Source organism: Rattus rattus, chromosome 8 (genome assembly GCF_011064425.1).
Source record: "Rattus rattus isolate New Zealand chromosome 8, Rrattus_CSIRO_v1, whole genome shotgun sequence".
NCBI classification, from domain to species: Eukaryota; Metazoa; Chordata; class Mammalia; order Rodentia; family Muridae; genus Rattus; species Rattus rattus.
In genome coordinates, this window is record NC_046161.1 from 89,197,034 (window position 1) to 89,485,391 (window position 288,358).

The 288,358-nt window shown below is 43.2% G+C and overlaps 1 protein-coding gene across 1 annotated transcript; it reads right to left on the minus strand.

Annotated features, from left to right (window-relative positions):
* Window positions 1-10,186: 10,186 nt before the first annotated feature.
* LOC116907099 (calsyntenin-2-like) lies at window positions 10,187-241,691 on the minus strand. The gene is made up of 2 exons (XM_032910067.1): window positions 241,081-241,691; window positions 10,187-10,946 (listed from the first exon to the last, which is right to left on the minus strand). The coding sequence occupies exons 1-2, from the start codon at window positions 241,193-241,195 to the stop codon at window positions 10,642-10,644; spliced, it is 420 nt and encodes a 139-aa protein (XP_032765958.1). The 5' UTR covers window positions 241,196-241,691; the 3' UTR covers window positions 10,187-10,641.
* Between the last annotated feature and the right edge of the window lie 46,667 nt (window positions 241,692-288,358).

A 288,358-nucleotide genomic window follows, 5' to 3' on the forward strand; every position in this document is an offset into this window, starting at 1 on the left:
TGAATTGGTATTAACTTTGTAAACAGGGCTATTAAGTGGTCTGATTATTGACAGTCAGAACTGATTTTCAGTCATTGATTTTGCTGTGATGATCAACCGCTACAGCTTTTCTCTTTTATTGGATATTAAAGAGGATTTCCTTGATGCTTTCAAACTCCTGGTTCATGCTCCTCTATGCTGTTCCCTTAGCTGAGCCTCTATAGACCCAGATGTGTCTGCAGCCCACATGATGCTCTTGATGCGGCCATGTTAATATATGGTTTTCATTGGCTCTTTCTGATTCTCAAGAGATGAGGTTTAGGCATCTCGGGAGACAGAGGAAAGATATTGGAATTGCTAATGGTCAGTGTAAGTTTCCCTTTAATACCACCCAGAATGGGAGTGTTGACTGAGGATTTCTGTCTCCTAAAGGATGGAAAGGAAACTCATCCTCGTTTTAGTTCACAGACCTGTGGATTAAGATTGGTTATATCCAAACATGAGGATCTCAAAATCTTGAGCTCCAGGCCTGAATCTATGATTGGATATGTATTCTGGGATTCTAGAACAGAGGACAGTGTAGTTAGCATGCAGAAAGGTTATAAATACTAGTGACCTGGTGTTGAGTTATGGTAGAACAATGCCCATGAGTCTAAAGTCTTCCAACTCCATGTAGTCCAACTGGACACTGACTCTAGTCATGGCCGTGCTACTTGTCTTAACTAGTAAGACAGGGATGAAACTGCCAGAGGTAGTTGTTGAGATCTGTTTGTACATGTGTGTACTTGTACTGGTTGATTTTGTGTGTCACCTTGACACAAGTTAGGCCTCAGAGAGGAAGGAGACTCAGGTTGAGAAAATACCTTCATGAAATATAACTGTAAGGCATTTTCTGAACTAGTGATTAATGTGGAAGGGTTTAGCCCATTGCGGATAGTTCCATCCCTGGTCTGGTAGTCCTGGATTCTATAAGAAAGCAGGTTGAGGGAGCTATGGGAAACAAGTCAGTAAGCAGCACCCCTCCATGGCTTCAGCATCGGCTCCTGCCTCCAGGTTCCTGCCATGCTTGAGCTCCTGTCCTGACTTCCTTTGGTGATGAACAGCAAGGTGGAAGTATAAGCTTAATAAACACTTTCCTCCCCAACTTGCTTTTTGGTCATGGTGTTCTATCACGGCAATAGAAAGCCTAAGACAGTCCTTTTGCCCCTCATGAGCCTTCTAAAAGAATATATAGAGACCTGTGTCATCCTAGCTTTGGCTACCCTAAACTAGCCTCTCAGAGCCACTGGCTTTCAATGGACCCTTAGACACATCCAGCAAGGATCAGCTGCACCCAGCTCAGATTGGCAGAGATGCTCAGTTAACAAACAGAGTAATGAGCAAAGATAAATGGTCACTGTCCTTTGGCTCCTAAGTTTTGGTGTGGCTGCAATATAGCAGTACTTAACTGGGACATCTGCACTAGAATTACAACTTCATTACCACTGTGTCCTGGGCAAACTGTGTAATCCAGTTTAACCTCAGTCTATCCTATAAAACAGAGATAATAATGGTGCCTATTTTAGAGGATCGCCATAAAACTTAAATGATGCAGGGTTTGTAAGTACAGTGTATACAATAGAGTAACAATAAGACTTGGCCACATTTTCAGTGCTGCTGTGTGCGAGTTGTTCTCTGTATGAGGATACAGGACCAAGGGGACGTATAGGGGCTGCCTCTCTCTTCACTTGCTAAGCTGTGTGCTGTGGAGTGAGACAGTGTCATTTGTAAAAAGGAACACCTGTCTCCAGTTTGCACGGTCACCACGTGGGCTGGCAGCGCTCCTGCCATTGCTTTTTATTTCATTGTTCACATTTCCTCGTGTTTTCCTATAACACTGTCGTTAATGCAGGGTCTCAGAAAATATGGACTTTCTACATTCAAAGGCTTCTCTCAACGTGTCTCCCAATGGGATGCTCAAGAAGCTTATTCTGAAATACCATATCACTCTTTCCAGGGTTCCCAACTATGGTTTACCTGTTCTGTCCCAATTTTAGCTGATAATCCCACACCCTAGAACATTCTTAGGCCCCAGGCAAAATAGGGTAGGTTGTCTGTCTGAATGCTTCATCCACATACTGAGGAGAATGGGCACTAACACCCACTAGTCAGTCCTTAAACTGGAGTCTAACATAAGTAGGATTTAGCCAGAGCCTTCCATTTAAGAAGTCCTGGGTTAGGGAGTGCATGCCTATGATATCAATGGCACCCAAGAAGCAGAGGCAGAAAGACTCCCAATTCAGAGCCAGCCAAGACATTATAGTGATATCCTGTTTCAAAAAACCGAGAGCACTTGGGTAAGCTTCTTCCTGGTTGCATATGGTTCCAGCTCTTCAACCCCTTCCTTGCCTGCTTTCTCCACAGATCAGACACAGATTCCTCTGGCTGAAACCCACACCCTCTTATTTCCCTGGCTAATTTGTTCCACTGCACCCTGTTCTGAATTCCCAGTAGCCCCTGAGGAAAGCCCTCTCAGTTTCCCTGAAGCTTTCCCACACTGGAGCTCATTTTGGCCTCCTCGACACAGAAAGGTATGAAGGTAATGTCAGCATACTGTCTTGAGCCTCAGCCCCATACAGATGACTTGGGTCACAGGGTTTGGCATAGAACAGGAGTGGAAGGTGACAACAGGTCATCCAAATGAAGCTCACAGAGGCTAAGCTGCCACACTGAAAACTTACAAATTGCCTTCATAAGAGAAATAAAAAGACAAAATGCATAAGGTTATATATAGTGGCAGAGGTTACCTAGACAGGCAGCATCAGGGACCCTAGGATAAACTGATGGGGAAGGAGAGAATAAAATGCACGAGAAAAGATTTGGAAGGATTTATTTCAGAAACAGTTGGGGCAAAGACCTCAAACATTTATACTATGGAAGGTCTAGGACACTTTCCCTCTCTCCGGTCAGCATCTCCTTTAGAGTGGGCATTATCCAGTCTCTATAGGAGGCTAAATACACTTTGACCTGACTCAGGCGAAGGCTGTAAGTACTAGGATTTGTGAATAGGTCTTGCACTGGAATGGAAACCTGCCTCCTACATCGACAGTCATCAGCTGATAAGAAAGTGAAACTAGAATTATAGAAATGAACAGCTGGGGAGAGTACAGTATGTTTTGGGGAGATGGCCAGAAAGAGTCCCCAGACATGTCCCCACTCTCATACCCATCCCTGTCAAGGCTGGAAGCTGACAGACCAGAAGTTCAAAGAAAAGAACAGGGCCAAATCTGTACTTTATCCTACACTGAGGGCACATAGGGGCTTGCCCTCCCTGCCTGATTGGGGGGATCCCCAAGCTTTCATAGAACCAGGCTCATGGGAATGACCACTATAACAGCTTTGCTGGTACTGGAGGACCACAGATGTATTTTCCATTGCCACCTTCCCAGAGATCACACATGCCACCATGGCTAGGTCTCACATCTTATTTATAGTTAGCTGGCCCCATTACCCCTCAATTGTCTCAATTTTAAAGCAACTTTTATGTTTCTCCTGTATAATATGGGAGCCTTTGATCAGAGTTATTGTAGTGAGGGTGAAAACCTGGTCATAGGCAAGGAGGCCTGGGGATCTGAGGACTTGGGCATAGTGCTGTCCTCCAGGTACAGAAGGATGTGAGCCCCCCATCTTCCCTGTCTAAGGACACATCCTCAACCCATCCCTGAAAGAAAGCAGCTATCTCTTTTATTCACTCTTTATGAATTAAGTCCCAAAATGAAACCTGCTAGGTCTATTTAAGAAAAACATTTCATATAGTAGACAATGGAAGGATTCTTTTCTCTATTAAAAAAAGGAAAATAATTGAAAACAATGTGCACAACCCAAAATAAGGGGATGGCTAAAGTAGCCCCAACTGTGGACTGCAGATAGGTGTGAACCCAGCTCTTGGCAGTGAGAGACAAGACGTAGCATGTGACTGAAGCCAAATTTGCCACAAAGAGCCTCATTTTCATTAATTGTTGATGTATACATACATTTATGCTGCCAGGGCTAGAGGCTGGAGAGTTACAGGGCCATAGACCAAAGATGGCTTCAGCCCTGCAGCCATTCCTGAACATATCAGATGATGGGACCCCTCAAGATGAGGTTTATCCACTGTGTCTCTGTGTCCTGTCCCAGACCTCTTGAGTGACTGGTGCTGCGTCTCTAAGCCACCAAAACATATTTGCTTATATCTTTCTATAAGTTGGCTTAAAAAAAACTCAATGATTGTTTACAATGAAAATTTCAGAAATGAATAGCAGTAATACCTCCATAGAAACTGGCCTGACTAAAATACAACAGAACACTATTAAAACCTTAGTTTGATGTTGTCTATGGAAGGCTCTGTGATAGATCTTGTTCTTGTTTGACCAAGAGAGATTATGAGGTACAGGAGGTGCTGGTGATGATAAGAACCCCCTAAACTACACATTTCTTCTCGAATGAGCAGAACAAACAAACAGAAGTTATATGGGAAGAACATAGCATGTGATTGACATTTAGTAAGGCTAAGTCTGATGCTACACAGATCATCAAAAGCCAGCAATAACAGCCTCCCACAATGGACAGCTGACAGAGTGAAGAAGAGACGGTAAGACCTGAGGCCTGAGAGCTTGGACTTGAGGAGATGAACCAGAGAAGTTCATAAAACTTCCTAAAGTTCCATTTCCTTATTTGCAAAACAGAACCATAGCAGTGGGTCTTCCTCTTCACCAGCTGGTGAGGACTGAATTGCAATCAACTGAATGACAGGCACATGTATGTGTATGTGTGCGTTTATAATAAACAAGTACATGGTTTGCAGTTCTTGGAAAATGTAGCTTGTGATAGGTCATTTCATAGGAATAAATTATGGGTAGAATGTAAGAATATTCATTACTAGCTAGCTGATATTTATTTATGGAGCCGAACACAATCTTCAAACTATAATTTGTCTGGTCATTTCCATGCTACCATGCCACTAAGGAATTGAGACAACAGTCTGATTGGGTGACTATATCGAGCCTTAGAACAGACTCTAGACTTCTGCCTCCCTTTCTTTTGTCAACATCGCAGATTATAATTGCACCATTGTAATCAACCAAGAGGAAGCAAACACTTATGGCTTATCGACGATTACAAGAATCACAATTACTCTGATGATCCTCATCATCACCATGGCTATGACTAACACAACTATGATTTATTAGACACTTTTGGCTGCCAGACAGGGCTCCGGGCAGTTTTCATTAATATCTAATTATATCCATATATTAATCCCAGGAGTAGGTGCTATGAATGCCTCCATTATGAACGCTTCCTTGGACGAGTTTAGTGACAACTCTTGAGATTATAAAGTTAGCAAGTGCAGACAGACTAAATGCAAGAACGTGTGTGTCTCATACAGGACACAAGCCTGCAAAAATAGACAAATGCAGCTGATTTCCCTCTTTGGTGGAATTTAAAGAATGCTGATAGCAGATTTAGAGACTACAATGGTGGTCACCAGAGGCTGGCGGGCTGAGGCTGTGTTGGCCAGAGGATACGCAGTTGCCGTGTAATTGAAATGATGCATTTAAGAGATCTACTGTTGAACAAGGTGATTATAGTTTGTGGTAATATATTACTCTTGGAGAAAGTAGGCTGGGTGTGATATCCTATCATGAAAAGACGACAAGTCGGTGTCTCCCTTTCTTTTCTGTTCCTGTAACAAAATACTCTGGCAAAAGCAACTGAAAGGACAGAGAGTTCATTTCAGCTCACAGTCCCAGGTTAGAAGTCCATCTTGCAGTAAACTCACAGTGGCAGGAGCTTAAGACTGCCTTAGGAGACATGGCAACCGTAGTCAGGAAACAGAGAGCACAAGGTGCATGTGAGCTGTTCAGCTCCCTCCCTCTTTTTTATTCATGAAATGAAACGATGCCACTCACATTGACCTTCCTACTTCGGCTTTGAAATGCTCTCTTAGGCATGGCCAGAGGCCCATCTCCAAGGTTTTACTTTTTGCCAGTTTGATAACACATAGTGTTGTGACAGTGTGCTCATATCACACTATTTGAGATGGTGTATTTGCCTCTTAGTTAGATTTAAGTAGTCTACAATATATTGATATGGTTTTAAACATAATATACATTATAAAGTATACAATGATGTTATCTATCTAAAAATAATAGAAGTAATGAATGATTATGACCCTCACCTTCCCTGCTTATTATAAAATATCATGGCCAACTAAAACCTGGAAGGTCTCTGCCATCAGGCTCCTATGGAGCCCTAGATGGAAGCCAGGTCCCTGGACAGGTCCACAGATAGGTAGGAAGACAGACACTGAACTGAATAGGAAGAAAAACGGAGTTAACTATGAAAGAAGAGCAGTCCTTGACACATCCAGCATGGTAACCAGCTAATCAAACCAGGTCGAATCATATTCTAGACAATTTTCTAGGCAGCCTTCAGAGACGCACCCAGGCTGAGAAGCAAGCCAATTATGCCTGATCATCCTGCAGCCCTGTCCTTACAAGAGACAAGTCCAGACTGGCCCAATGTAGACAAATGAGTAGTACTTCTATTATCTCTGAAAAGCAATCTAATTCCCTTCAAATTTAAAAGTCTCCACAGTTTCCTAACAGGCCTCAGTGGGGCACATGTAGAAATTAATAAGTTCACCGTGTGCCCAGCTTGCTTTCATTATCATTTTTTGTCATGCAATGGATGGGATTTCCATTATTACTTAAGGATTTTCTGTGTCTGATTCTTTAAGAAGGTCAAGTCTACAGAGCTCAGGCTCTGAGTTGAGAAGTAAGCCAAGCAAGTCTAATGGAGCTGGCTGAAGTCTCCTGGAGGTTTTTCTGGTCAAATATGACAAGGATTTGGAACAAAGTCATAGAGACAGGGAATTCAGTGTGTCCTACAGAAGACAGGCTCCTGTCTCTCCCACAAGTTCACCTATCCTAGAATACTGGGCAAGTTGCTTACCCTCAATGCCAATTAGGTAATTCTTCCATAAAATGAACAAGGAGAAAAGGCCGGAAAAGGAAACACAAAAGTATTAAACACACACCACATTTGGAGCATTTTTTATATGTCATCCAAAGAAGAACCCTGGAAAGTCTAGCTCATTCACAGATAATGTTATTAAAGCTAATACAGTTACTCTGTGACGCTGTCACCAATTCATCATTAGAGTGAGCAACATGGGGCCAGAGAAGGAGGACTCAGGTGGTGTGAATAGGATTACAAAGTCAGACAACTTTTGGGAGAGCAATCTAACGTGTTTTGGGAGCTTGCAAATGTTTGAGCAATTAATCGTACCATTGAAAACACATAGCCAGGGCTGGGGATTTAGCTCAGTGGTAGAGTGCTTGCCTAGCAAATGCAAGGCCCTGGGTTCGGTCCCCAGCTCCGAAAAATAGAAAAAAAGAAAACACATAGCCAATAGACTCAGAAAGGCAGGTGTGTTATAACAAAATAGAAATATATACATTTCCAATAGGGAGAAGGCAAACTCTGGAACATTCATTAGGGTACTTATTGTGTTGATGTTATTAATTAACACTCAATCTTAATATTAAATGCAAGAGATGATAATAATTTTTAACAAGGGATAGACAACATGATTGAAAGGAGACCTACTGAAATGCTGAGTCTCTAACTGTGGGAAGGTGTAGCTGTATGCATTGCTCTGTGCTTTTTTATGGGCACGTAATAGTACATTCCATGTTTCCTACAGCCAATGCTTTTCTTTTTACTTAAAGAACACTGCTTACAATAGTGTATAATTCTAAATTATTTTTCAACAGATTTTTTTTTTGTAGAAGAATTTTTTTTCCTAAAAATCCTAAAAGGTAAGAGAAGATAAGAGAAAGAAAATTGAACAAAAATGATTTAAAGGGAATGGTCTTTCACAGAGCTCAGTTCACCTGCTCGACAGGAAGAAAAGATCCAGGCAGAAGGTTGGGGAAAGTGACCCCCAGTGCAGGAGTGGTCGATAAGGGGAACTGAAAGCTCCAGCTGACTTGGAGGGTGATGAAGCAGGCAGATATAAATTTTTCAATTTTATGAGAATGATAGGGATCTGAAATAAATCTTCAGTATTTTCTTTTTAAGATAAATGTTTTAAAAATAAATGCCCGTAGCATGGATGGATGGCTAGTGTCTGTGTCCTGTCTTACAGCTGGCCATAAATAATACTGAGAAAAATAGCTTTGACCATAGTAAAAAAGCACCTTTATTTTTTACTCTTAAGAGCTTGGCAGATTATATTTTGATGCATTAAGCCAGATTTCTTTTTTTAAGGCAGCTGCAAAAATAACAGGTGGAGTAGAGAAATTGTCTCGGGTTGGAAATAGCTACTCAGGGCTTGGCTGAGGGGCAAATTTCAGTTTCAAAACATGCCTCAACAACTGTGAGCACATCTGATAAACTACAAATTCAAGTTTAAGGCACTTGATGGGGCTTCAACTTAAGAAATGCTTTGGTGAATTTCCAGGTGAATTTTTAAATTGTTGGTAAGCCAACCCTCCCCCAAACTGAGAAAGCTAAGTAATCTGCTATGAATATAAACTCTCAAATATCAGATTGGCTTGAATTGAAATGTCTTTTTCCTGTGGTCTCTCTGTTGGGAGTGGTCACTTTACTGTGGACTTTAGTTCCTTGCTCACAACTGGACACAAAAAGGGTTCCGTTCAGGGTGGGCATAAGGAATAGTCAGACACGTTGATCATCTATGGATTCCTCTGCCTCCCATCACTGGAGTGACCAAGGGACACCCTGACTTCCTGGGAGTTTGCCAAGCAGTTTACACGGTTATGCTGGAAAGAGAGGTCAACACCCACAGACAGTAGGAAGGACTCTGTGTATAAACTGTGAGAGAAAGGGTGGGTTCTGGGGTTCACACATACATGAAAGAGGGAGCCAACTGGGGGCTGTGATACACATCTGTGACTCCAGGACCCAGATGGCTATGGCCAGAAATCACAGGTTTGACGGAAACCTGGGATCTATCCTGAATTCCAGGTCAGCCCAGATAAATGCTGCTTCTTAGGACAGAAGGAAGGGAAGGAGGGAGAGACAGAGAAGGAAGGAGAGAAAGAGGAAGAGAGGGAGGGAGGGAGAACAGAAAGAACCAGAGGAGACAAACTCAGCTTTCTGTATGTAAGATCTGATTCACAGAGATTAACCAGAATCTTGCATTTTTATAATAAATCTATCAGTTTCTAATCGTTGTATCTATTTTTAAAGCACACATTGAATGGCAAACCAAACAGTACCATGACCCAAACATTTTTTGCTGATATTTCCTTCAAAAATCTTATTTTTAGACACTGTAAAAAGGCATTGGTTAATCCCATGACCATATTAGTTATGCCCAGAAATAACATGAGGTAGATTGTTTCTAGGCTATTGAAGAAAGGTAGGGAGTAGAACCTTATCTTTTGTAGAAAAAAATGGCATAAGAGTTATACTTCAACGTGTCACTTGGTTAGAGGACATTTGTAAGATGTTTGAAGATTCCCCAACCTTAAACATCATAGAAGTCACAGTTAGGTGCCCTTGGTAGTTACCATTCTACATAAAATAAAGATAATGCCTCCTAAGAGTCTTTCCCCTTCTCCGTACGAATGCTTATGGGCTTATCTTCACATAACACCGAGTTTAACCCAGCCCCTCACTCCCGACTTTATAATGTTCTATAATGAATAAAAGGCCTTCACAGAGCATCTCTCTTAAAAGTGCAAAAGAGTCATTTTTTTTTCTGCTCAAGTAGCTCATAATGTAGCAGACAAACTGTCAGAAAAAATAGACTTCATCATGGTGAAAACCCCTGCCTGGCACCCATCGATCATAAAGCAATCTTCTAGAGGTCTTGAAAACCTTCATTAAATTTCCTGTCTTTCTCTTGACAGTTATAAAATGTTAACAATATTCCTCGTGATTCAGGCATCTTCAGACATTCTTTGTCTAAGGCCTCCTACCCAAGGATTTGCCCTTTTCCTTGTCTTTACACAAATCCATGGAAGCAGTTGGTAGTGTAGTATCCTACACACACCCTTTCTGGAGTCTGACCTTTGCAGGACATCAGGGTGAGAACAGTACTAGCCTTGAAGACACAAGACATCTCTCTAGCCAAAAAGCACAAAGGGCAAAGTCACCCTGACTTCAAATTCCTCCTCTAAAAGCCAGACTCCTGTTGAAGATCATGGGCACAGTGCCATCTTACCTTTAGCAATCTCTTTTGATACTTTTTACTTTCTGTTTCTTCCCAATCTACCAAGATACATGTCCTCGTGTGGTATGTAGCTAGTGGGGGCAGTGATTTCCACACTTATTCATGTCTATGAGCCATCTCTCCAGGAGCAAAATTCTCCCATGGCATTTCACCAGGTTAACTCATCCAACTCCAGGGGCCACCTCAGTGATTTATCACCTCTTAGAAGAACAAAAGCAGGCATGAAGCACAAGTCTTCAATCATAGTACTTGGAAGAGAGAGGCAGAGCGAGGTTGATCTCTGTGAGGTCATGACCAGCCTGGTCTACATAGCGAGTTCCAGGATAGCCAGTTAAGTAGAGAGACTCTGTCTCCAAGAAAACCAAAACAGCAAAAGCAAACACACACAAAAGAGAACATGTGTCTTCCCTGGGAAGCAATGTTAAGGAGAATAATCATAAGGAGATAAAGAGTCCACACTGGCAAGGAGAAGAGACACATAGCATGAAAATCACAGGCCATCTGAACATAGGGTGGTGACAATAGCTTTTAGGTCCCAGCTCAGCTTTGTGGAGGTTTGGCATCAGGCCTCCAGAATGAGTCCTGCCTGAACATATTAAGATACCAGTCATCCTACCTGCAAATGGCACTGGGGCGTCTTTGTCCAGGGCTACAAGAGGAGGGTCCAAGATGACTGTATCATTGTTCTCAGTTATGACTCCATGATATGATGTCTCGATCCATGGCTTGTGTTTATTGACTAGAAAGAACACAAAAACAAAAAGATGATCATACGAATAATTGATATAAAATAGGACCACCAATGTTTCATATTTGTGACATCACAGACCCAACAACCTTGGTCATAAAACATTAGCCTGCTTATTATGTAGAAAAGATTCAGGGACGTGTGTCTACAGCCTTATGGCACACCCATCAATATAGACGGATATTAAGAGTTAAATTTCTAATGTTGCCTATTAGATCTTTCTGAATTAAAACTCATTATCAGTCAAGAAACCAGCAGATTATGCTGTGTGCTAGAAATTCTGACCTCGACTGAGTCCATCTGTAGATATCGTTAGTAGATTAACATAAATGCATATATGAAACACATATGTACATTTCCCCATATATATGTCAATAGTCAACAGACACTATTTTCTGATGATTTCAAGATTATTCAAATGGTCTGTTATATATCAATTAAAATTTCTCTTCAATAAACTGACCGATTCAATTCATATATTGTCTAACGAACAACTGCATACTTAAGTATATATCTAACATGCTACAGGCTTAATGTAGTACATCCAAAAATTATGTTGGCATGATGACTTCTGTGCCTCAATATTTGTCCTTATTTAGAAATAAAATCTTTACAGAAGTAATCTATATTAAAATGGGGCTACTACGGTAGATCCTCAATAATAATGACTGGTGTCCCTTTTAAAAGGGGAAAATTTCAGGGGCTGGGAAGGGAGGGTGGAGGGACGGCTCAGTGGTTAAGAGCACTGATTGCTCTTCTAGAGGACCACAGTTCAATTCCAAGCACCTACGTGATGACTCACAACTATCTATAATTTCTGTTTTAAGGGGATCTGGCATCTTCTTCTGGCTTCTGTGGACACTGCACAGGCATGGTACCTAGACATGGAACAAAGGCATCCATGCAGCCAAAAATATCCAAGCACATAAAATAAAAACTAATATTTTAAAAGGGGGTGAGGGTGCTGGAGAGATGGCTTAGAGGTTAAGAGCACTGACTGCTTTTCCAGAGGTCCTGAGTTCAATTCCCAGCCACCATATGGTGGCTCACAACCATCTGTAATGGAATCTGATGCCTTCTTCTGGTGTGTCTAAAGACAGTGAGAGTGTACTCACATATATCAAATCTTTTTTAAAAAGTGGGGGTGGAGGGATTTTCACCTAGAGACAGCCAAGCACACAAGAAACACACTGGGAAAGATTGGAGCTGGCCTGGCAAAAGAACTCATCGGTAAAGTGCTTGCTATATAAGCATTAAAACCAGTTTGATCCTCAGATCAGATCTTAGGCAAAATGCTAGGCATGGAGGCCGATGCTCCTCTCTCAGAACTAGGGAGGCAGAGACAGGTGGATCCTGGGACTTTCTGGATATCCTGTCTATAAATGAGTACCAGGCCCTGATGAATAACCCTGTATGATGATGATGATGATGATGATGATGATGATGATGATGATGATGATGATGATGATGATATAATATAAGATGTGCAGTACCTGAAGAATGACATTCAAGCTTGACCTATGGTCTCCTCTTACAGGAGATATGTACCAGCACCATGAACACACACACACACACACACACACACACACACACACACACACACACACGCACACACAAAATTGTGCTTCTACTGGTCATTAGGTACTATCCAGGATGGGAGTTTCCACTTGATCATTTCCCAGTGCACCGATGAAGAATGGTTTTGAAATACCTTCATTTTAGATGTCAGGCATCCAACAGTGTGACACAGTACTTTTTCATTTGCCTGAAAGTATCAGGGTATGATACTACACAGGAAGCACACCAAGCAATTGTAATATACTAATAAGGACTAACAATGGCTAGAAGGTTGAGATAAGGTATTACAAGATTTTGTATGTTCACATGTAGACATCTCTGGTGAATATTCAACTTCTACCACTAAGCCATTCATCTCCTTGGAGAGTGTTGTCTAATTTTTGTTTGATCCCTATGATGCCATTTGGATGTCTACAAGGGCATTTCAGCTCATCCTCCAAGAAAATACCCTTCCATAGCCAGTCAACATTCCATGTACATTCAATAGGGGCCCTTCCACTGTGAACTTCTTGGTCATTCTTTTAAATCCTTCACACATACCCACAGAATTAAGGAGGCAAAGCAGGCACCTTAAAAAAGGAAAATAACACACCAACCTAATATGCCCCCCCATACTCATAGATTCCAAGTTGTGTTCATGTATCTTCCCCATAGCAATCTGTGAAATAGGTGTGACCATTGTAAAAAATGGTAAAGAGAAATGTTTCTATGAAGAATGCCTTTCTCAAGATGACTACATGTTTCACAGTGGACCAAAAAATTAGCATGTCACCATATACCAAAGATATTCACAAACACAAAAATACATTTATTATTTCACACGTACAACAGACACACCCTGCAGAATGCTGTCCCCAGAGCATGACAACCATAACAATCTAAATGAAAGCCAATACGACTGCACACTGGGATCCCTCATGTTGGCCCTATTGAGGTTCCCTCCCAGGAGGCATGTCATTAGGCTCTCACCAAAGATTCCTACTCCTTCATGGAACCCCTCCCGGCAACATGCAATCCTGCCCCAGCTGCATGTGGAAGACTAAATGAAGGGATCTTCTACCTACACAGCCATGGAGGAGTCTTCATCCACGCTGAGTTGAAGGGTTTTGGCCACATGAATGTTTGGGGGTAACACATTATGGGAAGTACCTCCTCACTGCAAGTAAGCTCAATACATTCATTAGTTCACCGGACTAGCTACAACTTGAACAGTTAATTTGGCCTGTCATTGCTGCCCCACCTGAGGTGAGCCCATGTTTGTTCACAGCTCTCCGGGAAAAGTTCATGGAATACCACGTTATTGTAATGGATTATACCAACTTTTCAGTAGCCATGGAGAGTCAAGAGCTCAGAGAATTGAGATTAATTCTGTTGCCCTTTCCCAATCCATCATCCATCAAAAGTTCATTTAAGAGCTGTCCCAGGATTGGTGGGGGACCACACCTAAATCACCATCTTTCCATCTTCCCGTTTCTCACCCATTCCCCAGCAATGAGTGGTTGGCAGTCTGCTGGGGCAGGGATACGTGCCAAACTAGTCTCAAGTCCGAGCCCCAGAGATCCATTTCTGCTGATTGAATCCTTCTCAGAGCAGAGAGCAGCTCTGCCCATTTCAGGTATGCATGGGGCAGTAGGCTCATCCATTCTTACATTCTGTTGTTCCAACCTGCACTTCATTATGGACTCCGTAAGAATTACAGCCATTCGGGGCTGTCCCCATACTCCTGTGCTCTTTTATTAGCCATCAACACAAATGCAATGTAAATAATTTGCAGCTGTTGGGAGAAACAATTAATCTCTTTTTTCCTTAATTAAACCTAGGGGCCTATTCATTAGAAATGTGTAAGGAGCAGACACCGGGAGCTCACCTAGAGTTTCTGATCCACTGTGCCACCTGGCTCAATGCAGGCATGCTTCAGGTTTCAACTCTGGCTTAGTCACTCCTCGGTGTTATTGAGTGAGTTTCAATGCCTTCAACTACAAGATGTGGGCGATGATGTGACACACAGGACATCCTGTCACTCAGATACCCTGTGCTGGATTCAGAACCTCTGTCTTTTCATTATCAGACTCATTGTGGCCTCTGGGCAGTGATAGCTTCTGCATGGAAGGGGCTCGAAAGCTGAGGCTGCTCCCTGATGGGAGGCTGATTTCCTTCTACTTACAGGTCTGCCTCCCTCTATTTCTGTCCCAGCTGCTATTGTCAGATGGCTACTTCATTTTAGTCATTTAATGCATATGGGTTGACTAATCCTCTTTCACATTTATTTATTTATCATTTTCTTTAGTGTATCTACATGTGTGCTCATGTGTGTTCCACAGTCCATGCATGCAGGTCAGAGCAAAACAGAGAGAGAATCAGTTCTCTCCTCTCACTTCATGTGTTCTGTGGGGCAAACTCAGGTTCTCAGGCTTGGCAGCAAGAACCTTTTCCCACTGAGCCATCTCACAGCCAAGGCTCACTAATCCTTATAACCATTACAGTGGTGAGAATTTGTATCTCATTTCACAGGGGAGGAACTGAGACTCAAAAGAGCTTAACTGTCCCATTTGGAAAATAAAAATGCAAACATGGATGGAGTTGTCTGACTTCTCCTCCACATTCTGATTTCTTCAAATCTTTTTGTTGTTTTCAAGTTTGACTGCTGTTTTCATCTTAATAGGTTAAAATAATGTCTATGCTTAGGCTATAGACCAAATCCTTAGGGTTGGAAAACAATAACCAATAATAGTGTCGTGGTTTGAACGCGACTGTTCCCCACAGGTTTATGTGTTTGAAGAATTGGTCTCCAGCTAGTAGAACTGTTTCGGAAGGACTAGGAGGTGTAGCCTTGTTAGAGGAGGTGTGTCACTGGGGGCAGGCTTTGAGACTTCAAAGGACTCATGCTTCTGTTTCTGTCTCTGTCACACCTTTGCTTCCTACCTACCGACTAAGATGTCAACTCAAAGCTCTTACTGCCATCATCCCTTCACTTCACCATCTGACCCTTTGAAACTATGAGTCCAATTTAAATATTTTCTAATAAGTTGCCTTGGTCATGGTGTTTTATTACTGCAATAGTAAAGTAATGAAGACACAAAGCTAAGGCAAGTATTGGAAATGAAATACTTTTTTCTTAGTAGTAGTTCAGTGGTCATTCCAAGAACAATATCTATTCAAATAGATGGAAATCAAATAGGTCCCTTATTCTCTCTCAATGTGGATCATGCTTCATCATATTGGAAGCAGCCTCCTTTGTAGATATTTTTCACCTATGAACTTAATGCTTGCCTTAGGTTTCTACTGAGAAATAAATAGGGACTTTCACACTCCATTGTGTATAAATTTTTTAATAATTCCACCCTTATCTATTCCCTGTTTATAAAACAGAAATGTTTATTTCTCAAGTCATTTATGAAAAATTCAAGGAGGAGTTTAGGTAAATGTAATTCAATTATCATTTAACACCAACAAGATCCTCAGTCCATTTTATTCTTCCACATACTTAAATGTTGGCCTCACCCCCCCCTCTCCTGCACACACACATACCACAAACATACATACACACACAAAACACACACTATCCATAAAATATACAGAAAGCATTCTGAACATTGAAGTAGAATGGGGAAATTATTTTCAAAAATTGGAAAAATTCAACATCTCTGTATAAATATATCTACTGAAGAACAATGAAATAGGTTTCTCAATCTGTTAAAGAATGTTTACTAAATCCTAAAGGTAACTTCATGCTTAATAGTAAATACTGGATGCCATTTCCACATAAACAGGACAATTCAATTTGTCTACTCTTCAGATACAGTGACATTTAACTGGTGGTTCAAACCAATGCAATAAATAAGAAAAGAATCAGTTTTCAATGGAAAAGGTGAAACTGTCTTCTTACCCAAAAAAACATGATCTCCAGTTTCAAGCCTCTATAGGCTGGAACATTCCAGTAAGATCTAAGAAGTGCATCACATAAAGTCCTAAGAAACACAGTCAATAAAACAACACAATAAAAGTACAACGTGTAGGTACTGACTATGGATAAGTGAAATTTCAAATAAAAAGTACTGTTACAATAGTATCAAAAGCACAAAACACTTAGGAATAACGCTCATAAAATACATGTGAGGTCTTTACGCTCTGAAATTCAGGCTTCTGCTGAGTGGATTTAGAGTTCTGAATGTAGAAACAGTGGTCAGGAATTGGGAGACTCAATAGAAACATGACAAAATATCCCCAGAACTGACCTAAGAGCCAAAAAAGCTCCATGGATACCATCTCAGAACTTGGGAGAGGAAATGGGATAAAGAATTTAAATGTCTTTTTAAAAGTACCAGCAGGAATTTTTATACTGAAAAATTTAAATCCATATGCTAGTAAAAAAAGAGATGACATTGCCAAAATAATTTTGAAGAGAAAAAAGTTGGGACATTTACACTACTTGATATTAAGGTTTCTCACGCTGCAGAGTCAAGATAGTGCGGGCCCTGATAAAGAGGTGGGCATGTAGCTCACTGGAAAGATCTAAGTCCGGTAATAAACACATCGCAGTGGTGAATTCACTGCCCACAAAGGATTCATTGAGAAATGGGTAGGCTTTTTGTTAAATTCTCCTGAGGAAAAAAAATATTTGTATACCTTAAAAGAAACATCAGTCTTACTACCCCGCATCCATAACAACTGTCTCTAAACAGAACTTGCAAAGTTCTGTGCATATAAATATAAATTATAAAATTGTTATAAGAAATCATAAAAAAACCACTCCAGTGTCCTTGGATTAGATTACTAGAAGGGACATGAAGTGTACCAGATAAAATAAAATACTTGAAAAATAAAATATTATAAAATGATAAACTTTTTTTAAAAAAAAAGTCATTCCTCAGAAGAATAATTTTGAAGAGCTGCAGACTGGAAAAAATTATTTAGGAAACATCACATCAAAGGCTTGTTTCCAAAATATATAAACAACATTTAGAATTCTCTAAGAAGAAGATAAGCAGTTTAATAAAAATGACCAGCAACTTAACAGAACTGTCAACAAATAAATATATAAAGATAAATTATGAACAGGGAAATGTACCCAGCCCGGATGGATATCAGAGGCATTTACATTAAACGTGCAGCAGGCTCTCAGCGTGCTGCTGCTCAAGTAGCGACAGTGAGGGAGGCAGTGCCACATTCAGACGGAGCAACTGGAATCCGCATTGTTGCTACTAAAAATGGAAAATGATATAAAGTGATAAACGGTTTAGTTAGGACTCTGTTTGCTTTTTATAAAACTGCCGGGCAATTCTAATCCTGTGTGATTAAGACTTGAGAAATTCAAACATAAACTACACAGACGACCTCCACAGGATCATAAAGCTTTTATTCCGATTAGTGACCAACTGAAAACCAATGGGCTTGTCCAGATAATGGACACTCGCATGGCAGTATAAATAGGTCAGATGCTGATACCTGGGGGGAAGCAGGTCAACTTGCAAACCACTCACTGGTGAACGAGGTCAAACAGGAAGGCTGCATGGTATTCCATGTCATTCTATAAATTTCTAGAAGTGCAAAACTCTGAGGACAGATGGAAGAAGGGGCTTGCTGGGATGACAGAGCTGCTATCTATTTTTGATTGTGACAGTTAAAACATTTACATGGTCATTTTTCAAAACCGTTAAAAGGGTGAATCTTTTTAAAGTATAAACCTAGCCTCACTATGTAGAGCAAGAATGCACATCTTATCCTCAAAGGACTGTCAGCCTGAGAGAGAATGCGTGATAACTACAACATGAAAAGGAACAGGCAAGAAGAAACACTCTCGAGCTAAAGAAAAAGATCAGAGTGCCAAACCAGACACTGTAAGACAGCTTTATTCCAGGACTAGGACTCTGATCGATAGATACGAACCTGTGGTCACACAGTGATCCTGGTGAAAGTCAGTGGGTCTCAAGAAAAATCCAAAATAAAACAAACAATGAAACAAATTAACAACAGTAAGAGGAGAAAATGTTGTATATGCAGGAAGTGGACATATGAGAAAGTGATATGGATTGTGGGGGCAGGAGAGAGATTGGAGAGGTTATAGTAATTACAATCCATGTTATATAGGTATGAAATTATCTGAGAGAGACAAGACAGATGATAGAGAAAGGAAAAAGAGAGACAGAGACAGAGACACAGAGAGACAGAGAGAGCGAATATAAACCAAATAGGGGCAAATGAGGGAGAGGATATCAGGCAAGGGATTAGAGAGCTGTGGGCAAAGCAGCTGGTATGCTACGGAGAGATGTGGGTAGTCAGGTTTGGCCAGAGAAAGAAGGATCCAGGCTAACCACTAGGCAGACCTGCCATGAAGCATCCACACGATGTAGAGATCATTCACACACAGAAATCATTCATCAGCTACCTCTGAACTCTTGCCCCCTGGGAAACCAGGGAAGTACCTCCTATCCAGGACAAAGAATTAGGTACTAATGCTTGTAGCCTGACTGCTAGTACTTATTCACTCCTCTTTTGTAATGTTTGAACCTTGAGCAAGATACTTTGCCGGTTTGTTTCAGTACGCCAAGGACGTTCATTCATGCTTGGCTTGATTTAGATGTAGCATCAGGACTGACCTTGTATCAGTTCCCAGGAGGTAGTGGTCCTGTTTGCTGCACACACCTTTTGAAGGGTGACCCATCGCACCCTGGCCTGTCTCTTCTCCACATTTCAGAATCTGGAAAATGCCTGTGTCTTTTCACTTAGAGGAGGAGGGCAATGTAATGTTTGTGCTCCATTTACAGAGAAATTAGGTCTCACCACCCAATGATTCTTTAACTAGAGCACAGAGCATTTCTCGTGGGAGCAGTCTATGCTACCTCTGGAAAGGCATGTTAATGCTCCCCAAAGCAGCAGAGTCATGTGTCTCGGGGGGGGGGTTTGGTTACCTTTTGACTCTTTCTCCTTTCAATATAAAGTTCACCTGTGTGGAAACTGTTGGCTCTCAGAACTCTAATACCTGTTCCTGTGTAAAAGGTATGGTTTATTGTGGCAAAAGCATTCACGGGGTTAACTATATTCTGTCTAATATGGTGTTCTCATTGCCAACAGGTCTGTTGCATGCCACATCCCAGTTCACTTTCTGGTCTGATCTTTTGATAGCTGCTTAAGCCAGGGTGGCCATTACATCCACACGGAACTGGATAGATGTCAAAGGCTGGGCAGGTTTTATCATGAAAATTTGGGAGCTCAGAACTTACCATTTATTTGGGAATGGGCTTTTGACACTAGTGTTCCTAAAGAGCTGGCATTCATACAATCATCACTCAAGGTTTGGGGGAAATTGAGAAGTCATTTAAATCAGGGAAGCCAATCTTTCAGAAGACACAGGATTAGGGTGTGGTCCTGGAGGGGAAGGCTGCATCCACCCCAACTGTAGAACTACAGGAGCCAACCATCCAATCTGCTTCCCAGCGCTGTGCTCCACCTCAATGCACATCAGCTGATGTGAGTGAATGAAGACTATTGGTTCTTTTAAAAACCACCTTCTCTTCCTTAAATGGCTTTGGGTGGATATCTATTCTTGCAACGATTCCTAACTACAATAAATATTGTCACATTTAAAAAAATATTTATTTGCTTGCTTCAGAGTGTGGAGGGGATGGGGGCTGTCTAGAAAAGGTTTTCTAGATATTTCCATCCCGGGCTCCTTCACCAGCTTCCCTCAGAAATGGTATAGCCATCAGATGCCACTCATGTGCATTCGTTTTTCATCTGCTCAAATCCCTGACTCTCACTCTGTCTGACCATCCTTCCAGATTAAGTCAAGATCTAAATTCCCATAGCCCTCTGAACTTCCATATTTCCCTAGACTGCCTATCTCGTGCATATTCATTAGCCCCTTCCTAGCATTCTTCTCCATGAACAGTGCTAAGCCTTGAGGGTAAGAAGCATCCTTGGATCTGAGGATGTCTGAAGCTCCTGACAGTTCCCAAAATATCCTTTACCTTCTAGGTACCTCCATGAATGGCACGGGGGCAATGCCTGATTACAATGAGTAGGTATTCAACATCACCCCGATACAGAGAGGGTGTGTGTTGCAAGCCTTAAGGTAACCCTATCACTTAATGAGAGGCAATGTGCTCTGCTGGAAGTACCAATTAAAGTGTTTTAAATACAAACTCCATGTGCATAGCTCACATATGCTGAAATCCACAAGAAAGGATTATTTATGCTGCTTTAAATGTGTTGGAAGTCTTGTGGAAAGGATGGCTAAGTCATTACTCCTTAGCTGTTTGATAGGGGGCTTTTGCTAAAGGTGGAACTTCTCTTTCCCTTCTCTCTCTCTCTCCCCCCCCTCTCTCCACCATCCTTCCCCTTTCTGCCTCTTCATCGGCTTATCCACTATTTGTGTTTTCCTTCTATCTTTTCCTTTCTGTCCACAAATAATTGGGTATTGTATTGAGCTATTAACTGAATGTTCGTGTCTTAGTTAGGGTTTTCCTGCTGTGAACAAACACCATGACCAAAGCAACTCTTATAAGGACAACATTTAATTGGGGCTGGTTTACAGGTTCAGAGGTTCAGTCCAATCATCAAGGCAGGAAGCATAGCAGCATCCAGGCAGAAAAAGGGCTAGAGAAGCTGAGAGTTCTACATCTTCATGCAAAGGCAGACAGGAGAAGAGTAGCTTCCAGGTATCTAGGAGGAAGGTCTCCAAGCCCACCCCGACAGTGACAGACTTCCTCCAACAATGCCCCACCTACTGCAACATGGCTATACCTCCTAATAGTGACAGTCCCTAGGCCAAGCATATTCAAACCACCACAGCTATAATATTAAGATAAGTTATATATCACTATCCCATATAAATAATGGGTCAGAAGAAAGATAGAAACATATACACTGTACTGCTATATACTCTGACTACTGTGAGTTTTGAGCTTGTCTCTACACAAGGCATTTGGACAACTAAGCAAAGTTCAGCCTGGATTGACCCCCAAGGTAGATTGGAAGGAGTTCGGAAATGTTTTGATTCAATGAAATCCCAATCAAAATCTCCATGACATTCTTCTCAGAAATAAGCAAAACTATTCTAAAGGTCATATGGAACCACAGAAGACTCCAGATATCCAAAGCCAATGGGATCATAAGCACCAAGAACAAACCGGGAGAGATTCCCTTACGAGATTCCAATCTATAATATGCAGCCATAGTAATAAAAGCATGTATCATGGAAACAGATATGTAGCCCAATGGAATAAAATTGAAGATCAAACCATGAGTGCATTTAACTACAGCCATCTGCTACTTGACCATGAGGTCAAAAATATGTGCTAGAGAAAGAAAAAAGAAACAAATAAACACACCATAGCATCTTTAACAAATGGTGCTGGGAAAACCGGATGTCCACATATAGAATGGAATTAGACTCATATCTATCAGTCTGCACAAAACTAAAATCTTCCAGATGGATCTAAGACCTCAGAGTGAACTCCAAAATGCTGAGTGACAGAAGAAATCGTACACAGGACCCTGTAAGAAATGGGACTAGGAGGAAACTTTCTGACTCCATTTGCTCCGGAAGTAAGGCCAACTGTTGACAAAAATTGACCTCAGAAAATTGTAGGTTGATGTCTTTATGCAGGAAGGCAGGTAAAGGATAGAATGAGGCCTGTCATTGGACAACAAGTAAGGATAGGTGGGAGAAAAGTTTTAGAGAGAGGAGAAGGAGCCAGAGGAGTGAACAGAAGGAGCTGGGAGAACATGGCGGCAGACGTTAAGATTCTTCTCTATGCATAGATACAGGTTGTTATGACTATTTTTAAGGAATGGATGTGTACAGGATTTTGTGCTGTCTAGATGGGCAAATTATATCTTATCAGTTGGATCAGAGGTTATTGTGTGGTGTGTTCTTTCTTGTGGCAACCTGAGTTCAAGAGAAGGAGCGGTGGTGGGACACACCAAGCCCGCCAAGGAATTGGGATGTGTATGCCTGGCGCAGTAACACCCCGCCAAGAGAACTGTGAGTGAGAGCAAAGCAGCGTGCAAGGTGCACACTGGAACAGACCGCCTGGGTCGGAGAGTACCAAGGGGGTCAGCGTGGAGCCGCTGAGATAAATCAGCGCTAGTTCCTATGCCAGGTCACAGAGAGAGCCCAGGAGAAAAGTGCAAAGCGGTACTCACCAGACCCGGTTGCGCTGCTTTTTTACCACAACACAAAATTATACAGTTTCTATCCAGCCAAGGAAAACAGTTAATCGAGTGAGTTGCTCAGTGTGAGACAGAATCTTTGCTAGTTTCAAATTTCTAGTGTTCCATACTAACAGAATGTCTTCACCAAATCTTTCAACTCTTCTTTACACAGAGTGGGTAACCACAACCCTGTAGGCTTTTTAGGAGAGCAACAGCCAAATCTGGCTGAGTGGGGCATAACACCTCACAGGTCCCTAAGAAGGCTCAAATCCACAGCCTGAGATCAAGGCTTGGGGTGCCCCCATAAAGACACTCTATAATTGATGTCTTTGTTTGAATAACCAACCTCTTAACTCATAGGACCTGAGAAAACCAGAGTCCCTGAAGAAGCCCAGGTGCTGGTCAGGAGAGGAGGATGTAGGATGTGTGTGGGGGTGGGGTGAGCTGCTTTGTTTTATGTCCCTCCTAGTTGCAGGAACCAGCTCATTTTTTCCACACAAAACGTCTTACCTCCTGAACAACATTATTGGACTAAAGTGTGCACTAAATTGTTATATCTGCAATTCCCCGAGATTGTTATGACTCCAATATCTCATACTTCACTGCATTTTAAACATTTGAACTCCTAAAACCAGACAGTAACTTACTTTGAAATTTATGCTCCTGAAGATAATTGTCTAAACCTCTTCTGTAATGGCCAGAATCAGACCAGAACCATCACATAATTAATTAATCAGAAGCTGATGCTACGGAGGACCTACTGTGTGCTGGGAATCACAGCACCACCTGGCTAAATCCAGCCAATTGCCTCCTCTGAGGGCAGCGTGAGTTTTACTTCATGGCCAAGAGTATAGAGAGCCTGAAAGTTTAAGGGATGCAAAGGTTCGTGGTCCCTTAATGGAAGAGATGGGACTCCCATCACAGTTTCTTCTTCCTAGCTATCAGCTTACCAGAAGGAAGTTGTTTCCATTTCCTGTGGCGCAAGCTTTGGATCAAGTGCTTCGTAAGGCATAACAAGATAATGTCGACAAGTCCAAAGCCGGCTGGATGACAGCTGGGACCATCCAGGGAAGCAGAAAACTGGTTATGTCTAAAATCTGCATGTATACATATATTCTGGCATTGAGCCATCTATATAATATTATAGAGAGAAGAGGGAGGGGGAGAATATGTGTGTGCTTATTCCAGGGATTGATTCCTGCATTGTCCAGTTTCAGTGGTTAGCAAATCAGACATCTGCAGGCAGGCAGTGAGCTGGCCACTCAGGCAGGAGAAAATGCTAAAGTCCTAAGACAGACTTTCATCTTTCCTGGGAAAGGTTAGACATTGCTATGAAAATGCATGCGATTTAAGTTGATCTCTATTAAAATTAACTAAGTGTAGAGGTTAACCAGATCTAAACAATTGCATGTTAGCCCTCCACACTAGTGCTAAAATAACCAGCCAAGAGGAGTCTGTGAGACAATAGCTTCTACCCGAGGCAGAGACTTGGATGGAATGTGGATTCCTCTTAACCTTAGGTAAAGACACTGTATTTTTGTTTCTCTACTGGCAAACTAATAAATAAAACCTTTGTGCCTTATGCCATCAACCTTGTTCTAGAAAATAGCAAATGCGCATGATACATTTTTATTGTGAATTCCATCCCATGCCTTAGATCCTGAGATGTTCACAAAGATGGATGGCAATTATCTGGTTTACAGTATATTCACTGCAAAGTGCTCACCTGCCTCTCAGTGCTTCAGAAGGAAAACACTGACAGGCCAATTTCACTTCTTATTTATGGGAGCTGTTATCTGCATTTCTTCAGCTCCTGTTTAGAAGGGAAAGAATATCAGAGCTAGGGAGAAAGGTTAAAAAAAAAACTCCCCCCCCCATATATCATCGTATTAAAGCTGAGAGTCAAATACACTAGGTCTCCTCATATTTAGTTCTCAGTACAGCACTGCAGATAAGAACGTTCCCGTTTTCATGAGAATACTTGTGTTCTTGTCTGCTCAGTTTAGCTCTGCTTAGGCAGCAAGTGAGGCAGGGATGCAAGATGCATCGTGAGACTGAGTTAGATCCCCTCCATGTCCTGCCACGACCTCTGGTTATCTCCAACATAACGTGGATAGCACCCCGTGTAAATCGCCCTTTGTGCCTTTCTTCTATCAGATGGTAAGAAAGATGCTGGGTCATTTCTGTCCCAAACCTAGGACAACCGCTCTAGAACTTGGTCATGCATATTTGGAAGGGGTCCCTGAGACCCTTTCTGGAGGTCATGTAATTTTCATAAAAGCACTGCAGTGTTACCTGCTTCCTTTGCTTTAATTCTCTCTGAGGGAATATTCTCAGGAGTGGGATGCTGTCACAGACAGGCTGCAGACTCAAATATGAAAAGCGAGCTGTCTTCTATTGAGCCAGACAAGCCCGACATTTGCAAAACTGTAAAACAATGGTGCTCTCCACACTTTAGTTTTTTTGTTATGGTAATGTTCAATAAAAGTATGCTATTTTGCCTGTATTATGATTGTGTTTATTTAAAAATGAGGTAGTAAATACACATGCCTAATATTATAAGTTTTAATAACTAAAGTAGAAAATAGAACTAATAAAAACTATAACAAAATGAAATCTTCTGGGGGTTATTAATATTTCTTAGGATTATCAAACTGTGCCAAGACAAGAACGATTGTTATATAGCCTGGGAGAGGATTTGAAAAGAGTTAAATCAACTCAGGGAGGAAGGAAGAAAGTAAGAAGAAAGAACGGGGGACAAAGGAAAGAAACAGAGGAAGAAGGGGAAGGAATATAAAGTCACGGAGGCAAGGTTCTGATTGTCAGCCTTTAATTCAACTCACTGGGGTGAAGCAGATCAATGTAGTGACTATAGCCATGATTAGTTCTAACCAGAAGGAAAGGCACCTGGTTGAGCAAAGGGCTTTGCATGTAGCTTCTCAGACAGCATGCAGTGGAGCCTCTGACTCTTTTTTTTTTTTCTTTTCTTTTTTTCGGAGCTGGGGACCAAACCCAGGGCCTTGTGCTTACTAGGCAAGCGCTCTACCACTGAGCTAAATCCCCAATCCCGAGCCTCTGACTCTTAGGGAAGCAAGGAGGTCCTTTCCTTTTGTAAGAACTGGAATGTGTGCATCAGGGAGAGTGAGCGTCTGAAATCATAGCTCCTAGATCTCTAACAACCTAGATGTAGAAACAGCCACACGAAGTTGCAGGAACAGTCACTCATAAGTCACCCCTACCAAGGATGTCAAAGGTTAAGAGCATCATGATAAATTTCTGAAGTGAATTTGGCTCCTGCATTTTCAGAGAACTTGACAGGCAACAATCATGTGTTAAAAGAGAAATTATGGTGGTAGCAATTTTAAAGGCACTGAAAGCATTCATTTCTCACAGAGGTAAATTGAAACGATATTTTTTGAGACTCTCAAAGCCTAAGGAATCCTTCCCCCAATTGATGCATGGGACCTCTGTTCTCACTGATACTAGCCATGCCACCTGTCGTAGGGGTGACGTTCCAGGAATGTACATTGAAAGATCACCAATGGATGACAAGCTTGTACTGCTGATGCTAATTATCTAGACAAAAATTCATCTTCAGGGATTCTTCTCAAATGAACAAAATTGGTCTAACCCAGATTACAGGCTTAGAAATGTTTGAGGGCAACTATTGGTTGATTAAGAAAATTTTATATTATATATACATTAATACCTCTGGAAACAACTAGACTAAGGGTTAGGGAAAGCATAGATGGTAGATGAACAGAGTGAATGAAGGAAGGTGGTAGATGGTGGACATCGTCCTAGAATGGGCCTAGCAAGGAAAGAGAACTCCACAACATTTCAAGGTTCCAAGAGGAAGTCTAATTCCTAAGTCAGAAATTCGTATGCTCATTAGAAATTTGGGCTGTGAACAGAAAATACATATCGTCTGCCACAGAACTCATGAAATGTATGAGCAATAACTTGACTTAGGATTGGGATAAACCAAAAGAGCCTTATGAATATGAAAAGATAAGTGGAATTATATACCATAGGGCTCATTATGTTGAGCTTCAGATGGGTGCCTTGCCATTGATGGCATGCCATTTGGTGTGTTGTATAGTAATGAAAATGAAGAGACTTATAAAAATAGTTACATGTTATTTCTTAGAGTGTTTTCTCAAGTCATTTAAAAAAAAATAAGAACTGAAGTTCTTAGCAATGCTGCCTCTCTCCAGTGAACATTCAAGGGGCACAATCTGTTTCCCAGTGTGTCTTCTACAAAGGATGAGGGTGACATTTCTTGGGTGCCCAACTGGCATTTTGTGGAGTTAAGAGGGCCCTTCCAATTCTGTCCAGCTCCACAAAACCAACATGAGATTAAACATGCAAAGATTTTATTGGAGAAAAAGTCATGTAGAAAGAAACTCAAAGATAGAGCCATGGCAATCTAGGAAGAAACAAATCCTGTCAAGACCCGTAAGTTCAAAGCTGGCACGCAGAGGCATACGTCTTTTAAGAGTGAGTCTGACTAGGTATGGTCAATACCTTTATCCACAGTCACTGGCTAGGAACACAAGGGAAGGTATTTATTTCACTACCTAGAACTTTCCCTTGCCTTTACGTATCTGACATAATGGAGTCTATAGGCTATCTCCACGGGGCACATAAACCTTACCTTTAAAAACTATACCCAAATATCATCCATTCATTTGATAAATACTTATCAAGAACGTGTGCTATGTAATACCCTGTTCCAGGCATAAAACAGAAAAAAAAGTGTATTCCCAGAACTGTCTAAGGAAATTTGATTATAATTCACTTAGACTAAATTATAATTGAAACATCTTAAAACAAGTGGACAGAAAAATGTTCCCCTCTCATACCCATTGCAGACATGAGTTATCAATCCTGCCGAGCTTAGACATGACCCCAGACCCTTCCTGAATAGGATGCTTCTGGCAGCCTCTAGAAATCAATAGTAGCACTTAGTACAAAGCTCATTTGATATCGTTGCCTTAGTAGCTGTGGAAAGAAGGGGTGGGGACGGGGCTGGGAAGACTATTACATACTCAAATGAAGTTGTCTGTACTTGGAAAAACTATCCCCAAGAAGTTTGTAAATAAATCTGTTTTAGGGAGTGGATAAAATGTAATCAAGGCTATAAACTTAGCTTCCTGCCCTTTCGTCTTGGTCCCAGCTATCTTCAGACATTTTCTGAGACACTCTGATCTCAAGTTATAAATGTCTTAAAACTCTACAATCCCTTGACTTTCAGAATGCTTATTGACTGGGGGAAGACAGCTGAGAATGAAAACTTGATGAGACATCATCCAACTGGGTTGAGTGAGATTTTCCTGATCATCATTCAGATGTTATCAATGGGCTTTTCCAATGCACCAATCAAGTAAGATTGTTGGGCACAGTCATGAGTGTCACAATTACTGATGAAAAGAGGAAAGCCAGGATGTCCAGACAGCTTTATCATCTGACCTAGGCATTTTTTCATTGAAAGACAATCCACAGACCATATACAGTTTATGAATACCATTCAGACATTCAAGACACCTCTCCCTTCCCACTGCCATTTGGGAAAAGGAAGAAAAATTTTCTGTCCTCCCCAGCTTCATTCCTTTCCTTGTAGGCACCTCCTCAGAAAATGTTCCCATTGTAGCTGGACAAATCAACACTTTAAAACAGCACCTTGGTCTGCCTTTCCCTGGCCATCTGTGCATCCACAACCATCAGCAAGCTCTGTCAGTTCTAGACCAACACTGTAGAGTGCAGAACATCCCTTTCTTCTCATGCCAACACCATTGCCTCCATATTCTCTATGAGAGCCCCCAGTTTGCCTCCACGTCTCCACTCTCAGTACCTATAATCCCATCCGTACAGCTTCTAGAGTGGGCATTTCTAAAAGGCAGCCTGACCAGAAACAGTCTCCAAGCGACCACCATGCAGTCCACTTCAAATTCCTCTCAGACTCACTGCTGACTTGCTTCCCATCAATCTCTTGCCCACTACAGCCTAACCACACTGATTTCCTCTTCAGCCTGCAGATTTTGCACACTCAGTCTTACTCTGAGCAACCAGCACTAGCTCTCTTTCCAATGTTTTCCCTAGTCACATGACCAGTTCCTTTACATCAATGACCTTGACTCAGACCTCCAAGTAGCTGCTCCTGAAGATCCTACCCAAAGCATCTCTCTGTTGCTCACACGAGCTATCCTAACCCACCTGGATTCTTTTTATTATAACAACAATATAAGAAATTATCTTTTGTCAGCCTTGACTTTTCTATCGTCTCTCCTGTCCCTCAGAAATGTAAGTCCTAGAAATACAAGTCTTGTCTCCTGTCTATCACTATTTATCCAGAGTTCAGATAGTGCCGAGGCCATGGTAGGCACAAATTAATGTATAACCAAAATAGGGAATGAACTAGCATCCATCACAGCTGACTGTCAGTGAGGTCAGAAATTTCTCTCTGAGCTTAGCCCTCCTCGTAGAGCCCCTTTGCTGGCCAGCCAAATCTTCTGGAAGCCCCTTCCTTTCTTAGCACTCACAGCCTGCCATTGTGAGCCTGTTACCTATACCCCAATGTCACCAAGGCATCCATATGGCTAATTTCAGATGCTCTCTGTACTAGACTTTCATATTTTTTGTCCTAAAAGAATTTGAGAAGGCCAATAATCTTTTGTCCTCTAAAAAAAAAAAGAGACTGTCAAGAAGAGGAGGGATTAATGAAATGATTTTTGAGAATGATCTCTTTGGTTTACCTATGCTTGAGTTATTTTCTCACACCCTCCTCCAGACTTGCATGAGCACACTGGTGTACTCAAACCTTATAGCCAATCTAAGCTGCTACTTCCCTGGGCTGGTAGGGAGAAGTTAACTAAGCCTGCCCCAAGATGAGTGGGGCAGTCCTGTTTCATATTGCTGCTAGGTAAAATACTAAAACTCCAAGTCAAGTTTCCTCCAGAGAAAGGTAGCTTTAGCCCAAGTATTTGTGTGTCCCTTTAGCTTTCTAGCAGCCTCCTATATGTTCTGTGCCAATGGGAACACTTGTCCTTCCATCCCTGTATCTTTAAAAAGCAGCACCTTCCCCAACACAGAACAGGGCCAGAATCAAGCTAAGAATGGTTAAGGGGACACATAACAGGGCCTTCTTCTTCAATAGTGGAAGCTGAGACCTTGAACTCTCTTGTACTGATGTTTAACAAGCCTCACACTATGCCCTCGCATATAGTTCTTCATGGCAAAAATTCTTTGACACACCACGAACCAGACAGCCATCCCAAGCCCCTCTGTCTATAGGCTTCCCTCTTGGGTTCATCCGGCTTCTTTTTAGAATGCTGGGGAAATTTAGTCCATGTATTGATAGATGGGGGTTCAAGGTCTGTTTTAGAAGTTCTCCATAGATCAGTCTCTAAATATCCCATAATATTGCAAAGCATTTGTGTCTTGGAGACAATGATTATCCCCAACTCCACTGGGCATAGAGTAGGTGAAAGTGGGATCTTGTGCAGCATAAAGGAAAGTGGAGGACACGTGCAAACCGAAGTTCTGTGAACTGTGCTGGCTAACTTACATCAACTCACCACAGGCCAGACTCATTTGAGAGGCGGGAGCCCTAATTGAGAAAAATGCCTCCATAAGATTGGGCTGTGGGCAAGCCTGTAGGGCATTTTCTTAAATATGATTGATGTGAGAGGAGCCATCCCATTGTGGGTGGGGCCTTCTCTGGGCTGGTGGACCTGGGTTGTATAAGAAAACAGGCTAAGCAAGCCATGTGAAGCAAGCCAGTAAGCAGACCCCCTCTGTGGCTTTTGTATCAGCTTCTGCCTCTAGGTTAGTACCTGCTTGAATTTCTGTCTTGATTGCCTTCAATGATGGACTACAATGTAGAAGTGCAAGCCAAATAAACACTTTCCTCCCCAGCTTGCTCTTTGGTCGTGATATTTCATTGCAGCAACAGGAACTCTAAGACATTGACTCCTCATCCTGAGATTTGTGATCAGATGAGCCAGTACCACCAGCAGTTTGGACAGATCGTTCAACCTACATTCCAGAAAGAGTGAGGCCAGTGGGATTCACACATTGACTTCCCCAGACATACTGAGGTTCACCATGATATTTTTATTCAATAAATATGATTCAGTGAATATGTATTTATGCCAGAAATTTAGATGCATAGTACTAACAATTATATTAATAATTACACTAATTACACTAAGTAATTATACTAATAATTTTAATCAGGTTAAGTGCTCAGAAAGAAGACATGATTCTATAAGGACATATGTCAAGGGGCAGAGACCTAATTGAGAGTGTTAGTGAGGGTCACTTTTTAAAGTGACAGATGTGAGGCTGGGAGTACAATTCAGAGACAAAACATAACCCTAGACTATATGACATGCGGTTTAATCCCCAGTATTGAAAACAGTAAAGTTTATAGAGACGCTAAGTTATAACAGGTATGTCATTTCTATGCAGAAAGACTAGCAAGGGAGATGACTAAAGAAGGCAGGTGCAGTCCATTTGAAAAGATCTTGAAAGGCCCTTCTGTGTGATGAGGAAAACAAGAAGCCTTCCAAGGATATTAGACCAAGATTCAGAATGTCACAGGATTAAGAATACCTGAATTAATAAATGTGTTGATTAACCATAATGTATTATTATGAATGTCTGTCAATTATTAATGTTCCATGTATAATTTTGTAGGAAATTCAGAAGAATGGAGGTCAAGGATAAATTCACCCTTGTGGGCCTTCAGGAGCAGGGCTGGGGCTCGGCTGGATCCTGCATGATGGTTTAAGTAGGAAGAGAAGCAAAGCAGAGTCAAAGCCAGGAAATTCACCTAGACCCCATCCCTTGTTTTCTCATGTATCAACTCATTGCGCACTTTGTCTGTTTTGACCTTCATTAAATATCTCTATCCCAAGTCAGCTTTCCAATCCCAATGCCAAGGCTCACCTTGAAAATAAGCTGGAAAAACAGATCTCTTAGAGCTATTTTTTATTTGCAAATGACATGTCTAAAAGGAACATATCTTTCCATCTGGTCCTATGAGGCCAAGTATTACAAGTAGCTTAGTAATGCCCAAGAATTTATTAAACACTTGATACATTTCTTCCCTTATGTCAGCCATTAAGAGAAACCCTTGGAAGTCATAGGCCTCTCACTCCGCAAGCCTAATGTCAATGATATCTCCATGAGGGAGGGTGTTTTCGCTAAGAATGAGATGTAGCGGGTACCATGGAAATTGATCCAATATTCTAGTTGACTTTATTGGGTTTGCGTGTGTATGTGTGTGTGTGTGTGTGTGTGTGTGTGTGTGTGTGTGTGTGTGTGTGTGAGAGAGAGAGAGAGAGAGAGAGAGAGAGAGAGAGAGAGAGATTTCTGTTCATTTTGTAAGAATGAATGCTATCTGTGATATGAGCACATGTCCTGTGTGCGGGGACATGTTTTGTGTCTGGCAAGTTGGGCTCCCTGGGACTCTAAGTGTGCAGTAGGTTTAGGAGTGTTCCTGAGATCAACATCGGCGAAAAGAAGGAAAGAAGCCAGAAGATCAGAAGACGGTTTGTGCCTCAGCCCAGTGACAGTCCTCAGTGAACTCCAGGATGCTCAGGAGCCTGGTATTTCTCACCAACCCCACAATGGGTGAGCCAGTATCTACTTGCATTCTTGGGGTGCTTGATAACATCAGGAAGGTGTCTTACTAGGGGTCAATTACCTCCCTGAAGCTGAGGCAGTGCCTGAAGGAGTTGAGAGCTGAACATCATCTCGACCCATCTATCTGACATCTGACCTGGGTCCGTCTACACTTTGAAAACTGGCAAAGCATCAAGACGCACATAGCACATCTCTTTTACAGATAAGAAACTGAGGGCTGGTGAGAGTTTCTTTTGACTGAAAGCCTAGGTCACATTGAGTTCTGATTCTGCAATATCTGCTTCTGTCAGTGTCTAGTGGTTACTCCAAGTCGGTGAGTAGAAACTCACCCTGTGTTCTTACCACCATCCAACATAGCCTGATCACCCAATGGGCCATCTCTGGCTATGTTTTTAACTGAAATAAGTGGGGCGAAAGAGAGAAGAGACAGCTGGTTCGAGGAGAGCACATAGCTTGAGGTAAGTACAGTACCTGCTTATCTTCTTTTGGGGTAGAGGAGTGTCGTCTCATCCCAGGTTCCATTTGGAAAACAGAGGTAATATCAGTGCTATAACTTGTGGGTATAGTTGCCTAACTGAGCAAACAAAAATCCAAAGCACCCAATAAGGTTTGTTTTCTGCAAGAAACTAGTGGATACATCTGTTATGAATGTGCCTGGGCCATGGTTGGCACATGTTTCTATGATCAGAGCCATGGCGCATATCCAGCATCTGAAGCACCCAGCACTCTTTGTAGCCCTACTCATGGTGAGGAGGAAGGCTCCATCCGTGGATATGGGGAATTTCACTGATGCATGACTTTTCTCAGGTCAAACTTTCTCACAACTTGTTTGCTGGGATCTATCTACCTGTATCCAGAATTTTCACTGGACAGTTACAGTCAAGGCTTGGAGTGTTGGCCACATTTGTAAAGTGTTCACCACTCTGGTTAGCTGCATGAACCTGGGAAAGTGGGGTCTCAAAAGGAGGTGGACTAAAGTCTTTTGCAACAGCCAACTTTATTCAGAGCAGCAGATAATTTATACTCAGAGTGTTAGGAGTCACATGAGAAAGACGTGACACAAGAACAAGCTGCACATGGCAAACCATGTTTTTCCATAGAGGTGTGTGACGTAAACTCACTCCTATCTGCTACTCCTGGGAGGAGCACAAAAACACATTCCTAGAACAATTCCGTGGTATGGAGAGATTGCAAGACTCTCGTTTGCTTGGAGTTCATCACACAGTCTCGGAAATCTCTCACACACCTTCCTTCACGAACCATGTTCTGACACTGGAGCTATGCCTACTCCCAATGGGAAACTAAAACACAATTGAGTATAAATAAGACAAAGAAAAGTGCAGAAAACATTTTCTTTTTTTTTACAAAGCAAAGGATTCAAAGAGAAGTTGAGGTCAGTGGGGAACTGAGCAATCTCTTGGGAGTCTCTTTTTCTCAAAAGACTATTCAGCTTTCCTTTGTCTACCTTAGTGAATAAGTCTCTTGATTCTCTCCTATGATAACCTCCTGGCCACTAGCAGCCAGCTGAACCCATGGACTGTTTGCGAACCCAAATATCTGCTCCCACTTCTTCTGGAGCAGGCCAAGAATTGCAAAAGACCCAGCTTTCCCCAGTTTCTTCATCAGAAAGTTGGCCTAGAATTTAGTCTTAGCAGTTGTGTGATAAGGAAGACAGGTACAGAGTCAAAATGGAGCCAAGTGACTAGAAAGCCTTCTATTTCTTCCAACCTTCCAGAAGAGTCATTCCCCTTTATTACCCGGAGATTCATAAAAATGCACAAGTGGAATGCAGCAGTTTAAATAGTTCCCTTTTAGGAGTTTGGCACTAAATACATTAAATGAATTCCCTCAGCCCTTGGACAAGAGGCCATTAGACATGGACTATTACTTGCATTATCATTACGTTAGTGGGTCATTATGAAAAATAAAAGTTCTAATCAGCATGAACATTTATAAAGTGCCACACGATAGGGAACACGCCAGGCTGGGCTGTCTCAAACATCCAAACTAACCACAGTGAGTAATGACTGTGGATAAAAAAAATATATTAAAAAAATAAAAGGTTGAACACAAAGAATCGCTTTAACAAATCCCACTCAAAGTCATTAGCAATTAAAGCATTGGGAAAAAAAAGGAGGTCCACCTCACCTCCCTAGCTAAATGAGAGAGTTCTCTTAGCTCTGCTTGGTGAGTGGTGATGAACTCAGTCTATTTACCATCCCCCTTCAGGCTTCAGATGAAATAAAAGAGTCCTGTAAGCATCATAAGTTCTAGGTAGCCCCTGGGTCCTTCACAGGGGGTTTCTGAGGCTGATGGCAATCATGGGAGCACTGGAGACCCTGACCCCTACCCACTGACTCAATATGTAGGCTGTAAATAGTCCAGTGAGAAGTTTATTTCTAGGAATTAGGGCCCCTCAGGGGGAAGGCCTATGTTGTGCTAGAAGCAAGGTAAACAACGGGCAGGAGCATGTTAGACTATCTCTGATGCTAAAGCCACACGGATCCTCCTATCCTTCCGGGGTGTTTTCTAATTCCCAAGGATAAGTTCTTCCCTGGAGGCCCACAGGTCTCCTCAGATCCCTATTTGAATAAACAAAAGTACCCTTGTCCTGGAAATACCCTTGTCCCACTTCCTTGCTTCCTTGCTTTGATGGTGACCTCTATTATACAAGACAAGTATCCACTCACTCATCCCATTCATCTGTCCATTTGTCTGTCTGTCCATGCATCTATCCAGACATCTACCAGCCATTCGTTTAAACTTTGAGTAACTCAACACTGAAAGTCAATGTATTCTTTTCAGTGTCAACCTGTTGTCTATTTCCAGCACCTAAAGCAGATGCCTGGTGTCAAGTGGGCGCTCACTAAATGTTTGGAGGTAAATATAGGGATGCCGGGGGACTTGTTCTATAAACAAATGTCCAAGGTGTCTGTTCACTGGGGGAGGGGGCGGCACACAGATGATGTTTGCATGGCAAACAGTCTCAAGCTCTGGAGTGACACAAACATTGCAAGTGAACAGAAATGTCCCCTTCCCTGATTCCACCCCAGAGCATGGGAACTCTGATTGCCAACATCACTACTGTCTTTGATTAAGATAAATTTTCTTTGCATTGCAGGTAAAACATTTCCTGGATTTTGCCACTTTTTAATACATCACAATGTCTTTCAACTGCCTATCTTCGAATTGCCTATGTGCTTTATTTAAGGGCTCGAACAGCCTCGGAGGAGGAAAGGGCTTCCTGTTCGCCTGAACATCACTGCCCACCCTACCTAACATGTTCAGCACAATGCCTGGGTGTTCCTAGCCGTTCTCGTTGCCTGTACCATCCATTATTCAGCCCTCTGGCGTTCCAGCAACTGCCTGACGATGCCTTGCTGAGCCTTTGCCGTCCCTATTATGTTCTTTTCCTAATAAGAACAACCTGTGTTACACACATTTTTAACTTCAAATTCCTCCTCCCTCATAGTGTGTGTTCAGCAACTTTAGGGCATCCTAGCTACTGTAAGTTATTATGTGCTTAGTTAAACTTATTAAATGCTACTTGCCTCCAGTTTTGTTGATTTCTCTTCTGTAATGGAGTCTGGGCCCCTTCACATATATTGTTTACAGTAGGCTTTGTAAACCAGCAAGGATCACAGAGCATGGAGTCTCAGCAGAGGGTTACAAATGGGATTGGGGCATTCTGACAAAAAAAATGTTCTCAGCATTGTGTTGCAGCTCCAAGCATTCATGGCCCCATGTCCAAGGCTATCCAACTGCTTTCCAGAAATAAATCGGGATTTTTTTTTTAATACCAGGGTTTCAGGGAGGCTGGTCAGTATCACATGTGGGCAATGATTTTCTCTGGACAGAGTGTTCTGGAAAGCTGTCTGTCTCACAAGGGTGAGAGGTCAGGAAGAGCATCCTCCTGCCTCTAAGAACGATATTCCTTGATCTCAAGAAATGCTCTTGTGCTTAGAAGTGGCTCTAGAATATTGCTCAGAGCTTGTAAAACTGCAGAAGCCTTGGAAGAACATGCAGATGAAGCTGCCAGTGTATTTGACTAGTGTTTGCCACTAAGACCTCCAGGCTCAAGGCCAAAGAAGCTCTGCGCTTGCCCTGTGGGAATGAGCTTGTAGACAGAAAGCGATAACGCCTTTCCCACCGCAGGCCTGGCTCTGTAGAGACAGCTGAAAGTGCTTTCATCATCTAACTGGGCCTTTGGGACCCCATATGTCTTGTTGAAGCCATGTGGGGAGCTTCTCTCTTCAGAATCCATGGGCCTTTCAGCCAATGCTGTGCAGGGGGCACATGTGCCATCCAGAGAGCCTAAAGCACATCATTCCTCCTAGAAACCATGTGAGTGTGGAAATCCTTTTATTTCTGTATACATAGAGATATTAGACTCAGGGACATGGTTGATGTTCCCATGGCTCATTTTATGGGCCCCGGAAAAGAATTTGACACCAAGGCTGGATCGTTTCCACCTCCTCAGCTTCCTGTTCATGGCTATCAATAGCCGCTGAATAGATATTTGCCAAGGTAGCACCGTCTAGTACATGTTGTGCTAGAAGCAGCATTATCGAGGGTTTAGCAAAGCCCCAAATGGTCTGATCTGAAAGCAGTCACACTGTGGGAACAATACTATAACACTGCCACTACAAGACAGTAAAAGTGCCAAGGAAGTGACAAGGGGCACCAGAGGTACAGAGGTCAGGGCTCTGTCTTGTTCTGTTCAGTGGCAAGTTTCATAGTACTTCATAGATGCTGTGAAATGACTTCAAAATTAACAAGTGCCAAAGCTTGAAAGAGAGGCAAGTTATTGTAGGCTGAAGAAAAGGTCCAGAGACAGACCATGCAGCCTGATGGTCGCTCAGAAATGGTCTAGAGCTTTGGTCCTCAACCTATGGGTTGTTTGTGACCCGGGGAGTGGAGGATGTGTCGAACAACAGGGGTTGCCTAAGACCATCGGAAAACACATTTACATTTTGATTCATAATGGTAGCAAAATTACAGTCATGAAGTAGCAGAGAAAATAATTTTAAGTCTGGGGAGTCACCACAACCTATTAAAGGCTCGAGGCATTAGGAAGGTTGAGAAACGTTGGTCTAGAGTGACCTGGACCCAGTATGACTAACTTCCTACAGAGTTTTGAACTGGATCTGGCCAATCTGACCTGCACTCTCTGAGCATTTTCTGAAGAGGCTGTTTTGAGTACTTGCAATAATAAACAGAATGAGCAGTCTGTCTGCAAGGCAGACTGACACATATCAGCCTTCGCTTAGAGGCCTCACATTAACAGGGGTCGGACTTGTCTCCACCCTTCAGAATTTTACCTGTCATAAGAAACACTGATGGAAGTCAGTTCTCAGCAACTCTTGTTGACAAAACCCAGTCTCCTAATCTTTGGTTTGACAGAGCCTGTTGACTTTCATGTGATTTGGGAGCTTACTAGTATGTCTCTCTCACAGACTTAGCCAGAAAGAAGATCTTGAAAGCGTTCGTTAATTTTATCTGGCTGGAGCACTGGGGAGCACGTTCAGCTCCAAGAGCTGTCTATTGAGCTGTCAGTCATGATAGCATTCGCCTATGCAGTGTTTGGTATCTACCAAGCGGAAGCTGACAGACAGCACAAAGGCCTTTTGTGAGGTAGACAACATACAACATGCTAATTAGCATGGCAAACCCCGTATGCCCTCCCCTATTAGGAAAGCTGTAATCATAACATGTCTTTCCATTCTTTTCTTTCCAAAGCTTCAGTTAAGAGTGCTGCTGTCGGATGATCCTACCTTTCTGCGCAAATGATCATGTTCCTGACCAGACTCCAAACTGCATGCGAATGGGCCCAGAAACACTCTCTGAGTGTGCTGACAGTGCAGGGTGATGACTAAATTTCTACGTCAACACGACTGGACTAAAGGAATCCTTAGATAGCCGCCCAACTGTCTTTACTGAGCATGTATATGAGGGTGTTTCCAGAGTCAATGAGCTATTGAATCATAAGGCTCAAACTTTGAACCTCATGCACAGGCATCATTCGACCTGTTGAGGGCCTCTCAGAACAAAAAGTCGGAGAGGCAAATTCATTCAGTTTGAGATGCCATAGTTATCCTCATCTGCCTTCAGACACTGGCACTTCTTAAGAGAAGTGGGACTCAGTCTGGGGTGGACATCATCATGTGTCCACTCCTTACACTTGAGAGTTGCTATGATTCACACCATCAACCACCCAGGTCTCAGACTGTTGGCCTAGGCTGGTTTACACCACTAGGTTTTCCGTGTTCCCTAGCTTCATGAAAATAGTTTACAACAGTGGTTCTCAACCTGTGGGCCATGACCCCTTTAGGTGTTGCATATCAAATATTTACATTAGGAATTATAGCAGTAGGGAAATTACAGTCATGGAGTAGTAATGAAATAAATATTATGGTTAGAGGTCACCACATCATGAGGAATTATATTAAAGTGTAGCAGCATTTGGAAGGTTGAAAACCACTGGTTTATTATAAGATGGGACTCTTAGCTCTCCATGGTGGTATGGTCCACTGTGGGGAGACACTGATGACTGTGTGATTTAACCCAATGTATATCCATATGTATAAATTATTAGGACATGCAGATATCCTGTTGGTTCTTTCTCAGGAGAACACTGACTAGCACAAGGAGGGTAAGATGGAGCAGCATGAGCTGAGGGACTCTGGGAAACGCTCTTCATTCAGCTTGCAGGAGGACTCCATCAGGTTTAAACAGGGGACTTTTAACCACTGTAGTACAAGAGGAGAAAAGGCGGTTCTACAAGAGTTGGGCCGACCTGGCAGAAATACCTATGTTCATACACGTGGTGATTACATACATTCCTTGTGGTGATTACAGTCATTACAGCAGCTGCTGCTGCTTCAGGTTTGCATTCTGCAGGGCTGCTGTGCTGGATGCTTTACACACGCCTTGTTACCATAGCAGCTTAGCATCCCGCTGTGGTGAGGCACTGTCCTCTCTACCAGGCAGATGAGAAAAGCTCGATGCTCACTGAGAGCAGACTTGGTGTGTGGTTTAATCTCGGTCACCCAACTGGAGTAGGACTTACCTAGGAGGCAACTATCTGCGTGTTTCTCTGAGACACATCTCAGACAGGATGAACTGAAGAGAGAAGTCCAGAAAATACCCATTCTGGACACCGGCAGCAAAATTTCACTCGTGGAGTCAGATCCCAGACTCAATAAAAAGGAACAGGGAGAAATGAATGAGCTGAGTACCAGAAGTTATTTCTTTCTGCTTCCTGAACTGCAGACAGCATGTGAGCCCCTGCCTCACACCCTCAGCCTGGTGCCTCTCCTAGCAAGATGGATATGCATCATTTTAGATCTTGAGGCAAGTAACCCCTTTCATGGGTAGGTCACTTCAGAAGAGCACTTTGTCAGAACCACCAGAGAAGCAACTAGATAGAGTTGGTGTATAGTAGAGATGCTGTCCCACACAGATTCATTCTCTGCTGCTTAAATGTGCAGAATGTAAAGTTGTCCACAGTACTCCAGTGCCCTGTCACGTGGACCCTCATTGCTAACTTCCCACCAGGTGGGAAGAATAGGTACTATTATTCCCATTTTACAGATGGGAAAATCGAGTCTCACTGAAATAAAGTGCTTTCACATCATGATATGCTAGGATCAAGGTGCTACTTTCTATCCCTCAGAGCTTTTCTGCAGATCCCAAGGGCCCAACAGCTTAGGGTTATTAACGTTTGATTAGAAATGCTAAGATAAAGCCATTTGGATGATTCTCAACATAATTTGAAAACAATAAGAAAATGTATCACAAGAAGTCATGTGTGCAATAGGGTAGTTTGTAACATTTGTTGCAATTTATGTAAATAGAATGTCAGGGTCATTGGCAACGGCTTTAAGTTTAGGTAGCTGTCGGCACAGCTATGTTCTGTTTTTCAGTATTGTGCAAGGACATTCTGCCCCCTCACCCCTGTGGAGAACCTTCCTACTACAAAGCCCATCCATCTTGGGCAGCTGGAACAGTTCTATCTTCCTCTAGGCCTCATCTAGGGTGGAGAATCCTTTAACAAGTGGCCCTTTTGCACCCAGGTGCCTCCTCCTCCCTAGAACATTCAGTGGGGCTTTTTGGAGTAGGTGTGGCCTTCTTGGTTCCAGGAAGTGTGTCACTGTGGGGGAGGGCTTTGCGGTCTCTTATGCTCTGGCTCTGATCAGGGTCTAGTCCAGTCAATTCTTGGCTGCCCTAGGATCAAGATGTCAAACTCTTGACTCCTCCAGCACCAAGTCTGCCTACACACTTCCATGCCTCCTGCCATGATGAAAATGGATGAAACCTCTGAAACTGTAAGGCACTCCCAATTAGATGTTTTCTTCTATAAGGATTGCCTTGGTTGTGGTGTCTCTTCACAGCAACGAAACCTCAACTAAGATAGGCAGTGATTTCCATCAGTTTCAAGGATATTAACAATGAAACTGTGAGCCCTACCCTCAGGCCACACTAAAGAAGCAAGGGAAGCCACGTTAGGGCATACAGACACCTCAGAACCAGGTTACAGAAACCCCTAGCCTATTTAGTTCTTTATGCAAATGACAAAGGACAAAATTAACCTAACAAATGTGCAACGGAGACCAGAAGAATGAAGGCAGGTGTCCAAACGGTCAGGCTATGGAAGCTTTGTCTCATTTTATTCCAACGGAGTATTCTCGTTCATTTTCTCTCCCTTCCTTCCTTCCTCTGTTTCCCCCTCATCCCCTCTCCTTCCACTTCAGGGAAGTTAGAAACCTACTCAAGACAAGACCAGTTGTAGGGTCAGCATAGCTCCTTGAAGCAATGGAACTCCCCCCGCCCCAGCCCCCAGGCGGGAAGCAAAAGCCCTTGGCTACCATGAGCTCTGCAGTATGTAAACAGATGCTGGCTGGCTTCTCCTTCTCTGGCTGTGAGAACAGAGCAAAGACTATGAACACCCGGTCACATGCCAAGCAGAGACATGCTGTGTGTTGTGTGCTGTGTGCTGCCTACTCAATTGGTCTGGGCAGGGCCAGAGGCTGAGGCTCTGGCAGATGAAGCTGCTGGAGCTGACTGGTTCTAGGTCTGGGACTGTACAAGCCTGCTCTTCATCAATCAACTCAGGAGGTTAGTGGGGGACTCTGCCAGTGGCTGATCCCTGGGCTGGCCAATGTTCTCTTACTCTTTGCTATTTTTGTCATTGTTCCCTTAGACAAGCTGGCGTCCCAGAAATTCAACTGAAGTGAGGCAGATATAGCTGTAGCCACGCCTCTCTCTAATAGTCCATGCTAAGCCTATCTATTCGTTTGTCAGTCACCTTCCCTTCCTCAGAGTCACCTCTGTGTGGTCCTAGCCCTATTCAATTCGGCTGATGACAAGCTTGAGTTTAGGTAGTTGTGGGCACAGCCAATCCGTCTGTTATCAAGGCAAAAGGAAGAGCCCGATGCCCCTGAGATATGAGAGTGTGTCACCCTGGTGGGATTCAGACACCAGAGAGCTGACAATAAATAGGACTAGAGATTTCCTTTCAGGCTGCCTAAAGATACCACAACTGAGACAGCATAGAAGCTCTAACTCTGGTCTACTCTAATATCAAGGTCTACTTCATCCAAAACTTTGAGCCTTAAAGTCAATAGCTACCCCGACTCTGACTGAGTCCAAAGGTATTCTCCGGGTGGAGCACCTGGTCCCTGGTCCTGAGAATGCACGGGAAGAACAAGATCTTAGTATTGTGATACAAACCTGGACATTTCTCTGAGTTCCTGCCTTGATGGAGGTAACAAAAGAGGTTGGGAATGAGTCAGGAAAGGGTCACGTGCCAGTCAGTGGTACCAGAGATACAACCGAGAACAGGGCAGGAAGCTAACACTGACCTTTCAGATAGCAGTTGATTAACAGGACTATGTTTTGGAACAAGAACTTCCTGAGTTCAAAGTCTGACTATGCTACCTAGCAGGCAACTTTAGCAGAAGACTAGACCAGAACAATGAGCTACTTCTGAGTTCTCTGGAGTGGTAATGTAAGTTTTAGATATTAGAAGTAATTGGAGGAAAATAGTGAAAGGTCCTAGATTGGTGTAGAAAGGTGGTTCTCTATGTATGGGCTCTGGACTGTCAGCAGGAGCAGCAGCACCAGCAGCAACAACAACAACAGCAGTAGCAGCAGCAGCAACAACAACAGCAGTAGCAGCAGCAGCAAGCAGCAGCAGCAACAACAACAGCAGCAGCAGCAGCAGCAACAGCAGCAGCAGCAGCAGCAGCAACAACAACAGCAGCAACAGCAGCAGCAGCAACAACAACAGCAGTAGCAGCAGCAGCAGCAACAACAACAGCAGCAGCAGTAGCAGCAGCAGCAGCAACAACAACAACAACAGCAGCAGCAGCAGCAGCAGTAGCATCATTATCAGGAGCATCAGCATCTTTGGGAAACTTGGTAGGATAGCAGATTTCTGGTCCTACCTCCAATTTATTGAACCCAAACACCTGAGGATATTCCGGAGATGCATTTTAACAAGCACCATGGGCAATATCGATGTACATGTCACCGAGAACCTCACTAAATGAGAGCGGACACTTAGCAAATGCCAGTATCCCCACCACCCAGCCAGAGACGAAGGGTGACCTTCTGTGCTGGGTTTCAGATAGAGCTGAAATAAGGACATGGCCAGTAGCCAGACCAGTCATGTCATAACCATGATCATTTAGGACAGGTCACTGGCAAAGGAGGAGATTGTGATGCCATTGACTTAAGCATGAGCCAAGAGCATGTCCAATTCAATCTAGCCCAATAACAATTTGAGCAGTTGCTATTAAACAGTGTGATGAACTTGCCCTAAAAGCAACTACTGTCTACACATGGATAGAGTCAAAGCTAGTTAAATATGGGCTGCAACATATATTTCTTTAGGACTGTTGCCCTCCAGAGTAGTGGTTTTCAACCATGGCTGCACATTAAAACTACCTTGGGAGCTTTGAAAACCACAGACACCCAGGTTGCCCCCTAGACAAATCACAAGCCTATGTGTGTGGAGGCGGTAAGACATAGGCATCAATAGTCATTAATACTCCCAGTGCGACTCTAATGTGCAGTCTGGGGTTTTGCACCATGGAGTCAGGAGCACTGGCCTGCCATGCTGGGAGCCTCCAGCAGACAAGTCAGAACCTAGCCGGTTCATGGTATCCATCCATATCCCTCTGGCCTCAGGCCTAGGCTTTCTCATCGCACAGGAAGAAAAGCTGCTCAAACAGAAAGTCACTCCGACTCCACAGAAATCTTAGAGAAAGAAAGGGCAAATATTTGACTCCAGTACTGTGGACTGAAAAAATAGCATCACTTCTTGTGATCCGAAGAGGCAGCTTGCCTGGGTTGGAGGATATTCAGGGACTGAGCTAAGACTTGGTTTCCTGGCTTAGGACTGCTACAATGGACTCCCCTTTCTACGTCCCCTGACTTTCCACCTTCCTGAGTGCAATGTTTCCAATGTGCTGTACACTGAGTACCTACTGTGCAGCCAGCACTCACCATCGTATAGTCACTGCATTGCTATGAGGTAAGAACACCACACTCTACCAACAGAATGCACAGGTGCAGAGAAACACCCCGTATCCATATATCTCAATTGTAATTGACCCGGCTAGCAGTGAACCCAAGTCTTTCGGTTCTAAGTACAGTGCTCTGTCCATGATACCTCAGTGCCATTGCTGGAAACTAACCATGGCAAAATTCCAACACAGCCTCTTAATATTGACCCATCACAATAAAGTAAATAGAAGCCAGAAAGAGGCTTACCCTTTTCGACTCTCTCAGAACTATTTTATAAGGTCTGACCCAGCCGAGAGAAGAAGAGGTTCTTAAAAGCCATGTTGACCTTAGTCAAGGGGAGAATAGTCCTGGAGTGGGAAATGGTTCAAGGAAAGCCTGTCAGAGGAAGGCTCTACAGTTTCATGACACTTCTGAATCAAGGAGTGGTAATGTTTTCCAGTTTTTGGTGAATTTGCCGTTAGTTTGGAGGTTCCCACTGATGTGTCCATAACCTACTTGGTGTTACTCAGCCTTGATCTCCACACGCCTCCTTTGCATTGCCACCCAAGGGTGCCTATGATGAATCCCCCTCTGTGAAATCTGATGCAGGACCGAGGTGTTTCTCTGATCTTTGGCTTGATGTATGGATGGAGCACAGAAAAATATTTCATGAGGAATAGCCTTAAAAGTACAATAAAGGTTAATTTCCTCTTTTTGATTTGTCCCTGTTTCTGATTGCAAGATGCATTGTCCTTTTTTTAAGCACATGGATCTCAAGAGAACTCTGCAGTCTGTGGTTTGGAGTAGTTATGAATATCCAATCTGTAGCCTAAGGTATACCAGGCCATTAGACCTTGTTCCTATGGAGACATCGCAGCTCTCTGAAATTTAAGCAATGGTAAATAATTTAGAGGAAAGAGTTTTTAGTCCAAGGGACTCTGTGATTGTTAGTCCTCATTGTCAATCCAGTGAGACTGAGCAATGAGTAGACAGGATACAGACACACCCCTGGATGTGTCTGTAAGAATTCATCCACAGAAAACCAGCATGTGGGCCATGTGGACCGATGGATGAAGACCTGCCTTGAGGGTAACACCACAATACGCTGGGGTCCTGGACGAAACAAGGCAGAAAAAGGCAGCTAGTGAGGGCAGGCGGGAGTTTCCAGCTATTGGTTTCCTGGCCACCATCCAATGACATGCTCTGTTTTATCGTTCTCTCTCCTGGATGTTCTTTCTGGCTTACCATAGCCTAAAGCCAATTGTGCCATTTGATTATGAACTGAAACTTCTAAAAGCACAGGAGGGAATAGTTCCTCTCCCCTCTGATTTGTTTATCTGTGATTTTGTCACTTCAGTGGAAGTCTGAGCAACACAGTGCTGTGGTTTGAATGTGAAATGTCCCCATAGGTGCTTGTGTGTAAACAAGGTAGTCTCTAATGTCAAGAATGTAGAGTCAGCAGGGGATCATGGCTCATACCTGTAGTTCCATCATTTAGGGGGCTTGGTCTATTTAGCAAGTTTCAGGCCATCAGGAGAAGGAGTGGGGGTGGGGCACTTGGCATAGTGCTGGCCTGCCTCAAAAACAGAACAAAATGAAACAAAAGGCAAACAAGCAAAAAACCCCAATAAGATTACAGTCTAGCAAAAAGCATATCCAACCCAGGGATATGCCATGTGGGGGCTAAACTGTGGAAAAGGAAAAGGAAAAGGAAAAGGAAAAGAATGATTATTCCAGAAGAAAAGGGTTGAAAGTAATCTATGATCCTCAGAGGACTCATGCAAGATGTCAGCCTTGAGCTCTCCTCAGAAGAATGCCCTAGAAGGATGCAGGTTGGGAGGCTGAGGCTGATGAAAACAAATATGTGGAATTTGATGTCCAAAAAAGCCCTCAGCTCCTTTCCTACAGCTGTGTAGCACTGTGCTCTTCAATGCTTCTCAGGCTGTGACAGGAGGGAGATCTCTCTCTGCCCTGATTACAGAGATGTCTCTCATCAATAGATTTCTGCTCATAATACGATGTTATTGCCATTACCAGGCCCAGATCATGTCATGTGGTCGGTATGTGCTCATTAATAAAGATAAATAAATAGTTCAACCTGTAATGCAATCTAGAGACAGCAGGCTAAGTTTACGGAAAAAAAAAATAAGCAGAGTTTCAAATAATCTCACACTTCAGCCATTTCATTTACAAACTGACTTAAGCTATCTCTTTAATGATCTGCCACATTTTCTGCGACCCATAACTCACATCCTACTTCTGAAATTAAATCCAGCTATTCCTATTTTATTCATCCACAGCACTCTTCCTCAAAATCCAGGGTAAGACTAGCTGGCATTCACTTTCAACTTGTCAGTTCTTACAACCCTTCATGGAGGCTGGGCACCACATTATTAATCATGGAAGGAGCCAAGACTATGAGCGGAGAGTTGATTTTTTCCAAAATCCAATAGACAATAAATAAATAAATCTAATTAAGATTCTGACTCCTGGCTCTTTCCTTTCAAACCTGAATTCTTTATTTTTCATTTTTAAGATTTGCCTTATGTGTACGAGCATTTTGCCTTCTCATATGTAAGTATACCACACACATGCAGTGTGCTGGCAGTGGCTAGAAGACAGCATAGTTTCCCCAGGAACAAAACTTATAGAAAGTTATAAATAGTCACATGGAAAAAAATAAAAAAGAAAAACAAGGGGTTGGGGATTTAACTCAGTGGTAGAGCACTTGCCTAGCAAGCACAAGGCCCTGGGTTCGGTCCTCAGCTCCGGAAAAAAAATAGTCACATGGGTGCTGAGAATTGAACTCAGGTTCTCTGGGAGAGCAGCCATTGCTCTTAATCACTGAATCATCTCTCCAGCCCCCAAACTGGAGTTCTTCACAGCGCTATCATTCAAGCTTCTACTTGGATAAAAGTCAAGGACCCAAACCAAATAACGGCAGTAATGAGTAGAATTCAGTGCTGCGTGCTAGCTTTCTTCATCTACACATGGTCGATAAACACCACTCTCCCCACTTTACAGTGAACCTTCAAGTTCAGAGAGTTTAAGTCACTTTCTCTGGGACACAGATGTAGAGTTACTTTTGCATAATTCCAAAACTTGTCTGCTTAGTAGTTTCACCTTAGTGCTGACTTATAAAACAGCAAGAATCAAGAGAGGGAGGAGGTTCTTATTGTCAAGTGCTTCCAAGATTACACCAAGGCAGAGTGACTTGGGATGATAGGTGCACATCATCTCGAGCTATGCCTATAACTGTGTCTATATATTCTGTATATGCTTTTAATTGTTAGAGCTCCATATATTCTTTTAATTATTGGAGTACTACCAACTACCCAAATCGTTTCAGGACAGTGGGTTGATAGAGCTAATCGGATTCACTCTATTTAATAAGCACTGGAGGAACTGCTCTTTAAGAAGGAAAATGGCCTACCTTCTGCCTTCCAGGAACTAAAACCTATTAAGTCCAAAATAAATAATGACTAACTCATATATGCACAATAAAATATGATCATATTCCACCTCTCAATTCCTCACTTCAAATCTCCCTGGACCTCTCCAACCTGCCCCCACACCAACATCATGTCCTCTGTTTTTGTTATAAATACCTCATTAAGTGCAGCTAGTGATGCTGTTTATATGCATACAGAACAATCCAGTAGAGTATGGAAAGACTACCAGTTTCCACACCCTCAAAGACGAATGATTCTCCCTCCATCAGCCGCTTCCAACTGATGTACCTCCTCACTTGACCTTGTGTGGGTCTTGGATGGGTAAGCACAGATGCTATGAGTTCCTGTGCACAACAGCAATGTCCAGAGTACGGCATTTCATAGCACTCCTTTCTATCCTCTAGGCCGTCAATTCTTTCTCCCCATTCCCAAGCTCTTCCCTGAGCCTTATAAAGGGTGGTAGGAATGGAGATGTCCTGTGAGCATTCACCTTTGCTTACTTTCAGCACGGTGAACAGCAACAAGTCTGTTTTAACATCTACTCATTGCAAGAGGCCTCTCTAACCAAGTCTAGAATCAGGATAAATGTTTAGATTAAAAACATGCATATTTAGAAGGTAGTGTGACAATGCGACTATTTAAAAAAAAAAAACATTAGCAGTAGGTTCTGTCACAGGGCCTATGACTTCTCTAAACATGATTTTAAAGTTCTCTCCTGTGGAATAGGCCTAAAATCTAATGGAGAGAACAGCTGGCCACGTATTAGTCTTTCCACTTCTGTATTAGTGGGTAACTCTTGCTTAGCTGGTCTGTGCTGTATGCATACAGTTCTGCATACACCTATCGATGCCTTTTCTCAAGGCATGTACACACCTTCTAGCAGTATGAAAGAGAGCAGTAGGGAGAGAGTTTCAGGGTCAGTTCAAGGTTGATTTCTTTATGTCCTGCAAAGTGTATGTCTTCATTGATGAGTCTCACCATCTAGTTGTGGTGGCCCATCAAGAGCAATGGAGATAGCCTGTATGTTTGGCTGTCTCTTCGGCCTCTGTGACAATAACTCATAAGAAGGTAACCCAAACCTTTCTTGAAGTCATTTTTGTTCACAGAGTAAACCATATCCTGGGGCAAAGGATGCCATATGTTCCTCATTCTTAAGTGATCTTGTATTCACTTGGCAACCTTCTTTTAACAAAGCAACTTAGAACATTATTCATCAACTATTATGGAAGGGGTCACTGCATGCATCCTGATGAATATGGTCAGGGATGATGGATTAGGAGAATGACAGCTCATGCATCTCTGGAACTGGCAGCTGCTTTCCATCCTTCCCTCTTCCTCCAGCCCAGCTCCACACTGATGAACAGCATTGCATGCAGTATTGCTTCATGGCTTCTGCCATACTGAAAAAACCTACAACAGTAAGGCTGCTTAGCAAACGTCAACCACTCTTCCCCTAAGATACTGGTCAAACGATAATCCCATATGTTCAAAAAGACCGCATTAAACACCCAAGTTTTCTCAGCTTTGGCACAGGATGAGTGTCTATGGAAACATTATTTATGGGATATGAGTCTGTGTCATTTGCATGGGCCCATGAGTCCCACACATGGTTGATCCTTTCAAGAAACCAGTTGGGTAGGGCAGAGTCTGGAGACCAGTCCTCACTTAGAAGGAACTGCTCTGTGAGGCCAGCTAAAGAACAAAGGCAGCCAAGCAAGAGATAGACAGACTCAGGCAGACAGGTCTGTACCACCACAGCAGAAAGGCCTCCCCTGTGTCGAGAAGGGAAATATTCAGTTGAGTTCAAAACATAAACACATAAGTAAGAAGGCAAGGGTATAAAATCATCTTTAGTGCTTACCTTATATTATAATCATAACTTAAGAGGTGGGAATTCAGAAGAGGTAAAGTCATATGCTACAGCCCCCAATGTTATAGATCTGGGACTCCAAACCAGATGAGATTAGCTCCAACAGCACGTCAGTTGCTCATATCTGTAACAGTGACCTTTTAGCCAATGATTAGGAGTAGGAAGCATGAGGTACCTCATGTGAGTTCTGCCATGTTCAGGTCTAAATTGTTTCCAGACATGTTCTAATGCCTATCCAAAGGGCTGCCGTTATTCTATTAATGGCTGACACCACTTTCCCACTTACGGAGAGACCGTGCCAATTTTTCTGTCCTTCATGAAATACCTTGGATGATGTGTCTTAGTGTTGCTTTCTGAGTTGTCCTAGCAGAAGTCTAATGTAGTTGGCCTCCTATACTATAATCTATAAATAGTTTTAGACCTAGCAATGGAGGAAAGACACTGGCTACCCCATATCTACCTTTTTCTTGGAGTCAGCCTTCATACACTAGGAGAGACACTTGGGCTTTCTTAACTTAAAACTTCGGTATGTCTCTACCCTTGGTCATTCATTGGTTTACCAAGTGCCAGCTATCTCTAGGTCTCTCTAGAGACATCTTTGGTGTAAACAAAGATAGCCCGGGTACACATCAGATCCATGTTTGTAATTTCATTGAAGAATCTGACCTCTGTGTTGTTTCAAAGTCAGCAAAAACCAAGGCAACATCTTTGTCCAAGAAGCACACATTTTTTAAGAATGAGCTCTATCTCCCCATCAGAATCCCTCCCCATGTTGACATCCTCAAACACATCAAAATACATCTCAGCATAGTAACTCAGATAGAGGTGGTCCCGTCAGTGGAATAATGGATAAGTTTTATCATCTCCATGAGGACAGGTCTGTAATTACCAGGGGCAATCAGCTGCTAACTATCGCCATTAGTTGAGTGGCTCCAGTAATAGTATGCTTCGGATGCCCTTTGCTTTTAATAATGTATTTCAACTTGAGAGAAAGAAATCAAATTTAAGAAATACTAAAATGTTTTAAAAAATAAATCCTGTCCCTGGAACACCTGTTCCTATGCTACGGTTTCACATTGACTCATTATATTCTCGTGAGACCAATAAAATGTTCTTGGAATGCTTAACTTTCTAGCAAAAGCCAACCAAACAAAAACTCCCACAGGACCAAACTTCTGAACGTGGGTCTCAGATATGCCAACCATCTACCCATGTCTAGAAAACAGCAGAGACTGGGCCTTAGGTCACCAATCCCACTGTCCATGTGCCTTTCCTTATCCCAGCTCTTCCTTCCTGAAATTGTATAGCAGAAGAATAATCTTGTCTTCTTTTTCTCCTATAATGCTAGTTTACTAAATGTTTTTAGAAATATTTATGCATTTAAAGTGAGGTTACATGTATTAGCTTGAAAAAAATTGGAGAACGTTACATCTGACCTACTTATCAGTCACCTTCAAAACCAGAGACAAAAGGAATTAATTATTTAAGTGCTATCGGTGAAGTCATTGAAATCAAAGGAAGACATTTCCTCCTCCTGGAAAATGAAGAGTCTTTGACATCCCTATTCTGTTGTGAAACTTCAAACCAATATGATGAGTTATGTGAGCCCGCCATGCAGAATAGCGATATGTATCATAATTGCAGCTCTCCGTGTGAGCTATCTATCAGGAACCTTAATGTAATTGCCAGACTGAATCCTAATTCATCTCTCAGAGAAGCTTATTACTTTGGGGGTGTTGTATCACCTGCTTTTAAATCACACACAAGTATGGCTTCAATGATCTATTTAGTCTTCAACATTTTAAATGGCCCTGCTTGTGTCTCCATTAATTCTCCATCTGTTGCCAGTTTAGACAAGATACTGGTCAATTGTAGGGTAGTTTTAGGGCCCTGTATGCTAGCTTGCTCTCCAACCTTGACCTCCTTCTTTTCAATTCCTTCTCAGCTACAGAATGAGATTCCTTAAAAAGAGCCAATGGTATCTGTGGGTCACTGGGCTGAGAGGCCATGGGGCAGCTTCCTGTCACTCACAGAAGAAGCTATGGCCAATCTGCAGCACCTTCATCTCACACTGACAATTTCATCAAAAGCAGAATTGTAGACCACAGTGGAAGTGGTTGAGATCAGGCTAGAAGCTAGCTCAAGAACGAAGGCTTGCCTACCATCTCCCTACATTCATTTCACTGTAGTCTATAGTACTGATAACTCCTCTCAGAATACCTAGGAAAAGAATAAAACTGTCAGGACAAAAATATCACTACAAGCAATTCAATAGACCCAATGTCAATATGGAGACAATACCTGAGGAACTTGCAGGGTCAAATGGCCTAAGAATTACTGTAAAAAAAAATAGGGGTGGGGCAGCTTTGAAACTCTCATTCTTAGTTACCTATAAAATTTGGGGTTTAAAGGACAAAAATATAACCTAATAATTACCCAAACAGAAATTATAAAATGATTTTGCTGCCTGTGATGGTCAAACTGAGTTGTTAATTTGAGCAGATCTAGAATCAACTAAGAAACACACTCCTCGGAAAGGGGTCAGTGGTATAGATATTTCCTGACTGGGAAAGACTAACCCCTATCCTACCCAGAGTTGACCTAAAGTTGTACTGCCTTTGGCTGTCCTTCTTCCCTTCTTGCTGGCAAGTACATCTGTGGTGCTGCTGCCATCGCCGTCTTCTGTTGATATTGTAACCTACCTTCTTTAGTGTTCCAATGTAAACTGAAGCTCTCTAGGCTCCATCCTACCTCCCATCTCCCTTGAGCATCAGATTATCACTGCTAAGACATCTAGGCTCATGGACTGAGCAGATTCTCAGCCTCTCCAGTGTGAGGGAACCATTGTTGAACTACCCACTCTGTCTCATGCAAGCCACTCCCCCCCCCAAAAAAAATACATCCATTCTATCAGCTCTGCTCCTCTAGGCAAGCTTGATGAAGAAATGTCACAAATATGGAGGCTGAGTGCCCTAAGCATTCCCCTTTGGTGCACTGAGTGCCATGATGTCGATAAATCAAATTGTGGAAGACAGAGTACAGTTATGACCCAACAGAAATATGACAACTAAGTTCATTTCTGAAAGAAATGGAAAGTTCAGCGTTATTCTTTGAACCTCAGAAATTAAAGCCCAGATGTGCTCATCTGGTGGTGGTATAAAAAGGGATCCAGGAGCTTAATTTAGCCTGTTGAACTTAGTTCAATCAAATCACAGAGAAACAGAGTATGAGGATGGGGTTGAAGGCTGTGGCAGGACCTCCACCTCTGAAATCAACTAACCCCAGAAGCTAAACATTGCTTTCAACTGTGCTAAAAACTGTGCAAGCCAGAACATGGTGTCCTTTTAAGTACAAACTATCCAAATCTAACATAAAATAGGTTCATCTAGCCCCACCTAAAAAAGTCTCCAGGACACCTCAGCCTGGGTCAGGACTCTGTCCTCCTGTCCTATGACCCCCAAGCTTCTTTGCATTAAAATACCTACCTCAACATTGCACATTAAACTTGTTGTCTTAGTTAGGGTCACTATTGCTGGGATGCAACACCATGAACAATGCAACTTGAGGAGGAAAGTTATTTGGTCTATACATCTACTTCATTGTCCATTACCAAAGGCAGTCAGAACAGGAACTCAACCATGGCAGGGACCAGGAGACAGGAGCTAATCAGAGGTCATGGAGGAGTGCTGCTTACTGACTTGCTCCCACGGCTTGCTCAGTCTGCTTTCTTTTAAAACCCAGGACCACTAGTCCAGGGACTACACCACCCACAATGGGCTGTACCTTCTCCCACTGATCGATAATGAAGAAAAAGTCATACAACTGGATCTTACAGAAGTATTTTCTTAGTGAAGAGTTCTCCCTCTTTTCAGATAACTCTAGCTTATGTCAAGTTGAAAAAAAGTCTAGCCAGCACATTTGTTTCAAGTTTTATTTGGCATTTGGACAATGCATGTCTCTAAGGAAGCAGCTACTTGTCGCTTCTGCAGTATAGTGGTATATAGTTTGCAATTATAAATGTCTATTTCATTATGAATAATAAAGGACATGGGCGTTCTTTCACTGTCCCCCTAGAAGATCTGCCCTAAGGAAATAGCTATGATTCCTAGCTAGAACTTGAAGGCAGAGGTCCCAGAATATGTAGGCAACGCCTATTCTGAACATCCATGAGGACTCCCTCAAGGCTCCTGAAGACTTTACATGGACACCCACACAATGGGTATATTACAGTATGAGTGTGGAGGTCCCACCAACACTGGCATCCTCACCACCACTCTGAGAATCCATCATTGCCATTCCTAGAAAGCAGAAGAGGAAACATAGCTAGTGTGCCATTTCCAAGTTCATGTGAATAGGGCTGGCCTGCTTTTTTTTTAACTGTTAAGTCTTGTGCTCTGTCCCCCTTTTTCTGTTCCCAATTCCATCCCAAGTCAGAAAAGCCAAGTCAGAAACAATCACACTATGACACCCAGGAATTGTATCTTCCTAGTGTCAGCAGCCTAGCTCAGCTCGCCAGACGAGGCGCCTCACTACTGCTATTCGGTATGCTGTAGGCAGACTTCACATTCAGTGTACATTAGGCAGTTTAGTTTACCAGAAGAACGCTGTGTCCCCTTGATAAATGGGGTCCTGGTTACATTTACATGAGAGGGGGACTGGAGAGCAGGCTTCCTGAGCATGATAAGGGGCTCAGCAATGCATCACGCCCAGTGTTGGCAAGCAGAAGTCAGGACTGATAAATGAGGCTCCAATGGGAAAGGCTCCTGGAGCCTCCAAGCTTTAACATACCAGGCCCGGCTGATCTAGTGCCTGATTAGGGGTTCAAGAACACATATTCACTGAAGATCCAGTCTTCATACAGCCATCCATCTACCAGGAATTGCCTGAGCATCTTGTTTGTTTGAGAGCTTGTAAGGATGGAAAGGAGACAGGGCCTTTCCCTTAACCCACCACCTAATAATGAAAACAGTTAATTGATGTGCACTTAACTATGCTAGCCCATGCTAGCCCCTTTGTATGCATGGTCTCAATGAGTCCTGGCCACTTCCATGAGGGAAGGCATTCTTCTCACTTAAAGAATAGCCACACTAACACCAAGTGTCTCAAGGTTATCATAGGTTCATAGGCCCAATGTCCTTATGGCTACTTTTCCTCCAAATCTGCAGACAATTGAGGCTACTGTGGCATACCATGCATCCGCCATTCTTCATGTTATTATTTATTTTCATGTTAAAATAGGGCTACAATAGCCTTTCCAGGGCTGTTTTAGCTTCTCAAAAGTCTCTAACTAGCTCAGAATAAATTAAAAAAAATATATAAATGGTACAAGTATGTCAAACACCTATTAAAATCCCAAATTCAGTTAAGCTCTGTCTAACAGCAGGGGCACTGATATGGCTGTGGGATGTGCAGATGCTTACAATAAGTTTGGGCTAGAATAAGATCTATGTTCCCTGAGCTTTTCAAACATCGGCCTCCTAACTGCAGGAACACTATTTACTCCTCCTCATGGAGACAAGAATTCACTAAAAGCCATGAATCCAACTGTGAGACTCCCTCGGGTGACTCTCACAGGATTTCCCCAGTTCCTCCAACCTTTTCCTTGCCAAGTCTCTGAGCTGGATTTTCCCTTCTGTACCCAGATTTAGGGCCATCCAGACGACAGAAAAATGCTCTGGCAATGGGCTAACCAGGTAAGCTTTAGCAGGAGAGAATACTGTGGGCATGAAGGAAGAAGGCAGAAAACTCAGTTTCCTCCCTGAATCAACAATATGGTTGTTTCTCAGCACCACAAGGAAGGGCTACACATCTGTCCTGTGACCCACCTTATGCAGGCTATGATTGTACTCTTATGTACTTATGATTGGACTCTTGCCTAGGTCCTACCACATACAAACCCACAGCACTATTATATTCTTATAGTCTATAATATTCTACTCATACATTCACAACCCCTTTAGAAGCCTCTTCTTAAATGACTTAATGCCAGGGTACATGCAGTGTGGCACCATTCGGAGCAGGAACCATAGTTAATGCATTGTCTCATTACTTGTAAAACTGGCAGAAGCCGAGTAGGTATCCGTGGGTGGTGATTCCTTGATTGGCTATCTCTTTGCTTGCTCATACATTGGCCTTATGGCAAATCTGTTTCAATTTATTACCACACACCTATATATTTACAAATGGAGCTGTCTTAATTGGGAGAGCTTAATGTTGCTTCGCCTATTTGGGGGCACATGGATTTCTTAGGAAATCTGATGACAGCCTAACCTAGAAAATTATACAGATGAATGTTTTCCTCCACATTTGCATAAATTTCCAGGCAGTTAGTAAGCCACAGGTTAAGAGCTCCTGTGATGAAGCCATTATTTATTAAAGCAAAGAATCCTATCGCGGTGCGAATCTTTGCTCTGCAATTGTAGCACACAGTCATTCCTAGAGGGCTTGCTCTTATAATAGTAATTATCACTGAAATGAGATAGTACTGGAGTTTGCCCACCAGTATCTATTGCGGGAACTTTTGTTTCATCATATCTTCCCTCAACCACTTATATATTGTAATTAAGCCCATGTGTCATATAACAGAAAAATAATCACAGGAATCCATACAGCCCTTGTTCTGTTTCCAGGACTGTTCCAATTTCTAAGCACATAGCAACTCATTTAATGCCCATAGCAACACCACAAGTTCATCTGATTCTCATTCCACGTTCAGTTCCTCCGGTCCTGGAGACTATCTTGGTCCCATCCACAAGGAAGCAGGGCATCACTTTCTGACTGTGCTATTCAGAAGGGCGTAGGTGGTGCGACTACTGACAAACTTCTCATCCTGGCCCCCACAACACTTCGTTCTTAGAACTTCTCTGGCTTGGTCACTGGTAGCATGTCCGCTACATGTCTACATGGTATCCGGGCCTTCAGAGCAGTGAGTTTACAACACCTTTCCTTCTGTGACACATGGCCAAGAATATCTACACTGCATACTAATAATATCAATTAAACTAGCATGCTTTGAGACCACCCAGACTTTGACCGGGGCTCACTGTACCCTCAGTGTTTTTGGATTCTACATCCTCAGGTCCTCGTCAGCACCACTGTCTTTTTGGGTTAGAGGCTAGGTGATAGAGGAGGCTTATTCTTCAAAGTTCAGAATCTGGAGCTGTGAACATGTCTGTGATGGCTAATCTTGATTGTCAGCTTCATCACACTTAGAGGCACCTAGATTAATAAAGCACACTCCTGGGTATGCTTGTAGGAGGATTGGCAGAGAACTAAGGGGAAAAGACTTACACAGTCTGCATGTGGACAACTCCCACTCCATACACTGGGGGCTGGATAGAATATAGGCATAACAAAGTGAACCTTCCTCTAGCAAATATATTCATACACAACATTTATATTTATATTCTGTGTGTATCTCTCTGTCTTTCTGACTCTCTGTCTTTCTCTCCCACAATGATACAAATCAATTTGCTCCTTCATGCCTTCTCCACATGATGAAGTGAAGCTTCGAAAACTTTGGGCCACAATCAATCTTTCCTCTCATAAGTTGTTTCTTGAAAGAATTTGATTGCAAAGATGACAAAACTAACTCGATGTCTGTAGGCTTAGACTTTTTCAAAGCCTACTTTAAAAAGGATTCTTAAATACTTTAACCTCCCTTCTAGCCCACCACCCACCAGAGGTAGTGGGAAGGAAAGGTTAATAAGGCAAAGGAGGATGGGGACCTGTTTGGAAATAGTGATTTGGGGAGATCACAGTCTCCATTGTTAGGATAGCAGCAGTTCAGTTAACCCAAATCAGCGAGAGCAGTTTGATCCTGAAGAAAATTCCAGGCTCTGCCAATTGGTCTGAGTCCACAGAAATGACAAGAAGCCACTGCAATACCACCAGAAGTTCTTTGGTGTTTGGTGTGCTGTCTAGGAAGTAATGACAAATGATGATCAGTGAGCGAAGAGGGCAAGGTGAGCCAATGCCACAGTGTCCTCAGTGAAGACCAACGTCAACAAAGCCCAATGAAGACCAGCAAAGAGTAGCACGGTGAACCAATACCATACAGCGTCGTCCACTGTCTGTTGGGTGATATTTATACCCTTTCCAAACATCATTTGTTTTCTTAAGCATGTGCTCTAGCAAAACATTACATGCCCTTTTCCCTGACAACCTCCAGAAAAATACCACGTGTCTCTTCTCAGCAAAAACTCCCTCACAGAAGACAGTTTCCAGAAAAGCATTCCATGACACAACTGAGTCTCTAAAGAAACCAGAAGTTTGTACTTCAAATGTCCTTAAAGATACTGGTTGCTACTCCCCTGCCTTCCTCATTTGAGAGGCAAGACTCTTCACACTGCTTCCACTCACACTTTCCACTCCCAGAGAGGGTATTTCTGTGGTCATATGTCACATTAACGATCAATGGGAAGCCCTTATTTCTTTTCTAATCATTCAGTGGCAATGACCCCCTTCTGCCCTTTCTCCTTTTATTCAATGCTCTTACCTCAGAGGGACCTCCAGCACCCTGGTCCCCTTTGACCTGCTCTCTCTCTCTCACACTCTCATTGTCATCTTCTGTTAGTTTCATACAGGATTGAAAAGTCTTTCCCTAGAATATTTCCTCTCATCCCCTGCTCTCACTTTCCCTCTCTGCAGTCATGAAACCTAAGAGGACCTAGAGTTTAGGGCAATGTACATGTGCCTGGAGAACAGAAAGCCAATGGCAATGACTAGGCTTGATATGCACAATGAACCCAATCTCATGGGTCCTCCTGACCTCTGGGCAACCCAGGTCATATGTGCCTACTTTACACCTTCCTCTCTCCTCTCAACCCTACCTCCTCACTTCTGCCTCTCAGTTGGTGATGTTGCCTGCCCCACTTCACAGAAAGAAAGCAGATGAAGTCAAAGACCTGACATCTCAACCTCCAGGTCTTCTACCTCATGGGGAGCTACCTTCACTTCTTGCTCGTGAGGCCACATTAATGCCTTGAATGGGACTTTAGGTACATCCCTTTTGTTCCCTTATATACCTGGCTATGTTACTTAGAACCATGCCTCAAATTTGATCTGAGCTAAGACAGACATTAGAATGAGACTATCAAAGGCCATCACCCCAATTCACTTCACCTACTATATCTCGATAGCTCAGAAAGTGTGCTTTGTGTACAGAGGCCAGTAACTGCTTCCAAATGCTGTGCTCAGGTAGCCACCTCAAAGCACTATATACTTCATGGCTTAAATGATACAAGTGTTTGGGTTCTTTTGTTATTGTTGTTTGTTTGTTTTGTTTGTTTGTTTGTTTTATTTTTTTCCTTAGAGTTCAGAAAGCTGGAAATCAAAGATCAAGGCTTTTCTTGCTGTGTTCTGAATGGACCATGCCTTGCTACATGTGGGAGATTAGGAGGTGGGGTGAGAAAAGGAAGAAGGGAAGTAGGGAGAAAGAGAGAATGAGGGAGGGGTAGAGTGGGGTCATTTTATTCTGGAAGGTCATTAAGCCTATCAGATTAGGACTCTCCCCATTAGGGTTAATTAATTAAGCCATTAATTATTTCGTAATTGATCTGCTTCAAAAATATAGTCGTGCTGGAGTTTAAGAGTTCTGATTGGTTTGGGATGCATATGACCCTCCAAAAATGACCTGGAAACATATTTAACAGAATTAAGAGATCAGGACCTCAGGGGTTCTGAGCTATGAACACTGACTATCTTCATAGATGGGATAGGCCTTGGATAGGCCTGGAGGGAAGTAGGTAGAACCTTTCATGTTTCTGCTCTTCCTTCATGAGAGGAGACCGCATCCAGTCTCACCCAAGGATGCAGCAATAAGGTGTCATTTTAGGAGAGGGAACAGCTCTGGCCAGACATCAATGTGCCAGCACCTTGATAGTAGACTCCCCAAATGCAAACATGTGAGCAATGAATTCCTGTTGTTTGAAATGGTACAGAGCCTCAAGTGCTCTGAGAAGCAAGTCTTTGTTTATAGTAGCACAAACAGAACAACAACAACAACAACAACACACACACACACACACACACACGCACGCGTGCACGATCTTTCTGAGTTTCCAAAGCTCCACGACAAAACCAGCCAATTGTGACTCCGCATTGTGACTCTGCACTCTGAAGCCCCAGAGACTGCAGTTTTCTGCACCAAAATGGGTTTTAAAAATATTTAAAGGCCGAAAAGGGGAAAGAGGAGCAAAAAAGAAGAGGAATTATCTATGCTCCTGGATGGGAGCCCAGAGTTTCTCCACCCTCAGACAGACATTCTTCCCATGTGACCTCGCTGGCACCCCCTCTCCCTGCACCATTAATACCAGGTTTCCAGCCCATTAGGGGAGCTAATATGGCACTTAGAAAGCGCTCTGGAGGTTTGTGCAGTGGAATTTCCTAAGAATCCATTTCTTGGGAGTAAAGACATTCTTTATTATCTAATAAAATAGTTATATTGTGCATCAGGAGTCCATGATTCAGCTACCATGATTCCATTAGCGGTTACAGCCAACCTGTGCTGCTCTTCTATGGTGTACCAAATGATCTTACCCTCACATACATCCGCTGCATCCTGCTGCCTTTAAAGCTAAGCAGTCCACCCAAGCTTGCCTCCTCATAAAATGCCAAGCCCACACAGCTAATAGATTCACACTGTTAAGGATGTGCTGACAAGCTAGTAGCTTAGCGGGAGATGCACCTCCCCCTGCAAACGGTGTGAGAACCCTGGTAGCCTGCAGAAGCTCCTTGCAGGGACATGTGTACTTCCTGAGGAATGTGCAAAGCAAGCCAGCAGGATAAAGAACCAGAGAATGGCCTCACCTTGCTCCTGTTTGGATCTCATAATCAAGCCCCACCCCCATGATTGGCACTTCCTGACTCCTCCTCTTACTCAAGGTTTGGTTAGACTGGTTTTCTCAAAAGGAAAAGTAGGACCGGGCCAGAGTCTTCTCTGGCCTTATCATGGAGGCTAGATGTCTGCACAGTTGGACTGTTCTTCATGTGGACATTCCCAATGACAAGTGACACTCTCCTGCTCACTCAGGCCACCAAACAGTGAAACAGTGTCCTAGCCACTCATGTTTTCTTTCCCTGACTCAAAGACACGTTTTCTTGTTTTTCTCTCTCTAGTCACACAAATGAGAAGGGTGAACGGGGGTGAGGACTGGAGCCACGAGTGAGGAATCTGGATCACAGGCCCTCAAGGGTCTTGATCCTTGGATCTTGAGGCCGAGCCTAAATTGTTCTTAAAGTCCTCATGCTCTTAGAACCATCCCTACCCAGAACAGGAAAAGAGATATTGCAGCCAGTGTCATAGGCAGGTTTCCAGTGAGAGGTCCAGAGAAGCAGAGCCCGGTGAACACTGACGATGCTAAAGAGGGAGAGACAGGAGATGGGTGAAGGTTTCCAGGCCAAGTAGGATCGTACAAACTGTATCAAACCACTTGCCATTTGTGGTGATTGTTCATCTATGTTTGTTTCTTGCTGCCATGACAAATACCTGAAAAGAAGTAACTAAAGGGATGAAGGGGTATTTTGGTTCACAGTTTGAGGATGTCATTCGTCGTAGTGGGGAAGGTGTGGCAGAAGAGCATGAAGGAGCTGTTTACACTGTGACCGGCCAGGAACTAGAGATCAGACAGGAAGAGGGGAAAGTCTACGAAACTTCAAGGCCAACCCCAAGCTGTTTATTTCTTCTAGTATGACTCTGCCTCCTCAAAGTTCTACAGAATTCCAAAAACAGTGCCACCAATGTGTTCAAACACCAAACCCTATGGGGACATTTTACATTCAAGTTACAACATCATTCAACAGATGGTACAATTACTGCTCATCGGGTACCATACGATAAATGGTAGAACTATTACGTCCTATCTCTTTAGACACATGTGTTTCAGACACAGAGGCCTGCATGGAATTGGCATGCAATGGCTCTTCAAATGGAAGAAGTAAACACATGACTTCAAGCATGCAATGGTTGAGTCTTATTTTGAAATTCATCACTTTCTTGTCACAACACAAATGTGTCAAGAAGTTTAGAGCAGGAGATACAGCGCCGAGAACTAGCTTCAAAAATCCTGTTTGTTGAGAACCTATAGACTGGAAAAAGCAAACACAAGGTAGAAAAGATGCTACTCAATGAGGAACATGGCAGACACGGGGCAGCAGGAGAGCATGGAGCAGCTTCAGTGATGATAGATATAGGGAAGGATCCTCAGTGAAGGAGAAATGTATGTGAAGTGCACATTCCAGAGACAGTGGGCTAGAAAGCTCAGCCACATTGATGGAAACTCTTGAGGCAGGAGGAGGTACCAGAAGAAGGCAATGGGAAGAGGATGTTTGCAGCCTTGCTGGCAAGCCATGGAATCTGGGCCCAGCTGTAACGACAGGCAGGAAGATGGGCTACAGTGGTCTAAGACTTTTCAGAGGCAATGTATAAATTACAGCTCCTTAGAGCCCACCAGCTACCACTTGCTCCCATGGCTTCCTGGATTATGAATAATGTCCTACACTTTGTGCCTACTTACCTATCTCTGGGTCATATACAATTGCAGCATTCACTTTGTTGTGAAAATGAATCCCATTGCTCAACCTGAGAGTCCTGCATAAACCAATCCCATCGTTTTGCAGAGTCTCCCACCACTGGCCTGATGGTTTGTTTGGTGAGATGGGAGTGATCATACCCAACCAGCTTACAGGTTTAAAGCAAATGTAGCAGAAGGTTTCCTTCGAAGGTCTGGGACATGGGATGAAATCCAGAATGATGCTACTGAAGTCCCACTCTATAGGTGCACAGGAGAGAACTATGTTCCTAAAAGGACGTTCAGAAGACAAGTTCCTGAGATAAGAATGTAGGAGAGGGTCTTTTGTAAAGCCCTAGCTGGGAAATTTGGAAGTGACTGTTGTCTAGAAACCAAAGTAAAGACCCATGGACCACTGAGGTCAGCATCCTCCCACACTAAGCTTCCCCAGAGTTTATAGGATCTTCATACACAGACCTATGGGATGCACAATCAGGACTGCTGCCAGATGTTCTGATTTCCCAACACCTGGCACAGTGGTATGTTAATAAACTGGCTTGGGGGAGCTATGGGGGGCAGAGACCTCAATTTGTACTGTTTGTTGATTTCCCTGGTGTAAAAATGGCCAATTTTAAGCTCAGCAATTGAGTTTTTTAAAATGTCAGAATATTTAACAATTGGTTCCTGGAAGCTGGCAGGAGCTACTCCCACAGAATATGGAGGAGGCAGCCAGCCATCAGAAGGATGGCTTTGGCTTCTTAGAGCCTCTCCAGGAAATTACTACAAACAGATTACCAGCCATTTTCTGTAATAAGCATTCACACTTCAGTTTGGTTAAATGAAAATCAGCTGCAAAGGGATTTCTATGGTGTGTTTTTCTCATGCTCCCTGTCTCTAATGGCATGTTTGCAAAGCAGAAAGACACTTTCAAATTAGCTCTTTCACTGTGTGGACAGACAGGATTTACCAAGAACACTAAAGGGTAGACCTGCCTTTCTTACCACTAGGATGGTCGCTTGCTCAGGCAGACAGCATTCCACCTGTGCAGGTGCCTAAGCATCCCCCTCAAATCTGCACAACCACGAGATGCCAGAGGCAAGCAGGATTCACTCATTCCAAGTGGATACACTGAGTTCATAAAGCACAGTATGGCTGCCTACCATGAGACCAGTGGCTCACTGAGATTTCCCAATGAAGAAGCACTCCCATGGATTAGAGGGTTCTTTATTACTGAAGGATTATAAGTGCATAAGCTATTCTTAGAAAATTTGGGGCAAAAGTAATTATTTGGAGTGAAATGAAAAACAGGTTTAATATTAACGCCTTTTGTCTGGATCTTCACTTCCTCTGGGATTTCAAAAGGAAAATCAGCTCTGAAAATATTGTGTTCCTGAAATCTTCTATAAGACAGGAATTGTCTTTCTTCCTTCCTTCCTTTCTGTCTGTCTGTCTGTCTGCCTTTCTTTCTTTTTTCCTTCCTTCCTCCCTTCCTTCCTTCTTTTCTGTTACTCCCTCAACAAGCATCAATTAAAAACATTCCACCAGAATGAACCTGGCTCTTCTTTTTAATGTAGGAGCTGAAGGGTCGTTTTATACTGAAGACACTAGCTTCAGTCAAATGGGAAAGTCCTTTTAGTACTTTGCCTGGGATTTTTAATGGGGTCACAGGAGTGAAGCTTGGCATCTACACTTGGTCTGTTCTTTTACACTGTATGAAGGTTAGAGCACATGCCCCAACATTAGTGTGTAGCCCTCTCTATGTGGTTTTGGTTTGTTCTCTCTACTCTGACTACCTCAGCTTCCTCATGTGTAGAGTGAGCGTACCTTGCCCAGACACTTTGAGCATGAGATGAGACAGTAAATGGAAGCCTCGGGCACAGAAGACTCCAGGTGAAGCATGGCAATTCAATTAGTCAGTTCTGACTGCCACTCTCTAGCTAGTCCAAGCACATGCACCTTCTCCTTTCAAAGGAGCCTTTGTCTGCATGAAGTGGGGCACCTCATTTTTCTCTTCTTGTAGGCTGTGGGAACATGTGACATACAGAGAGGAAGCAAGGCTCTATGGCTGATGAAATGAATGCCATGAAAAGGGGGAGCTGGGTCTCTCATAAGGACCATCTTGTGGAGGGCTGCATCCTCTAAGCAAATAACAGCACTTCCCTAAACTGACACACCCTGCCTAGGGCTTCAGCAGGGATCTGCGGTCTGAGGTCCTCCATCTTGAATGATCTCCCTAGGAGCCTTGCCCTGGTGGTTCATTTTCCTGCTGCAGTGCTAACCTCTCTGACTTGGATGACAAAAACAGAGATTAGAGCTCTTTGGCATGGATAAAGGACATGGACAATGACACAACACCTCATATGGAGAGGGCAGGATAAGAATGGACAAGTGGGGCAGGAAATGGGGCTGTATTTATGGAGGCAGGAGAAAACGTCAAAGCATAAAAAGATATCACCTAGGGCGTCAGGGACACAGCTGACTTTCTCCATCTCTGCGAGAATCACTGTCCCTTCGCTGAATAAAAACCACTTCAAAGAGAGCAGCCAACAATGTGGGAAGTATGGTGGGATTCCAGCTAAGCCCAGAGTATCTCTCTCCCTGGAAAACTGGAGAAAGGGGTTGTTCCAGTGAGGGTTTCTATAGCTGTGATGAGACTCTGTGACCAAAAGACAAGTTGCAAGGGAAGCGTTTATTCAGCACAGTCCATCATTGGAGGAAGTCAGAATAGGAACTCAGGCAGCACTGGGACCTGGAGGCAGGAGCTGAGGCAGCAGCCATGGCTGCTTACTGACTTGTTCCACATGGCTTGCTCAGCCTCTTTTCTCATAGAATTCAGGACTGCCAACCTAGGAATGGCACCACCCATCATGAGCTGGGCCCTCCCCCATTGTTCATTTATTGAGAAAATGCCTTACAGCTGGATCTCATGGAGGCATTTTCTCAACTGAGGCTCCTTCCTGATGACTCTAACTTGGGCCATGTTGACACACAAAACTATCCAGTACAAGGGTCAAGGAGCAACGACTCCCTCTTGGAACACAGCACACAATACATGCTAGAAATTCTTATTCCCGGTTTGGAAACTGGACAGTAGTTCTGAAAATCAACTAGCCTTTTCCCTCCTTTCTTTTGCTTTTTTTTTTTCTTTTCTAGAATAAATTGCGAGTCTCTCCTGGACTAAGGTTATGAAGGAAACAGAAAAAAAGAGGTCAGTATTTCAAATTCCCAGATGTTTAGCATCTGGTTGGGTCAATCCCAGGTAGAGATACAGCCGAGAGCAGCTCTGACTGGGAGTTAGAAAGCTAAGCCCTCACTCCCAAGCATGACCAATAAGGCCATGAGGAGTCTGGGATTTCCCTGATCTGGACAAAGAATTATGATAATACTGACTCTAATACTTTCAGTAACCTATCTATTCTTCAAGGGAATTGTTTCAGAAAATCTCTTGTAGTATTTTGAGTTTTCTCTAATAATATAGAACAAATAAGAAAGGTTTTGAATGAGAAACAAAGTGTCAAGTCTTGACCTCAGAGTTAAAGCTCTATCCTCGCCGGAGAAGTGTTGAAATTAATTTCTTAACCCAATAATATGATGTGCCATGGAGCTTAATTGTTTATATTTTTTCTTTGCATTTGTCAAAAATACTACCAAACAAATAACACTGAGCTTTCTCTATTGGAGAGGGCCATTCCAGATCTTGGAAATTTCCTTGTTAAGGTTCATGGCCAGCTTTCTAAGGATAGTTCTAATTTTTGTTTGTTTTGTTTTCTTTTTTTTGTTTTTACCACACAACAAATTTTTTTCACATTTTGAAGATGTTCAGCTATTACTGAAAATTTGAATAGCCAATTAATTCAATAAGCCTAAGGAAAGGCTTGACCCACCAAAACAAACTAGAGCCTCAGAATTTAAAAATCGAGAATTTCAACATAACTCCTATCTATCTATCTACCCACCATCCATCCATCCATCCATCCATCCATCCAGCTATCCAGCTATCCTTATTTCTTTCTATGAGAAGGGGCTGCATGTCGCCAAAGCTTGCCTCAAACTTTGAGCTGCTGATCCTTCTGCCTCTACCTTTCAGGTGCTACAATTAATAGCCACAACTACTCAAAGATGGCCACACTTCTAATCTTTGTCAATCAGTTCCACTGCCTGGCGGCGACTAAGCAGTCAAATAGGTGAGCCTATGGGCACCGTTTTCACTCAAACAACCATATAACCAAAGTACTTTACCGACTGAACTACAATCTCAGCCCCATGACTCTGAATATTAAGGCTGAAATATTGCCTCTTTGTGAATTCTAGAGTGCATAAAGATTGACTTGAAATTACCAGGTCTTTAATATAAAGAAATATTTGATCACATTCTGGAATATAAGGCTGATGAGATGACTCAGTGGGAAAAAGCTAATGCCCCTAAACCTGACAACTGTGTTTGATTCCTGGTGCCCATATGGAAGAAGGAAAAGGACAGACTCTTGTAAATTTTCCTCTGACTTCACAGTGCTCACATTCATAAACACACAAGCACATGCATACACACATACATATGCACATAAATGCACACAAAGAAATGTAATTTAAAATTTAAGACTGATATAAATTGAACAGAAATAAGTTTGAAAACTATGGATCTGGGAAAACTTCTGAGGACTCTCATGATGTCTCTGAGATACATGAATGGTCATTGGTTTAACTTGGAATGAACACAAATGAACCGTACCACATTCCTTTCTCCTCGCTCCTGGAGAAAACATGCCCACAGAGAAGCAAGGATGCCATTTGGTCACTAGGCTGTCACTTGCAAAGCTGAACCAGGAGCAGAGTTCCCCAGGAAGATCACACCAGAGGCCCCTCCTCTAACCCTGGCCACAGGCTCATCCTTTGATCTCGCTGATTTGCTGACATACAGTTCTTCTGCTAGGAACAATATATCTCTTCTGTAACCCAGGTACCTTCTCCAGTTTTCTAAACATTTTCTTCTACAGCTCTGGACAGTGCCCAGGGCTTTAACAGCATAGATACTGCAGGGAATTCCCTAAAGTCAAAAGAGCCTGGCAAAGATCAGAGGATATTTTTGCAGCATTCTCAGGACTCACCTTACCCCCTCGTTGGCATACAGAGTCACCATCAGGAAAGGAGATTCTAGATTTCCTTCTACACAGAAGGAAAGAAGCACTTTCCCTGGTCACAGCAGATCAAGGACTATGAGCACTGTCCAACCAAAAGCCTCCCCCCTCAACTCCATTCGAGCAAAGCTTTAGAAACCCTGGAAACGAACTGGGCAGGGTCTCCTGACCCATCTAGGAAGTTATTCTGATGGTCCACAGCAACAGTTCGATTTTGAGCTCTACCCTGAATGCAATAGCCTCAGAGTAAGAGAAGAGCATGGTTGAGGTGATGAGAGCCAGAAGTCATTGTCCTGTCCTATATGCCCTGATGAATGAAAAGCTCAACGCCAAAAAAAAAAAAAAAAAAAAAAAAGTCCCTAAGCCACAACTCAAGGTTGCTAGGCATCAACCATTTGAGTTCCACACATATGGATTGGTCTCTGTGTCTAGACATGAGCTCTACTATATCACAGGTGCTTTACACAAACAAGATTCTTGAACCCTTAGGCTCATATTTCCCACACCTTTACAATAAGATCATGGTGCCCAACTTGAGAGCTGTCCTCAAGTTGAAAGGGTATAAATGAAACCCTCCCAGTGCCTGGGACTCAGCAAGGGTGCAGCAAAGCCTAAGTTACTCTTCCTTCCTCTTTGGCAGAATCAACTTCTACAGTATAAAGAGGAAATACATTGGTTGCATTTAGATTCATGCTTCTTATCAAAAGAAATGGGAATGTTAGCTACATGGAGTGACTTAGCTAGATAGGAAAGGCAAAGGACATCAATAAAAGGCTGAAGCCCCACCCCCACCCCACCCCCCAGGACCCCTTGGATTGCTAAGGAGCTTTCTCTCTGTGCCTATGGTAGGTAAAATGAAGACTTATTTCTAAGGGTATAGTTTCACATTGTTGAAACAGTATTGAATTCACAGTATTGAATGCTGAGATCCAAGACTCCAAACAGCATGCATATTTGATGGTAAGCACTCCAATTTCCCCACACAAGTTCTCACTGAACATTGGAAATAGCCAGTGTCAGCTTCTAGGTTGGATGATAAGGTAGTTCTGCCTACATTTGCATAACTATTAGAAGAGTAAACATTAAAATTTCAGATGTTGCCTGAAAATGTAATTACTATATGCTCTGTGAATAGACAAGGGATGTGTTTCATTTGGAACACCACAAGCTGTCTTCCTTGCAGGGCTCTGATGTCAAGCCTCTCCCACTTCAGCAACACGCCAATAGTAGAAATTGCTCAGCCTGACTTCATGTGTTGTCCACTTGCTACCTCAGAGAAGTCTTAGCTTTACTCAAACTCCATGTTATTAGCCATCAAACTGCAAAATGGATACCTAGGTCCTTGTAGTTTTGTGAAAATTGAAAGATTAAGGAAAACAAAATAACTTAATTACTCTCCAGACAAAATGATGACTCCATTTGTTTTGGAGCAACAGAGTGAGTGGCCTGCATAAAGGAAGCATGATGCATCCTACTGTTGAGCTACAGGTAGGGAGATGAGAAGTCAAACCCCACTATACATAAGGATTCCTTTGACTCCATGGGAACAAGGCACCACTGGTTAATGAGAGAAGCAGGATTCCTCCTTCAATTGTCACTGTGAAGATATGGATGTACTCAGAATATTACAACCATCCTTGAGAAATAATATACAGATGTTGGAGCCAGAAGATCCTACGCTGAAATGATCAGGTAAGTTCGAATTCAGCTAGGTATAATATGGCAAGAAAACATCCCCTGAGAAGCCACTTATTAAGATTCTTTCCGAGAGGTTTTTATGGACATCAAAGAGTAGCAGGGACATGAGACTCTGCTCTTGTGATGAGGAAAGCTTAAGAACATAGAGAGAGGATAGTAGACTCGGGCAGAAAGATGCCTTGCATTGGAACAAGAGAGGGGAGAATGTGAGAGATAGATGGAGCCCCCAAGGATCCCAAGGAGTCCAAGTGACAGGCTATCCTTGGTGGGGAAATCAGGGGAATGAGGGAAGGACAAAGGGCCTTGTCAAGAAGATACCATTACAAAAGACCATGCAAAGCCTCCTGGGATCCCCTGTACAGATTCTGACACAGAAAGAAACTTTAGGTTATTATTTTTTTTAATCTTTATTAACTTGAGTATTTCTTATTTACATTCCGATTGTTATTCCCTTTCCCGGTTTCCAGGCCAACATCCCCCAACCCCTCCCCCCCCCTTCTATATTGGCGTTCCCCTCCCCATCCTCCCCCCCAATTACCCCCTCCCCCCAACAATCACGTTCACTGGGGGTTCAGTCTTGGCAGGACCAAGGTCTTCCCCTTCCACTGGTGCCCTTACTAGGCTATTCATTGCTACCTATGAGGTTGGAGCCCAGGGTCAGTCCATGTAAAGTCTTTGGGTAGTGGCTTAGTCCCTGGAAGCTCTGGTTGCTTGGCGTTGTTGTTCATATGGGGTCTCGAGCCCCTTCAAGCTCTTCCACTCCTTTCTCTGATTCCTTTAGGTTATTCTTAACAGCATTTTTTGGTCTACCCCAGCATTCAGCCGAAGAACTTCCATAGTTTTTATGACCCTTTTACAAATAAGCTTTAAAATCAGTGCCCCCAAAGTTGCAAGAGTATAAGGCAGACAAGTTGGCATGGCATTTACTGAAGAACCACTGATAAGGCAAGTTTCCACTCCTGTTGCTTAATGCTAGTGCTGAGGAAATGCTTGTAGCACTTGAAGAAGCAGAAGTAGAGCACAGATGCAATTAAAATTTTGTTAGATACTAGAAGATAAAATTAACACGCTTTCATGATTTTAATTATGGTTTTCATAACAGAATTCTAAAGACTTATCAACAATCTTTTTATGAAGATTTATTTTATAAGTGGGCTTACTTCTGTATAAATTATGCTCAAAGAATTGAAATCTGTACACTGTCCAGCATGGAACAGTGGTTCAAGGAGACATAGCTGACCCTGTCACCTCCTTTCATGACATCCTGGAAAGATGTTTTTTGAATGCAATTATCTAGAATTCTGGGCAGAAATGGACATTGTGATCTGCAGGTAACACTTGTCCCTGGAGTATTTGGAGGAACAGAGGAGGCTGGGAGAACAAAGACCTCACCCATAGTTCTAACTCCACTTGGGTCAGGAAGATCATGTCTGAGAGGATGGAGCAGTAAATATCCCATCTCCAAGGTCAGGAAAGGACTCAGATACAAGGCTGGAGCCGCTAGTCAGTAAGAAAACACCCTGTTCAATCTAGTGTGTCACTTCCTCAGAGAATTTCCTGTGGCAATTTCCAAAAATTACTCATGGAGAAAGCAAAGGTTAAGAAAGACACAGGTCACTTAGGAGAGCCTTTCTCCAGGACAAAGCTGGAACTTCATCACCAGCTACTCAGAGAGCCTGGGGAGTGCATTGTTTAGGTTAGAGTATTGACTAGGGAAGAATAGTAATGGAGCTATAAACATTCCAATGTGTGGCAAGTGCATGGATGGTTGGAAACAAAGGACTGGCCACCATCAGTCTATGCCACAGACATGACAACACTTTGCAGGTAAAACCAGGCCTCCATCACACCAGGTCCTGCAAATCAACAAAGGAATGATTCCCATACAGAAATAGGGGATTCAGGTTCCACCATGCCTTAGGTGCCTGAGTCTAACTTCTGTTCAAAGGAGGCCCTATGTGCTGCACAATAGCTCACTATTCCTTGGTATGCCTCTCTCAAGACCTCTTCCTAGACATCAGAGATACCAGGAAATGAGAAAAAGCAGGTCTTGAACATGAGGCAAGATGCCAAGTGTTTCGGTTTTTAGTCTTTGGGTCTAAGACAGCATTGTCCCACCCGCCTTCCAATTCTGGACATATCCGGGACCAAATTGGATGCACAGTAAATACTTAACTCATGAATGACTCTAAGGAAGTCTCCCAGTGTAAATACTTAGGGTTCAGGAGTGAGCAGCCAAACATTTCCTAAAGGGTCGAGAAGATACAAAGCTAAGCAGATGGATCCATGCAGCTCTCATTGCAGGAGGATCTGCAGCCCATCATAGGGGAATACAGGGCATCTTATTACTATAAAAACCACAGCAAAACTACCAAGATGTATGTCTTCTGATGTTTTTCGAAGACTGGGGCAGGAGTTTTGGAACAGACACTGTTGGCCCCAGGTACAAGAGCCTGGATGAGAGCTCTGAGGTGCCACCAGCCGTTGTCCTAAACATGGTCATTGTCTGGCATGCTATACATTGTCAGGAACTTTAGTAATAGAGGTAAGAAAGAGAAAGTAGTATCTAAAGATGTTACATCGTCAGAGGGCTCATTGACAGACATAAATCTCTGGATAACTTGGTTCTGACCTCATCCGTTCTTTCTTTCTACTGTAAAACCAGCTTCAAGCTCTTCATCAGGTCATTGGTCTATAAAGCTGGGGCATAGAAGGCAAGAAAGGGAGGATTCCTGGTCAGTGCTTAGGTGGGCAGCAGAGAAAGAATCCTAGGACATTTGTTTGGAAGAGAGAATTACAGCTTATATAGTGCGGTCAGCTTTTGATTGAAGTAAACAGTGACACCTCCTCCCCAAGTGTGGGTGGTACACTTGAGGGACTTCTCTCCTTCCCCAGACCCATGCCTCATGTGGGGGGTCAGGACAGGGTGGGGAGCTGTCTTTGAGAGATTTCAGGTCACCCTTGGGAAGGTGCCATTTGGCCCCTTATCACGTTGAAGTTCATCAGGGAGAGAGACATCCTCCCTAACAACATAGCAGTGAATTGCACAAATTGAAAACAGTTGGTTAAAACTGTACTGGTCCTATCATGCTGGATAAATTCACCAGCGTTTAAAGTGAGCAGGTATTCCCTTGTTCTCTGATAAGAACAAGGGAAGATAAAGTTCTAATCAACTTGTGAACTTCCTCCACCACCTCCATCAATCATGCTCCACTCTCTAGAGATCAGAATGGCACACTGTTTCAATTACCCTTTGGCGCCATTTCTCTACTTTGGTGCTAACCTTACATATCAGTATCCTCTTAGTGTGTTTATCAACTTTCTCCAACTGGTCCAGATAGTCCTTGAGAAACTCACTGGGGATGGGTATACCAAAAATGCCCTGTAAATGCTTGTCACATTGGGTATGATCACCCAAGATTCCACAAGAAACAAAAGAAAATTAAATAGTAAATATCAGCCTATGGAATCTGCTTTTAAAAAACATCACTGCCAATCTATGTATAGCTAAGCATGTGAAACACTTTAAACAAACTTCAAGTATCGTGACTAGATTCTGGGAGTTCAGCTAGAATGCCGTCTTCTAATGGACACTAAGACCATGAATATCTCACATGTTCATGTAACCAATGGAAAGATTCATGTTCAGCCTCCAAAGGAAGCCACACGAAGTCGTTGATGGCAGAATTACAGACACTGTAGCAAATAAGGAAGGCTGAGGAAAGCTGTGGACAGTGGCTCCCCTGCTGCTCAGGAAGCCTGTGAGGTGCTGTGACCTCTTCTCTTCTCCCCTCACCACAGAACAGCTCTGCGTCATCCAGGCTATTCAGCAGCAGAGAATGTGAAAGTGAAATAGTCAACATTTACGTACTATTCCCTAATGAAGAGAAAAGACTTGTTTGGGCTCCCCATTTTGGAGGTTCTGGTCTACGATGGGCCATACCTTCTTGGTGGGAGCTGTGGAAGTACTTCACTGTGGGAATGCTGAAAAGAAGTAAATAGCTTATCCTATAGTGGAGAACTTGTGGAGAGGGAGAGAAAAAACGAAAGAGCAGGGGCCCCATCATCCATAACCTGAGTTACTTAAATACCTCCCTGTAGGCTTCCCCTCTTAAAGGTTTCCTCTTTCTGGATAACACCATGGACTGATGTTAAGCTTTTTTTATGTTGTTTTATAAATAAGCAAAGTGGTTTTCTTATTTAACAGTTTTGTTGAGTTAAAATTGACACATTATAACATTTACCTAATTCATTTGTGCAATTCAACCATTTAAAATGATTTTAATTATTTTATTCTTTTAAGTGCATGGGTGTTTTGCTTGCATGCATGTCAACCATCACTGTAAATCAGTTAGACATTCTTTTTTTAATTGAATTATTTTTATTAACACTTCAAATATTATCCCCTTTCCTAGTTTCCTTTCCAGAAACCCGCTATCTCCCCCTACTTCTATGTGGGTGCTTCCTCACCCACCCACCTACTCCCTCCCACCTCCCCACCCTGACATTCCCCTATACTGGGGCATCAAGCCTTGACATGACCAAGGGCCACTCCTCCCATTGATGTCCTACAAGGCTGTCCTCTGCTATATATGTGACTGGAGCCATAGGTCCATACCTGTGTACTCTTGGGATGGTGGTTTAGTCCCTGGGAAATTTGAGAAGTCCGGTTGGTTGGTAAAGTTGTTCTTCTTATGGGGTTGCAAACCCCTTCAACTACTTCAGTCCTTTCTCTAACTCCTCCATTGGGGACACCATTCTCAGTTCAATGGCTGGCTGTGAGCATCCACCTCTGTGTTTGTCAGACTCTGGCAGAGCCTCTCAGGAAACAGATATATCAGGCTCCTGTCCCCATGTACTTCTTGGCATCCACAATATTGTCTGGGTTTGATGGCTGTATATGGGATGGATCCCCAGATGGGGTATCTGTGGATGGCCTTTCCTTCAGTTTCTGCTCCACACTTTGTCTCCATATTTCCTCCTGTGAGTATTTTTGTCCCCGCTTCTAAGAAGAATTTTTTTTTTTAACACTGGACACTTGAATAACACTTATCCTGAGGGCAATACAGAATTAGTAATCGCTGGGTTACCTGGAGTACAGACTCACCTCTCCTCATCATCTCTCCCACTATGTTCCCTCTAGTTTCTGGAACCCCACATACTATGGAACTATAAGTATTTTTCAGACAGCCTGGGCATCACCAAGCAGACCAGAAGAGGCCAGCCTTAAAGAGGCTATTCACAAGAAATCTGACTGCCACCCTGTATTGAGTAAGTGGTTGTTCTTCTGCAAGTGAGGAACTCCATGGTCTTTTTATTTTTGCCATGTTTTATAATAAAACTCAATATTAATCTCCATATTTCATAGTTAAAGAAACTGAGCGTGTAACAGGCTGGGTAAATTGCCTATTGCAAAATATACTTAAGACTGAGGATACTTGATTCCAACCTATGTGGATCCAATCCTCCTTCAACTCTGACTACTTGACCTTTCCAAATGGCATTCTAATTCTACAGTCAGAGTTTTCCTTCCAAGTCACTTCCACCACAACCTGGGTGATGCTGAGAGAGATCTGTTCCCAACCTCTTAATATCAACATGTTCAATGATCTGAAATAACAAAGGCATTCACATCTAGGACATATAACAACATTGACCTTCAGTGGAATGTTTGTTTTTTAATTACCCAATCAGAAAATCACCTCCTACTTGTGAGAAGTCTTGCTAGGTAATGCTCATTAAGACATTTAAAGTTTCCACATGAAATCAGACTTTCCTATAACCCATCTCTTCAATCTGCCCCTTTCCCTGTGTTCTAAGGCATAAAGTGACCTGCTCAGTCTTTATGGAGAGCCGTGGCCATTACAGTGAGCTTTGAATGGTTGAAATGATTTTTTTGAGAACAATATAATCCTTGACCCCAAATCATGGACAGCTGTTCTTCTATTTGGGGATTTCAGTTCCACCCACAGGTCTCCTTAGAGAGCAAATTCCTAAAACAGCCCCCTCCATGGAGGCAGCAGAACAGAAGACTGGCTCGTGGTAGATAGCTATTTACAGGAAGCCGATTGGCTGGCCAGCAACTTCTATATGGCATATGCCATCTGGTTTGGCATGAAAAATCTATATGAATGACCTTTTTCAGTAGTTTAATTAAGTAGCCACCAGGCAAGTCACTGGGGAGCCAGTGACCCAGGATAAGAAAGGCTTTACATAACCAACGAGTGGTGGGATAGTCTATTCATCAAATATCCACATGTGCTTCATTCTCAGCCTCCTTTTTAGTTGAATTTAGCTACTGGACCAATTCCAGCCAATGACCTGTGAGCAAAAGTCTTTTTTGTTTACTCCTAGCCTAGCTAAGCTCATGTGTTTCTTTGTTATCAGTTTGAGCCCTTCTTGGTCATGTGCAGAAGATGGCACATGTTATCTTATGTTATAAGATGTTAATCAGCTCCCATCTCCAAAGCCACACATTGGAGAGAATCGCTGCAGAAATGAATGGGCTACAGCAAGCTTTGCTAGAGTTCTACTCTACTTTTGCTTTTGGAGGGGTGGTAGTTATGCAGTACTGCTCTGACTAATGCACAGGGAGAAGAGCTAGTAGAAAGAAGGGAGATTGTGACACACAAAGAAAAATATGGTTATCGATAGACATTTTAAGATTATCCAACCTGGAAGAGAGTCAGACCAGATTTATGGCTGCTAGTGGGCGGCTGTTTCTGAATTTCCATGGGATTCATATAAAACTTCTAGCATGAGTGCACTCTGGCACATGAGAGCAGCATAGCCCATGCAATGATGTCCAATATTAGCACAAGTGTTGTTTGTCTGGTGACTAACTGATAAAATAGCAAGTCAGGATAAGTCTTCAGCCAGCATAAGGCCACAGAGTCCATTGGCATGGAAGGGAGGCACAGAGGGAAGGAATGAACAGGGACTCGAAATAACTGAGTGAGTGACTACTGCATAGCAGAAATATGATCTCATATGGTTCTTATAAAAGTTCTAGTAACAGCATGGTTAAAAGGGAATAACTATTAATCCTGGATATCATTAATGAGGCTGCATTTGATCTGAGGGCACCAGCTAGTTTTTCTCCCACAAGCTCCCTGAAACTTCACTCTCCTTTGGCTGTCCACAAGAGTCTGCAGTCACATATCCTGACCAGGAAGGGTATCATAAAAGTCTCCTGTTTAGGATCATGACAGGGCACAAGAGAGTAGAAGGATGACCATGCGCTCATATATGAGCGCTGGTACCATTAGATGTCACCTCAGACTTTGGGGTATGCTATAACCCCACAGCAGCCTCCCCACTTATGTTCTCACTATAATAGAACTCCAAGCCTCCCTCTACTATGTGAATGTAACCTTTCCTTCCACCATAGGCAAGGCTGTGTGTCCCCACACTTATCCTGGCTTCTTAGTGAGCCACGTGGTAAGGCAGCTAATCAGAGGTCCATTTAAGAGAGAAAAAGAAAATGAAACCTTTCAAGGACTCCAAATTTATATTTCCTTATCTAAGGTCATGTTCTGAATGAGCATGGCAGTGTCCACTTACTCCCTTTTATCTTTAAAATTTAAAGGTAGATATTGAGAATCATGGTTTAAATAAATGCCTTTGCTTAAAGGAAATGATGTCCACCTTGACTAATGTCAATGGTGGATGAGAGCATAGCATTGCATCCAGAGGCACAGGTGGTAACTGTAATTAATACCTTGGTGCAGTTCAAGCTAGCCTGAGAGGCTTGGGATGGCAAACACTATACACCACAGGGCAGGGTACAGATAGAAGAAATATGGAAATTCTCATGGAAGTCAAGAAAGAAGTGTGCTCACAGTAAAGGACAGGGGCAGTATTAGAGTGCATGAGAGGGATGGACTTTCCAAAATAACTCACAAAAGGTACATCATGAGGATGAAAGGAGAAAGGGAAGGAAAATGAATGGAGAGAATGGATTAAATGAGGGTGGATGGCAAAGAAGGGTGATGAGGGATTTGGAAGAGTTTGACCCACTTGTGTCTAGAGGTAGGAAAAACACTGTCTTACCTCACAGTAGAGCAGAGACAGTGTGGTTCATAAGCCAACACTGAGCCTGCAATGCTTTTGTAAGTTCTGATCATCCCTTGGTGGAGAAACAAGGTGCTAAGGGCAGTGAGCTACAATCTCAGAACCACATCCTGACAGGGTGACCCAGAAGCTGAGCAACAGACACTAGCACGGTCTCCTAAGTCTGCCTCTGCCCCGTAGGGTATGCGAGCTCTGGCTGAGACTGCAGCACTCTGAAGACAGGAATTGTGCAGCACATATCACCCATTTAAAAATGGAGGCTGCGGTGTGACCGGCTTCAGGACATGGGGATGGCAGCAGTGATTTGGGACATGTAGTAACTTGCTTGGGGTTCTTCCAAAGGTTTGTCCATATGCATGCTCCTGTGCATATGTTCTTATTTAGAAAGGAATCTTTTTAGATGGGTGATATAAAGATCTAGAAATGAACCCCTCTGTTATTATCCAGATGGACCATGAATCTAATAGCAGAATCCTTACAGGGGATACATTAGGCAGAGACATGAATGGTAAAGTAACGCACTATATTAAGATAGCGGCAGAGACTTGAGTAACATGAGCACAAGACATGGAATGCCTAGAGACAGTTGTCAAGACAGGACAGGAAAGCTTGTCCCTCAGAGTTACATAGTCATCTTGTCTATGGTAATTTCCTGAAGTAACCCAAAAATTTAATGTAGTTAGACTCTTAAAGGAATCTTGTAAGAGCCACCAATCATTCGTTGCCATTTGGTTTATTTTATTATTAACTCCAGGAGAAAAAGTTGCAACTGGGTAAGACTGTCTGGCCACATGTGGACCAGCCTATCCAAGTGTCTGTCTTTGGCTTGTGGCATTAGCGAGCCTATCACCAGGCTCCATGTCCTGCCCTGTGACTCTCATCAGATGAGATATCTCTGTGTAATCTCACCATTAACTGTGTGGCCCTATGGTTTCCTCCTAGACTTACGATAGGTCTCCTGTTCCAGCTGATGACAGTCCAGCAATTTTTCACTCTTACATCTGTTGTTAGGGAACTGAAACTAGTAGTATGTGCATATAAAATAAGGCTAGTTATCAATACTTTTAGGAGCACCAAGTCTATAGTTCAGTAATTCAGAGCCCACAGGGGGAAAAACATATTTGGCATCCAGATGGGAGGAAGATGAGGGTTTTCATGTGTATTATAAAATTGTGAACTATATTTAGGGAGAATTACATGTTTTGAGTATTTAGTAATTGCCTCTAGTCAGGGGAATAAATAAAGTCTGTAGCAAAAAAACAAGTTTTACTGCCTTCAAAATAGTAAATATTCAGTGTCTATACATTTCCAAGCAAACATATTTTGATTAAGTCATTAATGTCACTTTATTGCTCTTTCTCCCTCAGTCTTGCTGAAGGATTTAACGTCAAACAATTCAACAGTGACAGCTGGTGAGAAATCAGCTTTGAGATTTCTCATTAAAAGTAATGCTGTGTTAGTAGCCAAATACTTGGAAATGTGAAATGTTAAAATTTAATGGTGTGGAAAGGCTTACTCTAACTTTGCAGATTGTACCATCTCCTCAGAAGTTGTAAGAAAATAACAACTGTATCGTGGCAGGCCTGGCAGAGTGGTAAAACTGACAAGATCCTGTACAAGTAGGCAGGCAGGAGTCCACGGAAGTGGGTGTGCACCTGAGCTGCTCTACATAGTGTGTTCTGCTCTGGAATACTCCCAACACCTCTCAGCTAGCTCCCCACTCATACACAATAAAATGTCTCCGGAGTTGCTGTTTCCTCCCTCGACACTCTAACCATTATTGGCCAGTATGCTGAACAGACAAATTTATTCAGCTTATATGATCTCCCTAATGCTGTTTTCAGGAGTAGTCTCTCCAATGTCTTATATCACTGCATTGTGCTAAGCATTTAGGAAATTCATTTCTCTGAGAGGAATACCAGGAAATAAAGTTTCATTGTATTTTTGACGGGGAGGAAAAATATGAGAACTCACATCCCATGTGATCAAAGCTGCCTGTCTGCATTTTGGGGAAATAATTGCATTCTTTATTTCCTGATTTTTAAATCACTTCCTCAACCACCTGTGACAATAAAAATGTACAACTCTACAAATTATCCAGTGGGTCACATCTGTACATTTTAACACCAGCACCCACCAACCCTTATAACTGCACTGTAGCCAAGAAAAGAGGAGTGTATGTGAGTTCTCTAGCTCCTTCTGCCAGTCTAATTTATAAGTATGAAAGCACAAGGTGTGGTTAAGTTTAACACCCAACTATGTATGCATCTGAATAATTTACATATTATGTATGGTGTTACATTTATGTGTGGTGTTACATAAACATCTGTCTTACTATGTCTTATCTCAATAGTGTGTATGTATACATGTGTACCTGTGTGCATGCACATGCACATGCATGGGAATATGCACGTATGCATTCACATGTGTGAATACAAGTATGCACATGTCACCACACGTGTGAAGGTCAAGAGACAACCTTGTGTATTGGTCCTCACTTTCTATGTTGTTTGAGATTCCCTGTGTTTGTTTTGCTACTTAAAAGCAGGAAACCTAGCCAGTGGTTCTCCAGTTTCTAACTCCCATCTCCCCACAGGAACACTGGGATGACAGGCAATCATGCTGATGTGTCTGCTTTCCACATAGGTTTTGTAGACTCAAACTCAGGTATGTGGGTATGTATAAGAAGCAAGCGAAGCTCTTAGTGAATGGGCATTGTATGACGTGACCAAGCCAGGTCCAAGGTCTCAAATCTAGATCTATGGCTAACTGGCAAATCCTTTTTCCATAGGCATCAGACTCAGAATTGGAAAACTCTTCTTCCTCTGGTCCAAATATGTATGAGAAGGGTTGACCAGCGTGTGCAAAAATTAGCAATTACAGCTTCCTTTCCCTTGGTGTGTACAGACTAAGGCTGATGAACAACAGACACTTCCTACCAAGACTAGTCAATGGTCAACCCCTCTCCCTGTGCTGCACATGATAAACATCCTGAGGGAGGTGACAAGTTGTCAGATGCTTGTCATGGCTCTATTGTAGTGTGTCCAACTCACTTGACCCCAGCTTTTATGTATGTATAGTTAGGTAACCTGACCCAAAATGTAAGAGTCATGATAACTTCATACGTATGCATCTAGTGCTTTCACTCACTGAGCCACCTTCCCAGATCTCTGTCCCTTTAACTTGACTGTAAGGTATCCAAGGACACATGGTAACAGCTGAAAACTATTAGTTTCATGGTTGTTGATTGACCATGCTGCTGTTGCTGCTGTTGCTGCTGTTGCTGCTGCTGCTGATCATGATGATCATGACAATGCTGAAGAGGCACAGGAAGGAAAAGAGGAGGAAGAAGAGAAGAAAGGTGACCCAAAGAGAAGAGTAGGCCTAAGTAAAGCTATGGATGCTTCAGTAAAGAATAAAAAGTCCAAACCAAGAAGCCACTCTATCCCTCCAGATCAAAGAGGGACAGAGAGATGCAGGAACTGGAAAACTGAGACAACCCTAGTGTCTCAGCCCCAGTACTTCATAGGTAAGCCACCCAAATCCTCTGAAGTGTATTATCATCACTTATAAAAAGTAATGATCAATTGATATTATTTTAGGAAATAGATGTAAAGATGGCACATTTAAGTACTCAAAAATATGCACTGGCTTGAAGCAATAATCCCATGATGCTGTATCTAATGTTGGAGGAGCATGAGACCCAGTGCGTTCTTCATTTCTCCCCAGATGAGAAATTGAGGCTCAGTGGGAAGGGCTGCTCTGCAGCTGTCTACCAGGATCTGGCCTACTCCGACTTAAAGGCCCCGTAAAAACACGAATTCTACTCTGACTATGGGACTCCCACCTTCCCAGAACCTTTCTCACTGCAAGCTTTTGTAGATAGAACCTCAAGGCTGAGAGGAATGAGAAAACGCCCTTCTTTGTTTTTCTTCTCCCAGTAGAGCCTCCTAGATCACACTGAGAATCCAGATGCAGACTTGATGTGAGCTACAACAAGAGCAACTCTGAAGCGATTCCCCGGGCATATGGCTAAGCTTCCTCGGTGGGCCAAGTCCAACTTTGAGTATTTTCCAAGGAGATTTTGAAGGATCTCTATCAGAACCAATGTCCCTGGCTAGAGAATGCTTCTATATATAGTCTTGACTCATCCCCTTGAAAGTTTCCCCTGAACAATGATGACAAGTGGTAGCCCCACTAGTGGAATTCAGCCAGACAACTAAGGCACCGAGTACCAGGAAGTTTCTGCCCACGTCTCTCTCCACCTTCCTACCACTAATGACACAGAGCCTACCCTTGGAGCTTCATCCTTTCCAGACATGGCATTTGTCCTAATAGGCCACAGAATCTCTTTGGACTTGGAAAGTATTCCAAACCATTACCATCAACTGTTTCACCAGAGTCATCCCAGCAGAACATACTTTACTAGAGAGTGTTGACTTGCACAAGGAAGAAAAAAAAGGCTAGAAGTAGTATTTGTTATGTTCTGAGCTGTTTGGGGATCTGGGGACCTCATGAACCACTGGACACTAAAGAGAAAATTAGATTTCAGGAGCAAAAGGCATGGGGATGATGAAGCCAAGAAGCCAGAGTCTGGGCATTGCAGTTATGTGGTAAAATCAGATTACTTTCTGAAAATCTTTTGTCTGAGAAAGGCACTTCTGTCTTCCAAGAGGCTGACTAAATCATCCAGTGTCCTTAGATTCCCTCTCCTATGAATTTTGCTCTCTCTCTTAGGAGAGCAGCTCAATACAACTGCACAACCATTAGACACAAGAGCCTAATGCAAAGAGCCCACTTACCAATAGGGCAGGGGACAGCTTGTCACTCAATTACATCCAAGTCCTGAAGCTCATTTGCTGGTTCTAGAATGACTGTCACTGTCCTTGGAAAATACATAGCATTGAAAAGACACAGATGTTTGTCGCCGATCACTACCATGGTTCAAATGCCTGGGCACTCACTTCTAATCATCAATTCTCTCCTCTCTCTCCCTCTCTCCCTCTCTCTCTCTCTCCCTCTCTCCCTCTCTCCCTCTCTCCCTCTCTCTCTCTCCCTCTCCCTCCCCCCCTCTCTCTCTCTCCCCCCCCTCTCCTCTCTCTCTCTCTCTCTCTCTCTCTCTCTCTCTCTCTCTCTCTCTCTCTCTCTCTCTCTCTTTCATTTTGTGCACAAATGTAATGCACTAACCATCACTCATGGTCACGAGAGAGACTAGCATCTCCACACAATCTGAGAACTGGGGGTATTTGTACATGGAATAGTATTAATACAATACCAATTTCTGATGCTGATGATAGGATAAGGTGGAGGAAGCCCGTTTCTCATCCTTTATTAGCTGACCTTAGTAGTAGAATAGTGACAGTGAATGGAAGCCTACAGTTCTCCACCGACAGCACCATATTCTCTTATGCTAAACAACCACTGACAATGTCACTGCTAAATAGGAATATATAACTTTGGATGTTTGTCATAAGAGCAACAAGGAATATGGCCAAACAATTTCAAGTATCAAAACTGGGACATGGCACTAACAGCTTCACCTGTCACTCCCAACATGGGAGAATTCAGGGAGACATTTCAGAATGAAAACCCACACTCCACATTTGCTTAATCCACCACCTTCTTAATAGTTTCTCCATTGCAATTGTCCTGAACTCCTAGATACCCTTAATATACTGATTTTGTTCTGGTATTGAGAGGACAACCAAATGAGTCAATAAGAGACTGAGACATTTTGCTTGTAAATATCTATCAGTAGGGTTAAGGATACTGGTGACCTCTCATAATGCAGTCAATAAAATCTGCTTAAGGTTTTATCAGCTATAGGAGTTATAATGTTTTCACTTCAAGACCTTAAATGGACAGTGTGATTTCTGCTGTTTATGGCAAAGATGGAGAGGTCCTAGGTGTCACCAGACAGTAGTTGTATGGCAGAGTCACTCAGGAAAGTTATTTTTCTACAGATGACACCTGTCACAAATGGGGTGAAGACAGCACATTCTGAGACTTTAGAAAATTGCCAATTTCCATATTAAAGGGAGCTGCCTGACAGTGTAACTCAGGGGCATCGACACCCAGGAGGACTTTTGTCTGCTTTTTTTCCCCAGCATTTATCTGCCATGCTGGATGAAAGCACACAGTATTACCAGTACACAACTCTCTAGCTGCTTAATTTAGCCACTTATGATGTTGCAATTTTAAGTTAAAAAGAGTTCTGGACGCCAAACATTTCATTTGCTAATTTTCTTTTCCATTCTTCCTCTCAGAGGCTTCCAAATGGTTTGAAACAAAAATTCATTTTCTTGAATACACAGAATTGATGCTAATTAAAATGCCCGTGAGAGTTTAAAGGAATCTGCCAGCCTGGGGAAAATAGAAGGTCAATTTTATTTTTCAAAGGGCATAGAGAGAAATTAAAATACCCTTAATTCAAGTCATAGATTTTGTAGTTTGAAGATATTCCACAGACCCGCTAGGGGAATGAGAGGAAAAGCATAGTCTCTGAAGGCGAGTGGAAAGGTTTGAAGCATGGTCCTGCCTCCTCCCAGGTCTGTTCCCTCAGGCAAGGACAGTCACCCAACTCCCCACAGCATGGTCTCTGAAAGAAGGGGCTGTATTGGGGGGTCTCACCCAGCACATGCTTCTGCTATACCCTGGCATGGGCTTGGGCTTGGTGTTACTCTTAAACTAGGAATAGTGTTGGATAAAACTGGGATTGAAGATTGATCAGTGAGTGGAAGTCTTTGTTTCTCATTGGTTTCAGATGAAGCTACATCCTCAGAGACCTAAGATTTTTCTACTTTGGATTCCACAAGGTAGGGTTCTAGCCATTCTTTCATCCCCATATTATAGTCTCAAGTTCTTGCCCTGCCTGGATATACCCTGGACCTTCTATTTTCTATCCCTGGTTATTCTTGTTTATTTCATTTGAATGAGTTCTCTTTATTGGCTTATCTTTAAAACAGAATTGGTTTTATCTGATAGACTGGACCTAACCACCACATCCATTTTATCAAACAGTGAAATAAGCACATGACTCTAAAGGAGCCATGCCCACCCGTGCCACCAGAATCCTCCTACTCACTCCTTGTGAGAAGATGCTCCTCCCTGGAAAGCTAGAGTGGAAGAGAATCATGGTTTCCTCCCACCCCATCAACATAATGAGATAGCAGAGGGCACCAAGGCAGAACCAACGGTACAGAATAAAAGATGCAAGGCTCAGATGAATCCTATGATCCTGACTTCACTGTTTAATGATAGAGAAGCAGAGAAAAGCAAGGGGTCGGGAGAGGTTAGAGGGGAGCCTGAGTGACAACAGCAGCATAGACACCTACATACACATAATGTATGGCGCCAACTAGCATTCAACTTTAAACAGACTCAGGGATTTATTTGTGGATTTGTGTTTAATTAGCTTCAATCAGCACTACCCAGGAAATCGAGCTTGGGAGAGATGAAGGGGACATTGGCTCAGCCTTTACTTGAGGAGGGGCTGGGAAGCCAGATAGATAGACAATTGAGTCTAAAGATCCCTCTCTCCATATATATATATATATATATATATATATATATATATATGTATGTATATATATATATATATATTTCTCAAAACCAGATTCTCTCTCTCTCCCCCTCCCTCCTTCCTTCCTCCCCCCTCTCCCTTTCCCTCTCTCATCCTTCTTCTTCTCAATCGCATTCTTTTAATCTCTTGACCTGTAGCTCCCACTTGAAATTTTTAGGTAGTAAAGGACCTTAGCATTACTAGAGTCCAGATGGCCTACAGATATTGCAGGAAAGTGTGGGGATCTGGTTGCCTTTAGAAGAGTCAGGCAGTGTCCTGCCATCCAGCTTCCATTCCTAGATAGGATAGTCAGAGAGAAAGACCCTGTGATTACCAGCACTGTACCTACCATGCAAATAGTACCTTATTACCAGTCCAAGATAAGGTCTGACATCCTAGCTAGAAGGTCTATGCTGGAAATCAGTGAATTCCTGCAGTACTGCTTTGGTGTGTGGGAGGAGGGGTACACCTTGCATGAACTTTCCCCACCCACAAACCACATACTACATGGTAGGTTTGGAGCTTGCGTGCTGCCATAGGAATCAGTCTAGAAAGCAGGCATTCTATGCAAAGTCCTCTGGCTCCCAGGACACTGCGGTCCGTGAAGCAATTTCTGCTGACAGCGCTGCAGATCTTGTTATGCTGGGGCACAAGGTATTACTCTCACCTGAAATCCTAGGCGAGATGATGCCTCTCTCTATGGCCACTGTGGAAGATAAGGAATCCGAGTTAGATAGAGCATATAGATGGCTAATGAGCGCCAGCTTCCTGCCACCAATGGAGCAGTGTTGTCTGCCATGCCTAGAGTAAAATGTGTACATCCTTTCCCTCTACTTCCCTGTCCTATTCTTGCTATAATAAAATGTCTGATTTATGATTTACAGAGAAGAGAGGTTCATTATTGCTCTTAGTCTAAAGGTTGTAGCACGAGCATCTACACACCTATTCCTGATACTCCCCTGCTGGTTCAGCTTATTGCAGAAACTGAAAATCAAGGGGGACGCAGAAGATGCTGAGGATGAAAATGGGGCCAAGCTCCTGTCTCCAGAAAAAGGCCCAAATCCATTGATACTCACAAGTACAGACTCTGTCCCATAACCCTGGACCTGCCACTATTCCACTGAAAACCAAGTGCACCATCATCAAGAAGCTTGCGTGACAGGTTGTCACAGTGTGCTCCCATGTAAGAACTGGACGGACTCTGCAGTCGCTTGAGAAGCCAGGCAGTACCTGAGCTCTAAACCTCTGCAAATAGGCTCAGCAAGTTCGAGTCCCACTGTGTTCTCAAGAGCTGAAGTCCATCTGATCCACATCCTGAATCTCGGAAGACAGCTTTGTGGTCAGACCTGGAGGGTGTTGCCAATACGATCACTGCAGGGAAAGCCCAGAGTCACTGTCCGTAAAGTTCTCTGGATGATTTTTAAGGCATAGTTGGTCTCAGAATCAGTGATGTTTATTCAACAACTATTTACTGTGTACTGTGCTCTAGGCACTGACAAGGACCTGGGAATTTTAAGAGGAATGGAGAGAATTAGGCACAGCCAATGGAAGTTGCAGTATTTTGTGGTAAAGGTAATAAAGGTGAACACAAGAAAGCATTGTCTCCGTTCATAATAAAACTTTAAAACACAGCATAACTTTTAATTACATCATCAACAGCTTTCCTAATGGGACATTCTTCCTTTTGTGTTGGTTTCTGTGGCTTTGTGTGTGGCCCTGTGGAGTTGTGAAGCACCTGGGGTGGTCCATGGCCCATGCTCTGAACATGTCAGCCTCAAATTGTCAAGAAATGATTTTCCTTCCTGAGTGATTCCACAGAGAAATTGAGCAAGTCGCCATAAACATTCTTAACATATCTTTGAACCGTAAATAGATTTGGAATATGGGATGTTCTCAGCTTCTCTGGCTGTCTCCTGCTGACGAGGCATGCACTCCTGTTTTCTAGGAAATGCCTCCTCCATCAAAATCTGGGAACTAGTCAGTGGAGTAAAAATATGTAACCCTATCACCAGCACTGTCTCTTAGAAAGCAGGGGTTGGATGAGCGTAGTTAGAGGGTGGGCTGCAAGTAAGACATCTGGGAGGGTTTTTTTGTCTATGAATTCTTAACAAAATTTCAATGTTGAAGAGAGTTCAGCTCCTCTTACCAACCTGGTCTCAGGATCTTCAACTTGGTACCACAGCAATGAGTCCGGGTTTCCTGTTCAGCTACTCTGCACTATCGCCACCATGGGGCAACCATAGGTGGATGATGCACTGCCTACCTCCTTGGCATCTCCTTCTTTGTGTCTAACCTCTAGATGGCCAGACAGATGTCAAGGTCATTGCCTCCTACTTAAAGCGGGGACTGGCTCTCACAAGTTCAGACTTTGTTTCAGGTGGCACAGCTGGAGATCAAGTTTTCTATAGGCTCCATTCTCTCACACTGTGAAAAGCATTAAGTCTAAAATGTCCCCCACAGTCTCACATATTGAATAAGTGAATACCAATGAATGGCAGTATTTGAGGGAGTTTCTGGAGAATTCAGGAGCTGTGGTTTAGCGGGAGGATCTTTGTCACTGAGGACGTAGCTAGGATGATGTTCTAGTTTCATTTTGTAGCTGTAATAAAACAACATGTCCAGAAGCAACTTAGGAGAAGAAAGGATTTATTTGGCTTATGCCTCCCAACCACAGTCCATTATTGAGGGAAGTCAGGGAAGAAAAGACACAAGGTAGGAACCTGAAGCACAAACCATAAAGAAATGCTCTTGGCCATCTCAATCTCTAGCTAGCTCACTGACAGGCTCACACTCAGGTAACCGTCTTATATAATCCATGGCAACCTGCCTAGGTAGGGATGGTGTTGCTCCCAGAGGGTTGGGCCTTCCTGTGCCAATTGATAATCAAGACAATTCCCCATACACAATTCCACACATTCACATGCAGTGACGATTCTGGAATTTTGGTTTCTTTAAGAAACACAGAAACATATTATAAGAATACGTCTTTGTTTTAATCCCAGTTGTAAGTTGGGGCTGTTTGAAATCAATCCTAGCAGCTGACTGTGATTTGCCTCATGCTCTAGCAGAGGTTTGGTTTTGCGAGCTGCAGATAGTTTCTGCAATTCTATTATGTTCAGAATTCTGGGAACTTTTCAGAGTGTATATAAATGTATGGCGCTGAGAGAGAAAGTGGGTGGTTGTTGGTTGTTCTGGAGGGGGGTGGTGTTGGTTGTGGTTTGACTGTTGTAGTGCTCAAAGAAGAAACAAAAGAAAAGAAATGAGATTTTTGACTTTAGGCTGTGTCAAGTTGACAAGCAGAGCTAACTAGGATGGGGTAGAGAGTGTATCCTGCATGACCTGTATTATTCTCTGCTTCCTGGAACCATGAGGTAATGCTTCAGACACCACATAGACTATTCTGTCTCTTATAGGAATCAATGCGATTGATCAGTCTGACCTTGAAATGACACCTCCAAAGCTGCCAGCCCTGAAAAAAAAATCCTTTATCCTTTAAATTGTCTCCTCGAGTACTTTGAGGGAAAAACATTTGCATTCTTGAGATTTATTTTCCTCTGACTCCACACATTGATGCCTTCCATGATTAGGCTCTGGCTCCCTCTTCTAACCTGACATTTGAAGGACTTTAATGTTAGACCATAAAGCTGTTTCATCTCAATGATGCCAACTCTTCCTATGTCTTGCCCTGATTATGTTCAGCAACTTCTAGGTCTTAACGTTCTGATGTCCTGCTGGTCATTTGCCTTGTCATACACAGGCCCTTCTCATCCAGAAGGCCTTCTTTCACTGGTAAAGCCTTTCTCCCACGAGGATGGTCTGTTATTCTTTTCTGTGAGTTCATGTTTTGCATGCAAGATAATTTAAGTTCCCAGAGCAGAGAGGTCAAGACTTTATCTTGATTCTACTTAACACCTGCTAGAGCTTGTCAATCCATCGATAATGTCTTTATCTCATTGATTTTGGATGGAGCAGACTGGCCATGTAAAGAGGCTGGAGGAGAGGGCTTCAACATGCTGCCCTCTCCAGAATACAGGCTGCAGCTCTCCTTCAATGCAATGGGTGGTTAGAACCTAAGAAAATAATCAGTTTCCTTTTCCACTGTGTAGATAGAGGGATTGTCCTAGAATAGCACCCTGCTGAAAAAGACATAAAAAACTATACCGAGGAAACAAAATCAGACCATATATGAGCTATAGCACTTGAACCCTTGACCCATTCCCCCCCCAAAAAAAAAGGAAAGCAGAAATTAATCCTGAAAAACCAGCCAAACAAATTTAAGTCTATCTGGGCAGACATAGAAAATGAACCCAGTTCAGAATCCCAAAAGATCTGGGCAGATGGAACAGGAGGTTAAGAAAGATGAGCTGAGATCAGAGCTCAGTGGTTTTAGATGATTAACTGTGGCTGTGTCCAGCATGAAAAGCCCCTAAGACAGTAGTTCTCAGCCTTACTAATGCTGAAACTCTTTAAATACAGTTCTTTATGCTATGGTAAGCCCCAGCCACAAATTATTTTGCTGCTACTTCATAACTGTAATTTTACTACTGTTATGAATATATAATATGCAGGATATCTGATATGTAACCCCCAAGGGGACATGACCTACAGGCTAAGAACTTCTGCAAGCAAACACACTGGTTTTCAGGAAGATTGGACAAACATGAAAGAGAAGTTAAGTAAGAGAATGGGACAGACTGATGAAATCTTATGTGCAAATATTAACTCAGTGTTCCATTGCTATAAAGTTCCTTCTCACAGGCCCAAGATGAGACGGGTGAAGTGCTGGTCACCACCACATCCATATGCAGGTCAAGAGATCATCCAGGCAGGAATGTCAGAAATACTGGGATAAGGAACTTCAGCCTAGAAGGAGCACCAGGAGGGGCAAATACGGTACTGACAGCTGCCATGAAGATCGGGCTTCCTTTGTATTTTACAGTTATGATACTGCGAAGGTTAGATGCTATGACCTTAAATGTCATTGTAGCATGGTGGCCATGACTGTGGAAGGGAGTGCGGGTAGGGGACTGTGGCTCAGCCTAATTCTATATTGAAAATAAAAGTCTTACAGAAAAAAGTCCCTGCTAACAAGTTATGGGGTGTCCAGGTGTCACATAAAAGCCAACCTTGATTTATGTGCTCTGTCCAAGAATAAAGGAGACTCCGGATTACAAACTGTGTCTGGAACTCATTGTCTGGCCATTATCAGAACAAATCCCATTCCCAGATAATGGACATCTGTTAAATCTTCCACTGTTAATAGAAAATGCTGCCTATGGGACAGAGGCTTTTATGACAGTACTGTCTCTTCTGTTATAAAAGTGCTCTAAATCTTATTTTATCCAAGTGACCATGTTTGCATCTGCTTTTCTTATGGGGGAAGGATAATGGGCCTCCAAAGAGTCCAATATCATGGCATAATGAGGGGAATTCTCCTGCTCTAAGGCTTTTGTCCAGCCAATGAAATGGGTGCTCCAAACTCCTTGGTGTCTTCACTCCTGGCCCGGCACACGGGGACCTATGGGAATAGAAATCCTGTCTCCATCAAACTGGCTCCATTGTAATTTACATTATAATTAAACTAACCTATTAACATACCCTGAACATTCCACATGCTTACATCTTCCCTTGCATTGTTATACACACTGCTTCCTCTACCCCAAACTCCTTCCCAGCTCACAAATTACCTTATTTGGTAATGGCAAACCCACTTCCTCTGAGAATCCCTCCGTGGTATGCTTTTTGCATTTTGACTTAAGAACGTGATCACTTCTAGAGAAATTCACTGAGAAGTAAAAACTAGACCCTTCTATGCCAAATATTCTCTCTCTCTCTCTCTCTCTCTCTCTCTCTCTCTCTCTCTCTCTCTCTCTCTGTGTGTGTGTGTGTGTGTGTGTGTGTGTGTGTGTGTGTGTGTGTGTGTGTGTATGTGTGTGTAAGCCAGAGATCAACCTCAGGGTTTGTTTCTCAGGTGCTATCCACCTTGATTTTTAAGCCAATGTCTCTCATTGACTTGGAGGTCACTGAAGAGGGTAAACTGCAAGTTACAGGCCAGGGACTCTTGGAATTACTGTCATGTTCAACTTTTTACATGGGTTCGTAGGATCAAATCTTGGTCTTCCTGCTTGCACAGCAAGCATTTACCAACTGGACTATCTCTCCATGTCTCTTAGCCAGGACCTTGAATTCACGAATTCAATGTGAAACCTACATAGACTTTTAAATCAGCCAGTTCACCTTCCATTGGCTCCATAGCTCTACTTGGGTTCTTTCCTAGTCTAGTCCATGATCTAATGAAGAAAGCTAAGGCTTTGTCCCTATCGCCATACTTAAATTCTACAAAAGTTGAATGGAAACATGATACAGCCAGTCTATGTGCTCTTAAGATGCTAGTTTTTAATCTAGAATGTCCCCTGCTCTCCATCCTGTCTTAAGACATTAGCTATCATTCTCCTCCTTCTCATTTAAGGACTTCAAGTGACCTTTTCAGATAGGCTATGTCCTGAGTTCAAATTCAGGCTCTTGCATTAGGCAGCTGAGTAACCTCTAGCAAGAGTTTTAACTCCTTCAAACTTGAAATTTTATCTCTTATTTGTAAAAATCCAGATGACCATGGTGCCAGTCTGGGGGTGGGTGGGGGATGGGGGGAAGGCTGTTGCAAGAAAGAAGTGAGGCAATTAATGAGAAGCTCTTAGGGGTGTGTGTCATGTTAAGTAACTACTTGAATGTGGTCCCAGGATAGTTGTGGAATGACAGAATGAGAGGGACGTCTTGTGATCAGGCAGCAGTAGAAACATTCATTTTGAAGCATTTAAAATGCACAGCTCCCAGAATACACATCCTTTAAACTGCAGGAGCACCAAGGGAAACTGTAGCAAACACCTTAAAGAGATAGTTTACAGGCACCTAGAGAACAGCCTAGTAAGCCCTGGGATCCCAATGAACTTAACATTGACAGATATATGAGATGAGTTTTAACAACTTCATTGACCTGAAGGCCAGAGGTATGTGTTAATGATTAATGACAGTAGTAATTAGTATTCATATTTCACTCCAATGCATAGGCTACTATTCATATGGAAAACGTACATTGGATGGTTCAGGAAATAAAATACAAAGCACTCTGGGTACCTCTGTAAAGGTGAAGATAGACACAAAAGACTGAAACGGTTTTTCTGAGACCACCATGGAAAGTCTAAGATGTAGATTTGACTTGATGAATTCTGGCTGCAAAGACTGTCTATGCGCAGTAGCATGTACCTGCACCACGATCACTCCCTATCCCTTTCTCATCACAGACATTGCTGACTAACATGGTCACTGAACAGATAAAAAGTCTCAACATTCTTTTCAAGACAGAAATGAAGAGGTTCCACACTTATCTTTTGGCATTACCACAGCAGAGAGAACCTCTTTTCTCTTCGTATCACTACAGTATATCCAAATGTCCATAAGATAATAATGGGTTGTGATATTCCCATGAGTTAAGTGGATAAGAAACCTCAAGGTAAATCTGTTAAAAATGTCACGCTTGTCACTATGAGTCAAATATCCATCTAGAGATTGTCCATCTGAGTTGTCTCAAGTGATCTGTACTTTAGCTGGTGGTAGGCAACAGAGTTGACCATGCACTTGCATGAAGAGCTAAAACCCAATTCCAAAACACACAACTCCATCATGCATGTGATCCTAGTTGAAAGCCCTACAAAGCTACACATCCCCAGGAGTCTTTAGGGACTGTGTTTCAGTCTTCAGGTGTATCTTGACTACATGTATTTCCTGGGGCCTGTATGATACCCTGGGGGCAGCCACAGAAAGGGAAAAGCAGGTAGGTAAAAGAAGACACTGAATCTCACCAATGAATTCCAGCACCGTGTTCTAGATAGGAAGTTTTCTCTGCTCTCTGGATAGATCAAGTTACCCACAGATAAACTGGATTCTCAAGAGATGAATCCACTATTCAACGGGCCCCTCTCTGCTTCCCCATGAGAGTAGGATTAAGAACAGAGCATTCAGAGCAATAGCTTTTGTGTGGTTAAAAAAAAACAACAACAACAACAAGAAATCAGCTTATATCCACAGCTTCATGCACATATGACCAAAGAAAGGAAGAAGGACGTGCATTTAAGCATGGCCAGTGAGTGTCTCTGAGAGGCAATGAAGTCTTCCCGTTGAAAGAACTCCTTGCTGCAAGGAGAACAAAACAGTCCAACTTACCGACTTTCAGATCAACAATACAATAGCAACGATACCCATCTGTTTGTTGATGTCTCTTCTAAGGCAGGGAATAAGTCTCTACAGAGACCCTGGGTAAATAATGCATACATCTTCAAATAAAATCAACCCTCAACCGTACCAGCGGTAGAGAAACAGCAAGAATTCAAAGTATCTGACAAGCCAAGAAAAGTTCCACTTCTCCTGGAAATGTTGCAGTGGCAGGCAGAAGGTGCAGCTGCGCATGCTGGGAACAAAACTCCTGGATCGTATACATTCCATTTATCTCTATAGACACAAGCTTGAGTGCAGGTGCACACATCCACACTTACACATACACCCACACAAGTTGGTTGAGTCCCAATTCTCAAATTGATTGAGATTTCTCAGGGGGGAGGGTCTATATTCCTTGTTATTGCCAGTGAGAAACAGGAGGAAAAAATGCCTGTTGCAGATGCTTAAAAGTAGTTTCAAATAGATTCTCAAAAAAGTATCTTTATCTTCCCTACCTCAAGCTCTGAGGACCTGTGGTCTTGGAATTTGCTCAAATTCAGCAACAGGCGGTATCCTGCACCAGTGTGTCTTGTACCATACATTACACCGGAGGGCTTGGTTTCCATCACACATAGGTACCATAAGAAATACATATTATATACACATATATCATATACTTATTATATGTAAAAATGTAAATAGATATATACTACTATAAGGAATTGGATTTTTGTCAGGCAGCTGCAAAACATATGAATCCATATATTTTCATACATACCTCTGTATCTCACCTTAGAGAAAACCTAGAGAACAAATGATTTATCAGAACTCATAGAGCAGGTTAGGAACTGTCAGGAAATAATCTCTCCATACCCCTTCCCAGTACTTTGGCTACATGTTCATCCTGGTAATAATGTACTCATTTAGAATGATCACAGACTCAATTCTGCACCCACATACTTGCTTCTCTGTCAAGAGGTAGTGACATGGCAAGCATGAGCTGCTGCATCCCAGGAGGGTGGGTGAGAGCTGAGCATATGTTAAATTTGCCATAAGACAGACAAAGGGAAAGCTGGTATCCTGGTTCACTTGGATGTGACCTGTCATTCATCTGGGATGGTATAGTATGTTGAAGTATCTACATTCCCAAATCAAGAGAACACACTACCCTTCAATCCTAAGAGGCTAATGGTGATGATGAAGAATGACTCCCACTGATATCCAGTTTATATATCACATAAAAATATAGGTATGAAGAATTCGTCATTGATGCTTATTGAGTAGAGGCAGAAGGTCAGAGTGAATTACTTAAAGAAAGAAGAAAAGATAGAGAAAAATGATATTTTTTGCTAAGCTTAGGGTCCATAGCTATAATCTTCTCCTTCCCTTTATTGTCCATGACTGTGTCCATTCCACAAATGCCTCACAGGCAGTGTGACCACCTGAGAGCCATGGGGATGACAGTTCGGGGCTAAAAGAGACAACAAGCCAGTGAATAAATGTCCTTTACTGAAAACACAAACTCCACATATACCCCTCTGTACAAGCAGCAGATCCAGCTTCTGAAACTGTATGTACTCATGAATGAAGGGTGCCAGGGTTACGGGAGACCAGAGATGCAAAGATTGGGTAATGATTTGAAGAAGAAAATAAAGGCACACAGAAAACATCTGGATATTTATGAATGGCCAGTAGTTTCCACCTGGAAAGCCTAGCTCTATGCTAGCATTTCTTCATCTGACCATCCGTGAATTTATACTAATTCATCCAGCTATCTTTGCCACAGGTTTCAAACAAATTCATTATGTAGCACCACAGTTGTTCCCTGTCCATGTCAAATACTGAGTACAGACTGGCACCCACATTAGATTGCTCTGAACTCTAGTTACAAACTTGAGAAAAGGTCATGAAATGTTGAAATCAGCAAGAAAATCAAATGCACATGTGGCAGTGCTGTGATGGAGGAGTTCAAGAAACTTCAGTGCTCTCCAACATAACCTTCTCCGACAGCCAGCAGCCAAAAGGTTTACCATGAGGAAATGAACAGTTCGGCTAAGACATAACAGGTTTTAACAGGCCTAGAGATGGGAAATACTTATTCCAGCAGAGGAAATAGAAGGGTGTCATTGCAGTAGGAGGCAGATATGCGCATGGCTAGCCATTAACAAAGGATGCACTTCCTGCATGCTCCTTTAGATATGTGTTTGCAACGGAAACAAAAATGAATATATAAAGATACATCCAAACTATGAGGCTACTCTAGCCCGGGACTACGACAAATTCTTATTGCTTTTCTTTTTCATTTGTACATGTGTGTGAGGTGTGCATATGCTTGTATGAATGTGTGTGGGCAGACGTGTGTGTGTGTGTGTGTGTGTGTGTGTGTGTGTGTGTGTGTGTGTACATGTGAAGGTCCAAGGTTGAACTTATTTGTTTTTCTCTGTTTCTTTTGTTTGCTTGGATTTATTTTGTGTTTGTTTGTTTGTTTGTTTGTTTTGTTTTGCACCTTCCATATTGAGGCAGGGTTTTTCAATCCAACTGCTGACATTGTTGGTCTTTTTAGGCAGATTGCTCCAGAAATCTATACCTTGCAAATGCTAGAACTGCTGGTGAGTTGTTTTCCTTACCTGACATTACATGGGTTCTAGGGATTCAAGTTCCAGTCTTTGCGCTTTGTGCAACAAGTACTTTAACTACTGAAATCCTTTCCCTTGCTAAGTCCTGTTTGTTTTCCTTCTTTTCTTAATACTCGATTATTCCTCATCTTCCAGCATTTACTTACTAGTAGCAGAGGTTATACCTCAGAATGAGAGATAAATAGGGAACTGTGTGGATTGTGGATTGAGCCAGTAGTACTAAATTGGTACATCAGAGTGACCAGGGAACTCCAGAAAGGGGACAGTGGCAAATCATGGTCAGTCCTATGAGCAAGTTGTGTGAAGACCTAGAAAGAAAGTCCTCTAACAAAAAAAAAATGCTTCTATGGGAGCATTCAACTGTGGTCCAATTTGTAGAAATAAACAGAGACCAAGGCATAAAGGCTCTTAAAATAACTGTGGATCCAAATTATTCTGACTCCAGAAATGAGGTGTCATGGGAATGCATTGGCCAACTCTTCTGACGAGCAGCTGCAAATCCAAGTCCAGAAACATGACCCACTCCTAAGTATCACCATAGCTAAACACCAATATACAAAGCATGTGCATTCCCATCCTGCCCACCCTCCCAAGGCAACTACTGTCTTCAATGATCAAGTAATGAGATAGAAGACAACACCAACCATAGGAGAAGATCCTAGATTAGAAAATTTTGGGGGAATTTCTGCAGAAAAATAGCAGAATGGAGTACAACACTGCAACCTCTCCTGCTTGTGGACATAAAGCAAGAGGCTCATGTCAGTAGTGCAGCCTCAGGAAGAGTGTCCCTATTGTGAATCAAGGTCTATGAAGGCCCTCTTCATTTAAGTGGTTTTGGAGCACCCTACTAGGCTTTCTGTCTCCAAACAGCTGGAACAAAATGTCCTACAGGTAGATGAAGGGTAGAGCAACACATGAGGTTATAGTAACTTAAATAAATCAGCCAATGGGTAGTCAAAACTGCAGTGTTTACATAATAATAAACAGTACTAGGTAAGATTCATGGGAGAAGGTAACAATTCACTGAAGGTATTCAAGCTATTAAATTACAGAACTTGATCATGTGAGGCCAAGCTCTATGAGTTCTTCCAGTGAAGAACGAAAGCTGAATTGGGTCACCTGAATCAGCAAGGGCTCTAACCATTACTCCATACAGGTGTCTTAGGGAGGTCAGAAAGGGTGAAAAGATGTCTGGGTACAGTTTAGAAGGGAAAATAGGAAGGACATGAGAGTTTTTAGTGAAACAGAGCCAACAGAATGTCCTGTCTACAAGATTCACAGGGATAAAGATGGGGCAGAGACTGAAGAAACAGCCAACCAATGACTGCCTCAACTTGATATACCCATCCCGCAGAAGAGAGCCAACTCCTCAGACTATGAATGATACTCTGCTATGCTTGCAGATAGGAGTCTAGCATAACTGTCTTCCTGAGAGGCTTCATCCAGCAGCAGATGGAAATAAATGCAGAAACCCACAGCCAAACATTGGGCAGAGAAAAGGGAGTCTTGTAGAAAGGTAGGAGATAGAACTGAATAAGCTAGAGTGGTCAAGGACACCACAATAAGACCTGCAGAGTCAACTAACCCGAGCCCAGGGAGACTCACAGAGGCTGCACCACCAACCAAGAACATTCAGAGGCTGGAGGTAGGCTCCATATACATTTGGAACAGATCTGCAGCTTGGTCTTCATGCAGCTGCCCTAACAATTGGAGAAGAGTCTGCCTCTGACTCTGATGACCTCTGGTGCCCATTGGTCCCCTTCCCCAATCTGGACTGCCTGGTTGGGCTGTAGCTGGAGAGGATTGCCTAGTCCTGTTGAGACTAAATGTCCCAGGGTGGGGTGGTGTTAAAGGGGGGCTTCCCCTTCTCTGAGGAGAGAGGGGTGAGTGGGGGGAGAGATTTGTAAAGGTGGGACTGGAAGGGAGCTGTGATCATGATGCAAAGTGAATAAAAATGAATTTTTGAAAAATAAAAAGAATATGATAGTGTGGCCAACCAGTGTCTGGGGTCTCTACACAGAAACCCAGAAATTTCCTCTCCCTATTCCTTACTAAATAAAATAAATGTCTTTGCCTCATGTCACAGTTTGCATTTTGAATCTGATTCATGGAGAAAGCATTGGCAGGTAATCTCTTTCCATTTCTAGTGTTTAACTTTTCAGGCAGAATACTAATGCAAACATGCAAAAGAGGAGAACCATCAACCTTGGCACCAAGAAATCAATCTTTTAACACAAGGAATAAATGAAACTTCCCAACACTTTCAATACTTTTGTATTCTCTGTCTTTCCCTCATTATTCATTGTTAGTGGCTTCTTGACAGTTGAGATGGATTTGCCCCAAGGAGGGTAAAATACTAAATTGACGAATTCTGCTATGATACAAAGTTTTTACCCATTGTTTTCTTGCCTTCCCTACCATTTTCACTTTCCCCCATCCTAGCACTGACAAGAAGCATCTTCTCTTTTCTTAGGGTTCCATTTAACAGAAAGTGTGTGTGTGTGTGTGTGTGTGTGTGTGTGTGTGTGTGTGTGTGTGTGAGTGTGTGTGTGTGTGTGTGTGTGTGTGTGTGTGTGTGTGTGTGTGTGTTATCTCTGGAGACATTACAAGGTGTGGATTTGAGGCTTTGGAGAGGTCAGCTAGCCACCAATGCCATCTTTAGGACTCCTCTAAAACATTCTCTAAGTATAAAATATCCTCACAGTCCCTGAATAAAATGTGTGCCTTGGGAAACTTATCTCATGATACAGATCTTTTGCTCTCTCATGGAGATGAGGAAAAGGAAGCTTAGAGAGGGTAATGTGTCCCACAGCTGTTAAATGGTAGAAGTTTGGTTGAAATTGCCATCTTCCTGTTTTTGAGGACTCTTGTTATTGTAGCAAACCACAGATGCTGTTCAGGCTGGGGGTTTACAGAGTTCCAGTCTGGTGTGAGAAGTACTTGGAGCAGTGGCTTCCAGAAATTCTAGGTAAAAGAAGAGTGGACACAGGCACAAAGATGAAGTGTGGAAGCCCATGAAACTGGCAGCACCTTGGACAGAGCACAAACACCAGGAGGCAGTTGATTCTGGGAGACCACAGAGGTAGTGGGCTAGGAGAGCATTATTAGTCTTAATGAAAGAAGCATGGGCCAGGGGAAGTAGCAGGAATGACCCTAATAGGACATTGAACAGATGAAGCTAAGACCAACTGTGGCTCAAAAGAAAGGCTGGTAACTGAGTGCCATATTTATCCATTCAACTTTCCCCAAGAACCATCTATGTGTCACCCACCCCTACTAAATCTGGAGATCCTGAGAAATACTGTTTATGCAATTTCTAAGTTTACTGAAACTATTAAACCAGATAAGCATGGTTTAGTGAGTTACAGGGGCAATACTAAAGACTTACCTACTACCAGTCTAGAGTAGTGATTCTCAACCTGTGGGTTGTGACCAACCCTTTAACAGGGGTCAACTAAGGCCATTGGGAAACACATATATTTATGTTATGATTCATAACAGTAGAATTACAGCTATGAAGAAACAAGGAGAATAATTTGGGAGTTGGGAAATTACCAAGACATGAGGAATTGTATTAAAGGATCACAGCATTAGAACAGCTGAGAGCCACTGGTCTAGGACAACAGCTATAGCTAACCCTGAAGAGGAAGGAGCGGAAAGATGGTTCTCCAGATGCCAATATCCTCTCTCTACCACGAAGCAGCAAAAATGAGACTTGAGTGTGCAGTCTGAACCATTCCAGCTGTACAACTTGATCTACATGACTTGTGTTATTATCACTCCAAACTGAGACCCATCCCAAGGGCAAGGACAAATCCCTGACACTGTTAATGATACTCTGTTATGCTTGCAGAAAGAAACCTAGCATAACTGTCCTCTGAGAAGCTCCACACAGCATCCAATAAGAAGAGATATAGAGATGCATAGCCAAAGATTAGATGTAGTTTAGAAAGTCTTATGGAAGAGTTGAGAGAGGAATTGAGGAACCAAAGAAGACAAGGACTCCATAGGAAGGTCGACAGAGTCAACTAACTTGGGCCCTTGGGGGCTCCTAGAGACTGAGTCACCAACCAAAGAGCAAGCACAGGCTAGACATTGGCCCCTGCACATATGTGTCAGATGGGCATCTTGCTCTTCCTGAAGGTCTCCCAACAACTGGACCAGGGACTGTCCCTGAGTCTGTGGCTTGCCTGCCTGTGGATCTTGCTCCCATAAATAGACCACCATATCTGGCCTCAGTGAGAGAGGGTGTGCTTAACTCTGGGTAGGGGGTTGGGTGTTAGTGGAGAATCACACTCACAGCTTCCCCACCTCTTTTGAGAGGGGTAATGTGAATGAGGGAGGACTTACATGAGGGGATACTTGGAGGAGAGGGGGTGATATTGGGATGTAAAGTAAATAAAAATTAATTAATTTAACAAAAAAAATAGAAAATAAAAAAAGAAAGAGAGAGACAGTCATTGGTAGGCATATGTTAGGAAAGAGAGGGCCAAGAATGGAGTTGAGACCAGGAATCACAGATCCAGTTGTGAATATTTATAAGAACTTCAGGTTCACCACCAAGCTTTCTCTTGGGAATCATCTGTAGTTGGTCAGAACATGTTATTTTGCCCAAGTTTTCCTCTAATATGATCTATAAGTCCTGTAATCTATGGATAGAGTGTCTTATAATGCTGAATTATGGACACAATGCCTAAAAGTTCAAAGTCAATATATGTTAATACACCCTGATAAAAACTTTAAATTCACACAGACTAGCCTACCTTTTAGAAAATTAGCCCACCTCTTAAAGTGTTAACTCTAAAATGACTACTGGTAGTTAGCAGGTTGAACGGGGCACTAATACAGTACAGTTCTTTCTTATCTTTTGACCAAGAGGCCCCTGAACTGGGGGTAGGGGGTGGTTTAAAATGACATGGGAAATAGCAAGATGACATCAGCCTCCATTAAATGTCGATGAGTAGCTGCTTCACCAGGCACCATGCTGGATACTGTAACAGGCATGTATGTTGCTGCTTGAGCCTCGGTAACACTGGGTATTGACAGCCTGTTTCACAGGTGAAGAAATTTGCCGATGGCAATTGTAACAAGCAGAACCAGAATTCAAAACTTCTCACAGAAAACAAAACAAAATGAAAAAAAAAAACAACACAATATCACACTCTTTAGGGTAGCGTTCTCATACTCTCCTATTTGAGGATGCATGCTTGTCTCTCAGTGTTCCTATAAAAAGACTATGAAAACTCTGGCTTTGTCCAACATGGCTGCTGTGTCTATCAGATGTTTGGATTTCTTCCCTCCTCCAAATCTTATTCCTTCCAACTTATAATCTAAAAAGAAAAGGATCAAGTTCAAAACCAGTTCAATAAAAACCATCCCAGAAATAAATGGTTGCATTTATTACCATGACTCTGTTAATACTATTGATTTTCCCCTGCTCCATTTCCCCTTTCTTTGCTCTCTTTACAGACCACTAGCAGAGAGAGAGCTCACCATTAACCCATAGACAGTGCTGATAGATCACTGAGCTATCATTCTCACCCATCTTTTGTGTATGAGCATAATAATTCCAGGTCACGGCACAACTTTTTGCCTATCAGTCACTGGGGCCTCCTATTGGAGACAACACACTCAATACAGGAAGCTCCAGAGACAGACTGCTGTCAGCTTTTCAATCCCCGATCAAAAAGCCACTTGAATTTTGTATGGCTTCCAGTAATATATCACATGCTGGCTAAAATATGGTTCAATTCTGCCCCAAATCACAGTGTCTATACACTGTGCATTGGATAATTCCAAGTTCTACGTTCCTATTCAATGCCTAAGTGATCAGCAATTGCCAGCAGAGACGAGTCAGTGTCTCTAAGCTTATTACCTCCTTAAGGAGGTAAGCCAAGCTCACACGCAAGGTTGAAAGTAGACTGATAAGTTGGTGGGAAGCTGATACAAGTATCTCCCAGTATTGATCCAAAGGAAGAGAGGGGTCAGGGCATCTTCGGAGCTGTAGAATGTAGCTCTAGGATGGAGCTAGAGGATGGAGGGAACTCCCAGGTGTCACCGGCACACATGCTGCCCCAAACAGCTCCTTCCCCATATCTTTGTTACCTAAAAATAAAGTGAGTCTCTCGTGTTACCATTTTCACCACCAATTTTAACGATGACACAGTTGATTCCCTTCTTTGGTATTCCAACATCTTCCCCTGAAATGGAGCGATAGACTTTAATAATCACATTAAAGTCCTGGTCTGAATCGTAGAGAACAAATAATTTAATGCAGCGAAGAAACAAGCTTGTTTCAGGTGCTTTTGAGCTCCTGGAAGGTGACCATTTGTAGCTGATTTGTAACTGGACTATATAATATATATATATATATATATATATATATATATATATATATATATAGAGAGAGAGAGAGAGAGAGAGAGAGAGAGAGAGAGAGAGAGAGAAACAACATAGAGAATGATGCATGGAAGAGTCTTCTAGGTTTGGAAAGTTTCAAATGAAGGACTTCCCCAACTATTTAAATGAGCAGGAAGTAACCAGATTTTTTTTCCCATGCAAGCAGGATGGGCTTTGTGGGGCATCAGGGGAAAGGTATCAGGAGTGCCATTTACACTAAGAGGATGGTACCTATTACATGGCTTCCACATGCAAATTCATGTGTGGCATTCATAGAAACAAAGAGCAGGAGCAGTAGGAAGCCCACCATCACTCTATATTCTCAAAAAGTCTTGACTTCCAAGAGAAATTGGAGCAACCCTAGACAGAGACCCATTCTGGTAAGAAACCAACCACTCCACTGTGGTAGAGAAGACATGGTGGGATGGGGCTCAGGTGGCCATAATAGCTAAGAACTACCGAGAAAGCCCACAGATAGAGCCAAATCTAGGAACTCAGATCCAGCAACACATGCTTAAAAGAAGTCCCATTCACAGCGAGGCTATCTCAGATAGTGTTGGTTAAAATGCAATTTCGCCTGAATTTCCTTCTAGTAGCTGCTATGTGCTTTGCACTTCACTGAGAGAATTGGGCCTCTCGTCTTAGAGTTACATAAATTTAGAGTTGAACAATGTTGCAACCATTAAGATCCAGGGAGGCACAAGAGAGAAGATGGGTAACCAGCGTGAAAATGCATGGGTCCTGGCTGGGCCTGGGGTATGCGCATGGAGCAGCTGAATGTGAAGTTATATTTGGACTGTGAGCAATTGGACACAGAAACTGTGGTGTTTCTATCTACCGTGACCCCTCCAGGTGTCCTGAATCCAGTTAGGGAGATCGGAAGAGCTATAAACTCAGAAAATAATTCACACCACCTAATAAACCATTCTGTGACCCACACTTCAGAGTGAATTCACAACTTTAGGATGCTCAGTATGGCTCAGACTGGTCAGCAAAAAACATCAAAGGAAGTTGGGCCTTGAGGAGGGAAGAAATCACTTCCTGGATGAGGCCAAATACCAGCTCTATAGCTCAGCTACACTTAGGCAGTTTTACCCTGTTGCGTCTACCTAAGTATCCCTAGTACCTGGAAAGGTGCCCAGCACACTGGATGGGCATTTATTAAATGAATGTACGTAGTAAGCTTACCGAGTTCTGCAACAGGCCTCGGAGTTATAAAGATAATAAGAATTGTTAGCTGGAATAGCTTTGGGTCCAGTGGGAAGGACAAATGAAGAGCAGATGATTATCAACTAATGTGGTGAAAGCAGCTGTCGGGAAGCTGTGCCCAGGACATGCATGGCCAGCGGGCCTGGGAGCATTCGTCCAGTCCTTCCTATTCAAACCACAGGAGTCCAGGCAAAAATGGAGACAAGGTGGGGGGGGAGGGTAGGGGTGCTTGTGTAGCACTCATCCAATTTGAATCGAATTATCTATAAGCTTGCTGCTGCCGCACAGTTCGGGAAAACAGCAACACTATAATTTCAGTTAAACACATTATGCTGTACTCAGACACCGAAGTACAATACAGTCATTAACACACTGTGCCAGAATGCTTATTGACACAGAACTATGTCTCCAATATATACTTACTTGAAATGTAAGACTCAAAACAAGTGCATACAGTTTAATCCATTTTACTAGAAAATAATCTTTATGCAGAGTAGGAAAAGATGTGCTCACAGAAATAATATTTTATTACAATTAATACAAATAATAGTTTGTAAATAAGAAAATTACTAGCTTCCTTTTCCTTTTTTTCTTTCTTACCTGTTATTATTCATAATGAGTGTATATTATTTTAATGAGATAAAGCTATCTTAATCAGAGTGTTTTTCCCTCTGCCCCTCATTAGCTAAACTATGAAATATGTGAGGAGTAAAAGGCATTAAGGGCTGTCTGTCCTAGGCAGATCTGCTGCCAGACTCTGAGTCCATGCTATTCCCAGCCCTGGGCCATTTGCAGAGTCAGCATTAACCAACCCCTGAACGACCTGGTCCAGGAGGGCTAGACCTCTAGCACTCATTTGATCTAGACATGACCTCTCGCCCTCTCTCCTAGAACACACAATTGTGCTACTCCAAGCTTGACTGGCCTCATTATAAAGCAGAAGGTTTTATAATAATCCCCCAAGTTTATTGTTATATATTGATGATCCCAGAAAGGAGTACGCAGGAACAAATTCTCCAGCTTCCGTGGGTAATTTAACAGCACGGACATTACGCCAGGAGGGCAATGAAAACATGCTGGGAGACGATACAACAAAAATCTGTGCGCCAAAAAATGACCAGATGCCCCCTCTCTCTCCCTAACATTGTGCTGAGTCCAAACCACCTGAATGGGAGTCATCGAGGTGTTGCTTGCTCATAGGTCTGTGGGTCAGCTGGAGAGTGGGAGGGTCCCACTGACATCCATAGGCTCAAAGGACCTGTCACTCACACCTCAGATGGGCCCTTGCTACTAAGTGTGCTTGCCCTTCCCCATTCCATCTCTACCACTCCTCCCTCCCCTTTCTGCTCTTCCCCTACCCGATTCTCATTTTTCTGCCTTAACGAGGTGAGTATATGACAATACCTAGGGTTTCTCAAAACTACCCAGGAAATACAGAAGGAAGCTTTTAAATAGTTTGACAATGAGCAGAGTGTGAGTGTAAATGGATCCTATTTGCTCACTGGTGATAAGCGGGTAAAGAAACCATGGTGTCCATCCATGAAGGTATATTATTCAGCCTTAGATGAGAAAGCTGGCCATATAAAACATCCGGATGAACCTTGGGAATCTACGCTAAAGTGAAATGATCCAGTCACAGAGCCAATATCCTGTGAGTCCATTTACATGGTATGTTTCAAACTACCCAATTACTAAACACAGAAGGAAGGTGTCTGCCAGGAGCTGGGGAAAGGAAAAAACTAAGACATTCCCAGTCAACAAGTACACAGTTTCAAGAGTGCAGGATGATTAGCTTCTAGAGCTCTGCTTACAACCTGGTGCCTACAGTTAGCAATACTGTGCTGTACACACAACAGCTTGTTAATAAGGAAGAGCTCACATTCAATGTTCTTACCACCAGTTCTAAGGGAAAATGAACCCAGAGGCAGAGGAACCTGGAAGGAGAGATGGGCTGGCATTCATATGGACGAGGGTAATGTGTTCTCCTACTGCTCTCCCAACACTGATGATCTCAAACCTTAATGTCATCAGTGTCCGTGGGCTGGAGAGCATACAGCAGTCACAGCTAAGCATTGGGGGCATCTACCGCCCTCTCGCAACCCCACTGCCATGCACATGTAAGACCATGACACATGGTGATGCCTGTAACCTCAGCTTCCTCATGATCTGATGAAACTGGCACTTCTGGGGCAAAGGTGTTCTAAGAAGCTGCCATGATGATGACTGGGCCCTGCTGGGACTGGGAGGCAAAGAAAGGGGGAGTGTTTCTGGTTTGATACAAGAGTCTTAATGTTGAAAGAATAATCAATAATACAAACTAGAAAAATCTACCCACCCAGAATGTTTGGAAGTCCAAAGCATCTCTGTCAATACAACATAAGTAAAAAAGAGATTCTGAAACAAATAAGTACCCTTTGGGTTTGGTTTTATGAAAATATACACAGTCGAACATACACAGGATGGAACAGCATTTAGAGGACTACGAAGAACCTTAACAGGGGGAAAAAGGACAAATATTGATGAGCTTAGACCTTCATCTTCCTTAACTGGAAAAAGAATAACAAGATGGAGCCAAAGGGGGTGGGGAAACAAAAGAACCACTTCACCTAAGAAAATCCCAGTGTCAAAAGCTAAGTTGGAAAACAAACAATACAAAATGACTGACTTGGAAGTTAGTTCTAACCTGACAAGAGCCCTGGTGGTAGTGCAGCTGATAACCAGAAATAGATGGGAACAAGCCTGGCTGACCAGCCACCAGGTAGAGGCCCAGGAAAGTCGGTCTTCCTGAGAAGAAGATAGAGCCACACTGTCCTCAGCCCAGCAGAAAGAACCTGCTTCCCACCAGGGCAGAGTAACTGGATGGAGCTCAGAGCTTTCCAGGAGAGACTGCCAGTCACAAGGATCATAAATCACAGAAATGGAAAACAAGAGAGAAAAATAAAACCCTTGGCTTCCTGCGAATTGCCAGCTACTTTCTGTTGGTTATAAATAACTACAGTTAAACCAGGTGCCCTTTGCACTTCTGGGTAGGAACGGGTGTGAAGCATCGGATGGGAGGATTTTAAATGTTTTCTCCCCCAAATGGACCTCACCATCCAGAGCTTAAGCCTTCTGGCTCAAAGAGAGCCGTGTACACATACCACATACGCTTTCCCATGCTCATGCCCATGGTCCATTTAGAAAAGGCTGTATTGAGGCTTCCCCTGCGTGATCTCCTGAATGAAAACTCAATTAGGCCTTTAAGAAAGAGTGGGCAGCCTTTACCTGTGGGCTAAGATACCCTCAGTGATAGGTCTTATTCGCATCACCCTGTAAGCCTCTAACAGTCAGCTTGAAGATTTATGTCAGAGCCTAGATTTGAACCTACACTGTAGGTCAGGATCCAAAGCTGAGGGTGCACAAGCCTTGCACCTGGCTCAAGAAATACATCAGGGTTGTGAATGGGATTGTGTTTTTAGAGTGGGGATAATCCTTGCCTCTCCTTTCATGTTTGCTACTCTTTCTCTCTAACTTTAAATATTCACCATTCTACAGTGCATTCTGGTAGCTAAGACTTGGTTCTGCTGGGTAACACTGAGAAACTCAGGACCAAAGGAGTTAAAAATAGAGAAGAGGCAGGGGGTTTCAAGAGTGCTGTCTTCTAACCTAGAGCTACATACACTTTTGTGTACACCCAAGAGGAACTGCAAACTAAGATCAAAGACATCATAACAGTCTGTGGAGACGAGAGTTTCGGTGTAATTTGGAAAGAGCAAAGTAAAAAGAGAAATTGAGTCCTCCGGGTAGAATGAGATAGAAAAGGAATTTGAACACCCTTGCCAGCAGTCTGGGCCTTGGTGACAATGTACCTCGGATCATTAGCAACAAACACAGCAGTAAATATTCCAGGAAGAACGTTAATCTTCTCCATTCCAGGCATAATTAGATTAAATACTATTTAACTCCCATTTCAATAAGCTACAATGCCAAACTTATCTTCAAATAAACTGGTGGCTTCAGAGAATTATCAGTGACAGCTCATTAAAACTAGTTTTTGAAGATTTCGATTCATCATAGATCTTAGTATCTTAGGCTAACAAGCAAAGTATAAATATATTAATATAATTTTAAATCCCATTTCTAAATGTAGTCCTTCTTTCATTTGCATTATTGAACTTAAATGATAGATTTTCTATAAAATCGAGTATGCATCTATACAAGCCAACTACTAACACTTCTACTCTTCAGTTTCTACAGAATATGCCATACATTGCACCAAATTAATATGGGTAATTTGAATTTTATTTGTGTTAGTTTTTTGCATTTAGTTAATACATTTCCTTTATTACTTAATCCTCACAATCATATATTCTGATGGTCACACTTAGTTTAATAGCTTAACATGATTAAAAAACATCGGGATATGACCAATTAAATTCAACAGTAAGGGTTTCTGAGAATGCCCTTCCTTTAGTAGAGAGAATCTATACATCCCTCGGGCATGACCAACATTCAGAATGAGATGTCACCTGTAGCATATAAATTGCTGCCCATTAGTTCACTAATGCAAACACTGCAATTAATCTCTTCTAGAATCTTTCTCTGACTGAGCATGCCTGTAGGGTGAAACTCTAAACATGGCAGTGCAGGGTCAAACTGGAGACAAATCTACAATGTTCAGAAATTCTGTCCAATTACGGTCCAGCAAGACTGCAATTACACCTTCTAAACTAGGCACAGTTTAGAAACGCACACTTTCTAAACTATTCCCATATACCCCTGACACTTCTTGCCAATATGCTAATCTGACAGATAAATAATAATAAATCATAGAGTGCTTAATTGATATTTCTTTAAGAAAGAGTGGAAGGAACAGCTTGGCATTCCTCTACTGTGCATGGATGGGCTGTATGCTGATGCCCTTTGCTGATCTCCTAACTGGATTATTTAACTATTTTCTCATTTACTTTTTGGCAGGACTTGCATGTCATCTACCTATAGAGAAACTTTCTCATGTCCTTTCACTTTCTTCCTCACCACCATCATCATCATCATCACCATCCCCATCATCACCACTGGTGATGCCGTCTTGGCTCTTGTTATGTAAATTTCCTGGAGTCGCTTTAAAATGCTCCTTAGAGTGAGATCCACCAATCTTCTTTGTTTCTTTTCATTATTTCATTGATTACTGCACATGATAGTCTTCTAGAACTTCTTCTTATAAGACACATGATAAAAGTATTAGGACTTTCCTCCTCTTTCCAACACCCACCTAATTTCTTCGTTAATCCTTTCCTTCTGACTTGAAATGCCAAGTTTATCATGTATTACACAAGAATTTTCATGGACTTTGGCCTGTTTCTTCATTCTTCTATTACACTGAACTACTCTCCCAGCCCTGTACCAATACAAAACCTATTTAAATTGTGTGTACTTACAAAGAGCTTTGCAACTTAGTAAGGACGGTTTGTATCCATCCTTTGTCCTGTTCTCACAGATATTCTCAAGGGTTTAATTTTCTGGATCAGAGGTCTGCAAAGTATTCCTCAAGGGGCTGAAGAAAATATTTTAGACTTTGGTTAAATGTATGGCCTTCACAGTCACTATTCAGCAGAAAGTCAGCTATGGGTAGTCAGTAACCAAATGAGTATGTCTGCATACTGATAAACATTAGCGACAATAAAGGCCATACACAGTCTCTGAGTGTTGAACCTGATGAATCCTAGTCTGAGTTTTGTGAAACTCCTTTCACCCAAACAAAACCTATTTCGGATGAATGTTTGCCATTTCTTAGACTTTAATGGTGAATCCTGTGAAAGTTATTGTTGTTGCACGTTGAACTGTGCTATCTTTCTGCTTCCTGGCAACTGTATTTGTTTTTCAGTGAGATTTGAAATTTCTCTCCTAAGAGCTCCAACACATTTCTTGTTGAATTTAGTGTGAAGGATCTTACCTGTTTCAGAGGTTTTTCCCTTTGAATTTTGTTCCAGGCTCCCAGAGATTATTCTTCAATACACTAGTTTCCCACATGGCTTATGGCAAAGTCTACAGCCTTTCTTGGGGTGGATGGGGAGGTCCTGTGACCCTGTATGCCCCCTGGCCTTGCAATGCAGCACTTGTGAAGGTGTATGCTTCTATGGCAAGAAAGTCTAGATGTTTTCTCAGAAGTTCAAGATCACTATCTTTTAACCTTCCTCAAATATGAGCTCTTGGGCCATGGTGGGTAATGGCAAGGGCTTTGGTTTTGAACTAAACCTGTGTGTAGGTAGTAAGGAAAATCTAAGTGCAAGATTAGGGAGAGTAAGGCAGGCTCCTGCTCTCTCTCTCTAAAGGGAGAATGGTATAGGCATGAATGTGAGCATTGCTGACTGAGGCCTGAGACATCCTTGAAAGCCTAGGTGATCTGATTTATAGCCTAGGTGTCTTCCCATCTCTTCCTCACAGAGCCTGCCTCTGCCAGCATATGTGAGGTGGTGAGACTGACCATGATCCTTGCCAGGACTTTCCTGTCCCTGTGTTCGTCACGTAGTACTATCCGCATGGAAATGAACAGCATGAGACAGAGCAAAAGAACACTGATTATGGGGTTCAAGAAATCCACATTTAAGTCCTACCATGTGAAAGTTGTGCTGTGAGGCAAGATTGGAATTTTTCTCGCCTCAGCTTCCTTATAGCAAACAGGCAATAGGAATATCTTCTTATAGGGCTGTGAGATTGAAATGAATGAGAGTGGGAGCATAAAGCCAGCCAAGATACAGTACCTGTCATTCAGCAATGGAAGGCTCATGGTCACAACTTACTTAATGTACAACCTACTGTCCTTGGCAAGATGTCTTCTTGCAAAGCCTATGTAGGCTGCACTCTTCCCTAACCAATAGCAGCGACTTGTTCCTGTGGGGCTATATCTCAGAAGTCTATATTTAGGAGAAATCTATTCTGGACTTGCCATTCATTGAATATTGTGATGCCATTGTGTACCCAGGATTTTTGATGTAGATAAGATAAAGTGGGAGACTTGGTCCAGCTGTACGTCCCATGCCATCCAGCAATGTACCAGATTGGTTTGTTGTATGCCGAACAGGAAGATTTTAAATGAGATTGAATATGGGATCATTCTGAGATCCACAGTTGGGTCTTGGACCCAATTTAAACTTGAAGTTTTCTTCTGAAAAAAAAAAAAAAAAAAAGAGGACCTTCTCATTCACCCTTTTCAGGCCCTTGGCTTTCCTATTTGTAAGATATAGATTTTTAAAAAGAGGAACAAAAATGAAGTTATCAAACCCCTAAATGGGAGGAGAAAATTCTTCCTAAGACCATATGGGAGATGTTCTGTTACAATTAAAGAGCACAGAGTAGGTAAGTCATGCACTCGAAGTAGCAAAAATAAAAACCTAGACCAGGTGGCATAATGATAGAACTTTCTGGAGAGATGAAGCTAATGTCATCCCTAGCCTTGAATATTCTTTTACATAAGTATCCTCTGGTGCACTTAAAAAAACAAAGTTTACAAATTCCCCAAAGTGGATCATGTGTTATAATTGTATATAAAGTGTTCTGTAGAGTCTCTCCATTGGTGATACTACTGAGGGGTTCTGGAATATTTAGGACACAGGGCCTACCTGGAAGACATGTCACGAGAGCAAAGTCTTGAGGGTTGCATCTTGCCCCAGGCCCTACTCTTCCTTTCTCTCTGTCCCCTGTCTATCAGAAAATAAGCTAATATTCTCAAGTATATGTTTCCTGCCATGATGATCTTTCTGTTTGACCCTGGAGCCAGTCTGTGGACTAAAATTGTAAGTCAAAATCCTTTATTTAGTTTTTTATGTTGGATATTTGTCACAATGCCAAGGAGTCTTATAGATAGAGCACAATAATATTTATTTGATCAAGAGTAGTTTCCCTTATTCAAAGAAGAAGCTGATCCTTTTACCAATTACTGACTTTATACCTGATGACTAGCAGACCTGCAGACACTGGACACCACATTAGAAATTAAATGCCATATATACATAAATCTACTTCCAAAAACCAAGGTCCTGGCTAATAATCATCCAAGAAACAGAGTGGAAATTTATCTCAGTGAGATTCAGAGCTGCAGAGAACAACATAACATACTACTACAATTGCAAACCCAAGACCTCATGGTTTCTCTGAGTCCATCTAGATGGAAGGAATAAGGCATGGGTGTGGGTTCAGGGTGTGTAACATATATGGAGCCTTCAGATTCTCCTCTGTATGCTTTCCTCTAGGCCAAGGACCTCCAAAAATCAAATAATCTTTACAATGACTCTGATTAGTTCCTTGGTTCTACTTACAGATAAAGAGTCCAAAGCCCAAAAACGTAGAGTCGATTATTTAGGTTATTGAAGTTTGTAAGTGGCAGTCTCAAATTCAAAAGCAGTAGCCCAGGGCTAGGAAGATGGCTCAGTCAGCAAAGTGACTGCTGTGTAAGCATGAGGACCTGAATTTGGATCCATGGCATGTGAGAGCCATATATGCCATTTTCCCATCCCATCTGCTTGAATATCTAAAACTCATGCAAGAGTGGAAAGTCCTTCAAATCCATTTGCCAAGTGCCGATTGGTATCTCTAACCCACACGTGGGGGATGCAGAAACAGGTGTATCTGGAGAACTCATCAGCCACATAATCTAGCAACATCAATTAGCTTCAAACTCAGTGAGAAGTTCTATCTGGAAGACTAAAATAGAGTGGTTGAGAAAGATACTTAGTACTAACCTTTGGTCTATACACACTAACTACACACACACACACACACACACACAAAGAGAGAGAGAGAGAGAGAGAGAGAGAGAGAGAGAGAGAGAGAGAGAACACAAGCACGCACAATGGCTACAGATCCTGTCCCACAAATGTCAGTGCCATTTTTTACCTGGCTTCAGTATGTCCCAGAAAGACTGGCAGATGCCCAGGACAAATTCTGCCTCCATCAGAATTGAATTTGCTCCCAGTCTACACCAGTCTCTTTGAAGCAATCCCTCAAGGGGTATCTGGATTAACATGTTTGCTATTGCTCTTGGCTTGTGAACCCTAGAATAACAGGGCTATATTCATGCAGCCAGCACAGAGCCAGAATAGAGTCAACAGAATTTCATACAAATACTATGAAGATTGTGCCAACACAACTCCTGCCAAAATAGTAACACTCCATGCCAACCAAAGAAACAGTACCTAAATGCACATTGCGATGATTTAATCAATTTTAGCAGGGCAGAAATGCAGTGAGGAGACATGCTCTCTCAACAACCGCATTAATAGAAGGCGGTAAGGCAAAGATATAGTACCAAATGAATGGAATTTGTCATGTTTCTCTCAGGAAACTGCCCTTGCTCAAATAACCACTCCCAGGGGAGCTCTTACGGTCAAAGGGGTGGTAGCATCTGCCATCTAGTGTGTAATCATCTCTCTCTCTCTCTCTCTCTCTCTCTCTCTCTCTCTCTCTCTCTCTCTCTCTCTTTCACACACACACACACACACACACGCACGCACGCACACACATCCCAATATCACCACTGTACCATGTGTGCTCTAGCAAATCCATCAGCTTTTCTAAAACCATTTTCTCTCTAAAGTGAAACCACTGACAATAGTCTTACACTTCATTTTACTATATATAGTTCTAGATAGCCTGATACTTGCTCTGTAGACAAGGGTGGCCTCAAACTCAGAGATCAGCCTGTCTCTGTGTCTTGAGTGCTGGGATTAAAGGTGTCTGTCATTTGCCAAGCAAGTTCCTAGACTTTCTTCCAAAGTGAGTGAGATCACTTATGGCGCATGCTCAGCACAGATGAGTGCTCAGTGGGAACACTCCTTCCACGGAGCTGACACATCCCCAGCAACACAAACCTGCAGTGGTGAAGTTACTGGTCTGGGAACTGTGGAGAGCAGAGAAGATTGTGTGCCATCCCATTGCTAGAGCTGAGTAACTAAGTAAGAATATTATAGTTCTGAAAATTATAGCAATAACTGTTATTTCTAAAAGGACATAAAGAACCAAAAGCTATTCAGCCCTGACCATGTTGTACTTTGGAGAGCTTAGCACATATGCCATCAGATGGCTCTCAGCTTGACAAAGAGGAGCCTGAGGCCAGTGGCATCTCTGAGGGAGTTAAACTCCTCCCTTGTTATACAACACTACCGTGTATTATCCCCTATAGAGTCACAAAGACTGAGAGAGTATGATGTCAAACATCATCTCACTCAGGATTGATGAAATCCACCTCGGCCATCTCTTTCTCTGTTTCAACTGCACTGATAACAAGTGACCAAACCCCGGGACGTGAAGACAGAAGTAACAGAAACCTGGACACAAATGTTTCAGAATGGTCACCACAGAAAAGGAAGAACAGTAATGTCCAGCCTGCCTCCGCACCATCAGTCCTAAACATCTGTGGGTAAGGAGCACTCTGCACAGTGAGAAGATCTGGAAGACACTGTGCTCATGAATGGTCTACGCTACATTATGCTAGCTATTTCAAGAGCCATAATACAGACCCCAAGGTAGCAAAGCTGTCAAATGGCCCGAGGGTCCTGAAAGACACCAGCCCTCCTATCTGTGCCTCTGCCTCTCCAATGGAAACGTCCCTGCACAGAGAGGAGCCCAGGAATCAGCCACAGTATGATGCTGACTTAGAGCTTCCTGATTTCTCTCACAGGGCCATTTGCTTCTGGGACCTCTTCGTTCTTTCTGTCTTTGTTTCTTTGTTTCTTTGTTTCTTTGTTTCTTTGTTTCTTTGTTTCTTTCTTTCTTTCTTTCTTTCCTTCCTTCCTTCCTTTCCTTTTTAAAGGTTTATTTATTTTATGTATATAGATACACCATCGCTGCCTTCAGACACACCAGAAGAGGGCATCAGATCCTATTACAGTTGGTTGTGAGCCACTATGTGGTTGCTGAGAGTTGAACTCAGCAGGACCTCTGGAAAAGAGCAGTCAGTGCTCTTAACTTCTGAGCCATCTCTCCAGCCCCCAACCTCTTCTTTCTTTATGGTAGCAAAAAGTTTTGGCAACGTGCAGTAGAATTTTAAGTGTCAGAATGAGATTGTTATAGAAGCTGTGGAGGACCAACCACATCTGTAACTAACCTGTGGTGCTATGCGCGCACACACACACACACACACACACACACACACACACACACACACACTCACACAGGCACACACAGAGGCACACACATACACATACACGCACATGCACATGTACACACATTTGAACACACACACATATACACACACACACACACACACACACACACACACACACACACACACACACACACACACACACACACACACACACACACACACACACACACACACACACACACACACACACACACACACACACACACACACACACACACACATACACACACAAACACACACACTCACACAGGCACACATACAGGCACACAGGCACACACAGAGGCACACACATGCACATGCACGCACATGCACATGTACACACATTTGCACACACACATATACACACACAAACACACACACTCACACAGGCACACATACAGGCACACAGGCACACACAGAGGCACACACATGCACATGCACGCACATGCACATGTACACACATTTGCACACACACACACACACACACACTGCTGCTAGGGACTCCACTGGCACTGTGAAGACAGGAGGGGACTCTTGCAAAATACTCTTGTCCTCACCTCTGCCTGTCTGAAATGTAACAGGATAATAAAATGAAGAGATAAGAATCATAGGATAAAAGTATAAATCTTATAGCACAGCTTTCTAAATGAAAGGCCATTGACAAATTATTCAATTGTGAAAAACTTTCTCATGCTGATGACTGGGGAATATCTGCTTATCTACCTGTAAGGATAAGTATTCTATGAGACCCAGATTTGACATGGGTAGCCAATTGAAAGAACCAGAGAACAATTTGTGCCTTTATCTCTCCATGACCGTTGAGTAGACCACACAGCATTATAGATTCAAATGGATGGTAAAAGTAGCCAGTGAGATCTAAAGTTCTCCATTGTATTACCTTTTGTGTCGGGTGCCCCTCATTCTAGAGAGTGAACTGCCAACTTCATCCGTTAAACAAAGCAAAGCAAAATGGTGCATCTCACCATTTCTAGAAAGTGGGCGTTTTAAATTTTAGCACTCTCCGAACTTCTAGTACAGAGAGAGTTCAAGAAGTTTATGGAGGGAAATTAAGATCAGGTACAGACTTGAAGAATAGTTGAATTTGCGTCTTAGGGCATCTCACCCTATCCCCAGCTCTCTTTGCAGCGTAACACATTCACCTGTCTTTTGAAGTTTCCAACTTAATAGCTTTATAGGTATGAACTTTCTAGCCAAGCTGAAAGCAGTTTTTGCCCTCAAGCTACTGTGAAAAGCATTGTCCCAGTCCTCAAACTCTCCCAGCCCTTTCTCATGGACATGGGAGATTACAACCATGGGGATGCTGCGACAGGAAGAGACTAGCTCTTTCCATGGGTGATAAAAAAATGAGAAACAGGATACAAGTGGTTTAATTCAAACAGAAACCCTCATGGCTTTGTCGTTAAACTCCATGTGTCCTGGTGGCCCACGGCCTGAGCCTTTGACATAGCCCTGGATACCCAACTTCATTCTGACCGTCCTGTGCCCTGGAACTTGCCCTAATGGCTGTCTTGCCTTGTTGATCCCCCACCCCCATTCTAGTAAAACCCTAACTTTGTTTCATTCATCTTCTAAAATTAATTTCTTAATGGTTTTTGAAAGTCCATCAGGTATAACTTGGAGTAAAATCTGAAAATGTGTTTCTCCAGAATTTCACACATCTCAGTGACCACGCAGTGTCTCAAACCTAGCACAGCAAGTTTCCTTCTTATAAGTTCACTTCATCCACTGCGTATCTGAGGGTTCTTCCCCCACCACCCTTCATTTTTTCTTTTATCCCCACCCCCATTCTTCATTTTAATCTTGTGTTTTCATTCTCATTTTCTTGACATATGAAAGATGAGAATGTCCATCTTATAGGGTTTTTTCGAAAGATAGTTTTATATTCGTGTCTAAATCCAGATATTTTATAATGCATTAATTATTACTACAGCCTTCATTTGTTTCTAATTTACTCAAATTTATTTTTTGTAGCTTCTCCTGTTGACTGATTTCTGTGTTTTAATTTTTTCTTACTGTTTATGAAGCACTTAAGACTATGGATTTGCTTCTCACACACCTTTGGTTACATCCCATAAATTCTGCTCTGTAACTCTGCTCTATTAATAGCTTGTACTTCTGACCTGAATTTTCATTTGTATCCAAAAGTCATTTGCAGAAGCTTTATTTTTCCAAGTTATTAGGTTTTATTTTGCATGTATTTAGTGTTAAGCCTCCACAAGTGTGGACTACAGTCTGCACCATGCCTGAGAAAGAATTTGAAACACAGGGAGGCTGAAGGGCCAGCCTGAAACTTCAGAAACAATTAGCAAGGAGGCAGGAGATGGAATCATCAAAATTTTCCTGCAGATAAACACCTCACCCAGAATCTTTCTGCAGCAAAGGGCATTTCTCAGCTGCTAGTGGCTTGCTTCTTCTACATCATTAGATTTTTTTTGGGAAGGGTTTTAGCAGTAGATGCCAGGAGTAGAACAGAACGCACAGGCTGTCCCTCTGTTGTCTGGCTGAGATGCTCTATCCCAGAATGCTGTGCCCTTGGTTCACACTCATTCTCTAAGCATGAAGAGATCACTGGTCCAAACCATCAAGCCCACGGGCTCCACAGTTGAGCTTGGCTGTGAAGACTGCGCCTAGTTACCATTGCCAAATGATGTTCACGGAAATCAACTGGTCACACTATGCTAGGAGTGATCAACCCTCCATCATCCTGTCCTATTATCTTATGGGGTGTTGAAGAAAGTATCAGGCCCCTCAGGGACAGAGACTGAGGCACAGAAAGATGAGACTTCCTAGGTCAGAGTTTATGATACAAGTGGAGGTAGGATTATATTGGCATGTATGGTGGAGATTTAAACATTCCTCGTTTAAATAAGAACATTGTTTAAATAATGATAGACCCACGGGTTCTGTTGGGATTCTTACCACTGTTCACACAGTCAGCACTGCAATGATCTATCTCACACCCTTCATTTATGTTTCCTGTTCCCTAAGGTCAAGGATGATTATATTTGCCTTTCAGTGACTGAGAGCTTCAAAGTCCTGAGGTCCACCTTCCTGGATCAGCTTGGGGAAGTGACCTAACTCTTGGAGAAGTTCCAATGTTCCAGGATAGACAAGAGCAGGGACGCCATCTCTTACAGCATTCTTGAGCAGATTTCAGGGAGGGTCCTAAATTTTAGTTGGGAAACTCAACCACATTATGAATAAAAGCCACAGACTACAGTCATGCTAATTTTGCACTCAGGACTTTGATACTGACAGAAATCACATACATTTGTGCAGTTCTTAGAACTGCCTCGGGCACCTCAAAATATCATTTATACCTATCACCACTTCAGAATTTAGATAAATAGATTTTGTTACTTGATGTGCTGATATCCCCAAATCACAATTTTTAATATTTTTATAACTCAATATAGTTTCCTTCAGAATCCAATGTATTGTTTTTTAACTGTTAAAAAGCATTACTCAGTAGGATCTCGTAGACTTGACCAGACTTCTCCAGGTGGTCCTGGTACAAAAACATGTTAAGAACTTTGGATAGAGACAAGGAAATAGGTCCAGAGAGGAGAAAATATTTACCCAAAGTCACACAGTAGAGTTTGGACAAGAACTCCTGTCTATCAACTCGAGTGGAACAGTATGTGCTAAGAAAAAGCAGGGAGATGCAGAGTGAATAGTAAAAAGCTGGCCTATGCAATCTGCTGCCCTGGCAGCTCAGCCAGAGAGGCTCAGACCAGCAATTACAGGTATTTATTATTTGTTTTCCTGAGGTCTGCTCACATGGAACCAGGTAATAGATTAAGTGATCCTCCAGCAGCCTCGTGAGAAGATTGCGGAGGGATGTGTTTGTTGATTTAGCTTTACACTTAAAACCCACATCATGTACCCATCTTCACAATTGCATCAGATCTGTTTCTAGAGACAATGGGCACCTCAGTGTCGCATCTCACAATGATAGGCATGGATACCTGTAGGATAGGAACCCCCAAATCATAGCATGTTTTTTCTTTTGCTAGCTGAGATCAGCAGAATGGAAACAGAAGAAAGCGTCTCAGAGGAGGAGGGTACTCACATATTTGGGGAGGACTGACATGATGCAGATTACAAGGTAGAAGGTTAGTCTCCAGGACACACTCCCTACATCCCCAGGGTTGTTGAGCTCTTACCTGAAATTCTTTCTCAATATTCCTTCGCTGCCACCACCAGGAATCATAACAACAGTAATAATTAGGTATCAAGTTTTGAAACGGCTGGCAGACAGGACTGCTCAGTTACACAGGCAGCCCCATTAAACATAGGATGACGGATGCTGCTGGAAGTAAACCCAGGCTTCTATGGCACCCGGAGAAGCACGGCTGTTAGCCATGAAGAGGTACAGGAGAAGAAGAGTTCCAAGTAGATAGCACAACACATGTAGAGCACTGTGGCATGAAATACTGTGACCCATGCAGATCACGAAGGACTTTTGATCATTCTGCTGCAGAGTGCAGGCTGTGGCCTAGAGAGGTCACCACAGGATACCTAGGGTTTCTCAGGATGTAAGAGGTTCCCTTAGTCTTCATTAGAGCTGAGCAGTTATTGCAGAGAGACTTTGGAAACTCCTCTTACAAGAACTCCAGCCCAGAAAGAATGGTGCAGGGGATTTCCTACCTCTAGCTGCAGGTCATCTTCACAATGCTTGGGTTTGTTTGGGTAAGTTTAGTAGGTGCAGTGGAATCCTGAATGGTCCTTAGCCATGATCTTTCCCAGAACACACTGAGGATGTCTCTATCTGAAAGCCATGAACAGCAAGGCAAGTGGGTAGACCATAGCTCCTCTATGATAGGCAGTCATTTGCCACAATATCCTTTTATGAAGTGAGTCCATTCAGATCTCATGGATCTGTGTAAGTGCATGACTGGTAAGGAAAGCTGTGGACTGACAACACTCCTCCCTCTGGCTTTCAACCCTTCTCTTTTGATTCTTTCCCTTCCCTATTAGTTGGAAGATAAATTTTGATCCAAAAGATCCACCTCCAGACAATGAACATTGTTCATATTGCTGTATGAACTGAAGAGGCTGGGAACTTTAGGTCTGAGGAGAAATCAGGAAAGCCTTGGAGAATCATGTTTCCTGGCCCCCAGAGTTAGTAGGTAGCACCTCCTTCCACAGCCCTTGGCTATGAACTTCCCTCTACCACAGGATAAGACCATCTCAGCTCATGCTCTGCTTAACTGACTGTCTCTTCAGCTTCCACTAACTGATCATCCCGACTTCCCTAGCTACCCTTGGCTTGGCACAAGATCTAGAACTAAGAAATGCTCAGAGGTGGATGGATGAATGAGTGAATGAATGAGTAAATGAATGAATGAATGACACGATCCACATATAAATCTCAGATCTAGAAAAACTGTGCCTATTAAGCCCTGGTGAGTTATTACTGCTATGATTGACAGCAGTTATCTGTGGACCACTCACAACTATGCCACTCAGGATTCTTGACCAGGCTGCCCCACTGGTAAAAGACTCAGATGCTGAATGGTCACTATAAGACAAAAGCAGCTTCTCTTACCAGACCTCCATCAGTTCACCTGTCTCAGCTCTGCCACTATTGCCCTCCTATGCTAAATCTTAAGAAGCTCCAGAGCCTAGAGAGTGCAGCTGAACCAGGGCCGCCCTCTTGACTAGAAGCTTTCCCTAGAATCGACACATGCCACATGCATGGAAAAGTTAAGGCTGGCTTTGCCTATGTGTAGTTCATACAGTCCCTTGGGGCTTGGATTAGGCTGCCTTCCTTCATTCTGGCAAAGCGACAGTGGCAGGTATGGTAATGATCATGTAGAGTCTCCCTCTGCCAAGCTTGCCTATTCCCCAGCTCCTGTTAGTTACAACACATCCATGGTGACCCTTAGCTGCCTTCCAGTTTTATCTTAGCCAATCAGAAAGGCTACCAGCAAGAAAACAAATGGCGGATACTAGGAAGGGCTGCGGGAATGGAAGGAGCTCTTTTATTTTTAAGGATTTTGGTGCGCACGCGTGTGCGCGTGCCTGTGTGTGTGTGTGTGTGTGTGTGTGTGTGTGTGTGTGTGTGTTTGAGTATGCTCTTGGAATCCAGAAGAGGGAGTGGGGATATTCCAGAGCCAAAGGTACAGAGTCATTTAACATGGGTGCTGGAAGCAAAAGATCATCTCTTAAATAAAAAAGAAAAAGAAAAAGAAAAAGTATACAGTCTTAACCACAAAGCCATTTTCCCAACACCAATGGAACCCTTATATGTAGGAATGTAAACCAGTTGTTACCATGGCAATTGATATAAAGATTCCTCAACAAAGTAAAAATTGAACTACTCTAAGACCCAGATACACTACTCCTAAGAAGGTACACGGAGAACTCTAGTTCAGAGTACTACTGAGAGACTCGCACATCATGTGTGTTGCTACACCACTCAGAACCACTAAGCCTAGATGTCCATTAACATCCACAGAGGATGGATGGTTAAGAAAGAGTGGTGTGGGGAGCTGCATTCAGCTGTAAAGAAGGAGAGTGTGTCGTATGTGTGAAAATAGATGGGATTGGAGATCATCCTGTTTGGCAAACTAAACCAAACTCAGTAAGACGAACACCATATTTTTCTCTTATCTGTGGATCTGAGATTCAGAAGCATATATGATATGAATGCCCAAGGAGGAGTACTGGGGAAAAGGAAGTGGGAAACTGGGTGACAAAGAGGGTGATTGTGAGTATGGTCAATGGAAATGCTACAGCTATACCAAAGTGTCATAATGAAACCCTTGATTAGAATAATGGATGTTCAGGGATGTAGAAGGGAGAAAGAAGGATGGCCACATGTTGTCAGAGTCTTCCCACATACCAGGAGCCCTGGAGGGTCATTTATAAACATGTTTCTAGCAGGTCAGGAGTAGGCTCATCATTTTTATTTTACAGATGAAGAAACTGAGACCCAGATGTGTTGTATAAATTATTCCTGGCCACAGAGATGGTCAGTGGAAGAGATTCATCATGGCTCCGGTTCCTGCCGGAATCTGTGCTGGGATGGTCTTCTCAGCCCAGGCACTAGGTGATCATTTTACACTACTACATTCACCATTCGGTTGTTTAAAAATTATTTCTTTAGGCAATTGCATTTATAAAACAAATGACCAACTTCCAGTATTATCTGGGCAAGTGAAGAGTGAAGCATGCTGGGATGCAGGGAGGGAGGAAGAAGGGAAGGATGTGATGCCAAGGACAGGACCTTGAGCATCTCAGAATGGCAAGCTTCTTCGATGCCCAGACCTGAATGTTGCTCTTGGAAAAAAAAGGGCGGGGGGAGAAGCTGCACCAACCCTTGTCGTCCACATGAGGTGGACAAGGTGAGTGTGGATGGTGTCTGACACATAGGCCTAGGAAGAAACCCAGGCATCGTCTGTGCTCCCCCTGTCACACTTGCCACTGAACGCTCATCAGGCTGATTCTCTGCCAGGAACACCTTTATTTCTGCCATGCCCGCTAAACATCAGCTGTAGACAAGCTTGCTCCACGGGGCACAAATTTACAGAGACACTCTTGTATTTGAGGCATGCTTCAGGCCCTGGAGGGCAGCAGTGAACAGAGAAGCCCTGTCTTCATAGACTGACACTCTTGGGAGTAAGACTAACCCCAGATGTCCCCATGGGCTGCTCCAAGTCCTTTGTGTGTATTTGTTCTCTCAGTTCTCTCCTCTCTTACATCCTTTGAGACAGGAGGTAATATCACAGCTAAGGAAACAGGCGCACCCATGTTTGATGTACAGCACAAGTTGTTCAGGCAGGAAGAAGTGGACTTTAGGTTTGAACTGGGAAGTCTGACACCAGAACCCACACTCACTATTCTATCCTTTATACCATGTCTTACCTGTTAAGACATGTCAAGCCATTTCCCCTGGCTCTGTACAATGTGCTTTAGCTTCTTCTACATTATATTCTTACAGCTCCCTGCCTGGTCTTGCTTTCATCCCACCTCAAATCACAACATCTTACCCCTGACTTGCTGACCTTCATCTGGACACTGCTCAGACGCCACATAGTCCCATCTACCTCCACTGGATCCCACACCCTCCCCCACAGGTCTCAGTAGCTGCCTTCCAAGCAGTAAGATCCTCAAAGTCATTGCTGTAACACACACCTATGCCTCTTCCTGTTCTCTAGCACCCAAGCCACAAACCCTGCTCTCCAAAACAATGAGTCTAAACTTTGAGAGAATTGCTGCTCCCTTTGAGTAGCTGATGAAGGTAGAAGCCATTCCTCTGAAGGACAACAAATTGACATCAGCAGTTTCCTGAGTCAGCCAGAGAGGACTCTACCAAGCTTTCTTAGTTGTAGCTGTCACCCCAAGGATTCTGCTTCAGCCGGTGCAGCATCCCACTTCAGTTCTTAATCCCTAAACATGACACACTGACACACTTCTAATATCCATCTCAACACTGATCATGCCATATTTTCGACTACCAGCATCTCCTCCGTCTCATAACAAAATCCTAGATATCATACTAACTGGTCAAAACTCAGTCCCCAAGTCACCAGGCTAGACTTATTATTCCCTTAAGCCTTTCTCCCGCCTGTGCCTGTTGTGATTGTAGCATTCTCCTGCCTGGAATTTGGTGACATATCTCATTTCCCTAGCCAAATCGACCCCTACACTGGCGTGATCAGCTGGCCACATTTCCCTCCTCAAATTACAGGCAGGGCCCACAGATACCACACAGTTCAGTCATTGGGAAACAGAAAAACAGAAAGAGCCATCTTTATTGTTAGATTAAGAATGCTGGGATACTAATGAGACAACCTTTTCACCATCTATGGCTCACTAATAAGGTTTTTCAGAGGGTAAGTTTCTGAAAAAAATCTCACATATGGTTCTTGGTCATTTTTCAGAAACCAAGCACTCGTTCCCTGTTACCACAGATCTTCCGTTCCCATCTAAATCTCCATTGTGCTAGGAACATTAACCTACTTTACAGGAATGTATGGCTGAGAAATAAGGTCAAATCCTGATAATTAGTTGTGATCCATATTTTGTATCTGATAATTGGTGCATAGTCATGGTGATAATTGGCCTCTACGTTTTAGTGAGGAGGCATATTTTAGGAAGGCAAGGTACTCTTCATATGCCCCGATCTTGTCTCTGCTTTGTTAAAATGTTGTTCAAGTGAGAAGTACAACCTAGGAGAAAAATGAACGCATTTGCTCTGGAGGACGCAATTAAAACAGAATGTAAATATGACTAATGAGGTGACTGGCTTTTTCTGGAAATATTGTGCAGGAAAATCAATTGCTAGCTTGTAATATTTCCACAGTAAGAAATTCAGTTTGGTACCATTAGTGACCAAAGGGATCTGGAGAGAGAGGGTGTTGCTACTATTAGAGAGGGCTGGGGAGTGGAAGACCCATGGAAAGAGCTTATTTTTTCCCGATTGGATTTTTCTCAGCTATAAAGCATTCACTTTGATAAATACTCCCAGCATAGGCTGGCACCTGTACACTACTTCCAGTGACTCCATTTAACATGGAAACCCCTAGATGGCATTAACTCCGGAATCAAGAGTGCTGGACCCATTATCACAGGCCCTCCATCTATAATGGGGTTTTTGGATCACCTATTTCTCAGCTTCTTCTTTTGCAAATCTGGATCATGACCCCTGACCCAAGAGGTAAGGATCATGGGAGCCAAGGCATACTAAGTTCCTGATGAAGTGAAGGATGAGCCTGTGTATCCTGGAGAAACTGTATCTGAAGATGGAGTACAGCAGCATAAGAACTCCCTCATTTGAGGAAGAGACACTCACATGATGTGCGGGGCTCCAGCAAGGGAGATCCAGTTGTCAGGGACTTAGGGTACACCTGTCTTCCAAAATCAAGCCATGGGCTTCTGGACACAAGTGTCATATTTGCACTATCTATAAAATTTTACTAAGCAATTCCTAAGGTTCTCCTGGGAACCCATGATTACTTAAGGCAACAAAATACTCACATTTTTGGTGACTATTTTAATACTAATTAGCCTAAATTTCTTCAAATATGACCCAATATCAACTGTGTCAGGCTTAATTGCATATGTGAAGGTGTTACAATTACACAGCAGTCTGCAGTCTATAACTATGTCCCCAAAAGTCCTGTGAGTGGGCACAAACTTCTCTGCCCTTTTGGTTTCTATCTAGAAGCCATTCCCTATCCTTTCAACACAGCCATGACCATTCATCCAAGCCATGTGTCCCTTGAGTCAAACTTCCCACCCAGGCCAAAAATATGGAGCAGTCACCATTTCAGAAAGACTGGAGAGTCCAATGAAGGTGACAGAGGAAAGACCAACAAGCCAAACCTAGAGGAGTACAGAGAGGTACACCTGCAGCTGGAAGGTAGTTATCTCCCTCAGAGAAGGGACCAGATGGAGCCATAGGTAAGGCTTCCCACTGGAGACAGAACTTGATCTGAGCCTTGGTTTCCCAACAATTCTCCCAGAAGCAGTCAACTATTTGTTGGGCAACTCCTATGAACCAGACAACACTGAAGGACAGTAGGCAGCACCCAAAATGAGACAGCCACACAGTGGCTTGCTCTGCCACTCATACAAATATACTTCTGCCTCCATGGCATGACTTGTCCCATGTGGTCTAGCCTTCCCAATGAGCAAACCGTATCTTCCCAAATTTCACCAACATGAGATGCTTTCTCCCCAGTCACCTATGCCCAAAGCCCTTAGCATTCTTGTGCTTAGCTTCTTTCCTAACCTCTTACCACTTCATCTACACTACCACTGGTGGGCTAAGACTAATAACATTCAAATTTTGTCTGTCAGTCTGTCTGTCTCTCTCACACACACACTCACACACTCACACACACTCACACACACTCACACACACACTTTCTCTCTCTCTCACGCACACACACACACACACACCACACACACACACACACACACACACACACACACACACACACACACACACACACACACACACACACACACACACACACACACACACACACACACACAGATCCCATGATCCTTCGAGAAGATCTCTGCTTCATCTTTCCTGCCTTATTGTATCAAGGACGGCTCCAGACACTGAGCAGACCGAGAAACAAACTGGGTTCTGATGAGATGCTTCCTCTTGCTTCCTAGAGGGAAACTAAGTAGTGAATATTTTGTTTAGTTCAAGGAGGTAAAAAAAAAAAAGAAAGAAAGAAAAGAAAAGAAAAGAAAAGAAAAGAAAAGAAAAGAAAGGCTAAGCCCCACTTCCACACAAGGCCATGCTGGATGCTTTAACTTCATGCTTGCTCTTTATCCCAACCCAATCCTGTACACAGGCTCTGCTATGCATTCTTGCACATGCAAAACCCACATCTTAAGGAGGCAGCTTCACAAGGCCCCAGTCTCAGTCGGTAAAGGGAAACATAGGGCTTTCAAGAAAGCGATGAGATTCTGAAATCTTAGCTCTTCTCCTCCACCATGTTTTATTCCGAGAACACATGTCCTCTTCCACCTCCAATGACATACTTAAATGCTGCAATCTGGAAAGATAAACAGGACTATTTGCAGTGTGGTGGTGGCTCAAAATTAGGTAACAACCCCGAGCTTCCTCAAGGGAAAGGCAGACCCCTCAGAGCCTGAGCTTAAGCAAACAAGATAAGCTGCATAAGAAAATGGCCTCTGGACTGCCATCCATCTCTGGGAAGGCTTAGCTAGGAAGCAGTAGGTGATCAAATAGAATACAATTCTGAGGGGGGAAAAAGATGAAAATGGGAGTTTTACACATCGCTGAGCTGCCTTCCTATCTAGAGGGAAAGCCCAACATTAATAAAGAGGAAAACCTTCAGCAAAATCAAAGCCCATTTTTTCTGTCAGGCTCAGAAACAATACATAAACCTACAGGCATATCCCAGGTGAGTTCTAGAAATAGCCACAGTTCTGAGAAGTTGAGTGGAAATAAAATTTGGGGTGAACTTGGCATTATGACACAGATGAGGGAGAGCTGCCTCTGTGGCTGAAGAACCTTTAATGACATCAGCTTTGGGCTTTTCTCCTGAACAACTCTGCCCCCTCCTTCCAGTCTGAAATAAAGTCACACCTGACAGACAATTATTTAGTCAACCAATATCATAATGACAAGAGTACTTAATTTAGGAGCTGTAAAATGTGCCTAACTTCACACACACACACACACACACACACACACACACACACACACACACCCTTTTACTCAGGAGGTTTAAGTAGAAGAGTGTCTTGAACTGCAGAGTTTCAGCCCATCTTTGATAACACAGTGAAACTTTGCCATGATTAAATGACAACCCAAAGTGCTGGCATTGGGAATTAACGAGGAAGGCATTTCATGACTGCCTGGATGCTCACTCTTCCTACATCTGGTCTACCTCTTCAAGACTCAGCTCATTATCAATGCCTCCAGGAAGGCCTCCAAGACCCCATGCAGCAACTCTACCTCCATGGGCTCCATGTGACTACTTGTCACCATTGTCCCCTGGGGCTTCATCACTTACTCTCTCACCCTGTGTGTCTGGGTATCTGGGACGTCTGAGGACTAACAGTGGGATCTGCTTTTGTTGGGCCTGAGGCTGACTCAGAGAAGGTAGCCTATAAATATGAACCTATAATTGAAGCATGTCAACATTCAAAGGAACTTCGGTGACAAAAGGCTCCAATGTATGCCAAGCCTCTAAGCCTCTGAGTCTTCGTGTGCTAAAACCTTTCCATGGCCAGTTTTATTCTAATTGAGATGAGCTTATCTACCCTTTTCCATAGATGATGAGAGGTAAACTAAGAGCTTCCTCAGAACCCCATAGCTCAGAGTGGGAGGAATGAAGGCAAACCTTAGGAGAGGAGGTAAATACAGAGCAAAGACAAGAAGAGCACTGAGAAGGAGAAAGTCAAGCACAGGAGATAAAACCATCTCTGTGTTGCATTTCTCTTGTAAGCTAGCTTGGGTGTTCTACCCATGTTTCTTACCCATACTGAGAAGAGTTGAGATGGTTGGGACTCTCTCAGGCCTTTTGTTTATCATCCTCAGTGAAAGCTAGCAAAATAGTGGAAATGCCCTTGACCACTGCCCTTACCTATCTGACCAATGAGTGTATACTCAGACATAAGCCAGTAGCCCCAGAGAACCAGAATTGGAACTAGATTGCTTTCATCTAATAAAATTTACAGTGTATACAAATTCAATTACATCATCCAGTGTGTGGATGGTGGCTGGAGAGGCAAGGCCACTTACACACATCCATCACCAGGGTTCAGAGACCGAGGGGCGTGAAATTACCTCCCACCCAGAGGATGGCAGGGCAGAGTTGCAGCTGCTGACTGAGGAAGGAATAGCCTCAAAGCCAGTGAATGCTTGAATCGAGATCCTGCCCTCCCAGCACTCAGAATAACAGGAAGTCAGAGTCCAATACCAGGTCCTTGACTGTCAGCCCCACCATGACAGCAGGCTCTTTGTGCCCTGCAGATTCTTGGCTGGCTTGAATTTCTTAAGCTCACCCTACCTCTTACCTCATATAAAAGCAAGAGAAGTATCCTGTTTCTCAGAATTCTCGTGTATAGCCGGCTCTGAGAGATCAGGTTACATGCCAAAGACCACACATTTGGTACATTTGGTATTCAAATAAATTGAGTTCCAGAGTCCAACAAAGTAATGAATCTTCTCACAATAAGCAGCTAGGCAAAGAAAGTTCACTTAAAAGAAATACACGTCAAAGGTAAAGTGCCAAAAGGCCAACACACTTCAAGTGGCCATTTCCAAACTGACTCACCACTGGCTATAAATAAATATATTTTAAAAGCAAATGGTCTTTATGTTCCTTCCTACAACAGATGCTTAGGATCTGGGAAGCTTGGTAAGATGGAATTAAAAAAATAAAACCAGAACAAATGTAAATATAGGGGAGGATCTGTCAGTAACTTAATACAGAAATATCTGAAGACAATACCAGTCTTCTTTATGGGCTCAGGCACCCATCAACAAACTGGAGAGATCAACAAACTTTGATTCTCCATCTGTTGAGGCTGTTTGAATTCTAAACTCTCAAAGCTTCTGATTCCATGAAGGCACTAGTTCTCAAGCAGCAACATCCTCTGGGAATTTGGTAAACATGCACATTTGTGAGCTCCATCCCAGATCTCCAGCACCAACAACCTAGGCCTGAGACCTAGTAGTACATGCCTCCCAAGTCCTAGAGCTCTAGCATTCAAACTACCTGAAGGACGAATAATAATCCACGAGTCTGTGTCACATTCCAGACCAGTGGTATCATCACCACTGATGGAAATTAAGTGACATGTATGTATGTATATATGTATGTATGGATGGATCTTCATATGTAATTGCACAGGTAAAGGTGCATGGATGATAAGAACCATGACTCTGTGATTCTCACAGTGACTGAAGAGGCAGGAGTAAGACCAGAGAGGGAACAACATGAGTGGGAATATACCCTTCTCATGGTATTGGCAGCCTGCAATAGGCCCTGGCCTCCTCCTGTTCTCTTGCTACTCAGCAGAGCCCTACAGGCTGCAGGCAGCAGAGGAAGAAAGAATGAGAGAGCTGTTAGGAAGATGCACAACAGCCAGGCTGAGGATAGATCGGGAACCAACTGGAGGCAGGATGGGTTTCGACTCGGATTTTAATGGGCTCCATAAAAGTCTGTGATATTTCATCCGAGTCCGATTGTCTCCCATTCATCAGGAAAAATCCTGAAGGTCTGCAAACTTGAGCAAATTGCACATGCCATAAGATTGATGGCTTCTCCCGACAGCTTCTCCCAGATGCAATTTGCTATTTAAACCCCGGTTCTACAGAAGACCTTGAAGCTGTTCATACCACCAGCCAGGCCTGGCCTTTGAACGGGCATTGAAGACTGTGTCCTGTTCTGTGGAGCTGAAAGGGACCCTGAAGACAGGCAATAAGAAGACAGCTAGCCTGTGTGGGAAGTTGGAGGCTGTGTTGAATCTAGGACAGCTTGCAACGGCATGTGCTTTGTTGTGGATACTCAAGTGCAGTATCTCTTGCTTTGCTTTAGATTTTGCTATGGCTCTGCCTCCCTGATCATCCACACATACCCTTTAAAACTTCAATGTAACACTAAGAATAGGAAGGTGATATCCGCTCAGCAGGACATCAAGGGCTGGGCCTTGTGGACTTAATCATTCTTTTGCCATATTCAGGAGTTAAATATTCTACCATTGCCCTTCTTCACATCTTCCTCTACCACCTCTTTTCTTGTCTCCCAAGTCTGTACCCCATTTTCTACAGTCATAGCTCCTTCCTGATAGCTTCTTGCTCAGAGTTCTTCAAGAGCCCAAGGTTTGCTTCTGGTGTTTCCCTTACCCCTTCTATGGCAGCATGAATGCTACCTTGACAGCCCTGAATGCTTTGCCATACCTTATTGGTGGCCTTTAATCTTGCCCACATGTTTTGATCTACACAGAGTTGCTGCATGCATTGGTCAAACAGTAGCAACTTCATGTGTTTTAAACTAGAAAATAAGCACCATCCTTAAGCCTCTAATTGCCTGCTATTCGTGGTCCCTGTTTCTTCCAGACTTGGAGAGATTCTGCCCTCCATATAGGTTCCAGAACAGGGTTGCTGACAACCTAGCTGAATGCTACACGATGATAACGATTGGTTGAGTGTTTTCTGTTTGTCAGGCCCTATGGTTAGCTCACTGAAACTCTAAGGTAGGGGCTGTTAATACACATTGAAGTAGGGAAGTTTCTAATCCAGAGAAACTCAGACAAAGACAAGGGAGCAAGTGACCTGAGTGGAAGCAGTCTGCGGAAGGCCAGGGCTGGTGCAGACCAGAATGTGAAAGATGGAGAAGAGATCTGGAGAAACAAAAACGGGATGATAAGATCCTGAGTTTCCAGCTGAAGTAAAGAGTATTTACAGGTTTGTATCTGGGTCATTTGGGCCACTGGAATCATCAATGTCATGAGATTTATGTTGTTCCTTCCACAATCCTATCAAGTTACTGGTTAGCTACTAAAACCCTGGTAAACTTCTCACGAAGAACTGTGGTCCATACCTGGTCTGCTCTGCATATCGATGGCTGCCTTCCAAAAAGTGACCACACTGAGCAGAAAAAATAAAGATAGTATGGACAAAACGTGTAGACTCTAATAAGCATTGAATAAATGGCTGCTTCTGTTCCCCTAGTCTAGAAATAATATTTTCTAATCTGGAGACCATAATTGGCAGTTTAAGAAGGAAGGTTAAAACTGTTTATCACACATTGATTTTCTGCACCTGGGATTAGAAATCTCACCTTAAAAGATGGTTTTCTTGATTTTACTGTTAAGTTCCAAGATTTCCTTGGCAACAGCCTTCAGGAAGACAAGGGATTCAGTCAAAGGCCACCCTAAGGGGCGGAGAGTTGAAGGTGATTCATTCCTCTTTGGTACTGGTCCTCTGGAGGGTGTATGGCTTAGTGTGGTATCAGTGAAGACAATTTGCCGACCTCAGATAGACTTCACCCACTGTCCCCGTGCTGCCACGTCCTCCTGAGTGGTATTAAGTTCCAGGAAGTGCCAACTTCCTGGGCCTCCTTAGGAGACAGGGTCTGGTGGGCAAGGATTAGAACAAGGACTAGCCCTAAAGCCAAACAGAATTGTCAGGCGGATCATTTTAGGAGGGAAAGGAGACGATAGAATAGAAAGGAGTTGGAGATACAAGGTGTGAATCTAGGAAATCTACAATCCTAGGCAGGACTAAGGATTTGTCTTTCCCTCTAGATGTGAGCAGCCTAATGCAGGTGCTAGAAACCCACTGGCTCAGCCTGAAAAAGCATGCTTGTGCTGGCTCCTCCCTCAGCCTGTGCTGGCTCCTCCCTCAGCCTGTGCTGGCTCCTCCCTCAGCCTGTTCTGGCTCCTCCCTCAGCCTGTGCTGGCTCCTCCCTCAGCCTGTGCTGGCTCCTCCCTCAGCCTGTGCTGGCTCCTCCCTCAGCCTGTGCTGGCTCCTCCCTCAGCCTGTGCTGGCTCCTCCCTCAGTCTGTGTTGGCTCCTCAGCCTGCTGAGGTCTTTACCACTGGACAGCACCTAGAAGAGATGCTCTGCATTCTCACCAGTTGACCAGATAAAAGTAAGGGATGTTGGAGTAGATTCACAGCCAGCTCAATAGCTACATAGACCTAGTTTATACATTTATCACACACCCCCTCTTTTCTCTCAGATTCCTTATTTGTAAAGGGGGAATCATAAGCATAACTACCCAGTATGGCTGTTGTGGAGATTAAATTCATACATATGTAAGTAGACTATAAGGAGTACTTCCTGGTCCCTGGTGAGCACTGATGGGCTATCTGCCTCTACTGTTAGCAAGACTGTCATCTATGAGAGCCATCTCATGGAGACAGGATTGGAGGAAGCCCTTTATTCTCATGGCAGTTCATTTCTGATATTGGCATGGTGTCTGGAGTAGCACTACAGATCCCTTATTCATTTATGCATTTATTTATTCAAAGTGGATATGCTGCATATCCCCAAATATAAAGTGTTGTATTAATTTAATAATTGTGCATCTTAAAAGTTCTTCATCTTGATATCTAAGGCAAAAACATCAGGTTTCCATCTAAATAATGATGCCATGTCATATAAGGGATTCCTCCCTTTTGGTTACAATACTAAGTCATATTCCTGTCTCCTTTCTTCTGCCTGTCTCCATGGGAACAATATCCTGATCATTTTTATGTATCATATTTAAATTTTTACTTCCATGAAATTATTATTTTATTGTGTCATTATTTTAGGTAACATAACAATCATTTTTACATTCATGGTGGTGGCACCCAGCTTTCTTTTCTAATTAATTTATATCAGTGCGAGTTAAAAGAAAATGCTAAGTAATGTTGTTGGTTTCACCAAGATGGAGAAATGTCAGAGGCCCTGGGGAATAATTTGGAGAAAGCTGAAAAAAATATTACGAAAACAATGTACACTCTGAACATCTGGATAAAATGCCATTCCTCTGGGTGGCAGCTGCAACAGCAGAAGGAGAAGCCAGGTTTAGGGAGGGAGAAGGAGACGGGGGGAGGGGAGGGAGAAGCAGGGGAGGGAGGGAGGGAGGGAGGGAGGAGGGAGGGAGGGAAGGAGGGAGGAGAGGGAGAAAGAGAGAAAACAACCCTGGCCTTGGCAAGCAATAGAGCAGATGCAAGATTTCATTTTGGAAAGACTTCTGATGTTCTGCTGACTGGGCAGCTAGACAGCCTGAGACTGCAGTAAGCCACATTCTTTGGGGACTCAGACAAAATCTCATGGGCCCATGTGCTGAAACCTCAGAAACAGAATACTGTGAGATTGGGGAAATGAAATTTTAAATCAGATCTGCACACTACTTGGTGAGCTGAAAACATGGTGGGAACCAAATTCTATACATGAATTTTTGCACAGACAACAAGCAGCTCACAGGACGCTAGAAAAAAACTGCACAGAGGGGACAGCGTCTGTACCTGGAATGCTGAAGAAACTCACAGCCTGGAGACAGGTCTGAGATTCCACCTGTGAAGCACTACCCAAAGAGCAGCAGAGCAGCAATGATCTGGTCATCTAAAGAAAGTTCCAGAGGGAACTGGAAGTCTATCACAGAGGAACATCCAGAGATGAGAGCATTCAGGGAGCCAGGGAAGTAACCCAGAGAGCCCAGATGAAGGCCAACAAGTAGTCAGTCCATCTTCATCGGCTATCTGTCCGTCCAGCTCTCTCTCCTTTGACATCTACACCATCTTTGCTTAATGCCATTGTAATTTTAGGAGGCTAGCTTGGCCCATCTCTATTCTTGTCTTATGTAGCTTTGATTTTATTTCTCTCTCCATCTTTTCTTTTCGTTTACTTTTTTTTTCAGACAGAGAAAATAGTCTGCCCTGGTTTTCAGGATCTTTTCAGGACTATTTGACATTTTATAGTAACATTTTGTTCTCTCTTCAGTCCACATTTAGTCAAAATGCCCCCATCTTCTCCTCTACATTTTCTCCCAAAATTTCTCTTTTAATTCCCTCCTCCATATTATACTAATATTTATATTATTATATAATAGCGATAACTATTTTTATTGTGTTCTTTCTTTTTCTTCCTTTTTTTTCTTTCCACTAATACCTACAATGACTGATGTGTTGGGACATACAATACCAGAAATGTTCCTTTACTTTCTAAAATGATTAGTGCTTAACATCTGAGTATTACTCTGTTTCTTAATGGGTCTATCCCTGAATAGTTACTATTATGACAGACAGTATTCTACTTCTAGGGGAAGACTGAGACTAAAATGAGGTGTTCAGAACACTGATCTGAGAGAGGAAAACGGCACATCATCTTGACAATAGTTCCTACTGTACATCACAGGCACTTGCACTGAAAGAAGAAAGGTGACATATTTTAATTCAACCAATGAAATACCAAGCCTAATGCATAAGCCCCAATGCAAAATCACAAGTAGCAAAACAGGCCAAGACAATGTATTTCCTACAAAATCTACCAATGTCAGATTAATGGTACCCATGAGAGTGACTCAGATGAAGTAAAAAAAAAGCATTTAAAAGACTGGAAGCAAATATGTCCAAATATGTGAAAGAGGAGGTGAATAAACTCCTGAATGGATGTCAAGGGGACAGAAACAAACAATAGAATAAGTTGAAGACACCAGCACATGATATAGGCATGGAATTGAATACAGAGATCAAAGTACAGAAGAAAAACAAACTTGAAATGTACCATAAATGGAAAAATTCAGTACGTTCAAATAAAAGTTTAGTGATTTAATGGATCACAGGAAAGGGAGAAGAGCAGAGTTTAAAGATAAGATAGAGGAATCGGTGCATTCAGTCAAGAACAGTACATTAAAAATAAAATGCCCAGATAGAATATACACAGTTTGCTGTATGCTGTGAAAAGACCAAAGCTGGCGGGCTTTATGCCAAAAAAGAAAAGAGAAAATACTTTCACTGCAATCATCCCCTAAAACTTCTCAAATCTAGGAAAAGAGAAGTACACACAAATACAAGAAGCATATAGAACACCAAATATTCAGGACCAAAAATAGTAAATCCCCATATTATAATGTAAGGTTAAATATACAGAACAAAGAAATCTGTTGAGAGCTGGGAGAGAGGAACAGCAAATCACATATTAAGGCAGCTCCATCAGAATAATGGCTGATCACTCAACAAAAACCTGAGAGCCCACGAGGCATGGAATGATTGCATTTGAAATTCTGGAAGACCATATATGCTAACCCAGACTACCACTCCCAGCAATACCTGGGTATACCCTGCTAACTGCCAACTACTATACCATTAATACCATTTGTCATAGTTGATGGAGAAAGAAAAATAGCCATGATGAAATCAGGCTAAAGGAGTTTGAGGTCACTAATGTAGCTCTACGGGGGATACTGGAAGGAATTCTGTGGAGGTTCTGTCCTTACCCACATAGCAGGAGTTGCCCAATCAGCTATGTTTGCTACCACAGCACTTGGTGGAATTGCCCCACCTCAGTTGGGAGTACTGCTTTTGGCTTGGTAAGAGAGACCAGTGCTGAGAAATGGAAACCTATGCCATCGGCTGCCGGCATGAGGTGATTCACATCATCACTCACGTGATGTTGTTTTCTCTTTATAAGCCTGATGCTTTGCAATAAAGTTGAGCCTTGATCAGAACTTTGTTTCAGCTCCATTCTTCTCTTGTCCCTGTCCTTTAATTCTCAGAATGCCATTCGAGGTACCTACATTGACTGGTAGTTGTGGGTCAACTACAGAATTCTTTGGACTGAAGAGAATGGAAAACACATTTAAAAAGGTTCAGAGGAAAAAGAAAGGATAAAATAGCAGTAGATAATCAAATTAGAGCTATAAAAATGTCAAACACTACAAGAACAACAAAATGACAGAAATCAATAAGAATCTTTTAACAATGACTTTGAATATTCACGATCCCGATTCTCCAGAAAAGGCACAGACTAGCACATTGGATTTTAAAAAAATGAATCTTTCTATTTGCTAGAGCCAAGAAACACACTTCACCATTAAAGGTAGCTTATAAAGTGAAAGGAAGTAGAGAGGTGTTATAAGCATACAAAACTAGGACACAGGTATCTATAATCTAATGCCTGACAGAATAGATTTCAAACCAAAGCTAGTTAGAAGAGGTACAGAGGATCACTCATGTTTTTACATTTATATGGGGATATAAACCCAGGAAAATTACACCATGAGAAAGTAAAATACTTAAAGGGCTTAGGAGTCATAGGCTGAGTGTGAAACAAAGGTGGGAAAAGGAATACTGAGTGTGCAAAGGTTTGAACAAGGAGGACGGTAGGGAGAGAATGGATTGGAAGGCAGGGCCAATCAAAACTCATGAATGAAAAGGCCTTAGGAGAATCTGATACTTGATATGCTAACAAAATGAGATAAAACAAAATGAGTTTAAACAAAGATACTTTATGGGAGAAGCCATAGGTAATTAAATAAAAATTCTACTTTCAGTGGTAAGTCACTCTCTATGAGTCAGGGAGGCACCCTACACTCCTCAAACAATATCAGCAATGGTCACTGTTGTTGGTTGTCCACTAGAACTAGATGGAAAAATCCTGTTGCTGAAAATACAGAGAAATGCACCTAGAGAAAACAAGTTGAAATCAATCTGGAAAATTCTTCCTTGTTGGCTATCCCTCACAATGCCAGAGGCTCTGTTTAAATTATTGGGAAAGAAATATCATTAAAAATATTTCTCAGATGTGGACTCTGTGTACACTAATACCCCCTGGCTAGGTCAAATGATCCCACGGATGCAGCAGTGGGAAGTCTGTTATAGGGGATACCAACCACTTTCTGATTAGACTTGATGACCATTCCACAGGAGTGACTTCAGGTCTAGTACTGTAAGTCAGTCAAAACCTTATAGTTACACAGGTCACAAGCCCTACTGGGTAGGCTAGGGTTTTTGTTTGTTTGTTTGTTTGTTTGTTTGGTTGGTTGGTTGGTTGGTTGGTTGGTTGGTTGGTTGGTTGGTTGGTTAGTTGGTTGGTTGGTTGGTTGGTTAGTTGGTTGGTTGGCTGGTTGCTTTAGTTTCGTTTTTTGGTTTTCTAAGCATACAAGGTGTACCCCTCACATTTCCTTCTAAATGACTGTTTACGGCTGTAGCTTAGGCCTGCTATCAGCTTTGGCCAGAGAAGTTTCCTTTTACAGTGGGCGGCAATGACGGCAAAGACTCACACCTGATTGAAATGTCAAGAATAAACAACTGTTGAGTGCCCTGTCACAAATAAGACATCGACATTACTCACTCAAGGACTAAGGGAGAGCTGGAGGATGGGAGAGTGAGTATGTGCAATTATGACTTCTGGGATGGCACGGCTGTTACAGTCTCGGGCTCTTAACAGCTATGACTACCTGCAGAAGATCAGCAGGAGAGCCACAGATCAGAACACCACTGTTCGTGGAAGATGAAAAGGCTGAGGGGACACCAACCATTTCTAAGGTTTTATATGCCGTTAATGTTTCTGGAAGAAGGAAAGATGTTTCTTCACTTGTAAAGCCATTGATATGGTATTGATCATCCTGGAAGTAAACCCTCATCTATGCTTCTACGAACAGTCTTAAGGAAGCTCTGGATGGGTTACAAAAGAGATATGAGAGTTGAAGGGGGTAGCTCAGAAGAGGAAGGGGATCACCAGGAGACAAAAGAGGACAATGAACTGGGTGAACATTATAGAATATATTATGCACAGTTATGAAAGTATTTTAACAAGACCTGTTATTTCATATAACTAATATATGCTTAAAGAAGGCCCTCCCCCAGAAAACAATGCTAACCACAAAGCTGAGAAGCATTTTTCCTAACTGCCTCTCATTTGTCAAGTTTTGTTTTGCTGTGTGTTTTGGGTGTCGTAACCAGAGAAACCTTTGCCCAAACCAAAGCCCTGAAGTACTTTCTTATGTTTAATTCCAGTCATTTAGTATTAGTGGTTTTACATTTGACTCAATGATCTGCTTTGAGTTCGCTCTTACATATGGATATCTGGTCTACTCAGCACCATTTCTTGAGAATAAATAAAAATTTCTTTATTTATCCAAAGTACATTTTGGCCAAGTTTATTGAAATGAGTTAGATTATATCTGATATTAATGTCTATTTTTCTATTCTACACTATTGTTCCATGTGTTGATGTTTATGTGAGTACCATGTAGTTCTGGTTACCATGGTTTTATGGTAAGTTTTACAGTCAGTTCTTATGAACTCCAGCTTTGTTCTTTTTGCTCTAGAGTGTTTTGGCTACTTAAATTTTAAAATGATTTGAATGTTCTCTCACAGCTAGAAAAGGGGATCTAGGCTCATCTATCAACACATAAAGTTAAGGCTCACTGATAAGTGAATAATAAAATGGTAGAGCGGTATATAATTTTGTGACAACTATAGAAAATTTCAACCATAGACAACATAGTAGTAACTGATAATGTTCATTACTGACCATGTCTATCTATAAAGATATATAAAATTAACTTAGAAAGCTGGTGCTTTCCAGGGAACATCAAAAGAGATGATAAGACTGATGATCAAAAGGGACATAAACATCCTAAAGGCTTTGATTCTTTTCAAAAATTATTTTAAAAGGAAAAAAGTGACTTCAAGGAAATGGGGCACAGTGTTAGCGATCTAGATAAAAAAAAAAAAAACAATGTGGATGTTTACTAAATTCTCTTGCCTTTTGAGTTACTTTGTAAGCCTCCCAACATAAAAGATAATTTAGATGATATTCAGATGTTTATAAATCACCCACAGGCACTATGGAATCTTCCTTAACTATGAGAAAGAACAAATCATACATCCATGTTACAATATGCTGCCTGCCTTGACAGCATCCTAAGTAGAGGAAGGCCAGCCACACAACTCCATTCACTATATGACTTCACCGATATGAAATATCTAAATCCATGACAAATCCATGGGCATGAATGTTGTTGTGGATGAAAGATTGTGGAAAGCTAATGGGTGATAAACTCCTTTGGGGTTTTAGAAGCATACTGCATCAAATAAATTTAATGGTGCTAGGTGGTCATGCATATGGAGTTTAATCAGCAAACATGTTTTTTAAATTATGCTGTTATTCACACAACTCTTTTGTTCTCAAAACCACAACTACCCTAAATGACAGAATTAAATGGCCTATGGATTCTATCTCAAAAGAGTTGATGTACATTAATTATGTATTAAATTAAATACCAGACATAAACCAGGGTGTGGAAGGAACATGAAAAAAGGGCCATTACTTACTAGAGCTGCTCTGTCCCCTCTCCTCTCCAGGCAAAAATGTGACTCATCTACTTAGCAGAAGCTATGGCAGGGGAGGTCGCAGGTATAGTGGAGACCCACTGGCTTTGGGCAGGTCTACGCCTGGGTATGGGGGAAGTGATGACACTGTGACGTTAATGCAGATGTGTTTCAAAGATTCACAGGGATTGGCCGGACCCAGAAAGTGGGAAGTGATATTTCTGGCAGAAAGAAAAAAAGATGAGTACAAAGCTGGAAAGCAAAAAAGGAGAAGACACCAGGGATTGCAGGGTATCTGTGCAGTCTGTGATTGCTGGAGTCAGATGAGCCGAAAAAGACAGTCAGGGGCAGGCTCTCCGTAATAAAGCCCCTGCTGAGACCCAGCTCCTGTCTCTTCTGTACCATATACCACTTTCTAAAGGGTACAAAGAAAGGACAACATTTTCACAGTGATTGTTTTCTGCCAAGTTGTTCCTAAAACAAGACTGAATCCTCCTATTGCCCAAATTGCTAGACCTGGAGAGATTCTGCCCTTCCTCTGCTGATCCCCCTGCTTTCTAAAAACTTAAAGCCCATTCATCGAAACCAAATTCTCAGAAGTACAGTGGCGTCAGGTATCTCAGCCATGAGCTGTCTGACATGACCAAGTGACCTTCATAGAGTCTTATATAGCCTTGGGAAGTGAGTCAAAATAAACTAGCTTCAAGCCAGTTAATTAAAGTCAACATTACAGTGGTGTATCTCCAGATGATAGAAATGAGCAACTATGGGTACCCACTGCTCTCCTGATTTAGCATGATGAATGGAAGAGGTGACGCACTGTACAGAGGACTCACAGACACTCTGGCGGGAGATATCTCAGACCTTTATTATCATGCCTCTCTGCTCCATTTGGGCACTTGACTCACACGGTGCTTATTTCCTTCATCTATCACTGCTGTCTGCCACACGAGCGTGATGTCAAAGCTCCATTTTCTTTCCTCATCCTCCCATCATACCAGACATGACTGATTCACTGCTGGGTCTGCCTAACAGCCAGATGTGCACACTCTACCTTGTAATACTGAAAAATACTCTTCTCCCGTCTGTCGCTCGCTCTGCATTATCAACAGCCTCCAAGTCAAGGCTTTATTCTTTTTCTTTTGCCGCTGGGTTCACGCTAAGTAAGAAGTAAGGCACATTTCTAAAGAAGTGTTCCAGTTTCTTTAATCTCCTCAAATTGCTTAGCTACTCGAACTTTCTATTCACCAGTGGGAAAAGCCACCAGTGCTGAACAAAATCCTTGGGCCTCTGGTGGAATCAGGATGAAGTACGTTTAGGCTGCCTGTGAGGAAATGTTAGCAGGTGAACATGTGGATCATTCATCATTGACCTTCATCTTTTTACCTCGTAGGCATAGAAACAGAACATAAGGATGATACAGAGGGAAGGAGGTATCTAATTTTGACGAAAAGTATACCTTGTAAACATAACACAGATGAGGGGAAAGGAGGGAGGGAGGAAGTGGGAGAGGGAGAGAGAGGGAGGCAAGAGGGGACGGGAATGCTGTACTGGGTTATTTCTCCAATCTCGAGCTGACTATATTTTAGCCTAGGAGATGTGTAGTTAGGTTTCAACATTTCCTCATTTACATATGAACACCCTAGGAGTTCTGAGAAAAACTTCAGTGATGTGTTTCTATAATAAATGGCAAAGAAAAGTTAGAATATAGATGAAGTAGCAACATCTGTGTCAGAGATATTGCCTCTGCCATATGCAAGGAATCATTATTTAAGACACAAAGGTGAGAAGAATGGACTAGGTATGTGATCTAAGCTGGGAGGGAAAAGGGAGGAAAGAAGGGGGGAGGAAAGGAAGAAGGAAAGAAGGGAGGAAGGGAGAAAAGAAAGGAAGGGACAGAGGGAGAGGGAGAGGATGAAAGGAAGGAATGATGAGAGGGAGGGAGAGAGGAGATTACAAATCAAGAATAACTGAAACAAGAAAAAGGCAATGAATAAGAACTATCAGCACCAGGTGTCTAGGGATACGCAACTCAGACTCTCAGGATCATTGAAATTAAGTGAAGATAAATTCATTGGACTATATTAGTGTGTCATTCCTTAAAAATAAGTTCAGTGGCGTGAAATTTTCAATAAAATACCACTTAAATAGCACATCGGCTGTGTATAATTTAAGCTGATCCTATTTTCCTATCTCTAACCAATGGAGAAACCACAAAGAAAAAATGAAAACCACAGTAGTGGTGAACTCTAACCTCTGGTGTCTAGAAATGCATTTTCTAATAAAAGGAAAGAAAGAAGAATATACAAAGAAATGTCTAGTTCCAGGGCTGAGTCATAAGATGATCACAGTGAGACTGGAATATCTTACCATGGGAGGAAGATGTCAAACAAGGATGTCAAAACAATCATAGAATTATGTCTCAGAGAACACAGGTGCCACCCTCCACACACTTCTGATCAAAAATCAGGTGCTTTAAAGATTAATAATGCTGTTGACAGAGGTAGAATGAAACACATCAAATATTGTTAAATTCATAAATTCACAGAGAAACAGATAATTAGAAAAAATGAACCACTTTTGAGGAAGAAAGATTAAAGAAAACCTAATCCTTTGTTTGAAAACGGACAGACAGAAGTTTATCTTAATAAAAGTCTTTCAACTAATAGATGAGGAAAATTAAAAGATTGGACTGTCATGGTTCCCATAAAAGGAAAGATTTAAACAATAATTTTCAGTAGCTACCAAGGTCACAGAAATAAAGGTCATTGGACATTCTATACCACTGAATTGAAATATGCTGTATTGTGTATGAGCCCACCCCACCAAAATTCATGCCAGAAAACAACAAGAATGGAGCCACGGTCAATCTCCAAAATCACAGAAGATACATGCTCAGGTAAGGCCACACAAACCTTTACAACTGCAGGCCATGGCAAGTCCAAATGAGCTACAATAGGAAAAATAAATGTTTAGTAGAAGAAACTTTATATTAAAATATCTCTATGAGCCAGTTATGGATGTTGCTTGGATCCTCATTCAAAGAAACTGTATAAACTTTTATGAGCCATCTTGGACAAATTGTAGAGTGTCTATTTTTCTGAGTATAAGGCATCATCACCTTCTAGGTCTGATGAGAGAATCATAGGTGCGCAGGTATCTAACTGAAGAGGGTCTTCCTTGTCTTTTAGAGATCCATGCTGACATGCTTGTGGGAGCAATATGCTGGAAGTCGCTTCCCAACAGTTCAGTGGCAGACCCAAGAGTGACAAACAAGTCAAAACTGTCAAGCCTGAGTGATAGGTACCCAGGAGTTTTATAGAGTTCTGTTTCTGCTGATACATGTTTGAACATTTCCACTCTGTAAACAAAAATATTTTCCAGGCTTTAAGAGAAACCTTTGAGTTTTTAAAAGGTGAATATAACAGTCAATGATGTTAAAAAGTGCCCATGTTGCTCGTTTCCAGCAAACATGCTAGAAGACTGCAGAGACGTACATTTCCAGTTCCACACAGGAATAGAGCCATGGGTAGAGCATAGGAGGAGACACAGAAGGTCTATGCTAGGAATGAAGAGTGCTAATCTCAGAGCTACAGGTATATTCATGATTTTTCTCTTCTTCATCATTTACTTTATTTTATACCTTCTTAATAAACATCACATGTTTTAGCCAAATACTATGTTTTACATCTCCTAACATACATTTAGGATCAGACCAACCATGACCATCCCAAATAACTTTAGCCTAAAATGTGGTCAGAAGTTAACCATAACATGCTATATACTGGCACCTTTCTAGTGGATAACAGCTGCCTTGCCTTTTATCTGATGCTCAAGCTCCTGTAAAAATATACCTAGTATCCTGACTTCTGTGATCTGAACACCGGGCATGGCCAGGCACTCCACAGGATGCTATGATTTGGGCCTGGATTCACTCTGTGCACAACCAGGAAAAAGAGTGAAGTTTTTACACACAAATCTAAAGGTTTCCAGAAGATTGAATTTTGCCCAGATTTGGGGTCTTTTACTTTCACATCTACATGGCAATAGAGCATTCCCTATATTCAAAAGAACAACTGGAAAATAGTAAAAAGCAATGTCATCTTATCCTTCAGGACAAGCCCTTGACAAGGCCATGGGGTCCTTCTAAGCCTGAGCTTAGCTGTCTCAGAGCAAGTCCTAATTAAAATCAGCATAAATCACTCCACCGATTTGGGGGTGGGCTGTAATTGTTTTAGTTAATGTGATGGAAACTGATCTAAGAACAAAACAGAATGTAAGTAGAATAGTTGGAATTGTTGAAACTTTGGAAGGTAAGTGTTCAACCGTTCACTCAACCAAAAACTATCAATCATCAGACTAGTGTTGAATCCAAAGCCAAGGAATGAGATGGCTGGGCTAATGACTGTGACCCTGCCTCCCAGAGGGAAAGGGTGACTGGGAAAAAACTGATGACTGATAACAAGTGTAGATATCTCATGGGTGGAGAGGAGAGGCTATCTGACGATCCAACACTGGTGTCTAAAGTTAGACCCGCTAAGTTGAGACGTGTTAGCTACAGGGGTGCTTATATCACCCTGGAACTGAGGAAGTTATGGGAGAAATACAGCAGGCAGAGAAGAGTTTTTTTTTTGTTGTTTTTTTTTTTTTTTTTTTTTTTGGGGGGGTACTTTTTTGCAATAACTTGGCAACAATGGAACTGGGCTCCATGGAAGGAACACAAAGCAGTGTTTTAATGGAAAGCAAAGTATAAAAATCACAAGTCTTAAAGGTCATTTTAAAAGTTTTGGCCATAAGCCAATGATGTGTTTTAAAGAGATGGCTGACAAAACAGTAACTATTAATATCAGGGAGCACTTATACAAATCACATAAACTCTAGGATTTGCATGCAGTCTCTTATCCAGTCTACACAGCCACACTATGAGCTGACCATTGTCACTACCCTAGATGGAGAGATGGAGGCAGGGCAAAGTTAATAAATATAAATAAGTTCCCTCTGCTAGTACGATTTAGAGTGCAGATTTGTCCTCTAATAATCTATGATGTTCTGTTGGCTTCCTGTGATCATGTCAGCTGCCATGTTGGAAATGGATGACAGGGATGGGGTGGGATGGGATGGAAAGGGATGAGATGGGATGGGATGGGATGGGATGGGATGGGATGGGATGGGATGGAGGGAAGACAATCTAGCAGGCTGCCTGTGTCATTTGCTTCCCACTGCCTCCTGTGCCTTACACAGTTATTACAGCATGAAGAGAAAAGATATTCCAAGCCACTGGTCAGGATAAGATAGTTGGTGATTCCCTTGGCAAAGTGATGTAGGGATCTGCAAGTCTTCTTCTAGTCTTGGAACCAGTTAAAAATCTTAAAGATGCAGATTCAGTTGGAGTTCCCTAGCTGATTAGGCAACTGAGAGGGCAACCTACCCAGTCAGCCTCTAAAATTCCAAAAGGAAAACATTTACTTTGGGAAAGCTTTACTATGTACAGTTAGGCAGGAAATGACATACTTAGGATGCCAGTCACCCTAAAGCCAGCTAAAGGTAGGCTTCCAGAAAGTCCTATACTGCTAATACAGTCAAAAGAGAGCCAGAGCTGTCATGAATAAATCGCCAAAGCTCAAGGAAGACTTTGGATGTGAATGTACTTCTCATCCAGAATGAGATAACAATTCTAAATTTTATTATGTGCCAGCTATTCCCCCTGCCCAAAAGTAATACACATTTCTTCTACACTGTGAGGCAGGATTTGAGATTTCTATGAGTGAGAAGTACATTTGGATTTAAGTCTTCTTGGCTCCATTTCTACCTCACACTCTGGAAGGAGGTGGGGACAATCAGAATAAAAGACACAAACATTCATCTGTCTGCTTTCCCTAGCTCCCCACTTTACTTGGTTTTAGAGACTGGAATTCCAGTTGCAGGAGACACTGTGACAGAGAAGGAGATAGGACAGTTTCTCTTTGCCTGTACCCTACTCTGAAGGAGTTAACGAAGCCCCATAGGGGATGCTTATAGTAGAATGAGATCAGCTTCAAAGAAATAACCTAATGGAACGGCTCTGATTTCAAACTGTGATTCCATTTTAGCCTTGAAGATTCCTATGGCTTGTGAGATTCCTACTCTCTCTTTCAATGACACTAGGATGATTTCTTGTTCTAGGTTAATGACTGGAATATGAGAAGGCCCATGAAATGCCGCGGTATAGCACAGCTAAGCATACAATCTACTGAAACCAAGTTTTATTCCTTTCCACCGTGACTTCAAATTTGAGTACTCATTCATTGCCTCAAATTATAACCAAGAAAATTAATATTAATTTCTATTAACTGAAGAGATGTAGGTAAAACAAATATAGAGTTGACTGGGGACTGTCAGTTTTATCTCCCTGCACTAGCATTGAGCTTTCTATACGAACCTGGAAATGTTTCAAAATAGAGTCACATATATGGGACCACATTTACAAAATGAAAATTTGCTCAACAGTAATTTAAAATGTTTGTGAGTGAGGTAGTGAAAGTTGCACCTTTAAAACTACTAAATGAAATATTTTCTCCATAGACTTGATTAAGTTAATAGTTTCAACCTTTCTGTCTATAAATAACAAAGCTCAATAGATTCATAAGGAATAAACTGTAATCCTTATCCTCTTAAAAATACAAGAGTAACAGAACAACTCTGTACCAGTCAGGGTTATTTACATGAAGAAAACTGATAAAATATATACACAAATATATATATATATATATGTATATATATATTATTTATTAGAATGATTTACAGGCTGTAGTTTTGCTAGAACAACAATGCCATCTACAAACAGAAAGTCCAAGAACCCAGTAGTTGTTCAGTCCACAAGGCTGGACATCTAAGCTGTTCTTCAGTATATGCTGAATCTCAAAGAAGTAGGCTTTACTGCCAATGAAGAAGTGAAATTGCCAGTGACAGCAAGAACAAGCAGGCAAAGAGAAAGGCTTCTACTTCCTTGTCATTTATATAGCCTGACACCAGAAGCTGTGGCCCAGATTAAAAGTGGGTCTTCCCATTGTAAAATTACAGATTAAAGGTAAGTATTCCCACGTCAAATGATTTAATTAAGAAAAATATGTCATGAAGAGAAACTTAAAGCATTTCTAATAAAATCATGGACAAGATACGGTGCACTCTCGCCATATCTCATTAAGAAAGTACTTGAAGTTCTAGCTAGAGCAATAAAGATAAGTAAAGGAGATCAAGGGGATAGAAATTAGAAAGGAAGAATTGCTATTCACAAATGATATGATAGTATATACAAGAGACCACAGAAATTCTACCAGAGAACTGCTATACCTGATAAACACCTCAGCAAAGAGACTGGATGCAAGATTAACTCAAAGAAATCAGTAGCCCTCTTCTACACAAGTGATAATCGGGCTAAGAAAGAAGTTAGGGAAGCAGTAAGCCTCACAACAGCCACAAATAACAAAGTGCCTTGGTGTAACTCTAACCAAACAAATGAAAGACCTGTATGACACAAACTTCAAGTCTCTGAAGAAAGAAATTGAGTAAGATACCAAAAGATGGGAAAATCTCCCTTGCTCTTGGATCGGTAGGATTCACAGTGAAAATGGCCATCTTACCAAAAGCAGTCTACAAATTCAATGCAATCCCCATCAAAATTCCAACATAATACTTCACAGATCTTAAAAAGAGGAATTCTCAACTTCCCATGGAAAAAACAAACAAACAAACAAAAAAGCAGAATGGCTAAAACGATACTGAACAATAAAAGAACTGCTGGGGATACCACTATCCCTGACTTCAATGTACTACAGAGAAATAGTAATAAAAACTGCACGGTATTGGTATAGAAACAGACAAGTGGATCAATGGAGCAGAATCAAAGACCCAGAAATAAACCCACACACCTACAGACACTTGGTTGTTATAAAAGAAGTCAAATCCACATAATGAAAATTGGAGAGCATCTTCAACAAATGGTATTGGTCTAACTGGATGTAGAAGAATACAGGAAGAATTACCCTACACAAGTCCAAATGGATCAACATAAAACCAGATACACTAAATATAATAGAACAGAAAGTGAGGAATACCTTTGAATTCATCAGTACAGGAGACAAATTCCTGAACAGAATACCAATGGCTCAGGCGCTAAGGTCAAGAATTAATAAATGTGACCTCATGAAACTGAAAAGCTTCTATAAGTCAAAGGAGAGTGCCATTGAGACAAAACAGCAGCCTACAGATAGGGAAAAGATTTTCACTAACCCTATATCTGACCAAGGTTTAATATCTAAAATGTAAAAAGAACAGAAGAGGTTAGATACCAACAGTACAAATAACTCAGCTAAAGATGGTGTACGCAGCTAAACAATGAATTCTCAACAGAGGAATTGCAAATGGCTGAGAAACACCCAAAGAAATGTTCAGCATCCTTACGTGTAAGGGAAATGCAAATCAAAATGACTCTGAGATTCCACCTTACATCATCAGAATGGCTAAGATCAAAAGCTCAAAGGATGACACATACCGGCACGGTGGTAGAACAAGGGAAACACTCTGCTGCTGGTGAGAGTGCAAATCATTCTGAAATACACACACACACACACACACACACACACACACACACACACACACACACACACAATGCTCCACCATCCCACAAGGACACCTGTTCAACTATATTCATAGCAGCTTTATTCATCATAGCCAGAAACTGGAAACACCCTATGTGTCTTTCAACTAGGAATGTATACTGAAAATGTGGCATTTTTACACAATGGAAAACTACTCAGCCGTTAAAAATAAAGGCATCATGAATTTTGTAGGCAAATGGATGGAACTAGAAAACATCATGAGTGAGGTAACCCAGACCCAAAAGGACATGCATGGTATGTGCTCACTTACAAGCAGATATTAGCCATAAAGTAAAGGATGGCCATGATATAATCAACATACCCAAAGAAAATCCAATAACGAGGAGGTCCCAAGGGAGGATGGTTGAATCTTTCTCAGAAGGGGAAACAAAATAGATATCGGAGGTCAATGGAGGGAGGGAGCTGGGTGGAAGAGGGGATGGGGAGGAGAGAGGGGTGGTTGGGGGAAATCATATGTAAGGAGAGCAGGGGAAAGAGACGGGAGATCAGCGACGGAGGGGAGGATTTCTAGGATATACCAGTGATCTGGGATGGGGAAATGCCTCAGAGGGTCTACGGGAGCAACTCTAGCAGATACTCCTAGGAATAGAGGATGTGGATCCTGAAGTGGCCACTTCCTGTAGCAAGACTTTCACTGGAGGAATAAGAATAGTAACCCACCCACAACACCTTGGACCCAAAATGTGTCCTGTGTACAAGATGTGCAGGGACATAGATAAAGCAGAGCCTGAGAGACCGGCCAACCAATGATTGCATCAAACTGAGACCCATCCCATGGGGAAGAACCAATCCCTGACACAAGGACACTCTATTACGCTTGCAGACAGGAACTGCCTTATGAGAGGCTCCACCCAGCAGCCAATGTTAAGAGATGAAGAGACTTATACTCAAACAGTAGATGGAGCTTGGGGAGTCTTACAGAATAGTTGGGGAAGGGTTGAGGGACCTGAAGAGGACAGGGATCCCACAGGAAGACCAACAGAGTCAAGTAGCCTAATCTCTTGGGGGTTCCCAGAGACTGAATCGCCAACCAAAAAGTGAGCATGGGCTGGACATAGGCCCCCTGCACACATGTAGCAGATGAGTAGCTTGGTCTCCTTGTGAGTCCCCCAACAACTGGAGCAGGGACTGTTTCTGAGCCTGTTGCCTGTCTGCCTGTGGAGCCTGTGCCTTGTTTGGGCTCAGTGGGAAAGGATGTGCCTAGCCCTGCAGAGATTTGATTATGGGGGTGGGGGTAGGAATATTGCTGGGAGAGTTCAGGGTTGTATTAGTGGGGAGTGACACCCTGAGGAGGACTTCTCCCTCTCAAAAGAGAAAGGGGAAGATTTGCTTGAGGGGACACTGGGAGGAGAGAAAGGATTGATACTGGGTTATAAAGTGAATAAATAAATTTAAAAAGAAAATTCATTGGTATATGCAACTGCTTGAGTTTTAGTTAATTCCAGATACGGTCAAGTTAACAACCAAGAATAGTCATTATAGTCTCCCTTGGAAGACTATTTTTTCCTTGCTGCACTTGCACATATACACGAAGATCAATTTGCATATATATAAAAATTTCAGCTATTTCCAAGCTCTACTGAGAGCCTGGAAATCCCAAAGGATACCCATATTTCTTTTTTTTTTCAGTCCATCAATTTGAGTTTGAAACTGAGGGCTGCCTGATTCAAAGGTGGCACTGACTCTGAGAAAAGGTACTGATAGAAGCATTTATGTTTATTTCTGTTTCCAAGTATGATTATCAGTATTTTTCATTTGCATTTAAAATATGTTAATATCCAGTTTGAGGGATGGTTTACTTCTATTGGAGCTGTTAGCCAGTGAGCTCCAATAGACCCCCAAATACTATAGGCTAGTATCAATTTTGTTGGTTACCTTTGGACCTTTATGATAAGACCTTATTGCTGAAGATAACACTTACTTGAGTCATAGAACATGTATCAAGCTGATGTCAGTCTGAAGTTTCATCCCCATAAGCTATTAAAATGAGCTGTGCATACTATACCAGATGAGTAAAATAACCATCAATCTTACCCATCGGTGAACTCTGCAAACTATAATAACTGCTGGCCTGGTAAGACACGCCCACTGGTGCAGTGACATGAATAGCATGGGTACAACCAACCACTTTCTGAATGGATTTAGGAGCCTCTTTACAAGAAGAAACAAATAATTGACATCATTATTGGAGTCTTAAACTTGTGGTTAGACAGGGGATAGATAATATAGAAGAATTTAGTTCTTTCACTCTGCTAAATGCATATGGTATTAGCCAGTTTCTAAGGACTTATAGCCAAAGATTAGTACTTCTTTAACAATCATCTTAGAAGCTTTTTATTATGATAGATAGTGAATAACAGAAACACACAATTAGTCCAGATGAAGAGAATCTGAGCCTGCAGATTTTTCAGCCCTAACTCTACATTACATCTTCTCTTCCAAAGGTTTGGATGAGATAGAAAGTTATAGGAGCCAGAGACAGTAGATGACCACAATGAAACCGACGTGTTTTACAGATACTGCAAAGCAGGTGCACATGTCACCTCAAGGTAGTTATGATACTGTAATGGTGTGAATATGCTTAGCTCAAGGAGTGGCCTTATTTGGAAGTGTGGCCTTGTTGGAGGAAGTGTGTCACTATGGGCATGAGATTTAGGGCCCTTTTCCTAGTTGCCTGAGAACCACTCTTCTCCTAGCAGCCTTCAGATGAAGATATAGAACTCTCGACTCCCCCTGAACCACATCTGCCCGGACAATACCATGCTCATGCCTTGATGGTAATGGACTGGACCTCTGAACCTGTAAGTTAGCAGCAATTAAATGTTGTCCTTATAAGAGTTGCCTTGGTCACGGTGTCTGTTCACAGCAATGAAACCCTAGTTAAAACAGATACCAGGCAGAAGACTGGTGGGAGCTCAAGACTGAAAAACTGCAAACATGAAAAAAAGGAGGTGGGCATGAAGTCACACCTCTAGCAGAAGAGTTATTGGCAAATGATTGGCACAAAAAGAGAGAAGGGGAGGGGACGAGGGGGGAGAGGGAGAGAGAGAGGGGCATATTAAGGCTGTGGCCCCTGTTTAGGTTGACCACTCCAGTGGCTATCCATTCACCCTAGAGTATGTGGGCAGTATAAATTGTATTAAATGTTTCTTTTAATGAGGACACAAATTTGGGTGGGTAGAAAACGGGAGATTAATCTTTGAGGAGTTTGAGGTGACTATGAGGAAAATACATTGTATGAAATCCTCAAAGAATCAAATTTAGAATGTACTAAGGACCTCTAGAGGGAAGAGGTACTAAACAGCATTGAAATGGGTCAAAACAAAACACTATCCTATGTGAGCTGGAGCAGAAGAGGAGGGTACCTTCTAACCTGAGGAGAGCTCCTGACATTTGTAATCATTTATGGCTTATTGTGAATCTCTTGTTTTCAGGGTAGTAGAAATTACTTCCTTCCTGATCCTCTGATGAGCAGGGTCAGCCTTGCCACAATACTGTGTCCCTTCTGCCTATGCAGGGGTCCTGAGCCTCACTGCTGCTCTCCTCAGATGTCCCAGAACATATTTCTATGTTTACATATTATCTATGGTGTGCTGGTCCCATTTCTTTTCTAATATTGAAACAACTCCCTGAAGTAGGTGTCATATTCCTATTTTAAAAATAAGGAAACAGAAATTACAAAGGCCAAAGGGCTCACACTGACTTATGGGCTGACAATAGGTATAGTCAGATTCAATAGGGTCCATCTCGTTCCAATGTTCTTGCTCTGCCAGGGGTCAGGCTGGTTCTGACATGTCCAACGCGCCTTTCACTTTGCTCACACATGGACTCATTTCTCACAAACAAGCCCAGGGGAGTATTTGGTTACTCTCAACTGCCATTCTGTAAGGAGAAACTTGAGGGGCAGTGAGACCAAATTATTTATGCAAGGTCAGACAGTAATTATGTGACTAGTAGTGACCTGACATCCTACACTGTGCTTGATGCACAGCTGGAAAGAAGGGTAGGCAGCCCCTGTAGGTCTGGGCCATATCTGGACTACCCACAAAATGTACTGAATGGCTCTAGTCATTTTTGGGAAGGGGGGAGTTCAGGATGTCCCTCCCACTTTTTCGTGTGCTCAGTGTAGATACAGAACATTATTTCACAGTATCCCCAAAACCACTGAGGGTTAAGGTTAGTGTACAGTTTGGAAATCTGGGGTTATATGATGGTCATGAGGGTCAAAGGTGAAGGGCTTGCTGAAGATCCTACAGTCAATTATACAGAGGCTAAAGGCACAGACACTGGAGTCAGACTGTCTTGTTAGAGTCCTAGCTTTGCCCCTAATTAAAACTGCGACTTTGACCAGATTAGTAAAAACATAGTTCAGAGAGCTACCGACTCAGGAGTTATCTCACGTGAGCTGCTAGCCACCTGATATCATTCCAAAGTGAGGTTTGACAGACCCACCAACTGTAGCAGTGAGGACCCAGCTCAAACAGAGCGCCTAACTATGTGTCCTCTCCATTGTGCCACATCCACGTCGTGTGTGCTGTCTAGGTTGTCAAAAAATGCTGAGAATAAGAAACGTAAATATATTTTTCCATATTCAAACCTATGGAGCTGGAAGAAGACTGATGTGTTTTTCAACAGAGAAGAAATTGTTATCTAACTACTCGGTTCTTGTGAGTGATCCGGTGAAGCATCATTATTCTAGCAGACCATCCCTACCTCAAGAGCCTCCGTGGACCCATTAATCTTCTATATTTCAGAGCAAAAGTTCAGGTAGTGAGGCTTGGTATCCCTGATCCCTGTCCACACAGCCACTAGGGCTCAGCCAACCCATGAATGCCATAGCTTTGTTCTCACCATTACCAGAATACTGGACTTCGCTCCTCATTCACAAACAAGCAATGAAGACAGACAAGACTGTTTCCTCTTCAGACCACATGCAAGTGCAGCTTCATTTTGACCATGACCCTCTGAAGAAAGGATTGACCCCATGTTGGCTTCTTATGAATGTTGCTGGGCCCGCCTTTCAACTGAATTTGTTTAAGGCCCTTACAAAACTCAAAACATGTACTGATTGATGTCCTTGGCCAAAGGTCACCCTAGCCTTCTGATTTGGCACCCTCCAGACTGCCCAGCAAGGACAACAAGAAGCAGCAGTGTGGAAGCTAACTCCTCTCCATCACATGGCCAATGTGAGAAGGAAGGGGAGGTACCCATTTGTCTGCTCCCTTAGCCTAATTTATGCTGTAGAACCGCTCACAATTTCTCAGACCTTAATAATGTATCCCACCGAAGGGAATTCAAAGTAGAAGATGCAATTTATCTGCCATTTTGGGTAGTTAGTAAAAACCATTGTTGGGCATGCACTTTTTAATTAACAATGCCAAAAGTGCACTAAAGAATTCTGAATTCAATTAAATTATCTCCAATAAAGCAAAGGGAGTGTTTTTTCTTCCTCAGAAAATTCACTGAGTATCAGGGCATCTTAGTAGCCCTGAGTTCTACCTAACCTTAAAAAAGTAATGTTTCTTCTCTATTAAATCTATAAATGCTTCAAATTGAAACAGTTCCTTAGCCCATAGAGTGATCTGTCTTCCACTGTCTCCTGAGTGGTTTATAGTAGGTCTTTTAGACTCATTAAAGACCAAGGAAAAGGAGCTACCTTCTATCCCCTCTCCATTTCTTTCCTGTCAGCCTACTGATGGTGCAGTTCATCATTTATCAAGTTTAGAAGGTCAATACCAAGGAAAGAGGAGCGTATGATGACCTGGGATGAGTCATCTTAGAGAGTATATTCTACTTCACTCCGGAGGCATTAATTTCAGGAATATTACCCAATTCTCCATTTTCTCATTTGTATTAGATATCATATTACTCATCTCAAAAGGCAGCTGTAAAAACTGACGTGACATGATGTGAAGTGCCTAGCATAGTGCCTATGCCTAGCATTCAGCTAGCCCTGTAGGTGGGAAGTGACAATCTCTTCCCCATGGAATTATAGTGTCCATCTGCCATTCTTGCCAACGATACCAGCTGACTACCCTTGGTACTGCCCAGTGCTGTGATGTGCAGTGTGTTTCATCACTGAACAAAGAACAGAAGATGTAACACCCAGGAGAAATGCTACATGGACCAGCTGAAATCATGCTCTTTCAGGAATAGCTCCAGCTTTGTAGAACTCAGTGTGGGGAAGGTCTTGCTTTCTAGCAATTCTACTATCTAGCGATGGCTCTGGCTTATACCTTTGGAGAGCTTGTGATGGGTCAACTTCATGAGGCGGAGGAACTGGCATATGGAGAATGGAAATAAATTATCCTAAAGGGACCTGAGGGGGAAAATGTTACAAATACAAATGATGAAAACATTCCTAATCTCTAAATCCTTGAGGAAATTTTACTTAAAAAAAATTGGAGATGTCTGTTCTAGAGCATCAACTCACTCCCATGGGCCTGTCTTCTGTTTTTTTTTTTTTGTTTCCTGTTGTTGTGATAAAACACCATGACAGAAAGTGGCTTGGTGGGGAAAGGGTTTACTTCAGCTTCCAGTTGTAGTCCATTATGAAGGGATGTAGGGAAGCCGGGGCAAGAACACAAGGAAGGAACTTGGAAGAGGAACCGACACAGAAATCAGGATGGGATGCTGCTTACAGGCTTGCCCCTCCTGGATTGTTTAGCCTGGTTTTGTGTATCCCTCCAGGACTACCTGCCCAGGGCGGCAGCCCTCTTATGGGGCTGGGGCCCTGCACATCAGTCATTAATCAATAAAATGACCCCACAGACTTGCCTACAAGGGATCTGAAGTCATTTTCTGAATTAAGGTTCCTGTTACCAAATGACTCTTGCTTATGTCAAACTGACACAAAAGAAAAAGACAAAAAAGCTAAACAGCTAAGCATGTTATATCTACACATATTTTTAAGCCCATACCCCAAACCAAATTCCTAATGAATTAAGTCAAATAGTTATGGGAGGACTCTTCTTTCAAGTTCACCGTGCTTTCTAGAAAATCGCTTCACATTTTAAACACAGAAGTTAAAAACTCACATAAGGGACTCAGGCCCTAAATACATGAGCCTGGTGGCCCTGTAAGTAACTCCGTTTCTTCCCAAAACCTTTTATAGATTTACATTTAAATGTTAATTTAAGAATATAGTCATACCATATGTATACCAGACTTTTAGTCGCAAAAGTCATTATTTTTGCTACCATTAAGATTTTTTAAAGTAAAATCATAAAGGATAAAATTGGTTGTTCCTAAAATATCTTCTGCTTATTCCAGATCATCCCTAATTTTATTCTATTCAGCTTGATAGACATTTAGAAGGATATGTTGGATTCTCCAAATAAGGGTGTCCCAGGCTCAGGAAAGTTTGGTAGGCAGGGAAATGAAGAAATGGGCACCATTGTAAGATGGAAGGCATCAGTGTCACTGTAGGAAAAGCTACACCCGGTTATGGATGAGTCTAGAACAAGCCCTTGGCATGTACTCAGGCATCACCATCCCTCTGTGTGGTAACCCTTTCTTCCACCACACTGCCTGACACAGAAGCCCCAAAGTCTTCCCCTTTCCCAACATGTTAATGCCATTGGTCCCCCTCACACAGGCAAATCCAGGGTCCCCACACTTCCCTGACCAGTATATTGCAGCATCTGCCAACTACATGATGATGGATGTACAGCAGCCATAGTTATGTAGAACCAAGGCTCAGTTCACAGTCAGCGTCAAAGGACCACACTAGCTCTCCTGCATTCTATCCTCTGAACGCCATGTTAACAGGAAATGTCTTGCCTGCTTCTTCTGGTGTGCCGTCTCTGTAATAATGACTACTAGAGGATACACAAATGGAAGACAGTCAGGGACCATCTTGGTTCACATGACACAGAGCTGTAATCCTTTCTTCTCAGCCAGAACCAATTCCATTCCTGCAATTCTCTTGCCCATACTTATACACACACAAATCTGCCTCACATTTCTATTTCTGTCTATATTTTTGAGATTTAGTATCTCCATCTAATAAAGATCTGTGCAGTCCCTGTGTAGAATCCTCGTTTTTAACATAACATCCTCCTCTCTCTCTTTCCATGTCCCACATTCTCCATGCACAATCCCTTAGGTCAAGTCTACACTGAATCACAAGGGAGTCACACTGGTATCTGGGCTCTATGTAAAGATAAAGATAGCTACATTTGGGCATGAAATGTGTGGGGGACAAGTAGACCATGCCACCAGACAGAAGAACTGGTAAGGGTGAGTGAGCCGAAACCTTGTGAAACTCAGAATTGAGAATGGTAGAAGTGAGGCCAACTCCCTGCCAAACTCTATGTACTCTGTAACATCTAACCACGACACCCCATTGAGAGGACCACGACAATCAGTCACACAGGGAAACACCCGAAGTCCTTCCCCATGCTAATACAGCATTACTAGCACATCGATCTGAGCCAATGGGAAGCATCTACCCCTGGATCCCTTCTCCCTACTCCTCAGTGTTTATAAAGTCCCTATCCACATGGAATAAAGTCCACGGGTTACTTCACCAAGAATCATCTGAGAGTGCTGTTTACTGATCCAAATATTTACTGTTTAATACCTCGTGGAAGAGTTTTCTCTCCTAAAGCATTCATCACTGGACCTTGGATCCAACTGTCAGGCCAGGCTCATACCCCTGCCATCCCTGTCACCCCCACCAATGCTACCACTGCTGCCACCCACTACTGCCCTCCCTGCCACTGGCATGGGTGCTCCATGATAGCAGGTGAGACCTGGGATCCCAGGTATCCACCACGCACTGGCTTCCCTTCTGAGAACTATAACAATTTGGCCATTCCAGGCTGGACCAGAGACCTGCGGTCCATTAGTCACAGCTCCATGGAGAACAGAAATAAGAGAAGGTTGTCACATAGGCTCAGTATTTCAAGGGGAGAACTCTAAGATGCTGCAACCATATTCCCCTCAATGAGCCTTTATTCTGCTGTAAAACATGAGTTAGCTCTTAGGTCTCAGACATGCCTGCTGAGGAGAAGAGTTAGCAGCAAAGAGGGAGCCGGGAGCCTGCCAACATCTAATGCCACACTCAGGACACCAGCCTGAAGTACCATCTAGCAGAGGGGTCTAAGGCCCTGACCTGTCAGAGCTTCTGTAGTGTGGGGACAGCTACTTCCCCAATAATCCCTTCCCTATGATCTATCCCAGCAGAAGCAAGTAATAGGTCAATTTCTCAGGTCTGACAGCATCCTATGACAGGAAAAGATGCAGAGAAAAGATAGCCCTTTCTGTAAAGGCAAATGTTTTTGTCCATTTAGGTTTTTCCACTCCCTGAGTCTTGGGACACATTGAACTCATACACCCCACACAGCACAAAAAGGACCTGGTGATATATTTGCCAGAACTTCCACATATATTTATTTTACCTCCTGAAATAACATTTCTGTCTGAAAAGGATATTGGGTATGGTTGCCTTTCATGCTCTGGGCATTTTCCCCTCTTAACAAAACACTTCCCTATAAATCTATGTCCACAGACTGACTTCAGAAAACAAGTTAATAGTCCCCAACACCCATATTTTCCATAGCAATATATCCACATGTCACCAATACTGGAGTGTGGAGGTTGAATTCTTCAAACAGAACTCATCAATACCTTGAGAGTGGGGTTGGAATCTTATTTTGTCTACTCCGATCCCCTGGGTATAAAACAAAAGTGAGAAGCAGATCACGGAGACCAAATGGACCCAACATCATTCCGATCTCTAGTATTTGACAGAGGGCTGAAGAGATGACCTGGTGACTAAGAGCATTGGCTCCTTTTCCAGAAGACCAGTGTTCCATTTCCAGCACCCAGACGGTGGCTCACAACTGTAGTAACTCCAGTTCCCAGAGATCCAACTCCCTCTTCTGCACTCCATAAACACTGTAGGCATGTGGTACATGCACACACACACACACACACACACACACACACACACACACACACACACACACACACATATGATAAAACCACACACATAGTGTTTGGCATGCCCAGAGCTCTAAGAGGGACCAAAGTCCTTGACAATGTTTAAATCCATATATAAGACCTATCAATTCCCATAGCATTCAGTGCAGGGCCAGTCGCCATTTCCTTCCATGGCTCCCAGATACAGCTCTATCCCAGATCTGTGGGATGAACTATGTCCTTGTCCACATGAACCCATCCTGGACTCCTGTGGAACATCCAGTGACAGACACACCTACAAACTTTGGAGTGAATAGTACAAACCCCACCAAAATCTTCTTTTAAATCTTGAAATCTTCCCAGTTATGAACTAGCCCACTCTATCTTATTCTCATGAGAAGCACATCAGCTTCCTCCACCTGAACTGGCTAGTCTGAGGAGGGAGGTTGTTGTTCTGGTTGTTGTAGTTTTGTCATTTTGACACATTGTCTGAAAAGAGAAAAATTCTATTGAGAAAAAGCCCCATCATATTGGCTTATAGACAAGCCAGTGGGGCATTTTCTTAATTGATGATTGATGTGTGAGGGCCTAATTCACTGTGGGAGTGGTGTCTCCCCTGGGCAGAAGGACCTGGAGTATAAAAGAAAGCAGGATGAACAAGCCACGGGGAGCAATCCAGTAAGCAGTACTCTTCCAAGCCTCTGCTTTATTTCCTGTCCCTAGGTTCCTGATTTAGCTTCCTCTGACAATGGACTGCATTTAATCTGCAAATAAACCCTTTCCTTTCCAAGTAGCTTCTGCTCATGGTACTTTATCACAGTAGTAGAAATCAAACCAAAACACCTTCTATCATGGTATGAATAAGAACATCCCTGGGGAGGGAGGAGAATGTTACGAGCAAGTGGCTGTCCAATAACAAACACCATGCGTTCCTGTGCTGATTTGGCCTCATTTCTTCCTCTGTTTCATTGCCTCAGATCAAGAAGCTGAGGGGTACGTGCATGGCTGAAGGTCACAGAACAGAACTGACACTGCCTCCACCCCTCGGCCTTGCAACCATGACTCATGGGCCGGAACCACTGTGAGTTTACTGCCTGGACTCAAGCTCTTAGTGTTGGTCAGCACGTCCGAGAGATACATTCTACTGAGCAAATTTCTAATTCCTAACACACACAAGGCAGTAAACAGGAACAAACCCAATTAAAGATACAAGATGGAGGTGACTTACACATTTGCTATTTGCAAACAAAAACAACCCCCCCCAAAAAAAAAGCATTGAGAAACAGTCAAGTTTCCCAAGGAAGGAGACACTGGACACGTTAGTTCCTACTCCTCTCTCTGAGTCTCAATGCACCATCTACTAAATGTTGCAAACTGTCTTTTTCTATCTCTAAAATGCCTAGTCTGGTTCAAATAATTGTGCACATACTCACTGTTAATCTTAACATTTCAAATCCTTGGCACTGGGTACACTTAATAAATTGTAGCAACTGGCAGGTAATGCATATCAAATATGCACTGTGAACTTAACTCAAAGTACCTTGAGGTTTAAGAGAATCCATAAGATTAAATTACTATCCCTACCATATACATAACAAAATTGAGACTCTAAGTGCCCAATTTGAGCTGAGGTTTGAATCTGCACCACTATAGCCCATAGCTTCTGTCTCCTTACCAATCAAGATCCCAAAAGACCTAAGCTAACTTTTCTGTTTTGATAGACTGTCATGGGAACTACCAGATCCAGTCCGAAGCATGAGATACAGGGAACCTGCTGAAGAGGAATCTTCCCAAGGACAAGCTAAGGTTGTCTATGGGATGAACAGATTCATCTAACATCTTCCTGTTATCCAAGGAGGAAAACCTTGATTCATACACCCAAAGACAACAGTCTGGTATTGGGGTCCTAACTGTGGCTCAGTTTAGGAGCCTCGAAGGAGGATGGCACATTGCCCAGGCTGCCCATGTGTATGAGGGGCAAAGTGACAATGGCAGGTAGACATCTCCATAGATATGGTATAGGCAATTCCTTCTCACTGAAACATTCCATCCTAGGGGAGGCTTCTTAAGACTCAGAAAGTAAAAACGTCTTCAAGATGGAGTATCTAGGATGACTTTAGAAGAGACAAGAGAGCTGATTTCCAAGGTCTGCTGTGGCTCTCCCCATGATGCACACTAACAACACTAGGAAGCATCAAGAAATTCCTCATTGGATACTGTTGCTGGCTTCTGGGAAATTCCACCCTCCAGAAACATGTGCCAAGCAAACTTGTATTCTTTATAAAGTACCCAGTTTATAGCACTCAGTTATAACAACATAAATCAAATTAAAAAATGTTATACTGTTTCAGAGCTAATGTGGTTATCAGAGTAAAAATGGCCCCCATTGGCTCATATATTTGAATGCTCAGTGCCCAGTTGGTGGAACTCTTTGGGAAGGATTAGGAGGTGTGGCTTTGTTGGAGTAGGTGTGTCACTGGGTGGGCTTTGAGGTTTCCAAAGCCCATGCCATTCCCAGTTTATCTCCACTTCTTCTTGTAAATAAGAAACTCTGAGCTGCTGCCTGCCACTGCATGATGCTTATGGACTCTGACCCTTGGATAATTTAAGCCCCAATAACTCTTCCTTGCACAATTTGCCTTGGCTATAGTGTTTTATCAAGGCTATAGATAAAGTAATTAAGACAGCTGGTATTCAAAACCAAGCACTCTTTAGATGAATAACTAACCTTTGAGGAATGCTGCCTTCCTCAAAGCAGCTATCTCTCCACTTCTACAAAATCCCTTGGGCTGTAGGTAAGGAGAAGTGAGGCACTGAGACCTAAGAGAGAGCCTAGTCTCCCAGGTCTGGTGCCTAGTGAGGCCACACTCAGGATCAATGCTTTCAGCTGATGGCACTATTCTCCTTTGGGACAAGCCTTCTGCTAAGCAGCAGCACACTGAGGTAAGCAGGGTAAGGAGGAGGCAGAGACAAAGCATCTAGGGAGTGCCTCCTGGTAAACAAGGAGTCTGAGTCTGTCTGGTGATCCTGCGGTTCCAGCACTGAGGCACCTGGTGCCAGTCAGAGCACCTCTTAAATCAGTAGAGTCAGCCCCAGCACCCAATGCTAGCCATCGAGATCCTCGTCCCTGACCTTCTCAAGGGATAGGTGGTGATGCTCCACCCTTGACATGTGTTCTTATCCATTTTATAAATAGAGAGGGGATTCAAAGGACCAAGGTCCATCTAAGACCAAATATCTATTTATGAAGTTGGGAAACCTGCTTTGTGGGCACTGCTCCATTGAACTTAAGTGAGTGGTAGCATCAAGAATCCAGGACTCAGGTCCACTTAGGATACATGTCTCACATTGATGAGGAGACTACTCTATGAAAGACTAAACCATTTTCCCTATGTTTTTCCCACTGACCACCTTCCCCACATTGAAGAAGTAATGAAGGAACACTGAGAGTTTTGCCTATGGGTAGGGGTGAAATGTGAGGAAGACCCCTTCACATTCAGTACTTGCTCTGAGAGAGTCTGGCTCTTGGCTTGCCTGAAGAGGTCCATAACCTCCTTCCATGGGTTCAGATATCACATTAAGCGAAATACTATGTAGGAGCCTACAAACCACAGCAGCATCCATCTCACATTCTAGAATATTCTTAGACACACCATACACGCTTCCAACCAGTGCTTCGCACAGCAGCACTATATGCCCTTCTGATATTAGTAACTTCTCTGCTTAAGGAGCCTCAGCCCATCACTAGCAGCTTGGCCAAGACAAGGCTGAACAGATAAATCTAGCCTGACTCATGCATCCTCATCAGCCACCATTGAGCATCGTCTGGCCTCAGCTTCAGCCTCACCTAGCACTTACCACAGCTGTCATGCAGTTTGGATTCTCTATTCCAGTTCCTCTCTGCTGCATTCATCAATCCAGTTGGTACCTTAGATGGTTTGTTCCCAGCTCAAGATTAGGCTCTTGACACTGTTATTCAGGCCAGTTACATACATCATACATTATTTCAACTGGCACCTACTCGTGACACCATGTGGAGACTTTTCTGCTATCAGCAAAGGACAGATTGATGTCTGTAAATATTTAGCATTCTACAAAATACCTAAACCTCACAAGAAAATCACAATTAACTCTGCTCTTGGTTTCACCTACATTGAATTACTTGGTTTGTTTTTAAATCTCACATAAAAGTGAATTTGGGCCCTTTGTGCTACAAGATCACAGGTGACCAAGACATCCAGCGAAAATACCCCAAAGGTTACATACAACAGCAACTCTGGTGATTGGAGCAGATCCCTTCTCTTTGCATGCATTTATGTCATGACAGAGCCTGGACTATATCTGGCAGAGTAGAGAGTGTGAAATGAGGGAAGCCAGATGTCAAGCAGGACAGCCTTGTGTACAGAGGAAGAATATTCCTCTTGGGACTCTCATCTGCACACAGAGATGGTTTGAACCTTCTAAGACCTGTGCTTTTCTCCCTTGGCCTAGCAAGCTGCCAGCCTCTATCCAGAGTCAACTATAGAATGATCAACTATAGCATGAGAGCCACAGGCATCAAGTGCTCCATCATCGCCATGATTTTCATACCTCTTCCAGAATTCTTCGGAGCTCCCTGACTATTCTCCAGATGCTATTTCTCATTTGTTCCTTGTCAGTGACCCTGCCACCCCAGTTTAGATCCAAAATACAATCTTCTACTTGCTCTGAACAGAACAACCTGACATGTGTCATCCACTTCCAACTTGGAAAGAGCTGTAGCAGGCTTCAGTGCATCCACTATACCACTGCACAACCCACAGAATCCTGTGCTCACTCTTGTCTGTTATGTTCTCACTCCAAGAATGAGTGTGCAAGACAGCATTACCCCACTTTTGACATTCTATCACTCCACACTCTAACTAACAAATAGGTTACCATGAGAAAGCCATACAAGATCACTCTCATCTGGATGTTAGCATCAGTCTCCTTGAACTTTAAACCAATCCACAGCTCTTAAGTGAATTATCAAGCAAAGTAGGTGAGAGTAGAACATCTAGACTTGGATAAAGAGGTCCCTTCAAGTCATTCCAAAGTAGGTATACATAGCTACATAATGCAACTCAGGCACAAATTAAAATCCAGCTCCAACTTAGAGACACACTCCTCCCCACACATCCTACCAGGAACCACACTGTAGTGTTGAGTATACATGCATAGGTCCCCATATGAAGGGAAATTCTCACAGAACAGAACTGCTAGCTGTCTGCCAGCTAAGTATAGTGTCCTGCTCATCTCCATATCTACAAATCTATACTATCTATACCTATAACTATACCTATAACTATGAGAGAGAGAGAGAGAGAGAGAGAGAGAGAGAGAGAGAGAGAGAGAGAGAGAGAGAGAGATCAGGTAAGCCAAGTCATGGAGTCATCTGTGTTGACTCAGTGGTTCCAGACTACTCTGCCCTCTCATCAGAAGATACCTGTCTTTAGAATCTACTTCTATAAGCCTTCTATGCTAGGTTGATCCAAGCCTTTTAGGAAGCTCCAGATGCCATCAGCTCACAGGGTATGAGTGGACCACAAAGGGGCAATAACTCAGAGTACTCAAGAGTGTGCAACAACATAGTACTCAGGAGGCTGGGAGGGTCCACAGAGCTAACAGGGAGACTTCCCTCAAGGGTGGCGACAGAGAGAAACCATGGCTACAAAAAATACCAGGCATCACCAGGGAGAAGCACTGTGCCTCATATCATAGAAGTTAGCACCTCACAGGGGAGTAGTTTTTTTCCTCTGATTTGTATCTAAATATTAGGCAAAATGAGTGCTGGGTGGAGAAGGGCACTCGCGGGCATTTAAGTCATTTATAGTTTACATGTTTACAGCACAGCAGAGATCAGCATCCGCTTTCCAAGTGCAATTAGTAGACAGCTCAGTCTGCCAAGCTGCTGTGTAAATTGTGCCTATTAAAAGAATCTACGCCATGCAATGATTGATCAACACCAAGGATTTATTCACTGAGTGAACAGCGGTTTTTACTTTTGCCATTACCCAGGGTAATCCATAACAATTTAGATAATGTACTCAGACAGATGCATTCACAAACTGGTGTCAAAGTCCTGCCTTAAGGGTGGCCAGCCTGAAGGAGGGAAGACGAGTTATTGATGCTGGTCAGGGCAGGGAGCCTGGAGCTCATTGGGTCTTGGGGTCCTGAAAAAGAACCAAAGAGAAGAAGGCATGGAGTAGAGATGCAGCCTTGCGCCCCAGCAGCACGCAGAGCCTATCTGCAGCGTGTCCCCATCAGTGTCCTCATCTGTCAATGGAAATGACCCAGCTGTCACATGGGTAGAAGGAGAGTGATTGTAAATTAAACTGAGAACGTGATAATGGACCTAGAGAGATGCCACTGTTCATAATGCCCATGTAGGGTCTCCCTAGCATTCATATGCACATGTACACATAGCCATAAACTATTGCTATCTAGTATTAGTGACAAGCCTCTTCCCTTTGGTATGGGGTGCTCTAACAGAGTCTTTTGTTTCTCTCTTCTTTTTCTTGACTGGCACCAGATGGTGTTTAATCCTTTTTTTTCCAGTCCTGGTGACAGGTACTGATGTTCCCCTTCTGCCTTGCCAGTATAGACTTTGTGTCTGCAGGTTCCTGGATGGCGGGCCTCGGGAGGGCACTGCCGATGCTGTCCTTTGGAAAACCAGCTCAGTGAAAGCAGCCATGAACTCTGCACACTCCATGGAGGTTCAAAAGCCCACCCACACACCAGTTGTTCCCACTTCGAATCTGTTTCCTGGATGTCTCGGAGGCTCCTCCCAATGTGACATGACACATAGAAAAGTCACTTTCTCCCCTAAGCTACTGGCCCAACCTTCATCTCTGATTACAGTCATTCTCATCACATGTGTATTTAAGGTAAGGCTTTGGTCACCTTGACACTTTCCTTTATCCATGTACAGAGACCTGCTTGCTCCAAGTGACTGCTTTAGTACCACTCGCCTCTCCATTCCCACTGATCCCCCCAATCCATCCTCCCCCACCCCCGTCTAATACCAGTCTCCATCTGACCCTCCCCAGCAGGTTTCTAAGGCACAAATTCACACATGGCTTTCCTTCACTTTACATTTAGCAAAAGCTTATCTAGTGCTCTAGGCCCACAGAGCTTTTCCTGGGAACATGTCTGGCAAATATTTCTTTAAGAGATCTGACTATGTCATCTGCATACTCTAGGTTCTCCAGAGAAACAGATTCAACAACGTGAGTGTGAATGTGTGTGTGTGTGTGTGTGTGTGTGTGTGAGAGAGAGAGAGAGAGAGAGAGGTTGAGAGAGAGAGAGAGAGAGAGATGGTTGAGAGAACCAAAATATTTTAAGATTGGCTATGTGATTTGGGGGAACCCTAAGAAGAGTTGGTTTTGCCACTCAACTTCAAAGTGAGTTGAAACCCTTCTTATTCTTGTTGTTCAGTAGAGGATATCTTTCAAAAAATCTGAGTCACACAAACAAACTGCTCTATGCTGTCTATCAATTTGGATGTTAACATATCTTAAAAGAGGCCCTCGGAAGCATCCAGAATAATATTTAGCCAAATATCTAAGCAGCTTAGCTTAGTCAATGAGACACATAAAGATGTCCATCAATCACACCATCTATCTTCTGTGGGAAGAGGGATGAGGCCTGACACACGAGCAGGACTTAACTTCATCCTCTATCTGATGTGGACTCATCTGAGTGGCTCCAGGCAGATGACTCCAAAACTTCAGAGGGGGGACACCCTAGGATCATGTTATTAGAAACCATCTTGAACAATGGGAAGGCCAAGAGTCTTATATAGATGGATTCTCCAAGAAAGGAAGACATGTTGTATTTCAAGTCAGTAAATTCTTCAAATAATGATAGCATTGAAGAACATGGACGTTGAGTTTCTCCAGTAATAGGACAATTATCAATGAGTACAGATAGTCCTTGCCTTGAAACGGTTCCAAGTTTGACCTTGTAATGGCAGGAAAGCAATAATAACTCAGTAGCCACTCTACCTCTAGTCTTAAAGTTTGGTCATTTCCCAAGTGCTTGGTAGAGAGCAGCTACGGCTGCAGCAGTCCTGCAGTCAATAAGGTGAATACACAATCCTCTGTGGTGTGATGTTGCCAAGCTATGGTGTTTATCAGGTTAGGTCTACTCACCGCATCTTTAAGTTACGCTGTTTCCATGTATAAGGTATTCCTGGGACCTAACCCCATTCTAAGGTGAGGAACAGTTAATTATTAATGAGACAACATGCCTATTATCAGTCATTTTGCTTTACATGGGACTCATGGAAGATGCAGAAGAGCAGGGAGACTGAGGATCCCATACAGTAGAAGTCTAGAGGAATGAAGATGGGCAGGATAGCTGGAACATGCCCTGAAGTTACATTTCCATGACTGGCCTACAATTGTTAACCTATCCCCTTATATAAAGAGATCTGACACAAAGAATAAAAAGGGGGACAATCCTCTATGGCTTTCCCAACCTGGATGGCCACTGTTTGCCTACAGCCAGCATCTACCTTGGTAGATAGAAAATACCAGTCAATATGGACGTACCTGATCAGGGTCAAACAGCAGGATGTAGGAGCATACCCTGGAAACTGGAACAACCCACAGGTTACCAATTACCCTCCTACCTTCCTCTTCAGAGAAGCCTTAGTGCATGACTCCTCTCTACATCTTCAGCCCAGCCAGGAAAACTGTGTCTCACACTGGGCCCCAGAGAACAGGCTATATGCTGAACAGAGGGCTAGCCTATAACTCACTCAGCTCAAATGCTTTGCAGCTTCTATGCCAGGTTTCTTAGCATAGACAGACCCCTACATAAGGAGGGGCTCCCATCAGGACAGACAGTTATAAATGTTGCTGCTTCCAGAGTTAGGCTAAATGTGTCCCCTCAGACCTGAGCCCTGGCTTAGAGAAGTGTCCCATTGAGGTTGCAAGGGGAATCCATCTGTGATAAAGCAACCAAGCAGAATCATCCTCCAGCTTTAAAACATCTTCTAGACAACACACAGCAAGTGGAGCCAACTGCCTAGCTGCTACAACCAGTGTAAGAACGATGACATGGTGACTTCTTTTCTGAAAAACTGGAGAAAAGGGATACCCTGAAGTAATACTTCATAATTTTAGATCTGTTCCCCATCCCCAAAGAACATACCACTCTACTGCTTCCGTCCTTAAAATAAACAGAAAGAGCAAAAATAGAGTGTACGAGGACTGGTCTGCACAGCTACCAAGACGTCATCTCCACTCCTGTTGGAGTTATTTAGGAAATGCTATCTCTGGCATAAGCCATGTGCTCACAACTACCCCAGAATAAGGCACTCAATAGTCTACAGGCCCTGGAGTGTATTTAAGCTTTGGCACACCGGTCTATGTCTCTTAAAAAAAAAGAAGAAAAAGCCAGTCAGACCTGCAGTCCACCTTGGCTGATAGGAAAGGTTGAAGCAACCAAGCCCACCCCCCATGCCTCCTTCACATGGGTTGCATCTAAAGTGCCACCTCTCCCCTTGTGCTGGAAGGCATCATTGCATCCTGGGCATGGAGGGTTTGATAAGCACGCCCCTAGCATGCAGTTTAGACTGTCTGAGCTCTTTCTGCATGCCCACCTCTATGCAGATACCTGATAAGTGTAGAGTAGAACACTAAGCTCAACCTTAAAGTGCTCTGCAGACCAGACAGGATGGAGAATTGAAACCACATGACTAGTGCCCCTGGAAGGTCAGAGACAGGTGTATCAAGAGTGTGTGCATATGTGTGGATGAATACATGTGTGCATATGTGCATACACACCATAGCATGCACATGTCGGTCAGAAGACAAGCTGAGGTATGAGGCCTCCTCTTGTACCATGGAGTGAGACAGTATTTCTGTTGTGATTCACTGATGTGTACAGCAGGCCTGCAAGTTTCACAAGATCCTCTTGCCCCTGTCTCCCATCTTAATTGGGGAGTAATGGGGTTTCAGGTGGGCACTACTGGCCTGACTTTATAGGTTCTGGGGATTTGAACTCAGGCCTTTATATCTTGCAGCAAAAACTTTTCCCACCCAGCAATCTCCCTAGCCAGGAGCACTACTATCCTGGCATCACAGTCACCAGTCTAGCTCTTTCGAAATCCTTTTGTCCTCAGTTGTATCTCTCTAACTTAACCTCCTTGCCCTGAAAACACCAGTGACTCTCTCTCTCTCTCTCTCCCCCCGGCCCCCGCTCTCCCTCCCTCTCTCCCCCTCACTCTCTCTTGCTCTCTTGCTCTCGCTCTCACTTTCGCTCTCTCCCCCTTCCCCTCCTCCTTCTCTCTCTCTGCCTCTCTGTTTTTGTCTCTCTTTCTCTGTCTTTCTCTGACTATGTCTCTCTGTCTCTGTGTGTGTGTCTTTTCTTTCTCTATGGTGTGTGTATGTACGTGCATGCAAGAGAGAGAGAGAGAGAGAGAGAGAGAGAGAGAGAGAGAGAGAGAGAGAGAGAGAGAGAGGCTTGTGTGTCCTTTCCAGCATTTCCCAGCCCTCTCTATCACAGCATACAAAGAACTCTATGACCTTTCTACAAGAGGCCTTCACAGTTTGGGGGTGCCTTGGTCAGACTCAGACCATCCCTGGCGATGAGATAACAAACCAGAACATTCTTTATCAGCTGAGAACACATGACTAAAGCTTTAAACACTTAACAGGGTTACAGAGAGGCACACAAAGGTACAGGACGAGGACACAAGCCAGGCACACCACTCAAAGGGAACATTCATGAAACGACACCCTTACTATAATCTAGTCCAATATTCCCATACTATCTCCACCCATCTATGCCCACTGAGAAAGACTGGCTGTTTCCTATCAGATTGTATATAGCCAGCTAGTGGGTCTTGAGCCAGTTTGAAAGGCTGCCAGATTTCTTGGGTTGGCACATGGAAAGATTTCAAAGCCTGACTTGCCCTCCTCATTTCTTGCCAACTTCCTTCTCTCCAATAATTCCATGCCCTGAAGCTCTTATAAACTCCAATGCTTCCCCCCATCCAAACCTCTGCACCAGCTATTTTCTGTCTAGCATCCAGACCTGCTTCTGTGCCTGCATAGAAGCCCAAGTCCCTTGTATGGAGCCTTCAGATTTAACCTGATTGATGCCCCTGAACTGAGGACCCTTGGCAGCTGGCATGTGCCCATCCCAGCTCTGTATCCAAAAGGACCTGGCCTGGGGCAGAGGCGGGACAGTGCTGCTGAGCAGGCTTTAATTAGAGAGCTCAAAGCCAGTGACTGGCCAGAAGGACAACTGGTGAGCAAGGTGGGCTGGTAGCATACTTCTGCCAGGATTCCTTCCTGTCAGGAGTCCCTCCGTCCCTGACCAGAGCAGTCACCACCATGTCATTCCAGCATCTGGGGGAATGAAGCACATGGCTATGTCTGACAGGCCCTGAGGTCTATTTTAAGCCTCAGTTTTGAACAATGCACAGGTCCCAAACTCTGTCTACAGCCCCTAGTTTTCCCATACACAACCATTCATCCCACTGAGCTTCCCAGCTAGGCTGACAGAAATTCCTCCCTGCCTGCCACTGCTCTGATCTAAACCTCCTGTCTCTGTCTTCTCTCATGCTTCCTGTCTAGTCTGTTGGGAAATCTTGCTGAATTCACCTCCATTGTACACCCAGAATTTGGCTTTGGTTCTCCCAGGGCTCATACTGAAGCCATGATCTTACACATCACCTACTTGTCAGGTGACTGCCTCTACTTCCTCTTCCTTCCTCCTGCTTTCCCATCTCCTTCCTGTTTGGATATCACAGTATAATGTCAGCTCTTCCTGCATAACAAGCTTTGATGTACCTACAGAAGCTTCTGTGGTCGACAGAGGAGAACACCCTTTCTGGACAGAGGGCCTTTGTTCCTTGAACAGACTCATAAAGACACTGTCTTTCTCTGGGACACGGTTCAGACAGATTTCCTAACAGCCTCTTCTACGATTGGGGTTTTCTAAGTTCATGGATTCTTGGCTACTGTAAACTGTACTCATGAGAGATGAGCAAATGAAATGAACATGGACAGGGGACCAGAGCTGGCTGCTGAGCCATGAGAAAGTGTCTCCAGGGAGCATCCCACTGTCCAACAGCCCTTGCAAATATGCAACAAGCTAATTCACTCTGAGGAGACGCTTCACGCTTCTGGATGGTAGCCAGAGAGCTTCCAGGTCAGGACAGGTCTCTGTTCAAAAGTCCCACCATGAACCCCTACCTCACTCAGAGCAAACCCTGCCTAAGACCCTGAATGACCTGCCCAACCACACTCCTCAGGACAGCTCTTTATCCTGCTCCTCTCTGCATCCCTCACTCTGACCCAGCCTATAGTCCTCCTGTCTCAGACACGTAAGCCAATGCCCTCCTGCAGACTTGTGACACTATTCATCCACACCATTGTCTCCATCACACTTTTAACCCTCTCTTTAGCATCACCTCTGTGAGACTGTCCATAGTCCCCAAGGAAAGTCAGACTCTCCACCATCCTATCCTCCCACAGTACCATTTCCCTAACCACTAGGCTCCTATGGACCACTTGGTTTCCACCTATGAAGATTGTCCCTAAAGCCTGCCCTTCTAGGGAAGCAACTCCAGCTCTGTATGACATGAAGGACACATGGGTCAACACAGGATGCGGTCTCATCTGTGCAGTGTGAGCAGAGCACCTGGGTCACAACAGCAGCCTCCTTTCAAGAGGAGCCAACACGGGGGGAATCACGTGATGGCTGGCACCAGATGGTATTAGTGTCAATCTTACTAATTTCTCTGGGGCCTGCAGAACTTAGAGAAGGAAGCGTGGTAGCTCCAGCCAGCAGCTCAAGCCAGACAATCAGAAGAAGGCATTCAAGGCCCAGGCAGAACCACGCCCCACCTATTATAGAGGATGTTGACCCCTGGAAGAGTCACGTGCTTGTTCCATTGGCTCACTTTCCACAGCGTCGCTTACTCTTTTCATCTTGAGTTCAGTCACTCTCTCAGGCCCTCTCTGCTATTTAAGTTCAGCATAATTTTAGTATTTTTGCAATGAGAGTTTTCTTAAATTAAAACTTGAGACCTAAGCACTGTGTCGTCTGTAAGTCCCATGCTGCGTTCGTGGATGCAATTTATATATTTGGGCTTCAAAAGCCTCAGAAGATATTTCAGTATTTGGCACCGCACACCACGCTTTCACGTCACCCACACGTCTCCATGTCTCCGTGCACTGTGCTCCATTCCCACCTTCCCTTGGAAACAAGCTTCAGATCCCCTGGGAGCCAAAACAAAGAGCAGAGGGATGCAGCCAGGCTCAGACGATGCTTTCTCCCAACCCAGCAGCATTGCTCCTGCACCTGAGGACCTGGCCCCAGCTCAGAGCAGCAGAACCTTCTGCTCCTTCATTTCACACAATGAGAGTCGCCAAATCTCAGCAGGGCTCACTTTTCAGTGTGTCTGTATTTAATTCCTGGCACGAAGACACTACATGATAAATATCTGCTGAAAGTGGGGGACCTGACTTTCCTGCTTTGCTCTGTGGGCTTTCCCCACAGGTGATAGCCCTGAGGAAGCCCCTGTCCTTCTATTTGTCCTGAGCCTGTCCATCTGCTGCAGACCTCCTGGCTTGGCTCCATCTCTCTTCTGCTGCCTGAACTAGGCCAGCACAGCCCCCTACTCTCCCTTCCTAAGGCCACAACATCCCTCTCATCTCCACACCTACTGCACCTCACGCTGTTTTCAGAGGAAGTGCTTAGCTGTTCTGATGGGATCCCAGACTCCTCCTCTTCCTTCCAATGCCCCTCCTTCTCCACTTCTCACTGTGTTGATTCAACTTTCCTCCCCTCAGACACCCAGCTAAGCCATCAGAGGATCCACAGAGCTTTCTCTAGCTCTGGGAACATCCATTGTGGAGCCTGCAAAAGCCAATCACTCTCTTTCCTTGCAGCTGGAAGTGGACATGAGGCCCAGCTCCCTCTGGTAGCCTGGAGTGCAAGCCTGCCTGCAAGTCTGGGATGGTTGCTGGATTCTAAGAGCAGTTAGAGGGGCTAGCCATTCCCTTCGGTTTCTCTCTCAACACTTATATGCAATCTGCAGTTCCTAGACCCTGCGGCAGAGCAAGTGCGCAGCACAGGCTGGGTCTCAGATAAAGGAATTAAATGTTGGGGGCTTTGGTGCCTTTGCTACAAAGCTCTGGCCCTCTCATCCTTGGAAGGGAGCATGTGCTTTTTCATCGTCTTCTACTGCCTGACCTGATGAAAAGGGGCCAGCCTGTATCTCTTTCCTCTATTCCCTTCCCTCACTTACACATGGTCCCTGATTTAACAGCTCCCTTCTCTTTGCCTCTTTGCTTCATACTTCCTCTTGTTATGCCTTTGGCAAGTGCCTTACCAGCATCCATTCTGGGTGGCTAGTACCACATGGTAGAGGAAAAAGCAGGAACCGGCTATACCTTTCACGCCACTTGTAACAAATCCTCCTGTAAACTTGCAGTGCTTGTCACTATGCAGCAATCAAGAGATGATGCACCTCGGGAAGCAATGCTTCCTATCATGTGGCCAGGTTAACAGCACCTTAGCTCCTGGGCCAGAGGAGCCCTTGACAGGAAGGATGCTTGAGGAGTATCTGCAGAAGCAACCTGTGTGCAGAGTAACAGCCTGTCCCAGACAGGTGAGCAGCCTGCAGAGGTCACACAGGCCCTAGCAGCTGGTGCCCACTGTAAACACTGCAAGTCTCAGGCCACCTGGGACATGGAACAAAGGCATTGACAAACCTAGACTGTGAAGAGTTCTTCTCTGTTCAACTCATCCTGCAAGTGACAAAGTGTTCCAGGTTGGATGATGACAGCAATAAAGTCAGTGTCACTTTGACAAATTTCAAACTAAGCACAGACACCAGCACAGAAGGTCTGGCAAGCCAAGGGAAAGACCAAGCTCAGACTTTGAAAGTGATGAACTTTGTCTTCTGCATCCCTCTGGTTCTCTGTGGTACCCAATGCCCAGAGTACCATAATCCAACACATCTTCCCCAAGAAACCTAGTGAAACAATCAAGAAAGAAAGGGATTTCAACCAGGAAGGAAGAAAACATCTTCCTGACTCCAGACATGAGCCTTTCACAGAGAGAGGCAACTCTATGACTTCTGGGAAGATCATTGAACTCACAACTCCAGCCATGCCTAAATGCAGCTCTTCTTCCCCTGGACTCTTCAGAAATGGGACTAGGGATTTTTCTCATAATATTTTAGAGTCTCCATACAAAAACAAAACAACACAAAACACAAAAAAAAACACAAAACAGAAACAACAAAAATAAAATAAACAAACAAAAAGCAACATAGGCCTCTTCTCCTAAGAAACAGAAGGTGAAACTGGTATATGTAAGTGACCTTAAGAATTCTACCTGAACTCCTACTGCTGCTAAACACTTTCAGGAAGACAAATGGACACAAAATTAACTCACAAAAATCAATAGACTTCCTACATACAAACAACAAACTGATAAACATTATCTTGAGGTAACTCTAACCAAGCAAGTGAAATATTTGTGTAATTAAAAAACATTAAGACACTGATGAAAGAAACTAAAGATGAAAAGATCGCCCATGCACATGGATCAGTAGGATTAATATAGTAAAAACATGGCCATCCTATCAAAAGCAATCTACAGATTCATTACAATCCTAATAAAATTCCAATACAATACTTCACAGATCTTCAAAGGGAAAATTTCAGCCTCAAATCGAAACACACACACACACACACACACACACACACACACACACACACACACACAGAGAGAGAGAGAGAGAGAGAGAGAGAGAGAGTATTGCTAATAGAATCTTGAATAATACAGAACTGCTGTAGGTCTTACTAGCCCCAATTTCAAGTTGCACTACAAAGGTATAGTCATAAGAACAGCATGGTATTGGTATAAAACAGACATGATCAATGGAATCAAATTCAAGACCTAGATATAAAACCACACACCTTTGGACATCTGTTTTTCTTTCTTTATTTATTTCTTCCTTCCTTCCTTCCTTATCTCTTTTCTTCTTCCTTTTTCTAAATAAAGAAGCCAGAAATATACACTGGAGAAAAAGACACCGTCTTCAACAAATGGTGCTGGTCCAACTGGATAGCTGCATGTAGAAGAGCGCAAATAGAATAATACTTATCATCCTGAACACAACTCAACTCCAAATGGTTCAAAGACATCAATATAAAACCAGATCCACTGGACCTAATAGAGGAGAAGGTGGATTGTAGCACTGGACTCATTATTACAGGAAAAGACTTTCTGAGTAGAACAGCAATAGCTATTGTAACCAGCAATAAATGGGGCTGCACACAACTGAAAGGCTTCTGTGTGGGAAAGGACACATTTGGACAAAGCATCAGCCTACAGAATAGGAAAATATTTCTATCAGCTACACATTTGATATTGGGCTAATATCCAAAATATATAAAATTTAAAGATATATATGTATATGTATAATTTAAAAACTGAATATTAAAAAAAACAACCAAACTTTAAAATGGGGTACAGATCTAAACAGAATCCTCAAAGGAGGAAACTCGAACGTCTGATAAACACATAAAGAAATGCTCAACATCTTTAGGCATCAGGGAAATGAAAATGAAAACTACTTTGAGATTTCATCTTACACATATCAAATGGCCAAGACAAATAAAATAAATGACAGCTCCTGTTGGCAAGGACATGGAGTAAGGACAACACTTACTTTGCTGACGGAGCTGCAAACTTGAACAATAACTATGGAATTCAGTGTGGCAGTTCTTCAGGAAGATGGGAATTGATCTTTCTCCAGATCCAGCTACACTACTCTTGGACATACACCCAAAGGATGCTCCATCCTACCACAAAGACCCTTTCAGCAATGTTCATTGCTGTTCTGTTCATAATAAAGAGAATAGAGGGACAACCTAGTTGTTCCTCAACAGACAAATGGATAGACAAAATGTGGTAGATTTACACAATGAAATATCACTCAGCCACTAAGAAAAAAATAAAATCATAAGATTCACAGGTAAATAGATGAAACTAGAAAAAATTGTCCTGAGGAAACTAAGATCCATTAAAAACAAATATAGGATATATTTGATTACATGTGGATATTTGTTGTTAAGTCAGTGATAGCTAAGCTACAATTCATAGAACCACAGAGATGAGGTATAGAGCATGGGACAAGGGAATACACATAAATCTCACTAGAATAGGGAAATTGGATAGTTATGTGGTAGGGGTCCTGAACAGGAGAATCAAGTGGGATGGGGAGAGGTGGGAGAGAGAGGAAATATGGGGAGAGACAGCTAAAATTAAAGGCCATTTGAAGGGTAGTATACAGAACCGCTGTAGGTCTCGCTAGCCCCAATTTCAAGTTGCACTACAAAGGTATAGTCATAAGAACAGCATGATATTGGTATAAAACATGATCAATGGAATCATTTTCAAGACCCGATATAAAACCACACACCTTTGGACATCTGTTTCTCCTTCTTTCTTTCTTTCTTTCTTTCTTTCTTTCTTTCTTTCTTTCTTCCTCCTTCCTTCCTTCCTTCCTTATACCAATACAGTAGAAACTCTCTGTGTGTATCAATACCCAAACATATACATATATATGATATATATGTATATATATGAAATTAATTGATATGAAATAACCAAAAATGGAAGTGACAGAGACACAAGTGAACTGGACTTCTCTTGTTACCAAAGGAAGCTTCCAGTACTGAGATTGAATTACATCTAATTGAGTTGATGGCCAAAGAGTTCCATAGAAACCCTCAAATAACCCAGGCTGCTGCCAAGGCTCTAAGTTACTCTCCATAAACTAACAGCAAAGCCTCATTGCTGAAGACATCACCTGCACAACGCCTTGAAAATGGAGGTGTTGAGCTGGTGTCTACATACGGCTTTCACCCTCACACGCTCATATCTTTAGTATAGGCAGGTACTCTGCACACTACCAAAGGAGAAATGTAAACACCATCCTAGCCACAGTCTGCAATGGTGTCTGCCTACAAGAGATGCTAGTGCAATGGTGGCACAAAGCTAGGGGGAATAATACCTGACTTGACATAAAGCCTGATCTGCAAGATGAATCCTACACCCAACACTGCTTGAGTGAGCAAGAAAATGAATCTAGATAGCCCAAGAACCTAGAGTAATACCAGATACTATTGTTCTAAAACATAAAATAATAATGCAATAAAATGACTCCTAATGACATTCTACCATATTCATAGCTCAGTGCCTTACTCAGCTATCATCAGAGAAGCTTCCTCCTATAGCAGATGAGAACAAATACACAGACCCACAGGGTGTGAGAGACCTTGGAATATTCAGTCACAAAGGAAGTGTTTCAAGCAAGTCCTTCCCTTCAGGGCTCCAGGAACCCTGTGGAAGATGAGGGGGAAAGAGTGTAAGAAACAGAGAGAATGAAGGACAGCAAGATAAAAAGGCCCTCTAAATCAAAAGGGTCAATGCATATGTGAACTCTAACATGCACATGTCCTGCATGGGTCTGCACCAGGCGGGGTCCTGCAACTGAAAGAAAAGGTAGACGCATGCCCCCAGGGAGCTCTCTCCAGTTTGCAGTCAACTGCAATTGAAAAAAATCGTTTTCTCCATGGGAGTCTCACTGAGGAGACAAACTACCCTTAAGTCTGCAGATGGCCAAGAGAAAGGGAATTCAGCTGCAGCATTGGCTACTCCTTGTCTCATGAGGTTGTGTCTGGGGGTTTTTGTTTGTTTGTTTGTTTGTTTGGTTGGTTGGTTGGTTGGTTGGTTGATTTGTTGTTGGTTTCTTTTAATTTTTATTTTACTTTATTTCTTGTATTTTTCTCTTTTCGACTTTACAGGTCATTTGAGTATATATTATAACTTCCTAGTTAGTGGTTTTTTTTAATGGATACCCAAGAATGTAAACAAATGTCCCTGCATCTCTATCTGTTTCTTTTGCCTTTTCTTGGGTTCTCTTGTTTCTGTTTGCTTTATCTTATGCCAATGTATTAATGTTTATTTTATCTTATCATATTTTATTATGATCCCTTAGAAGTCTGTTTGTTTTCCATGAGAGACAGAAAGGGGAGGGGGTGGATCTGGATGAGAGGAGAGGTAGGGAAGAACTGGGAGGAATAGAGGAAGGAAAGCCATAATCAGGATACATTGTGTGAAGGCAGACAAAATCTATTTTCAATAAAGGAGGAGGTGCATTATTTCTGATCCAGTTTGCTTCCAGTCTCTGTGATGAATGACTAACGCTACTGAGGGGAAGAAAGGGTTTGTTCCATCGCACACTCCCACATCCCAGACTATGCACAAGACATCAGAGTTAGAACTCAGGCAGAAGTCATGGAGGAAAGCTGTAGGCTGTCATACTCTTCTGGCTTGCTTCTGACACCGCATGCTCAGAAGCACCTGCCTGAGGAATGGTGCCACCCACAGTGGGCTGTCCTGTTCTACATCAGTTATTCAAGGCAATCCTCCATGGATAAAAATCAATCTAATCTAGGTAATTCCCCAGTGGGACTTTCTTCTCACGTTACTTTAGGCTGTGTCAAACTGAAGCTAACTAGGGCATCTTCAAAAGACACACAGTTGCTTTCACTCATTCAATAAAATGTAAAGGCCCGATGAGATTAACTAACTGGAAAGACAGCAATGCACTGAAGGGACCACTTTGATGTGTTTGGTGACCATAGTAGGAGACCCTGAGAAGTCTGGTTCTGCTGTGATAGGAATTCACACCCAGGTTGAGGAGGGAGGTGGGTAGGTGTCAAGAAAGATTTTCTTAGAACAGCACATTAAAATTGAAACTGATGGTCAATCCAAACCAAGCCTCAGGAGACAGTTCCGGACTGAGCAAAAGCAGGCAAAACCCATTGCTGAGACAATAGCTTCATTACCAGTGATTCAGGAACAATGGAACCTTTTCTTTGGAAGGATAGATGTGGATTCTATATCTTATTTTGTACCTGGGAAGTAAAATGTATAAAAAGCCTTCCGATCTGATTGGATAAGCAAGCAGAGAAAGCCTTACAAGGACTTTTGCCGCAAAGATGTTTTTAACAGCAATAGCCCACGATAACTAGAACAGAAAAATAATGACAAAATATGTCAATAGGCTCTTACTATTGAAAACCATTGTAAAAGATACTGTAAACACATTTACTGATGTGGAAAAAAAATTCACATTTCCAAAAGAAATAAGCAAGTCTTGAAGAATACATATAGGATGACTCTGTGCTGAGCACAAAATAGGAATTCAATAAATATTAGCTGAATGAACAGCAAATGAAGTCATCTAGGCAGATAAACACCAAATAAAATGTCCACATTCATTATTCTTGGGTGATGGGATTATTGGTGATTTGAAATTCTTTTCTGCATCTGCCTATCTGGGCTATCTGGTATTTTATTTTTTTGTTGAATAATGCACATGAATTACTTGCACAATAAAAGGGAATAAATTTTTTAGAATCTATCCAAGGCAAGCAATGACTTAGCAAGGTCAATTTTAAAGATCAACACTTGTAATTAGAAAATGAGACTTTGGGAGAAAGCAGAAGATGATGTGGCCACGTGGGTGCAAGGGATAGAAAATAGTTGTCCTGTAAGCACTGAGGGTAGATAGACCTGCCCTCAATGTCATAGAAAAATAAATGCTTTACACCAGTCCATTTCACATTTATTATTTTCAGCTATCCATTCCATCCCACATTTATTATTTTCAGCTATCCAGTCCATCCCACATTTATTATTTTTCAGCTATCTGCAACACAACACATTAGTTAAATATTAGCGAAGAACATTTACATTGAGGCAAAAATGAAGCCAATAATCGTATTATGATGCCAAAATTTTTAACCGAATAAAGATCCTTGTGTGCCAAACATCGAAATATCTGGGGAAAAAATCTGCAAAACAAATGTCATTTGGATCAATTTCTGGGGTGACTGATTGCACTGTCCATGTTCCTCTGATGGTTTAGCATAATAGCAACTATGGCCTCCAATCAAACCACTGGCTGGACACAAGCACGGCCAACTCCGAGACTGCCATCCCTAAAAGCATGTGCTGGGCAAATAACACAGCTGATTCTCTGATGTCCTTTCACAGCCAAATCGTAATCCTCTGATTGTTCATGTCATTAAGAGAATTCTGTTAACTTTGAAACTCTGGAAATCCTGATGGAGGAAAGCGCTGGCTCTGGTCCATGCAAATCTGAAGAGAGCAGACAGCAGGTGCTGTGGCGAGCTGGCCAAATGGTGTTAACTGTGTCCAGAGGGACCTCTATAGATTCGGAGAACAGCTGCTGTATCCTCCACGCACCCCCATGTCTTTATGAGCAAAGTGGGTCCCACCTTTCTGAGATACCTCGAGAACCAGGATGCAGACTCCTTTCTCGGGGAATGAATACACAAGAGGGTGAAGAGGTCAGTAAGTCAGATGACAAGAGCAGGAGGTGGCTGATAAAGAGGAAAAGAAAAATACCAGAAGATAGATTTCAGTGATAGACTATTTGTCTTGCCCGCACTAGGCCCTTGGTTTAATCCCCAGCAAAACACAAAACACACACATACACACACACACACACACACACACACACACACACACACACACACACACACTGGGAGAGGGGACAAGGGGAGAAAAGGCTATATTGCCCTAGCTCATGAGGAATTCACAGTTCTCAACTGTTCCCTTGAAAAAAGCATTTGATAATAGTGTGACACACTCAAGGAACTGAGTAAGGAAAAGGCCATCACACACATAACCATACTCCCAACTCTACTCCCCCAGTACTGGGATCAACCGTGTGTAGGAGGTTAACTTGAATGAATCCAGCCCTTGATGCTGGGACTACCTCTTACTAGGCTCCTCATGGGCACAATCTCGGGTGCAGTGCTCACTTACCGACCATTCAGAAGTAACTCAACTGAGTGGGGAAATTATAAACAAGCGGAATTATGGTCCCACAGGCTAGCTTCACAATCAGCACTCGCTGTGACCATCACATGTGACCCATGTGACCAACAGGAAACCCTTAGGCTTCCTAGAAGGTATAAAAAGTCACCTAACCTTCTCCCCACTCTACAAAGGGAAGGGCTGTTGAATCTTCTGTTGACAGTTAAAGGAAGCAGGCACCTGTCAGGAGCGAACAAACCCACTACAGTCTCACACATGCACACAAAAGTGACAAACATTACAAGAACCCTTTGTAGCTACATGGGAGCGGAGGCCCACTGAGTGGAGTGCCAGGTGACCCTCCCATTTCCCCTTGAATGCTCACTCTGTATAGCTGTAATCTCAAGCATCAAACTATTCTTGTTCCTTCCTCTTGGAAAAAGCATAAACAAGCCAACAAGTTAAATGCTTATTTCATGGGACTCAGCTGGGTTTCTGTAATTGGATTACCAAAAACTCAAAATGAAAGAGGCTAAGGAAAGGGAAGGGAGCTGACCCTTCAGATTACAGCCTAGTCAGCAGTCCCCACTGGTAACCTTTAGACTTGTGCTCACCACACCAGTGACCAATACCCCGAACTCCCTGCTCCTGTACCCATTTCCACAGGGCCTCCACCCAACCCAAGTAGGGCTTGGCTTCAACTTACACCATTATTTAATCTGCTGACTCCTGAGCAGACTCGAAATTTCGGAGTCCTATTGCAAGCTCAAGGGCATGGTGAACATGTACCTAAGACAGATGGTACCTAAGACAGATGACCTTGACCCTTGACCTTATGAGTCTTTCATACTATGGTGAACTACTACAGGGAGTACTTCATACTACAGGGAGACCTTGGAGAACCAAAAAGGATAGAGGTGTGGGAATAAGCACACCAGCATCATTCTGTACCACAGCAGAGTCTAAAGCAGAAAGAAAAAGTAACTTTGATCTTGTCTTGATTACAAATTTTGATATTTTGTTCAGCATGATATTGATGGATATAATGATGTTCTAAAGATTGCATTAAACATTATTTATCTTGACTTCCAAGATTTGTTGTTGTCTCCTTAGATTTTTTTTTCTAGCTGAGAGCCTCACTCACTCCATCCTGTCTCTACAGAATTACTGTCTGTTGAGTTCTAATAATATATCATGCGCTACTCTTAGAAAATTACACGTGATCCTTGAAATACTCTTGCCAATAATGAGGAATGTTCTTGTTTTACAAATAGAGAATGGGGACTCAAAAAGTAAATGGGATAGGCTAGGATCTGGAGAGGTGTTAAGAGGTCATAGGAATGGAGTCCAGGAGACAGTGGAGAGGAGCAGGGACTAGGTCAGCCACTGGGGATCTTCCTTTGGGAAAAAGATATGTGAATGCATGAAAGAGGCATGATGTAGGCAGCCTTAGATTTGGGGAGGGCTCTATGATGCCTGCAGAGCTCTGAAGGATTCAGAGGGGGCTTTGAAGACAACAGCTTCCTTCCCCATTCACATACAGGCCAAGGAAAGCTCCCTTCATACTAGTGAGTGTTTTAACAATCAAGCTTTACATTTCTTAAGATTGCTTTACATTTGTGGGAGGAAAATCATTATAAAACCTGTGGCCAAAAGTGGTTTGGTTGCAATTTAATTGCTCATAAAGGATAAAACAAAGTATTTCACACATGCACACAAAACATCTAATTTGAATTAAAGCCATGGGTCAGCATCTTCGTCTGTCATGAATATCACAGTCTCATTAACTCGAGGGGATCCATGGAAACACCACCGAGAAACCGCAGAGCTCCAACACGGATTGAGCCGAGTGCTGGGTTTTTTTTTCTTTTTCAAAGAATGTGTGTGTTATATTGACTAGCAATACATCAACTCTGGCTCACAAATGATAATCCTGCTAATATTAGCAGTATTATGAATGACTTGCAATGTTGTTAACTCTTGGGCTACATCAAATATGCAATGTTGATCAGAATAAGCTGTCAACAGTGGAAATTGTTGGGTATCAACATTCTGCTGTGTGTGGGCTGGCACCTTTTCACAACTCTGTTGACTGTCTCGTTTGCCTGGTGGCATTCCATTTACAGTTGATGATGGCATTTGCCGAAGTCCAGGAGGGATAGAAGGCATATCCAGGATCAATCCCTGATGCTTCTCCCACTTCAATCCACACAAACTCTCCCGTCATCAGAACATCACCAGTGGCTGCCAGCACCACACCGATTCAACCACGTTGTCCTATCTCATTCAGGACTGAGAGGTTTTGTCTCCTTTGGTAGTACTACTTGCTCAGCAACACAAACTGTGCATTACTTGCTCCCACACACTCATCTAAGAAATAAACACAAACTAGGAGGGGGGGTAAATGATATATTGGGGCCAAAGAGAGACAACGAAAGCCAGACAGAGCTCCAAGTTAAGTTCTAAAGCACAGAGAATCTGAGAAGACTTGAGTCCAGGTAGAACTATTTGGGACAGTCTATGAAAATGTATCCAGAGGATGGCTCTACACCAAAGTAGTGAGAAACTAAGGTTAACTCCTGGGCTACCTCTTGAGAGCAAAAGCAAGCACAAATAGGGAGAGACCGAGAGCAGGGAACATTCAGCATCCATTTGAAGGGTCTGTAGCAACTAGACAGACAGCCATGAGTCTGGCCTGTAGCTAAGGACTGAGATCATGCCTAACACTGACAGTGAGAACCAGTGAACCATGTGACCCTATCCCCCCAGAGCTGCATACAATGAACTTCCACCATCTCTAAGACAACATCAGGCGTGCCCGTCCCTTTATCACTGGGTTCCAGGGATCCAGGGCTTGGCTCCTTGTTTTCTGGCTATGTTGGTATCCAGCACTAGTCACACTCTCTCTTGCTTACCATAGGCCATGAATTTTCTGGCTATGTTGGTATCCAGCACTAGTCACATTCTCTCTTGCTTACCATAGGCCATGAAGAAAGTCCCCACCTTCCCCACATATAACTGAACTTGTTTGTGATGCATAAGATTAAGTTCCATCTGATCATTGGAAGAGAGTTATGTGGCGAGCGTGTGGAGAATGCCACAACAGCTCTGGCCACACGCAGGCAGTTCACACCTTGTGGTATGGTTGTTGTTGTTGGCTTGTTTGTTGTTACTGCTGTTGTTGTTTCACTTTGGTGATGTCAATGCTCCATCCTGGACTTCATGCTTGCCAGGTTAACTCAGAAACAACCCTTATCTCACATGGAATTTCTCTACTTTACTCAGAAGCCAGTGAATTGCAAAGCAATTCACCAGGCTGTTACAAATGTCCAGGAGCAAAGAGCACATGACTACAACATTTCTGTACATTGGAATTCTTTCCCATATTGACTAGAGGGTTAGAAATCAGATAAGTCAGATAATCTGATAATCTGGCTAAAAAATAAAACCCATTTCCGGTTCCCACAACTTCTTCTACCATTTGCTTCCTGACTCAGAACTCTACTGTGTGAGTGGATCAATACAGTCCATGAACAACAAGAAACTAGCTCCAAGAGAGGACCATCACCCAAGCCTTCCAAATATCCCGAGGCCCATCCTCCCTGCCATCCCTGACAGTGGCAGGTTGATAATTGCTAGAGTTCTCTTGCTGGAACCCACCAAGGTCTGCATGCTCTGGAGTGATCTCCAGATGACATTAGTCATCAATGGAAACCGAGATTAGATTAGCAATGTGTTTACATTTAAGGAAGTCACCTTCAAAGTCATCACTATTTGCGCTCTCTCTCTCTCTCTCTCTCTCTCTCTCTCTCTCTCTCTCTCTCTCTCTCTCATTTTAGTTTTGTGAATAAGCAAGAAGAGTCCATATCTATGACTATATTTTCACTGCGTTAGGATCCTTCCTTGCTCCATTTAAGAGCGAATGGTGGGCATTTTCTGGTATGTTGTCCTGTGGCTAGCATACTATAAAAACACGCTTGACATTTGAAAAGTCAAGAAAATTTGATCAACAGTCAAAGGCAGAAACCACAGAAAGAGACCCACAAATGACTTGGTTATTGAAGCGGCCAGATAAAAACTCAAATAACTATGACTGACTGTGGAAAGTGAAGATGGAGGGAGATGACAGACAACAGACACTGACTGGAACTTATAAACAATGTTTCAGAACAAAGAATTTTTTTTTGAAACAATATCTTATAGCCCAGGTTTGCCTCTAATTTCTTATGTAGTTTGAACTCCTGGTCCCCCTGCCGCCTCCTTCCCATGCACTGGCATTGCAGTTCTGTGACACCATGCCGGGCTAAAACAAAGCACCTGGAACGAAAAGGTGCACTATTCTCAAGTTAAGAACTGAGCAGGATTATTTAACAGGAAACCAAACATAGCAGGAGAAAAGTCACAACGTGGCTAGCTATAAAGGCCACACAGGACGGAGGGCAAAAGGAAAAGGTGAAAGAGCGAAGATCATGGTAGGTATGCAGGACACAGAAAACTGTACATGCATGTGCTTAGAGCCTGTGAGCTCAGCTGAGGTCTGTCTGAACTCTGAACAGGCTCTTGGTCAGCATGAAAGCTAGACAAACAGAGTTGTGGAACAGTTCTTCCTGTCTTATGGCCAAAGTAAAAGATAGTATAACCTGGAACAGTGGGTAAAGAAGATAAGGAAGACCAAGAAAACCAAGATGGCTACCAACTAGAGTAAGTACCAACCCGCTGCTAGCCCTGGAGGCCACGTGACAAAAGCTCAACTTTGACAGATGTTTCTCCAAGTCGTTTTCTGATGGTGATCCGAGAAGGGACACACTACAGTCTCAGGAAGAATACTCCCCTGAGATCTGTGCTTTCTATGAAGTCCCCTGCCTGAACCTCTCTGAATAATTAGGTACCAATTGTTTGATGGATCAAGATGGAGGAAATGAGGTCATGATTTTAATATTGATTATCTATCTAAATTTTGACTGTACTACTTGTTGACTGTTAGGATTTTCCATATTTACTAGTTCATAGTGAATATTTAGGGAATTTACATGGTGTACTAGGCACCCAACTTTGTATTTCACCAGTATATTGCCTCATTCATCACAACCTCCCATGAGAAGCATTACCTAAAATATCTTCCTTGAACCACTAGCTAACAAGGGTCTCTGACAAAGCCTCTGTTGAGCTAAAACAGCAACACCAAGATTCAGACCCCTCATAAACCAAGATAGTTCTGCTGCTGGCCATCAGAAGCCCAGAGAAGATAAGCTCCCCTGCTGTGAGGCTCAGGAGACAATTGTAGAAAAGTCCTATCAAGGAGATCAGCTTAGGTCACAGCCTTCCATTAATTTACATGACAACAGAAATCTCTGGAAAAGGAGGAAGAGGGGGAAGAGAAACTGGAGGAAAGAAGGGAGAGCCAAGAGAGGAGAGGAAGAAGGAGCAGGAAGAGAGGGAAGGAGGAAGGGAAGAGGGGAGGGAGGAAAGGAGGGAATAAGAAATGGAGGGAGGGACGGAGGAAGATGGGTGAACCTGGGATCTGGAATCAAGTATCTCATATATTTAAATCACATAGAGAGTGAAACTAGAACATTTACTTTTGCTAAACTCTTTGTATAGTAAACAGAAGTTAAAAGAGTGATTTAAGTGTTTTCCTACAATGAGTGACTCTTGTGGAGTCTCAGATCTCATTGGGGTGTGCCTCAAATGCTATCTTAACAAGTTCCTGTCATCTGACAAGTCTGAGGCCCTCAAGCCAGCTTTGCCATTTCTAGACAAGCAGAACTCACAGAGCCCAGATGAAGTCCAGACACAGCTTTACAGAGCTGGGGCATCCAAATTCAGGAGACTTGTTCCCATCTCCAGGTTCTCCAAGAGTCGGAAACTTCAGACTCCTTAGCTTATCACCCAGAGGGTACCCATGTAGCTGATGCCTAGAGACACACATTTCCTAAGGCAATATGTCCTACCCAGCCATAACACAGACATATATAGGGGGTTATTGAAGGATTCAGGGGACAGACAGACAGATACATACACACACACACACACACACACACACACACACATGCATTTATGAATACATGCATGCAAGTACACTGGCATATACACACATGCAAACAAACACACATGTACACACATACACACATGCATACATATATATGCATATGCACACACGTATACATTCATGTAGACACATCATAACATCTGGTCAGGAGAGGGAAACTAGTCTGATGCTCTCCCCATCAGAAGTGATCTCATTTTAAACTTTGCATCAAGATTTCCAAACTCCTATTGATGTTTTGTGTAGCCCTTGAACATGACAGGAATAGAAGAATATCGCCAAAGGGAATGATGCTGTCAGCTTCTAAGTACATTCAAAGTCAGGCCAGGGCAGGTACCAGGACCCTTGCAAGGAATACCATGCTGTTCCTAAAGCTGAAAGAGAGATCCTCTATGGCATGGCCTAGACTTAATTTGGCCCTGATTGAGGTCTTACAACTTATACCCAATGCTAAACTGTGTACTTAACAGACCTCACCCCCCAGAAGCCATATGCTTTCTTCATTAAAGTTAAACATTTTCGTTCATCGAAAGATGATTTAAAGAAAAGGTATAAACTACTACATGGAAGAATAACTGAGAAAGGACCAAAGAGATATTAGTGTGTGTGTGTGTGTGTGTGTGTGTGTGTGTGCATGCAAAAGAAAGAAAGAAAGAAAGAAAGAAAGAAAGAAAGAAAGAAAGAAAGAAAGAAAGAAAGAAAGAAAGAAAGGAGGAAAGGAGGAAAGGAGGGAGGGAGGGAAGGAAGGAGGAAGGAAGGAAAGGAAGGAAGGAAAGGAAGGAAGGAAAGGAAGGAAGGAAGGAAGGAAAATAGATATAAAACACACAATAGAAAGCTAACAATAGATATGGCCAGGCATTTATACACTGGAAACTATGCCAGGAACAACATATGATCAAATGCCAGGCCACTGTAGCAACTGGGAAGGTGAAAAGCCATGATCCTGAGGCTTCATGATGAATTCATGCAATTGAAAAAAAAATACAAAGTGTGACAGTACTCAGTATTTGAGAGATGCAGTTTACCAAGGATACTTCCCACACTGCCCGGTAGAGGAGAAAATGATACAAATACTTGGAGAAACGGTGACCCTACCTGATAAGTATGGGCCATCGCCACTGTGAAGGCCCAACAGCAGCAGAACAGACAAGTGCAGCAGGGCTGGTCATCTTACACACTGGAGTGTCACAGACTTGCACCCAGTAACATCTTAACACTGTCCAGAAACATATCCAGAAGATAAAATCTAGTAAGACAATTCCTATAAAGTTTAATTCAAAGAAAATAAGCAATCTGAGGAGGGAGGTAGGGCACTATATGTGCTAAGAGCTTTTTGTAAATAAGGGGATACCATAATTATTTATAACCTTCTGAATCAGTCATAGCCACGATACATAGGGTGTAGAGGGGCGTGTCAGGAAAGAAGGCTTCCTCCTAGTACTCCTGGGTGGAGTTTGTGTATCCATAAGGATTTATTTAATGAATAACAAAGAGTTAGTGAGAGACGCAAATCGTACAAAGAACTGTTATGGACCCAGGTTCATCTAAGTTTTAATAAAATGTCAAAAAGCATTGAGCAAGACCAGAGGCTGGGCAGAAGCAAGCAAGAGACCAAAACAAGGCACAGCGATGCCATCTATACCAAGTCCATGTCTGCCATCTGCATGGCTTCCAGCTGAGACTATAGTTGGTCTCCAGCCCCTTTCAGATTTAAACACAGCAGATGGTTGTGCAACCCTCTCAACCCTGCAGTCACTTTCGATGGCCATGACCTTGGCCAGGAAAACAACCAATAGGTTAAAATCAAGCTCCTCCCTGGCTCTCCTGTAGTCACACTGGACAAAGCAGCAAGCGCTGGAACTGAGTTCTGCACACAGAGGCTGGGCTGGGCTTTCCAAGGATGCAGACAACTTAGAGAAGAAAAATGTAGAGATGCCAGGCAACGGAAGAAGGGAAGAGTGGGCTGAGGAAATGGGATGCACTGTGAGGCCACCATATGGCTCCCACTGGGGAGAGAGCCCTGGGCACTCCCTGCCATGCGGGGCTACCTGTCTGCCCACACTGGTTCTTGAAAGAAAGAGAAGATGAGGACAGACAACAGCGTATTTAAGTTGACATGTGGGAAATATGCTATGCCATGAGGTGTGGAGACTGGAAATGGAAACCAATTTCCCAAAGAAATATCTCTCTTCATGGATGACGGGGTCATTTGAGGCCCCTGAGGGAAAATTGGATGTTGGGAGCTCAGGAGGAAATGTGATTCCTCTGGTGCCTCCTTGAATGCTCCCAGCAGACAGGCCCTGCCTAACAGATGATGCCAGAGCAAACCAGAAGGCGTGGCCAAAATCAGCATCCTCCAGGCCTCCCCCTGGCTCCCAAGGCTGGTGTGCAAACAGGTGCTAAAGCGCAGAATGATCATCGTGCAAATGCCAGGGAGATTAAGGCATCACACCAGGGACAAATGGCTCTTGCTTTTGCTTCAAAACCAAAGTGCTTTGAGTCTGAGACCTGAGTCATTTAAGAGGAACACTGGGATTTTAAAGAGGGTAAAGAAGTAGGAGAAATAGGAGAGGAGAGGTGCTCCTTTTATCTTAGCATTCATTTATTTATTGTGTGTGTTTGTGAGGGGGTAGCATGGGTAAAGGACACCACATACAGGTCGGAAGACAACCTGTGGGTTCTTTCATTCTCCTATGTGCATCCCTGGGAACAATCCTTCTTTATTCACTGAGCCATCCTGCTAGCCCTCCCTTGTCTTCCCAGTAGATGCTATTGATTTCTTTGTGAGGCTTGCCAATTCAAGAGGCCGATGTAAGAAACAGGGAACATAACACAGAAGGAAGCATACACCTGGGGTTAAATGCTAGGTAAGCCCTGAGCAAGAGCGGGGGCTGGGCAGAAGCAAGCAAGGGAGAGGCAAAGAGAAGCACTCTTCTGAGGTGTTTGCTTGCATCCTAGACTCTCACATGAGGTAAGAATAATAAATGCATTAATATCTCACACCAATAGTCTACATTTGGATGAATAAAAAAAAAAAACAAAAACCAGATTGCCCTCTATGGTGGCCAAAGGCTCTAGAGAGCACTGGATCAGAAATTGAATCAGATGAAGCCACCAAGACTCAGTTTCCTCATCTGCCAAATGGGTGTTATGTCAACCAAGATTGTATGAGAGGCAAACAATAAAGCACCATAGGAATAAGGAAAGCTGTTGGCAGGCACGGAGCCCCTCAGAGAGGTGGAAGCATGACAGCGGCCTGCCTTTACTTATAGATAAATGCACGACCCTCTAGGAAGGCACAATGACCTGAGTAAGCTTTGCTCTCCACTCCCAAATCTGGCGGCTATAGAGAGCCCCTGACCACAGGGACACTGTCCCTAAGTCCGGGTGAAGATCCCATCTCAGGTGCCCTGCAGGCTAACAAGTCAGAGGAGCATTGCAGCAAGCGCCCAAATGGACTGGGCTGGCCCTAATTCCACAAGCTCACTGTGCTATTTGCAAATCTCTGTGTGAAGCATCCTCCTACTCACCACTCCGTGGTCATGTACGCTCTCGGATTTCTTTCCACACCACTGGGTAGGTCGTGATTTTAGTTCCATCGGACAGATGAGGAAACGAAACAGAGGTGCAAACTGGCCCAAAGCAGCATAACTGGTTTATGCTCAATTAAGACTCCGTGAGAGACTGTTCACAAAGCCCACAACTGTGTCCATTAATCAAAACAACCATCAAGAAATGCAAGCATGTTTTATGAGGTTTTCTTTTTGTGTATAATTCTGGTGTATATATACTTTTGGAGAAAAAAAATCCCTTCAGGAAAAGGCATGCTGGGAATTAAGATAAGGATTTGATACCTCAGACTCGTCCCTATAGGGAGAAGAGCAGAGAAGCTGCCAGGGCACCAAGAGAGCTCCAGCTCAGGTAAGCTTTGCACAGCAGACTTGACCTACCTGCTGGGGTGCCTCAGGCACCATTCCTCAAAGCCATCATCTCTCGGGAGAGAGGGCAGAACACTGTCCACTAGAAGGACCCGCTCTTTATTCTCAGAAGATCCGGATGTGATTCCGTTTCACCTCTCCCTCCTTACAATTCACTGCACCTCAAAGCTCCAATTTCTAGCTTCTAATACACCTCATTTTCACGCAGACTTCCTTGCTGTGAACCCCTTCAAAACTGTCCTCTCTACGCCGTTCTCTTGTCAAAAGTTTTTGCTCCAGGGTGCATTCTCCCCATGACCAGAGAACCCCTCCTCAAGCCTGTGACAACAGGGATGCTGTCCTCCTGTGGGAGACCATCTTCTGTTAGCACTACACTCAGGTGACCACATCGCCAGCCCCACCATCTCCGCTCATCACACAAACCTACATGGAGACGGTTATGCTTTGGTAATGTCAATTACGGGCAGGACGGCACTCCAAGCGTCCACTGCATTCACCGCACAAATTCACGAATTGTTTGAGCAGTGTTGAGTCAGATTTCTAACACTTGCACCTGGTGCGATCTAACCTAGCTTCCTCACAAGACCTAAGAGGATATAACACAGTGCACACTCAATAAATATCCAATTAAACCCAGCGATTCTGTGTCCTCCAAAACTGCAGCTTGGCACCAGCCGATGTCCCTGCTCAGTCCCAACTGCTCATCACTTCAGTTCCTCAGGAGCTACCGTGAGGCGACACTTATTGTCTTCTAGCTTTCCCAAGAGCACTTCTGATTAAAGCAATATTAAACAGTAATAACTGTCTTATCGTTTTATGGCAATGCCCATGATCACATAAATAAGCAGTTTATATCCAATTAACATTTTATATTTATTCAACCCTAAAACAATCTAGCATTTTTATTAATCAAATAAAATAGCGTTTAATAGATGCGGTTGTTTTAGTCTCTGAAATTAGCTGCATATAAAGTAGCACTACATCCAATTATGCAATATATCGCCCCAAAAGAACAATGGGTGCTCTGCACAGTTTCCATCAACTCAGTGCCCATATTTACCTAAATGACTTAAGGATAACTGCTTCCAAAACTCTGTCATTTACACAATATTTTCATACTTTCTGCTACAGCTGTGTGCTACCTATACTATTCTTTACATAAAATATTTGTTTAAACGGACCTATTTTGTCCATTTAAACCATTTGATTTTAAAGGGAAACTTGGTATCATGAGTATCATGTGCTAGCTACACTTTAAGATACATTAAAATTAACTATTAACCCATGAGCAGTTTACCTTATAGAGCTGTAAAGCCAGCCTGTAGACCAGTGGTTCTCAACCTGTGGGTCACTACCTCCTTTCAGTCACATATCAGATAGATATCCTGCATACCAGGTATTTATGTTATGATTCGATTACAGTAGCAACATTACAGTTGTGAGGTAGCAGTGAGGATGATTTTATGGTTGGGCGGGGTCACCCCCAACATGAGGAAGTGTGTTAAAGGGTTGCAGCACTGGGAAGGTGAGAACTATCGCTGTATACAAACAATGGGAGCCAAAAGTGTTGGAGAAAATCATGTGACTTTGGCATTGTTTTTTTTTTTAACTTACCTGTGTCGCTCTAATGTCCCCAGCTGGGGCTTCCACCGTGGGTCTGTCTGTAATGAGTCTCTCTACCACCTCATTAAGCAACAACTATCGATATACCAGAAATTTGTCAGTAAAAGTCAGGTCTTTTCCATGTTGGGTGGCCCCGTTGACCTTGCAGAATGATTGCATTTTGAGCAGAAGATGCATTTCTGAGAGAGGCAGACAAGTTAAAGGAGATACGTATGTTCAGGACTTCAGGGTAAATGAGGAGGGGGTGGCTCACAGGAGCAGCTGCAGGGGCGAGCTAGTTTGCATATTTGCTTCCACAGCTGCCTTCTCTTTCATCAGCATTGGCCTTAATATCCCACGGAGTCCTCTAGCCCGCATTTGCATGCAGGGGCTCGCAACAGGTAGCTGACCTTCTTCATAGTTATTACCCGCTTTACCTTCTGGACCAAACTTATTGGTATTCAGGTTCAAGCTTTAAGACTAGCATTTCTCCTTGGCGAACATTTAGATGGCATCGTTATGGGGAATTAAAAAAAAAGATTTCCAGTTGTAACAATGAAAAACATAGTGATGTTAAGTACACTAAACATTGTAATGTTAAATGTACTAAATACACTCACGTTAACTATAATAACGTTACAACAGCAGTACAATGGTTACTGAAGTTGACTTGAGCCCTCCGATGCATGTGAGCAACATGGGGACAGAATGCGGACACTGGCTGCTCTTTCTGTTATCAGGTCAAGGGTAAGTATAGCTCCTACCAGCTCTGCGGCTTTGAAGTCATGTCGTTTATTAAGAAAATAAAATGGAAGGATCAGATTATTTCCAATTTTCTTTACCAAGGAACACTTCTAAAACCCTCGCACCACACCTTCTGAACCAACTAATTCAATTTCCCAGGGATTACGCTGTTGCTGGCAAGGGTCTTTCAGAAAGGAGGCAATTCACAAATGCCATGGATTGACAGGACGGGAGGCAGAGGCCTCCCATGCTACTCTGAAGGGCGGTTTACCAAGCACGGGAAGGAGGAGGGAGTTTGTGATCTGTCAGCACTCCGGATCTCAATGTCACATACTCCTTTTAGAGGTAAAGAATAGGAGAGAGACTTCACTTGAGGTAAGGGTGAATGAAGGCAGGCTCAGGCGTCCAAAGCACCCCCAGAGGTAAGGAGAATAAGAGAAGATAAGGGGTTATCACACAGAGGCAACAGGGACAAGCTTTCTATGGGCCAGTGGGTTCTCCATCAGTGTGAGAGGAGAAGCGCACTGGAGTGAGTGTAAGTAGTCAGGAAGGCAGGACAACCAGACCACAGCTGTCCAAAAGCATCAGACAGGAGTGAGCAAAGAAGAAAACAAGTCTTGGCCTGGGATGGGCACCCCACTCTTGCCATGGAAGAAAAGGACCCTGGGTAGATACAAAAGTACCCGTGAGGCTCACCACTGATGAGGACACAGTGAGGTTGAACCTCCATCATTATCAAACACAGATCACTCTCTCACTTGAGCATGAAAGCCCAAACTCCAACAGCATTTCCACATGAACGCTTCCAATTTCAGGTAGGCCTGCAGCATCCCCTCTAATAGCCAAGTGGTACCAAGCTCTCTGATGTCTCCTGATAACTTTGCTAGAACATCTTTCCACCACTCATTCCCTACCGCAATGTTGCCCTGCCTTTCTAGAAAGTCAGACCAACGAGTCTAATGCCACAAATCAGCTAGGTATCTTTCCCAGTGAACGCATGCCCTGTAGATGTCTGTTCGCAGTCTCCCCATCTCACTCTCCCTGGGTCTCTCCAGAGCAACTGCACATACTGAACACAACTGAGGAAAACACTCGGTTGTCAAGCAGTAAATGGCATGTCTGATGTTTCATAGATACTGCCAGATGTGTGGTCATGGGTCATCCTATTTGAAGGCCCTCCTTATGTTTGCCTTCAATGCTGCTTGTAAACTCCACCCAGCTGAAAATTGGCTGTCTATGTGAAACTAGCACGATTCTTTTCTTGTATCTTTTTGTTTGTTTGCAATGACTGAAATATAAAGGGAGCGTCTAGATACAACCAATAAGGCATAGGAAGAGTTTAAAACTCTGGCTGGCCAGGCACTGGGGACAGCGAGGGCTCTTCCTTCAGCTCTGTCTCTCCTTAGGCAAATCCCTAGTTCTGGAAGGCAGCATGCCCATTAAAGTGTCCTTTAAAAAACGCCCTCTTTATCTTGCTAACTCAACTAGGAAAGAGGAGAAGAACTTTACATTGGGCTTCCGGCACTAAATAAAGATCCTGGCCATTATGTGACTGAGAATTCAGCTAGGTCCCCACTTCCCTGTGAGATCAAACATCCCCTGTCCTCACTTTTCACTGTGGTTGGAGGAGCAATGGCAGCACACAGTAGAGGTAAACTTTCTAGAGTGAAATCTAAATCATCCTACTAACACTGTGGTTCTGGCAGCTCAGCGTCTGCACCTGCCTAGAAGGTTGGTGACGTCTGCTGGCGATACAGAAGAACCCCAGCAGGTCTCAGCAGGACAGTCAAACTCACTGGAGACAGGAGGCTGAAGACTGTGTCCCACTCAGGTGAAGGGCAGCCCTGCCAACTACAACTGCCCTATTTTCTTTGCATTGGGAAAAGGAATATTTAAGAGAAAACTTTGACTCTTTAATGAAATACATCCTTGCCTATAAAATATGAGCACCAAAGCAGTGGCATCATCACGTGGTGGCTTCCTGAGAGAAACTCCGATGGGGAAGGAAGTGGAGTACTGAGAGCACCACAGCCAAGGCTTGGTCACTTTACTTGCTCTCCAATTATTTTAGTGCTGTGGATATGCAAGTTTATATTTTTAACATTTTCCTGCCCAACTTTAATATTCTTTCCTTTTGGAAAGTTTCCATGGCTTCACCTAACAGATGCGGGGGTAGGGGTGGGGTGAACATGTAGAAATCACTTTCTACTTCCTTCCAGAGGACACTGCCACCAGCAGTTTGCAAGGGCCCAGAATCAGGCATGATCATCTCTCATTATCTTTCCAAACTACACAAGCGAAAAGGGAGAAGCTCGACTTTTCGGTTTGAATTAATTGGATTTTCAAAAATACTTGACTTTGCAGTAGACAGCAAAACTACATCACTAGGGGTGATTTTCTTCTTAGGATTAGATATCAATGGGAATATTTTTAAATGGCAGCGAGCTGCATAGCATGCATGTATGTATAATCATGCATAAGTCAGCGAGAGTGCGTAAGAGCAGCTGCGGGCCATAAGCGAGAGGTTTACTTCCTTAGACACCCAGCCTTCCGTGGCGACACCGTCTTTCCCACTTTCAAATATGATACATTAATACCACCGGACAGCCAGGCTCTGAGTATGTACTGGATCCTCCCACAAGCTCTGGTGCTAGATAGAACAAAGGTAACCCACAAGAGATCCACTACCCTCACACAACAGAAAAACACACTTAGCCACCAGCTTTGACCTGACTATAAACAAGCAATAGAGAATGCATAATTTTAAAAATAATTATAAAGAGGTTGGAAAAAAACCTGCCAAGCACACCAGAGAAAAGTTAATATGGGCTCTGAACAATACTCTGTCATTTGAGGAGCTAAAAAAGAAGAAAAACCATACCAGGTTAGTACTAGGAGTACTAAGATATGCCATGAGATGAGGTAGCAGGGTTGAACAAGCAACCCACCCCCTAGTAACATGCTGGCCTGGGGGGCAAAAGAATGGGGAGTTGAAGGTTGCCTAGAAGACTGCAGACACCCCAAAATCAGAAGACTAAGTCTGTCGCTTATATTGGACAAGGGGCTCTGACTCGAGGGCTAAGACAGAAATTAGTAACGAAACCAAGCACGATGCTTCCTACCAAACAAGGTATTCAGGAAAGGATAGCAATTATTATTAATAATTACAGCAATGATTTACAACAAAAGCCTTTATGTGTACATAATAATTTACTTTCAACTCGTCAATACGTTCTGGAGCTTGCTCTATAGAATTACAGCTCTTTTCTCAGAAACTCGGACAAATCCTACAAACACAAGCCATCTCGCATCAATAGTTTTAGAGAGAGGAAAAAAAACCAGCAATCTTCCTCCAAGGGATGGGGGAGGCTATCTGGAGACACACTAAGGAGTTAGGAAAGATTTCCAGTCCTGAAGACCCCCAGCCACAGCTACATCCACGAACACAGGCACAATACAGCTTAAATCTAAAGTATGCAACACGGTGGCCAGACACTGTGCATGACGACTGCAGCCTAAGCTATTAATGGAATGCAAGCGTGCAGTTTTGGTTTGCACACGCCACACTGAAGTTCGTGTGTTACTGTATCTTCCATACTGAACAGCGCCATTTTGGAATATCTATCGCTCCAGCACACTGAGTTGCTCAGCTAATTCACCCCAGGAAAGTTCCTGAAGACAGCGCTGAGGTTCTTGGCTAAGCCTGGAACTGCATTTGGTTAGCACTCACTGGTACCTGCATCTCCTTTTGTCTGACGCCTTCCCAAACACACCCTGTAACTTCCTCAGGTCCCTTCTCCCATGATGAATATCTTCACAAATGCCACTGTTTCTTGAAACAGTAAGCAACTGCTTGGCTGATTAGAGAGAGGGGTCGATTTATGGGCTGACATCAATAAGCTTTACCCATGGTCCCATGAAGAGAATCAAGAGGGGATAAAAATTAAATGTAATGAAGGAAGTTCATTAGGGGAGGTTGAATCGAATTATAGATGATTAAGTATGAGAATCACTTGATGTATGCATTTTAGAAGCATCTGATGGCCAGATTTAATTTCATGTTATGAAAAATGTAAAAATTAATAGCATACTACTGGCTGGGGAAGTCCCCATTCAGCATGCAGAACACTTTATAAAAACCACAGCATCAGACCCAATACCTAAGACGTTTTAATTATGTTAAAAAAGTATATATTGAATTATAACACAGCTGACCCCTACACGGTAGCATAGTAAAAGTAACATTTTAATTCACCGGAAAATTTAAATCATATGGTATTTAAAGATTCACTTTTAAATAAAAGACTCAACGTGTACAATTTTGTAGACTGCAATGATGTCTCAGAAACAAAATATATACCTTATTCCCAAAAGTCATACTATAATGGCACCTGAGACTCATGGCAGTTGGTTAAACGAGAGAACTTCCAGGAGGACTTGGAATGAATGCATAAACCCAGCCATGATGCTGAGCTAAGGGCAAGGCCCTACAGGGGCTCTTCAGTCACATCATTTCTCCAGATGAAGCTCACAGCTTTCAATATACATAGATTATGTTCCGTCAAATAAAAAAGTCCTCCCTGTTTTTGTATCTTTCAGTTATTCTATAGAAATTCCACACACATATGTTGCGTTTTCATAAAATCCACCCCATGTCCTTCCTTCCAACCCCTTGCAGTAGATCCTCTCACCATGTCTCCCTCCCGCCCTCATTTACTCTTTTTTAACTGAGTTCAAATTGTGCTGTTTATACGTGCAAGGGTTTAGGTTAGCCACAGGAGCATGGGATAGTCCACTGAAAGCCACACCCTTGAGGAAAACTGACACTTTCCCCCCTCTAGATACCATCAACTGCCAATACTTTTTGAACCCTTCCCCCATTCATGCTGGTATTTTGACTGGCTTGATCTTGTACAGGTCTTATGTATGGCAACCACGGCTACGGTGATTCATGTATACAATGGCCCCCGTCACATCCAGGAAATACTGTTTTTGTGTTAGTCTTCTGCAACCCCTGGCTGTTACAATCTTTCTGCCCCTTTTCCTGCAGTGGTCCCTGAACCTTAAAAGAGTGTCCTATAGATATCCCAGTTAGAGTTGATCATTCCATAGTTTCTTTATTTTCTATGCATTTGCCAGTTACGACTCTGTATTAATCACCATTCATAGCTAAAGAAAGACTTCTCTGATGAGGGTTGAGAGCTTCACTAATCTATGAGTATAATGATAAGAAAACAGTTAGATATTTTGTCCATTTAGCAAAATAATAGTAGTAGGTTCTCCTTTAGGGTCTATGATTCATGATAGGTAGATAGATAGATAGATGGATGGATGGATGGATGGATGGATGGATGGATGGATAGATAGATAGATAGATAGATAGATAGATAGATAGATAGATAGATAGATAGATAGATGGATAGATAGATAGACCGACCCTCATCTCAGTGAATAGTACTAGGCATGAGTCACATTTGTGTAATGAATATGAAATCCTCTCAGAAGCAGTTTGTTACTCCCATATCCTTCATACCTCTATTGCTCCAAAAGTCATATCCTGCCAGAAAGCTCATTATTGTAGCTCATCAGGTTCATAGAAGTGTGAGAGTGTTTGTGACTTTTCTCCCCCCAATAGCCCACATGGGACCTTCCAACATCAGGAAAGCTATTCAATAGGAAGGAAGCTTCGAGGCCAGTACAAGCTTAAGTTTTATATGTCCTGTGAGTCAAGTATGTTGTATCTTTAACAATAGAGTCTTATTATCGTTATCATTAAGATCTGGACAGTAAGCAAAAGCAATGCCAATAGCTTCTGTTGTTTTGGGGATCTATGGGACACCATGTGTAGAAGTAACTTTTATTCACCTAAATCAAATGTTGTCTTGGAGACTTTCTGTCTGCTAACCTAGGCCTAGCCCTGAAAGCTTTGAGCCTCTGTGCAATCTAATCTAGGCCTAAAATGTTTTCAGCCTTTTTTGAGATTACTGCTTATAAAGCTTACTCAAACACCTTTCCAAACTGACTAATTCAATCTGACTTTGCTCTGACTCTTGACTGAATTGTTCTGCTCAAACTAACTGTGGCAATCTTATAATCTTCTAGCTCCTCGTTCTCTGGATCAGTCTGTCTTCACCTATGTCTAGTTTGTTCTCTATTCAACCTGTCTTTGTAAAACTCTCCCAGTAAAACCTCTCTCTCTGCACTTTTCCTCAAGTAGCTTCCCTTTCCTCTCTCAGGAGAATCGGGCAAATCCTATTCTGTCAAGTCTCTGATTCATCTTGTTGTCTCCCACTCAATTAAACATCACTTTCAAACATGGGTGCTTCTTTCTACAAACTACCTTTTCCTTCATTGTTTGGGACAAAGGTGTATACTAAGAGTGTGTCTGTATTCCAGCCAGAGGGATTAAAGGTGTGTGCTACGGCTGAGCCACACCAAAACTAGAAATAGACTTTTTTGGTAAAAAAACAATCTCGAGGTTCACAGTGTGATCGAATATCCTGCAACACCCATGCCCAACAACTCTAAAGGTAGTAACCCACACCTGCTTTGTTGGATAGCCTATGGCATCTCAGAAAGGAATAAAACCTTCAATATTGAATACCTACATTCAAACTTTCTACATATGTTTACAGTAGGTTTTAATGTGACTTTTCAATAGTCATTAGCAATAGATATCCCTCCCTGCACCCATTCCTCTGCCCTACCCTTTTATCATCCTCCCCATCTAGCCACACCCTCCCCTATGGCATTCTCCTTCCCCTCTTTGTGATGCCTATATTCTACTATCCCACTCCCTTAAACTTCCTTAAACATGGACCTTTTCTGATTTCCTAGTTTTTGCAAGTCCTCCGATTTAAACAAGTCTGAAGATTCAAAGCTAGGATCCCCAGATGAGAGGGAATATGCAGTATGCAGTCCAGTGTGCCTATAAACAGATTTCCACATGAACAACTGTTTATTAAAGGTATGAGAAAAAAATATATCAAGCTTACAGCAAAAACTATGCACAGACCAAAGCAAAACCAACCATAAGACTTTCCAGTAAAGGAAGGAAAATACTAAGTCTGGGACTAATTTTGTGTAAGAGTGGGTCGCTGAGGTACTCATTCGCTGCTTTGCTTCTAACATTAGTGGTTACTTTGGAGTATTGCTAGTGAAGAAGCTCTAAGTCAAAGACTGACAGGCTTACAGGCTTACATGTGCACGTGCATGTGTTCATGCACACACACACACACACGCACGCACACACACACACGAGATATAAACAAGTGACTACCATTTGCCCAGTATAAACATTAGCCCATTTATTTTAATATTCCCTGGTTATGTCTAGAGCCTGTTTATTTTTACTGAGTCTGAAATCAGATTTTTCTCAAATATCTATATTATATGAGCTGGCTGCCCCGAAGGTTGTTTTCTGCCTTGAATTTTCACGCAGTGATATTTAGCAGTGATTCATTGAAACTTTAGCTGTCTGTCCTCAAACAGGTGGTTTCTGAACCTCAGCCCTGGGGCGGACGGTGCCCTTGCCCTGGGGTAAGGCATAGGGTGAAAGCTGCCGAAAGTGTGAACGCTGGTCATTTTCAGATCCTATTAAATAAAGACGTGCTTCTAAGTGTTGCTCAAACACCTGGCACCCCAACCATCAACAACATTGTCATTAGGATGGAAGACCCCGGCAGCATTTTAATACCAAAGATATCAGAGTTACTTCGAAATCCATAAGTACATTATAACTAAAAACAAAAATAGGTTCTGCTGTCCAACTTGTCAAAAGCTAATAAATAATAATATTGATAATATCTGAAAATAGAAAAAGTCGACCAAAAACAAAGAGACAACTTGTCTACATTATTCTTTATGCAGATGTTTGGGACCAGATGTGTCCCACAGTCAGGTCCTTTTGGATGACAGGGTAGTTTTTTTATACATACGAAGGAATCTTGAGTAGAAATCCCAGGACTAAACACAGATTTTATTTAAATTTTACACATGATTTATGCACACAGCACGACACTAATTTCATATGACATTTTAAACATATTTTTTTTCTACAAAACAAAGTCATATGGTCTAAATTTTTCTACTTATAGTGTCACATTATAGGTCGGAAAGTTTTAGATTTGGATACACTTGGGATTAGGTGTTAAATATGTTCAGGGGTTGGGGATTTAGCTCAGTGGTAGAGCGGTAGAGTGGTAGAACCCTGGGTTCAGTCCCCAGTTCTGAAAAAAAAAGAAAAAAAAATATGTTCAAACTGTGGTATGTCTTAATTTGTTGATGAACACTTCATTCATTTCGGAAATTCTGCCCACAGTGCATTTGGCTTCTTCTGGTTAGCAAATGAATCTTATTGGCTGAATTGGCAAGCTCCCCATCTCGCAGGGCTATCCTCATGCTTTGCCAAGAAAGAGAAAGGGGGTGCAGAGATCTCAGCAGCCCTCCAACCCAGCTGCACCTGAGCTTGAGGTTAACAGGAGACTGAAAGCAGAACTGCCTTAGGTATCTGTGACTTCCAAACTCCAAACCTATCTTTTCCTTGCTTACCTTCCAGTGTGAGCCCAAAGAACTCTAGGGCCATGTATGGCCAAAGTCAATGTATGAGAATAAGAACAGCAAAGATTCTCTCCAAAAAATGCCACCATCTTGTTTCATGAGGCAGTCAAATAAAAGGCTTTAGGCAGCTTAATTGAAATTGATTTAGCAAATGCAAAGGCACACTTTGGAAGCCTGAACCCTTTTTGTTCCTTTGATTTAGCCTACCTAACCTCTCTTACCATTTAATTCTAATTAGATAGTACCAGAAAATTGAGCTAGCAGGAATAGTCATTGACATTTAATTAATGGCTGGTTTTCCATTTGGTGAAGAAGAAAGTCAAGGTAATGGGGGCTTGGCACAGTCACCTTGACATGCAGACTGATAAAAGCTACACAAAGCCTGTTTCCAAAGGGCACCTTTGCCCCAAGTAGACATGTGCTCTTTTGTCTGGCTCATTCTATCCCCTATAAGGAGGCATAAACTCAGGGCCAGTGGTTCCACCTAGGTCCCCACAGCCTAAAACAGAGCTAAGAATGCAGTAATACGCAAAAAGCTTTTGTTAAATATCAATTCACAAAGAGGGCAATTTGGGAATGGGGGCTGCATTACTTCCAAAGTGCATGGCTAAATCTTTTCAAAAAGTCAGTTGAGAGAATGACATTTTCGCAAAAAAGGTGAGAGAAGAGAGATGGCACCTTTGAGACGCATCAGTAAAACCCACCTATGTGCAGATGACCCATCAATGGAGATAGCTTTGCTTTGCCCAGTCAGACCTACCCATAAATCCCCAACTTCAGGGAATTCTCTGTCCCATACCCCATAATACCAAACACCATTTATTCCAGCCAACAAGATGAGAATTCCAAGAGGGAACTGAGAAAGTGTACCCCATCTTCACAATCCATTATGGAAGACAGTGTGACATTTCCAGTCAATCACTAACTAGACACAGGACTGAATCCCAAGTCTGTATGTCCTGTGGTGCCTGGGAAGGCTCTGCTCACAGTATACAATGTACTCACTGTTGTACCATGTATCTATTAAGTGCTACTGGACTGGGCAGTGGCCCTGGTTTGGAGTTGTGGATAAATCACAGGGTCAAAATGACCTTAGGAGGATGCCCAGATCAATATATACAGTAATAAATATATATTAAAATAAAAATAGCAAATAATATAAGAGATATAAAGCAGAAAGAGGGACAGACATTGGTGTACAAGGGAGGGAGGCCCTGTTATGCAATATCCTCAGGTAACGACCTTTCAACCTTTCGTATGAGCTTACATCTAGTATAGACCCATAGAGAGGAGGTATGGAGGAAGTGAAGGAAGCTAGAGGGGGGATGATGGGAAATGGGAGCAGAGAGATAAGCCAGTCCTGTAAAGGGCTGCTCCTCATTGGGAGGATCACAGACTTGACTTGGGGCTCACTGGGATAGTGTTGGAGCTCAAAGAACTACACTGCCAGTGTGTGTATGTGTGTGTGATGGTGGGGGGGAGGTTTGTACAGAGAGACTGTCTGGAAGCCAGTGTGCTCATTTAGGTGGCCTGAGCAGAGAGCCGACAATACAAGTAGAAAAGTGGAGAGGCTCCAAATGCAGACAGAAGCAGATTTCACGGGATTTTCTTAGACGTGATGTAGAATAAGAAAAATGATGTCTATAAACTAGTTTGAACAACTGGATTCATGCAAATGTCATTTCCTGGGATCATGAGCACTAAGTCGGGGAGAGAGGAAGCCAGAGAGAAGAAACCTGATAGTTTAGTTTTGGAACACAAATGTGAGCTGGCAATGGTGGCGGTGCTGGTGATATGTAGAAAGTACTTCATGATTGTCTAACAACAAAAAGGAGACCTCACATGCAAGCAAGAAGGCACTGGGGGTTTGCCTAGCAGCCTACTCTTCAGCAAAAATTAAAAAAAAAATGGAGTTCCATGAACAAGGAAATATACAAATAAAAGACAACAGGTTTGCCCCAAATTCGCCCTGGGCAATTTCCATGGACAGGTGACAGAGCTTCAGCGCTCTGGTTTTGGAAGATTTGGGTGTTCATGGACTGACAGGAAGCTCAGAGTCACCACATTAACTTCCCAGAACGCTGGTTCTTCATAGCAGATCAGGGGTCTCTAGTACAGTGGCCTCAGAGGGCAAAAGGTCAGGTGCTCAGGGTACCTAGATCTGCTATCTCCTGCATGGGGACATGAGCAAGGGAAACCACGAGAAATGACATTTTCCAATATTTCTTATTACATTCGTAACAATGTACATTTTTTTTTTATTTTTGTGTAATATTTTCAGTTAAAAAATAATTGCATCACTTTCCCTTTCTTCCAGTCAGCCCCTCCCAAGTCTCCCCTTCAACTCTTCCTATGTCCCACTCTCACGCACATTAACAGTTCCTTTTCTTTGGTTATTATTATTGTTTTGTGTGTGCATGTGTTTGTGTGTGTGTGTGTGTGTGTGTGTGTGTGTGTGCATCTCTGTCTAAATACTACCAGCTGGGTCTGGTTTTGCTTTCCAGGACTGATCCCTTTATACCGGTTGTTATTGTTAGAAGAAGCAAATAAGTCTACAGAGTTTTTTGCAAAAATAAGAAATAAAAAGTCGCCCAGGCATCCTTGAATCTCCTCTTTGTTCCATTTTCCACTTCTCAGATGCAAGAGGCACAACTATTGTAACTGATTCCTTCATGACCTCCATCTCACCAAACGACATCTTATGCAGCAGTGTTCAACACTGGGCCTTGTCTATTTTCTGCTTGCAAAGATGGGGGTTTAATTCATGTTCTCCGTCCTCCCATTTATGATTTGGTTCTTAAATGCTAAATGCTCATAGGCTTAAGGGATGGTCATCAGCCTGTGGCAAGACTAGCCAGTGGTGAAATCTTTAAGAAGAGAAGATCTTTAGTCACAGTAAGTTAGGTCATGAGGAGTGTGCTTGAAGGAATATTGGGCACTCCCCATTTCTGCTTCCTGGCCATCATGAGGTGATAAAGTTACCCTGACACATGCGCCACACCAGGATGTCCTGCCTTGTCACAGGATGACAGTGGAGCTTGACTGTGCACTCTTTGCAAGCCTGAGCCCAAAACACTCCTCTTCTGTTTTTTTAAATTATTATTTTATTTATATGAGTACATTATAGCTGTCTTCAGACATACCAGAAGACGGCATCAGATTCCATTATAGATGGTCACCATGTAGTTGCTGGGAATTGAACTCAGGACCTCGAAAGAGCAGTCAGTGTGCTCTTAACCACTGAGCCATCTCAGGCATTCTGTCATGTTACCTGGAAGCAGACATACACACTCATGTGCACGAGTTTCTCTCTCTCTCTCTCTCTCTCTCTCTCTCTCTCTCTCTCTCTCTCTCTCTCTCTCTCCTCCCACCCACCTCCCAGGAAAGAGCAAAGTCAGCTTTTTCCACTTCAATGAGCTCAACATTCAGTGAATGTGACTGGGACCAAAGGACACTAACCAGAGATGGTACCATTACTCTTTATCTGATAACATTTTTCTATGTTTAAAACCTAATACTCATCTCCGGTTGCCTTCTCTGCTTCTGAGATATGCCCTATGTGCACACCGCATAAGGACGCCAAGCCTGAAGCTCTCCATGAGTAGAGTATTCACACTTGCTCTCCCACCTGCCTTTGCCCTGAGCACCCCCTCAGGGAGTTCTTCCTGGGGATGGAGCTACAATCCCCATGGCAACATTTCAAAAATAAGACCTCCCCTGAGAAAAAAAAAAGTTTCATCAGCGGCCAAGACTGAGGAAAACAGCACTCAGCACCAGTAGGCACTTGATTTTATTGGATGAAAACAACGAAAAAAGAAATTGAGCTATAGCAAAGTCCAGGATTCTTTGCTCTTTCTTTTTTTCCTACTCCTGGTTCAGCTACGAAAAAAAATGTCCCTTCTGTTCCCCGGTCTAGGCTGCAAGAGACCTATTCTGATATCCTCTGATGTCTGCACTTGACACAGACTTCCTCAGGAGCAGATGCTGCTATTTGGGGGCTTCTCAGAGCCAGCCCCCTCCTACTGCCAAGATGAGAACTATCAATTCCTCCCGTGTCACCATGTGCCATGGAAACCGGCCAGCAAGGGACCGATTAAGAACACGGTGAGCAGAGAAGATGAAGGAATAACCTCGATTCCAGAACTATATTTATCTCAGCAGGGAAAGATGACAAAACAATGTGGCTGACCTCCACCCCGGCCTGTATGAAAAGCAAGCATGGTCTACTCGGTGCCAGCCTGCAGCTCTGTGCGTGCCCAGGCCACGGGCCAGGCATCCCCACCACCCTGGGCCTCCAGGCTCCATGGGCTTGGCAGAGAGCCAGCCTCAGACAAGGGCAGGACTTTTAAAGCCTGAGATCCAGAAAGGTGCTGGGTGCGATCCGTTATTCTGATGCCAAAATGCTTCATCTAAGAGCTTCCTGGAAGATTCATGGGTGAGGAGAGAAAAGCAGATGCATAAAATGTACACAACCCCTCAACTCCAGAGGCAGAGACAGGAGGACCTCCGTAGGTAAAAATCAAGTTGGAGGCCTGGGCCGTGTGATATCTTGCCTCAGAAAAGCAACAGTAATCGGATCCTGATGCCAATCTGAGATTCTAAAGATTAAAAAAAGAAAAAGAAAACCCTGACCCTGTTGTGGCTAACTCCCATACTTCATTCAAGCCAATCTGAGATTCTAGAGATTAAAAAAAAAAAGAGTAGAGAGCAGAGCAATAAGGAATGGGGAGTTTGTGGGACCACAGTCCAAGGGGGCCAATCAAAAGAGATCCCTAAAGCCTCTTCCTTTCCCCTCCTGCCTACTTCCCCCTCCCCCTCAACCTTATTCTCTCCTAAGCTCCACTCACACTGGCAGTCATCCCGCCTGTGAGGATACCCACTGATCCCCACTTGCAACTGGATTGGCTGCTGTCTTCCCCATCACAAGCCCAAGAGCCTCCTCCTGGAGCAGGAAAAGGTAGCAGGTGGCAGGGCAGGGCTTCATTATTGAAGGTCTTCCAAAGAGCAGGGTGGATACTTGCTTCTAGGAAGTATGATTGGCAGAAAGAGTGAAATGTCTTTAGTTTACCATCACGCGCACACACACACACACACACACACACACACACACACACACACACACGTGCACATATGTACACATGTTAGTACACAAGCATCCACAGAAAACCTCCCCTGGGAAACAGTTCAACTCCAGCCACTGTACCAGAGATGAGGTGAGCAGAGACGTCGCGAGTGTTCGTCCTTCTGATGTAGCCATCTCTTGTTAGGTACAAGTGTTAGCTACTTTTACAATACTGTCACCAAAACCTGACAGACCTGCATAGAGGAGAGGATTATCCTGGTTCATTGTCTGAAGGTGCATTCCATCCCTGTGGTGAGAGGTGGTGAGAGATCCTGCTGTGCCGTTAGGGACATTAGGAACATAGGTAGTTTGGTGCTACCTGGTCATGACCAGGAAGTAGAGAGAAGATTAAAGGTGGAGTCAGCTGGTAAGTCCACGTCTCCACCACTGTGTAACTGCATTTGCCAGCTAAACCTCATATCTGAAAGGTCCCACAGCTTGGCCAAAGCAGCACCATGGGCTGGGGCGTCAGACATCTCAGACACGCAAGGTAACCGTGAACTCTGTGCACTCCCTTTAGCCTCAGGCAGACACCATTTGATTCCTTGCTCTGCTACTTATAGACAAAATGGCCCTGGGCCAGTTGTTTAAGTCCCCCGTCTAACTCAGTTTCTCTCACTGTGAATTCAGAACCGTCACTAGTTTCTGTATCCTTTCAGGATTCTGAGAGAAGCCCCTGTGTACAGTACCTGGCCCAGTGCCCTGCACATTATAGCTGTTTCCTTAAGTAACAGAAGTGAGTAATTCTCACCTTAATATTCAGGCATGGCAAATTTAAGTGGTTCCACCCATTGTGGAAGAACTTCACTGCTGGCTGCATTAACCAGGGAACTAAGACACCAAACTGTGAGGTGGGAATGCCCCTGCCCTCCTCTGCTCTCCTAGTGCAGCAAATCAGGCCAGTTAGACTTGCTGTGGCAAAGCATTTGATGAGAAAGACCTGGCCAGATTCTGGTGTCCGTGATGATTTGTACCTGTAAAAGTCATGGGACTTTAATTCATTGACTTTCTCAGACTCTTGACTTGAGCTATCTATGAAAAAGCCATACCAATGTTCTTACATGCCTCCAACTCTTGCCTGAGGACTCATTCCCATGACTTAAAGGAATGTCATGAAGTAGGAATCAGAGGCCCTCCACAGAGCTCAGGGATGCTGTGTGAACTCATGAAGACTTGTGGTTATGGGAGCTCTCAGACTGAAGCAGCTGTTATCTGACTGTAGCCACTCAAGAGTACAGAACATTAAGACATTCTCTGCAGAAAGGACACAGGAAGGCACTTGTCCATTCACTCAGTCATTCACTGATTAGGCGTTCGAGAGTCCTACCGTGTCAACTTGATCTTTATAGTGGGCCACATCTGAGCACGCCCAGCTGCCAGTCTTCATGAAGTTGATTTTCAAAGCCTAAAATGTCTACCTTCTGTTCCAAGGTCTAAGGACCAGAATCACAGGTTTTTCATTAGGACTGGGATTTATTTTGCTCCTCAGTTCAGATTAACTTGATTAACTTCAATCACAGCTCATGTTTGCCCTTAGCACGAAGCACAACAATATCCACACCTTTACTGTAACCCTGCACTAGGGAGACAGTAGGCACCTAAGAGATGGTCTCCATCCTGAGAGCACAGACAAAAATCAAAGCTCGAAGTCCCTGCTTCCCTGTTCTAGTCCTGAGGGATGGGACTCACCCAGTCCCTGCTAGAGACTTTCTTTGTTGAAGGTACTGTTTGGCAAAGACCCACAGGTTGTACCTGCTCAAGTCACCCCTCCTCAGGACTCCAGGAAGTCACAGGCCTTACAGCAACAGTACAGTGACAGACGCCTAGCTCCGTATAACCAGCCTTAAGGTATTTCAGAACGCATGCCTCTACTTGGAGCCTCAGATTGCTGTCCTGCCAAGGGGCATTCAATGGAAGCTTTGTGACAACAGATAAAGCACATGAGTATGCTGCCAGGAGTAAGGTAGATTCTCTCTCCTGTGAGCTCTGTGCTATCCACCACACTGCTGCCAGCTGCCAGTCCCCTCAGCTTGCCACTCTAAAAGGAACGCCCATAGGACGGATAGATGGCTCAGCAGTGAAGAACATGAAGATCTTCCTGGGCAACACAAATTCCTACAACTCCAGCTTCAGGTGATCTGACACCCTCTTCTGGCCTCTGAAAGAATATGTGGGCATGTATACACACACACACACACACACACACACACACACACACACACACACACAAATATATCCCTTTTACCTCAAAGAACATCCTAGGCATATGCACAGGGCTGGAGGCTGCAGTATGACAACACCCCTTAGGCCTTAATGTCCAGGATAAATTATAATACAAGATATTCAGCTTTTTAGCAGGAAACCAGACATTGATTTTGTATCTAATTTGGAAACAGAAGATGCTACTGTACTTGTTTTCCCGTGGCTATTATCCCCATGAGAGCTCATTTCTACCTCTTAACAGGGATTTACTTAGACTGAGGAATTGGTTAAAAGCCTTCTGATCCAATTTCAATTCTCTGGGTTTGGCACAAGCTTTAAGCACTGTAAATCTGACCTGGCTCCCTGAGGAAGGATGCTGCCCTTCCACGACACCGCTCCTCTTTTTTTGCAGAGCCTTGGCAAGCAGCCAACTAACCAAGGTGCTTCAACTCTCTGGAGTAGTGTCCAGTGGCATATCTCAGCCCCCATCCTGATGTAGGCAGAGCTGTGGACAGAGGGTGGCCATCCTAGAGGAAGGTATGGAAATGTTCTAGTTGAGCACAAACAAGAGGTTTTAGATTCCCACCCATAATTCCTATCCCCTAGATGCTAAACCTGTCACTTCATCCTGCCACTATCAAAATCTTCCCAGAAGATTTACATGAAAGTTACTTCCTCCAGACCAAACAACACCCTAACCTTGATTAATCTTTCAAAGTCCTCAAGTTGGGACAGAAAACAAAGACCCTATCAGTTGTCTATTATGGACAACCCAATAGCTTCCATATCCAGTCTCATGAGTCCACAAGTTCTAACCCAAGACCACTCACCTTGGCATGGACCTTATTCATCATATCTCAGCCATCATTATTTCTCAGCTTGAGCATACCAGCTTCCCAAAGTATCATTTTTGCTCATTCAGGAGGGTCAAGAACCCCATTTCCCAGCTGTTCTCTGCCCTCTCTCCAACATCAGGTACGAAGCCAGATGGGAGCTCCTTCCTCCTGAGAACTAGCCTTTTTCTTTCACTCTGTCCTTCATCCTTTCCTTCAAAATTAGACAGATCCACCTGTTAAAGCCATACTCTGAGATGAACCCTCTTGGCCTTGGCTAAGTTTCTAGGTTCTCTCTACTAACCTGGGTTGGCCACTAATGCAACTGTAGCCGTGTCGTGGTCCTTGGGAAGAGCAGGTAGCTGCCTTGCTTCTCGGCCATGAAACTCCCTCATCACCCAGCTAATTATAGAGACCTGTTTTTCAGGAATGAAGGGCAATGTTGGCTAAAATGTGGCTGATCACCACTGTCAGGACACACACCGGGCTAGAGCCTTAGAATGCTTGCCCTATCTGTCCCCTCACAAGCCATCACTGCACGGTGCAGCTCATAGCAAGCAGTGAAAATGAGTCAGTTTCCCTTTCCACTAGCCTGCCAAAGAGCCTAGTCATCCCACACCTCACTCATAAACTCTGCAGGAAGCCTGCTTTGTTCTGTTTTCTTGTTCTTGATAGAGTAAAAGAGCAATTAATTTCTGACAACACAGAGAGGTGTGCAGAAGAAGAAAAATCCATCCAGGCCCTAAGGAAAAGTACTGCAAAGCCAATGCTAATACTTTTCATTCATTAAGTCACCCACTGAAAGGCTACCAAAACCCACTTGTAGGGTCTGTGGTCCTCATGCTCCAGCTTTCTCCACCAGTAGGCCAATATATGTGGGAAGTAACTTAGAATAGTCACTGCCACTGATTATTATTTGCTAAGTGTTGGCTTGCTTAGATGGTCTTGTGGAATCTAATAAGCTTTTAACTATCTCGAATGCCCTCATGCTGTCAATGAGGAAAAGAAAACCATGAGGAAGCAGCGTAGTGCTGTGGCATTGCTGGTTACACAGCCGTAACCTCTCCTCTCTACTAGACTCAGAATGTACAGAGGACTCAAACCCTCAAGAGAGATGCTCGTAACAACGTCATTATTCACTAAAAGCTGCAGCCACTGCCTGCAACCTGGGGGAGAGACAAAGGAACCCAGGGCTGCAAAGAGTAGAGTAAGGAAAACAAATGAAGACACAAATCACTGCCTCATCTCCCAGGCTCCCTCAAACCCTTCCTTCCAAGGAAGCTCTACAGACCTGGAGCCTTTCTGACCCTCCTTGAACACCAGCAGTCAGGGATGCAGAGACCATTAGCAGCTAATGTTTTCGTAATGAGACAAGACTGCTGATGTCATAAGGCAGGCTTAAGGGAGAATTGGTATCCCTTGTCTCACTTTGTTACCTGCTGATCCAGAAAAGCTGGTCTCATCCACTCCTGTGTAATTGTGGCTCGGACCCAGTCTGACTTATAGCCATGCATGGGCTCAGTATCCAGGTCATCTGACTGCCCCTCCAGAAAGTTCTACCATCCTTAGAGAACCCTGTTCGCCTGGCTATGAATCCCTATCTTGACAGTTCGCCCAACATGTGAAGCCTTGCTCAAGCCAAATCTCCACTAGTCTGTGGGCACTCCTCCCTGTACCCATAGCCCTGAGCCCAGGGACTAACACAGAAGGGCACTCAATAAGTGTCTGTTGAATAAATTTTGTTGAATATACCAGAAATGATACAACAGCCTCAGGCTCAGATAGATATTTCATTATCTGGTGAGGAATTAAAAGATGCCAATTCATCTTTAAAATAATTGACTGCTCTTTTATGAGGCTTCTCATCTCAATCTCTCTAGCCCTGCAGAGCACTGAAGCTCTTAAATATCCCTCATAATCAGAGGTAGTATTTCTTCTATAAGCATTTCACTTAATGGTACCAAGACACCCCCTCCCATCATCGGTGGTCAGTCCTTTTCTGTCATAAGGAATTACAACTAACAGATATTCTGTCTTGGAAAGAGCAGATGAATGCAAAGAAGAAAGCTTGGTAATGGGGAAGCCATGATCTTCCCTTTGATTGATTTCCCGAAGGCAAAAGCTGGCCATTAAAGCAAGTGTTGCCTATCTAACTCTTTCAAAGGCCATGAGCCCTCCATAACACTGAGCAATGCATTGACATGGGCCAAAGGGCAGGTGCACAATGGGTCTCATCTCTGGAAATGGAATCTCATAATTGCATTTAAGAGCTATTTCTAAAGGGTGCATCCTCATCTGGCCACTGGCCCGTCATCACTTGAGACCTGAGATAGGTCATGGCTGCCCTTAGAAACAACAACATCAGCGCCTAGTCAGCTCTTTCCAAGTGGGATAGAAAGTAGCAGCCTCAGGTAGAAATTCTACAGGAGCCTACCAAGGCGGGAGGGTCCTTCATGGCCAAAGCAAGTGTGCTCAAGTGACAAGCTGAAATCGTACTGAGCCATGGGACAGAGAAGCCCTCAGTGAAAAGCCAAACCTGTGAAGGTTCAAGATAACTCCATGAAATCTTTACAAGCCTCTGTAAGTTTACTACAGGTCAATTTCCATCACCGAAGCATGGGGTTTTGTGTTTTATATTTTAACACTAGACTGTGGGCTCTTCCTCCATCCAGGACATGATGGTAGATGTTGTGACAGTTACAAAATTGAATCATCATGCTAAATAGCATTTATTGGCAGCATGTAGGGGGCGCTCTACTGCACTCCAGCTCATGCACTATAGGTACCCTGGATGGGAGGCATTTTATTCTATACTGAATTTCACCCATCTTCTCAGAATCAGGAAATACATGGCTCTGAGGCTGTTGCATTTTAGAATCTCTGAAGAGCTTTCAGAATGCCGATGCCCAGGTCATTCCACATTGCAACAGCAGCCAGATCGTCTCAGGGAGGATGCTAACATTCTTTTTTAAGTTTTCCGGGTCATTTCCACAATGATTTGTGACTGGTTCAAGTCCCTCCACTTTGAGAAGGGGAAGAGAGAGACTGGAACCTGGGGATCTAATTCCAAAGCTCTCCTTTTCCACACCCTCTTGGATGGTCCCTGCCTTCAGGTTGCTCACAGGCACCAAAACGGGTGGCAGGGGCAGTGTCATCAAGTCTGTTGATACTGTGCTGTCAGCTCCATCGGATATAGAGTTCAGAAGGGGGAGACAGCCCTGAAGAGGGGCTGATGATGGTTTCTTTAGGACGTTCTCATTTAAAGAGCACCAGAGTGCCTTTTAAATGCTCTAGGAGTGGTGAGGATTATTGCAATGAACACCCTGCACTCACAAAACAAGAGCACAGGAGAGCAGGCAAGACCCACAGTTAGGTTGGAGCCTAGAGGACTGCCAAGGGGTAGACAGAGGACAGAAGTAGGGATAGAAAAAAAGACCTGGGAAACAGCCAGGAGGCCTGAGCAGGAGAGGGAGGGGGTGATGGTTCACATGGTTAGAAACAACATGAGAAGATAGTATCTTGCAGTGATGTTGTCTACTCAAGGAAGAGTTGTGTACTCATGGACCAGGGAAGGCACTCTGGCATGCTATACAAAGGAGAGAACAGAGGTACTGAGGAAGAAAACCAAATAGAAAAAAAAGATGAAACCTTCCCAGGAATTAAGGTCTGCTCTAGGGTGGGGCAGTGAGACTTGGAGTAAAAGGGTGGCGGAAGGGACAAGGGAGCAGGAACTGATAATGACAGCCTTTGCTTTGAGAAACAGCCCTGGTAAGTAGGTGACGGTGTCAGGCCTGTTGTACAACCTCTCACTGCTTAGTATTCAGTTCAAGGCCTGCTTGGAGTCTCAGATGAAGAACTGATGCACATGAAAGTAGAGGAATAAAAAGTCATTATCTGGGATGTCCTACACAGTTCTCGGAGTTACCAATATGTTCATTTTCCATTCCCGAGCCCTTATACTTGAAGTCTATGCAACCATATGAGGAAAAGGTGCTAATAATGATGCCTTTTATGGCTCAAAGTTATGAACAAATAAAAGGGCTTTATGTCTTTTGCAGTTGGTGGAGAACAGACTTACCAACATGAATATAAATGAAAATGTCAATAATTTTATCTGAGCTTCTTAAAGTATATTTAATTTCTTTTTATATCCCCCCATTATTTTATGAAGCAATATATTCTACATATTAAGTTTCTGGAATACTTCAAGATCCAAACCAACCAGAACACAAAGTCGTTGCCTTACTCCATTTGCGCCACTGCAACAGAACACCATACACTGGATGGTTTCTAAAGAAGAGAGATTGATGTTCAGTTGTGGAGACTGAGGAATCCACAGTGTGGGCAAGGGCATCTTGCATCTGTTAGGGGGATTTTGCTGTTTCCTTCCAGGAAAGAAGACAGAAAGGCATTCAAAGGGAACAGACATTGCAGCCTGCCATGACAGAAGAGCAGAGGGGAGCAAGCCCATTCCCACAAGCCCTTTTGATAGCAGCATCAATTCATCATAACTGAAAAGAACCTCACATTCAGCACTGTCCCCCCCCCCCATGACTGCCACACTAAGATTCGTTTCCAACAAATAAATTGGGTGAGGAGTCACTTTTGATATAAAAAAAAAAAAGCTACTTTGTGACTTCATCTTACAGAACAAAGGAAATAAATTAGTTAGCTATCAAGGCTGTCAGAAGACAGTGGCCATAGGACTTGTAACAGTAATGCCAAGGGTCCCTCATCAATTACATCTCAAAATGTAGGGACACATGGAAGAGACTGAAGACGAAATCTGAAGACATTCTCGGCTACCTAAAGAAACCCATTGGTTGGTATCGTTCTACTGTGGCACTGGAGCCCCATCCTAGGAACTGTAATTTCTCATTAATTCTGGCTTCTGGATTTATTTTGCAGCTTCTGAGCATTGAATTTGCCAAGGTCCCATAAGACATGAGGGAAGACACATCATCTAAGTGGAGAGTCTTTCGGGAGATTTAACTATTTCTAAGCCAATGCCCAATGACTATGTTTCATGTGTCAAATAAAAACCATGCTTACTGCTACACACACACACACACACACACACACACACACACACATACATTTATGCTTGTTCTCACAACAAAACAAAATGACTTCCTACTTTAAGGAAGGAGATTATATTAATTGCCAAGGGCCACACAGTTTGAATCTTAAATTGGCAAACACCTTATCCTCCCCAACATTCTGCTTCATTCTGCACTTCCAAAGAACCCACATAGGAGACCATGTGATCTATGTGCCACCATGTGTGGCTGTCTTTCCTACAGTAGAACTGAAGGACCATTTGCTGCACTGGCCTCCTGACAAACTGGTGGGGTTTGTCTACACAACACCATGTGTAATATCAGCACAGATGTGAAGAAACATGGAGGGGCTCCATCTTTTGAAATAACACCCAACACACAATTGTAATATTTTACTTCTAGGAAACTGGAAGCTGTAATTTTCAGGAAACAAAATAAATTGGCAATCACATATAATAACAAGACAGCTTTTCTAGAGAGCAGGGGACAGGGAAGAAAGCATCACTGCTATGGAAACAAACTACAGAGAAGAGTGAGGATCCTAGAATACATGGGTGTTGTCCAATAGCTACCTTGTAAACCACAAGCTGAAAGCCCACAGCTTCTTCCCAAAAGACAAACATGCAGACAGCCTCAAACACTCCTCAGCCTGGGTACTGGTGAGGGGCAGCTGGAAGATGGCAGTACCCACTCTTCAGGCAACTTCACACTGACTTTAATACATAGGACAGAATATGGAAGCGCAATTAACTGGAATGATCACTGTCTAATAGGTGTGTGTGTGTGTGTGTGTGTGAGAGAGAGAGAGAGAGAGAGAGAGAGAGAGAGGTGGGTATTTTAAATGTTTGAGGATTTCCTATATGACTATACAGTGTTTAAAAGGTACGAGTTTTTAAAAATAAGATCCCTGTGGCCAGGGAAGAAATCACAAGACGGGAAGAGCTCTCTATTCATTCTCGAGTGGCTTGATCTCTGTAGTGTTGTTGTCAAAATATAAAAAACAAAATGCTGTCTTTTTATCCCCCACTAGATCCGGCACCGCAGTGCCCCAAGATATTTGTTTCACCCCCTATCACACTGCCAAAGGCCTTTCCCTGAGCCTGGCAGCAATCTCTCTACCTATCTAGTTCCCAAGGCAGGTTTCCATGCCAGAAACACACATCCCAACTCTGTGGTGGCCCAGTGTCTCCAGCTGCCACACATGTTCCTACATTCAAACCCTCACATAAAAGAACACACAACACAATAACCTTTGACCCAATTGATAAGATATAATTGCCCACCTAAACATACAAAGCCCAGTACCATCCATCCTTTAAGAACATTAATAACAACCTGTAAATACACAGAGTAGAATCTTAATGTCAGCTTCCATTTTCTCTCTGCAGTGACTACCCTCTCTCTTCCAGCTGTCTTTCCTCTTTCCATTCCAGTCTCCTCCTCTTCCTTCAAACTTTTCTCCCATCCATCCTTCCTTCTCATCCAATGACAGGCCTCCTTCTATCCTGTACCTGCCCTCACCTGTATTTTACAAATTAAATGGGGAGAAGGTTCTAGTGAAGTCACCTGAGCCCTGAGTATGTGACTAGGCAGTTGTCCTTGGGAATTAGTGGAATTAGCATCAAAATACAGATAACTCCAGGGCAAACCATGACACTATAGCTTTCAAGTGGATCCTGATTCCTGCCATTATCTAGGTAGCTGTTCAGGAACATCAGCATGGAGACAGCCTTGTGAGGCCCTGGGCCAGGAATGGTGCAATTTATCTAGCACACCTTAGCAAGCTGCAGGCACAGGAGTCCTTCGACCTCAATACATTTACTCACATCTGCATTCCTAGGCAGTTTTCTCTCCTGATATCGCTTTTGATTTCCCAGTGGGGATATCTAGAACCCTAGTACCAAAGCTTCTAGGATTGATGGGGAGCAGCACACCCTGTGACAGACAGAGGCACATGACTTCAGTGCATGGATCATCAAATCATGGCTAGGAGTTGGTAAGGGAGGCATGGGTTTGGTGAATAGCAAGTGCAGGGGTGGAGGATGCCTCAGAAAGTTTCTGTAGTACATAGATGCCAGGAGGATTCCAGAGCTCTCTGAGGATGACAGACAGCCACATACAATGTTGGAAATGGGTGTGACAATGAGACAGATCCCGTAACGGAAAGGAGAAATGACCCTGTGTAATACCTAATATGCCAAAGCACTTGGTCATCCTTGAAGTCTGCACTTCAAGACAGGCTCTGTTCCCTGCCCTCTGAGAAAACACAGTGGTTCTTTGGATAGCATATGACAGAGGTGGCTATCTTACCTCAGCTCCACGTAGGGCCCTGACATTACTCATAGCTAGCTCCCTCTGCCTCCAGATGAGAAGCTCTAAGACTGACTCTGAGGCCCTAGATGCAGAGATATGATCCCCACACCCCCAGAACACATAGAAGAAGAAATACTCGAGTGGAGACAAACTGCCATCTATCTCCAGGACTGTTCAGGACACATGACTCTTTCAAAAGCACAATGCAAGTGAGATTGCCTTGTATACTGGGATGAGAAGTTGGCCCTGACAGGCCTCTTGTCAAGAAATCAATCAATGCTAGTCTTTTACCTGCAGAAGCATTGCCTGAGACCAATCTTGAGAAGTGATAGAACCTTTGATTAATTCTTTTAAACATCTTTTGAACAGAATTGTGGGAAAGCATTTTCTTTCCCAAATGACACTGTAAACTTTCTGGGGACCACGAGAAGGTGGCAGGAAAATCAAAGGCACATTAAAGAAATCACTGAAAAAAAGTTCCCAACGTACAAAATATCAACCACAGTGGTTTTGTCTGAAGCCTGCTATCAAAATGAATGGGGGCTGGGAGAGACATCAGATGGCATTTATCAACGTGCTGTTCTGAAGGACAAAGCAGGTCATTCTCCATTGAAGAGAAGTGAGGCGACCAACTGACATGAGCCTGCAGTGTGGGTTGTGGATAAAATTGAAACTCCTGGAAACAGCACCGCACATCACTAGGGAAATGTCTCTCCCCTTTGTTTAAACAGACATTAAAGGAGAAAAAAACTAAATAAAATCATCACAAAAACTGTGATGTGAGCACCAGGGAGATGACTCTGTAGGTAAAAATGCTTGCCATATAAAACCTGAGAGCCTGAGTTTGGAGCCTAGAACCTATGTTAAAAAAACAAAAAACCACTTCTAGTCAGTGTTTGGCTCGTGTCTTTAATCCCAACACTTGACAGCAGAGGCAGACAGATCTCTGTGAGTTTGAGACCAGTCTCCTGTACACAGTGAGTTCCAGGACAGACATGGCTGTCCTGTCTTGGGGTAGGGGAAGGACCTGAATGTGGTAGCATGCATCTGTAATCCCAGCATTCCAAAGGCAAGATGGGAGGCAGAGGTGAGACCTGCCCTGAAGATGGCAAGCCAGCTAGAGTGGGGTATGCAGTAAAGTAGCAGACATAAGTGGCCCCTGCCTCAGCAAGCTGGGGGGCGACAGGCAGCTCCAAGAAACGAGTGTCTGATCTCTAGACACATGGCGTGACACATATGCATCAGCACATGCACACACATCATAGATATGCATCGCTTACACTCACAAGCATCACACAAAAGAATATTTTTGAAGCATCTTGATCTTGAGGCAGTCTCTCATAGGTCATCACAGTTGCCGTGAGTGGATCCATCTAACTGCCACGTCATGTCCCAAAGTCAGCACGGCACAGCTCTCCCCACATGCGCTGGTCCTTTTACTCTTCTCAGCCCCTCCCTCCTTCCTCAGATTTTCCTGAACTTTGGATGGTGGGAGGTTGATATCAATGACCCACCCATTGGTACCTGGCCACTCAGAGTTATTTATACTCCACACTTGAACCTTTAAGTTTCTGCCCTAACCTCTACCTACTGCAAAAAGAGACTTCTCTCACTAAAGTGGAGAGTAGCAAAATATAGAATATATACATAAATATTTAGAATTATAGTTGGATAGCAGGATCATTCAGCAAAACCACAATAAGCTTTGCTGCCTCCCCCTCCATACGCATACACACACCAGGACCTATATCCTCCCTAGCCAAGGCTCTTTTTGGCCAGGTTTCCAAGGTACCCAGTAACTATGGTTACCTACACAAGACCTGTACAAGATCAGGCCTGTCAAACTTTCAGCATGGGTAGAGATGGGTCCTCAATTCTCTACCTCTGTCTGCAGAGATACTGGCAGTTGAAGGCTGCTGAGGGAGAGAGAGTTACTTTCCTTTGAGGATGTGGCTGCAGGTAGATTGAGTTATGTTAAACCATAAGTCACCATAGCAGGATTAGTTTGACTTCTGTTAGAACATAAATATGAATTACATGTCTTAAAATGACCTATTTGATAAACAGAATTGTTGAGCATTTTTGAGGGTATGTCTAGGGGCACTATAAAAACTATATTAAGATAAACAGGGTACTATGAATCAAGAAAATGGGTAACTCTCTGCCCTCAGGTGAGGCAAACTAAGAAATGTGGCTCACTCATGGACCTCCCCGGTGACATCATCTGAGCCCATTGGCAGTAATACTGTGTCTGTCCACTTGTTCACTCCAATATATGCTAAGCTGTATGCCAAGTACTGTGTTCAGGGAGCTCAAGGGCAAGGCCCTACCACAGTACTTAGTCTAGTAGCTGGACAAAAAATTTTGATGATCTGCACTAACTGAGAAGTACAGAAACATGGCCATGGTCCCTAGGCATGGCCACAGCACCAAATGTAAAACTGCCAACGGACAGACATCCTTACATCAGAAACCCCAGTGCTAAGATGACGAATAACTCCAGGCAGGAGTCTCAGAGAACATTACCAAAAGACTAGTGTGGAGATGATTGTTTCCCCCAAGTAACCCCAAGTGCTGGGATACAGGGATCCCAAAACACATCCTATGTGAGAGATCCTCAGTTTTCCCCACCCATGGCCACTCCACCTCCTCATATCACTGAGGCCGTGAGGAATAGTGGAGAGAAGGCGGCAGTGTGAGTGACAGAGAGAGACCAGATCTTTTCATTATGGAATACTATAATTAGGAAGTAAAATCCAACCAAAATAATCAAACCAAGGACCAAAAAAGACCTACATCTGCTCTTCAGAGGGAAACTGGGAAGGGGTCTGGGAATATCTGAGGTAAAGCTTAGGCTGCAGATCTGTTGCTTAGAAGAAATTGAAGAAGCCCCTGTGAGCCCTTCTCTGATTCCCAGCAGATATGTGTCTGGCAAGGAGGCCATCGCCAGACCCCTTCCTAATTCTTCTCTTAGAAAAGAGAATTGTGAATTGTTCTATTAAATTATTAAACCCATCAAAAATGATACTAATACATCTATGCTTCACCATAAGAGGGGATCACTGGTAACAAATGACTCCAGGCAGGTTTACACATAGATATCTTTCAACATACTTACTCCATTCCTAACTATCTATCTGAGGAAATAAACCTCAGGGCTACTAAAGCCTGGTACATTGGTATTTACAGCAACTTTAGCTTGGTATAACAGCAAAACAACACCAATAACAGCAACAAAATCTAGCAGCGACCCAAGTGTCCACCAGTCAATATCATACATCTATACAGTAGAATACTATTCACCACTTAAAATGAAAAGTGTGTCCGGGCATTGGTGGATGAGTTTCAAAATTATTATTCCAAGTAAAAGAAGCCAGGCCAAAAGAAGCATATGCTGTATATGTTGGTGTGCACGTGTGCGTGCCTACATTTGTGCATAAGTTTCTCCCTAGGGAGTACCAACTAATCCATAACGAGAGAGAGTAGATGGATGTTTGTCTGTGTGGTAGGGAGCAACGTGAAGGAAGATAGCAAAGAAGGATCACAAAAAGGGATGTGGGGATTTAGAGGGTGATGAATTCATTCATTGCCGTCATTGATTATGGCTTTCGGGGTATGTATGATGTCAAAAGTGAGACACTATACACCTTAAATAAATGCTGTTTGCTGTGTTCTAGCTGCCCCTGTTAGGAAAATGGTAGCAGAGAATGTTCTGAAGGGCTGTACGCAGGAATATAAATTGATGGATTCCTCTTGGAAAGCAGTTTGGCTTTTCTTTGATGCTACTTTTAAATCTGTATCCTAGAGACATAAAATGAGATACAACACTTTCACTCCTGGATCATTTACAATGGTGGGGGAAAAGCTAGGGAACACTAATGTATCTGATGAAAAAAAAAAACCTGTCCCAATAAATCATGGTATCGCACATATTGAAATATTATGCAGCCGTTAAAGGCCATGCTTATGAGAAGCTTTTAATAACCTGGGAGAATACTTATGTGATGGTGCCAAGCAGAAAGCACCAAGACATAAATTGTATATGTGGTGTGAATTGAATTATGTAAAATTATGCACAGAAAAAAATTCTCTGAAATATCTTTAGGATTATTTCTGAGTGATATAGGGTATGAGTGATTTTTTTAATCTCTTAATGCAAATTTTAAAATGTTCCTATTTAAAATGTATTTCCTTAATTTTCTACAATAAGACTGTATTTTTAAATCGTGAAACAAATAAGCTATCTTCAAGGAACTCCAATTTTTCTTGTTCTTGAAAAAGCATGCTCTTACCAGGCAAAGAACCAGATTGCATTTCTGTAATCCTCTCCTCTATGAACATGTAGGCATGGCACCTTCACAAGCAGCCAGTCTGTAACTTGAACCCCCATCTCTTACTTTACTTTTAAAGCACCTAGAGCCTCAACTGCTTGTGCTTTGTCTAAATCTGCCTCTTTCCACATTTCGGGGCAACGCCTTGATGGCAAAGGCTGGATCTTGCCTTCGCTTCTGCACGGTTCCCATTCCAACCTGCCACGGGATCCAGGAACAACATCAGAATGCATGTACACACAACAACACAATTCTGTGTATTGTACCTTTGGAATACCTATCCCTATTTTACCGAGACCTTAACAAAACAAGAGCTCAGTTTGTGCGGATGACTGACTGGGTTGCTGGTTCTTTGGCCCTAGTTTTTTGAAGAAGTTGAGCTCAAAGCTGAGGCACCTGGAGCCTGATTCCAGGAGTCTCCCCGACTTATCTGTTGCAACAGTTAGAAACACAGGGGCTCTGCTGTCACTCCATAGCCTGGAAGCTTATTTCATGAGCTCCTCGTTTGTCTATCTCTGGGGTCCAGGCAAAGATTTGTAAATTTCTATTCAGTGATTTCTAGAAAAAAAAAATAAAGCTAAAAAAGTTTTAGAGAAATGGCTGTAAATCTTGTTCTGCGTTCTCTATTGTAACATATATCCAAGGGAATTTTCAGCTTTTCAAGACTTGTCGTTCTGTTAAAGGTGTGTCTTCGTTTGAGTTACTATGCCTATGATAAAACACCATGACCAAAAGCCAGTTGGGGAGGAAAGGATTTATTTGGTTTACATTTCCACATCCATAGGCTATCACTGGAGGAATTCTGGACAGGAACTCAAACAGTTGAGAACCTGGAAACGAACTGGTGCAGAGACCATGGAGGAGTGCTGTTTACTGGCTTGCTCCCCGTGGTTTGTTCACCCTGCTTTCTTATAGAACTCAGGACCACCAGGCCAGGGATGACCCCATCCACAATGAGCTGGGCCCTCCCCCATCAATCACTACTCAAGAAAATGCTCTACAGGTTTGCCTACAGCCCAAGCTTATATAGGCATTTTCTCAACTGGAGTTCCCTCTTCTCAGATGACTCTAGTCTGTGTCAAGTTGACATAAAATTAGCCAACACAAGTTATGACCCTTGAAATAATCATTTGTCTTCTGAGAGTCTTTGCGGAAGTCCTAAGTGATTGATACCCCTTGGCAATCCCTTAACTGAAAGGAACTCTCTTCTTGGCCCCCTCCCACCACTCATTGCATAGCTAAACCACACTATAACTTCCATCATAACCAACAACCCTCACTTTGTTCATCAGCAACCTTTCTAAGATGGCTAAATGTTCCCGAAAGCTATTTGATAGACACACAGAAGGAAAGGACAGCAAATGCTTATAGTCAGCAGGTGGGAGTAACTGACTGGGGCTACAAGCTAATGTCACCCCTTGGGGGAGAAATGAGAGTGACCCATGTCCTCCAGAATTGACACCAAGAAGATTCAGAAAAGAACCTTTTTACACCAAGAGAGTCAACTCAAGCTTTAAGGACTGATATGCTCAGATCTAGTAAAGAGTGTCTGGAAAGAGGAAGAGAATAAAACCACGGGGACAGCATCTCACCGTAATGGTCTAAGATGAAGAAGACAGGATCTAAGCTAGGGTGAAGTGGACTAGGTGGCAAAAGAACATGTTTTCAGTCTGGATCTTGGGGTGAATGAGGCTCTATTCCTTACGATAGAAAACTGAAGGGAATAAACTAGGTAGGTGACATGGTAAAGAGATCGAGCTAGATCCATCGTGGCAGAGTAAAAGAAAGGTAGCAGGATCAGCCAAGAGCTTACATTTCACCCATCAAGCAAGCAGATAGAACACTGAGAATGGCACAAGTCTTTTGAAACCTCAAAGCCTGCCCCCAGTGACATGCCTCTGTCAATAAGACCACACCTCCTAATCCTTCCCAAATGGTTCCACCAACTGGGAAACAAGTAGTCATACTCATTACTTTGTGGGGCCAAAAGAGTTGTATTAAGGCTACAGGTATAAGGAGTGGGAGTAGGAGGAACTAAATGAATGACTCAGATTCGGGAGAGCTTACAATAGTAAAAATCTTACAGGATAGAGACAGGGGAAAAAGAGCAAAGGAAATTCAAGAGATAAAAGGTGAAAGAAATAATATCTGCTACATGCCTAGTCCTGTGATGATGTATCATTATACCAATCATCATCCAAACTGGAAACCTATAATTATTCCATGTATCTCTGGACAAATTTAGTACAAAATAATCAGACAACTGAATATCACAAGGAAACTCACAAGGCTCATGATACCTACAAGAAACTTAAAAGACCCAGACCTCGCTAAGCTTACAAAAGTCAAGAAGCTCATCCCTGGGAATAAATAAGCACTAAACAACTTACAGAATCTTGTTTAGTGTAGCTGCATGAAAGTTGGGCAAGGAACTGCAGTGATATGCCTTGCAGGAATGCTGGGTGAGCTTTTTGGACAGTAAAAGAACTGCCCAAGTCACCCATGCTCTGTAAGAAAAGTCTCATCTGTGCTCCTATGAATAACATCAATAAATTCTTTGGTTCACCTAGCTGAACTTGATGGGATCATGTCTTTAGTATGTCTTTGTCCTCCATCTTTGGTGAATAAATACAATCCTCAGGAAAAGTCACTTAGTGCCAAGTAATGGAAAACCAGATCATTTGGCAAGACAGGAAACTATTATAACCCTAGGGCTGAATGGACAGAGGACATAAACAGGGATACCAGAGCCTTAAAGGTAAGGGCTACATGACAGGTCAAGAACTTTAGATTTCCCTTTTACATAATGGACAGAGGCAGGGTGTTAGGCTACATCTACAGGGAAGAAAGATTACTGAAGTCACCTAGGGCAAAGGAAGGATGGAGAACAAGACAATGGCTTCCTACCATCCTCTAGTCTTTCACCAGGTCCACATCTTGACTTTATCAAGCTAGATACAAACTAGCCAGATTTCTGGAGGATACAGTTCTCTACCACACAGCAGAGCATCATGGGGTTATGAACAGATCTAAACTAACCGGGAAAATGACATAATCCTTTATCACATTGCTTCTCCTCTAAGACACCACCATATAAGATCCAAGTCATCCCAGAAGGATGAAATACTATATACATGTGGAAGTAGAATCATGGTACAATGTTCCATAGTGTACCCACTTTCCCAATATATCTGACTCTTTTGCATAAGGTTATGGCCTAATCCAGAGTCCATAGAAACATTAGCCTGCTGATAGGAGAAATGAGTTTCCAGGTGAATGAAGTCTCTGTGGATTTCTAATTGCTATCTTTTCCTACTGCTCAATGCCTCATATCAGGTATGTCAGGGGCAGCCATACTCTCATTTACATCATGTCATCCTAAACAGAAATCAAACATATTACTTTACCTATTGATGCCTTCCCACACTCTGCAGTGGATCTCAGTCTTTATATATACAAATGCATGCTAGGCCACAAGACAAATGTAATCACTGAAAGAGAGGAAGGAAAAAATCAGCTGCAGAAAGCCCAGGCAAGGAAGAAAATGAAGTCCACCCAATTCACCGTATGCTTCCCAGAGAGCGGTGTAACATGTACACCATGTGGATGATAGGCCCTACAAAGAATGACCAGGGACACCCCTGGTCCTCACTGGCAGTTTTCCACCTTCAGGAGACATCACTGCAGGTCAAGTATTCTGGTGGCCATAACCCTGTGATTGGGCAAACCATTCATGCAAACTATAAATTAAGCAAAAGGTTGTGACCAACCTCAAGTATGAATTGGCCCTGGGCGCTCCTCCTGAAGGAAAGCAAGTAGCTAGGGACCCTCTCAAGGTGGCTCTGAGACTGAAGGCCTGGGAATGTGCTGCTCAGTAACATACACTGGCCCAGCTCCAGTAGCTCAAGGGCATGGAGCACAGCATTATGGAGCCCCTTTCTTCCCTAGAACCTAAAATTGAAGTTCTGATAAGAAAGCTGGTCTCAACTTGTAGGCAATATGCCAGAAATCCTCTGCAAGCTTTGATCCCTTAGCTAATATCACTCCCTATCTCTGGAACCCTCTCTAACTTCATAACCCCTAAGAACTCCACATGTTCCAAGGTAGCTCATTAAACTGCTTCATTCACACCTTCGTCTATCCATGCCGTTGACAGGTCAGATGCCTGGCTCCGTCAGGAATGAAAACTGAACCCTGCTCTGTCTCAGAGCTTGCCGTCCAGTGGGCCAATCAAGCTTTTCAAATTTAAAACAAAAGAAAAGCATAAGGATTATATGAACTCTTCCTGAGGCATGTTCAGGTTAAAGTTGGAGCAAAATTGAGGAAGAATGAAAAGCTTAATTTTAAAAGTTATTGAAGATCTGAGTGTTTTGAGACTTCTCTTCCCAGTGGTTAGGATCTAGAATAGAGTGGAGTGAACAGTGATGAACCCAGGGTCCTAGAAAGGGAGGAAGTGAGGTCTCTTAGAAGAAGGTGTGATGGTTTGCATATGTTTGGCCCAGGGAGTGGCACTATTAGGAGGTATGGCCTTGTTGGAGTAGGTGTGTCACTGTGGGCATGGCCTTACAACCCTCACCCTAGATGCCTGGAAGCCAGACTTCCACTAGCAGCCTTCAGATGAAGATGTAGAACTCTCAGCTCCTCCTGCACCATGCCTGCCTGGATGCTGCCATGCTCCCACCTTGATGGTACTGGACTGAACCTCTGAACCTGTAAGCCAGCCCCAATTAAATGTTGTCCTTTATAAGACTTTCCTTGGTCATGATGTCTGTTCACAGCACTTCTGTCCCAAGTTCAAAGTGTCAGGTGTAGCAGAACCAAGGCTGGAGAGATGGGCAGTCCTGGAGTGTCCTGCCCAGAGGGGGCATCCCCTGTACTCATCAACTCCACCAACCTCCGCTCCTGCCCTGTGCTCCTGCACAGAATTATCGTTTACTACTTTAATCTGTCATCTTCTTAGTTTCCCTATCAAAACTCAGATCATCTTGAGGGCAAAGAGCTGTTGTTCAAATAGACAACCTTCGAGGAAGCATATGCTCCAAGCAGGAGGAGGGAGAAAGGGGGATTACAAGACAGACACAGCCTTGGTGAGGTTAAGTTCAGGAAATGATACCCTAGCCTGAATAGCTCCTGAGGCCAAAAGCATTTACCAACAAAAATAAATTATGGATTTATTTAATTAAGACCTTCAGAATTTCCAGGAATCCCATTACTGGTGAATGACAATCAGCACTGGGCTCGGGGTCTTTGTCATGCAAATGCTGCATTTATGCATCCGCTTTAACCTGTCAGCCATTCACTCTATTCTTTGGAGAGCTTTCTTTCTCCTTGCTTCATGGTTATTGCTTTTAACCTGGAAACAGGAAAAATGAGAGTCCGTTCCAAGTGGGGACAACCCTTTAGTAGACCTTCTGTGTGGCCATATCAAAACCAATGCTTCAACAGTAAACCAGAACACAATCTCCTTCAGAGAATAGTGTGTGGAGAACAATGCTCGCCCGTTCTCCCTGACACCCAGGGCCAGCAGGTGTTGCCAACAAGACAATCCTCATGCTGAGCCATTTCAAAGGGATGGAGGCCTCTCTGTCAAGCCCAGTTCTCATTTCTGAGGCACTCAAATTGTGCAGGGGCAGGGAACATAAAAAAAGACACATTCTTGATCTCACTAAGTACAGAACTAGGTACATTATTAATGCACACAGACAAACACACATACAAACACAGAGAGAGAGAGAGAGAGAGAGAGAGAGAGAGAGAAAGAGAGAGAGAGAGAGAGAGACAGAGAGACAGAGAGACAGAGAGAGAGAGAGAGAGAGACAGAGAAATAGGTGAACCCATTATCTCATGAGAGGCTGCATACAAGAGCAAGCAGAAAGCAAGGACTCTGAAATCAGTGATCAGGACTCAAGTACTAGAGCCTGAAGATCTCTAGCTGTTTCATCAGCTATATTAAGATAGGTACCCCACATAGTTCATGTGGGGCTGACAGGAGTTGGTGCATGTGAGTATCCGGAACATGCTGGCCTAGAGTACACTGTTCTTTGTGTTAGCTGCAGGGCAGGTTGTGTGTAACTTAACAAAGTCTTCAGACTTGTAGACCCTGTCACCATGCTTCAGCCCTTGGGTCTCACTTACCACAGTCTTCCCAGAATTCTCTTCCTAGGTACTCAGCCTCTCATAGAGAATATACCAGATTTACTCTCCAGTAAATGAGTGTCTCCATCTACCTGTCCTTTCTTGAGGCACAAAGGCCATTCCAGACAAGACCAAGGTCAGGAACAATAAAGCAAGAAGAGAACTCAAGCCGCCCATTAGGGAAAGCCACACTTAGGGTGCTGCAAAGATCTCTGCTCTGGCTGCATTAGGAATGGGATCCAGACAAGCCCACAAGACACCTTGCAGATTCTGCTCTGTGTGCTGGAGCCCTGCCCTTCCAGGCAAGAGGGGTGCCATCCTTAATTATCATGCATCAAGGGGGCGTGAACCGAGGCCCTCCCAGGACCTGGTTAGTTTTCTCAGTAAGGTCCAGCCCTTGAGATATTCATCCTAACCATCTGAAGAAACATCCAGTCAGGTTCATAGACGTCACAGAGCAGAGGCAAACTACTATCACCAACCCACCTTTAAATCCTTGGGTCGCAGGACCTAAGAACATAAGAAAGCTATTGCTGCCAGACTGCGGGTTACCAACCAATAACCGAAGCACCAGCCTCCTCTAGTCTAACCTCGAGCTCACTGCATAGCAGCCTCTAAGGCTGAGATTTATTGTGCCCATTTTCTGAGATGAGAGCATGAGTCTGGAGCAGGTCCGCAACAGCTTCCAAGGAACGTTATCAAGATCCAGAGACGGTTCACACCCCACGCATCAGTCACCCGGAATTAAGAGAACGTTTCTGATAGTCAGATGTGGTACTCAGTTCCAGCAATTCCTTATTTGCACATATTTTATATGCTGATAACACTCATCTCTGAAAATAAAGTCATTTGTCTGTCAAAAAAAAAAAATCTAAATCCCCTGTGAGCTGGCCCTGATACTAGGCTAAGCGGATGGGCTAATTCACACCAAGCTGTGCCTGTGACAATGGATCAGTGTATCTAGTCTTTCAGAGAAAGGGCAGAGTTTTTATCAGTGAGGATTTCAGTGCTATGTCTGGAATCTTTGAATGGCCACAGTAATTCAGACCTGTGAATGCTGGAGGCTCCCGGGAGAGGAGGGATTTCAGGTTTGTGGGCTGCTCCATACTGGCCAGGGAAATGCAGGTGATAGAGTTAAGGGCTTCACAAATGTACTTATAGGTGATCTGAGAAAATACTGAACATAGACACTCAAAAGATCTGGCTGTGATCAGGAGTGCCAGAACTCCCCCCAGATACTTGAATCACGAGAGCTGCAGGCATCAGGCCTAGCCCAACCCTTTTCACAGTCAGAAGGGGACTTCATAGCACAGACATGGCTCGAGGAACTGGGGCCACCCTGTCCTCGAGGAGCCGTCCGAAGCCTGGGTATAGAGAAATACTTTCTACTCCCTCTGAGCCCTGTGTCTGCATCAGCTGCAGATCACTGCACAGTGTACAGTTCCAGCAAAGTCTTCCAGGCCCAGATGGTACGAAGGCGGGTTCTAAGTCCCGCACATGAGCACTGCGAGTTCCCAGAAGTCATATACAGATCTCCAAATGTCCCACCAAACCTCAGAGCTGCCAAGCAAGTCTGGCCGAATGTCTGAAAGCACTGGATGTTCCAGTCTTGATAGATTTGCCTCGGGGGATTCAGAGAGGCACAGCAAGGACGCTTTCTGTAAGTGGCTTTATCGCTCATCCTCTCTCAGTCTGAGTTCCCTCAAAAGCAGGCCCCAAGTCTAGGCCCCACGGTAGGTTTTGAGGGGTGATTTCAGGGGGGATGGAAAGAGGAGTACAACAGTAATACAAGAAGAGAAGGGAGCTGGAATGCTGGGTCCCTCAGATGTCCTCCACCTGCAGGTAAAGGGAGTGGGAATAGAGGGGAGAGGTATAAGGATTTGGTGACTCTTGGCAGCCACTGATAAAAACAGGTCCTGGAAATAAATTTCCTAAAACTTGTGATATCCCATGACTACAAGTTTAGGATTCTAGTGGCCAGAGAGAAGACACAAGGAAAAGGCTGACTCTGTTTGAAGTTGGGCTGCAGACACAAACAGAGGAGATGTGGCCAGGCACTGACAGGAGCTGTTAGAACCGCCCTCTGTGGAGAGGTGGAGAGACCTTGCTTTCTCTGTACATGTGCATTACACCACAGAGACACTGCTCTCTCCATACACACGCCTTACATCTATCTGCCTTTGGCTGCTAGCCAACCGTACCACATTGATCCTGATGAAAACCCGTTCCACACGGAAGTCAAGACAAGCATAGAGCATATCCTGAAGCTGACTTCTTCTGTAAGCGGGAGTCTCCAGTCTCCAAGCCACTGCGAGCAAGTTCTCCCTAAGGCAACACCGCTCTGCTCTCCTAGCTCAGCAGACTGAGGTTGGTGATAGGGCCAGCCGTTCTTCATCCTCAGCTGGCTATAGGCGAAATATTAGGCCATTTCCAATCTTGTCTTGTGGTGTAGGAAGATCTAGAAACACTCCAGAGTTACATGAAAAAATAGAAAATCCCAGTATTCTATAAAACTACCAGTCCAGGACTGACTGAATGAGAGCCTGACCTTAACCGCTGCCAAACGCTGCCATACTGAAAGCTTAGTGTCCGTTTTGAGCATCTTCTACTTACTTGGGAGTGGCCTGCATATGTGTTGAAACGCCAAAGAGATGCTAAAATAACACAGCCCAGCCATCTGTCTTACTCCTCCAAATTGTTGTTTGATGTACTTCTGTCTGGCTCTCGGGGATTTCCTAACCTCTTTCTTTCTCTTTTGCTGCTGTGAGTGAGTGTGTGTGTGTGTGTGTGTGTGTGTGTGTGTGTGTGTGCGTGCACGCGCGCGCTTTCTGGAGCATCAGAAGGTAAATACTTCAGAAAATCACAGAAATTCTCTCTTTCTAAATCTACTCCAAGACTTCAAGAAGGAACCAATGTGGCAGATTCGGGTTGGGAGAGCAGCCTGGGAAAGAAGTATTTAGTAAGTCAAGTCAGAAGGGTGGGTGTGAGAACCCCTCCCACCAAGCTTTCTCCTTATTACACACAGGCTGTGTCTGTGCGGGAGCTTCCAGGAAAGTCATCTTTAAATTCATATCTCATCATCTATCATAATTGAAAATATGGTGGCGCATAAGAAATGATGTTGACTTTGGATTCAGAATGTCAACCAGGTCTTTTCATTTCAAAAATACATGCATCCCTCAGTGGCCTGAAGTTACTATTAGGCTAAAATTTTTATAAACTCAACTCCAAGTCAAATATTACAGAGCTACCAAATGTCACCAAACCACTTAGTAAGAGAACGTGGTATTCCCATTAAATCAAAGCATCAAATTGCATTTCATGTCTAAGTTGCTGAATCTCTTTTGGCAAAATAGCCTGATCCTTAGCAACACTTCAATCTACTAAGGAAGGGAAATGGAAGTTTTAATCCAAGCACATGGAGGCTGAGGTAGGCAGAGCTCTGTGAGTTGTTAGCCAAAGCTACCTAGAGAGACCCTGTCTCAAAAACAAACAAAACAAAATCAGGAGAGGGTGGGATAAATCCATTCCTAGGGATTTGAAAACAAAACAAAAGTAAAATCTTCCTTCCTCTACCTTTCCGATGAAAGTATACAGAAGCTTGTCATCAACAGGACATTTCATCTCTGGAATGTAAGTGTTGACCACATGTCCATCCCGTTGTTTGAGTCCACTGTCTCATCGGTGTGACCTAACACACTGCTGAGCTCCTCTTTCTACATGGATGGCGACCACCAAAAGTATGTTCCAGTCAGGTTCACAGTTTCTCGTTTACATTTGGTTGCAGACTTAGTCCAGATCATTTTAAATTTTTAGTTTTATATCGGACGCAAAGGAGTCACCCACCCCAAAGGAATGAGGCCTGCCGTGGCCCACCAGTCCCACTTACCACTTCTGTGAATTAAGGCAGAATGAGAGAAGCAGGAGCACATATTGAACCATGCCCCTCCCCGAAAATGTCCTCTGGTCTAAATGATGTTCTAATGCAGCTTGATAAACTCCACCACCAAGATGCCACTATGTGACTTAGAGGCATGAAGAGTTGTTGGCACAAACAACCCATGCAAATCTGCATTATTGATAAAGCAACTGCAGGCAGCTACACTACTGAGAGCTTCTAAAGGTCCTAGTTCAAATTTTCACCTCTTACATAATTTGGGAGAAGGGTCGAGCCTCACAGAGATTTCATGGAGTTTTCTGAGCCTTGTGAACCTAGGGGTTTACCATCTCCTTCCATGAGGAAACATTCATAGACCTTGTCTCATAAGTAAATTAACCAAGTGATCACAGCTGCTCTAACTCAGGGCAGTGGGAGTCTGGACCAGGCTGAAGGAGAGAACTACACAATACTGTTAGTAAAGTCGGCCTGTTTCACTTGCCCACCAGCTCCCTCTTACCCCATGACAGTTCCCAGAAAGGATATATTTATAAAACGTGTGTACATTTTAAGCTTTGGTATCTTGGGGTGCAGGCAGGGGTGAGAACACCTAAAGTTGTGCCATTCTCTTTTTGACAGCATTCACACCAGAACAGGTCAGCTGGGTTTTCTTTGTGTGTCTCTAACAGAGCCAGAGTCTTCTGTCCTAAGAACGGAGGCACGTGTCTTCCCTTGTTCAGATTGTTACCAGAAACATTTCACCAGTTGTAAAAGTCACACTACCACCTTCCTCTCCATGATGTCATTAGCACCTAGATACTAGACACGTGAATGTGCTGGTAGCTACTGAATTCACAGTGGCTCACATGAAATCACTGTTGATTCACAATAAGCACCTACTTTATTCTTCCTTTACTATATGGGTAGGCCTTTAGTATGGGTTGAAACATGCTACACATTATATCCTTGTAGTTCCTATATATCTCAGCTTAGGCAGCATATGACTTGTTAAATTATGCACATACTTTTTTTTAAATGTCTGTAAATTTCATTTCAGGATAATAATGGTATCACTATAAAATATGTATGGTGGGGGGGAGGCTGACTCTTGGTTCTAAGATCCTTTCTGCTTACTTCCTGTTACACACTCTAAAACTAGTAAAGCCTGCTTGATCCACGCTCCAGCCTCGGTAAACCAAGAGCAATGTTATTCCCACTTGAACCGCGGTTGTGGGATGAGAGATACCCTGGGTTGATCTGGAGCTAGCATACATGGGAAATGGTAGGATTACCCAGAGAACAACTCATACCCATAGGAGAAAGGGGCAAAATCATGGTTACCAGGAATCTACCCTCCACTGCAAGCCACATATAGCCCATACCTCTAGGTTCTGTAATCTAGGAGAGATTGCCTCTTGCCGGTCTCAGAAGACTTGGGCTTTGGTTTGATGGAGAGAAGTAGTATTTCCCTGTGCATAAAGTCATGCATTAATGCCCAGACTTGAACCAGCATTTCCTTAGATCCCAAAGTAAATATTCTGGCTTCAGAGAGACTCCCCTTTGTACATTTCTGCAGATGACGATATATATACACAACCCAGAAAGCTCAGCCTCTGTTCCCTGATGCCCTAGCTGTGGGCTTAGAAATCCACGGGCCGCGTTGCAAGCGGCCATCCCACTTTAATTGATAACAAAGCTTTTCCAATTAAGAACCTCATCTTCGCTTCTTTGTACACACGCATCCGATATTACAAATTGCAAATCGTTCCTAACGATCTGTTTTGGAAAGCAGGTGTGACTTATCCACTTAAGATTTGTACAGTCTGGGGATTAACAGAAGGCTGATAGAAACAAGGAGGCCTAAAGGGGCGATGTGGGAGAACCTCAGCTCTGCAGCCGGTGATAGCTCAATTCTCACCGGTGTGTGACAGCGTTCTTAAGTAGTATATGGTGTTCTGTGTTACAGAGCACAGGGTAGGGCTTGGGATGCCGTGACTTCACTGGTGGTTAACTTTACAAAAGGCACTGAAGTTCCCATGTAGGATGCCAGATGCTAAGGACCAGGGTCCTACAGACATCTGTGCTGAGAAAAAGGTGCTGAGAACCACACAGAAGCCAAGCCCAATGCTTCAGAGTTTTCCAATAAAGAAGGAACACAACGGTGTCTGTACCCTCCCCTAGCCTCGGAAACTTAAGAGCCACCACAGCTGGCATTCAGCATGGGCCAAAGAGCCTTGTTCCAAAGGACAGGCAGCTGGCCACTGCCAACCCAGTTTAGATAATAGAAAATGTGTCCTACAGAGGCTGGGGTGGCACAGAAGCTGTTATTACTAGAGTGCGGTTTAAACACAACCCACACCTGTCTACCACACATGTCTAACCTCCACTGCTCCAGACAGTCTGCCATGACACTAGAGTGTTAACCCTGTGAATCGAAGACCCCAAACAGGGCAAGATGAGAGCAGGTGTCATGTGCCATTATCGCTTGTCAAGGTCATAGATGTTTCTGTCCTGGTAAGATGATGAAGTAGAGCGTGAGGATACCAGGGTCTCAGAGACTCGGGTCTAGATCAGTGGCAGCTCCCAATTCCCCAGGAGAAGTCCTTTAAGCTGGAAGTGTGCAGCTGGTGACAGGGTGTGAGGACGATGCTCATCACAAACCCATGTCTTTGGTAGCATTGGCTTGTTCTGCTCAGTGGACAGCGCTACACTTTCAAACAGTGTCTTCGTCCACAACTATGGGTTGAGGAGACAAAACATAAAGCTATCCTGGTGATGACTCTAGTCACTACTGGTGGTGTCTTAGGGAGTGGCTTCAGGGAGGCAGCCAGAAGCAAGCCTTGGGGCCCAGTATAAGGAGAGAGATTCTGAAGTCTTTGTCGCAGGCAGTCTTGTGACAGGACAGGGAGGATGGGAGAGGAGAAACACTGAAGGCTGTGGCAATAGTTGTGCAGCCTATGGTACACTTTAGGAACAAAATGGTGGGACTTGGGTTTCCTAAATGTTACAGAAAATTCCAGAAAAGAGTTATGCCTCCAAAGAAAGGTTGTTGGCTACTCCCTGGCTTCCATTTCCCTCCTAAGGAGAATTATTCCATGGGGGCTGTTATTAAACTTCTGGAAGATTGGAGTTAAGGCAAGAGATTGTTCAAAGGGAGAAAGAATAGAAGTGTGGTTTAAAAAAATAACAGCACCCCTTTTCACTGCTTCCAACTAAAAGAAGAGTATATATCATTGAAATGTCAAATACAATTCTAAAATTAGTAATCAAAAAATGACCATCCCGAGATTGATGCCGATGCTGAAATAACACATATGACTGGATTTCCTTTGGGAAAAGAAACAAAATGAGCAATAAAAAGGAAGGCAGGGAAGGCACCAGGCTCTGGTTGTAGAATTCCTTCACTCTGATTATGAATTGCCTTCAGAGAACCCACATTCCCACAAACAAAAGTACCAGAAACAAAACGTTAACTAAAACTCTGAAAATGCGGTGTCCTGCAAGTGCAGCCTTCGCCCCTTCTCTAGCAGCCTTTCTCTACCTTTCCTGAGAAGTACCTTGGCTTTCAGCTCTCCCCTGTAAATCCTTATTCGCCATCTCTCCCAGATAACAAGGGTGGCCAGGGGCAGTCTGACATAGAGAGATGAGGTAAAACCCTGGGACCCTGTGGCTTCATCTTTCCTTCCATCGAGGTTGAAAGGACCAAAGTTGGTGATTGTCTAACTTCAGACTCATGGAAAAGAACCCTCCACACTCCAAAATTAGCCCCTCTACCTTCATTTCATGACGAGTCATGAGTGATTCATCCTCTTAGTTAGCCATTCCCTTAGATTTGGCACCTTCCTTCCAAGGCAGACTGTTAGATAAGACTTACCGCCTTCCAAGAGGCAGCATTGGTAGAAGGAAGTCTAAACCCATCCTTAAGCAAGTGCTTTCTAGCTCTGAGGACTTGAAGGGACGAGAAGAACTGGAAAAAGAACTATCAAACCCAAATGCACTCAAGCTGGGCAAACGCTCAAACTCCCTGTGGGTGGTTCCCAAACTTCTAAACCACAAGACCCTCCATTCCCTTCCTGTCCCCACGAGCGTAACTGTCCTCAGGAGCCTTAGCAATGACAGAAAGACTTCCTAACACCGGGAGTCCTGTGGAAGATGGGGTAATCCTACTGGCAAGCTACAGCTTCAGCACACCCGCCCTGAGAAACAGGTAACTGAGCTCATTGGGTGAGCTCAATGGGCAGCGGGTCCTCATTCTAGCAGATGAACGAATAGAAGTCTTGTCCCTCCCCAGGGCCGACTGAAGCGGAAACCTGAAGCATGAAGTTTAAGCTTCACCCCTTGCCTTCATCTGCTCCTTGCTTCTTCTCCATGGAACTCCCAATGGCTTGACGAAGAGTCCATCCCTTAAATCCAGATGGTCAAGTACAGCTTGACCCCAAAGAAGACAATGCCCTGAATGTCCCCATAAGGCCTGAAGCTCTACCTGCAGGCATTTGAACAGGCCTGATCCGTCATCATTTGGATGGTGTGTACCTTACTCAATAAACCAGGCGTTTCTTTGCAGCATTTGGCCTGAGAATGAGGCAGAAGTGTCTCTAGCTTCAGATATAGGGTGCTAAGTGGTTCCTGGCAACAGGAGTGAGAAATCGTGAATACCTACCCATGCTCTCAAGCTATGGAAGTCCAGAGAAACTGCTGTTCAAAGGGATCATAAATAACACATCCTAGGGCGGGGACTTCAATATTTTTGATGGGTTTCCTTTCTCCTCCCTTCCAACTTTGATATATGTACTTACTTAACAAAGGTCTGGGGAGGGTTAATTGGATTAATATATGTAAAGTGCTTTAAGTTTGAGGAGAATGCACAATATAAATGGAAGTGTCACTAAAAAGGTTAATCTAATTTACATCTAACACTTTCAGTTCATGGTGTTAATGAACTATATCCTTTTAGAGAGTGATTAATTTATAGAAATGTGATTATTTTTCCTAATGCTATATATGGGTCAGCTTCTCCTATTACTATATCTAACTTTATAGGAAAACTCAACATTTTATAAATTAAGATAATAAATCAAAGGCTCCTGTAATGGTTATAGTTCATTAATTACAAGGGGACATGCATTAGATTAACATTTATCTGTTTTAATTAATTTGCTGCAATGCAGTTATCCATGAAAATTGAAAAAAATACTTGACATAATATTAACAGGTTTTGCTGGTATTTCCCTGAAAATTCTGGGCTTGGCACAGCTGTATTCAATGTATGACCATGGGGACCACCAGCAGTGTGGCACATGCATCGCAGAACTGGGGAGGGACTCCTCGCTAAATTCAAACTTCAGAAAATATAATTAACTGAGTCTACAAGACAAGATGAAGGGGGAAAGATCTAAGGCTTTGTTTGGGGGTTTGGAGTCCCAAAGTCTCAAAACAAATTTCTTAAATATGATCACTTAATTTCCTTAGCTACTTCATCCTTTCAAAGGACGTGCAGAGCTATCTATCCGGACACCTGGGACTTCTGAGGTAGAAGAAATGGGCACCATGGATATCCCTTCTACCTACAGAAAACCAGATGCCCAGAGGCTCTGGGTCCAGAGACCTTGAAGCTCATTTGGTGAACCCAGACCATGAGAACTGAAAACCAAAACTTTTCCCTAACACCCCTGTGGATTTCTACTCGGAATTAAGGGAAGGCTGCATATTTATTTAACCACATAATAAAACAGACATCGTGGAGAATGGCGAGAGACACGGAAGTCATGTGCTTTTATTTTAGATTGGCAATTATCACATGATGATTCAATGCAACAACGCCAAAGAAGTAAGTCATAATTGAGCTGATCAAACATTCTCAGACGCAGCGAGGACAGTGTCTGCGGGCTCCAAGTCCAATTTAAGGGGGCACCATCAAGGTCTGACTCCTTCACACATTTTAGTGTGTGGCTAATGTCCTGATTCATCCGGGTATTTTAAACTCCTACAAGGCAGAAGCTGTGAGTTGACAGGGAAAAGGCCAGGCCAAACTCGGGAAGCAGCTCTGAGGTGCACGGCTGAGCCTTGGAGGACTTTCAAGTGCTCGGAGAGGCGCGCTCTTGAATACAGTGCTTAGCAACAGTCTCAAAGGGATGAGTGGCACATTTCCCTTTAGAGATCCACGGTCACAGTCTTCTATGGAAACAGGAAGATGGCATGCACTTTGAAGGAGGGGGAAACAAGGAGCAGGTGAAACATGGGAGGGCAAAGCTCCCTCGGAAGAGCAGATCATCGGGAGAAGCAGGGAGGTACCAGGGAATGCCGTCCATATTAGAAACACTGGGGCTTTTTAAAGAAAAGCACAGGTCCTTCTTAAAGACAGTTGCTGCAGACCCTTGGTAAGGAGTGGTCCAGGAACCAGCTAGCTGTTTTCTCTGCTTGGGGTGAGACACAGCAAGGTAGGGGGTGCCTTGGGGAAAGGAGACAAACCAGGCTCACTCCAAATCAAGAAAGAGGGCCAAGAGCGAGTGAGACTTTCCACTAACGCAGACTCCTGCAGCAATTTCGAAGGACTCTCTGAACAACATTACCTTTAGGTCCCATGGAGCCTCCCTGACTTTCCTCAGGGCCTCCTTTAAGCTCTCCTCAACTCACTCTGCTAAGTGAGGCTACCCAAGCAGGGAGTCCATGGTGGCCATACTGTTCTGGGTTGGGAATTTCAGTCCCGCTGCCTCTCTGAGAGCTCAAACAAGTTCAAATCATTCTTGGAGCTTCTGATCTCTGCTCCTAGAGTTTGTATGAGGGTCAAATTGTGACATGCGCTTTCAGATAGCATCTGCAAGTTAGCATGTTCTCAGTCAGTGCACACCATTCTATCCGCTCAGAGCCTGGATGCGGGCAATGGAATCAGTGTTGTGTGAGCACGCTTCTCACCTTTGTCAGTCCACCACACAAGGGCCTCCCTACTACTTTGCATTTTTCTTACTGTACCCACCCCTATCTACTTACCCAGTCTCTACTTACCCATTAAGACGCCTCTCATTTTCTCCATAAAGCTCCCTCGACTTCTAAACTTGTCAATTTCCTCCCCCACTCACAGGTCTTTGGGGGCCCAAGAACAATCTACCTCTTGTTTTGGAGTTTGCGTTTTTGTCTTGATTTATCTCAGATAGGAAAATGGTGGCTGAGAACCGTGCTTGGTGATCAGGCTAAATATCAGAGCCCAGGGCATATTTGGATAATTATAACTCCTATCACTGGCATCTTTCTGACTGCTATCTGTGTCTGCCCCACAGCTCCGTCCTCTGCTCTGCAGAGTGCCCATGGCTTCAGTTCAGTGGTTTCCAAGGCCTCCCAGTGGTCTTTCCTGAAAACCTAATTTTCCGATGGAACCATTTCCACAGGGTCCAATTAGTGCTGGGCTAAGTAATAAAGAAGAATGTGATAATGGGTCTCAAGCTGTCTTTTGGTCCTCATAGTTTGGGTCACCCTCAGCGCTGTAAGTACAAACCATCTCAGATGCTGGGCGCGCTATTGATGAAAAGGAACGTTTACCTGCTATCTAGGACCACAAGCTGGGGGTTGGGGGGAGTAGCAGCCTGGCTGCTGATCTGTTTTTATAAGCCAAATCACACCAGGAGTCACTCCTCCAGGAACCAGAGCCTCCCACGTCCCTGCTGCTTATACATGGAGATGCCCTTGCTTATTTATGAGTATACAACATGCTCTCAAGCCGTACTTACTCTTAGCTCGCTCTGCATTAAGTTTCAGGCTGGCCATTAAAAGGTAACTATAAAGGCATTCATAGAGCAGTAAAGGATGCAGGAGGTTTCCCAACTTACATCAGTTGTGTGTAGGTGCAGGTGTTTGTATGTGTATGCGGTATTTGCTCATACATGCACAGTCCTCCTATAGAGAGAGAGAGAGCAACATCCAGTTTTTAGTTAATTAGACAAAGCTATGCAATTTGAAAGAAGTCAGACAAAGGGAGTTTCACCAAGTCCTGGATACTACTATGACCAGGTGTTAGAGGATTGATAACCAAAGTTATATTGTGTATTCAGTGTCCTTTACACCACAATCTGAAATAGAAGCTTTCTGAATATTGTTAAGACAACCACCTTGCAAGACAGGGCTCTGTATCCCCACTTTATAGATGTGCAAGTCAAGACTCAAAGGATAAATTCATTTGCTTAATATCACCTAATGAGAGAATAATTGGGCCAAGATTCAAAGTCAAGTTTCTCTAGCAGCTGCACTCAAAATTTTACTTTACAGGACAGGAGAAAAATCTAAAATGTCTCTGTCAAAAATTGGATACCATCTGGGATAGCATGCAGGTGTGCACGCTAAGCCAAACTCCTGGATGCTCATCCACAGCTCAAGGCCAGCCCGAACAATAGAGAAGCCCCGAACACCCACAGATCGGTCTGGGGTCAGGGAAGGAAACATCCGCATGCCTGAGGCAGAGGTGTGCCTTTCTGGGAGGGGCCATCCCAGGAAAGTTCCTAGAGAAGATGATGCCCACATGTGACCATGCTGGGTATTAATGAGACTAAAGCAGAGGAAGACCTTCTAACCATAAGACCAGAGGTGACTAGGGTTAGAGTCTACTCTAGTTCAATGTGGAGAAATGTTTGGGCCCTTGTGTTTCACCCGGAGAAGTAACTTTGTGGACTGTTAAAGAGCCATGTGCTACTTGCCCAAGATGACTGAGGACGATTCCCCACAGGAGTGAACACCCCCTTTCAGGACAGATGCTACAATGTGTAATATTGTGCATTAGTCAAAGGAGGTTTCCAGTCTGTGGATGAAAGAATAAAATTGCTTCCTTGAGCCAGAACCCTGGTTCCCAGAGGTATACACATTCTGAGTCCCACCTCAGACACAGGCCTGCTTACATACATGCTCACCAGGTGAGCTTGTAGTAACCGATGGTCTGTACCCGGATGGTCTGTGCCTGGGGTCCAGCACCTAGAAAGAGAACGCACGCTGAGCCCTTGAGGTTGGGAGATCACTGGCATTTTATTAAACTTAACACAGCCCTTCAGGTGACTGGAGTTCATTGTCTTTCTCTGATACATGGTGCCTTTCTCTTGAACAGTTTCCAGGCATTGTTCGTGGTAATGTGTATATAACCTGGTCCTTTAAAGGACTCCAGCAAGGGTTTGTTTTTTTATGTGTATCCTAAGCATAGTGGGATGAAGAAGCAGTTTCGACTGCCTGGCTACTTTATTATGTCTGCTTCTGGAACACGGTTGCACTAAAAGCTCAACATTAGGTGGAAAACCCCAGCCGTTGTCAGGAATTAGCTTCTAGGTCCCCTGAAGCAAGAAGTAAGAAATACAAAGGCAAAATACATTACTATGCAGACGTGCCATCCACATCCAAGACCAAGAGAGCACTTGTAAACAGTGGTCCAGAGGGTGTGCACAACTCAGGGGGTGTGCACAACTCAGGGGGTGTGCACAACTCAGGGGGTGTGCACAACTCAGGGGGTGTGCACAACTCAGCTTCACTGCTCAATGCACACTCCCTGTTGTCTTCTACCTATGGACTCAGAAGTGCACTGAGAAAGAAAGTCATCCCTCTGTTCAGTCTCTCTCGTGGACCCTCCTGAGTCTTCTCCTTTTTGAGGATGGAAATAGAAAGGATAGAAACCTTAGAAACAGCGCTAGCAGAGGCAGTGTGTGTTACATACAAAACTCGTTTTTATTGTTCCTCCCAAATAGTCCTCAGGGATTATATGATTTAGAAATGTAAACTTCAAGTGCATTAAAATAAAGAAAGTCTCCCCTGTAAATGTTAAAGAAACTGTTATAATAAACGTGTCTGTTGTGACCAAACATTACTTATTTCTAAATAAATAAATTAAATAAATAAATAAATGGTAAATGGTGCTCTTTGCAGCCCCCTTGTGGTTTGAGGTGGAACGGCAAGGAGAATCCAGCGTAGCGCCCACTCTCAAGGCCAATAAACTTTTACAGTAGAGTGACAAATGGCTTTAAAGGTGAAACGGATATATTCTAAGTGAAGAAAATTACGGATTTAAATCATTATATATGCATATATAATTATTCACGTAATCTAGATTCGTGGAAGCCTGCATTTGTTGTTGATTTCTATTCTTTCCCTTTCCTCTCCTTTCCCATTCTCAGCAAACTCGTAACGTGTAACACACGGTGTTCTCTTCCCAGATTAATCCTTCCCTAATCCTTACTCACCGTGAGCTCCCTACCCTCTTATAAATATGCCACTTAGTCTGCAACAATGTGAAAGACAACCTCGGGAGAATGAAATCTGCCTGCCTGTCAAAGTGTTCATCCAGGAAGGAGAACGGATCGCTTGGACACTCGTTTTTTAATCCTTATTTTCACCAGAACAACAGCAAATCACATTGGTCTCTTCATACAGACTACCTTTTACCATACCACTTTTAAAATGATATTTTGGGGATGAATTTTTCTGTCCTCTCAAAAATGAAACTCCTTGTTTAAGAATGAGGAGAGGTGAATGTTAGAGGACACTTGTGCATGAAATCTTTTCCAAATTATGTCACCAGGAATTAATAGATTGAAAAGAATAGGAATACCTCTCTTCCCAAATTTATCACTCGCAAATGACAGGAGAGGCAGCTCTCAAAGTCCAGACAACTCCGAATGGAATGGCCTGCTTCTCTAACTCCCCATTCTCCAGAGAGATCCAAGATGCTGTGCGGTCCATCCTAGCTCGGCTAGCGAGCCTCTAAATCAAGCTGTCTCTCTACTTGTGAATCTTTTTCCAACAAGGACAAAACCTCTGTCTTCAAAATATCGCCAGACAGAATTCCAAGGACCACATATCCCCGGTTCACCTGGCAAAAACCAAAAGCACGCCCTCCTCGTCAACCGCGCAGAGAATCAACAAGTTAGTACTTAAGCCAAGCGCTCTGTCCTGCGATCAGCAACAGCCCCTCTGAGCCCACCCTCATTCACACCAATTTGGCTCCAGCGATGCTTCCCAGCCTATGGCTACCACATGACCTTCTGCTCCAGACCCGCCCTCCAGATGCGGGCTCCCCAACCTGCGCTTCTCCCAGCGCTCCCAGACAGCTGTCAAAGTCTGGGGCTTGGCAGCTTCTAGGTTCCCCTAATAACACCAGCGTTCAGGAGAATCTTGGAGGATTAGAGAGGTCAAGATCAATTAGAAAGACCAGAGAGGAGCTCTGGGCTCGGAGACTCAGACCTCCGGAGGAAAGCAGAGTGTGAACCGCAGTAGGAACCATCACATCCCGCGCTTCCTCCGGACTCTGCCCATCTTAAGGGCGTGCGTTCCCTGGGGAACCAGAGCCGGCTCTGCCGAGCCTGCGGAGCGCCGGGGTGTGGGCAAGGCTTTCAGGAGCCTACAAGTTCCCACGCCATCCCCAAGCTGGAGTGGTTCAGCTCTTCTCGCTCCTTTGAAGCCCTTAGTTCTTGCCCCCAAAGCAGAAGCAGACAGACACCTGCTTCACCCACCCACCCAGCCCCCGCTACAGAGCCCGTGTCCTGCCTTGCTCCAAGCATCCCTGAGCCAACCCGCGATGCTCCCATCCCAGCACACAGGACCCCAAAGTTCTCTGTACTCCATAGACCGCCCCTTCTTCTCCTTGGCGTCTGGACCCCGCCCAGAGGTTGGGCTGGAGAACCTCTTGGGTCCACGGCTTAGGGCGCTGACTTCGAGGACAGTGCGCGCAGAAGCCGAGGCTGCCACAAGAAAGGGTGGGTGTTGCACGCGTTAAGTCCGGGGTCTGCACCCTGGAGCCCGCTCTGCCTCCTTCCTGAACAAACTTCCCCAGCACCCACCTTTCGCCGCGAGGAGGCGGCGCCGCCGGCTGTCCCCGCCGTCGCCGCTGCCTCCGCCGCTCCCTACGCCCAGCGCCAGCAGGAGCGGCACCAAGCACAGCCTCCCCGGCAGCATCCTCGCCGCCTCAGCCGCCACCGAGCTGCCGCCGCCGCCTACCGCCCGCGCCCGCCTCGCCTGCCGGTGTCCGCTGGTGCTCGCCGCGCCGCCTCGCTGTAGCTGCCGGGTGCGCTTCAGGAGCCGCCGCCGCCCTCACCCACCGCCTCGGCTGCCCTTCGCCGCGCCGCTCGCTCGCCGGCAACAGCAGCACTCACTGGCGCGGACCCGGAGCGGCTCCGGCGCTCACCCCGGGACGGCCCGTGACGTCACGGAGGGAGGGAGGTGGCTCGTGCATATTCATGAGGCGCGGACATTGGCGCGGGGTTGCGCGCTCCCCCGCCTCGCAGCAGCTCTGGCCCCCAACTTTCCTCTGCCATCCCCAATGCCGCTCACTCGCGTGATCCGGCTCGGCCAGGCGCCGGCTCCGGAGGGCACCCTTGCGGGAGGCTCCAGGGGAGCCTTAGGGCCTGGCGTCCCCCCTGCGGCTTTCCAAACTGCCGCCGCGAGGCACTGCGAGCGCCACCACCAAGTGATCACCCGCTTCCTGAGGACCTTCTGTAGAGAGGCAGGCGACCCTACCGTGATGCGCCCTTTGAACCGACCTCCCTACGGAGGGGCCAGGATGGTGTCTCTGCGGGCCCTGCCCTTGGCTATGGTCTAGGGATGGACGCTCTATGCCTCCTGGTCTGGGGAGGGCGCCAGGCGCTCGCTAGAGCTGCAAAACGCCAGTGCCTCTTGGAGTTGTAGGGCAGAGATCGCTTAGGACCTGCGTAGCAATGCCTGGGCTCTGCGCCATCTCAGAGAAGCAGGGACAGCCACTGTTGGAGTCAAAGGGACTAGCTAAAGTCAGAAAAGGCAACCTTCAGTCTTCAGTGGGAACCACATTCAAACTTCCCACTCAGAAGTTGCCACCTTTACATTGTCACTACCTAGGTAAAGAGCATGTCATTTGGTGTGATGCCTTCTAAAATCTCAAGCCAGGGAACACTCTCCCTGGAGGTGGGTTTCATATTGTTCTCTCGTTCAAGACATTTTCTGAGCACTAAACGACCGTGGATGCAGGGTTAGGCAATGAAGGACACGAGGTTTTTTGTCCCCCTCAGAGAAGCCAAAGGGGATGAAAGCAGTTATGGTTCCCACGTTATGGACCTGAACATTCTTTATGGTGCTCGATGCGAGCCTGTACAAATCAATTAGCCAAATGTGTATATTGCAACACTGACTGAACAGCATCTCATAATTAATAAGTGTAGTTTGGAGTACTCAACCACGCCATAAAATACATTAAGAGCCTTCTGCTGCCCAGCCTCCCTGTGTGGTCTGAAAACAAACTTCAACATTTGAGACACCAAGAGGTATGTGTGAACAGCTGCAAATCCTGGTGGCTTCCGGGAAGTCAACCCAGGCTATGTACTTTGCCTGCAGGTCCCCTTTAGTCCACAAGCAAATGGGAGCTTAGCAAAGTAAGGTCACTCCTTCACCCAACGTAAAGAGCTACCAAGTACCAGACCAACATTGAGACCTCACCCTTCTCAGATTTTAAAGTCTTTATCCAGAAAGAATGGCTTGCAGCAGTGGATGCTGACCAGGCAAAGTCAGAGAAGCCAGTGAATGAGAGTAATGTAGAATTGACTCATTTTCTTTCCTCTGTGTTCCATCCCATTCTGCTGATATTTACTCCCCTTGTTTACTCAAGTAAGAACCTCCTTACTGACTAAACACCATCCCCGGGGAAGGGAGTGGTCCTTATGCTAACTGTTGTTAAAGTCAACTGGTCCAAAATATTTGACATGGAGTTTCAAATTCGGACCAAATAACAAGAAGGAGAACATAGAACTAATTATAAAACATCCCCAGGCAGGAAATGACCAGGGAAGAATAGCACAGAGAAACACAGTAGGGATAGAGTGCTTATCAACAGGCACAACATGGCTATCACCCATCTCTTCTTGTGAAGGAGGGCGAGAACGTTTGCTAGACCAAGCTCTGCAGTAGCTTCTGTTTAGTCATGCCTCTCTGGAGCTGTTCCCTCTAATACTCTCCCACTCCAACTCATAGCTTGGCTGTGTGGTTTGCTTTGACCTGGACAGTAGCATTCTTGGTTCTCTTTCTTTCTTTCTTTCTTTCTTTCTTTCTTTCTTTCTTTCTTTCTTTCTGTCTGTCTGTCTGTCTGTCTGTCTGTCTGTCTTTCTTTCTTTCTTTCTTTCTTTCTTTCTTTCTTTCTTTCTTTCTTTCTTTCTTTCTTGGACTCTTGCCCAAGGAGAAACTCAGGCTAAACCTGCAGGAGAGTCAGAGACCTTGGTCTACGTTGATGTGGCATAGCCAAGCTGTCACAGACAGCTAATGGCTACTTTAACCTAGTCAGCACAAATGACCCATACATTGACCACAGACACATGAGCAAGCTTGGGCAAGATCTGCCAAGCTGGGCACACATCAGAACTGTCCAGCTGACAATTAAAAAATATAAATGGTTGTTCCATTAAGTCACTGTGTTTGGGAGTAATTGATTAGGCAATACTAAATCCACAGCATAAGGTCATTATGAGAAGTGAAAAATGAATATGAGATGCTCAATTTGCTGCACATGGTCAATGTTTAATAAATGCAAAAGGTCTCCATCTTCACCTACTTTACAAGGCTCTGAAATGCCCGTCAAACCATGGTTTGGCTTGCTTGGGTTGGGGAAAGACGAAACAACCTGGGTGAGAGTCAATGAAAGTAAGAAAATGTATCTTAAAAATACTCAGACCACAAGAGCATCTGGGTGTGTCAGTTGTGTGTACACTACAATACTATGCACTTCTGCTGGGCCACTCCAGATACAAGGATTGCATCAAGCATCCCAGCAACCCAAGGACCCCATTCCCTCAGTGCTAGACTGAGTAACGATGGGGTTGTATATTTCCTGCCCCCTTTAATTCTTGCAACAACACTTGCTATTTCCCACTTTATTGTGATCAGATTTCTACCTCCCCAAGTTTGAATAACGTATCAACATCGTTCACATAACTGAGCAGAATATCAATTCGCATCTGCCTAATTCCACATTCCATCTTTTCCCCATATGTGATGGAATGGGGAGAGGCACAGGGGAAATATCAGCAATGAAAAAAAATTTGGATCAGATCAGAAAAGGTAGCTTTGGGGTTTGACTTTTTAAATCGCTATCCTTCATCACCTCTGAGTAATGACCATTTAAGTAACCAATTATCACCAAAATGGTGATCCACAGCTCTGAGTTTGTTGGGGCACACTCTTTATCCTTGACTTGTTCTTGTTCGTTTAAAAGCCTCACTCAGAATTTCATGAGCTAGAGGCCTTCGCTGCTATAAACCTCTAATCCAGGGCCCCACCTGCAAGGCAATAGCAATCTCCAGCAATTCATCTGGGTCAATAGTTTTAACAAATAAGTATCTCCCTTGCTCCAGAAATTGGAATCTCACAGAAACAGATCTCACATAAACACAGCCATTCTCCCTCATTTTCATCAGGGTCATTAATGTTTGGTCCAATTAAGCCCCAAAACATAGCCCCTGAATAATTTAAGCTGAATAAATGAAGAAACTAAAGAAATTATACCTACTTATGGAAACTTATTCTTTTAAAAGAAAATTAAATGGAAACTCTCTACATGACCTACGTTTAATTTGACTAAAAGTACTTAAGTTTGAAGAAAAGGGTGGTGTACTGGCTGGTATTGTGTCAGGTTGATGCAAGCTAGAGTCATCAGAGAGGAAGGGCCCACCGCTGAGGAAATGTCTCTGTAGGATTCTTTCAGGCATTTTCTCAATTAGGGATCAATCGAGGAGGAACCAGCCTATTTGTGGGTAGTTCCATCCCTGGGCTGGTGGTCCTGGGTTCTATAAGAAAGCAGGCTGAGCAAGCCAGGGGAAGCAAGCCAGTAGGCAGCCCCTCCATGGGCTCTGTATCGGTTCCTTTCTCCAGGTTCCTGCCTTGCTTGAGTTCTGTTCTGGTTTCCTTTGGTGATGTGTAGTCCTAAAAAAAACCCTTTCATCCCAAACTTGTTTTTATTTGTTTTTAAATTTTGGTTATGATGTTTTGTTGCAGCAATAGAAATTCAAATAAGACAGTTGGAAAACCAGTGCTCAAAAATCAGAATTGCAAATGTTTCCCCAACACCATCTCTGCAGGTAAAAACAGGGTCTATATGGCCTACAAGCAACTAAATCTATCATTGAATTTTCCACATTACTCTGAAAAACCCAATACAAAGACAGAAGCTGGTGTTACAATAGGAATTTAATTGATTGGTTGATTAAGATTTGGTTGGTTGGTAGGTTGGTTGGTTGGTTGGCTGGTTGGTTGGTTGGTTGGTTGGCTGGTTGGTTGGTTGGTTGGCTGGCTGGCTGGTTGGCTGGTGGCTGGTGGTTGGTTGGTTGGTTGGTTGGTTGGTTGGTTGGTTGGTTGGTTGGCTGGCTGACTGGTTGGTTTGTTGGTTGGTTGGTTGGCTGGCTGACTGGTTGGTTAGTTAGCTGGTTGGTTGGTTGGTTGGTTGGTTGGTTGATTGGTTTTGTGCAGGGGGTAGGGCAGTGGTTAGGAAACCTTGGGTAAATGCATAAGGAGGGGATGAAGCCCTAAGTAGGTTTAATTGTTGACATGGGTACAACCATGTCAAGGACCTAATTAATACCTCAGACCCATGGGAATGGCAAAACCTCCCCACCACCACCACCACCACCATTGGGCAAGAGGAGGTTAAGAGGGAGAACAAAACATTCTCTTCTAGTCTGAGTCAAGTGTTGGCAGTGTATGAACAATCTAGCAACTGTAGCTTCCTCCTCCAGATGTCTATAGCCTGAGACTGTGGCCTACAGATACCTGCTACAGGGACTAGCTAACTTTTCCCCTCGTCTCTTCGTAGCACATTAAGGTTCTAGGTTGTTGAATAGTTATCAGTGTCACTCCGTCAGAGTGCACATGACCTACATGACCCCAGCTTTTCTGTATATGTGTCTGTCTATGTGTCTGTCCTTTCTTTATCCCAGTCACCCAGTTAGGTCAAGTCCTACTGGTTCAGTCTTGGTGCCCTGATCAGAAAAAAAAAAGAAAGAAAGAAAGGAAACAAAACCCATATGTTATTCATTGCAATGAGATATTATTCATAAATACTGTCCTGTGTTCTTCTTGTAGATATAAACATATACACATATCCTGGAGTATTCTCTGTGAAAATGGCCATAAAATTCAATGATCTTTTTTTCTTTTGTAAGACAGAATTTCCATATCCTTTCATTGAATCTGAACCCTGACTTCAGCATCAATGACATTTTGTGACTTCTCAGTGCCAATCACAATAGCTCCAGCCTAGTTTGCTAAGATGCTTATGTATGAAGTCCAGCTTCTCACATGGAAGTCCTGAGACCACTATATGGGAGCTTTGAAGACTGTGTGGAAGGCTTCATTAAGAAAGACTGATGGTCTGAGCTAAGTCAGACATTTGAGTCATCCTAGATGTCCTAGATAATCTACTTGCTAGCTGTGAAATCAGCCCATTCCCAGGATTCACCTCTATTCCAGACATTTATCTTCCCAGATGTAGTCTTGGTACTGTGCAATGAAATCAAGTTATTTCTACTAGGTCTTGACTCAACTCCTGGCCACAGAATTCAGGAGTACAACCAAATGGTTGTATATGCTGTCTTCGTTAGAGCTCTATTGCTGTGAAAAGGCACCATGACCAAGGCAACTCTTATAATGGACAACGTTTAATTGGAGCTGGCTGACAGTTTCAGAAGTTCAGTCCATTATCATCATGGCTGGAAGCATCACAGGGTCGGAGCAGACATGGTGAAGGAGAAGGAGCTGAGAGTTCTGCATCTTGACACGAAGGTAGCCAGAAGGAGATGCCCATCTCTCTCACACTAGGCAGAGCTTGAGCACCAAGAGCCCCCAAATCCCACCCCCACAGTGACACATTTCTTCCAACAAGACCACACCTACTCCAAAAATGGCACACCTCCTAATAGTTTCACTCCCTGGGGGTCAAGCATTCAAACACATGAGTCTATGGAAGCCAAACATATTCAAACCACTACATATGCCATTAAGGTTTGGGATGGTTTAATATAAATCAGGAACAACATATTTATTCTCATTTTCACCACAATAAGGAAGGAAATGTGTTGGGTAAGTAAAATGTAAGTACCCACCCCCTTGAGTAGCTCAAATTTTGAGACTTGCAGAATAACGAATGGGATTGGTTTATAAAGATGGGACCAGTGGAGCTTGGTAACATCCTTCTAAACTCAGACAGGCTGGGGCTTTGACCACAGTTCAACTGTGGTTTTCTTCTGGGTATCTCCTGAGAAAGCCCCTTACCATTTATACCTCAGTTTCCTTTGGAAACCAAGGAAGCCTGGTTACTTTCAGAGCTAAATGAGAACCAAGCAGCTAAATTCTCTTTCTACCCTAGTGAGGGGCACAGTAAATCTAACCATTGGTAGTTATGGTGGGCACTCAGTGGGCAAAGGTTGCAGATAGCTTATACTGATTCTTAGTTTATCATGTGTTTCTATACAGGTAAAATATAGATGGGTGTGGACACAGATGGGGCCACACTAACCCCAGCAGCACCAACCTTGTCAGTGTTGTTATGGAAGCACCAGCCTGGACCGTTTTTCAGATCACTTTGGGTGTGATGAGAGTACCTAAATCTAGTCAGCCTGTCATTCCAGAGTTCTGCTCCATTAAGGGATACTAAAGGAACCCATCTTTTATAAAGTAGGCACAGTATACTCTACTTCATTGAAATCAGCAAAAGACTGAAAAAGAGATTTCTTGTTTCCATTTAGACATCTAAGAAAACTAAAGCTTAAAGGTATTAAATGACCTACACTAGGAGATTAAGGGACCTTCTTGTGGGCAGTCAATGAAGTCCTGAGTGAATGTGTATTTTTGGCACCATCACTGTCACGTCAAGGACCCACGCTTCAGACCCATGGCAATAGCAAGACCTTCCCCAGACCAGGCTCAGGGAAATGGACAGGACTTCCCTTGGTCAGAATATTGGTGTCCATTATGTGTGCAGAAAGCATCAGCCACAACTTCCTCCACCAGGACGACAGCCGTCTGGGACTGGTACCTTACTAAGATTAGCTAACCTGCATCCTTAGATTCAGATGTATATAATAAAGTTACCCCCTTCATCAGTATCTAACACCTGCTTCTAGGCTGCTGGCATTTCCCCATCCAAGCACACAACCTATCCAGTCCCAGCTTTTCTACAAATGTGTCTGTCATTTCTTCATTCTCAGTCTGGACAGTCCCAAAGCCATGCAGCTTGTGACACCTTCTACAAATGTAGGAGCTGAGATTTGTAGTGAGGGCTGCCTGGCTTTAACGTTTTTCTAACCAAGTGGGGCAATGCTTCCTCCCTTCCTGTGGTTGTAGCTGTAGCTTTAGGGTTTGAACAGCCATGACATGATGTAGGTATATAGCCTTGCTTTACCACACTATAATCTCAGTACAAGTTTTGCAGGGCAATGACTATCAGGACTTACATTCCCATATAGGACTCCTATCTCTCCCTTATTTCTGTCAGCATGTGCTGTCCCTCCCTTGGGGCATTCATTCCTTCTTATTTTCTTCCTTTACCCCTAAGATCTTGGAATGAGTCTCCTGTCATAAGTTACCTTCCTCTCGCACCAGACTTTCAAATAACCAGCAGCTCCATCATCAAAATCTAGCTCTTTGTTATTGCCAAGACACTCCTCCATCCTCCAAGGCCCTGTTTATGCTTATAAGCAGAAAACTCAAGTTTTATGTCTAAAACACAAGACACTGTCTGGACTGACCCCCCACATCCATGGATAATCCAACACTGACTCCATACAACACTGACTCCATTACAAGTGCTCTCCACCCCCCCCAACATGTGCCTTCACTGTTTACCAGTAAAGACCAGACCAATCCTTCTATGACGCCTTTGCTCACATTATATCATCTACTGCTGTGACTCAGACTATGACCTTCACATTTGTGTGTCGAAGTCTTAATCCTCAGTACTTCAGAAAGTGTCTTTAAAAACAAGGTGTTATGCACAGTGGACGAATGGATGAGGCTCCTGGGTGAGAACTGATCTGATTCGGCTGGACTCTCATAAGAAAAGCTGTGCTCACAAATAACCGAGGGAAGCCCACGGGAAGACAGAGGAGTCTCCACTTTCAAGCCAGTGAGGTCTCAAAGAAGCCAAGCCTGTGCGTACATTGACCTCACATTCATGGTGACCAGAATGGAGGCAAAGCAAATGGTTAATGTACTTCAGTCTAATGTTTTACTGTCACAGTCCTGCAAAGGAAGCCACCCACTACAGCATCTCCCTCTTTGCTCTCCACCAAATCCACTCAGCGCTGCCATCAATCAAAACCTCTTCTCTTGCCCATCACTCCTCACAGCTGTACCGAGGCCAACCAGGCACTCTCTAAGCATCTTCTCTTTGAAACATTTGAACCACTTCTCGTCAGTCCTTTTGTTCTGAGTGTACTCACGGTCATTGCTTTCTTTCATTCATTTCCAGTATTATCCTATCAGAAATCACACTGGAGGAGAGGAGAGACCCCCGCATACCAGAGCACGATATGGGAAGCCATTAGGTGAATGAATGAATGAATGAATGAATGAATGAATGAATGAATGAAAAAATATTTTGCCTTTACTTTTTTTCCCCTCTATTGCTCGTTATTTTTACTATATTCCTAGCAGTCTGTTGGAAATCCACTAAAGTGGACACTGCTCTTACAAATGTCTAGAATTTCTGTTTTCATGGGGTTTGAGTGTGGCGGTGACGGATTCTTCCGTGAGGCCTGGGGAGCAGGGAGAAGGCAGCCTTTTTGAAGAGTACGAGATGCGAGTGAGTGTGAGCGGTGCTTTCGTTTTCTCCTTAGAGAAATTGAAGCAAAAAAATGTTGCATTACTGGTTTGAGGTCATGGTCTGGGCTAGACTCTGGTTCTCTTGAGTCTTGATAGAAAGCAAAGTCATAAATATACAAACACTGAGGCTTCCGATGCCTGGGGCCGACTGTGCTGGGAGACAGGACTTGCTTTCTATACGTAAGGGAGTGAGGCCACAAATTTTCTTCCCTAGCTCAGAGAAAAAGGCCGCTCTTCAGGCCCTGGCTGAGGATGACAAGCTGGCCTGCAAGAGTGCTCGGAGGAAACCACCTCACCTAAGTAATTTTAAATTTTTATGTTTTTCAATTTCTCAGTATTTAAGAATTTCTTTTCCAGGTTGGCATGGTTATGAGTAGTGAATCATGTGCCCAAAGGGGAACGGTATATTATATCGCCTTCCCGCAACGTTCCGTAACATCTGGACTAGTGAAAGCAGTGCGGATGGCCCATGATGGATGGTGGGTAGTTGCCAGTGGAGGAATTGAAGAAGGTTGTAATCCTGACGGCATGCCTAAATGCCAATGTGCAGCTCTGTTCCTGCTCTCATCCAGGAGTAGCTTAGCACCGGAAGCTAACGTCGCTGACAAAGAGACTTTTTATTTTCCTTTTTTGATTTAGAGTTGGAGAATGAATGCTCTTAAATAAGGCTACTAAAGTCCAACCTAAATGCGTTTCCCTCAAATGGATCTGAAGATTTAATCCTGCAGCTGCCCAGAGAGAATGGTTGGGGGGCGGGGCTCAAAAGGCAGCTATACAAACAAGGTTGAAGAATGTTGAGGATTTACACAATATGAATGTTTGTGCGGTGCAAGCAAAGACTTAGTCTTCTTTTAAAGCTTTTAGAGAAACAGATTAGTTACTTAAATGATCAAAATGATTAACACAGGTCTACAATTAATAAATCATCAAATAAGTCAAAGTTTCTGTTAAAAAGTAATTGTGATATAGATTTTTCAGATATCTGGTGCTAATTTACGGATGCTAGGCTGTATAGAAGGAAAGTTCAAGATGAACTAAGTTACTGAAGATAATGTGTTAAGAGATCAGAACAAGATCTTAAATAATCTAAAAATAATAGTCAAGATAATTCGTGACTTGAGTAAAGTGTATATACAACAGCAGCAAAATACTAGACAAAAAGCAGCGTAGAAACTCAAAGGGATCATAATAAAATGATCAAATAAAACTTCCACGTATTGTTCGAAAGCATAAATGCAGATCCCTTGTCAGCATTGTTCATGAAAGTGTTCTTCTCAAAATTGTGAAATTGGGCCTGCGAAAGGCTCAGCGGGTAAAGGTGATTGCTGCCAAGCCTGATGACACGAATTCAATACCCAGAAGAAGAAAGTAAGCTCTCCGGCCTCTACAAGTGTACCCTAGTGTGTGTATCATAGCATGTGACACACACACACACACTCATACACACACACACTCACACACACACACACACACACACACACACACACACACACAGACACACACACACACTCACACACACTCACACACTCACACACACACTCACACACTCACACAACAAATAAATAAATGTAATTTTTAAAACTGAGGGTGAGCAATTAACAAGAAGAGAGAACAAGTCGCTCAGCTAGCAAAACTTACCAAGAAAAGGGACATAGAAGAACACCGTCTAGCCAATAGATCAGTGGTTCTCAACCTTCCTAACGCTGTGACCTTTAACCTCATCTTGTGGTGACCCCCAACCATAACATTATTTTAGCCACTGTATCACAACCATGACATTACTCCTGTTGTGAACCGTAGTATACATATCCATATTTTCTGATAGTCACAGGTGACCCTGTCAAAGGGTTGTTTGGGAGTCATGGCCCACAAGTTGAGAACTACTTACTAGGAGAGGAATAGAGAAAAAGCACACAGGAGCTGACGAGTTGGCCTAGAGGGTAAGAGTGACTGTCGGTCTTGCAAGGCACCAGCATTTTCTTCGCAGAAGTTCACAACCCACCCATAACTCCGCCTCCGAAGGACCCAACACCCTCTCATGGTCCTCACAAGCACCTGCACACACATGCATTCACACACATAAAAATCATAAGGTACTTTTATGAAAGCACACAGAGAGAAGATGTATTAGAACAAAATACGTTGAAGTGAGACACTCAAATACACTATTATTAAATAGAAAATAATTAAGCTCGGGTGTTAATTATAGAGATTAGAAGCTTATTTTAATGCAGCCTTAAGCTGTTTATAGGTGATATATTTATAAGCTAAAGTACACAGAAAAGTTAAAGTTTACAACAAATTAGAGTACATATTTATATGTGTACTTAATGGGTATCCTGTACAAATATGGTACATATATAAATACAGACATGTATATATACACATCCTACATACATTTTAAATGCTGTATTTCATTCTAGATAAAATAGAATTTAAGGCAAAAATTATTCGAAATGATAATTACTATATGAAGATGGAATTTTCAATTTGTTGGGAAGACAGTAGCTCTATGCTTCCCATATACTTAATAACATAATCCCAAAATGTGAAGACAAAAATACATCATCAAAAGCCCACTTGAAAAGCCATAATAAGCATCATTGTACAATTTTTGCAATTTGGGGGTCAAACCAACACGTTAGTAAGGCCAGAGGGAATCTGAAGACCATTCTTGTAACTTTTCTCTGGCGATAAACTTAAATGTAACAATTAGCTATTAGAGGAAATATGACTCTGTTACCAAACACCAGTTGATCATTTGCAAAGCAAGGCCCCCAAATACTAAGGAATCATATATCCCGTTGATAGTATTTTAATACCATTTTACTAACGTACAATAACCAAAAAATTTCTTTTAAATTATTGGCCCTTTTTGGAATGGGGGAGGGACACTTATGAGCAGTTAATAAGTCACAGGGAAACTAAAAACGAAACCAACACATTTAGGACTGAAGGCGGCACCCAGCAGAGCTTACAGAGGGTGATGCTGCTGAGGTGGTGCGAGATAACAACCTGCCCGCATCCCAGAAGGGAGAAGCCCAGCCGCTTCCCAGCCGCATGTCCCACTTTATAGTCGGAAAATGAGTAACCGTAGCTAAGATCGGGTGATGTCACTGAACGGTGGATAGAGAGAGAGGAAGCATAACAGAGAACCGAGAACTAGGTGAGACATACAGAGAATCGTAACGTCTCCTTAGATTTAAGGGAGGGATGTGAACTCCAGAGTCAGTGGTAAAAGAAAGAAACGAGATGGGAGGGAGGCTTCAGTGTAAATCTTCCAGGAAATTTTAGAAGAACATTTCTATAGTAAAGATAGGGAAGAAATTCTTAAACAAGCAGCCAAATACATGAATTATTGAGAAGAACACTGGTATGTTCAGGACGTTGAGGTCGCGAGTTCATTTTGACACCAAAAATAAAGTGAAATGTGACGCCACTGGGTGAAAATTAGTATCCACAAGTGTGACTGGGGATTGGTCTGAGAATTTTTGAGGGATTCTAGGAATCCTTAAGGAAGAAAAAAAAACAGGACTATAAGAAAAATTTACTTTTAATATTAAGATCTAAATAGCAAATAGACAACAAAGAGGGATGTTAAATATCACAGGTCATCAGGGAAATGGAAATTCGAGAATGAGTGTATCATTTCCCACTTGCCAAATTAGAAAAGCTACAAAGGTTTAATAATGGTATACAGTGGTGAGAATGAGGAACACTGGGAATATCCAGGCACAGTCATTAAGAACATCCTGGTACCACATTTAGAGAATATCTCATAAATGTTCCTAAAGCCGAATTGAGCCCCAACAAATTAGTGTCACAAGACGGCTGTGACAAAGAGCCAGACACTGTCTGGTCAACAGTGCTAGACAAATTCTGCCAAAATGCTGGAGACTGGGAATTCTCAGTCCAGGTGATGGTTGGACCACGCTCTTTGAAGCCTTTAGGGGTGCCTTGGCTTCTGTGAAGAATATTCTGGTAGCCCTAGATGTCTGTTGGCTTGTGTGGCAGTCTTGCCAGTCCCTTTATCTGTATAAACTTGTTCTCTCCATCTAGTGGGCTTCAACATGGCCAACTTATAGGAGCACCAATCATACTGATGGATATAGGGTCCCATCATATACCACTGACCTTACCCACCTTAAACTGTATACACAGTGGCAGCTTCCAAATAAGGTCACATTCCTGAGTGCTCCTTCAGAGAAGACAAAATTGTACCCATGACGTCAAGTTATGACATGTTTTATTAAAAACAAATACATAATGTTCATTGAATATGTGCCATAGTTAGCAAGGGAAACGCAAATGCCTCCAGTGGAAGATGACCTTAGTCATGACGGTGTCACTCAAAGAAATATTATACAATGGTTAAACCAAGTACAGCTTCTAATGCCGGATGGGAAAAATCAAGGTCAGCCTGACAAACCGCAATCTTTCCAGCTTCGGCAGTACGATAGGTGGATATGTACGAGCCAGACAGAATAGGACAGCTCTAGCCATTTGGCTGAGCAAAGGCAAAAACAAAGTTTCTGTAAGGGCCAGAATGTAGTGAAATCTGGTGGTGGGAGGGATTTTGGCAACTGGTGCACCTCCTATTTCACCAGTTCATAACCTAAAGTCTGATTCTACCCTAAAATAACAGCTTTACAAAGACACCGGATGAGACTAAGCTCCCTCACAGACACAAGTCTGATTCAACCTCAGCAAATAAAAAAAAAAACAGTTCCCTTGAACATTCATCTGTAAAGCGTCCTTCCAAGCAATCACGTGCGTGTGTGTGTGCACGTGTGCATGCCTATCTGTATATGTGTTTGTGTGTATCTGTGCGCATGCATGTGTATATATGCGTGTATATCAATGTTTCTTGGGCATGCTAAAATAAAACAGTTGAATCACTGTCAGGTGGCAAAAACAAATGTGTTCACCAAAGAATGAAACTTCACAAGGGTCTTAAAGACCTGACACAGGTGCTATTTGAGGTTAAATAAGCAACCTGGACTTAAAAACTAAGTACTCAGACCTGACCAGGAACCAGCAGGAACAACAGATCACAAATCCACAGATACTGGAATCTGGAGAGGTAAAATTTAAACAATTAAAATGCATATACACAAGGAGATAAAAGTTTGAAGAATCAGAAAAACAAAGGGCCACCAGTGAACAATCAGAAATATCACTGAAAAAATAAACACCCCAGGTAGCAGTGAGGCAATTGGTTAAGCTGTGTCCCCCCAAGACTGATGGCCTGAGTTCAGATCCCCAGAACCCACATCACAAACCAGGTATGCTGCCTCACACTTGGAACAAGTTAGCAATGGCAAAGCAGAGATAGGTAGGTCCCTGGGGACTTACTGGCCAGCTAATCTAGCTCACCTTGTGAAGTTCTAGGCTAATGAGAAACCCTGCCTTAAACAAAAGATAGAAGATTCCTGAAGAATGTCACCCAAGGTCATTCTCTGTCTTACACACATGCACATGCACACGCAGGTTTACATTGCCTAAAACAGGATGTTAGAACTAAAAATATTTGTTGAAACAAAAAAACCCCAAATGGGCAAAGTAATCAACAGATCATATATGGCTGAGAAAAACAATGTTTTCCATTAAAAAAATAGACTCAAATAAATATTGATCATTCAGACCAAGATGATGAGAATAAAAGGGTACAAGAGTCAGATGACGAGACAGGGATGATGAAGGAAGAATCCTGAATTAGTGGAATTCAGAACATGAGAGAGCAGTACATACAATATAAAACATAACGTTTCTAATGTTCCAGAAATGTTGAGAGTCATGGATTCAAGCTCCACAGTGATTTCAACAATTAATATAGATGCTGATTATCAGAGAAGTAGAATAAGAGTCAAAGAGAATAGTTAATTATATAGATATAGCAAACATGAGAGACGACCAATAGTTCCCACAAGAGTTTCCACCTTTCTTAGGGTTCAGATGCAAACATCACCAGAGAAAGCAGAACTTGCCTCAACAGCTGGTGAGTGATGACTGGGGTACAGAGCTGGTGGAAACTGCTGGAACCTTCCTCCAGGATATAAGGGAAGGCTACAGTCAGAGTATTATGAAGTCTTAGAACTCAGAAGGTTCGAGGGGAAACTGCTGGCTGATAATGAAGCCATGGGCTGGAAGGATTGTTCCCTGTGGTTCAAGGCCAACACGTGGGCTGAAAATTGGATGGAGTTGCTATAAACTGCTAAAATGTGTAAGTCCACTGGATCCCCTGTGACAGAGAAGATGTGACTATGGCCAGTAGAGTCTGAAAGTAACATTCCAACAAGAAAGTACAAAAAGAAAGGAAATAAATAAAGCCTTCTTCCAGCAAAGTAACTACACAACAGACAACCTAGAGAATGGAAAAGCAGAACAGAAAAAAATGAGTTAGCATCTAGAACATATAAACAGCAGGAAAAATAAATACCAAACCATCTGATCAATAGGTAGGCAAATTCATTGAACAAGTAGTTCTCAAAATAAGAAAAGCAACTGGCCAGTTAGCACAGGAAGGAAGTTCCCCACCCATCACCATCAGAGAAATGCCCAGTTGAAGCTTAGGTTTCATCCCAGTCAGAGTGGTTATCATCACGCCAACATATAGCAAATGCTATTGAAGTTGTGGGGTAAAAGTAACCATATCCACTGTTAAGCCAAGCCAGCACACCAAGAGATACTTGCCTACCTGTGTTTACTACAGCACTGTCCACAAAAGCCAAGGTTCAGAACCAGCCTGTCTGTCCATCAGTGAGTGAATGGATAAGGAAAATGTGGTTTTATACATAATGGCATTTTCAGCTGTACAGAAAATGAACTTAGGCTGGAAAATGCACACAAGTGGAAGGGTCATCGCACTGTGGAAACCACCCTGTCTCAAAGGCAAATGTCTTTCCTATGTGTGCTCCATGTTGTATATACATGTGAAAAGTTATGTGTTTATGGATGACCTCAAAGGAGAAATAAAATTGTGTATGGGAAGGAAGTGTGACTAATGGGAGTTAGGCAGGTGTGATGGGAGTGGGGACCAGGGATGTAGAAGGAATTTGCTCGGAGTACATCATATACGTGATGGTTTTATGATAAGAGAAAGAGAGAACCCAATATATGTACACTATATCTGTCTGTATAAATGAAATTAGGTCAAACGGATGGATCTGGAGATCATTATGTCAAATGCAATAAAGCAGACTCAGAAAGGTAAATATTACAAGTTTTCACTCCTCTGCCGAATCTAGATTTTAATATAAAAACAGACATGAGGTAGAAGGAAGGCTCCCTAGGAGGAGAAAGGGGACAAGACAGAGAAAAAAGCTAAGAAAGACAAGGGCTAATGGGCACAGGTAAGTGTGAGCCTCCCACAGTGACATGTGTGTGAAAACACCATAACCAAACACCATTATTTCTCTGTTAAATTTAAAAAGATGATAAATATTCAACTTTTTATTAAAAGATACAATTAAGGGTCTGGAGAGATGGCTCAAAGCCTAAAAGCTCATACTTAGAAGAGCTGAGTTTGTTTACCAGCACTCGCGTCAGATGGCTAACAACTTGTCCGTAATTACACATCCAGGGGATCTAATGCCCTCCTCTGGTCTCTGTGGAAAACTGCACTCACATGTGCACAAATTCACATGCAGACACACATGAAAATGTAAAACACACAAACTAACACCTGGATTAAAACATTCAATAACATGCATATGTATAAACTATATTGCTATATTGAATATAATAAACATACCATATATTAATTAATTCAGTTATTAATAAACTAGTGCTTAGAGAGTAAATATAGCCTAATTCGTGCATTAGAAAGTATTTCTTAATTTATATTTAATGGGTTAAGCACTCAACATAAAAACATCAAAAACGAATACTATAATAGCGTCATGGACACAAAAATGAAAGGAATAACAGAGATTACAAAAGAAATCAGTGATAAAAGGGAAACAAAAGATTAATAATGCTGAAGATGGTGCTTTGGAAATATTGAATTAGGCAAAACTCTGCCACAATTAATCTATAAAAGGGGAATAAAATACACATTAGCACTCCCAGGAATGAAAAAGAAGTACAAAACCAAGTGTGCTGAGGATAATTAAAAGACAGTAAGTGGATTTTATGAATAATGTATGCAAATTTCAAACTCTGATGAAGCAAATAAATCCTAAGAAAACTGAAGATCATCGTCCAATGTTGAAATTATTTATCGTTATCTGGCAAGCCTGGGAATCAGTCTGGGATAAAGCAGAGAGGAGAAATGGAAATCACACAGCAGGCAACAGCTACTTCCTCGGCACCGCATCCTTTCGTACATCTGTGAAGACAAGCGCACTGCTGAACCTGTGACAGTTGGGGCCTGAGGGAAATGTGATCCAGGGGACATGTGATCCACAGGACATGTTATCCACGGGACATGTGACCCAGGGGACATGTGATTTAGGGGACATGTGATCTAGGGGACATGTGATACAGAGGACATGTGATCCAGGTACAGGTGATCCCAGGCTATAATTAAGTTGTAGAGTTACACTGGTGGGCAATGCCCAAGAGTGGCATCATGGACACGCTTAAAATGTTTTTAAGAATCACAATCAGCCCATCTACAACTAACTCTCCATAGTTAAAGAAAAGATGTAGCCATGTCTGTGTTTGCATGTTTGTAAGGGACAGGGAAAAAAGGGAGAGAGGGAAAAATAAAAGAAAATAGTTTTGTGTAAGAGAAATAAACCAGCAAGTTTCAACAAGCGGCACATGAAAGGAAGTGTCTATCAAACCGTCTTGACACGTCACTTTCAGAACTGAGAGGTATAATAGCAATTTAAATAAAATTTATCAATATAAAAACACAGTCCATAAAAGTACAATAAGCATTATTAAAGAATGTTCTAACGATATAGGAATCAATCTTATGATTTTAATATTCAAGCTCAGTTGGGGAAAATTGAATGCTGTATTGAACTTCCAGGAACCTGATCATTTCAGTTTGATATAAAAATGTCTGAAGAGCAGAGAAAAAATAACCAAGAATAACTCCAAATTAATTTTGAACTTTCAAAGTCTTGATGACCTAATTTGACAAGGTCAGTGGAGCAAAAGCCAAATTACAGGGCCAGCCCCTCATGAACACAGCTGAATGCTCCGTGCTCTTCTCCCCGCAAAAGAGTGATCAAGCTGACTGAACAAAGTGTCGAAAATTAGAGCTTGTTTCAGAAATGCAAAGTTCACTTAATTTTAAGAGATAGAGTAATATAATTCACCATGTTAACATATTTAAAGGAATAAGTGGAATGCTAATTTAAAAGATGCGGGAAGGTGTTTTAAAATCCAATATACAGTCACGACTTTTAACATTTCAAGAAACTGTGGATTAATGGACGCTTCCTTACCCTAACATGATAACTAGATGTTATCATGATAATTAGATGTTACCATATAGGTATACACACATACCTCTTTCTATGTCTTTTGTATGAATACATGGCATATATTATTCATTTCTGGTTATTAATCTTTTATTAAGTATCATTTTGAATTGTAAAGTGTTCTAGGTTGTTCTTGTGTGACCTAGACTAAGGGAAAGATGCTCTTTTTTTGCATTTGGACTTGGCCTCATGCTGGAAGAGTTGATTAATAAGCACGAGTCAGGAAAAGAGAGATGAGAAAAGTGTAATGAATAGGAAAAAGTGGAAGCAAGAATGGATCTTTGCAGATTCTATGATGCACATGCATGTACAAAGTATCTGAAGTTAGTTAGAACCGCATCCTTGTTAGAACCAGGAAGAGTGTGGGTAAGACCGATTATGCACCACACCACAATCAATCATATACCAAAATAATTTTTAAGTGTAAGCATTGAAAATATGAAATAAATAGGAATATGTGAATGAAATGTCCCCAGAAGACATTATAAAACACTATCTAAAGATATTTTACAACAGCCAAAACAGTTGTAAGAGTATTTGTTGTAAAGATGTAATTTCTCCAAAGCATATATGTTAGTTTGGTGAGATTCCAATAAAAACCAACAATGGCTTGTAGCTTGTTTTCTAAACCTTCATAAGATGATCTAAAATGTGTTCATAGCTGTAAGAGAAGAAACAGAACACCCAAGATACTTTCATGGTAATAGTCTAATGTTTTTAAAAACCTATATAAAGCTCTTTTTGGTGGCTCAGGCTTGTGAGGGAGGGTAATAGCAAGTTCAAGGATGCCTGGATGGAAGAGGGAGGTCAAGGCCAGCCTACATAACTTACTGAGGCACTATTCGAATAAAACAAAAAATGAAGAAGGGCAGAAGATTTAGTTGATGGTAATGGTAATTTGTAAATAAGGAAAGGATGTTTTTTTAAAAAATAAGAACTATAAAAGGAAAATGTCAATAGCTGTGGCTGCATTATATTTAAAATATATGCATTCATCTAGTAGCATAAAGAAGAGTTAAAAAGAGAGCCACTGTGAGAAAAAGTTGTGTATAACATACATAAGTGACGAAGGTCAGGTTTCTTAGATGTCTGTAGACACAACTTACAGTGAGAAGGTCCGTCAGAATGTCTACAATCAAGTCTGATTACATCAGGCTCTATTTATGAGAATGGAAACAGCTACAATTCTTGGACTATTTTCTGTGTAGTAAAATTTAAGGTGCCTATCTAGTGACCCATCAGTACCACTCCTAGAATATCTCTTATGCCTATGGGTCAAAAGGTACGCAGAACAGTGCTTATAGAGATATTACTAGTAATCATTAAGTGAGAACTGCTCTCCAGATACCAACTACAGGAGGAGTAAATCAGCTGGACATCTTCACTCAACGGAATGCTATAGAGCAAAGAAAACCAACCATAGCCACATACACCAATACACGTTAACACTGACCATGAGAAGACTAACACAGCCAGTGCAGTATCATTCTGGTTATGTGAATTACAATGTAGGCAACACTAAGTTATATTATAAATGCAGACATATGTATGAAATCTACAAAGCAAACCAAAGAAATAATTACATCAAAAGTCAAGACAAACTTCACCTGCATAGCTTAAGTACCCTGAAGGCAAGAGCTAAATCTTTTCCTTTCTCTCTGATATCTGGCATAAGCCACACACATAGCTAGCTTGTGTCTAAGTTAGGGTTTTCATTGCTATGAAGAGATACCATGACAAAGGCAAAACATTTAAATGGCACTGGATTACGGTTCAGAGGTTTAGTCTATTATTATCATGGTGGAAAGCGTGGCAGGATGCAGGCAGACATGGTGCTGGAAAGGTAGCTGAGAGTTCTACATCTGGATCCATAGGCAAGAGAAAGAGACAATGAGCCACTAGGTCTGGCTTGAGCTTAGGAGACCTCAAAGTCCATCCCCAATGACACATATCCTCCAACAAGGCCACACCCACTCCAACAAGGCCACACCCACTCCAACAAGGCCACACCTCTAATAGTGCCTTTGACTCTCTACCACCACAGCATTTGAGAGCTTTTTAAAAAAAATCTGGCTGTTATTTTACTGAAGTTTGATTGCTGGCTGTTCTCAAAGACATAGTTATCTCCAGTCCTAGATGCAGGTTTCAGACAGGACAGTCACAAACTACCCCAGCTTGTGAACTCCGTCATTTGTGCTATGGAGGATGCTTACTATTAGGTGTCACACTCTTATAGGCAAGTCCATGTTTTAGTTAAGGGCCATTTTTGAAAAAATAGCATTCAAGTATCTTTCCACTGGGTTCCCACTCTGCTTGTCACTTTCCAAAGCCTAACAGACCCCGCTCCTGGGTTTTCACAGTTGTGATCCGTTGTTGTCCCCCAGTTTTGGAACCTAGACAGTCCTCCCCAAAGCACGGACAACCTCCAGATGATACTTTAGAGGCCACTATGGCAGAGCATAGGGTGGGCAGTCAAGAGAGACAGCGACAGGAGAGACATTAAAGAATACGGTTGGGCTTAAGAGATGGCTCTGCAGTTAAGAGCACTGACTGCTCTTCCAGAGGTCCTGAGTTCAATTGCCAGCAACCACATGGTGGCTCACAACCATCTGTAATGGGATCTGATGCCCTATTCTGGTGTGTCTGAAGACAGCTACAGTGTACTCGTACACATAAATAAATAATATTGAAAAAAAGAATAAGTTTTGTTGTTACAGATGCCACATTTCTTATTAAAATGCACTACTTTGTTAACAAGGATCTTCAGTCTGTTAGCTAAGCAGTTCCATGGGAAGTCAGTGTATGTCTTGCCTCTTTTGAAAGAAAGGAAAGATTAGCCAAAGATTCCAAATCCCTTCTATTACATAATTAACTGCTTCTGGAACACAACATACCTACTGTCATGACCTCTCTCTCTCTCTCTCTCTCTCTCTCTCTCTCTCTCTCTCTCTCTCTCTCTCTCTCTCTCTCTGCCTACAAGTCCTATGTATAGCAGAGATGGGAAGTTAATGGTGACTTTCCATAATGACAGTTGGATAACAAGGATCCTGACGATAGGAAAGGACATTATATCCATGCAAGCAGATTGGTATCTGTCAAGATACTACATCTTGGAAGAATTAAGACTAAAGAGGGGTGACCCCACATTGCCCTATTGAGGACTTTAAGTGGAGGAGTCCTCTGGCTTGAGCAAGGCTGCCCAGGTGTCCCTGGCATATAGTGCTGTCCATTACTTTGTGTTTACTTTCCCAGAGTTATCCAGGAGTTTGAAGTAAAGTCTTGGTTAAATATTCCTGGATGGTGACAGCTGCTACCCATAGGGACATTAGCGAAGAGCTTTAAGCCATCATGATTTAGGAGAATGCCATCACCTAAGGTCACTGAGGTGCTGGTTGCAATGACCTGCCAGGGGTTTCCAAGAGGATACTAGACAAAGAGGACCAAAATAAAGGCTGCCAAGGCCAGCCATCCCTCCCCTACCCAAGTGCCTCCTTGCACAGCCAGCTCCACAGGCCAGGTACATGGTTTTCCTAGGTACTGATGAAGCCAGTACCCAGGGAAATAGGATGACGGGTGGGGGTGTCTCTGCTTCTCCCTATGAGTCCATATTTTTCTAGGACTCAGTAGAAAGAGATGCTGAGGAAGTTTCACAGTGAATGACCATAAACATGACAGATGAGCAGATCAAAACCTCTCTTCCAAATATATCTTGAAGGGTATTTGAGACAACTGCGGGGTGGCTCTGCTGGACGCAGATGTGAGGACACTGGTAAAATCTGCCCAAAACCCAATATCTCATTTGTCACTCTCGGGTCAGAGAGCAAGCGTGGGCTTGTGCCTGATTTAGTCTCTGCTTGTCACTTGCCCAAATCTAACAGATCTGGCCTGTGTGTTTTCACAGCTGTGATCCGTTGTTGTCCCCCAGTTCTGGAAGTGACTTCCAACCTAGACAGGCCTCCCCAAAGCATGTACAGACAGATGACATTTTAGAGGCAACAACTTCCCATCTATGCAGAGACCCCAGAACCTCTTGTTTGGTAGCTCAGGCTAGCTCAGAGAAAGTGTTTCCCTTTCATGTTCATTACTCGAGACTTAAGGGGCTAACACCCTGACTCAGACTCCATAAGCAGGGTGTGGGAAGTGGGCACAGCTTTGTCGGACAGTTTTAATTAAGTAGAGTAACCATTAGCCAGAGTCCCTGACAAGCAGTTCTTACCACACCACCAAGAGCTGTCAGACTCCATGTGTAGGTGTATTGTGCCATGACAGCAAAGCACAGGTCTGCCAGATATGGCATCTCAACTACACATCCTCTCCTGCCAGGTTAGCGTTCAACCCAGCAAAGAGCGCAACACTGTGACTGCATCACTGACTGATTCCTGAGAGTGCAGTCTCCATGTTCCAGGCATTGTGACACAAAGCAGGAGTTTATAAATGATTATAAACGATCTTATAAATCTGGAAATGTCTAAAGGCACACTAACGGTTTGAAGCTTGCACTTTTACTTACACTTGGGCCTTCTTTCCAGGTAGAATATCTGTGCTGATAAGATGGGCGTGGCTGCCAGGAAAAGTGAGAACGGGGTGAATGGAAAAGGCATAGAGAGCATCTTTATGAGGTGACCAGATGACTGGATTCAGTCTGCAGCGAGATCCTGCCCTTCAGATCACTTTTACCTCTCTTACACTGAGGTGCCCCAGATGAAAGAACTCGGGATCCATCATTAGCCCAAAGATTAAAGAAGTCTGTGCGCTCTCACAAAAGAGCAATGGATTGAGAGGAGTCCAGAATTTTCACTTCTGATAAACATGGATTGGACATGCCTTGGAGGGGCCATGGAAATGGTTTTCTGCAAAGAAAATGAATGTGGGGGTTCTGACCAATGGAACATGACCAAATACCAATCATGGAAGAGAGCACAGAACTATGTCCTGTAAAACCTGACAACCCAGGAGAAAAAGTAATATGGGAATTATGGCCAACCCGCAGTCTGTGGGCAGAACAGGAAACTCGGAATTAAACAAGCCAGATGCTGGCCGTGCTTGAGGAAGTATCTTATTTGGCCATTTGCACACTAGCACTCGGGGGCAGGAAGTCTGAAATCTATTCTGCGCTTCTGTCCTTCCAGCATGCTGTGATTTGCAAGCCGATGGGCACTGCCATTTGTCCAGCGCCACAGCCTGGCCTGGCAGAGTTCTCTGTGCCTTGCCAGCCTGGCCAAGTCCATCAGGAAGCACTTTGCCAAGCTTCCTGTTCACCACCCTCCCAACTGTGGAGCTGTGGCCTGGCCTTGTATTCAGGGCCATCCCTGTGCCATTTGGCAGCTTGGAAGCACATTTAAGAACACGGATCAGCATTAGGGGCAGCTGGCCTCGTCATCTACCTAACAAAGACGAGACAGCAGGTCCCTCCAGAGGGGGCTAAGGTGACATATGTAGGAAATCTGTCCTCTTCTTGGATCTTGGAAGGCTCCTGCTTTTCAAAGGAAATTGAAAATTAAGAAGTTAGTACACATATTACAAGTGTTTTCTAAGGGAAACAGTAGTTCACTCTTAAAAGCTGATAGGCAGAGTGCCCTCCCCCAAAGTATTTTGACATTCATGAAAGGTCAATGTTTTGAAAGATTCATTCTTGCCACAAACAGATAAACATATACAGACACATAGATCACACACAGGCATGTGCGCGCGCACACACACACACACACACACACATAAACACATAAACACACACATATACACTTATACACACATACACACACACATAGATCACACACACATGCACGCACACATGCACACACACACACACAAACACACACACATATACATTCATACACACATACACACACACATAAACACACAAACACATACACAAACACACATATACACACACATACAAGTGTTATTTTTCCCCCTGGGATATACAAGTGTTATTAAAAACTGGTTTGGTTCACTAATGCCATCTCTTAACAGAACACCGTACGTGGAGTGCTTTTGGTAGAAACAATGACTCCATTGTGATAACTTACTTTTGTAAGCTAATGCCTGAGGTTCATGGAGAGCTTACACCAGCTGAGCTCTGGGAAGCAAAGGCTGAATATGGCTTGTACAGAATCCCCTGGGAATGGCCGGTGTGTCCCTCAGAAAGCCAGCAGCACATCACAGGTACAAGGCTGCAGGATGACTCTCAGTCACAAGCAGCCAGCACTTCTGGATCTCCTTGCTAGGGCCCATGAATGAGTTGTGCAAAGTCACTATCAATTCCCAAGCCCTGGGTCAGCCGGCAGCTGCTGGCTCTAGAAAGAGAAGAGGGAGGAGTTGGCTGTGGGCGAGAACACCCAAACTTCGGCACAGGGTTGAGTTCTGGGAGGTTTCAGCCCCTAGGGTTTGAGAATTATTTATTATTCATGGAGCATGTAAAAACGGTCACACCACACACGCTTCAAGGGTAGATGCTGCCACCGAGTATGAAATGACACTATCCTCGTGAACTCTCTGAAGGGTACCTGAGATGGGCCCAGTCATAGGGGCAGCTCACAAGGCCCCATACCTCCTGGAGGGTATATAGACAGTTAACCATTGCTGGTACATGGATCATCTCTTGTGTACTGTGTGAAAGCATCACCTGTCAATAAAAAGCTGATAGCCAGTAAGCTAAGGCAGAATTAGAAGGTGGGAGGGACAACCAGCAAAAAGAGAGGAACTTTGGGAGACAGGTAACAGGTAGGGAGATTCCCCACCCAGACTCAGAGGAAGTCAGACATATAAAACTGAGGAGAGGTAATTAGCCATGTGGCAGACATAGAATTAGTATAATTGGGTTAATATAAGTTACAAGGGAACAAGTGAGTCTGAAAACAAGCCCAGCTTATGGCCTAGGCATTTATTAATAAAATTAGCCTCCGAGTTATTATTTGGGAACTGGGGTGCAGGTGGAAAACCCTGGGGTGACTGCTAGGAGAGAGACATTTTCTTCGTGGTGTAGCTCTCTTAAATTGCCAATCCTTTTGTAGGATACCCTCCACCTACACTTAGGAAAGCAATCCTAGTTAAACTCATTGTTCCATCAAGGGAGGCTCGAGTGGAATTATTTCATGAGTCTGTCATTGACACATGGGGTGAATAGACCTTTGTGAATCTGCCAAGTAAACCTGAATAGGAAGCTTCAGTGAATGGGAGGTGAGGGAGGGCAGTTGAAATGCCCACAGACAGAAGAAAGAGGAAAACTGAGACACGCTTTTCAGTCTTGAAACTGAATGGTCTGGATGGACAGCCAGCTTATAATCTGGAAAGAAGGAGGACTTAAAACAACAACAGATTATTGACAGTCAAGCAGAGGGAGCCTGGGAACCCTAAAATTTGTCATCATGCATTTCCAGAGGTAATTGCTCCACAGAGAGAGGCCCTGAAGTTACAGCCACCTTTGCTGTCACCAGTGGGCAAATTCATTGGTGATCTAGAGCTGAGGCTCCAGAGTGGATACGTTTAGGATTGAATTCCAACTCTTAACACACAGTAAGCCTCGTCACTTCCTCGGCTACAAAGGAGGACGCTAGTAATAACCCTTCCCCGACGGGGATGTGTGCAGACCCACGGAGATCATTTGAGCACAGCTGGGTCTATAAGAAGCTCTTGGCACACATTGCTATCATTTCACTCATTTCTTCAACAAATACTCTTTGCGTACTTATTAAGTCTGAGCCAACCCCAGTGGTCTGTGCTGCACAGAAGTAAGCCGGAGGGAATCTTTGCCTGTAGGAGCAGACACCCAGAGGGAGGAAGGAGTGACAAATGGACGTTCTAACGCAGGGTGGGGGGGTGCTATGAGAAGAAGCCAGGAGCTGCTTGCTAGACCAAAGAGGGAAGTTATCACCCGTGTTAGTTAGACAAAGCTTTGGGAGAGTTTGATTCCCAATTTCCCTTTAAAAGGCAGAGGGGCAGGACAGAGTAGAAGCAAACTTGGTCAAGACCAAGATGATAGACAGAAGGAAAGCTCAGGAAGAGTCAACATAGGCAAGGCTGTAAATGGGTTCATACGCAAGGCGATTTGGAAAGGAAGGCCTGTGAGCTCCGGGTTGCTGACATTGCAGTGGGACAGGTGGAATGTCTAGGAATTCTTGGCAGGAGCCCATGCCAGAGGTGAGAGGGAATGTCTGACGGCAGTGAAGTACATTAGGAAGGAATTAGGAAGCAAATGACAGAATCACAGGTGAGCTGTGTATCCACAATGGAGGGAGAAACCCAGGCCTCTAACTTGGGATGGTGAATAAAGTGGTCTTGGTCTCTGAAGCAGCTCAAACAGGGAGAAAGCAGGCTGAGGAATGGAGTCAGAGGAGCTTACATCTGGAGCAGGTTTTAAACCAGAATACCCTGATTTTTAAAAGCAGCAGCAGCAGCAACAACAGGTCTTAGAGGGAAGAGGGAGGTGAATTTGGTAACAAGGCTGGAGAGGCAGGCTAGGCAGACGGCTCCCAAGCACAAAGGGCTGAAGCTGGCTCCGTTCTGGTTCACCCTCGACCATCTTGCCCAGATGTGGCTGCCTGCCTGACTTCCCAGGCCTTGCAGCTGTTCCATGACAGAAGCGTCTTCTCTAGCCCTCTTACCTTTCGTCTGCATTCAGATGCGTTTTGCTCCTTGTTACTCCTGCGGTCTGACCTTTCTAAGATGCTACATAAACTGGGTTACTTCCATGCTTAATAAACTTCAATGGCTCCCCGTTGCCTCCAGGATTCAAGTAAATCCTCTCACTGTGGTGGTTTAATAACTTTCTACTAACATAGTCACTACATTTTGTTTTTCAAAGAACTGAACAGAAAAGGGAGGAAGGGCAGTCAGCTACCTGGTACTTGAAAATGGGCAGAGGTGGCCTCAGAATTTCTCGATACCCCACTATTTCTCCATGTCCACTGTCTTGGGTGACGACTTAGGCCCATATGTTGCCAAGCACCAGAGTTCCTTAGCATTCAGAAACAGGAAGGTTTGCAGATGCCTGACACCGTGTGATTCCTTGCCGTGGGAGGACCTTCAGGGTATGGCTCTGCTTCTTTCCTTCATTCTCTTATTATCATACCTACTGGCATCCCTCAGAGAGCTGCTTAGAAACTACAGGCTTCTAGTGCTATCTTCTCTCCATTTACAAAGTCCTCCTGAATCCCGTTAGTCCTCTGATTCTGGTTTCCTTTCAGTTTTGGGAAGTTACTATTAAATATTTAGGCTTCATCTTAAAATGTTCTCCATCACTTTCTAGAGACCTTCTACAATGTGTCTAGATGAACTGGCCATGGGTCTTCTGCATTCTCACTCCTGGGCTCTCTTTCCACTGTCCCATGTCACCACCTCTTTTACTCTCCTTTAATCAACAAGTTCTCTAGGGATAAGACTGGACCTCATTCATATTTAGATCATTGTTAATATCAGAGTCACCCAGGAGTATAGAGTGGATACACTACTCCTAAGGGATAGCTATTGTCCATAAAATCCCACGACTAATCTTGGCTCTCTGATCATGTAGATGGCAGACCCCATAACTGCTTACGCTTCCTAGGCAAGCGCTCTACCACTGAGCTAAGTCCCCAACCCCAACTTCCTGATCTTTTAGAGTTAGAAAGATCCTGTAGACCATATAATCCATAGCTTCATTTCAAATATCAAAGAGAGAATGTTTTAATACGTAAGTGTATATGTGCTATATTCAATGAAGTGTAGGTCTCAGGGAGTAAGAAACTGGAAAATATTGGGAAATATTATAAGGCCATGGGTTTGAAAACAATGCCCTTGGGGATGTGAAGCACGAGGTCTTCCACCAAGCTCAGAGTCTAAATGGAAGACTGCCCCAAACCAGGCAGACTTAGCCTCTTAGAAACAGAAGTGCGTGGACACCCAGGGAAGGAGGTAGTTTCCCGGGAAGAAGCAACTGCACTTGCAAAAGTGTTAAGAGTATAGAACGAATGGCAACCTTTGGAAACAGCAAATGATCCTCGAAAGCTCTTTGATGGCTTTGAGCAGAGGATGGAGAGGATGTGGGGGAAGGGAGCAGAGGCCAAATGTGTTTGGTAGCAGCGATGCCGAGGAGTTTAGATCTTTTCCTGCAGTCCATGGGGAGAAATTGAAGAAAAGCGATACGGTTAGAAAATGCATCCATCATCCGCTGCAGGATGGAAGATGGGACTTTGAAGCCAGTGGGAAGCTACAGTCAGGCAAGAGATGAGCTCTAGAGGGGACAAAGAGATGGGAAACCAAATGACACAGAAAGACTTAAGAATGGCTGAATCACACACACACACACACACACACACACACACACACACATACACTATACTGCAATGGGCAAAGAGACACTTTGTTAGTGGTGTTATTTTTACCTCACTCAGGGGCAGAGCAGACAGCAGTTCTTTAGTAACTCTAGCTTGATGCCTTGTTGCTTGGTGGCCAAAGTTATCTTATGCCTAAGCCTCATAAAAACCAAATCAAACTCAGGGAGTGCAATGTAGGAGGAGGAAGACCAGTAGAGATCTATGAACTGCCATTCCACCCACAGACCTACCCTCCAGTGCAAAGCACAGGTGGGCCATAGACACCCACTTGCCCCCATGCCACACAGCACAGATGGAGGATGTCACCCAGGAGCCCATCAGCCACATGGCCTGCCTACACTGACAGCCATCACAGTGTGCAAGTATATGGTGGTCGGATGGGAAAGAAAGAGAAATGAAGAAGCTCGATCATTATGAAGAAAAGTGGAACTGGAGATTTGAGGACAGAGGAAAGTAGCCTGTTATGAGTGGTGAGCCTCACCCTATGAGGTCATGATGCAGTACCAGCCCTTGCTGTTGTTGTGAGCCGAATGTGCATCAATGGCTGTGTGACAGCAGGGGTCAGTGTCAATGTCTGTGGGTCATATCATCATTAGAGAATATAGAGATGACCTTTGTAGAGAGGGCAATTGCTGGGGAAGAGGTGGGTGTTCAGGGGTTGTGCATACTGGCCCTGCCCCTCCTTGGATGCATCGCTCTGGAAAGCTGGCCCCACCTCTTACCAGTGGCAGCATTCAGGAGAGCAGGCCCTGCACCTAACCTGAGCAATGCTGTGGAGATGACCTGGTGGCAAAGGCATGGGTGAGCCAGTCGCAAGGGTGTGAGAGCAAGAGAGCTGGGCCAGCCTCTCACAGGCTGCAGCACTTGGGAGAGTGGGGTCAGAACCTTGACTGGGCAGCGCAGTGGAGCCAGCTCTAGAGATGTGGGTGTAAGTGAACAGGCTCCAAAGGTACGGGGGCAGGAAAGCTGACCCTGCCTCCTGCTGACGACAGCATTGGGTGGCCTAGCAGGAGGAATGTGACAGGTGGGGATGAGGAGATGAGGGGGACTGGGGTGCATGATGCAAAACTCATAAAGAATCAATAAAAAGTTTAAAAGGAAAGAAAGGAAATGCTGAATGTTGACCTGAAAACACTTGGGTATGAATTAATCCAATTGGTTAAGAGCATATAGGAGATGGGGTGATGTACTGTTCTGGTTTGGGTGACTATGTAACTGGGTGACGCCATTCACTAAGTGGGAAACACCCAAGTTCTGTGTGAGACAAGGACAGGGGGAGAATTGTCATTTAATAAGCACTTACTGTGTTCCAGGAATTAACAGCAGTGCCTCACATGTTACTCCCTCACTCAACTACTACTTGAACAATATCTACTAGAAATATTATATTCAATATACAAATAAGGTATTTCCCAAATATATATATGTTTGAATGGCTGAGCCTAACTCAGACATGGAGCTAGACAGAAATCAACAAGTATAATTGAGGTTGGAATGTTAATTAGACATAGAAATTGCATAGTAGCCAAAAACAAGATTTCAGGAGAGAAATTTGCCCCACGATCCTAGAGATCAAAGGAAGAGAAGGATTCAAGAAAAAGGGAGCGGGTGATAGCAACACAAATTCAGCTAAGGCATTAAGGCAAATACTGAGATAGGCTCTAGGATTTGGGAGTGTGGATGTTATTGATCTGAATCATAGTGATTCAGTAAAGTGGAGAGTGAGATTATTTGGGGCAAGCTCTAAAAATGGGAGCTGACGGCAGTGAATATAAGCTTTCCTCAAAAGTCATATTCTAAAGAGGAGTGAAGAAACAGAGCTGTGAAGAGAAACATGGGGTCTAGGACAGGACCAATTTTTTAAGGTCTAGACTCAACACTAAGAGAAGATGTTATAAGAAAGGAACAGAGAGAGGACTGAAGGAGCTGTTGGGCAGCAATGGGAGGAGAGGCCCTTTGTCCTGTCTAGGCTTGCTGCCCCAGTGTAGGGGGATGTCAGGGCAGAGAGGTAGGAGTGGGTGGGTGGGTGAGTAAAGGGAGCACCCTCATAGAAGCAGGGGGTAGGGTGAGATAGTGGGTTTCTGTAGGGGAAACTGGGAAATGGGATAACATTTAAAATGTAAATTTAAAAAATGCAATTACAAGAAAAAAGGAAGAGAAAGGAAGACTGGTTCTTAGAGTGATTGGACCCTGAGAGACAAAAGCTAAGTGTACAAGTCGGTACAGGCAGAACATTTGGGTCCAAATGCAGATAAGCTGATGGAGGTACTGGAGGTAAATTGAGGCAAGGTTCTCAGTGAAAGCAGCTGGATTACAGACTTAGAGCAAAGAGATACTGGAATGCTGAGGAAAGCTTAAGGGTGTGAAATCAATGTCCAGGTCTGGAACTCACTTGAGATCTGTAATGATAAAATAAGAACTAGTGTTGTTCTCCAACCTTGGTTAGCCCATTAGATGCAGGAATACAATGGGCAGACAGATAGCTTTAGCCAACAGGAAATATTGAGGTTTATCCAGGGAAACACCAGGAAAAGAAAAAGAAGCATGGGTAAATACGAGAGAGAAGCACTGTGATAGGCAGAAACTGGAACTTTTACTATGAGTATGGACAGTGGAAGTAGTTTAGGCAGAAGTGGCAGACTGAGAGCTGGAAAGCCCTTAAGTCCAAGACAGCTATACTAAAGGTAGCAAAAAAAAGCAACTTGGAAAAATAGAATCGTCCAGTCCAGAGATTGTTCTCCTAAAATTAAGACTCGGGGGTTGCAGACATTGACTAATGGCAAAGTTGTAGCCATTCCCATAGGTGATGATGACTAAGGTGAACTTGGGGAAGGTGTCAGTGTAGAGGAGAGGTCAGTCATGAAGGGAGATGAGTCATCCACAAATGCTGATGCTAGTAAAGAAATGATGGCAAATGCAGTGATCCAAGGACTCAAATATTTGATGACTAATATTTGATGAAAAAAGAGTGAATACTGGTCAGCATACAATCTCAACAGACAGGGTCAAGGGCATGCTACCCCACAACTTTCAATTTGACAGGTTGAGATAGAGGCTAACTAGGAAGAAGAAAGGATCATCAGGAAATAGCAGCAGGACATGAAGAGGGTGCCTACCTCAAGTGTAGACTCTGAGGGGGCTCTGCATTCACATGACAGAGCTGCTGGGGCATCCTCAAAAGCAAGAGGTTGGAGGAGTAATTCGGCTGCATTTCAGAGGGCTGAAACAGGGGCTTGGTCAGTGGGCAGCTGAACAGAGCCGTATGGATAGACCTTTTGACAAAGCTCACAGATCAGGTGAAGCCTGGTGAGACCAACTATGGTACCCTCAGATACCCATTCGAGTGTCTTGAGTTCAGTATGCCTGAAGGGCATCCAGGACATTAATGTCTAGAGCAAGGAAGGAGCTATAGCTCTAGGACAGAGGACAGGGCCAAGCTGGAGAGGAAGAGCTGAAGCCAGGTAGCCTACTCATGGCTATTCCAGCTGTTGGAATATATGAGCCCACCCAGTGGTAGGCACTGTAAGAAAAGTGTGTCATGCAGAAGCCCTGCCCAGTCACATCAACACCAAGAGGCGAGAGATAAGAGAAGAGCTAAACAGAAAGGAAGAGTATCCAGGGGAGATGAAAGTCATAAGCACAGGACTGTGCTGAGGACGAGGTCCTTGGCAAAGGCTGCAGAGAAGTCACCTAAGGTAAGCACTGAAAATTTTCCATTAGATTTAGCGTAGTGAGCCATTGGTGCTCTGGATACTGCAGATCCATGCAGGAGGCCAAGCTGTTATAGGCTAGAGAGGGAGGGAGAAAGACAACTTCATGTATCCTCTTAGCTAGAGAACTCCGAGAAGCCTGTACGACTACTCTACACCTCTGTTATCCAACCCAGAAATAGGAATGTTGATACTAGTTCATCAAATTGTTGTGTTTAAGTAAAATTAGGTAAAACAGAGCATTTTGTGACTAGAAGGCCTGCCACGAATAATCATGCTAAACATGGCATAACCGATTGCTATTGCTTGCCTATGAAGAACTTGAAAAATAAGATTGGGATAGGAGTGGGCTGTAGAATTAGTAGATTGATCTCTCTCTCTCTCTCTCTCTCTCTCTCTCTCTCTCTCTCTCTCTCTCTCTCCCTCTGTGTGTGTGTGTGTGTGTGTCTGTGTATGCACATGGGTTTCACATAAAACAGACTCCTCAGAGTAGCTGCATCCTTAGAGATTGAAAATCTAGCTGTAAGAAGTGAAGACAACTGTCCCTTGTTGAAGTGAACCTTTGACCCCGGATGTATCCACTCATATTATAAGGAATAGAGCTGACTTAAAATAGCCTCAAATGCATTTGGAAAAAGTCACAAGGGTTTCCAGAAAGTGTGGCTGTTCGAAATCCTTGAGCACTGCCATCCACGGCTTCAATAGGTCTTATCGCTCCCACTGTAATATGCTTTCTGGAAGGAAATGCTGTTGATTATACAGCGAGGCTATGATTTTCTGATTTGTGCAACAATATCGCGCTGGAAGGAAGATAGATTGTCATGCATTGAATTCCTAATCCAGTGCCTAATTCTGTCTCAGGTACAGTAAATCTTGATGTGTTACCTGAAGGGAAAGTTTCGATTTCTGGAAAATGAATATTATAGAGTTTTCTATGACCCAAAGAGACTTGTGCAGCAGGCGTGGGCTGTGCTCTGTGGATTTTTGCCAGCTGCATTAAGAGGCTGGATCTGGAAAATAGTACACGTGAAACCTGATTGACTATCACCCGTGCCCAGGGGCTTCACAGCTTCGGCAAACTCGGAGCCAGACCGTCAGAATTAGCAGCTACTCCTCAAAGATAAAGAGCAGAAAGGCCAACTATGAATGTCAGTGTCTTGGGTATTCTCAGGCTCGCCTGCCTGCAAAGAGAAGGGGCAAGTAAGGAGAAGCTGCAGAAGGGTCAGCAGGAAGAAGATTCCTACAAATACTTCAAGCTTGACTCAGTTTACCACCCAGTGGAAGCTCTCTTTGCTTTTGCTGAGCTCAGTGGACAAGAGGAATAGGACACAAAGGAGTCAGAGGAAAGTGTCCTCATTCTTTTGTGCCAGTTCCTGAAGGCTCTGTGTTCTGTCCCTTCTTGGTACTTAACTTCTGAACTGCTTTTGCTAATGGCTCTAGACCAGTGATTTTCAACTCTTCCTAATGCTGCGACCCTTTAATATCATTCTTCATGTGGTGGTGACGCCAAACCAAAAAATTATTTCATTGCTACTTCATAACTGTGATCTTGCTAATGCCTGAATTATAATGTAAATATCTGATATGCAGAATTTTGGATATGAGACCACAAAGGGGTCACAACCTACAGGTTGAGGATCACTGCTCTAGAATCTCTCCACAGGAATGGGGTGACGGCTTCACTATGGATCTGTGGTTCTTTAGCTATTTCCAAAGACTTAAGGAATAGCCAGTTATTTCTGTCAACAGTTGGGGAAAAGGTCAGAAAAATAAGGGAAGTTTTAGTCACTGATGTGCACCTATCAGTGATAAGGACCTAGAAAGACGCTTTGGAAGAACCTATGATGGGATGGCTTTGAGATTGGATTCCACTCATTCCCCATAGTTCACTGTGCTCCACGTCCTAACCTTTGCCCACTCCTCCAAGAAATCCCAGGAGACAACAGAGTTGAATTAGTATAAAGAGGCAAAAGATGCTAAATTACTTTCCTACCAGAGGTGACATGTTGAGAGGGTTTTTTTTAAAATGGCATTAGTAGAAATCTGAGCAAGTGGTGGACTTTGGGCAAGAGGATGGAGGACGTACCTAATGTGGACTGAAGTAGGTCAGACGTAGAATGGTGGGAACCTAGGGCCATCTTCTGGAGAAGTCTAAGTGCCAGACTCACGACTGACTTTGTATGCATTGTAGAATGCAATGGAAAACACTGTTAGCTCTCGACAAGAAAAGGATCGACAAGAAAAAAAAAAAAAAAAAAAAGCTGTTACAAGACACGATTGCATCCATTTGTGGTAAAAAAATGATAATGTTCTTTAATGTCTGTTGTTTGAATAGTGAGCATTGTTAGGGCTAATCATTGTTTCTTAGAGAATGTTATTAATATGTGTGCATCTACTTCATAGATAATATAAACAAGGTCGTCTGGGTATATTTTCCATTGCAAATGGCCCATTTAGCTGAGAAATCATAATTGAGTCCCTGCTGAATCTATCCCAATGCTCTGGGTTCTGTGAGGCAGCCGTACACAACATCAGATTTCTGCCTCCAGCTGAAAACTTTTGGATGCAGAAAGATGAGGTAAGTATAATTCAGTATCGCAGACATCCGATTTACTCAAGACTCTTACCGTCTGAAGTAGCAGAAACCAATTCGTTACCTAAGATGAGCTATGAGCCACAGAAGCATTCACTAATGTTATGTCCCTGACTCAAAGGGACACTAGAACGACTGGGGACAACTGATCTCTCCAAGGTCGAGGACTTGGTGATGCTGTAGCCTGCATGCCTCTGTGGGCCAATGTTTTCTATGGCATGTATCGTATCTACTCCTCACTGCTTTGGGTTGAGCCACATCTCAAAAGGCTCCTTGAAATCAATGTCTCCAAGCCCAAAGCAGAGTTCCCAAGATTGGAACTGGACTGCTACTTACCTTCACCCAGTCAGTGTGGGAAGGACAGTGGAGATGGCTCGTGTGGAATAAACAGAGCTGAGCTCTGCTAATAGTCACTCCACACAGGGAGCATGCATGGACACACCCCAACTAATGTACCATCTCTGCCAAGATGGTCTCAGAAGCTCCAAGGATCCTATAGTGTAGAGATCAAAAGCCATTTAAAGAGGATGAATTCCTGGAAGCCTTGCTGAAGAAACAGGCTTTAGGAGGAACCATCAAGAGTAACAGAGTTAGGAACCAAATGCATGGGAGTGCCTTCTTTTTTCTTTTTGAATATACACATATTTATTTTATTTATTTACTTTTCAAATATTTTCCGCCTTCCCAGTTTCCCCTCTATAAGTACCCATCCCCTCCTCCCTCCCCCTGCCTCTATGAGGGTGCTCCCCCACCTGCCCACCCACTCCTGCCTCAGCAGCCAAGCATTCCTGTATCCTAGGTCATCAAGCCTCCACAGGACCAAGGTGCTCCCCTCCCAGTGATGCCAGATAAGGCAATCTTATCCTCTGCTACATATCCAACTGGAGCCATGGATACCCCTGAATACTCTCTGGTTGGTGGCATATTCCCTGGGAGCTTTGGGGCTCTGGTTGGTTGATATTGTTCTTCCTATGAGGTTGTAAACCCCTTGCCTTAACTTCCCCATTGGGGTCCCTGCACTTGGTCCAATGTTTGCCTGTGTCCATCTGCATCTGTATTGGTCTGGCTCTGGCACAGCCTCTCAGGGGAGAGCTATACCAGGCTCCTGTCAGTAAGCACTTAAAGCTTCTTGTGGCAAAGACAGAGGAGAGAGGACTCAAACATTGCATTTCTGCAATGAGATAAATGTCTAAAAGATTAAAACAAGAAAATAGCTTCATCAGGTATAAGTTTAGATACCAAAACTCTGTATCCATCTCTAAGAACATGAGATAGGTGTTAGATGTCTGAAGGGGTCAGGATAGAAAACCCTAGGGCCACAGTAGTTTTTTAGAGGTAGTCATATCTTGCCCTCCAAGCTGAGAGGATGATCTCAAGGGCAGAGACTGTTCCAGAGGCTGAGAATTCCAACCTTGATCTCCCTGGGAGTAGGTCCTAAGCCACAGGTCCTTCTGCAATAGCAGATAGGAAGTTGAGACATTATCTGCAGTATCTGCAGCTTCTCACTTCAGAAGGGTCATGCATTGACAGACATGAAGATACCTTGAAGGTCACTGGGTACAGGAACCTACAGGAGATTGTGGATAGCCTTCAAGTCAAAGACTTTATTCTCATGGCTGCCTTGGAATTGGGACTTCTGAACTCCCTCTGTTGAGTACTCTTCCAGGAGGCCTAAAGAAGAAAACCTGGATGTGGAAGAAGGTTCTAAGAGTAGAGGATAATCTAAATTTCAAGAGGATTCTCTGACAAATGTAGGAAGATGCATAGGAAGTGCCAACAACAGGAAGAAAAAGTAGGAGTCTGTAACAATGAACCAGGTAAAAGACCATGATGGCTCGACCAGAACAGCAAAGTGGAAATGAAGAAGCTGAAATGATGTGGTGAGATACGGCTAGCCAGATGAAGCGATGCGCTATGGGAGAAGGGGGGAGGCAAAGTGACCCTTACAATGTATGAAATGCATAGTGGTTAAATAACAATATTCCCTAGAGTCTCATATACTTGAATACTTGATACCGGGTTGGTGGAACTGTTTGGGAAGAATGAGGAGATATAGCTTTGTTGGAAGAAGTGAACCACTGGCAGTGGGTTTCAAGGTTTCAAAAGCCCACAGCATTGTCTGTTAGCTTTCTCTGCCTCATGCTTGTGGGTGAGATCTAAATTCTCAGCTACTGCTTCAGCACCATGTATGCCTGCCCACTGCCTTGCTCCTCCCCATAAAGGACACGGACTCACCCTCCGAAACTGTAATCTCCCAATTTTCTTCTATAAGTGGCCTTGGTTGTTGTGTCTTCACACCACACTAGAGAAGTAACTAAGACAGAATATAAGACATGGGTGAAGCCTGCTCTGGAGACAATACTTACAAGTTTAAGGCTAGTTCTGTAATTTGTGATGTCTTTGAACTTTCTAGGTTTAATTGTGTCTACACAAAACTGGAGTGTAGAGATGTGCTCTGGGTTACCCAGGCAAAGCCTATCAAATGAGCTTAAGTGAAATGAGAATGCATTGTGGAGCATCTCATTAAATACCAGATCAGAATTAAAGGAAGGATTCCCAGGAAGAAACACTTTCTATCACAGCCTTTTTGTTTCCATGTCTTTAGTGGTCTTCCACAGTCTGAATCAGCAGTTCCAAGTACACCCTCTAAGTTCTCTTCATGTGTGTGTCTCTGTCGTTCTGTGTCTATCTCTGTCTCTCTATTTTCTCCTTCAAACTACCTTAGTTTTGTGTGTATGTACATATGTATATATATATATATATATATATGCATAGTCACATGCACATGTATGGATAGGCATGTGAATAGACAGTGATTTAGAAGCCAGTCTAGGACACAGAGTGAGACCCAGTCAGAAAAAAAACAAATAAACAAACCCCCTCAGTGATTACAGTTCGTTGTATGATCCTGAGAGTGAGAGGAACACTTTGAAACCAAAGATGAAATACTCAATACTTGGAAACGTCATAGACATCTATAAATACGACAGCGTCAAGCCGTAGAATAAGAAAGCCTGACAATGCTCGTGCATTTAAGAACAACCTCAAAAATCATCTCCTTACACAGTAATAATCAACTGGAGATTTTAAAAGATACAATTCGCAATAGTCAAAATTTTATACAATATGTAGGAATTTTTAAACTTCCATGGAAACAACCTTAAATTTCTAATAAGTATGAGTACAGGTATAAATGATGCCCTGAGTAAGAGATTTGTGCCACGGTCCCAGGTGGCACAACTAAGGGCTACATTAACACAGCAGCTTTCCTGTGTTTATTGACTGTTTGTACTTCATCCTTTGAGAACAGCCTGCTCATTTCATTAGGCTGCTTATTGACTGGGCTATTTGACTTCTTGATATTTCTCCTTTTTTCATTCTTTAAATATTCTAGATATTAATCTTCTGTCAGATGCGTAATTAAGAAAGATTTTTCCTCTCATTCTATAAGCTGTCTGTTCCCTCAATCGAACATGAAAGTGGAAGGGAAGGTGTCTAAAGGAAGAGGAGAGATTAACAAGGGGTTGGGCTGGAACATGGTCCATAAAACATGGTCCAAGTCTGTCTTATGCTGGTCTGAAAACGTCTTCATGAGACCCAGGACCACGTGTAATAAACACATGCCAATAATATATAAAAACACCAACTATCTCCAAATTAGTCTATAAATTCGGTACAACCCCAAGCAATTGTCTATACAGACCTTAAAGGAGCTTGATAATTATGTCATACAGTTTAGATGGAAGCAGGAGAACAGAAAAAAATTCCCTGTGTGTCTTAGTTAGAGTTTGACTGCTGTGAAAAGACACCATGACCAAGGCATCTCATAAGTGGACAGCATTTAATTGGGGCTGGCTTACAGGTTCAGAGGTTCAGTCCATTATCATCAAGGCAGGAACATGGCAGCATCCAGGCAGCATAGTATAGGAGGAGCTGAGAGTTCTACATCTTCAACTGAAGGCTGCTAGCAGAATTCTGGCTTCTAGGAAGTTAGGATGTGTGTCTTAAAGTTCACACCCATAGTAACATACCTACAGCAACAGGGCCATGCCTACTCCAACAGGGCCATATCTTCTAATAGCGCCATTCCCTGGGCCAAGAATATACAAAGCATGATACTGTGAGGTACTCAAGTTTTCACATGCAACGCAATATGTGGAACCAACTGGGAAATTGTCCTTCATTCCTCAGTTGACCTGCACACGTAATAAATACAACCCAATCCAAATTTTCAGACTTTTTTTTTTAATATGGAAAATGAAGTGGTGATTCTAAACTCTAGGTGGAAATGTGAAAGATCTGGAAAAGCAAAAACAGTGTGGAAAACTAAGAAGGTGGATGCACGCGCCTACACTACCAAAATCTACATTGAGAGAAAAGTAATCGGGATGCTATGCGTTTAGCATATAGATTAGTAGGATGGGGAATACAAACTATGTCCATTGTATATTGATATTTTACCAAGATTTCACACTAATTCCATAGGAAAGAAAATATTTTTGAAAGAAGATGGAAATTTCTGCGGAGGGGAAATTAACATTAAAATTCATCTCAAATGTATACACAAAAATATCATTGAGGTAATACACTTAAATGTAGAGGCTTGTATATAAACTTCCTTAGTTGAAACAAATCACAGCGTTGTGACCATGAGTAGGGTTCTAGATAGTTTCAGTTGTCAGCTTGACAAGCCTCAGCTATGGTTCTCAACCTTCCTAATGCAGCAACCCTTGAAATCAGTTCCTCATGTTGTGGTGACCCCCAACCCTAAAATTATCTCATTGTTACTTCATTACTGTAATTTGCTACTTCTATGAATCATATGAAAATATCCCATATGTAGGATATCTGCTATGCAAACCAGGGGTTGAAAACCACTGGCCTAGAGAAATCTGACAGTGTCTCAGTAGAGGGATTTTTTTCCCAGATCAGATTGGCCTGTGGCCATGTCTGCGAGGGATTGCTTTGCTTAATGGCTGATGTGGAAGGGATCAACCCACTGAGGGCTACCCCATCCCTAGACAGGAGGACCCCTGCTTTATAGGACAGCTAGCTGAGCGTGGGCCGGTGAGCAAAACAGAGCAGGGCCTTGCTCCTTCGTGATTTTTACATTTGAGTTTCTGCTCTGACTTCTTTAATGATGGATTGTCACCTGGAAGTTTAAGCCAAATAAATTCTTTCCTCCTCATGTTGCTTTCAGTTGGAATGTTTTCTCACAGCATTAGAGGCCAAATCAGAACAGGTGGGTGAGTCTCTTAATCAAAATGCAAAAGCAATTAACTAAAATTTTCATTTTGAAAAACTTGGTAAATTGCGCTCCCACGAAATTAAAAATTTTTTTCTACTCACCGAAAAAGAAATGAAAAGGCAGACAGACTGGAAAAACACTCATTATTTGTCTGGCAAAAGCTTCATACCCTACAGATTGAAAGGGAAGAGAATAGCGAATGTTCCTGTAAGTCAACCATGGATGAATAACCCAAGAAAACAAATCAATTAAATAAAAGAGAGTAGCCGGTAAGGTTCTCAATATCAATAGTCATTGGGGAAGTGTAAATTAAAAGCACAACATGGTATGTTCCACAGCCACTAGAATGGCTTCTATCTGAAAGACTGACAGAACTCAGTGACAGAGAGGGCTGGGCAACTACAACTCCAAGACACGAAGGTAAAGGGTGACTACTGCTGTGATATCTGAAATGTGTTTGTCATTTTGATGAAGCTAAATGTGAATTCACCCTAAGAGGCAGAGATCTTTTCCTTGAGTTTCTTACGAACGTACATAGACCACGCCCACAGCAGATTTTTACTCTGGTATAGATAATGAGCTTCCATATAATATGAAAAATTATGAGTAGCCCAAATGTCCATCAATAAGAAAATGAAAAACACTCACTTTGCAATAAGATGGATCAAATACTGACACATGGGACAACAGTCATTGATCTTAAGCTTAGAGAATAGCAACTCTGTTTATATGAAGTTCTCAACCAGGTAAAACTAATCTATGGAAGTTGTAAACAGAAAATGACTATGTTGAGGGGGGAGACATAAAGCCACAAGAGAAAAATAAAGGGAAGCTGATAAAAGTATTTTAGACTTGAAGGTTGTCTCAGATAATTACAGGTTTTAATACTTCCACATAAATCCTCGAGGTAAACCTTGAAATATAAACATGAAGAGAAGATAAGCATTCGGCTGAATGAACTTGAAACTATAACTTTTGATGTATGCAAGTTACGCCTCAATGGCTTCTATAAAAAAAATAAAAAATCGATAGTTAAATTAAAACAACCCAGAGAAGAAAAATAAACAGGATAAACCTACTTTACAGATAATAAAATATACTATAAAGCCAAAGTAATAAAAAAAACCCACCCAGGTATCAGCCTACTAACAAAATGCAGATCAATAGCACACAGCGGAGAGCCAAGGCAGACCTAGTATCATATTTCTTATGTGATAACAGCAGCACAAATCAAAGATAATATTGTTTAGTAACAGGATTGGAGAAGCTAGAACACAAGAAAAGGAAAGCTGGGTCCTTACCTAATATACTACTGTATTCCAGATGGATGCAAGATCTGAAGTCATTAACTACATCTACAATGGTCAGAATTAAATACACAAGAGTGTACTGCCACACAGTGATAGAAAGAATAAACCTTCATAAATAGTTCTCCAACAGCACCCGCCACCATAGGTAAAGTCAACTACATCAAAATTATGAAATTTTCAGTTCAATGAGATGTAGGGAGGAAGCCATAGGTGACAGAATGAAGACACGCATTTATGGCACTTGATATCAATAGAGAAAATATTACTTAGGGGTTACAAGTCCACCAAGTCAAGGGACAACGACCCAAATTAAAATCTTCAAAGGCTGTGGCTTAACAGTTTAGAAAGGGAATAACGGAAGCATACAAGGAGACCTTCAGATACTTTAGTAATCAAAGATGCTATTTAAATAACAATTTGACTCCAGTTTACTAGGCGGATAAAACTGGAAAAACTAGATAATGCCAAGTGCTGGGGGGAAGGTTAAGGCATTGCAATTTCCTTGTGCTACTGTGCAGACACGTGCTGAAAACTATCTGGTGGTGGTCCATCAAATTAGGTACAAAAACAGCTGAAGCCCCACTGGGTATAAACCCCAAGAAATTGCCACTGAGGTCCAAGGGGTACATGTATAAAGATACCGAGCTTTTTCAGGTATCAAGGGTGGAAGGGTGTCTTTGTAAACTGTTGTGGATGCTCACAGTAGCATATGTGTGTGGCTCAAAACTCCACCAGTCAGCAGCTAGCAGCACAGATGTCTGCCAGGGTCAATCTGGAAGACAGAACACAGGAAGCTAAGGAGGGAAACTTGTGAAGTAACACTGTTCTACTCCGGTAAATTTAAAATACAAGTGGCAGGCAACAATCTGCCATTTGTAAATATTTGCAAGAGGGTACATGACGGCCAAAATGAAATAAGAGAAGGGCCCTGGGGGGGCAGTGATCCTAGAGGGATAGCGATGACCCCGAGGCACATGCTAATTAGGAGGACAGATAGGATTTTTTGCCAGCTAGGCATAAAAACTAGTTGTTGAAATTTCTCTTGGGAAACAGTAGGGATGGGTGTGAGGGGTCCTGAGGGGAGATGGGCTGGAGAGTCAGTAGTTCATCCTCAATGTTATCTTAAAATGTTTGAAGCTCAAAGGAGCTAAACAGATCGCCCAAGGTCACGGTGTGCTTGAGACAGTACCAGAATTCAGGCTCAGTATCAAAAGGAGTCATCCCTTTGCTGTCTCCACCTAGGCCAAGCCAATCTTTGCAGCTGCCCTGGCTTCCCCACTGGACCTCCTAGTCCACCATAATCTTGCTCTAAGGACTATTCGCAGTCCCTGGAGTGACTGCTTACAGTGCGTATCTAAACCTGACACTGCACCGCCCAAAACCTTTTACATAGCTAGTCTGGTCCTATTACATTCAGAGCAGAATCCGAAACGCTCGTGTGTCCTGCAAGCCCTGGAACCCGGCTCTCATCTCCGTTCATGTCCCATCTGTCTCCTTCAGCTCAGCCTTGCGGAACATTCTGCTCTCCATTAAACTGCTCCAGCACACTGCAGCCCTGGGCCTCCACACACCACCCCCTGCCTTCGCTTTCTCCTGCATCACTTCGCCTGGTCCAAGCACAAGCTCTCAGAACAACTTTCCTCAGAACAGCTTCCAATGACCACCATATCTACAGGACCACACCTTCTGCTATAGTCAGTTTTCAGTGCTGAGCCTTGTTTTGCTACGTAAGTCTACCCTGTATTTTGTTTGTTTCTTGGATTTTGCCTCCCATGTTAGGGTGGAGGCAGACGCCACTCGGACCTGCAGACCGCACAAAGCCTCATTCAGTAGATATAGATGAGTATTTGGATTTCCGAACCCTAAATCTGTGTCCCTCCCCATGACACCATTCTTGGCTCCCAAATTCAGTGAAAAGTGCGCAGGGCCAATGGGGTCAGCAGTGAACGTCACCTTGACTGGAAAGGAAGCAGGTCTGTGAACCAGAGATGAGCCAGTTACCTTGAGTTAGGTCGTAGTAAGAAAGAGAACTGCGGCTCTGAGATCTCAACGTAAGACTCTCTGAGCATTCTGTCGTGCAAAAGATGAACACCAATTGGCCAATCTGGTCCCCTGTCCCAGACCGGCCATATTCTCTGTGCCTATTCTCAAGAGCCACAGGAATGAAAGTGACTTCACAGAAGGCCTTCAAAAATCCCTTTCCCAAGTCTACTGGGCAACACAATCAGAATGCTTCCTTGCTGTGAGCATAAATTTCTGTACTGCAATTTTACCCCATCTCCTCCCAGTAATGTACTAGATAATCGAGAAATAAATAAAGGGATAGAGTGCTATGGAAATACCACACATTTACCCAAATCAGACAGGAGAGTTTTATTCTGGATGGTAATGGCGCCTCTCTTGTTAATCCCAGGTGGCTCTCCGAATCTGGCTCTTGGGACTGAGTTTGGCAATCAGCCGCCATAAAAATAACCACTTTCCTTAGTCTCTCCTAAAAGAGCTATTGAAGAGGATCGTTAGGAGGAGAGCTTCCTCAGTGGGGAGGAGAACAAATCATCCCTCCAACAACATAATGTCCTTCTTCTTCTAAAAAGGACGTCTCTACCCATTTCCACCCCATGAAATGTGACATTGGGAGACCCCAGGAACTCTAGCTGGGCCATAAAATCACTCTGGCCTCCAAAAGAAGGCTGGGCTGTTCTTAGCCTGTGCCTACTGAAGTGCCGTGTGCACAAGCCTGGCTTCCCCACTTGGAGCTCGGCCTCAGCTCCTCAGGCTCTGCACGTACAGCGTCACCAGCTGCAGGTGGAGCCTACAGATCATTCATGTATCAGGGCAGTGAGCATGCGTTACTTTTGCTGGTGTAGCTCACGCTTCTGGGGTGCTCATTTGAATGACTGCTAATTCAGCGGGTCTCCGCTAGTAAGGTTGTTTGGTTTGACTCTGTTGCAAGCGTCGGTCATATGCCACACTCTGATAGCATTGTTAGAGATGTAAAGGACTGAGGAGAGGCATGCAGACTCTCTACGTTCTGTGCTCTGAAATGATTCCCTCAGCCTCTTCCTATTGGCTAACGTCGTGTGGCCTACCCAAAGGTAAGGTGTGACAGTTGTACAACACAGCAGGCTATCCCACTAGTTCAGAAGGCCTTGTAACTCAGAACTAACCAGGCAGATCTCAGCTCCCTCCCACAAAACCGAAGTTCTTTTGGTTATCATTTCAGTCAGAGTTCCAGGTGAAGTGGAAGACCCTTCCCTTCCACTCCAGAGGCTTCAGCATGTATCCACACTTTCCTGCAGTCTACTCTTGACTGTACATCTACCACTCTTAGAGACAAATGGAACTTAGGCACACTGTAACTGTATTTGCCCCTTCTACTTTTACCTTTATAATGAAAGTCCACACATATCAAACCCACATACACATCATCATTAGTCACAGACAGCCATAATATGATATTACAGATAATGGTCAATATCCAGTTGCATTTGCTCTCAATCCTAGTGGTCTGATTCATACTTGCAAAAGAGACGTCAGTACAAACTGCATTCAGAGACTTCGGTTTGGTTTTGTCCCATTAGCCACACAATATTACCATTCTAAGGAAAACACACTCTGCGGTACATTATGCTGTCAACATGAACTGAATGCATACTTCCTCAGCTTTGCCATATGTTTACTGGGACATGACCCCATGGTAAATGAAGAAGCATCTGTATCAGCATCAGAACTTATTAATTCTCATTGCTCTGCTTCCAAATTCACACTTGCTTCTTCTGTTAAGTTCATTCAGTGGGTTTTTTTTTTCATATCAGCTATTGTGTTTTGCATCTATGTTTTCTATTTTGTTCTCCTTTTTATGGTCTCTGCTTTTCTAGTAAGACTTTTGTTTATTGAAAGCATGCTTTTATTTACGACTTCAAGCCCGGTGATCATAGTTTCTCCACCTTTCCTGTCTGCATATGCAAATAAGTAGATCATTCCTTTGCTGGCCTCAGCTTACTGTCTTCTGCCACTGATTTGTCTCCCCCTGTGGGGAATTTTGAGTGGACCCTGGATATTTGGTGTGCACGCTGTGGAGTGTCGCTCTCCTCTGACGAATGCACATGCTTTTCTCTGGGCAAGTGACTTCTTTAGAATGGAATCAAAAACTCTTATCTCTTAGGTAGCTCAAATCCCACCTATGAGTTTGTTTTGGGCTGGGCGGATTTAAGTCCCACACCAGTCTATTTCTTCATGCTTTAACCCTCTCTCCCCTCCCTCCTTCCCTCCCTTTCAAATACTGAGGGTCTCCTTGCATTTGGGTGAATGTGTTGTGTGTCATTTTACATGTTCTCTGTGGCAGTTGAGTCTGTAGCAAATTACTAGCCCTAGCTCTTTCTTTCATCTCTTTATTTTTATTCAGGTTAATTTTCAGCCTGCCTAAAAAGTTTCCTTCAGTAACTTCCATAGCACATCCTTTCATATGGTGGCTATTTCTATTGGAGAAGTTATTTCTAATGGAGGTTATCTTAAAATTACTCCTTCCATCAGTGTGTGTGTGTGTGTGTGTGTGTGTGTGTGTGTGTGAGAGAGAGAGAGAGAGAGAGAGAGAGAGAGAGAGAGAGAGATTGTATGTGTGCATGTATGTGTGCATGAATGTGGGCATATATGTGGCATAGCACATAAGAAAGTCAGAAGAGAACCTCAAGTGTCACCATGGTCTCCACCATGTTTGAAATCGGGTCTCTGTTGATTTCTGCTGCACATACCAGGCCAGGATCCCATCGTTCTCCCATCTCTGCCTCTGAGTTCCCTGTAGGAGCTCTGGGATTTCAGAGACTTGCCCTATGTGTCCAACTTTTATGTGAGTTTTGGGAAATCTAGCCGATGTTCTTACTCTTGGATGTCAAGTTCTTGTACCCACAGAGCCATCTTCACGGCCTCTCATCTTTAATTTTGAAGATCATTTTGCAGATGATAATTCTAGATCCACATTTGTAATCTTTCACCATCTAAAGACAGCATTTTCATCTTTATTTAAGTGGGAAAGAAGTTCTTGATGGCATTATTGTTTTCATATGAATAGCATTTCCTCTTTCCCCCAACTCTCCCAGACACTTAGAAGATATTTCCCTTTGTCTTGCATTTCCAGTATTTTGTTACAAGATATCTAGGTGTTGTTTTCTTTGTGTGAGTCTTGCTTAGGTTCTGCAGAATTTCTTCCATGTGTTGCTTGGTACATTTAAAAATCCTCAGCCACTTGAACGTCAGATAATTGCTTTTCCATGTTTCTCTTCTCATGGTGCAGCCAGGTTAGACCTCACTGTGTCTGCTGTTTCTTTCTTACCTGTGTGTGTGAGCTCTGTGTGTGTGAGCTGTGCGTGTGAGCTGTGTGTGTGTGAGCTGTGTGTGTGTGAGCTCTGTGTGTGTGAGCTGTGTTTGTGTGAGCTGTGTGTGTGTGAGCTGTGTGTGAGAGCCATGTGTGTGAGCATGCAGGTTTCATTCTTCCTCTTAGCTATGTTTTACTCTCAGTCTATTCCCCTGACACCTATTTTACTGGTTTCTTTGCTTTGTGCCTGATCTAACCAAATGGTGTGACTAATTATTGACTTCCAAATTTCCATATTATTAGTTTCAGAATTTTCATTCGAGGCTTTTTAAATGCCCTTTGTGTCCTTTGCTGCAATCACCCCTCC

Bases quoted from the DNA above. Each gene is read 5' to 3' on its own strand.
- LOC116907099 (XM_032910067.1), bottom strand. From the start codon at position 241,195: ATGCTGCCGGGGAGGCTGTGCTTGGTGCCGCTCCTGCTGGCGCTGGGC. The intron at 10,947-241,080 runs GTGGGTGCTGGG...TGTTCTTTCTAG, and splicing joins CCGCCTCCTCGCGGCGAAAG to TCAATAAACACAAGCCATGG.